Source organism: Salvia splendens, chromosome 7 (genome assembly GCF_004379255.2).
Source record: "Salvia splendens isolate huo1 chromosome 7, SspV2, whole genome shotgun sequence".
Lineage (NCBI taxonomy): Eukaryota > Viridiplantae > Streptophyta > Magnoliopsida > Lamiales > Lamiaceae > Salvia > Salvia splendens.
This window is the reverse complement of record NC_056038.1, coordinates 20,995,330-21,283,687: the sequence shown is the minus strand read 5'-3', so window position 1 is coordinate 21,283,687 and position 288,358 is coordinate 20,995,330. Positions and strand designations below refer to the sequence as shown.

General features: G+C 37.8%; 1 protein-coding gene across 1 annotated transcript; it reads right to left on the bottom strand.

The window, feature by feature from the left end:
* Positions 1 to 48,340: 48,340 nt before the first annotated feature.
* LOC121810559 (kinesin-like protein KIN-5D) lies at positions 48,341 to 53,058 on the bottom strand. Its single transcript, XM_042211323.1, has 15 exons — positions 52,816 to 53,058; positions 52,592 to 52,724; positions 51,987 to 52,142; positions 51,423 to 51,899; positions 51,168 to 51,265; positions 50,944 to 51,100; positions 50,785 to 50,854; positions 50,617 to 50,693; positions 50,406 to 50,519; positions 49,996 to 50,322; positions 49,741 to 49,838; positions 48,978 to 49,051; positions 48,721 to 48,896; positions 48,496 to 48,633; positions 48,341 to 48,364 (listed from the first exon to the last, which is right to left on the bottom strand). The coding sequence occupies exons 1-15, from the start codon at positions 52,983 to 52,985 to the stop codon at positions 48,341 to 48,343; spliced, it is 2,289 nt and encodes a 762-aa protein (XP_042067257.1). The 5' UTR covers positions 52,986 to 53,058.
* Positions 53,059 to 288,358: the final 235,300 nt, after the last annotated feature.

The following is a 288,358-nucleotide window of genomic DNA, read 5'->3' as shown; positions in this document are numbered from 1 at the left end:
ATTAAGAAAACACAGATGAAAACACATTTGAAAAGGAAAATACAGATTAAAACTTATATGGAATATGAAGATAAATTGCAGTATGAAGATATGAAATTGTGAAAACTCACTTTGGATTAAAACTTGAAAAGGTAGCAGAGGGAAGGAGGGAGAAGAGCAATGAGTCTGAGATCAGAACTCGGTGTGCTTTTCTACATTCCAGACCTCTTATTTATAGCCAACAACCCTGGCTACATAGGAGTACAGTATCTTACAAATACGTAAGCAGTGACGAAAATCACACTAATTTACATAGTACTATTACAAAAAGTTACTAATCACTATTCACTGTTCACACGATTTTTACTTAACTATAATAGAAAGTAGCCGTCATTTCTGACTTTTGAGAAGAGAGCTTTTGAAGAGGGTGACCCATGAAGCAATTATGCAGCCAATATGATATTGATTAGCCGAATCCTGTTTTTGCAACGTTTGATGTATTGACAACGTCTCCATTCTTCATCATCATAGTAGAAATCCATATGATGACTTCTTTTAAAGCGGTACTTATACATTTCTTCAAGACATCTTTCTTCATTAATAATCGCCGCCTGGAGCCATCTGAGTTCTGATCTAAAATCGAACCGTTGGAAGGGATGCATCAATCAGGCTACAGTCATAATGGAGATAATTTTGAGAGTTCTTTTCATCCTTTTGATCCTATTGACTCTATGAAAAATGTCATCAATGGTTTCTCTAATAAATGGAAAATCCACTTCTTCAGGAGGGGCTTCGAGAACAATTTTTGCTATTTCTGAGAGAGAGGTAACCATATCGGTATCAATTTTGATATTGTCAACAAGAAACCTAGAATAGGCTTCAGTATTCTTTCTTCTAAAGAAACCTGTATTCAGAAATCAAAGGGGTCTTGATCCCCAATAGGATCAGAAGAGACCGATTCTTCAGACTTGGATTTTGAAGAGACAGACTTTTGAGCCAAAAATTCAAAGAAATCCCTTTTGAGATGTTCTGGGAGGTTATCCATGAAACTTCTAGGTTTTGATTCTGTGTTGCTAAATTTTTCTGGTTTTTCTGCTTTGTCTTTTCCTTTTTGTTCTCTTTGGAAAACCACCTTTTCACCAGTGGTAAAGAATTTTTTGACAGCCAGTTCAGCTCCAATATGATTTTGAAACCTAGCCCACCATTTGATTCTGAAGACTCTTGTTAAAGAGTAAGGAGAAGGATCCGGATAGATTTTCTCAAAATTGAAATCCCAGGAAAAGATCCAAGGTACTTTGAACTCAGCATGGAACATGATAAATTTTTGAAAATTTTTGAGGGTAGAGTATTCCGCAAAGGCGTGAAAACCCTTTTGAACTTCAAGAGGAAGAATTTGGATAGAAGATCCCATTTTCTTCCACCAATCAGAAAACCAAATTGGAAATTGTTTTTCACAGTTATGGTGAAAGGCCATGAACCAGGAGTGGTTATAATATCTTAATAAGAAAGCTCTGAACCAAGCATTCTTATAGTCGATATAATTATACCCCTGAGCTGGGTGATTGAAGGTTTTGAATTCACTAAGGCCACCAAAGGTGGTTGTGGTATGGACTTTTTTGATAATGCATTTTGAATACTCAATTTCTTTGGATCTGTTGTAGTTATGAGTTATCTCCACTGAATCAGAATCAACAAGAATAAACTCATAATACTTTTGGTCCTTTAGGCAATCATCTGATTCCCAGAGTTGGGAAGGGTTTGGAAAACGGTTTCTTATGAAATCAGTTTGAGAGAGTTTGGCTGGAAAATCAGTGAAAGGGGTCATCCCACAATCTTCATGCCACTCTTTTGGAAAATATTTGAATTCTTCAGGAGCATTAGGGATTTGAATATTGGCGGACTTTGGAATATTTGAGGTAAGGACAGTGTTATAAGGGATTTCGGGAGTATTTTGAAGTGGGGAAAATCTGTTTGAAATAATTTGATTTGAAAGGTGTCTTTGATTGGGTTTTTGAGGAGTGAGGGGAGCCGAGGATGAAACCAAGGCCTTTGAGGTTTTATTTGAGGGGAAGATTTCATAATCTTTGACACTTTGTTTCTTGGACATCCTAGAGTCCGTCATTGCGGCCTTGTAAAAACTCTCTGGTTAGGAAATCAGGTAGAGAATTATTTTCTCCTTTTATGAACTCAATTTCAAAATCAAAGACAGATAAAATGGCTTGCCATCTGGCAAAGATTTGTTTTGAGACAATATTTTGAACATCTTTTGTAAGGACTTCTTTTGCAGATTTGCAATCAATTCTGATTAAAAACCTTTTGTTATAAAGGTCATCTTGAAATTTTTGAATGCATAAAACTATGGACAAAATTTCTTTTTTAATAACAGAATAATTCATTTGCGCATTATTCCAGATACCAGAATGGTATCTTACCAGTTGTTCTTTTGAATCCAGTTTTTGTTTTAATATCCCCCCATAGCCTATGTTTGAAGCATCCGTTTCAATAATCATGAAGGCTTTTGGATTAGGAATACCTAAGCAAGGTAGAGTTTTGACCTGCTGTTTTATGGTTTTAACCACATTGGTATGTTCTTCTGTCCAATTTGAAGGATTTTTCCTAAGTCTTTGATAGAGAGGTTTACAAGTCTCCCTAAGGTTGGGAAAGAAATCTGAGATGTAATTTAAACATCCTAAAAATCTTTGTAATTGATTCTTATCTTTTATCTCATCAGGAAATTTGTCTGTAAAGGATATGGATCTACTGATAGGTCTAAAAGCTCCCTTTTCAATCTCATGGCCTAAGAATCTTATATTAGTTTGGAAAAGTTTCATTTTTGGAGTAGAAATAACTAATCCATTTCTCTCAATGGTTCTTAAGAAGATTCCTAAATGTTTTATATGTTGATCAAGATCTTGGGAAAAGATCAAAACATCATCTATGTAGACAATGCTAAATTGACTATGAGGATTTAAGATATCATTCATAATTTTTTGAAATTCCGAAGGAGCATTTTTGAGACCGAAAGGCATTACATTCCATTCGTAATGTCCAAAGGGAACTGTGAAGGCTGTTTTATATCTATCCTTCTCAGCGATTTGAATTTGCCAAAATCCAGATTTAAGATCGAATTTGGAAAATATTTTTGCATTATAAAGCCTGTTTATCAGATCTCTTTTATTAGGAATTGGATGCCTAATCCATTGTAAAACATTATTGAGGGGCTTATAATTAATAACAAGTCGGGGAGTTCCCCTTTCTAATTCTGCTTGTTTCATGACATAGAAAGCAGAACAGCTCCAGGGAGAATTTGAGGGTCTAATAAGTTTCTTATCAAGTAAGTCTTTAACTTCTTTTTTACAAACTTCAAGAAGTTCTTGATTCATTTGAATGGGTCTTGACTTCGTAGGGATTTTACTTTCGTGGAAATCTTCTTCATAAGGTAAATTAATCACATGATGCTTTCTTTCCCAGAAAGCATTGGGGACTTCATTACAAACCCTTTTGATAAAACTACTTTCTATTTCTTTGATTTTTGAAACAAATCTAGGATTTTTGAGTTGCTCTTCAATTTTTTGGAAAGGAATTTCTTCTTTAAGATAACTTATTTGTTTTTGTTTTTGGGTTATCTTATTGATTTGTTTAAAGATAGAACTTCTTTGAAGGTTAAGGATTTCTTGTTTCAAAATGGGGGAGATGAAATTAAATTTTAATTTTCTTCCTTGGATATTGGTAGTAATGCCACTATCATCAACACTAAAAGGATAGATTTGAGTTAGGAAAGGTGTTCCCAGAATCATATTGTAGGTGATATCTTCAACAATTGTAAAAATATTCCTGAAACAATAACCATTATTGCAGACATGGGCTTTGGAAAGTTTGTATCTGATTCTTAAAGGGTTATTATTGGCTGTGTAAAGTTTTTCTTTTGTTTTGTCACAATGTTTAGTAGGAACAACTCCTTCTCTAATAATATTCTGGTCAGCACCCGAATCAACTAACGCCATTATGTTGGTTTTGAAGTCACTGATAACCAGAGTTACATTAATATGCCATTTTTGATAATTCATTTCTTGGATGACTTTTATGGAATTATTTTCTGAATTCTGTTCCGGATTTTCCCAATTGTTAACTTCTGTATTATTTTCAATGATAGAAAGTCTTGTTTCTAATTCAAAATCCTTTTCTTTAAGTCTATAAAATTCTTCATTAATTTGTTTTTTAAGATTATTAATTTCACTCTGAAGGTCTTTTGTAGTTATTTGTTTTGATATACTTTGATAAGGATATTTATCCCATAGTTTGTTTAGGCTGAAATCTTCTTTTATATTAACCTTCTTAGAAGTAGATGGCTCTTCAAGAATTAAGTCTTTTAACTTGTTAAGATAATCATCCCTAGTTTCAGTGTCAGGGATTTGGTGAAGGAGATCAAGAATAGCTTCCTTCTTTTCTTTAGAAATGGTATTGATGCAAGTTTTGCAAATATCTTTTTCATTTTCATTACTACTATGGTAATTACTACTTCCAGAGGTGTTTTGAATTTCTTCAATTTCTGACTCACTTTCAGAATTGGAGGAACTATTTTCTTCTCTTAGAAGGTTATTAATCTGTTTACTTAGTAGTCTAATGTTTTTATTTCTTTTCTTCCAACATCGTTCTTCGGTTTGACCCATCTTTTTGCAATATTCACATTTTATCTTATCCCTGTCATTTTCTTTAGTTGGTTTGAATTTTCTTTTTGATTTTGTAATATTACTTCGTGACGCTCTATAATAATCATGCTTTTGAGTATCTTTCTTGAATTTTCTAATTTTCTTTTTGCTTTTAGACGAAGGAGCCTCAATTTTTTCTATTCCAAACATTTCACAGAAACACCCTAATTCGTTTTTGGCATTTTGTTTGTCCTTCCTATATTTGTTTTGTATTTTTATTTCCATACAAAGGGCTAATCCTTCTTTTCTGATAAAAGCAAATAATTGACCAAAAGTTATATTTTCAAAAGGGATATTTTCATAATCAATATCATCTTTAAGTTTTTGTATTATTCTTTCACTAAACAATTTGGGTAATCCTGCTATGAATCTTTCTTTCCAAAAGGCTTGATTACAATCATTTCTTTTGAGGACATGAGTTATGAAGACATCTTTATACCATCTGTAATCGGATAAGGAAGGGCATCTTAGGTTATTTAAAACCATAGAGGAGCTATTATATTCTTCCCTAGGGTTTCCGACAAAATACATGGAGATGGTAATAATAAGGAAATCACAAGCATCGCTTGTTTCATGTATTTCACCATCTTGATCTTCGGTATTAACAATATGATTAAGAATTTCTTCCTTGCTTTCTAGGCTTAACGCATTATCCCACCAATTTTTAAGTTGGCCTGTAAAACCGTTAACAAGGAGGACACAAGCTTCTTTTTCAGAAATACCAGCATATCTAAATGCCATTTTTGCCATTCCCATTTCTTGTAAAGTATTGAGAATTTCATATTCAGGTTTTCCATCAATATTCCATTCAGTAATTGAGGTTCCATCATAACTGGACCTATGAAATTGACCTCTTTCTTCATACAGCAGATCTGCTGGCGAAGGCCTACTATAATAAGGTTTATTACTGTTAAATCTTTTCCCCTTGAAAATTTTATTTATTTTAAGAGGGGAGTTACTAGACTCTTTGAAAACATCTTCTAGTTTTTCAACAAAATTATCTTCCTTTTCAGAGTAACTTGACTGTTCAGTACTAGACTCGTGGCAATGTTGAATAACATTCGTAGTTGACTTGCTTGGCCCAGCAAGATTTCCAGAGATCTTATTAAGAATTTCCTCTGTTTTTGAATTGAAGGAAATATTCTTATTTTTCAAATTATCATTGCTCTTGAAAAAAGGTTTGGAAGTATCATTAAGGATGCTTTGTTTATTAACAGTAAATAACTTTGATGAAATAGTATCTAGTTGTTCTGCAATGGTACCAAGGATTTGGTTTGAAAAATTACTTTGTTGGATAATTTTCCGGAATTCTCTGTTTTCCTCAGGGTCAGTAACATTAGTCCGTTTGAAAGGGTCAGCAATAATCTCCCCTTTAGCAGTTTGAATTTTCAGAGCTTGAAGAGGGGGATGGACAGCTGAAATAACTATATCTTTTTCAGAAGAATACCATCTTTTCATAAGGCTTGATCCAACTTCTATGGCGGGTTTTTTGAAACAATTATACCATCCTTCAGAGGATAGATGAATTGCTATGAAATCATAAAAAAGGAAATTTGATTTGATTCTTTTCATTTCTCTCATCCATTTCTCTTTTATTTCACTCTTAATTTTATCATTTAATTCATTGAACCATCTTTCTTTTTCTTTGTAAATGGGATTGCTTAATTCTTTCTTAAGATAATCCATGTCAGGTTCAAATTCTTTATTAGTAGTTATGACCATAGTACTCCTGGTAGGTGAGTAAGGGTCATCTATGTTTTGTTCCGTAGGGGAATTTGGTCGAGGTATGGGAGTTTTGAAGGTCCAATTTCTTTCAGATGTGCTAGGCATGTCAGAACAAGAGGCTCTACTACTTTCGTAGTTGAAACTCCTATTGTTTCTAAAGGTTGAGAAAGAATTTGTTCTATCAAATTTGACAGTTATAGTGCCATTTGGTTCTTCAATGATCTGAGATGGTTCCGTTTTTTCTAAGTTTCTAGGAGCCTGAGGTTCTATTATAGTAAACTGACTTGGGATAGTAATTTCATCCCATTTTAATCTTTTAGGAGTATAGGTTGAGGACTGCTCAGCATCAACCTGCAGAAGGATAGTTTCTCCTTTTGAAAAGGGATTCTTACTGAATTTAGGATTCAGATTAGACGTCATTAGTCTAAGATAGACTCTAAACATGACAGCAAAGTTTTTACATACATGAAACTTATCCCCTTGAATTTGAACATCAAGGATGAGAGATTCAAGGATCATGGGGTCTGTGAGATCGACAGAGAAATTTGGACAGCAGTTAAAGTAGATGGGACCATTACATATGTTTGTTTGAACCATGGCTAATATAGAAGTTTTGTAATCCTTGAGTCTTTTATCTCTTAGAACAAGCAAAATGGGAGTATCAACTCCTATGTGGACTAAGGGTTTGACAGCAATTTGGGCAAGACCAAAATGTGCATACCTATATTTCTGTTCCCTATATCTTTTTATTGATCTTCCATTAAGAAGAGGAAAGCTTTCCGATTTTTGCAATATGCTTCTAGTTTCTTCATGAGTTCTTATAGAAAAGGCAGTTTTGAAATCAATAAGTCCTATATCATAGTAGTTTTCTATTTTTTCATTAGGGATGCTCCAATTAGAATAATCTATAGGGGCATGAGTTTCACTACTTGAAACAATGTTTTTATCCATTTTATTTTTGGTTTTGGGTCCTAAAAGACTTCTAAATTTACTGGCCATAGTCAAAAGGAGGGATAGATTAAGATTAGGAGATGGTTTAGATCTAAGAAACTGGTCGCAGGGGAACACTATGCGTGGAACACCTAAACTTAAGGCTTACCAACCGTCTTACAAGCTTGCCAACTCTGAATTCCAACGTTTCTTTGACTAAGGTTATTCCTAAGGATAATCTGATCATGTCAATTTCAAGTATTAAGACAGTTGAATTTATAGGTCTAATAACATCCATTACCGCCATTAAAATGGCTCTGATACCATCTTGTCCCAGATTTATTTTGAACATGAACATTATGATTATAACCTTGTTGTTAGAACACGTATTGGCCGTGGCCGTGTTGTGTAATAACGTATTGGTTAACATCATATTGTTTATGAAAGAGTTATTATGAATTATTCTGTTATTGGAAGTCATTTTATTAAGAAAACACAGATGAAAACACATTTGAAAAGGAAAATACAGATTAAAACTTATATGGAATATGAAGATAAATTGCAGTATGAAGATATGAAATTGTGAAAACTCACTTTGGATTAAAACTTGAAAAGGTAGCAGAGGGAAGGAGGGAGAAGAGCAATGAGTCTGAGATCAGAACTCGGTGTGCTTTTCTACATTCCAGACCTCTTATTTATAGCCAACAACCCTGGCTACATAGGAGTACAGTATCTTACAAATACGTAAGTAGTGACGAAAATCACACTAATTTACATAGTACTATTACAAAAAGTTACTAATCACTATTCACTGTTCACACGATTTTTACATAACTATAATAGAAAGTAGCCGTCATTTCTGACTTTTGAGAAGAGAGCTTTTGAAGAGGGTGACCCATGAAGCAATTATGCAGCCAATATGATATTGATTAGCCGAATCCTGTTTTTGCAACGTTTGATGTATTGACAACGTCTCCATTCTTCATCATCATAGTAGAAATCCATATGATGACTTCTTTTAAAGCGGTACTTATACATTTCTTCAAGACATCTTTCTTCATTAATAATCGCCGCCTGGAGCCATCTGAGTTCTGATCTAAAATCGAACCGTTGGAAGGGATGCATCAATCAGGCTGCAGTCATAATGGAGATAATTTTGAGAGTTCTTTTCATCCTTTTGATCCTATTGACTCTATGAAAAATGTCATCAATGGTTTCTCTAATAAATGGAAAATCCACTTCTTCAGGAGGGGCTTCGAGAACAATTTTTGCTATTTCTGAGAGAGAGGTAACCATATCGGTATCAATTTTGATATTGTCAACAAGAAACCTAGAATAGGCTTCAGTATTCTTTCTTCTAAAGAAACCTGTCATCAGAAATCAAAGGGGTCTTGACCCCCAATAGGATCAAAAGAGACCGATTCTTCAGACTTGGATTTTGAAGAGACAGACTTTTGAGCCAAAAATTCAAAGAAATCCCTTTTGAGATGTTCTGGGAGGTTATCCATGAAACTTCCAGGTTTTGATTCTGTGTTGCTAAATTTTTCTGGTTTTTCTGCTTTGTCTTTTCCTTTTTGTTCTCTTTGGAAAACCACCTTTTCACCAGTGGTAAAGAATTTTTTGACAGCCAGTTCAGCTCCAATATGATTTTGAAACCTAGCCCACCATTTGATTCTGAAGACTCTTGTTAAAGAGTAAGGAGAAGGATCCGGATAGATTTTCTCAAAATTGAAATCCCAGGAAAAGATCCAAGGTACTTTGAACTCAGCATGGAACATGATAAATTTTTGAAAATTTTTGAGGGTAGAGTATTCCGCAAAGGCGTGAAAACCCTTTTGAACTTCAAGAGGAAGAATTTGGATAGAAGATCCCATTTTCTTCCACCAATCAGAAAACCAAATTGGAAATTGTTTTTCACAGTTATGGTGAAAGGCCATGAACCAGGAGTGGTTATAATATCTTAATAAGAAAGCTCTGAACCAAGCATTCTTATAGTCGATATAATTATACCCCTGAGCTGGGTGATTGAAGGTTTTGAATTCACTAAGGCCACCAAAGGTGGTTGTGGTATGGACTTTTTTGATAATGCATTTTGAATACTCAATTTCTTTGGATCTGTTGTAGTTATGAGTTATCTCCACTGAATCAGAATCAACAAGAATAAACTCATAATACTTTTGGTCCTTTAGGCAATCATCTGATTCCCAGAGTTGGGAAGGGTTTGGAAAACGATTTCTTATGAAATCAGTTTGAGAGAGTTTGGCTGGAAAATCAGTGAAAGGGGTCATCCCACAATCTTCATGCCACTCTTTTGGAAAATATTTGAATTCTTCAGGAGCATTAGGGATTTGAATATTGGCGGACTTTGGAATATTTGAGGTAAGGACAGTGTTATAAGGGATTTCGGGAGTATTTTGAAGTGGGGAAAATCTGTTTGAAATAATTTGATTTGAAAGGTGTCTTTGATTGGGTTTTTGAGGAGTGAGGGGAGCCGAGGATGAAACCAAGGCCTTTGAGGTTTTATTTGAGGGGAAGATTTCATAATCTTTGACACTTTGTTTCTTGGACATCCTAGAGTCCGTCATTGCGACCTTGTAAAAACTCTCTGGTTAGGAAATCAGGTAGAGAATTATTTTCTCCTTTTATGAACTCAATTTCAAAATCAAAGACAGATAAAATGGCTTGCCATCTGGCAAAGATTTGTTTTGAGACAATATTTTGAACATCTTTTGTAAGGACTTCTTTTGCAGATTTGCAATCAATTCTGATTAAAAACCTTTTGTTATAAAGGTCATCTTGAAATTTTTGAATGCATAAAACTATGGACAAAATTTCTTTTTTAATAACAGAATAATTCATTTGCGCATTATTCCAGATACCAGAATGGTATCTTACCAGTTGTTCTTTTGAATCCAGTTTTTGTTTTAATATCCCCCCATAGCCTATGTTTGAAGCATCCGTTTCAATAATCATGAAGGCTTTTGGATTAGGAATACCTAAGCAAGGTAGAGTTTTGACCTGCTGTTTTATGATTTTAACCACATTGGTATGTTCTTCTGTCCAATTTGAAGGATTTTTCCTAAGTCTTTGATAGAGAGGTTTACAAGTCTCCCTAAGGTTGGGAAAGAAATCTGAGATGTAATTTAAACATCCTAAAAATCTTTGTAATTGATTCTTATCTTTTATCTCATCAGGAAATTTGTCTGTAAAGGATATGGATCTACTGATAGGTCTAAAAGCTCCCTTTTCAATCTCATGGCCTAAGAATCTTATATTAGTTTGGAAAAGTTTCATTTTTGGAGTAGAAATAACTAATCCATTTCTCTCAATGGTTCTTCAGAAGATTCCTAAATGTTTTATATGTTGATCAAGATCTTGGGAAAAGATCAAAACATCATCTATGTAGACAATGCTAAATTGACTATGAGGATTTAAGATATCATTCATAATTTTTTGAAATTCCGAAGGAGCATTTTTGAGACCGAAAGGCATTACATTCCATTCGTAATGTCCAAAGGGAACTGTGAAGGCTGTTTTATATCTATCCTTCTCAGCGATTTGAATTTGCCAAAATCCAGATTTAAGATCGAATTTGGAAAATATTTTTGCATTATAAAGCCTGTTTATCAGATCTCTTTTATTAGGAATTGGATGCCTAATCCATTGTAAAACATTATTGAGGGGCTTATAATTAATAACAAGTCGGGGAGTTCCCCTTTCTAATTCTGCTTGTTTCATGACATAGAAAGCAGAACAACTCCAGGGAGAATTTGAGGGTCTAATAAGTTTCTTATCAAGTAAGTCTTTAACTTCTTTTTTACAAACTTCAAGAAGTTCTTGATTCATTTGAATGGGTCTTGACTTCGTAGGGATTTTACTTTCGTGGAAATCTTCTTCATAAGGTAAATTAATCACATGATGCTTTCTTTCCCAGAAAGCATTGGGGACTTCATTACAAACCCTTTTGATAAAACTACTTTCTATTTCTTTGATTTTTGAAACAAATCTAGGATTTTTGAGTTGCTCTTCAATTTTTTGGAAAGGAATTTCTTCTTTAAGATAACTTATTTGTTTTTGTTTTTGGGTTATCTTATTGATTTGTTTAAAGATAGAACTTCTTTGAAGGTTAAGGATTTCTTGTTTCAAAATGGGGGAGATGAAATTAAATTTTAATTTTCTTCCTTGGATATTGGTAGTAATGCCACTATCATCAACACTAAAAGGATAGATTTGAGTTAGGAAAGGTGTTCCCAGAATCATATTGTAGGTGATATCTTCAACAATTGTAAAAATATTCCTGAAACAATAACCATTATTGCAGACATGGGCTTTGGAAAGTTTGTATCTGATTCTTAAAGGGTTATTATTGGTTGTGTAAAGTTTTTCTTTTGTTTTGTCACAATATTTAGTAGGAACAACTCCTTCTCTAATAATATTCTGGTCAGCACCCGAATCAACTAACGCCATTATGTTGGTTTTGAAGTCACTGATAACCAGAGTTACATTAATATGCCATTTTTGATAATTCATTTCTTGGATGACTTTTATGGAATTATTTTCTGAATTCTGTTCCGGATTTTCCCAATTGTTAACTTCTGTATTATTTTCAATGATAGAAAGTCTTGTTTCTAATTCAAAATCCTTTTCTTTAAGTCTATAAAATTCTTCATTAATTTGTTTTTTAAGATTATTAATTTCACTCTGAAGGTCTTTTGTAGTTATTTGTTTTGATATACTTTGATAAGGATATTTATCCCATAGTTTGTTTAGGCTGAAATCTTCTTTTATATTAACCTTCTTAGAAGTAGATGGCTCTTCAAGAATTAAGTCTTTTAACTTGTTAAGATAATCATCCCTAGTTTCAGTGTCAGGGATTTGGTGAAGGAGATCAAGAATAGCTTCCTTCTTTTCTTTAGAAATGGTATTGATGCAAGTTTTGCAAATATCTTTTTCGTTTTCATTACTACTATGGTAATTACTACTTCCAGAGGTGTTTTGAATTTCTTCAATTTCTGACTCACTTTCAGAATTGGAGGAACTATTTTCTTCTCTTAGAAGGTTATTAATCTGTTTACTTAGTAGTCTAATGTTTTTATTTCTTTTCTTCCAACATCGTTCTTCGGTGTGACCCATCTTTTTGCAATATTCACATTTTATCTTATCCCTGTCCTTTTCTTTAGTTGGTTTGAATTTTCTTTTTGATTTTGTAATATTACTTCGTGACGCTCTATAATAATCATGCTTTTGAGTATCTTTCTTGAATTTTCTAATTTTCTTTTTGCTTTTAGACGAAGGAGCCTCAATTTTTTCTATTCCAAACATTTCACAGAAACACCCTAATTCGTTTTTGGCATTTTGTTTGTCCTTCCTATATTTGTTTTGTATTTTTATTTCCATACAAAGGGCTAATCCTTCTTTTTTGATAAAAGCAAATAATTGACCAAAAGTTATATTTTCAAAAGGGATATTTTAAGAATCAATATCATCTTTAAGTTTTTGTATTATTCTTTCACTAAACAATTTGGGTAATCCTGCTATGAATCTTTCTTTCCAAAAGGCTTGATTACAATCATTTCTTTTGAGGACATGAGTTATGAAGACATATTTATACCATCTGTAATCGGATAAGGAAGGGCATCTTAGGTTATTTAAAACCATAGAGGAGCTATTATATTCTTCCCTAGGGTTTCCGACAAAATACATGGAGATGGTAATAATAAGGAAATCACAAGCATCGCTTGTTTCATGTATTTCACCATCTTGATCTTCGGTATTAACAATATGATTAAGAATTTCTTCCTTGCTTTCTAGGCTTAACGCATTATCCCACCAATTTTTAAGTTGGCCTGTAAAACCGTTAACAAGGAGGACAGAAGCTTCTTTTTCAGAAATACCAGCATATCTAAATGCCATTTTTGCCATTCCCATTTCTTGTAAAGTATTGAGAATTTCATATTCAGGTTTTCCATCAATATTCCATTCAGTAATTGAGGTTCCATCATAACTGGACCTATGAAATTGACCTCTTTCTTCATACAGCAGATCTGCTGGCGAAGGCCTACTATAATAAGGTTTATTACTGTTAAATCTTTTCCCCTTGAAAATTTTATTTATTTTAAGAGGGGAGTTACTAGACTCTTTGAAAACATCTTCTAGTTTTTCAACAAAATTATCTTCCTTTTCAGAGTAACTTGACTGTTCAGTACTAGACTCGTGGCAATGTTGAATAACATTCGTAGTTGACTTGCTTGGCCCAGCAAGATTTCCAGAGATCTTATTAAGAATTTCCTCTGTTTTTGAATTGAAGGAAATATTCTTATTTTTCAAATTATCATTGCTCTTGAAAAAAGGTTTGGAAGTATCATTAAGGATGCTTTGTTTATTAACAGTAAATAACTTTGATGAAATAGTATCTAGTTGTTCTGCAATGGTACCAAGGATTTGGTTTGAAAAATTACTTTGTTGGATAATTTTCCGGAATTCTCTGTTTTCCTCAGGGTCAGTAACATTAGTCCGTTTGAAAGGGTCAGCAATAATCTCCCCTTTAGCAGTTTGAATTTTCAGAGCTTGAAGAGGGGGATGGACAGCTGAAATAACTATATCTTTTTCAGAAGAATACCATCTTTTCATAAGGCTTGATCCAACTTCTATGGCGGGTTTTTTGAAACAATTATACCATCCTTCAGAGGATAGATGAATTGCTATGAAATCATAAAAAAAGAAATTTGATTTGATTCTTTTCATTTCTCTCATCCATTTCTCTTTTATTTCACTCTTAATTTTATCATTTAATTCATTGAACCATCTTTCTTTTTCTTTGTAAATGGGATTGCTTAATTCTTTCTTAAGATAATCCATGTCAGGTTCAAATTCTTTATTAGTAGTTATGACCATAGTACTCCTGGTAGGTGAGTAAGGGTCATCTATGTTTTGTTCCGTAGGGGAATTTGGTCGAGGTATGGGAGTTTTGAAGGTCCAATTTCTTTCAGATGTGCTAGGCATGTCAGAACAAGAGGCTCTACTACTTTCGTAGTTGAAACTCCTATTGTTTCTAAAGGTTGAGAAAGAATTTGTTCTATCAAATTTGACAGTTATAGTGCCATTTGGTTCTTCAATGATCTGAGATGGTTCCGTTTTTTCTAAGTTTCTAGGAGCCTGAGGTTCTATTATAGTAAACTGACTTGGGATAGTAATTTCATCCCATTTTAATCTTTTAGGAGTATAGGTTGAGGACTGCTCAGCATCAACCTGCAGAAGGATAGTTTCTCCTTTTGAAAAGGGATTCTTACTGAATTTAGGATTCAGATTAGACGTCATTAGTCTAAGATAGACTCTAAACATGACAGCAAAGTTTTTACATACATGAAACTTATCCCCTTGAATTTGAACATCAAGGATGAGAGATTCAAGGATCATGGGGTCTGTGAGATCGACAGAGAAATTTGGACAGCAGTTAAAGTAGATGGGACCATTACATATGTTTGTTTGAACCATGGCTAATATAGAAGTTTTGTAATCCTTGAGTCTTTTATCTCTTAGAACAAGCAAAATGGGAGTATCAACTCCTATGTGGACTAAGGGTTTGACAGCAATTTGGGCAAGACCAAAATGTGCATATCTATATTTCTGTTCCCTATATCTTTTTATTGATCTTCCATTAAGAAGAGGAAAGCTTTCCGATTTTTGCAATATGCTTCTAGTTTCTTCATGAGTTCTTATAGAAAAGGCAGTTTTGAAATCAATAAGTCCTATATCATAGTAGTTTTCTATTTTTTCATTAGGGATGCTCCAATTAGAATAATCTATAGGGGCATGAGTTTCACTACTTGAAACAATGTTTTTATCCATTTTATTTTTGGTTTTGGGTCCTAAAAGACTTCTAAATTTACTGGCCATAGTCAAAAGGAGGGATAGATTAAGATTAGGAGATGGTTTAGATCTAAGAAACTGGTCGCAGGGGAACACTATGCGTGGAACACCTAAACTTAAGGCTTACCAACCGTCTTACAAGCTTGCCAACTCTGAATTCCAACGTTTCTTTGACTAAGGTTATTCCTAAGGATAATCTGATCATGTCAATTTCAAGTATTAAGACAGTTGAATTTATAGGTCTAATAACATCCATTACCGCCATTAAAATGGCTCTGATACCATCTTGTCCCAGATTTATTTTGAACATGAACATTATGATTATAACCTTGTTGTTAGAACACGTATTGGCCGTGGCCGTGTTGTGTAATAACGTATTGGTTAACATCATATTGTTTATGAAAGAGTTATTATGAATTATTCTGTTATTGGAAGTCATTTTATTAAGAAAACACAGATGAAAACACATTTGAAAAGGAAAATACAGATTAAAACTTATATGGAATATGAAGATAAATTGCAGTATGAAGATATGAAATTGTGAAAACTCACTTTGGATTAAAACTTGAAAAGGTAGCAGAGGGAAGGAGGGAGAAGAGCAATGAGTCTGAGATCAGAACTCGGTGTGCTTTTCTACATTCCAGACCTCTTATTTATAGCCAACAACCCTGGCTACATAGGAGTACAGTATCTTACAAATACGTAAGTAGTGACGAAAATCACACTAATTTACATAGTACTATTACAAAAAGTTACTAATCACTATTCACTGTTCACACGATTTTTACATAACTATAATAGAAAGTAGCCGTCATTTCTGACTTTTGAGAAGAGAGCTTTTGAAGAGGGTGACCCATGAAGCAATTATGCAGCCAATATGATATTGATTAGCCGAATCCTGTTTTTGCAACGTTTGATGTATTGACAACGTCTCCATTCTTCATCATCATAGTAGAAATCCATATGATGACTTCTTTTAAAGCGGTACTTATACATTTCTTCAAGACATCTTTCTTCATTAATAATCGCCGCCTGGAGCCATCTGAGTTCTGATCTAAAATCAAACCGTTGGAAGGGATGCATCAATCAGGCTGCAGTCATAATGGAGATAATTTTGAGAGTTCTTTTCATCCTTTTGATCCTATTGACTCTATGAAAAATGTCATCAATGGTTTCTCTAATAAATGGAAAATCCACTTCTTCAGGAGGGGCTTCGAGAACAATTTTTGCTATTTCTGAGAGAGAGGTAACCATATCGGTATCAATTTTGATATTGTCAACAAGAAACCTAGAATAGGCTTCAGTATTCTTTCTTCTAAAGAAACCTGTCATCAGAAATCAAAGGGGTCTTGACCCCCAATAGGATCAGAAGAGACCGATTCTTCAGACTTGGATTTTGAAGAGACAGACTTTTGAGCCAAAAATTCAAAGAAATCCCTTTTGAGATGTTCTGGGAGGTTATCCATGAAACTTCCAGGTTTTGATTCTGTGTTGCTAAATTTTTCTGGTTTTTCTGCTTTGTCTTTTCCTTTTTGTTCTCTTTGGAAAACCACCTTTTCACCAGTGGTAAAGAATTTTTTGACAGCCAGTTCAGCTCCAATATGATTTTGAAACCTAGCCCACCATTTGATTCTGAAGACTCTTGTTAAAGAGTAAGGAGAAGGATCCGGATAGATTTTCTCAAAATTGAAATCCCAGGAAAAGATCCAAGGTACTTTGAACTCAGCATGGAACATGATAAATTTTTGAAAATTTTTGAGGGTAGAGTATTCCGCAAAGGCGTGAAAACCCTTTTGAACTTCAAGAGGAAGAATTTGGATAGAAGATCCCATTTTCCTCCACCAATCAGAAAACCAAATTAGAAATTGTTTTTCACAGTTATGGTGAAAGGCCATGAACCAGGAGTGGTTATAATATCTTAATAAGAAAGCTCTGAACCAAGCATTCTTATAGTCGATATAATTATACCCCTGAGCTGGGTGATTGAAGGTTTTGAATTCACTAAGGCCACCAAAGGTGGTTGTGGTATGGACTTTTTTGATAATGCATTTTGAATACTCAATTTCTTTGGATCTGTTGTAGTTATGAGTTATCTCCACTGAATCAGAATCAACAAGAATAAACTCATAATACTTTTGGTCCTTTAGGCAATCATCTGATTCCCAGAGTTGGGAAAGGTTTGGAAAACGGTTTCTTATGAAATCAGTTTGAGAGAGTTTGGCTGGAAAATCAGTGAAAGGGGTCATCCCACAATCTTCATGCCACTCTTTTGGAAAATATTTGAATTCTTCAGGAGCATTAGGGATTTGAATATTGGCGGACTTTGGAATATTTGAGGTAAGGACAATGTTATAAGGGATTTCGGGAGTATTTTGAAGTGGGGAAAATCTGTTTGAAATAATTTGATTTGAAAGGTGTCTTTGATTGGGTTTTTGAGGAGTGAGGGGAGCCGAGGATGAAACCAAGGCCTTTGAGGTTTTATTTGAGGGGAAGATTTCATAATCTTTGACACTTTGTTTCTTGGACATCCTAGAGTCCGTCATTGCGACCTTGTAAAAACTCTCTGGTTAGGAAATCAGGTAGAGAATTATTTTCTCCTTTTATGAACTCAATTTCAAAATCAAAGACAGATAAAATGGCTTGCCATCTGGCAAAGATTTGTTTTGAGACAATATTTTGAACATCTTTTGTAAGGACTTCTTTTGCAGATTTGCAATCAATTCTGATTAAAAACCTTTTGTTATAAAGGTCATCTTGAAATTTTTGAATGCATAAAACTATGGACAAAATTTCTTTTTTAATAACAGAATAATTCATTTGCGCATTATTCTAGATACCAGAATGGTATCTTACCAGTTGTTCTTTTGAATCCAGTTTTTGTTTTAATATCCCCCCATAGCCTATGTTTGAAGCATCCGTTTCAATAATCATGAAGGCTTTTGGATTAGGAATACCTAAGCAAGGTAGAGTTTTGACCTGCTGTTTTATGGTTTTAACCACATTGGTATGTTCTTCTGTCCAATTTGAAGGATTTTTCCTAAGTCTTTGATAGAGAGGTTTACAAGTCTCCCTAAGGTTGGGAAAGAAATCTGAGATGTAATTTAAACATCTTAAATATCTTTGTAATTGATTCTTATCTTTTATCTCATCAGGAAATTTGTCTGTAAAGGATATGGATCTACTGATAGGTCTAAAAGTTCCCTTTTCAATCTCATGGCCTAAGAATCTTATATTAGTTTGGAAAAGTTTCATTTTTGGAGTAGAAATAACTAATCCATTTCTCTCAATGGTTCTTAAGAAGATTCCTAAATGTTTTATATGTTGATCAAGATCTTGGGAAAAGATCAAAACATCATCTATGTAGACAATGCTAAATTGACAATGAGGATTTAAGATATCATTCATAATTTTTTGAAATTCCGAAGGAGCATTTTTGAGACCGAAAGGCATTACATTCCATTCGTAATGTCCAAAGGGAACTGTGAAGGCTGTTTTATATCTATCCTTCTCAGCGATTTGAATTTGCCAAAATCCAGATTTAAGATCGAATTTGGAAAATATTTTTGCATTATAAAGCCTGTTTATCAGATCTCTTTTATTAGGAATTGGATGCCTAATCCATTGTAAAACATTATTGAGGGGCTTATAATTAATAACAAGTCGGGGAGTTCCCCTTTCTAATTCTGCTTGTTTCATGACATAGAAAGCAGAACAGCTCCAGGGAGAATTTGAGGGTCTAATAAGTTTCTTATCAAGTAAGTCTTTAACTTCTTTTTTACAAACTTCAAGAAGTTCTTGATTCATTTGAATGGGTCTTGACTTCGTAGGGATTTTACTTTTGTGGAAATCTTCTTCATAAGGTAAATTAATCACATGATGCTTTCTTTCCCAGAAAGCATTGGGGACTTCATTACAAACCCTTTTGATAAAACTACTTTCTATTTCTTTGATTTTTGAAACAAATCTAGGATTTTTGAGTTGCTCTTCAATTTTTTGGAAAGGAATTTCTTCTTTAAGATAACTTATTTGTTTTTGTTTTTGGGTTATCTTATTGATTTGTTTAAAGATAGAACTTCTTTGAAGGTTAAGGATTTCTTGTTTCAAAATGGGGGAGATGAAATTAAATTTTAATTTTCTTCCTTGGATATTGGTATTAATGCCACTATCATCAACACTAAAAGGATAGATTTGAGTTAGGAAAGGTGTTCCCAGAATCATATTGTATGTGATATCTTCAACAATTGTAAAAATATTCCTGAAACAATAACCATTATTGCAGACATGGGCTTTGGAAAGTTTGTATCTGATTCTTAAAGGGTTATTATTGGCTGTGTAAAGTTTTTCTTTTGTTTTGTCACAATATTTAGTAGGAACAACTCCTTCTCTAATAATATTCTGGTCAGCACCCGAATCAACTAACGCCATTATGTTGGTTTTGAAGTCACTGATAACCAGAGTTACATTAATATGCCATTTTTGATAATTCATTTCTTGGATGACTTTTATGGAATTATTTTCTGAATTCTGTTCCGGATTTTCCCAATTGTTAACTTCTGTATTATTTTCAATGATAGAAAGTCTTGTTTCTAATTCAAAATCCTTTTCTTTAAGTCTATAAAATTCTTCATTAATTTGTTTTTTAAGATTATTAATTTCACTCTGAAGGTCTTTTGTAGTTATTTGTTTTGATATACTTTGATAAGGATATTTATCCCATAGTTTGTTTAGGCTGAAATCTTCTTTTATATTAACCTTCTTAGAAGTAGATGGCTCTTCAAGAATTAAGTCTTTTAACTTGTTAAGATAATCATCCCTAGTTTCAGTGTCAGGGATTTGGTGAAGGAGATCAAGAATAGCTTCCTTCTTTTCTTTAGAAATGGTATTGATGCAAGTTTTGCAAATATCTTTTTCATTTTCATTACTACTATGGTAATTACTACTTCCAGAGGTGTTTTGAATTTCTTCAATTTCTGACTCACTTTCAGAATTGGAGGAACTATTTTCTTCTCTTAGAAGGTTATTAATCTGTTTACTTAGTAGTCTAATGTTTTTATTTCTTTTCTTCCAACATCGTTCTTCGGTGTGACCCATCTTTTTGCAATATTCACATTTTATCTTATCCCTGTCCTTTTCTTTAGTTGGTTTGAATTTTCTTTTTGATTTTGTAATATTACTTCGTGACGCTCTATAATAATCATGCTTTTGAGGGTTTTTTGAAACAATTATACCATCCTTCAGAGGATAGATGAATTGCTATGAAATCATAAAAAAGGAAATTTGATTTGATTTTTTTCATTTCTCTCATCCATTTCTCTTTTATTTCACTCTTAATTTTATCATTTAACTCATTGAACCATCTTTCTTTTTCTTTGTAAATGGGATTGCTTAATTCTTTCTTAAGATAATCCATGTCAGGTTCAAATTCTTTATTAGTAGTTATGACCATAGTACTCCTGGTAGGTGAGTAAGGGTCATCTATGTTTTGTTCCGTAGGGGTATTTGGTCTAGGTATGGGGGTTTTGAAGGTCCAATTTCTTTCAGATGTGCTAGGCATGTCAGAACAAGAGGCTCTACTACTTTCGTAGTTGAAACTCCTATTGTTTCTAAAGGTTGAGAAAGAATTTGTTCTATCAAATTTGACAGTTATAGTGCCATTTGGTTCTTCAATGATCTGAGATGGTTCCGTTTTTTCTAAGTTTCTAGGAGCCTGAGGTTCTATTATAGTAAACTGACTTGGGATAGTAATTTCATCCCATTTTAATCTCTTAGGAGTATAGGTTGAGGACTGCTCAGCATCAACCTGCAGAAGGATAGTTTCTCCTTTTGAAAAGGGATTCTTACTGAATTTAGGATTCAGATTAGACGTCATTAGTCTAAGATAGACTCTAAACATGACAGCAAAGTTTTTACATACATGAAACTTATCCCCTTGAATTTGAACATCAAGGATGAGAGATTCAAGGATCATGGGGTCTGTGAGATCGACAGAGAAATTTGGACAGCAGTTAAAGTAGATGGGACCATTACATATGTTTGTTTGAACCATGGCTAATATAGAAGTTTTGTAATCCTTGAGTCTTTTATCTCTTAGAACAAGCAAAATGGGAGTATCAACTCCTATGTGGACTAAGGGTTTGACAGCAATTTGGGCAAGACCAAAATGTGCATATCTATATTTCTGTTCCCTATATCTTTTTATTGATCTTCCATTAAGAAGAGGAAAGCTTTCCAATTTTTGCAATATGCTTCTAGTTTCTTCATGAGTTCTTATAGAAAAGGCAGTTTTGAAATCAATAAGTCCTATATCATAGTAGTTTTCTATTTTTTCATTAGGGATGCTCCAATTAGAATAATCTATAGGGGCATGAGTTTCACTACTTGAAACAATGTTTTTATCCATTTTATTTTTGGTTTTGGGTCCTAAAAGACTTCTAAATTTACTGGCCATAGTCAAAAGGAGGGATAGATTAAGATTAGGAGATGGTTTAGATCTAAGAAACTGGTCGCAGGGGAACACTATGCGTGGAACACCTAAACTTAAGGCTTACCAACCGTCTTACAAGCTTGCCAACTCTGAATTCCAACGTTTCTTTGACTAAGGTTATTCCTAAGGATAATCTGATCATCTCAATTTCAAGTATTAAGACAGTTGAATTTATAGGTCTAATAACATCCATTACCGCCATTAAAATGGCTCTGATACCATCTTGTCCCAGATTTATTTTGAACATGAACATTATGATTATAACCTTGTTGTTAGAACACGTATTGGCCGTGGCCGTGTTGTGTAATAACGTATTGGTTAACATCATATTGTTTATGAAAGAGTTATTATGAATTATTCTGTTATTGGAAGTCATTTGATTAAGAAAACACAGATGAAAACACATTTGAAAATGAAAATACAGATTAAAACTTATATGGAATATGAAGATAAATGAATCTGGAATCATTTTTCTGATTTTAGTTTGTGTTGTTGAACAAGATGATGTCCTTGTCTGATGTTGGGGACCACTTTGCTTTTTAGATACTTTTTGCTTTTTGTCCTACACTTTTAGTTGTATCATGCAGACCTGTCTGCCTTGTCACCACAACTACCACTACCTTCTGAATATTCTGTCTAGCCCAAAAATAGAAACCCGTACCTTCTAAATATTTTTTGTTACAAAAATGTCTCCCCATTTCCACGTACACGTCCGCACCTCTACATTTCTTTCCCCATTCTAGTCAGTAGGAAATTACCTTTAAGTTCCTGCCTAGGTAGAGACTCAACCCGAGCGTGGTAGCTAACCAAACCACACCCAGAATATCACCACAATTTCCAAGGCGCATCCATCTCTGTGGGATTCGACCCTTACCTTCACTATACTACCTAGTAGAAGAGGTTGAGGATTTATTGATACCAGGTTTTGGATTAGCCAAGATTTCCTTACTGATCAGTAGGACACTCCTGTGCTTGAACGACATCCTACAGCAGAACCAGCTCTTTCAAATGGCGCCGTTGCCGGGGATGGATGGTTGTTTTTTAGTTGCTATTGTGTGTGATACTTTGGTGTATATATTGTGTATAATTTTCTTTTTTTTTCTTTTCTTTTCAGTTTATGAGAAGCAGTTCGGCTCCTGACCAGTGGAGACCGAAAATACTCCAGCGAGGAACCATATACGTGACTACTCGTTCTGGCCTATCGACAACTCTGTCTGACCTAGACACGAGTAGCGACGAAGAGCAGTACACCATAGAAGGACCAACCCCCGTGGAGTTACCACTGTTGGAAGGCAATCCGGAAATGGCTGCCAACGTGGACGAAGATCCAGAAATCGGTACGCTGAATGCACACACCGAAGGAGAACCACCGCAAGTTATCGTGGTCACCCCTGGTCAGACTGCTTGTGATGTGAAGCCTCATGTCATAGCGATTCTACCTACATACAGCGGGAAGAACTATGAAGGACCGTATGAGTTTCTTCACGAGTTTTGCAAAATTTGTAGGGTGCAGAGGAGACCAGCAGGAGCGACTGAGGATGATTATAGGCTGAAGGCTTTGCCATTTGTGCTCAAGGGGGAAGCTAACACCTGGTTCATGCGCCTGCCCCATGACTCTATTGAGACTTGGGCCGACTTCAAGTCAGCATTCCTGGGCGAGTTTTTTCCGTCATCTAAGACAAGCGCGCTGAAGAGGGAAATAACGAATGTGAAGCAAGGATATGACGAACCCCTGAGCGACTATTGGGCAAGATACATGGGTCTTTTGGAATCGTGTCCCAACCATCGCATGGCGGACATTGAAGTACATCATACTTTCTACGAAGGTATGAACGCGGTAACCAAGGACCTGGCCAATTCATCGTCAGGAGGAAGCTTCACGCAATTACGGGTCAGTGAAGCAAAGAGAGTCCTAAGGAAGCTACTGAATGCAAAGAAGGAGTATGACCATTCAAGGGAAGGATACAACCGAGAGCGGGCTGCTGTTGCCTCGTCTACTGATCAGGAGAATAAGCTGGAGCAGAAAATGGATTTGAAAATGGATGAGCTGAAGAACTCACTTCTGAGTGCCATCGAGAAGAGCACTCCACCACCCCCCCAGCTGGGAATTACAAGGGTGCAGAACAGGGAAATCAAGGACCGAACTATGATCAGCCCAATGACTTCGGGAATATGGAGCAAGTTAATGCTGCGGGGTACTTCAATTCTAGTGGGCATTGCATTCAAGGTAGGCAACGGGATGCACCATGGAGGGAACATCCAAACTTCCGATGGGGTGACGGGAGCCAAAATCAGAACCAAGGTCAGAACCAGTATAACCCCCATCCGAACCAAAACCCTAACCGTGGACCAGCGAACCCAGACTACCACCCCAACTGGCCAGGAAGAAACCAACAATCCTAAAACCAAAACCCACAAAACCAGAACCCGAACCCTGTCTATGTGCCGCCCCACCAGAGAAACTTCCAAAATTTCCAAAATCAGCCGAACCCAGGACCCCAACACCATCAGAACCAAAATCAATTCCAAGGCCAGCACCAGAATCAATATCTTCAAGATCAGTACATCCCTCCTGCCCAGTATAACCAATACCCGCCTAATCAAGGCCAGCAAAACTCCCAGAACTATCAACACCAAGGGCCGAGTCATTTCCAAAATTCGAACAGGCCAAGGAGATCCGTTGAGGACATGATGGGTGAAATGCTAGCGTCACAACAGAGCATCAGAGGAGAATTGCAATCCCATAATGAGGTCGTGCAGGGGATGCAAAATACCCAGAAGGAACATAAGGCGAACATGGATATGATGAATAGGCAGTTAGCTCAACTGGCCAGTTCGGTAGGTGATTTGAAGGGAAATGCGGGGAAACTCCCATCTACAGTCCAGATGCCCGAAAAGGCAAATGTGAGTAAGGTTACGTTGAGGTCAGGAACTACTTATGACGTGCCTCAACCGAAACGACCTAGTGAAGGATCCCATGGAACAAAGATAGGAGGCAATACCATTTCAGCGGAAGAATTAGGGAGACCTATACCTCGGACGCACGATCCATTCTTCTTGGATGATACGCCAAGTGTAAGAGATGAACCCGACACCCTGCTGACCAGGAAGGAACCTCCTCAAGAGGTAGATCCCAAAATGGAGGCCCAGACCCAGGAACTACCAAAGAAAGACTCCAAGAAGGTCGCTGAGGAACCAGCAGAGGAGAAAAAAGGGGAGAAACCATTCCCGTTCCGATTTGTTACAAAGAGGAAGAAAGAGAACCCGGTCGACTACTTGTCGATTTTTGGAAAGTTGGATGTCACCATACCATTCCTCCAAGCCGTGAAGCTACCCCCTCTCGGGAAATTCATAAAGGACTTCATAGCCGGGAGAGCCCAGAAGGATGGCAAGATTATGGTGGAAGGGATAGCGTCAGCAATAGTGCAAGAGAAGTTGCCACCCAAGAGAGCCGATCCAGGTATGTTCACTCTGCCTATAGCTATAGGAGATGTGAAGGTCAAACATGCAATGTGTGATTTAGGGGCATCCATAAATGTCATGCCATTGTCTATCTATAACCGATTGAAGGGAGTTAGATTGTCGAATACTAGGGTGTTGATCCAACTGGCTGATAGGTCGTGCATAAGTCCTGAGGGAGTTTTAGAAAATGTGTTAGTAAGAGTGCATGATTTTACCTATCCTGCTGATTTTTATGTGATCAAAATGAGTGAGCATGAAGCTAGGGAATCTAGTGGAGTGTTGTTAGGAAGACCATTTTTGAGAACGGCTAAGACAATAGTGGACATGGCCGAGGGGACAATTTGCATTGATTTTCATGGAGAGAAATTCACTTTTGATATCAATGAAGCCATGAAGAAACCGATTGATTCTGAAAATTTGTGTTATGTTGATGTGATTGACCCCCTTGTCCAAGATTTTATTGAGACCGAACTATTGCAGGAGAAACTCCAAGCGTTAAATGTTTATGAGCAGGCTGACGTCGAAGCTGCTGCATGGTATGATCTGATCAGTAGCCAAGGGTTGACTGATGAAGAAATTGAAGTAGCAATCAAGGAATTCTGTCAGAAATCGGAGTTCATTGGAGCCGCAGGGGCTCAACCACCAGTCAGTATAGAAGAACCATCAGAGGGAGAATTAGAAAGAGAAGGAGAGATTGAGAAAAACCCTCTACCCGAAGACACACTTCCACCTCAAGTTGAGCTGAAGAAGTTGCCACCGAATTTGAAGTATGCCTTCCTTGGAGATGAGAACTCATATCCAGTGATCATTAGTAGCTGCCTTACGAAGGAACAAGAGACTAGGCTACTGACCGTGCTGAGCAAGAACAAGAAGGCACTTGGATGGAGTCTTACAGATTTAGTTGGAATTAGCCCCGACGTTTGCATGCACCACATTAGGTTGGAAGAAGGAGCGAAGGCACATCGAGATGCTCAAAGGAAGGTAAACCCTAACATGCGAGAAGAGATATTGAAGGAGATCTTGAAGTTGTTGTCGCTAGGGATTATCTATTCCGTACCGGACAGTGAGTGGGTCAGCCCTATCCACATGGTTCCAAAGAAATCAGGGATCCAAGTCGTGAAGAATGAGAAGGATGAGCTGATACCAACGAGGCTAGTCACGGGTTGGCGCATGTGCATAGATTATCGTAAGCTGAACAATGCGACCAGGAAGGACCATTTTCCCCTGCCGTTCATCGACCAAATGTTGGAGAGATTAGCTGGGAAGAAGTTTTTCTGCTTTCTAGATGAGTACAGCGGGTATTTCCAAATTTACGTAGATCCTGAGGACCAGGACAAGACCACTTTCACTTGCCCGTTTGGGACCTATGCATACCGTCGCATGCCTTTCGGCCTATGCAACGCTCTAGGTACATTTCAACGATGTATGATGAGCATATTTTCCGATTTGATTGAGGATTGCATAGAGATATTCATGGATGACTTCACGGTTTACGGAGACTCGTTCGACTCTTGCCTCCATCATTTGGATATAGTTTTGGAAAGGTGTCAAGCAAAGAGTTTGGTTTTGAACTTTTAGAAGTGCCATTTTATGGTCACCGAAGGGATAGTTTTAGGACACGTGGTCTCAGAAAGAGGTATCCAAGTGGATCGAGCCAAGGTAGATGTTATAGCCAAATTACCATTCCCTACTGATCAGAAAGGAATAAGGGGTTTTCTGGGGCACGCCGGATTTTATCGAAGATTTATTAAGGATTTTTCCAAAATCGCCCAACCCCTTACCAGGCTACTTCAAAATGACGTGGATTTCGTTTTTGATGAGCAATGCAAGGCTGCTTTCAATCTTCTCAAGGAAAAGCAGATATCCGCACCTATCATAAGGGCTCCTGACTGGAACCATCCTTTTGAAGTGATGTGCGACGCCAGCGATTATGCGGTAGGAGCTGTACTGGGCTAGAAAATCGATGGGAAACGGTACGTCATTTTTTATGCATCTAAGACTCTCAATCAAGCCCAACGGAATTACGATACCACTGAAAAAGAGATGCTGACAGTGGTGTACTCTTTCGAGAAATTCAGGCCGTATTTGCTGGGATCCAAGGTCGTCGTGTATACCGACCATGCAGCGATTAAATATCTGATTGCCAAGAAGGAATCAAAACCACGCTTGATCCGATGGGTACTCTTGTTACAAGAATTTGACTGGGAGGTAGAAGATAAGAGAGAAGTTGAGAACAAGGTGGCAGACCATTTGAGCAGAATAATGCAAGATGGAAACGGTGACGAAGTGCATGATAAATTTCCAGAGGAACATTTGTGTGAGGTGATTTTTGCGCCCAGAAAAATTGATTGGGAAGAAGTGTTCAAACTTACTGCTCATAATGATACAGCAAAAGGGAAAGAGAAGGTAGGGCAAGAGCCATGGTATGCGGACCTGGCCAACTACTTAGTAACTGGAGAGCTTCCAGAAATACCGGAGTGTTACCAAAGCCCAAAGAATAAAGATCAAGAGTGAAGCAAAATACTAATTTTGGGACGACCCCTACCTGTGGAAAGTAGGGTCCGATCAAGTGATAAGGAGGTGCATTCCTGACTGGGAGCAGCGGGATGTTTTAACCCACTGCCATTCGTTAGCTTGTGGAGGGCACTTCGGGTCCAAGAAGACGGCAAGGAAGATTCTGGATAGCTGCTTTTACTGGCCAACTCTCAACAAAGATGCGTACGAGTTCTGCCGGAGCTGTGAGCGTTGCCAACTGACCGGTGGAATATCTGCCCGGGATGAAATGCCGCAGGTGCCCATAATAGTTTGCGAGCTATTCGACATATGGGGGATGGACTTCATGGGTCCGTTTCCTTCATCCTATGGGAATCTGTATATCCTAGTTGCTGTAGACTACGTCTCCAAATGGGTAGAAGCCAAGGCCACAAGCACGTGTGAAGCCAAGGAGGTGGCCAAGTTCTTAAAGAGTCATATCTTCAGCCGATTCGGTGTGCCCAGGGCGATCATATCCGATCAAGGGACACATTTATGTAACCGTACAATTGAATCCTTGATGAAAAAGTACGGTGTACATCATAGGCTTTCCAGCCCTTACCACCCGCAAGCAAATGGTCAAGCGGAGATTTCTAACCGCGAGATAAAGAAAATTTTGGAAAAGACTGTGAACACTTCTAGGAAGGATTGGAGTGTAAGGCTAGAGGATGCTCTCTGGGCGTATCGAACGGCCTACAAAACCCCCATAGGCATGTCCCCTTACCGGATTGTTTTCGGAAAGATGTGCCACTTACCGGTTGGGATCGAGCATCGAGCATACTGGGCGGTACAGAAAGTAAATATGGATGCTACAGCCTGTGAAGAGGAAAGGAAGCTGCAATTGCAGGAGCTTGAGGAACTTAGATTGGAGTCATTTGACTCCGCCATGTGGTACAAAGAGCGAACTAAATTGTGGCACGATCGAAATCTGAGAACCAAGGAGCTTCATGTTGACCAGAAAGTACTACTCTTCCAGTCAAGATTGAAGCTTATGCCAGGGAAACTCAAGTCAAGATGGACTGGACCTTACACCATCACTGCACTCCGCTCCAACGGAGTGGTAGAAATTTCAGGGAGTTCTCCTGACTCTGAGCCTTTTCTAGTAAATGGACATAGGCTGAAGATTTTTAGGGAAAGCAGTGAAGTGGGCGTAGTGGATGAGATCCTACTACGTCCCCACACTCTGGTCTCTTAATGATCAGTAAGATAGGAATTTAGAATTCCACGTGGCTAGTTCCTTTTAAGAATAATCTTTGCATATACTGGCCAAGTAGAATTCTAAATTGCCTATTGTAAATATTGTAAATACGTAGTTAATCTTTGCACGTTAGATAATTCCTAAAAAATCCAAAAATATTTTCGGACCTTAATTTTAATTTGGAGTGCACATTGACTAAGGGATCACTTATCTGGTGCTATTTCAAAATTTTATTTAAGTGCCCATTTGAATTAGTTTCTTTTTTAGGTAAGTATAAGAGATATTATGGAGAGGACGAAAAGTTGAATTAAGGCTTGTGCAGCTTTTGCAGGGTGACAGCAGGAAAAATGGCCCGTGAGCAGAGGGAAAAGACGCGCGGACCAATCAGAGGCCAGAAACCTCAACCGCCCTTCCCGTCTGAAACGTCGCGACCGGCTACTCCTGATAACCGGTTACAATCACCTGGAACTGCATTCTCTCTCCCACATAACCATACCGGGTTACCTTTTCCCATCACAAATCCTCATTTTGCAAATACTCTCTCTCGAAAAAAAAAATTTCACTTCCATCTCCGCCGACTCCCAACCCTAATTTCCACCACCAGATCGTAATTTTCAGTCATGGGAAAGAAGGCATTCGCCAAGAAAACCAAACCCAGCCGCCGAGGAACCCCTGAGGCACACCCACAGCCAAACCCACCAGCACCCGTCGCTCAGCCACCGCCCATGGTTTCCTTGGATGCCATGATGGCATTTCTTCGCCAACAGGACCCAACTAGGGACTGGACGACGGCTCTGACCAGTTTCGGCCAAACGGGGGGCGTCGGAACCACATCCAGCGAAGCTCCGCCTGCGCCAGTCAGTCATGCAGCAGTTTCAGTACCGGATTCGGCAGAACTCGATGCTATCGCCGCACATTACGACTCCGACTCTGAGGAGCGTAAGAAAAAGTCGAGCCAAGGTAAGACAACTCCGGAAGGGGGCGAAGGAACAGAGAAAATGCCCGAAGCGGAGCCGGTATTTCAAGAAGTGAGAAGGCCAGAGATAGATTTGAATGAATCAGCCAGAAAACAAGGCCTCATGACAGACGAAGAATTTGACTCGATTCTGAACAGGGTCAACCGGAGAGAAGAGGACACTGCATTAATGGCTGAGGGTCTGGACCTCGCATTGGGGGCAGTAGGAAACGGGGAGAAAGCCACATCAGGAACCATACCGGAGGGCCGACCTTCCCAGTTAGTAGGAGGGGAAGGAGGAGTCCCGAGTAAAGAAAAAGAACCAGTAGACCCCCAAGTGAAAGCCGGGGATGGTAGAATGCAAGTAGAAGAGGAAAGTACTGCGTCTACGAAAGTCAAGGACACAGGAGCAGAGATAGCAGAGCCAGAAGTAGAAGCACCCACCCCAGTGGCACCTCAGGTTGTAAAACCGATTCCGGTCAGGCGAAAACTGGTGGTGAAAGCAGACCACAAGGCATACTCGCCTAAGACGCAGAGGGTATCGCAACGTTGTTTGGGTAAGTGGGCCTCCAGCAAGGCAAAACCAAACACGGCGGAGGACCCCATAGAGATCGCAAGCGAGGAAGAGCGAGCCACTCCGAAAATGGCTGAAAGTGAACCTGTTCAAGCTACTGATCAGGAAGACACAGGGGTGTCTCCATTACAGAACGAACCGGGCACGACAACGGAAGGAATGGCTGGGGGACCGAACCTCATATCGGAGTCAGGAAGGTCTGATGGATCTGAGAAGGACGAGGCCTTACTCCAAGCTGAGGAGGAAGCCAGGTACCAGATAGAAAGGAAAATGAAAGGAAAAGCCGTTGTGAAGAACAAGCCGAGTACCAAAAGACCGCGTACCGTGAACACAGGCATAGTGATCACTGAGGCTGCCCAGAGGACCCCATCAACCCGGCAAACACAGAGTGATAGTGAGTATGAGATCAGTGAAGAATCTGAATCCGATAGCGATACGACCATGGAAGATGAGGAATACAAGGAGCAGCAACTCCCTAACGATCATCGAGAACTATTGCATCCACCTGCAGAACCACTCCGATATAAGCGTTGGACGGTGGAGCTCACAGATGACGTGGTGGAGGGGATGAAATTTTTTGACTCCAAGGAGCTCCAGTCCGTCTATCGCACCAAGAACGCAAAAGGCAAGAAAGTTAAGTGTGGAAAGGTAATTCATCTCCCTTCTTTAGATGAATTAAAGGTTCGGGAATCGTTTCTTGCCCTTTTGCATGAGTTAGGTTTTGAATGGCTGTTAAGAAATGAGAATTTGGATGTCCCAGTCGATTTGGCCAAAGAATTTTTCACGACCTTTCGATTCAAGGTCACAACTGATTTGGATGTAGAGTGTATCAGTTTCAGAGTATTTGGAGGTGAGATTAGGATGAATTTGATTGAATGGACTGTTCGGCTAGGAATATGCAGTTTGGAGGCGGCCATAGGGCCTGAGTGGAGAGATAGGGAGCGGGGGATTCCCCGCAGGCATGTGGAATTCGAGCCCCAGGTAGCTTGGGAAGAACTTACTCACCCCGGGGCAGGGCAGTTTCAGTCCACTATCTCCCGATCTATCCATCTCAACGATCCTAATCTACGCCTGGTTCAACTCTTCTTGGATTACAACCTTTTAGGACAGTCAAATTCGGCAGTCCGGACATCGATGACGGAGTTGTATCTTATGTGGTGTGCCAAGAAGGGCAGGAAGTTGCACTTAGGGTTCTGGACCGCATACACATGTCACCTCATCGCTACCCACCCAGCACGAAATATTTCCCTCTGCCATATATTGGGAATCTTTGTGAGAAACAACATCACCGTTACGGAGGATGAAGACTTAACCCCCTTGACGATGGTGGACGCCCCAGGATTGTTTGATACCCCCCTGTTCGTCCGGACGAATGCGGTATACATGAGGCAAGGCGTGCCACACTTCTATGCGATGGGAGAGGAAGCTATACCCACTGCTCGGTTAGCAGCAGCTCAAGAAGCACCGGCACACGACCAGAGGCAAGAGGGGATGGAAAAAGCTGTGGAGGACATAGCGGAGGGAAACAGACAGATAAGGGCAGAAATAATCGGATTGGCATCAGACCAGGAACAGCGTCAAGCCAGAATGGAGAAAGCGATGGAGGAAGTTAGAGAGGAGAATAAGCAGTTGAAAGCAGAGATGGTCAAGCTAGCGGGAGTAGTGGAACGGATGTTGGAAGGGTCTGCAGAGCAGAGAACATTGACTCAGAGGCAAGCTGCTATGGAGACGATAGTGACTAAGTTAGGAGAGGAGAACGAGCGATTGATAACGGAGATGGGCAGAATGGATTCCGTGATAGAAGAGTTACTGGAGGAAGTAACCAGCCAGAGGAAGGAACAAGCTGGAGGAGTGAGGGGCAGTGTAGCCCAAAATACTGGACCAAGCGGCCATGGAGGCCAAGAGAAGGAAGCTGAGGTGCCGGCAGAGGCCGAGGAATCGGCGAAGGACGATACGGACCGAACTGAGACGGAAGAGGAACGACTGAAGGAACAATCTGCACCGCCTGCCCCACGGAGGAGCAGGAGACTTCGCTAGACCACCCCCCGACCACAAGTTAGTTTTTTGTTTTTTTTTTCATTTTTTAGTTTTTCGTTTTGTTGTGTTTTGTTTGTTTAAGTAGTATAATTTTTATTTTTGCGCAAACCCCATTCATAACACTTAGCCTATTTTATAGTCTGAGTGTGAGAAGTCAAGGGTTTGTCTCTTTAGCGCATGTTTTCTATGTTTGTGTTTTCTTTGTTTATGTTTTTCTGTTTTTTTTTCGTAAGCATGCCAGCTCACACTTAGTCCGTTGCACGGCCTAAGTGTGAGGAGTTTTGGATATATGTGTGTTTTGTCTGTTGGTTGCTGTTTAGGTTTTCAAACTCTCCCACTTAGCCTATTCCATAGTCTAAGTGTGAGAAGTTTTAGTTTTAATTTGTTGTTTTTGTTGTTTGTCTATGTGTCCATCATACTGGCCATTACCTTTTCCACTTCATAGCCCTATCTGAGGGCAGACACTTGTGAAGTGGGAGGGGGGACGCAATGACCAGTATGATGAGTATGTATATATGTGTAGTCTTTGTGTTTGTGCTTGTGTTAGTGTCCTGTTAAGTATAGTTTTATTTTATTTTGTGTGTTGATTGGGCTTAAAACTCAACCGTCTTTGAGCTGACGGTGAAGGGAATTGAGGGAGATAGGACATGCTGGAAAACCGGAACCACCCTCCCTAGTACCTCCTCGTCAGGATAGATGATGTGAGTATGAGAGAAAAGCCCATACTTAGAGCCAAACGCGAAAGCCCTCTTAAAATTGTGAGTTATAAGCTTAAAGTGGAACCACTTTCCACATATATTGAAAAGAAAGAGATGCTGCCACAAATTGCCTAGGATGAAGTGACCACGGGTAGCAAACACTGAAGGCAGTAGGAAACCCCCCCCCCCCCCAAAAAAAAAAAATGTACCATTTTTCTTAACCTTTTATACCCAGATAAACACCCCTAGCCCCTGGAACTGTGTGTGTGCAAGACATGAAGAGAATGAGCTTACTTGCCAGAAAGATGTACAAGAAAGCAGACTCCAGCTGGGCAAGAAAGTTTGGAAGAAAATCGATCAGGGAGTTGTCCCGGGTCCACAAAAAAGAAAAAAAAAGGGAAGGTATAAGGGTGGCGAAGCCACAAAAAAAAAAAAGGTGGAGGAAAAATGGTCAGAAACTTGACCACAAAAAGAAAGAGAAAGAATAAAGGTGGCAAAGCCACAACATGATACTGACCAGTTGGAGATCAAAGCCAGAAGCGCCAGCTAAGAAGCAACTGATCAGAAGCCTAATGCGCACAGTTCCCCCCACAATCAATAAAATAGAAATTTTGAAACTTAGAGCCTTAGGAACACCTACCCCAAAACACTGCAACCCAATAACCCCATTACAAGCCTTAAGTCCTTCAGTAGCTGCTCGTGAGATCCAAGTCCGAAGCAACTGTGGTTGAGCATATGGAGAGAATGCGGTCCTAACATTCCTGGTGAGGTATGAGAGACCGAGTGAATCTAGTGTTTGGCCGAGAGTTTGGGCGATCTTGACAAACGGATGTACTGACCAGGAAGGAATGGGGGGTGGCAGAAGTTCAAGGCTGTCCAAGGCCGGATTGCACCGGATCCCGAGATAAGGGATGGTTGAAAATATAGCCCAATCTTTGTGTTTTAGTTTCTATTTGTGTTTGTGTGTTTTTCTGTGTTTGTCTAAGTGTTTTTCTTCGCGTCGTCGTAGTATAGAGTCTAGTTTAGGTAGAGTCGGTCAGGGGAGTAACCTGGCTAGAATTCGACTTATTCCTTTTTGTTCTTCACGCTTGAGGACAAGCATGAGGTAAGTGTGAGCAGTTTAATAAGTCGTATTCTAGGCCTAGGTTACAGGTCAGTATGATGTGCATAATTGAATTATTTCTGCAAAATTAGTTGCTTAAGCGTGCAGGGTAAGCGTTCTAGCCAGTAGGCAGAGATTCAGACACTTCAAGTGAAAAGGGCGTCAGCACGATCACGTACTGACTAGTATACATGCAGAAATGGCTCGAGATGGAGAAGAAGGATAGCTGGGACTGATCCATCACAATTAAGGGCAAAGAAGTCATCTCACCGCAAGGTTTACCCTAAAAATCAAGGGTAAGCCTCCCTATAAAAGGAAGCCACTTGGAGAGAAAAGAGAGACACAATTTTTCATCATCATCACTCTTAGGTAGATTCTCTCGGAGTTCAGTCCTTCAGCCCAGTTCAGAATCTCGTTCCTCGCCACTGCCATGGTCACTTGAAGAATCTAGATGTTCCAGGAGTTCCGAATCGTCCGTTCCAACCAGCAAGACCGTAGTTTAGAGATTTCATCGCCCGGAGTGGCAAAACACTTTTATTCGCTTTCGTAGTTTAATTTACTTGCTTTCTTACGCTGGATCTTGGTTGCTTTTAGATATTTTCGGCTTTTGAAGTACTTGTTGAAGATCCGAATGTGTTTATGCTATGAAGTTGATTTCCGTTCGTTATTTGTGTTGATTCCTTTTCCTTCCTATTCCGCCTAGTTAGCTTAGATCTAGAGTTTCTGGTTGTTTCCAGCGTGAAATTATTGGTCCTTGTTTCCGTCACCATTCCTTAGTTAAACGTGGAACTGTTGATCGTGAGTGAATCGCTGCATGTGAAGTCTAGTTTTGAGTTCGTTTTCGTTTTCCTGCTGACCAGTATGCGGAGTTGCAGTTTCTGAGTTTTGATTTCAGATTTGGTGTTCTTATTTGTGGATCTGTGTTCGAGAGTCGGTAAACTGTGTTTCCGTGATTGAATCTGGAATCATTTTTCTGATTTTAGTTTGTGTTGTTGAAGAAGATGATGTCCTTGTCTGATGTTGGGGACCACTTTGCTTTTTAGATGCTTTTTGCTTTTTGTCCTACACTTTTAGTTGTATCCTGCAGACCTGTCTGCCTTGTCACCACAACTACCACTACCTTCTGAATATTCTGTCTAGCCCAAAAATAGAAACCCGTACCTTCTAAATATTTTCTGTTACAAAAATGTCTCCCCATTTCCACGTACACGTCCGCACCTCTACATTTCTTTCCCCATTCTAGTCAGTAGGAAATTACCTTTAAGTTCCTGCCTAGGTAGAGACTCAACCCGAGCGTGGTAGCTAACCAAACCACACCCAGAATATCACCACAATTTCCAAGGCGCATCCATCTCTGTGGGATTCGACCCTTACCTTCACTATACTACCTAGTAGAAGAGGTTGATGATTTATTGATACCAGGTTTTGGATTAGCCAAGATTTCCTTACTGATCAGTAGGACACTCCTGTGCTTGAGCGACATCCTACAGCAGAACCTGCTCTTTCAGGGAACATATCGTAATTTAACGAAACACGAAAAACGCACTAACCTTTTTGCCTTGGGAATGAAATTCCATTCATTCTTGATACTACCCTCATACCTCCATCGTTGGATATATATATATATATATATATATATATATATATATATATATATATATATATATATATATATATATATATATAGGGTTTTGATCTATGCAAAACTGGATTTAAATACAGAAACGCAGAACAATATCATAATTAGGGCACTTTTAGGTCATAATTAGGTAATTTGTAGGTCATGCTAACAAAGCATTACCTAAAACGATCTTAGTATGACATTAAATCCAAATATTATAATATGACCTAAAATTGCTTAATTATGACCTTCCGTGTTTTTGGTTAATTATTGACCATTAGATCATCTAATCCTAGGGCTGAGATTTGGTCTGCATTTCTGGATTTAAACACATACTTATTTTGATCATCTCCATATATATATATATATATATATATATATATATATATATAAGGGAGCATTATTCTCCTATTCAACTCTAACATCCTTTGTTCTTCTCATTCTTAGGCGTTAGATCAACTGCATCAATAGTCCAGATTGACAATTCCAATATGAATCCGTGTTGCATTATGGAACCTGTGTGTGTGCATTATAAGGCTAAAATAGTCATTCTACAAAAATGGAACCGCCAGATTTTGGAAAGGGCAAAATTATTAGGCTTTGAAACTTCCGACTCTTCATTCTCGCTCACTAAACGATGTACACCCACTGTACACTCTCTCCACTCTCTAAACCCTAGATCCGTTCGCAACGCTCAATTCTTTGAAGTAATCGACAGCAATTGTCCAAAATTTCAGCACACATCCTCCGCCATTGCTAACACCGAAACGCTACATGCGACATGGTACGTGACTGTGCTTTAAATATTGTGCAGGCGCGAAAACTATAAATTGTAACAGCGACAATTGTCGTGGAACAATAAATTCACACCGGTTTTTATTGTTTTGGGTATAAAAGCATGCATTTTGATGGTCGTCTGGGTTTTATTGTGTGTTGTGACATTTCTCTGTATCCGACGGGGTTTTATTTATTCTGGTTCTGAGAGCATTGTTTGATTTGGAATTTGATTTTGTTATTTCCAGACAGATAGAATATGCCTAAGCGAGGACGTCCGCGCTCATAACCATCCCAAGTTGCAGGTAAATTTGCGGCGTTCCTGGTGGAATTCAATTTCTTATCTGTCGATTTTGTGGAAGGATAATTGCATGTTTGCTTAATGCATTATGTATATATGTAAGTGTCATTATGTGCAGTATATGATGCATTATGTAGGGTGTTGTGATTTTAACTCACCAGACTAAGGAAAAATTATATTTATGCATTATTTATGTTGTACTATGCATTATGTAACATAATATTTGCATTATGCTGGCTATATTATGCATTAATACGGGTATTGACTCCGGGGGTTAATCAACTCTGTCAAAGTTTAAATATGGTCATTGTTTGGTATGGGAAGTGCATTATGAATCTGTAATTATGCGTTTGTTGGAGTGTATGGCTCATCATGGGTTGTATTATTGATATTGTATACTAGTCTTTGTGTGTTATACATGTGCATTTTTGGGTGTAGACAATGCATTATGTATATATGTAAGAATCATTATGTGCATTAAATGATGCATTATGTAGGGTGTTGTTTTTTGTTAAGCATTACACTCAGGCACAATTAATTTTATGCATTATTTAATTTGGACTATGCAGTATATAACATGATATTTGCATTATGCTGGCTATATTATGCAACTCCGTCAAAGTTTAAATATGGTTATTTGGTTTAGCCAGTGCATTATGTAGCTGTTAATTGTCATTATCTGCAGTATATTATGCATTATTAGAGGTATTGTGTATATGGGTTAATCAACACAGTGAAAATTACATATGTGCATTATTTGGTTTATGCAGTGCATTATGAATCTGTTAATTGTCATTATCTGCAGTATATTATGAATTATTAGAGGTATTGTGTATATGGGTTCATCAACTGATTGAAGATTACCTATGTGCATTATTTGGTTTAGGCAGTGCATTATGTAGCATGCAATTGTCATTATTTGGAGTATATTATGCATTATGAGAGGTGTTTTATATTTTGGTTAATCAACTCAGTGAAGATTACATATGCGATTTGGTTTAGGCAGTGCATTATGTAGCATGTAATTGTCATTATTTGGAGTATATTTTGCATTATGAGATGTATTTAGTATTTTGGTTAATCAATTCAGTGAAGAATACATATGCGTATTATTTGGTTTAGGCAGTGCATTATGTAGCAGGTAATTGTCATTATTTGGAGTATATTATGCATTATGAGATGTATTTTGTATTTGGTTAATCAACTCAGTGAAGATTACATATGTGCATTATTTATTTTAGGCAGTACATTATGTAGCAGGTAATTGTCATTATTTGGAGTATATTAGACATTATGAGAGGTATTTTTTATATTGGTTAATCAACCCAGTGACGATTCAAAGTGCGCATATCATGCTGTATTCTGTTTTAATAATTTTCTGATGTTTTATGTTGTTTGTTCCATATCAGAGAAGCAGCTAAGGCTCGACATCGACGAAGCGGTCTACGATGTAATTCTGGTAGCACTTGCGAAAAGATTCAGTTATAGATTAACCGAGGTGGCCCAAGTACGGCTGGAGATCAGGGTGAGCCGAAGAACCCTAGAGGAAGAAAGGGCGCTCGTCTCTTACATATATGCACATTATGTAAATTAGTCAAAATTAGTCCATATCCGCTATTACAACAAAACACTAGTTTTATAACTCAAACTAATGGTCTTTGTTGATGTTGTTATTAATGTGTACATAGTAGACCCTAGCCCATGGGCTTGTTAAACCCTTAGGGAAAACAAGAAACGTGCGCCAAACATCGAAACACGACACAACTTAAATTAAACGGGGCAGGATAAATGTTCATTACATATCACAAAAAATGCATTACAGACACTAAAATACGCATTATACTATACAAAAATGTACATTATGTATATATGTTTTAAAAAATGCCTACGCGCTATGCATGTGCAACCCCAGACGAATTACTGCAGCTCGTGTATTTGGACAACGTTTGTTAGACGTAGAACATACTACACCCTAACCCTTAGGCTTGTTAAACCCTTAGGGAAAACAAGAAACGTGAACCAAACATCGAAACACGACACAACTTAAATTAAACGGGTCGGGATAAATGTTCATTACATATCACAAATAATGCATTACAGAAACTAAACTGCGCATTATACTATATAATATGTACAATATGTATATTAGTAAAAAAAACATACGCGCTATGAATGTGCAACCCGAGATGAATTACTGTAGCTCGTGTATTTGGACAACATTATTTAGACTTAGAACATACTACACCCTAGCCCCTAGGCTTGTTAAACCCTTAGGGAAAACAAAAAATGTGCGCCAAACGTCGAAACACGGCACGACATAAGTTAAATTAAACGAGTCAAGATAAATGTTCATTACATATCACATATAATGCATTACAGAAACTAAACTACGCATTATACTATACAAACTCGAACGCATTAAAAATCTCCACAAACTCGTTCATAATTACTCATCGTCGATTGGCCACTACAATCCGGCTAATGCGCCGAATCTGGTCGCGGATTTCAGGGGTTTACAGCCGCAGGCGGCTGCGCATAGCATGGTCCCGGGCTCGCTCCCGGCGGCGGCGTATTCGGATCAATTGTGGGAGTGGGGTGCGCTATCGGAATCGTATCCTACATTTTGCAATCACATTTTCGAGCTCATCGGACCTATTGGATTGGGGAGAATAGCAATTGCGATATATAATCGGGAAATTTGATATTTGTTCGTCTACACTCTGTTCGATTAATAAACTTACTTATAGTTTGGATTGTTTTTTTCCATTAGGATTTTATCAAATTACGTGTTGTTTTGTTTTTTCATTTGTTGTTATGGAAGCAGTGATTGTTGATTGGTTTCGGGAAATCCAGTCCCAAAAATAATCAGCGATTTGTCACATTTGAGCTTGAGATTTTTGATCGTTCGCGAGGGTTTTTTATGTTTCTGGCGGTGGAAAATGGCTGGAGGTGGGAATAGGAGGGATGAGGGATTGTTTACCGTGAGCAACACTGATGTTTTTGCTGCGCTGGAGACTTTGAGGAAGAAGAAGAAGAAGTCTGATAAGGGGAGGCGGTGAAGGAATTGAACAATCTGTTCAATCTGTGGAAAAAAAATAACCGTGAAGATCTTCAACAGAGGAAATCAAGAATGTTTCCGTAACCAGCAAAATAGTGTTTACCAATTTTGTCCTTTTCAGATTTTAATTGAATTAAATTTAATGATTAAAGCCAATAATTTAGGCCATAGGATGGAGAAAATCAACGGCTGAGATCAAGAAGGAAATAAGAGAAAATATGAGAAAAGGAAATGAATACATCCATATATATATATATATATATATATATATATATATATATATATATATATATATATATATAGGGTTGTGATCAAGATAGAACCATTCTTAAATGTAGAACCAATCTTAAATGTAGAACCAATGCCAAATTTGGATTGAAAACGTGATTAGTGGGGTGGTTATAACCGATGCATTGTGATTATGTATGAAATTTGATCTTGACCGTCCTTTTTCCTCATCCAATGGATGAAATGTAGTTCTAGGTTATACACTTTAGATTGGTTTGTATATAACACAACCCTATATATATATATAACACAACCCTATACACTCATGACTCACCCATCACATTCTCAGCATCATTCGAAACCTCATAGACTATTATTTCTTTCAATCCTTGTGCTGATGCTGAGTTTCTTTCTCTTTTTTTAGATGGCCCAACGGTATTATGCTCCGATGCGTAATCGTTAAGCCAGCAATAGGGACCACACAGTTGAGCGCTATCAAGATTACGAGTGGGATGGAGAGCTATTCCTTATGTCCTACGTCACCGAGTTTTACAATAGGTGGATGAACGCCTATGCGTATGGGGGAGCCACCCATCACGCGGGGATCCAAAAGCTCATCTACACCGTATCATCTCCTTGGAACGAGTGGGTCGCTCTGGCATCGAAGCCATTCACATGGTGTAGCTCGCCCGAATACTCCTCGTGGGGTGACTTGGTCGGCCTTATAAAGTGCTACTTCCGGCCATAACAGCTGCGTTCGACGGGCCGCCACGTGTTCCATATCCACATATCTATCCGTCGGGTCCAGCCCGCATGCGGAAGTATCGTTGCGACGAGGAGCCACACGTCTCCCGTGTTCCTAAGAGAATGAAACTCGGAATGCGTGTCTCGGCCCCTCTAAGAATCGACAGAGAGGTCGAGGGGAGGTTTGGGATGACCCCTTCGCCCGTAGGTGCCGAGGAGGAAAGTGAGGAAGAGGATCCAGACGAGGAGGAGGAGGTCCCAAATAGAGAGAAAGCGTTGTATAGACCGAGGAGAAGGAGGATGAGGATGGGGATAATTAGAAATGATATCTTGTTACACTTTCCCCCATGTTTTGATACTCTATTGTTTTGCTTGACCTTGCCATTATCGTTCCACGTTGTTTTACTCTTTTGCCTTCATCTTGATGGATACTAAGACCTCTTAGAGGCAACAATTTGATATTTCTATGAGGAATTCTTGCCTTTAGATGTACTATATTGTAAGTGTCCTTTTCTAACCTATTGCACCATTACCTTTGATGTACTATTGTGCAACTATCTTTTGCTACTCGATTGTACAATTGCTTTTTGCCATAATTTGAAATTATCCTTACTATTCCTTTATGCAATTGTCTTTAGTTAATACTATTGTGCAATTATCCTTTACTACCTTATTGTGCAATTATCTTTTGACTACTCCATTGTACAATCGCATTTTTGCCATCTTATTATGCAATTGTCTTATTCTGCCTTTTACTATCCCATGGTGCCCTTATATTTTGCTATTCCATGGTACAATTTTTCGTTACACTATTAAACCATTACCTTTTACTATCCTATTGAGCAATCGCCTTTTGCTATTTTATGTTACAATTACCCCTTGCTATGCTATTTTGCAATTGCTCCCTTGCTATCATTCTGTGCAATTGTATTTTGGATATCCTTGCAAAAGCCCTTTATTATTCTATGGTGCAATTGTCCCTTAATCCCCACTTTTCAGCTATACCACATGACTATTCTTGAAATTTGAATACATGCGATAATGACTCGTGTGATAATGAATCAGAATGCCGCCAAGATGTAACATAAGACGTGGGAACCCTGAACCTATCCCCCAGACGATGGAAGAAAGTGTGAAGCAACCCATTCCTCCACCACCTCTTCCACCCCCGGTCGACCGTGAGATCGTGAAGCTGTTCTTAGGTCAGAAACCTCCCGTCTTTGATGGAATGGGAGAGTCGGCCAAGGTTGAATCATGGATACGCGCACTAGAGCGCATCTTCGCAATCCTAGGGTGCAATGATAGAGAACGGTTGAGTTGTGTGACCTACCAATTAACCAAGGCCACTGACTTCTGGTGGGACACCAGGATGAAGACAATGCCCCGAGATCAAGCAGTGGGGATGACTTGGGAAGGCTTCAAAACCGAAATGTATGATAAGTACGTACCAAAGAGCTATCGGAAGGCGAAGCATCGGAATTTTACAATTTGACCCAGGGGCGCATGACTGTGACTGAATATGACCGTGCGCTCAACAACATGACCCGTTACGCACCTGACCAAGTCAATACTGACGAGAAGTTGGCCGAAAAGTTCCGTGAGGGACTAAGGCATGAGATAAGGATGTCATTGGCTAGTCGTGGAAGACTTCCCTACGCGGAAGCATTAGCCCTTGCGCTAGACATTGAGGCAGCTATGCACAAGGAGAGGGTTAAGGAAAACACTACCTTGGCACTACCTCCACCACACCACTCCCGAGAGAAGAGGAAGTGGGAGGGGAATGGGACCCCTTACGACAACAGGAGGTACCAGCCTACCCAGAACCGACCACAGTATAGTTGAGGGCAACACTCATCTAGCCAGAGAGGCGACTTCCGACCCAAACCACCCCAATGCAGTGTGTGCTCCAAGAACCATTTTGGAGAGTGTAGAATCTAGAGCGCCACTAAGTGCTTTAACTGTGGGGGAAACGGTCACTTCTCTAGAGAATGTCCGAGCAAGGGGGTGGCGATGGAATCAAGGCAGAACACTAAAGGACCCCGCATGCAGCCAAGGGCACCACAAATAGAACCAAGGGGAAATCGCGACCAACCTCCGCGACTACAACAACCTTATCGCCCAAGACTTCCTCCTCAGGCTAGATCATATTCCTTGAGTCGGAGACAACCTAAGGTCGAACAAGGGAATCAAGAAAACGAAAACCTGACAGGTATGGGCAAAATCCTCGACACTCCTATCGTTGTGTTGATTGATACGGGCGCATCGCATTCATTCATATCTGACTTGTGTGTGGATACTTTGAGCTTGCCTGTTAACAAATCTGAACATAAGATGATAGTGTCTTCACCAGTAGCTGGGACAATAGAAATCTCATGAACATGCCCGAACGTAGAAATTGTTATGAGAGGCCTTAAGATAGTTGCTCATGATCTGCAAGTTATGGCAATCAGAGGCATCGACGTAATTTTAGGAATGGATTGGTTAACCTTGAATTTTGCAACGATTCGTTGTAAGGAGAGACAAATATCTCTACAAGCCCCGGGCCAGGAACCCACCTTATACCATGGAATCTCGATGAACCGGCGAACCTCTATCATTTTCGCGCTTCAAGCTAGTACGATGGTGAGGAAAAGACGTCCTGCTTACCTTGTCTATCTACAAGGAGAGGAGAAAGGAGAAAGGAAAATAGAAGACGTAGCTGTCGTACGGGAATTCATGGACATTTTCCCCTAATCTCTACCTGGACCACCGCCAGATCGACAATTGGAGTTCATAATCAACCTAGCGCCAGGGTCGGCGCCTGTGTCCAAGGCACCCTACCGAATGGCGCCTAAGGAGTTAGAGGAACTCAAGATACAGCTCCAAAAACTTATGGACCTGGGGTTTATTAGACCCAGTGTTTGACAGTGGGACGCGCCGGTGCTTGTGAAAAAGAATGATGGATCGATGAGAATGTGTATCGATTATAGGGACCTGAACAAGATGACCCTCAAGAACAAATATCCATTGCCGAGGATAGATGACCTATTCGATCAACTTCGAGGAGCCGGTGTGTTCTCTAAGATGGACTTAAGGTCCGAGTACCATCAGTTGAGAGTCCGAAGAGAAGATATACCAAAGACGGCTTTTCGTACGAGATATGGTCACTATAAGTTTGTCGTAATGCCGTTTGGATTGACGAATGCACCTGCGGGATTCATGGACTTGATGAATTGAGTGTTTCATCCGTACTTGGATAAGTTCATTAGGTATTCATTGATGACGTGCTTGTTTACTCGAAGAATGAGAAGGAGCACGAGGAACATCTACGAATCACCTTGGAGACTTTGAGGAGCGAGAAGTTGTATGCCAAATTCAGCAAGTACGAGTTTTGGCTAAAGGAAGTAAATTTCCTTGGTCACATCGTGTCGGCAGAAGGAATCCGAGTGGATTTCGCTAAGGTTGAGGCGGTGCAACAGTGGAAAACACCTTCAACACCAAACGAGATCAGGAGTTTTCTTGGTTTGGTGGGATACTATCGAAGGTTTATAGAAGGGTTCTCCAAGATAGCGAGACCCATGACACAATGATAAGGCTAATTTCATGCATAGGTCTAGGGGATAAAATCATGGATTTACTGGGTCTAACACACGTATTAAGCCAGATGTGTAGAAGAATTTCGTCAGATCCAGGAAAGAAAGAGGACAATCACATGTCCGAGGAAACTGGCGAAATAGTGAGCATTGTGGAGGAAAATTGCAAGACGGAGGAAATCTCGAAGCTGAAGGTAGAATAGAGATTTCTATGAAGGCTCTAGAAGATTATGTCCGCGCCTATATAAAGAAGAAAGCATGCATTCTGGAGGGACCTTCTCGGTGGAGGCCTCGTTAACAGTCTTTTCGCTTTCTCATATTTCAAAGTTGGGTTGTAACACCGTCCTACTGAGGACAAAGAAACAAGTTCCTTTTATTTTCTCGTATTTGGTGGATTTTACCGAGCTTCGCTGTTCGAAGCTCGGCACTCTGTTTGCTGTTTATTTTGAAGGTTTATGCAAGTTTAATTTTCTGTTATGTCGTTGATGTTGATTTCTGATGTTTATCTTGTGATTTTCTGGAGATTGAGTTAATTTACTTGTGTTGGATGCGTTTCGCAATTGTTCACTGAATCTGATCAGAGTAATGGCTGGATTGGGTTGATCGGAGTATGCAGGTGGATGAATCGGAGGTTTGAGTTTATAGTTTGTAGCTGAGATGAGTGGAATCGTTTGAATCTGGTGTTGGTCGGAGTAGAACTCTTAGATCGAAAGTTATAGAGTTGATTGAGGCTGTCGTTTGGGTTAAATCGCTTGGATCCGGAGTGGATTAAGCATCCAACGTGAATCTGAACAGAGTTGTTTTAAATTTATGCCTAGCCTTCGTGTTTTCATTTCATTCCGTCTAGTATATGTAGATCTGTGTTATTTCCGGTTTGTTGCAAGTTTCCGACGATCAAACTTTTATATTCTGTTCGAATCTAGGTACTGCTCTGTTTTCTTCATCTTCGAGTCAGTTAAAGATGCATGTCACTGTTAGTTTAGAGTTTCGGTTTGTTATTGGCAGCTTTTCCACCGTACCTGCTAATTCTGGAATTATGGTCCCCACTACTTGCGTACTTTCTGCCTAGCTAAATCAGGTAGTCATTTACATGGTCTAGGAGGTGAGTTTAATATCTACCTGACATGGGGAGGTTTGATCTCAGTTCATTTACAGCTTTCTAGGTCTAGTGTTACAATTCCTGCCTAAGTGTAATAATAGTTTTACCTCAACCCAGCTTGCGTGGCAGCAGCTGCTTTTGTCAAGAGTCTCTAAATGCTTTCTACGTGTTCATCCTCGTGGGATTCGACCCCTACTTCTCTATACTAATATGTAATATTCGGGTTCAGGGATCTTTGAAGGGGGAGTTCTGTGTGTACAACGACAGAGTATTCTGTGTTTATTTGAGTTCCTAGACCAAGTGATCTAGTGAATTCATCGGACGTGGTATCTCGCCCTAGCATAGCACATTGCTTTTCCACAACACACTCGTCTCGCCCTTCACACAACAACTCAAGAAGAGGGTGAAAGTCAATTGGACTCCTGAGTGCGAGGCGAGTTTTCAACTCTTGAAGGAAAAGCTAACTAGTGCACCGATCTTAGCTGTACCAGAACCTGGAGTGAACTACGTGGTATACACGGACACCTCGAAGGTGGGACTTGGATGTGTATTGATACAAAACAACAAGGTGATTGCTTACGCATCCCGACAATTGAGGCCACACGAGTTGAACTATCCAAGCCACGACTTGGAGTTAGCAGCAGTGGTACACGCCTTAAAGATTTGGAGACATCATCTCTACGGAGTACGATGTGAGATCTTTACGGACCACAAAAGCCTGAAATATTTCTTTGAGCAAAATGATTTAAACATGCGACAACGAAGATGGCTCGAATTGGTGAAGGACTACGATTGTGGGATCAACTACCACCCTGGCAAGGCAAATGTAGTGGCAAATGCCTTGAGCCGGAAGGGTCATTCCCAACTGGCCACTTTCTCACCAAAGAAGAAAGCTTGGTCCGCGAGTTTAGTAAGATGCGTTTGGAAGTGGTGAGAGCACGTGAAACAGTGGAAGCACGAATCGCCACTCTAGTTGTTGAACCTGATCTAAGGTCAAGGATTATTGAAGCACAACGGATGGATGCGAAACTAGAGGAAATTCGTGTAGAAGTGCGAACCGGCGAATCTGGAAACTTTAGTGAAAAAGGTGACAACGCTTGAAAGAGCAGGTTTGCAGGTGTCGTTTCAAGCAAAGGTGCGTCCTACTGATCAGTATGGAACAATCCCCAGCTAGACCTAAACCTGGTATCAATAATTCCTCAACCCTCTTTTACTGGGTAGTATAGTGAAGGTAGGGGTCGAATCCCACAGACATGGTGACGGTTTAGAGTGATCGTGGTGATATTCTGGAAGGGTTGGTTAGCTACCACGCTTGGGTTGAGTCTCTACCTAGACGGAAAATTGAGATGGTGTCCTTCTGACTAGTAAAGGTGAATATTGGTCGACATGTGGTGGTGTACGTGGAATTTTGGTGGAAACGGTGTAACAGAATATATTCGAAAAGTACTGGGTTTCTATTTTGGGCCAAACAGAATATCAGAAAGGGGTAGGTAGTTAGGCGACAGGCTGACAAATTTGCAAGGTAATAACTAAAGGTGAAGGACAAAAAAAACAAAAAGCATCTAAAAAGCAAAAGTGGTCCCCTACTATTGACATGGACATCATCTTCTTCAACACACCATGATCAAAATCAGATGACAACTCCAGATTCATCACGTAAAACACAGAATAATGTCCCACGAACACAGATCCACAAATAAGAATACCAAATCTGAAATAAAAAACCGACACTGTATCTCCGCATACTGGTCAATATGGAAACGAATCAAGACTAAAAAAACTAGACTTCGCATGCAACGATTCTCTTCACAATCAAACAGTTCCAAATTAAACTAACTTAGAGCAAGTTGCGACGAAAGCAGGAATAACAATTTAACACTTAAAACAACCAGAAACACAAGATCTAAGCTAACTAGGTAGGAAGAAAGGAAATCAGCACGACAAAATGAACACAAATTAACTTCATAGCACTAAACATGTTCGGATCTTCAACAAGTACTTCAAAGCAGCGAAATTCAAAAGCAACAAAGATCCAACGTAAGGAAAATGCAAGTAAATTAAACTACGAAAATGCAATAAAAGTGTTTTGCCACTCCGGGCGATGAAACTTCTATACTATGATCTTGCTGACTGGAACGAGGATGACTGGAACTCTGGGAGCTTCTGGAACTCAAGTGATCATGGTTGTGGCGAGGAACGAGAAATACGAAAGACAATGCTGAAGGAGTGATCTGCCGAAGAGATTGCTAACTAAGCTTAGGAGTCTTCTAACTACTTCATCTCCTTTTCAAGTGGCTTCATTATATAGGGAGGCCTCCCTTGATTTTTAGGGTAGACTTCAAGCAATGAAATGACTCTTTTGCCCCCTTGCTAGCGGCTGATCTTCCCAGCTATCTTTCTTCTCCATCTCGAGCCGTTTTAACATGTATACAGGTTAGCATGAGATCTTTCTGACACCCTTTTCACTTGAATCATTCCGAAACTCTCCTACTGGCTGGAGCGCTTATCCTGCATACTTTGAGCAACTATTTTGCAAATCTAATCATTTACGCACATCATACTGACCCGTAACCAAGGCCTAGAATGCGACTTATCAAACTGCTCACACTTACCACATGCTTGTCCTCAAGCGTGAAGACAAACAAAAAGAATAAGTCGTATTCCAGCCTGGTTACTCCCCTGACCGACTCTAATCTAAACTAGACTCTAAACACTATACAAAAAAAAGAACACACAAATGACAACACGCACAAAACCAACACAACACACTTAAAACAAATCAACCGGGCTATATTTTCAACCATCCCTTACCTCGGGATCAGGTGCAATCCGGCCTTAGATAGCCTTGAACTTCTGCCGCCCCCCATTTCTTTCCGATTGAGAGTTACCATCAAGTTCTCCGGCAAAATCCCCTAAAGTCTTGATTCCCGAGCCATACATGGATTTCAATTTCTCTAATTGATCTTGAAGTTGTTTAGTAGCCTATTAGTACAGAAGTTGAGACCGTTGATAAATTTAGCATCTAACCATTTCAGAAATCACAAGCCCGTGTATGTGTATAGACCATACCTCTATCTTTGAAGATACAAACAGATGCATATCTTTTTCCATTGCTTTAAGGTGGTGTTCTTGCTGCGTGGTGGCAGATGCTACCGCCTTATATAAGATCCCATGCTGCTGAACCAATTTGGATTGGAATTTCTGTATAAGCACTCTATCGTTGTCTTCAATGTTATCCTTCCTCTGTGGAACAAAAACGACATTATAAATAAACGATATTTGATCTGAGAAAATATACTTGGGTGTTTTGAAGTAAGTATCCTGACCAATTTTGGCGAATAGAATAGAGACATATGATTCAGCAGTTTCCAGGTCCTCTCGGAGGCCAAGTGCTTGTTCCCTTTAACAATTTCCATATGCTCGATATTCTCTAACATCACCTGAAATGTTTGGCATAATGTATGCAAAAATCAGGGTATATTTCTATTATAACTTCCAAGAGGAATTTACAAAGTTTAATAATACTCCACACTAAACCTTTTTCTCAGCCTCATCCCGGAGAAAATGATCTATTGGTAGATAGATTTCATTCTTCTCTCTTGTAACATGCACCTCTAAACATAAGAAAATTCTTTGTTAGGAAAAATGTCGCAGAACTCAATAAAGTAGATCATTAAAGTAGACAGCTGGAGGGCAACTAACGACCTTGTTTTAGTCGATCAATTTCAAAGTAGAAATCCTTGATCAGGACGGACTTAATCATCTTCTGATTAACCTGTAATTATTAACAATTAATTTCATTTAGATGATGACTTTGGAGTCACTTAAGTGCACATAGTTAAATATGTAAAGACTACTACTAACCTCCGGCTTTTTCTTTATGTTTTTGGTACGATGAGCATAATCTAATGTACTGAGTGTCCCGTTTAAACAGTGGGAGGAAGATGATATCGTAGCAATTATACAGGTCTTTGTTTCCCCTCCCAAAGAATCATTCAGCAACCTTGTTAACTTGCTATCTCTGATATTTCGTGAGACACTTTAGATGACGAATCTTATGTTAACTATGATATGTACACAATTACCTACCTGTAGGGTATTTGAGCATAATGTTCAACCAAGGCATTTATGACTCGACCAAGTGTCAGCAAACTTTTGTTTATCTCACCTGCTTCCCGTGCTCTTCCCTGGTAAAGAAAATAAAATATACTGTATTCAAAACATTTTTATCATATTGTAATGAAAAATGATTGCATTAGGCTTCCAACTTAAATTTAGTATCAAGTTGGTTGGTGAGTTCATTCAGGAAAGGCCAAGAGAAAAGACTTAGCACAAATTTGTAACCTCTCTTGCACCGGAACGTGAAATATTTTCTGAGCCAGCCAGGTCGACTAAGTTTAGATTCCCACATATGATCATCTCCTCTCCTTCTGGAGTACACTCGTTGATATGAAGATTGATAGAAAATACAGAGTTAGAACGGCTGTTATGTTTGTTGAGAAGGGTCTCTGATGTTCTCCTCTTGGCAGAACCTTTCTCTAAGATCATATATATTTCATCAGTTGTGGTGGCAGATGCTATCGCCTTATGTAAGATCTCAAGCTGCTGAGCCAATTCGGATTGGAATTTCTGTATAAGCACTCTATCGGTGTCTTCAATTTTATCCTTCCTCTGTGGAACAAAAACGACATTATAAATAAACGATATTTGATCCGAGAAAATATACTTGGGAGTTTTGAAGTAAGTATCCTGACCAATTTTGGCGAACAGAATAGAGACATATGATTCAGCAGTTTCCAGGTCCTCTCGGAAGCCAAGTGCTTGTTCCCTTTAACAATTTCCATACGCTCAATATTCTCTAACATCACCTGAAATGTTTGGCATAATGTATGAAAAAGTCAGGGTATGTTTCTATTATAACTTCCAAGAGGAATTTACTAAGTTTAATAATACTCCACACTAAACCTTTTTCTCAGCCTCATCCTTGAGAAAATGATCTTTTGGTACATAGATTTCATTCTTCTCTCTTGTAACATGTACCTCTAAACAACAGAAAAATCTTTGTTAGGAAAAATGTGACACAACTCAATAATGTAGATCATTAAAGTAGACAGTTGGAGGGCAACTAACGACCTTGTTTTAGTCGATCAATTTCAAAGTAGAAATCCTTGATTAGGACGGACTTAATCATCTTCTGATTAACCTGTAATTATTAACAATTAAGTTCGTTTAGATGATGACTTTGGAATCACTTAAGTGCACATAGTTAAATATGTAAAGACTACTACTAACCTCCGGCTTTTTCTTTATGTTTTTGGCACGATGAGCATAATCTAATGTACTGAGTGTCCCTTCTAAACAATGGGAGGAAGGTGATATCGTAGCAATTATACAGGTCTTTGTTTCCCCTCCCAATGAATCTTTCAGCAACCTTGTTAACTTGCTATCTCTGATATTTCATGAAACATTTTAGATGACAAACTTATGCTAAGTATGATATTTACACAATTATCTACCTGTAGGGTATATGAACAGAATGTTCAACCAAGGCATTTATGACTCGACCAAGTGTCAGCAAACTTTTGTTTATCTCACCTGCTTCCCTTGCTCTTTCCTGGTGAAGAAAATAAAATATACTATATTCATAACATTATTATAATATTGTAATGAAAAATAATTTTATTTTGCTTCCAACTTAAATTTTGTATCAAGTTGGTTGGTGAGTTCATTCAGAAAAGGCCAAGAGAAAAGCCTTAGCACAGATTTCTAACCTCCCTTGCACCGGAACGTGAAATATTTTCTGAGCCAGCCAGGTCGACTAAGTTTAGCTTCCCACATTTGATCATCTTCTCTTCATGTGGAGTACACTCCTTGATATGAATAGTGATAGAAAATACAGAGTGAGAACGGCTGCTCTGTTTGTTGAGAAGGGTCTCTGCTGTTCTTCTCTTGGCAGAACCTTTCTCCAAGATATTATATATTTCTTCAGCTGTTTTCACAGTTTCTTCTTCCAATCCCCTAACAAAAATTCCCCCTTTTCCATCCTCCAAGAGGGCTATTGGTTTCTTTGATTTGTCTTGTACGAATTTCGAACATTCTTTTGGCGCCAAAAGATCTGTTATTTCCTCATTGTAAAGTTCTAAGAATGTGACCTTCAAGCTGTACTCAGCTTTTTTAGCTTCTAAGATGTCAAAAATTTGTCTAATGGCTCTTGGAATAACCCCAGCATCACTTGGGATATCACCATTCTGCAATGGGAAGAGTCTAATCAACAAACCATTTTGTTAAACATTGCAGCATAGAGGGGCACTAAATTTAAAGACTCCATATCAAACCTTTTTTCCTGACCCACCCTCCATAGTGTAGGTTTTCCCAGTTCCAGTTTGCCCGTAGGCAAAGATGGTGGAATTGTAGCCTTCTAAAACTTCAAATACTATGGGGCGTACTGCTTGATCGTACAAATCTTTTTGTTGGGATGATGGACCAAAGACCTAATTTAATACAAGTATCATAGTATTCATCACAGACAACTGGGAAACTAGATCAAATTTCAACTGCAGCAATGGAAAATGCGGAAACTACTGAACATCAACACATATACTCCATACTAAACTATGGAAACAAGAGAGAAAGAGAGATTTTATTTATTAACTCAAAATGGATCGAATGAATACAAAGTATGAGCGAAGACTTATATATACTACCTACACTATACACGTTATGTAAGCTAGCTATGCATCACACACAATAACTCCTCTATCAACTAACTAACTAATCCAATGGGCACCAACGGTCTTCTTTTTCCCTTCTCAAGACTCACTGCGTGTTGCATTTCTCATATATCTGTCTTCAACTCTCTCTAGTCTTTCTTACAGTAAATTGAGCAAATCAGGTTTTAAATAAAATAAAAAAAGAAAACAAAGCAAACGTAGAGCCATACCTTGTCAAATAGGAAAGTCCTATCAATTTGCTTATTTGCAACACTCTGAACCGTGCAAACTTCTCTTCTGCTGTCATTGCAAGAAATCACCGCAGGTGCATGCAATCTAACCTCATCATCCTCACTCAAAGGCCTATCAATAAAACACAAATTACAAAAGAAACAACATTACAACAGAACTTGAGACAAAAATAAATTATTAATGAACTAAATTAATTTCTAACCTGCACCGCACAATGACCTGCACATTGACGCCTCCATCTTTATCGTGCTTTCCGCGGAAATTCCCCTCCCCCAATCGCGGATTTCTCACCGCCCTATCGCTGGACCGAGTTGTTTGTAACGGTGATATACGCACCATTCCGCCGCCGCCTCTTCTCCGTGAAGCTTCCATTTATCGTAGTCACTGAAAATCTCTAACTCAAGTAACCTACTCTTTCTCGGCCTCTCGCTGCGCTAATCAGGGTTTTCATATCATTTTGTTCAAGAATTTGAATTTGAATTTGAATTTGAATTGGTCAGACAAATAGAGGAACAAAACGTGGTTAATTATACGGCCCTTTCATTTCCATTTTCATGCGCGATTAGTTTAGGAACAGTTTTACATTAAATTATAAGCATTTTTTATTGGAGATATAATATCCATGAATATAATTGCAAAGATCAATTATACTCCATCAAGTTATGAATTATATAATGTGTTAAAAAACATAACAAGGTTGTCCACTCTTCATTAAAAAATGAAATTATATTTATTTTATTTGATATATTCTTTTGAAAAATATTATTTTCAATCAAACACTAAAAACCAAAAAAAAATTATTAATAAAAATGCTTAAAATTAACTTATATGTTTTCTGTATTCTTTGGTTAACATTTTTCATTTGTTAAAATATTTTTATTTTTAAATACCATGAGCTAATCGTTATAATTTTAGGAATAATTTCTGATATTATAATTGAATTCTATAAATTATCAATTATCAACCTACTTATAAACTTAACCTGCAAAAAAAAACCTTACTTATAAACTTAACTGAAATATTTTTTAAAGTTTAAATAAAAAAGGTGGTCTATAACAAAAATATAACTGCAACCAATATAGATGCAAAATATATGTATAGATACGTGAATTAAGTTACTACGTATAGATATGCAACATATATGTATAAATTGTTGCATTTTTTCCACAACATCTTATGTTGTGGTTTTGTAAGCTAATGGTTTTATAAACTGCAGAGGATCGATCCGCTACTGAGAAATAGAGAAAAAAAAAAATAAGGTGTATGAATCCTCTATTAAGGAGGGAGCACAGCAGAGCGTGCTATGCAACAAAAATGACGTAGTCTATTCTCTTTTACTAAAACTCAATTAATATTTGGAATGCTGAAAGTTTTGAGAATTTTTTAAAATAAAGAACAATTGAAAACAATAAACAACTAATTGTAAATAAATCACGGAGATAAAATATAAGAGATAAAGGAATTCCGGGGATAGTGCGTTCACGGTTATGGTTATACAAATTCTCACTACAACACCCTAGCACAATTCTTACTTTGATAGAACGAGTCACCTAGCTTATGCTCATGCGATGTAAACGTTGATTACTAACATTAGGGTCGTCAATCCTAAATCTGTAACTCCTAAAAGCTCCTAAGACCCTTGAAAAGTCCTCACTCTCAATTAACAGTACCATTTTAAGGGAAGCTAATTGTAGTGTCTACTAAGTGGATCTAACCCGCCAACCTCCTCTCACGATTATGTAGCAAGTTATATTAAATCATCACAGAAGGTGTCACTCAAACGTGAAACATTATCCAATTACATAGGGTAGAAACAAAGTAAGAACAAACAAATATTAAATTAGAAAACTAATTGTATAACCAAAGTCGTTACCAACACATCCCTAGAATCCTATGCGTTTAGTTACACATGATTGAATAAGCTAAAAACATAGATTGTAGGGAAAACATAGAGAAAATAAGAACTAAAGCAAATAAAACCCAAAGGTTGAATACTTGTAGTATTGATCTTCGTCTTGATTCTTTCTGCAATCCCTTGCACTATGAAGTACTCTCACTTTTAATCTTTGGAATTATTTTGCAAAGAAAAGATATATTTTGATGAAGCTTGAGGGGGTATTTATAGGGAGCAATCGCCCCTCATCAAATAAGGAAATGGGTTGCAAAGTATGGTAAGTCTTGGAGAGAAAGTAGGGTAATTTCTGCTCGCCGCTTTTTCCCAGCGGGCCGCTACACCTTGGCCTGCGGTCGCTGTGGGTTGATCCGTAGCCTCTGCTTCTTGGTCAGTGGTCGCTGCACTTTGTTTCAACGGTCGCTGGCAATCATCATGTAGTTTCTAGATCACTTGTAGTGGCCGTTGCGCACACCCCAGCGGTCGCTGGCATGTTTTTCCTTTCATGCACAACTTTCGCGGAGTGGGCCGCTACTGGCTTAGCGGTTTGGGGCCCCCAGCGGTTGCTGGTTGTGTTGCAGCGGACCGCTGGATGTCTTGAACAGCTCCAAATTTCCAACTTTGCGTTTTGGCTCTCTTTTTGGGCTCAAATATGCATGTTTCTCACAAAACACGTCAAAAATACCGAAATAGACAAAACATACGAAATATAGACATGAATTGTGATTTTGACATTCAAAATAGACCAAATAAAGGCCTTAAAACCGTGCAAAATCCGAGTGTGTCAACTCCCCCAAACTTACATTTTTGTTTGCCCTCAAACAAAACATAAAAAAAAACAAATATAAACGCACGGAATGCACAAGGACTAGACGTCATAATTGCCTCAAAGTATGGAAAAGATAGATCAAGCATGAATTAACACAATCAAATCAAGCAAGGCTTATTAGTGCACTTTCATTACTAGCTCGTGGAACACATTGAATTCATGCACTCACATGTGGCAAACTTCCAAAGATGGGAAGTGTTCTCTCACTCTCAAAGTGTATAAGGTAAAGTGTATATAAGCACTCAAATCATGCATCATGCAAAGTTTACCATAGGTTTGCTCAAAGTCTAATCCCTCCTCTACTAGATGTGATTAAGCATCAAAAGTCCGAAAGGTCTTTATTTTTGTTGTAATGTAGGCTCTTTGGTAGGTGAGGATTATTTGGCTAAAAACTGGCTGATATGCTTGGATTTTACACGATTTTAAGACCATCATTACATATCCATTATTTGCATATTTTATCTATTTTTACATTTTGACATGTTTTATGAGAAATGTGCATATTTGAGCCTAAAAGGAAGTCAAAACGCAAAGTTGGAAATCTGGAGCTGTTCTGCATGTCCAGCGGACCGCTGCAGCACTGCCGGCGACCGCTGGCGCCCAACAACCGCAATGCGATTTTAAAAATTCCTTTCCGTGAGGAATATTTATTGGACTCAAATATGTGTTTGATCCGATGAATTAAATTGGGTAAATAATATAAAAATGTAGTCCGTGATAAATAAATTGTGGGCTGCATAATTTAATTAAAATACAAAGGATCGTGAATTAAACAAATCAAATTAAATCCTCTTCATGTTGACTTGGTCACCAAGTCGATAATTCAATTTAATTAAAGATTCTCAGAGATTTTCCTCCTCCGTGATGAGGTATTCCTCCTCCGTGATCTGCAAATAAAATATTAAACAAATTCAGTTTAATTAAAAAACAAAGAGGAAGAATTCAAAATCTTCCCTCAATCCACGATGAAAAACCGTTTCCTCCCTCATCCGTTAATCTCTCCCAAATCACACGCCTCTTTCAATATCTCACAACCCTAATATCCTCTTTTTCTATCGCCACTCCTCCATAAAATTTCATTCACAATCAAGTCCCACCCCACAAGTTGCTCCACCAAAATCAGCAAGAAGTTTCAAGAACAAAGGCCAATTTTTCTCAACTCTCACTCAATTGAGTGCAAGGTAATCTTTTTCCTATGATTCACCATCCCTCTCGGTTTATCCTTGTTTTGGAACTACACGATCTTGCTAAACTTATCCAACTCTGTTGCTATGCAATCAGGAATCCTACAGATCACGACCAAACCTAAGTTTCTTGCCAGAACAAAGGCTGTCATTCTTCATATCTCAATCAAAACACATTCAAGGTAATCTAATACACAGAATTTCCCCCTCCTGCTATTCTATAATGTTTTGGAAATTAACTCATTCACTCTTCCCGTCAGAAACTGAGAACTAAAGTGAGGGGTCCCTGTTTCGTTCAGTTGCAAATCTGCAAATTGAAGGTATACCCTTCTTCAACCAAATTCCTCTCGAATTCCATATTAGTGCATCTCATGAAAAACAATAAACGAAACAAATCGATAATTTGAACAATCTAAATCAAAGATTCGAGCTTAAATTCATGAATTCAAATCAAGAACTTATCTGTGAGGTTTCGGGGTTGTGCGGGGCTGTTCGGGTTGGTTTCGGTATTAGAGTTGGTTAGTTAGTTAGAGAAGTTAGTTAGTTAGTCAGATAGATGTAAGCCTATATAAGGCATAGCTTGGTGTAGTTTGTAATCAACAATTCACAATGTAGTCCAATAATGAAAAATACTCTCCTTTGTTCTCTTTCTTCTTCGTCACTTTTCCTCTGCTTTTTTCCTTCATTCTCCATCAATGGAGATTTATCATTTCTTCATCCATCTCTTCACATTTCACCTCTGATTTTCACCATGATCGGTTTGATAAAACTTGACATGGTATCAGAGCGAAAATCTTCCGCTACGTGCTTCATCTCCGCCGCATCCGACTTCGACGGAGTTCTTCAAATTTTTTGTTTTGGATCCACAATTTCTGGTCAGTTTTTCTTTTTTTTTTTCACCGGTGCTTCTCACCGCAATTTCTCACCGATTGAATTCGGTTCTTATCCTCTCAAATCACCGATTGATTCGGTTTTGTTTTGCTCTATCGCCGATTGAATTCGGCTTTCTCATATGTTCCGATATATTTCTTCTCTTTTTTTTGAATAGGTTCGATCTTTCTCTCTTCGGCGTTTGATTTCAGCCGATCATTTTTTTTATTCCTCCGATTGTATCGGATATTTCCGAGGTTTGATTTGGTTCTGTGGAGATTAGGATGTGGTGTTGTTAAATTCAAGTAGAGTGAAGTTCACGTCCAGTAAAGTGAAGTTGCCAATGCTGTGAAGTGAAGTTCAAGTTCAGAAGAGTGAAGTTGCAGAAGAGTGAAGTTGCTAATGCTGTAGAGTGAAGTTCAAGTCCATGCATGAAGATCAAGTTCAAGTTCAGTTTGTCATTGAATCTGTTTCAGAATATCATTTTACCATTTACGACATATCATTTTATCATGTTTTGTTTGTTGTTTTGTTGTTAAGATGTAACAATTCACAATGTAGTCCAATAATGAAAAGTACTCTCCTTTGTTCTCTTTCTTCTTCGTCACTTTTCCTCTGTTTTTTTTCCTTCATTCTCCATCAATGGAGATTTGTCATTTCTTCATCCATCTCTTCACATTTCACCTCTGATTTTCACCATGATCGGTTTGATAAAACTTGACATTCGGGACGTTTCGGGGTGGGTTCGGTGATAATGATGGCTGCCCGAACACGTTCGGGGTAGTACAACAGTCAAGTGGCGACGACGGATGACAGCGACGGTGGTGTGCAGCATGACGAACTGCACTGCGTCTCCTGCTGCGGCCTGACCCTGCGACGAGGCATTCAGCGAGGAGACTGCACAGCAGCGGCGACGTGCGACGGAGGCTGCCTGACCCGGCGACTGCTCCGACAGAACTGTGGTGGTAACACGTCGTCTTCCCGGCGAGCAACGGCCGGCGTCGTGAGGTAAACTGGAGAAGCCGACGGGAACGGAGGAAACTGCCGATTTGGGTGAGAGAGAAAGAGAGAGAAGAAAAGAGGGAGAAGAAGAGAGTGAGACAGGCGTGGGGTATGGTGGAAATTGGGCCTTGTTTTTTTTTTAAAAAGATTTGGGCCTTTTTATTTTGAGTAAGGAGAAATAAGGATGGGAGTGTATTAGTTGGGCAACTTTTATTTGGGCCTCACAAATTTTGAATTGGATTAATAAGATTGATGGTGATATTTTAGTTTGGGCCAATAATTAAATAAATCTTTGAGTTAATAATTAAATTAATTGTGGGGAATTATCTAGTTAATTCTCAGAATAATTCGATGTACGAATAATTTACCCCAAGTTTCGAAATAAATGTAATTGCGAGGGGAAGTACTTGCGAGAATTCAGTTAAGCGCTTATATAATTTTGCGAATTTATTTGACATCGTGGTGGAAAGTACGAGGAGCCAACGGAGGAATTAGGGGCGTAAGCGGCCGCCGAATAATCGGAAACTGAGATAAAACGAGATAAATAACTTCGCTTAACTCAATTATTTGAAAAGCGTGCTGATTTATGTATAAGGTGAATCATCGCAAGTTAATCGTGATACCAAGGGGAAGAAAAGTACTTGAGAAGTAAGGAGTCGAGGTGGGCTTAGGGGTGTGCATTCAGGTTTCGGTTCGGTTTTTTGTCAAAACCGAACCAAAACCAAATTTAGTTCAAAATCCAAACGAACTGAACCCGAAAAATCGAAACCGAAAAAACCGAAAACCGAACTTAAAAAAACCCGAACAAAACCGAAAAAACTAAAAATTCTGAAAAAAATAAATATAATATTAATATATGTGTGTGTGTATTTTATTTTATTTTATATATACTAATAGAATATTTATACATAATATAAAATTAATAATACATATAATATAGTAGAATTTATTAAAAGAATATACTATATATTATATATAATATAATATATTAAATTAATAGAATATATATATAATTCAGTTTTTCGGTTTTTCTTCGCCCGAACCGAACCAAACCGAAAAAACCGAAATTTGAGTATTTTCAAAACCGAACCGAACCGAAAAAACCAAAATAACCGAACCGAATTTCAAAATTTCGGTTTGGTTTGGTTCGGATATTCGGTTTCAGGTTTTTTCCTCACCCCTAGGTGGGCTTTCTTTTAAATGAGGACGATGTCCTAAATATTTATCAATGGAAACAAAATTGTGTTTATCATGCCGTGATTTGACTTTTAACGTGCCTATCTGATGTGGCTATATGCCATTATTATATAAATCGAATTCGGGTCCTCGTAGGGCCGCAAACCCTACTTGGACTAGTGTACACCTATGGTAGATCGTGTGCTAGCGTACGGGCTGGCCGGTATAGTGGCTTGGTTTGTGGCCACATTCCAAGTCATGTATGAGCAGATATGGCTAACGTTTATGGGAAAATGACTGATAAGTGACTTTTACTATGTGAAATGATTTTGAGTGCCTCTGGCCTTTCTAAAGCTAAACCCCGATGGCTACTTATGTATGGCATGATAAATAATATTTTTATAAAAAAATGTTTTCGGCAAGAGCCCACTAAGTATATTTATAGTACTCAGCCCTGCATGTGTTTGCCCTATGTGCAGGTTGAGCGGCGACGAGAGTATGGTGGTGTTGAGCAAGTTAATTGGTGAATGAATTGTTTATCTTTGAATTATGAGTGTCGTTGTGTATTCACACATGACGTCACTCATTCTCTTGGTCGTTTCCGCTGTGACATTGCTTTCACTTATCCTTTATTGGGAATGCAACTTTAAATTGGTTTGAATTATTGAATTCTTGAGATTTTGTTGGATAATGTCAAACTCCGTGTCAATTTCTTTGAATATTAATTGTTGGTCAAGCTCGTTATTGAAACCCTAGCCCTTTTCGTCTGTTTATTAGATTCTCTTAATCACGATCGCTCATATTTATTAACCGTAAAGGGCGGTCGTGACAGTTTGGTATCAGAGCCTCAGTTTCTTTCCGCTCTGGACCCAAGAGTCCTTTTGAGTCAAAATCTATTCTTGTATTAATTGACTAAGGTATAAACATCGAAGGCTCAACACCACAACTCGTCACGCCCAACCGCGAAGAAAGAGGTTAAAAGTATTTTGGTGTCTATGGGATTGGATTATTGAATGTCGAAAGTTGCAATGAAAAAAAAATTGATTTTGGAGATTGAAGTCAATACGATGGTTTTGGAAATTTTACATACTTTTTTCGAAATGCGGAATGATATATAAGATTGCTCTTATTTGATTGTGAAACATAATATGATGAATATTGTCAAGCATGAGAAATTGTATCTTTCGTTATGAGGAAAGTATGTGAAGGTTTGTTGAACTTCCGTGATTGTTTGGGTAAATTTTTATTTTATCCATATATGGTGGGATTTACATGGTCTTGGGAGTTGTGGAACGTCGGGTATGATACATGTTGATTTGATAGGTACAAAGATATAGAATATGAAATACAATGCCTATGACGATGAACTTCTTGCGTGTAACCATACGTACCTATAGATTACGTAATAAATAATTTCACGATGAAGATAAACTTGAAGTACGAAATACGAGGCAAGTAGCCTATCGAAACAGAAGTCGATGTACTGTGATATGATGATATACAAAATCAAACAAAAATGAGCGAATCATTTACCTTGAGAGCAAAAGTTTATTCTTGGAGTGATACAACCATCATACCCCTATCTTATATACACATCCATATGCATCTACTTATTACTCTCAGTATCATTTTGAGCCATATATCTTCCTTATTCTTTCCTATCTTTGAGTTGATGTTGAGGTTTCCTTCTGTGTAGATTAGACGTCACCACGGTTCGGGAACCGGCGGTTCACGGTTCGGAACCGCCGGTTCCGGTTCAAGAAATGCATGAACCTGAACCAGCCCGTCCTAGGTTCGGCGGTTCCGGTTCCTGAACCGTGAACCGCCGAAACCGTCGGTGCATATCTGGTTCCGGGCCGGTTTGTCCGGTTCGACGGTTCAACTTAATTTTTTTTACATTGTAAATTTGTAATTCAAGTAAAAAATGTTAATATATTTGCATAAATAAAATTAGAATAAAGCGATGTACAAATGCAATTTTATTGATACAAATTACAACTTCAAAATTACAAATTACAACTTTAAAATTACAAATTACAACTTAAAATTTACAAATTACAAAAGACTTAAAGTTTTGATTACAATTTACAAATTACATATTCGAAACAACGTATCCTCAATGCTCAATTGAATTTTGGAATCAAAGTCCACATAGTTCTCTTACCTTGCTTACCTATTTGGCTTGATCGGAGGAATTGGCGCCTACTGTTCTTCGTCGGGTTGTACTACTTGATTGTCCCAATCCGGTACTTGGTCTCTAATCTCGGCGGAGTACCAATCATCAAGTAACATGGTGGCTTCCATGTTTTGCCCGGTGAGTCTACTTCTTCTGTCGTCCAAGACGTTGCCTCCAACACTGAAGGCGGACTCGACGGCGACAGTGGAAGCTGGAACCGAAAATATCTCCTTGGCTATTGATACAAGGATGGGAAAGTCATTCTCGTGTGATCCCCACCAATCTAGGACGTTGATTTGTTGGGGAACGGGACCTCCTTCTTCCTCATTGAATGAAAAGTGTGAGTCAAAATATAAATCTAACTCACTTACCGAATTTGCCGTCCTTCCTCCGCTGCTGAAGCCATATAGGTCTAGGTCTAGGTCTCACTTGGTGGGGTACTGTTGTACTTGGCTTCGTAATCGTGAAAGAGATCCCGCAAGTCGAACTCAAAACTTCTTTAGAGGGTTGGGAGGTGGGGGAGGTGATACGAGCCTCTTTTTCATATTTTGTTTTAGATCCTTTTTCTATTATTATTATTTGGTTTAGATATATTAGGGATTTGCATATCTATTTCTATATCTTTATTTTCTTGTTCATTAAGTCTGTAGCATTATAAATAGGAGTTATTGTTATCACTTTAAGAATTCAATGAATATATTATTTTCCACAAACTTGTCTTGGGTAACAAGAATATCATATTTCGTTTCCCAATTGTTGTTCATCGGAGAACGTCCGAAAATCAGCAATTCGTGGTCTATCTTTCGAGCACGTCGAAGGTTCGATCACCTTATCTCTCCGAGAAGTTAGCCATCCGGCCTCGTTGCGGAAAACGTCCGTAACAACTGGTGCTTTCATCCCGAAACTCATCATTATCTGTGTGAAAACGAAATCTAATGGAGTCCGAAGTGCCGGTGACTGAAACACTGCAATTGGGGCCGATGCGTCAGCGAAATATCGGCGAGATTGGAGGTAGGCCTCAATCGACGGACCCGATCACGCTAGGGTTTGAGCAATTGAACGCGCGCTTCGATAAGAATGGATCGCCGGGGTCGCAAACTTGGAACGACGCGCTGATTGGGACAAGCGGGCATCGGCGTTACACCCAGCCTACGTACCGGCGGCCACAACACCACCAGCGGAACAGGGTACACACCGTCGCCCTCCATATCAGCGGATAGACGCGCCCGTACACACCTCCACCAAACTCGTTATCAACTGCCCCGAGCACTATCATCCCTTTGATATGGACCGCCACCAACGTACAGGGGGTTCCCGCTTTCGTCAATTTCTGCAGCTGCAGAACGAGCCTTCTCTCGCCAACATCCTGTTGGACCCGCCGGGCGCTTGGCTGGTCTGTCGATGGGAACCTGGATTATGAAGAGATCGCATCCATATATTACCCCTGCTTATGATTGTGACCTCTGTGGATATGGTGAGGACGCTGATGTCCACCACGGCCGATCTAGCAACTCACAACTAACTGTCATTGTTGTCCCGCCACCACCACCACAACGCTCGTCATCTTGCTTGAGCATGACAAGCCACTGCCGGTGGCAGTCAGCGTCACTGCCCGATTGTAGCTGTTGTCCCCTCTTCGAATCTGCCCCCAACAGTTCCGTCTTGCAGCCCCGACGACGACAGCGGAGGGGAAGGCGGATCTGTTAGATGAACTGCCTCCAACTAGCTATGATCTCTCCGCCGTGCAGCCCCTATATCAGTGGAGAGGAAGAAACATGTTAGATGGCGACGAGGAGGTTGATTCCATTGAGGAAGTGAAGAAAGGTCGTCACATCTCTCGATGCTGCTCGAATGACATCTCCCGATGTTGTTGGGAATTGTTTTAGTGATAAATGGTGGTGGCTTATCTATGTGCATTAGTTGGAAATAAGTTGCACCGGTCCTTTCCAATACATTGAAGGAGATTGCCTTTATCTATGGGGATTTGCATGTTATGGATGCTACATGTCTGAATCCTCGATCAACATCGCTCGACACCGATGCGAGGTTGATCCCTCCGCGCAATGACACGTCATGTTTTGAGCATTCTTGGAAGCGTGGACAAGCTTTTCGTTTTTGGCATGGAATTTTGCCGGACAACATTGGGTTCTCCTTTGTTGATTTTTGACAAAGGTGAAGAAGGGGGTCGTTCAGCTGTTCGGTGTGGTGTGTTTGATCAGGAGGAGTTGTCTTGCGAAATGCTTTGATTTTCAATCTCCATTTTTGCTTTGTGGTCCCCACCTTGAGGACAAGGTGGATTTCACAACGTGGGGGAGTTGATACGAGCCTCTTTTTCATATTTTGTTTAGATCCTTTTTCTATTATATTATTTGGTTTAGATATATTAGGGATTTGCATATCTATTTCATATCTTTATTTTTTGTCATTAGTTCATTAAGTCAGTAGCATTATAAATAGGAGTTATTGTTATCACTTTAAGAATTCAATGAATATATTATTTTCCACAAACTTGTCTTGGGTAACAAGAATATCATAATTCGTTTCCCAATTGTTGTTCATCGGAGAACGTCCGAAAATCAGCAATTCGTGGTCTATCTTTCGAGAACGTCGAAGGTTCGATCACCTTATCTCTCCGAGAAGTTAGCCATCCGGCCTCGTTACGGAAAACGTCCGTAACAGGGAGGTTTATTTGGAATGTTTGAGCTAGGTTTATGTAGTTGTCGTCGTCGTCATTTTGCAAAGCTCGGAGTGGAGTGGTTCAAGATCAATAGAAGCCAAATTGTTGTAATAAAATTCTAAAATTTTTAAAGTACCAACTAGTTTTCACTTTGGATCCAAAACTTTGGCATGCAAAAAAATAGTTGGGTATCTCATTGAAATACTTGAGACATTTTTTCAACCATGTAATATAAAACACACATCAACTCAAGATTGTTTGTGGAATTTTTCATTGCAGTTTTAAAAACCAAGTGATATGTACATGCAATGTTCTAAACCGAACGGATGTGCAATAATAGACACCCGATAACTCAATGGTGGCATTTCGAAAAAACCTTTGAATAATTTAAATAAGCTCATGCTTGATCCCAACAAGAAGAGGTTAGATATAAATCATCAACAAGGAAAGTTCTATAAAAATCAACCAAATATTCTATATGCTCTAATGTAGAATGCAACATATCATATGTAGAGTTCCATCTGTTAGGATTGGTATACTGAAAAACATGTTCGAGCATGTTGCTCTGATACCAATTGCTGGGGTTTGGTGCCCCTTGCACAGCGGAAGACATGCATTCACAAATAAATCATACATATGAATCTATTTGACCGATTATGGGATTAATTGATTCACATGTTAAACATTGAATTGCATACAAGAACGCACATGATTCATGTAAAAGGAATTAAAACCTAAAACATGAATTCCTACGGTTTAGGGTTACCAATCTGATTATGTGGATTAATTTCATGTTATATGAATTGTTTGAACGTGTGTTCCGTGACGTGTTTGTCTTTTTATTTGTTTACCACAACGGAGATAAACGACAAGAATTTGAATGTTTCAAATTCAATTGAGCAAAGTTTGACTTCTCATGTGCGACAATAATGGGTGATTTCAATTAATTTGAATCGGTACATATAAGAATTCATAGGCAATTCTTTAATGTCATGATTACCTTGATTATATCCTTGGTATTACTCCACACCATATTGTTTTGGGCGGTCTGTTCAGGTTTTGCGGGTTTACTTCCGAGATATCCGATGGCGGAGTCGCTGAGAGCGAGGGTTAGGCAGCGACGGAGCAGCTCTTGAAAGCTACGGAAACGATGCAGCGACGACGATGCAGCAGGGTTGACGTCGGGCAGCAGCGGCGGTCAGGCGGCGACGGGGTGCGACAGCAGCGTCGGAGATCGCCAAGACAGCTGCCACTGCGCAGCAGCGTCACAGCAGCAGGCATGGACGGAGAGTATTTCCTGGGCTCGAGCGTCGACGGAGATGGCTGCGTTGTGCACAAATTTGTGACACAGCGACGACGTCTCCGAGCAACGACAGTTTTTGTTCGAGTGGGAGCCCGAAGGTGGGGTGCGTGCAGCGGAGACCAGGACGATGCAGCAGCGACGTCGTCACGCAGGCAGCAGCGGCGAATTTCGAGTGGGAGTACGACGACGCAAGATTAGGGTTTCCCTATGCGTGACGTCGTTTAGTCTTGTCTCGTGACTCGCTTTCCAAATTTGGTTAGGGATTCCAAATCCTAGGATTCAATTTGGAAAATAATTAAAGATATGATTTAGATTAGATTGAATATAGCTAAGTGGATTATCTAAAATTTAATATTATTAAATTGTGGATTAGTTGAATTTTTATCCCTATTTTATAGATTTGGATGGATTTAATTTCTATTTAGATAAATCTTAGATAATTTTGATAACAATAAATTTTATTTTTTCTTATGGATTTATATAAATTAATTCTATGTGAATAAATCCTAGAGAGACTAGATAATAAATTAATTATTATATTGGATTTTATCCTCATTTTTATGGATTTAGATATATTTAATTATATCTAGATAAATCCTAGATAAATTTGGATGAATAATTAAATATTTCTGTCATATGGATTTAAATAGATTTTATTCTATTTTGTTGAATCTTTGATTGACTAAGATAAATATTAATTAAATTTATCCATATCTTGTAGATATTGATAGATCTATATCTTCTAGAATATATCTTTGTAGATTTGGATAATTAAATCCATTTATCTTTATCTTTGTGGATATTTATAGAATTAATTCTATTTAGAGAAATATCCTAGTAGATTTAGATAATTAAATGTATCTCTATCTTATATATATTGATAGATTTATATCTATCTAGAATATATCTTAGAAGATTTAGATAATTGGTTAATCCAGTATTGTAATTATCTTTGGATTTAAGATAGATTTAGTTCTATCTAGTTAAACTAGTTGAATTAATAATATTAATTCTAGTTTATCCTAATTTTATGGATATAAATAGATTTACTTCTATTTAGAAAATATCCTAGATATAAATTTGGATAAAGATAATACAAGATATCTTAATCTAATTGGATTGATAAAATTAATTTTATCTAGTATGAATCCTAATTGATATGATTATTCTAGTTTCTTATTCTAAATAATCTAATATTTCTCTAAGAATATTTCTTAAATCTTAGAGTGATTGGAATTTATCTTATGGATTTGGATAGATTTGTTTTTATCCTGAAATATCCAAGTACGATTTTGATAATGATAATCCAAGATCAGTCTTATCTTGAATTTTAGGATTTGATTTTATCCCTGTAAAATCTAGAATAATCCTAAGAGGATTTAGATAGATTTCCTTCTATCTAGATAAATCCTAAATTAATTTGGATAGTCATTATCCAGATAAATCTATCATATCCGAAATTCCTATTTTGGATAAGACAAGGGATTAATTATTTATTTAATCTCCCTAGATTTATTAAATAATTTCAACAATTATCCAGTGTGATTAATACCAAGAAAGTAAATATATTTGTCTATTTTGGTGTTAATGATGGTTTAAGTGGATTATCTGCCTTTTCTGCTTATGTGATAATTATGCAAAAACCAGTTTAAAATGACTAAGCGATAATTACAGCAGTGCGTTGTATATGGTCTCCATAAATGGTCTATATGAAGCAGTTCTAATATTATCGCGACCCACCTTAGGGAGCAATAATCATACGAAATAGCAAGTTCATAAGATTAGACTTCTTAATAATAAATTGTTTTAAACTAGAAGCGAGTTTCTATATTATCGCGACCCACCCTAGTGGGAGCCATAATCCTGTGAAATTGCAAGTTCATGTGTTTAAACTAGCTTTTTCCGCTAGTATGTAGGTAGAGAAATTGCATATGACATGAGGCTTTCACATCACAAGCAGTCTGGACAGGGTGTGACGCACCACATAGCTTGCGGGGTTTTCTCCTTCGCTCATGACGCATTCAGCGTACCGATTTCTGGATCTTCGTCCACGTTGGCGGCCATTTGAACTGGATTGCCTTCCAACAGTGCTATCTCCTCTGGTATTGGTCCTTCTATGGTTGTACTGCTCTGTGCGCTACTCGTGCCTAGGGTCAGACAGAGCTGTCGATAGGCCAGAACGAGTAGTCACGAATATGGTTCCTCGCTGGAGTATCTTCGGTCTCCATTGGTCAGGAGCCGAACTGCTTCTCATAAACTGAAAAGAAAAGAAAAAGAAAGATTATGCACAATATATACTCCAAGTAATCACTCGCAATAACTCTAAATAAAGCCATCCATCCCCGGCAACGACGCCATTTGAAAGAGCGTAGGTTTGGCAGGTGTCGTCAAGCAAGGATGTATCCTACCTGTTAAGGATAAGAACCTCAGCTAACCTAGAACCTGGTTTCAAGAATCCTCAACCCACTTCTACTGATCAGTATAGTGGTGCAAGGCCAAGGGTCGAATCCCACAGAGATGGTGCGTTAAGATTATTGGAGTGATATTCTGGATGGGTTGGTTAGCTACCACGCTTCGGGTTGAGACTTTATCTAGACTGGAATTTAAAAAGGTATCTACTGACTAGGAGGGGGGAGAGGTGTTGGACAGACAGTTTGTGTACGTGGAAAGTGGGGAACATGGTTTCAGGAGGTATATGGAAAGTACTAGTTTACTATAAAAGGCTAAATAGAATATCAGAGAAAAGAGGTGGTAGTTTGGGTGGCTGGGCTTGTCAGATCTGTATGGTACATTGCAGAAAAGTAAAGGACAAAAGCGAAAAGTAACTAAAACGCAAAGTGGTCCCTAACATTGGATATGGACATCGTCTTCTCTAACAAACACAAACTAAAATCAGAATATCAAGCAGATTCAAGCACCATTAAAACACAGATTAACAACTCAGAAACAGATCTGCAATTAAAATCTCAAATCAAAAGATCAAACACTGAAACTACTGTAATTACGCCGACTGGTCAACATGCAAGTTGGCAGAAATCACGTAAACAGGGTTTCCACACTTAACCATTTCAGAACCGAAATCTAAAAGTTAACTAGACTATTAAACTCAAATCTACCAATCGGGAATGAAACATGCTTGTAACACTTGAAAATTACTAATGCAGCTGAATCTAAGTTATCTAGGCAGGAAAGAAAGGATTCGGTACGACAAACTGAACAGAAATCAACTTCATAGAACTAAACATGTTCGGGTCTTCAACGAGTACTTCAAAGCAGCGAAAATCAAACGCAACAAAGATCCAACGGAACAAAAAGCAAGTAAATTTAACTACGAAAGCGTAATAAAAGTGTTTTGCCACTCCGGGCGGCGGAACTTCTAAACTTAGATCTTGCTGGCTGGAACGAGGATGAGTGGAACTCCGGGAGCTTCTGGATCTCAAGTGATCATGGCTGTGGCGAGGAACGAGAAATGCGAAAGACAATGCTGAAGGGGTGATCTGCCGAAGAGATTGCTAACTAAGCTTAGGAGTCTTCTAACTACTCGATGATGATCTTCTCTCCCCAAGTGGCTTCTTTATATAGGGAGGCTTCCCTTGATTTTTAGGGTAGACTTCAGGCGATAAAATGACTCTTTTGCCCCCTTGCTGGCGGCTGATCCTCCCAGCTATCCTTCTTCTCCATCTCGAGCCTTTTGGCATGCATACTGGTCAGGATAGCGACATCCTGACGCCCTTTTTCACTTGAATCATTCTGAAACTCCCCCACTGGCTAGAACGCTTAACCTGCACACTTTGACAACTATTTTTGTAGATATATTTCACTTATGCGCATCATACTGACCAGTAACCTAGGCCTAGAATACGACTTATCAATTACCCAAGTGGCCATGAAAAGTATATGGGTATTATAGAGAAAGTCTTGCTATATGAATTATATTGTGCTCATAAGGAGTAAGACACTTGGAATTAAATAAAAGTCTGTTACTGTGTGTTTATATGTTATCATTAAAGTTTGTATACAGTATGGCTGTTTAGATAACGTATGTTGTATTGAGAATTAAAGCTCATCTCAATGAAAGGTTTATTCATATAAAGTTAGAATTGATTTGTGATACATGGAAGGAATCATGTCGACTAAATGATTGTGTGAAACGAGGATTTTTTAACACGTGTGCACAGAAATAGATCACAGCAAGCGCTTGGTCAAGACACCACGCTCCTTAAATCCACTAGAGCACAAGGTCTAGGAACTTAAGAGAACATAAAGTGCTTGGTCGTTGGACACACATCGACTCCCCTTCAAAAAAATATAAATCCCTCAACCCGAATACTATGAATTAGTATAGGGAAGTGGGGTCGATCCCACAGAGATGGACTCGCAAAGTAGTGCTCAGAGACTTTGGACAGACAAATGGCTGCTGCCACGCAACAAAAGGGTTGAGAATTTTAAACTAACTCTAGACCTAGGCAGAAAATGTAAATGCTAGACCTAGGACATGTTAAACTTGTAAATTCAGACTTCGACAACAAGAAACATAACCACTTCCTAGACAGTGTAAACAACTACCTAATCCAGCTAAACAGAATATGACTGAAAGTGGGGACCATAATTCCAAAAATGGCAAGTACGGAAAGAACTGCAGATTAACAAACTCTGACGCTAGCTCGCAGCAAAATGCATCCTCTCAACCGAATTAAACTTGCAGATGAACAAAACAGAGCAAAAAGCGAGATTCGACAGAATATAGAGATTTGGTCGTCGTTATCTTGCTGCAACTCGGAAAAACATCAGATCTGTGTACACTAGACGGAATGAAAGTAAAACACGTAAACTAAGCATGAAAATCAGATCGAAACTACTCAGATTCACGTCAGAATACTTGATCCACTCCGGATCCAAGACATCCGAACCCAACAACCAACAAATCCAGCAAATCCAACCAAAATTCTTCCACAATCCAACTCCAATCTCCCGGATCTGACCATTAACCTACAATAACTCAGTAAACAGCTGCGAAACGCATCCAACTCAGACAATTTAAAACTCCAAAATCTCAATAAGCGAAACGATCAAACCAGAAATCAACACAATCGCCATAACGGAAAATCAAACTTGCATTTAAACCAGAAACTATTCGGTGAAAACAGCGAGCCGAGCTTCGAACAACGAAGCTCGGCAGAGTAAGTAAAATGCGGAAAGCGGAAAATAAATTGTTTCTTCGCTCCTAACAAGAGCGGTGTTACACCGTATCGGAAGCTAAGATGAAACCCGAACGTGCGAACTGAGATCTCCTCAAAACTAGTATCAAGTGTGTGTGTGGGAAAGTGAACTAAGCAACAGGCTGTGGTGAGGTCTCCCCCCGAGAAGATCCCTCCAGCTTGCATGCTTCTGCCTTTTATAGATGCGGACATAGCCCTTGAGTCTTCGTAGAAATCCCTATTCTACCCTTCAACTCTGGAGCTTCCTCCGTCGAGCAATTCTCTTCATAATCGTTCACTAAATCGCCAGTTCCTCGACCTTGTGATTTTTTGGTCTTCTTTCCTGGACCTGGCGAATTCCTTCACACACCTGGCTTAAAACGTGCGTTAGTCCTAGTAAAATCACGAATTAAATCCCTAGACCCATGCATGAAATTAGCCTTATCAAACTGCTCACACTTAAACCATGCTTGTCCTCAAGTATGAAAGACAAGAAAAAGAAATAAGGCGAATTTCAATGCACGCCCCCCCCCCCCCCAAGTACTATTCTACAAACAAAACAGACTCCTAGACCTAGACAACTACAACACGAAACACATAAAAATCACAAAAGAAAAGAAAACACATAAGCGCATAAACTGGTATTTTCCTAGCAGCCATCCCCACAAGTTTAAGGTCAATCCAAGCGTTTACAGCCTCAGATTCCTCCCCTTCCCTTCTTCTATCTAGTCGAGTTGTCAGTTCGTCAAGATAGCCTTCTGACTTCCCAATTGTTAGATTCACTCGATCACTCATTCCTCACCAGGGATGTTAGGATCGGATCGCTCTTAAGTTAAAGTTACTCCACTGATACATCGGGTTATGAGAGTTTCTCCTTCCTACCATCTCCTTTTTATTCCTGGGTCTGGTTACTACTGCTTCCTGCCCTTAAAATTTTTATTTTATTTTATTTTTTTTATTATTATTTTTTTTTTCCTGGACTTCGTCCAGCTTATACCTCCGGTTTTATTATTTTAACTCCTCCCCTGGACTTCGTCCAGCTTATACCTCCGGTTCCTGGACTTCGTCCAGCTTATACCTCCTTTATTCTCTACTCCCTAAGCATCAAGTGGTAGCCCATTCTTTTACAAGTTAGCTCAAAGTGTATAGGCTTATAACTCGCTCTTATAGTAGGGCTGCACAACTGGGTTATCTAAGGCATCCTCTATCGTTCTTACTTCATCCAACTGACTTTGATTTATTAAGAGAAAAGGATTCACAATTTAGCATGTATTTTCTCTTCAATTACTCTCCCTAAGGGGCTTTTTGCTATTTATTTTACCAGTTATGCAAACACGAAACCTAAAAAAAAAAAAACTTCTACAAACTCCTAGACCTAACAGAATATGTTCAAGACACTAACTGCACTAACTGCGTCCCCCCTCCCACTTCATTTATGCTTGTCCCCAAGCAATCCGTATGAAGTGGAAAGCAGGCCAGTTAGTGGCGACATGAAACGAACTCAACAAAACACAAACTTCTCACACTTAGACCAAGCATTGGGCTAAGTGGGAGAAGGAACAACATACAACACAAAACATGTTATGACATATAACCCCTTCTCACACTTAGACCAATGCTTGGTCTAAGTGGAAGGGTTCAACACATATATACAGAACCTAGCATGCTGGCAGGTAAAACAGAAATAAAACGAAAGAACTGTTAAATAAAAGAAAGAAAAAGTTACTTGGGTTTGAGGGGAAATTCAATTCGGTGTCTGGCCCCCGTGGGAGCCAAACTTTGGTGGCACCGTCGGCTGGGTCACCTTTGCTTTCTTCCTGGCCGGCATCTCCGGCTTCTCTGGTCTGTCATCAGTAGGTCGGGGTATGGCTGTCCTCAGGATCACGGGTCTAGCGGAAGAGGGGGTGATGTGAGGCCTCGGGCCTTGTGATGGCTTCTGCGCGGATACACTTCCTGGAACGTTGTAATGTTGCCGCTAGACCCAGGAATAGTTTCTGATGCATCCGGGAACTTTTTGTGCAGCCATTTCAGCATGGTCGTCATCAAAGCAACACCCTCCGCCATCCTGTTGGTTTGCTCACTTGACGAAGCCACCCAATCGGTGATACGTCCCCTCAGGACTGCGGCCTCTTCCCTGCTTTTTCCGAATTCCCTTCGGATCTCAGTCATTTCCTTGCGTACCCCGTCGATTCCTTTCCTTACCTCCTCAACTTCTTTCTGAACTCCCTGAACCATCAGCCTGACTTCGTCCTCAGTGGCTTGATCCTTTACCTCCACACCATCGGGTTCCTGCTTGACTTGTGCCTCTGACTTACCGACCTCATAAAAACACACCTCCTTCCCTCGGGCGATCAGCAACCCCTTGTTGAAAAAAAAGTCGAAATTGAAGACTTCCGGGGCTGAGCACATCTTTACTACACGGCAGGCCTTGCTGATTTTACTTACAATGTTGCGCTGCAAATAGGCCCCGAGAAGATGGCACGTGTACAGATGCCTGGACGGGTTGGAGGTGACTTGATGGCAGGCTTGGGCTAACCAATAACCCAAATGAACTCGTACTCCTGTGGCCATGCACCACGTAAAGTATAGGTCGGCGGTCGTCAGGGCGTTGTTGGCAGTGCCCATCAAGTTGTAGCTAACAAAAGTTTGGGCGAATCGCAGGACCCGATTTTCTATATGGTGTGCCTTCGAAAAACTTGTTTTAAATTGACCCACTCTTGAGTGAGTCAAGAACTCCCACGCACCTTGTGCCTGAAATCCTGGCGTCAACTTCGGCGGACCAACCATTCTGTCGTTCCACAGGCCCTCATCATCTTCTGTTCTCGTTAGCAAGCCCATCCGCAGCGTCCACTCCCGGATACTCATCCTATGTTCTTCATTAAAAAGCCTGAAAGCTATGGAATCCTTATCCAAATCGGCGGTGGATTTGAACCGGAAGGTGGAAAAGAATTCACGGGCAGCGTCGACTGGAACTTCGAAAGTGCTGTGCTTTAGTAACCAATCAAAACCGATTGCATCTATATACCCCCTGAACTCATCGTTAGAGCTAATATGTTTGAGTTCCGCCGGGTGGTACATTTTTCCGGACTTCGCCACCTTTCCCTCAGCACTCTTTTCCTTGTATATGGCCACACGTTTTGGATCGTCAAATCTTCTCATATCGTCTAGCAGCTCTTTTGTAATCCAAATCTCCGTCGGCTCAAAGTTCAGTACATCCTCGTCTTGCTCCTCCTCTGAATCACTGGACCTGGCAGGATTCTCGGGCTCTGTGGCGTATGGTACCTTGGCGGGTGGAGGAAGTGGGGATTCAGTAGATTTCCCCCTCTCCTTCTCGGTCGAGGAGGAAGCAATTTGTTTCCCTTTCCTCTTCTTAGCCCTCGCGCGGCGCCCCTCTTCGTCACTCTCCCTTCCACTCGGCCTGGGGGAGTCTTCCTGCGCAGACACGGCTGTCGCTAGGTCCAGCGTATCCTTTTCCTTTTGTTGGGCAGATACGTCAATGTCATCAAGAATACTCCGACGTGTCCGTCTCCTTGTTTCCCTTAGATTAAGCTGCGAATCGGCCTCCTCAGAGACCTCAGTTAAATCCACTATCATGTTGAGTCCTGCATCGACAGTTTCTTGAGCACCCTCAGAATCGAGTGCTCCACTTTCCTCTGCTAACAATGGGGTTGCCCCCGTGATATAAACAGGGGTTTCTAACCCCGTAAGATTTCCTTCAGGTTGGGCTTCAGTGCCCACAGATTTTTCGGGAGTCCTTCCCGCATCAACATCTTCCTCAGTAAATTGGGCTTCATCGCCCCCAACTACGTCTAGGGTTTCCTTTTCTACATCCTTCTCAGAATTTAGGGCTTCTCCACCCACTTGAACATCATCATCATCAACAACGGCATCCCTCTCAACAGACGCCTCCAGAACAGGGGTTTCCCCCTCAACCCTACTAACAGTAATAGCGGTGTCCTCAACTACCGCAACAAGAGCATCTACCCCCCCAACAACACTCTCCACCAAATTCACAGCAGAAATATCAAGGTTTACTCCCTCTGAAACACCATCACCTCCAAACTTTAAAACAGGGGTTCCTTCTGAGAATCAGAACCTAACCTGGGTTCACTTACGGCCAATAACGTCAGTCCCGCGGCCAGATCTGTCTCTACTTCGCGAATCTCCGCAATGGGTGATCCTGGAACGGCGGGCACTGCATCGTCCTCCGGCCTGGTGGCGGTTTCTGGGACTGTGTCCTGGGCAGAGGTGGTTTCTTCTGGAATAATGGTAGCAGCCTCCGGTGCGGTTTCTTGTACAGCAGTGGGTGGTGTCTCGACAACCTCCGGTTGTGTCACGGTGGTTGTTGGAACGGCTGGCATGGGTTGTCCCATTGCAAACATCGCGAACGCTTGCATCGCTTTATCGGCCCCTCCGAACTTCTGAAATAGTTCATTCATGAACTCCGCCGCACTCTTCTCGGAGGATCCAGAAGCGCTGCTGGTTCCTTGTTGGTTATCCATGGTATTCTGCAGAAAATTTTGAAAAGAACTTGGGCGAAATTTTCAGATTAGGGTTAGAGAGAGATTGAAATTTGGGGTTTTTGATTTGGGAGAGAGAATATTTGGAGAGAGAATGAGTAATGAAAAAATAAGAAGGCCAAAACCGATCATAGTGTAGGCATTGGAGAGGACAGTTTCCTTTTGCAGGCGGGTGCAGGTGGTGACGCTAGCGACCGTACGCCTCCCCATAAAGTGCTCTTTGAAATCCGGACCGGTGCCAACTCCCTCCAAAACTCTTTTACCCCACAATTCCTTGCTCAAGTAAATTCCTTCTGCCAAAACACACTAAAAGAAAACATCAAACTAAAAAAAAAAAAAAAAAAAAATATGAAACGCCAAACTCCCCGGGTCTAGGATATGACAGCATCAAAAACATTCCCGATGGGTCTGGTGTTTCGAAAATATTTTTGGAAGAATAAAATTTTTTATTTGTTTGGATTTTTCTTGATTTAAAGAAAGCAATTAAATATTTACAAAATTGTTGTCAAGTGTTCTCAAAATTTCCTGGATCAGGGTATGGTCAAACTTTTAATTACTAGACCCAGGAGATATTTTAAAAACACTTCCTTCCTAGACTGGTTAGGTGATATCAAAGAGTGCGCGTAGTGGCACTTCGTCCACTACACACAACTCTGAGCTATCCCTAAAGACCTTTATCCTATGTCCATTGACAAGAAAAGGTATGGAATTTGGTGCACTTCCCTGGATTTCAACTGCTCCGTTTGCTCGAAGTCCCATGATGATGTAGGGCCCAATCCATTTAGACTTTAACTTTCCAGGCATCAACTTGAGCTTGGATTGAAACAAAAGGACTTTCTGTCCTACCCTGAGTTCCTTGACCCGGAGATTTTTATCATGCCAAAGCTTAGTTTTTTCCTTATACCACATGGCAGATTCATAAGACTCAAGCCGTAACTCTTCCAGTTCCTGGAGCTGCATCTTCCTCTCTTCTTCACAAGCCTGCGGATTCATGTTGATCTCTTTGACCGCCCAGTATGCTCTGTGTTCGATTCCCACAGGTAAGTGGCACATTTTTCCGAATACCAACCTATATGGTGACATACCAATAGGTGTCTTATAAGCTGTCCTATAAGCCCATAATGCATCATCCAGTCTCTTACTCCAATCCTTCCTAGACGGGTTCACCGTTTTTTCGAGAATGGCCTTTATCTCCCTATTTGATATTTCTGCCTGCCCGTTGGACTGAGGATGATAAGGTGTAGACAACCTATGGTGGACTCCGTATTTATTCATGAGAGCCTCTATTGTACGGTTCTTAAAATGGGTTCCTTGGTCTGAGATGACAGCCCTAGGGATCCCGTACCTGTTGAAAATGTTAGACCGCAGAAATTTGGCTACTTCCACAGCTTCGCAGGAGGTCGTAGCTTTTGCCTCTATCCATTTCGAAACGTAGTCCACCGTCACAAGTATGTATGTATTCCCATATGAAGATGGAAATGGACCCATAAAGTCCATACCCCAAACATCGAAAATCTCACAAACAATCACCGGAACTTGTGGCATTTCGTCCCTTCTAGAAATTCCTCCAATCTGCTGACACCTTTCGCAATTCTGGCAGAATTCGAATGCATCCTTATGTAATGTAGGCCAGTAGAAACCACTGTCTAGAACCTTCCTTGCAGTCTTCCTAGGTCCAAAGTGACCCCCACAAGCTAAAGCATGGCAATGATTCAGCACATCCCTTTGCTCCCACTCCGGAATGCATCTCCTAATTACCTGGTCAGCTCCCATTTTCCACAAATACGGATCGTCCCAAAAGTAGTATTTGGCTTCACTTTTTAATTTCATCTTCTGGGCTCGGGAAATTTCGTCGGAACTGGGCACTTCTCTAGTGACCAAGTAATTTGCTAGATCAGCGAACCATGGCTCTGCATTCGCCTGGCATTTCCTTTTTTCAGCATCTCCTGGACCTGTTGCTGCCATTACTTCTTCCCAATTGATAGGTCTAGGAGAATCGTTAAAATAATAAAGATGTTCTTCCGGGAACGCATCAGGTATTGCTTCATCCGTCTCACCTTGGTAAATGCGACTCAGGTGATCAGCCACCTTGTTCTCCGTCCCCTTCTTGTCTCTGACTTCCCAGTTAAACTCCTGTAACAGTAACACCCATCGGATCAACCTTGGCTTAGACTCCTTCTTTGCCAGTAAGTACTTTATCGCAGCGTGATCTGTGAAGACTATCACCCTCGACCCGAGCAGATATGGTCGGAATTTTTCAAAAGAGTACACGACTGCCAACATTTCCTTCTCCGTGGTGTCGTAATTTTTCTGGGCTTGATTTAGCGTTTTTGACGCATAGAAAATCACGTAACTTTTTCCGTCAACTCTTTGACCTAGCACCGCCCCTACTGCATAGTCACTCGCATCGCACATGATTTCAAACGGCAAACCCCAATCAGGTGCTCTGATGATGGGGGCAGATACTAATCTGTCCTTCAGCAGCTGAAAAGCCTTAATGCACCCCTCATTAAAAACAAACTCAACATCGTTATGCAACAGATGAGTGAGTGGCTGAGCAATTTTGGCAAAATCCTTTATAAATCTCCTGTAGAATCCTGCGTGACCTAGGAATCCCCTCACTTCCTTTTGATTTGTCGGGTGGGGCAGTTTTGATATCACGTCCACTTTTGCTTGGTCCACCTGTATGCCCCTTTCCGATACTACATGCCCCAGGACAATTCCTTCAGGGACCATGAAGTGGTATTTCTCGAAATTCAAAACCAAGTGCTTCTCTTGACATCTTCTCAGCACTACATCCAAGCTCGCCAGACATGAATCAAATGAATCCCCGTATACAGTGAAGTCGTCCATAAAGATCTCGATGCAATCTTCCAGCAGGTCTGAGAAAATACTCATCATACATCGTTGAAAAGTGCCTGGTGCATTGCAAAGGCCAAACGGCATTCTCCGATATGCATACGTTCCGAACGGACACGTGAAAGTTGTCCTCTCCTGGTCCTCGGGGTCCACGTAAATTTGGAAATACCCACTATATCCGTCCAAGAAACAGAAATATTGCTTGCCTGCTAATCTCTCCAGCATCTGGTCAATGAATGGAAGGGGAAAATGGTCTTTCTTGGTTGCCTCATTCAATTTTCTGTAGTCAATGCACATCCTCCAACCGGTGACTAGCCTGGTCGGTACCAACTCATTCTTGTCGTTCTTGACAACCTGGATTCCCGACTTTTTGGGTACCATGTGTACTGGGCTAACCCATTCACTGTCTGGTATGGAATAAATGATTCCTAGGGATAACAACTTCAATACCTCCTTCAATACCTCTTCCCTCATATTGGGATTCAATTTGCGTTGAGGGTCTCTGCAGGGTTTCGCTCCTTCATTTAATCGAATGTGATGCATGCACAGATCAGGGCTAATCCCTACCAAGTCAGAAAGTGTCCAACCAATAGCGTTCTTGTTCCTTCGGATGACTTTCAGCAGCTCCTCTTCCTGTTCCTTGATCAAGTTGCTGTTGATAATCACCGGAAAAGTCTCATTCGCCTCAAGGTAAGCATACTTTAGGCCTGGCGGAAGTGTTTTCAACTCCTTCTTGGGAACATCTTTTTCCTGGGGCAGGGGGTTCTTTTCTGCTGCTCCAGTCGTCATCCCCTTAGTCGATCCAGGAAGATCTTCCTTGCTTGCCCCATAAAGTGTCTCCCTCGATCTGGCTAGCTCGGGCTTGGTGCAAAATTCCAGAATTGCTTCTGCTAGCTCTTCATCTGACAACTTGCTCGTATTCATTGCTTGGCACCAACTGGCCACCTCCCTATCAACAGCATGACTCATCTCTGAGTTCTCAATCTGTCCCTGCATTAATTCAGTCTCGAGGTATTCCTGGACCAAGGGGTTAATGATATCTACAGAATGCAAATTTTCAACATCAAGTGGCTTCTTCATTGCCTCATCTATGCTGAATGTATATTTATCCCCATTGTAATCGAGAAAGATAGTACCATCAAAGACATCAATGATAGTCTTAGCAGTTCGCAGGAAAGGTCTCCCCAATAATACTCCGCCAGACTCTACAGACTCATTATCGCTCATCTTAATCACATGGAAGTCAGCCGGGTACAGGAAGTCGTGTACCTTGACTATTACGTTCTCGAGCACTCCTTCAGGGCAGATGCATGACCTGTCCGCCAATTGGATCACAACCTTCGTATCCACCATACCTACTCCCACTAACCTCTTATATATGGACAGGGGTAACACATTTATGGATGCTCCCAAGTCACACATAGCATGCTCAATTTTTACACGCCGATGGAAATAGGCAAGGTGAACATACCTGGGTCATTGCATTTCGAAGGCATCCTCCGCTTCTGAATTACCGCGGACACATTCTCGCCTATCAAGATTTTTCCACTAGGTCTAGCCTTCCCAGCTATAAACTCTTTGATGAACTTGCTGAAAACTGGCATTTTCAAAGCCTGTAAGAAGGGTAGATTTATCTCCAGTTTCCCGAAAATATCCATAAGATCCACTGGCTCATCCTTCTTTTTCTTTGCCTCTCCTCGGTTTGGGAAAGGTTTTGGTCGTTTCCCGGTTCCGGAACATTCACCTGCTGAAGATTCATCGACTCTTTTTTTCTCTACCAATTCCGGTTCTGGATCTAGGAAAAATGGTTCGATTGTCCTGGGCAGCCGTTTCTCTAAATCTCCTGCCTGAAGTTCATCTCTAACTGCAGGGTTGCTTTCAACCGAGTTTCCTGATTCAGTGGTTTTTTCCTCTGTTTCCTTATCCTTAATGGGGGTCGTGACCTCTCTGTACCTCATGACCGGCCCTTCGTACTCCTTCCCAGATCTCAGCGTGATCTGGCTAATATTGGCTTTGTCAGGTGGTCTTACCGATGCAGGAATCTTGCCCTCGTTTCCCCGCATATCACTCAAGGAAGTAGCTATTTGAGACAACTGTTTGGCCAACATATCCATTGCCGCCTTCTGTTCTTGCTGCGCATCCTGAAGCTTGTGGACCACATCATTGTTCGACTGTAAATTGTTCTGAATGTGCTGCTGGGAACTAACGAGGTCGTGAACCATCTCATCAAGGTTCCTTGGTCTAGAGCTTGGCTGACTAGGGCCTGGCCCTATATTTTGGTTTGTTCCACTTCCTTGGCCTGGGCGAATGTGCCCTTGACCTCCTGGATTGTTGTTGAAATTACTTCCTTGACCTGGGTAAGGTGCTTGGAAATTCCTTTGATGTGGTGGTACATAAGAATTCCCTTGATAATTTTGATTCTTGTTTCCCCAGGTCGAGTGATCTCCTTGATTACGGTTGTTCCAATTTCCTTGCCCCTCATGATTTATCCAGTTACCCTGCCTCTCGGGCTGCGGTGCGGACTGTATACTCAGTTGGGGTGCTGGCTGGCTTTGCTCGTTTTCAGACCATCTAAAGTTCGGGTGATTCCTCCAGGGTGCATCTCTTTGTCTTCCTTGGTTTCAACTTCCATCAGGATTCCAACTTCCCATCGCGTTCGCCTGGGCCTGGTAATCACCTTCCTGAGGTCCGTAATATTGCTGGAGTTGATTATCTACTGGACCTAACAACTTAGCCGTTTCCTTTGGTGCGGCTGTATTAGTTTTTTCGATAGCATTCAGCAAGGCTTTCTCCAGCCTATCAATCCTTGCTTCAACTTTGTCATCCTCCTGCTCCCTCAATGCATTCACAGAGCCTCTTCTCACAGCATTCCTCGTACTGTCATACGCCTTCTTGGCGTCGATTAATCTTCCCAAAATCTCTCTTGCCTCACTTCCTCTCTTTCTTGTAAAATTCCCCCCGCTCGAGGAGTTCATCAAATCCTTAGACTCGGGAGTTGCCCCTTCATAAAACAGAGAGTAGGTCTCTGCCTCTATCATCCGATGATTCGGGCATGCGTCCAGCAATCCCTTGAACCTTGACCAGTATTGGCTCAATGACTCATCGTAATCCTGCTTGCATTCCACTATCTCCTTCTTCAGAGCGTTCGTCTTGTTGGATGGAAAGAAGTAATCTAGGAACTCCAATTTAAAGTCCCTCCAGGTGCGGATAGAATCCGGGGGTAATCTCAACAACCATGTATTTGCCTCCCCCTTTAGAGTGAAAGGAATCGCGCGCAAGCGATAGTCCTCCTCTGTCGCATCATTAGGCCTCTTTTGAATGCCACATAACTTGCTAAACTCGTTCAAAAACTCGTACGGGCATTCACTCCTTCGCCCAGAAAATGTTGGCAAGACACCTAACACATTCGTTTTGATCTCAATAGATCTCTGACGTGGGTTCATCACTATTGCGTGTGCTGGCTCTCCATCGAGATGAGCCGTTAGTGACCCTATTTCTGGATCTGGGTCCGCTACGTGTGCCATCTCAACTTCCTCTTCCTCCCCTGTTTCTGACTCTGTTTCCGATTCTGGTGGGGACTCCGGATCTGTTCGTCCTGAAGATTCCCAGGATTCGTCACTCAAAAACTCAGTCGGGAACGGATCTCCCGTCGTGAACCCTGATCTGGTAGTCACGGTGGAGGCTGTATCCTTGATCTTCCAAACGAACTGACCGTATTTCCAACCAGACGAGTTACTCCGGTGGAAGCTCCTGCTCATGTACTACAAAGAAAACGGAAAGAAAAAGTAAATTAAAATTATTCACACCAAAAACTCTAGGCACTAACACAAAGTACGCCATCCAACCCCGGCAACGGCGCCATTTGAAACGAGGATTTTTTAACACGTGTGCACAGAAATAGATCACTGCAAGCGCTTGGTCAAGACACCACGCTCCTTAAATCCACTAGAGCACAAGGTCTAGGAACTTAAGAGAACATAAAGTGCTTGGTCGTTGGACACACATCGACTCCCCTTCAAAAAAATATAAATCCCTCAACCCGAATACTATGAATTAGTATAGGGAAGTGGGGTCGATCCCACAGAGATGGACTCGCAAAGTAGTGCTCAGAGACTTTGGACAGACAAATGGCTGCTGCCACGCAACAAAAGGGTTGAGAATTTTAAACTAACTCTAGACCTAGGCAGAAAATGTAAATGCTAGACCTAGGACATGTTAAACTTGTAAATTCAGACTTCGACAACAAGAAACATAACCACTTCCTAGACAGTGTAAACAACTACCTAATCCAGCTAAACAGAATATGACTGAAAGTGGGGACCATAATTCCAAAAATGGCAAGTACGGAAAGAACTGCAGATTAACAAACTCTGACGCTAGCTCGCAGCAAAATGCATCCTCTCAACCGAATTAAACTTGCAGATGAACAAAACAGAGCAAAAAGCGAGATTCGACAGAATATAGAGATTTGGTCGTCGTTATCTTGCTGCAACTCGGAAAAACATCAGATCTGCGTACACTAGACGGAATGAAAGTAAAACACGTAAACTAAGCATGAAAATCAGATCGAAACTACTCAGATTCACGTCAGAATACTTGATCCACTCCGGATCCAAGACATCCGAACCCAACAACCAACAAATCCAGCAAATCCAACCAAAATTCTTCCACAATCCAACTCCAATCTCCCGGATCTGACCATTAACCTACAATAACTCAGTAAACAGCTGCGAAACGCATCCAACTCAGACAATTTAAAACTCCAAAATCTCAATAAGCGAAATGATCAAACCAGAAATCAACACAATCGCCATAACGGAAAATCAAACTTGCATTTAAACCAGAAACTATTCGGTGAAAACAGCGAACCGAGCTTCGAACAACGAAGCTCGGCAGAGTAAGTAAAATGCGGAAAGCGGAAAATAAATTGTTTCTTCGCTCCTAACAAGAGCGGTGTTACACCGTATCGGAAGCTAAGATGAAACCCGAACGTGCGAACTGAGATCTCCTCAAAACTAGTATCAAGTGTGTGTGTGGGAAAGTGAACTAAGCAACAGGCTGTGGTGAGGTCTCCCCCCGAGAAGATCCCTCCAGCTTGCATGCTTCTGCCTTTTATAGATGCGGACATAGCCCTTGAGTCTTCGTAGAAATCCCTATTCTACCCTTCAACTCTGGAGCTTCCTCCGTCGAGCAATTCTCTTCATAATCGTTCACTAAATCGCCAGTTCCTCGACCTTGTGATTTTTTGGTCTTCTTTCCTGGACCTGGCGAATTCCTTCACACACCTGGCTTAAAACGTGCGTTAGTCCTAGTAAAATCACGAATTAAATCCCTAGACCCATGCATGAAATTAGCCTTATCATTGTGTGACCGCCATGATTCAATCAAGTCTAACTTTATATGTATTTAAAGGATATACGAACTTCATTGTAAAGTGTGTAGAAAGGTTATTAAATCATTAAAAGATATAAAGGTCAAGTGGGAGAATGTAAGAATATTTATATTCCTATATGTGACCTATGTAGATATTGGTTTAATATTAAAGATTAAGTTCAAACATATTAGTTGGATTCTAATATAAAAGACGATACCGTGATGGATCGGTTTCGATTAAAGAATTAGAATTGGGTGTATTGATAACCCTCTTCTCTTGCCTTGCATAGATGGTATAAATATGTGTACATTAAAGTGTATAAAAGATGGAAAACTGTAGAATAAAGTCTATAAAAAATCTGATGGGTTTTACAAGAAAGGGTGTAAGTGAACGGATGCAACCTTTCACAAAAGGTTGCGTATAACTTACATAAACAAATCAGATTTTCAGATTTGAAGGTGATAAGAATCTCTACAGAATTCTATATACAAGAAAGGGAATACAGTAAAGTCATATTATTACAAGATTCTTCTCCATCGAAAGAATCCGAAAAGCAAAGGCTAAAGAGACGAAAAGATCAACCGTAGCTTTTAGGGGAAACATCAACTCGTGTAATTCCAGCCTACATCAAATATAAACTATGGATGGAGGTTGGTAAATCATCTCTTTGATGTGGTATATGTTATGGTTGAATAAATACAAATCTAGAATGTGATTTCGGTATAGAAATCGGTAAAGCATCGAAAGATGGCTAACAGGTACCTCTTGTTTTCGTAGTGAGTCCTGTTCCCATCCCACTTCCTCTTCTCCCGGGAATGATGTGGTGGGTGTAAGGCCAGTGTTGTGTTCTCCGTCACTCTCTCGTTGGGCATAGCTGCCTCAACATCTAGCGTAAGGCCCAACGCTTCTGCATATGTAAGTTTCCCACGACTAGCTAATGTCATCTTTATCTCATGCCTTAGACCCTCATGGAACTTCTCGGCCAGTTTCTCGTCAGTATCAACTTGTTCAGGTGCATACTGGGTCATATCGCAGAGTGTTCGATCATATTCAGTCACTGACATGCGCCCTTGGGTTAAGTTATAAAACTCAGCCGCCTTCACCTTTCGGTAGCTCTTTGGCACGTACTTGTTATATATTGCCTCCTTGAAATTCTCCCAAGTTATTCTACCCACTTGATCTCGTGGTGTGGTCTTCATCTTGGTATCCCACCAGAAGTCAGCTGGCCCAGTTAATTGGTAGGTCACACAAGCCATTCGTTCTACATCGTTGCACATCAGAATCGTGAAAATACGCTCCAATGCGTGTATCCAACTTTCAGCCTTTTCCGGCTCTCCCATTCCATCTAAGATAGGTGGTTTTTGTTTCAGGAACAATTTCACAATTTCTCGGTCTACTTGAGGCGGATGAGGTGGTGAAGGTGGTTGTGGGATTGTTTGCCCTACACTCTCGTATACCGTCGTCTGAGGTGTAGGCACCCGGTTCCCATTCCTTACATTACATCTTGGCGGCATTCTGATTCATTACCAATCAAACGGGTTATTATCGCACTTATTCAAATCTATAAATAGTTATGTTGTATAGTTGGAAAGGTCATGTAATATTTCACAAGTAGGGATCAAGGGACAATTGTACAACAAGACAAAAGATAATTGTGTCATAGATAGAGTAGGACCATTGTATCATGGTGTAGCAAAATATATTTGCACAACAGGATAGCAAAAGACATTTGCACGATAGAATAAAGAGAAACAATTGTATCATGGATTAGCAAAAGATGTTCGCACAATGGGATAACAAAAGACGTTTGCACGATATAATGAAGAGAAACAATTGTATCATGGATTAGCAAAAGATGTTCGCACAATGGGATAACAAAAGACGTTTGCATGATAGAATAAAGAGAAACAATTATATCATGGATTAGCAAAAGATGTTCGCACAATGGGATAACAAAAGACGTTTGCACACAGAATAACAAAGGACGATTACAAAATAGGATATCAAGAACAATTGCACAATAGAATATCAAAACACAATTGCCCAACAAGGTAGCAAAAGTAGAAGTTTCCATAGCAAAACGTTGCCTCCAAGAGGTCTTAGTATCAATCACAACCAAGGAAGGAGGAGCCAAAACGTGGAAATAAAATGAATAATAGTCTAGAAAAAACAATATGGTATCAAAACAAGGGACAAACGAAACAATCTTCCTAAATTTCTCCCTCCTCCCTCTCCTCCTCCTCCCCCTTCTCGGTCTCACCATCAGTCTCTATATTCAGGTTCTCTTCTTCCTCGAAGGGTTCCTCCTCTTCTTCCTTGTCTTCTTCTTCAGCGCGTACTGGTGAAAAGACTGTCGTGATTATCTTCTCGACCTCCCTTTCTATTCTTAAAGGGGCTGAGGTGCGCATTCCGAGGCTTGTTCTTCTGGGCACGCACGAGACATGTGGCTCACTATCATATCGATACTTCTTTATGAGGGCTTGATCCGGCAGAAGGATCTGCGGAGGTGGGGAACGCGGTGGTCCATCGGTTGCCCTCACTAAGGCCGGAAGTAATACTTCTAGAAGGTTGGGCAAGTCCCCTCGCGGTGTATACTCAGGCGGACTATACCATGTGAACGATTCTGCTGCCTTAGCGACCCACTGGCTCCAAGAGGGCGGTAGGGTGTGGATTTGTCACGACCGCCCTTTAGGGTTAGTAAAAGCGGACAATCGTGATTAAGGGACTTAATGAACAAACATAGAAAACTAGGGTTTAAATAACGATTTGACCAAGAATTTAAGTTAAATAAATAAATGACCAAGGGTATTTATGTTTAATAAAGGAAAAGACTTAAAGGTTTGACATTATTCAAAAGATAACAAGTTTTCAACATCCAATTAAACAGTTTCAAAGTTTAATGCAAGTAAGTATAGAAAACATCACAGCGGAAGCATCCTAGAGAGGAGTGCAGTCATGTGTGAGGACACAACAACACTTGGAGTTTCAAAACAATCATAGTATATTATTAATTCTGCTCAACACCACTAACCACTCGTTGCCGCTTAACCCGCACATAGGGAAAACACATGCAGGGCTGAGTACTTATGAAAATACTCAGTGGCTCATGCCGAAAACATTTTCAAATAAAAGTATATGTTATCATGCCATATGTAAGTAATCATCGAGGTTTTAACTTTAGAAATGCCCGAGGCACCAAAATATTTTCCATTATCCAAAATCTTGACTGCGCAGTCATTTTCCCATAGACGTCAACCATATCTGCTCATACATGACAAGGAATGCGGCCGCAAACCACGTCACTAGACCGGCCAGCCCGTACGCTAGCACACGGTCTACCATAGGTGTACACTAATCCAAGTAAGGTTTGCGGCCCTACGAGGATCCGAATTCGATTTAAATAATGGTGGCAAAAGCCACCTCAGATAGGCACATTAAAACAAAGCACGACATGATAAACATAGTAATTTCCATCGATAAAGTAATTAGGACATGGTCCTTAGTTAAAAGAAAGCCCACCTTGACCATTTAGATTTCAAGTAATGCTTTCCCTTTGTTATCACAGTTCACGCACGAGTTATCACCTTTAGATAATATGTATTACCAACCAGTGACAAACATTGAACCATCATTATGCATGTCCCAACGTTTTTCCTTTATCCCCATCGACAAAGAAAACACACCATAGCATACATCTTTGAATAACACATCACCTCTTCATAGAGGGGTTCTGAAACACTTATATAAATCATGTGTATCATTTCACGTAACAACATAGTTGCTTTTGTAAAGATAGAAATCTGGCAGCACTGCAATATCATTTTGTAAAAATCATTAAAATTTCACCCGACTTCCGTTGGGGCTAAACTTTTACCACACTACAGTAGACTCCTCAAATAACTTCCAGTTAAAAAATCAAGTCAAAATAACCTTTTTAGATCGGTCAAATAGAAAACGTAACTCACTGGTCGAGAAAAATAGTTTCTGGAAGAACTGCGCAGTCAACTTTAAAAATTCATCAAAAATTCATCTTTCGTTAAATAGGTTGAAATTAATACACAACTCAGAAGACACCATGACGTTTACTCAAAAAAAAAGAATTGTACAAAAAACGAGTTTGTTTGGTTGGTCAAACATGCGACAGAATCTACTGTCCGAACGCTACAAATTTCATGCTTCCAAATTCGAATTAGGGTTTTATCCCCATTCATTCAAACACAATCTTCTCATGCTTCAAACACACACATATGCTTCAAAGAGTCCTCACACTCATGTTTTCATATAATCGCACATCATTCACCAACGATTTATTTAGACATCACGAAATTGCATTCAAAACGCATACACACATACAAACACATATTCCCCACCGATTAAATCCTTAGATTCGAAATCCCTACACTCACTATATGCATGAGGGAAACAGAAGAAAAGTTTGGATGGAGAGGATGAAGAAAAGTTTGATTTTTACCATCTTTGATTAAAACGATCGGTAGAACAAATATAAATCTCGATTCTTCAACAACTCTTGGCAATGGAAGAGTGGAGTAGAAGAACAAGTGGAGAGGATTGGAGAGGGGAGGGGCGTGTGTGAGGGAGAGAGAGGCGTGAGATTTGGGGTTAGGGTTCTCCTTCCCCTCTTATTTATAGGATTAGAATAGGCTCTCAATTAATTTGGAAGATTTGGAGAATTAATTACATGAATATTTGAAGGAGGTTTGGGGAGATTTGAGGGAGGGAATCAACGTGAATTTGGGGAGAAATAAGGAGAGATTTTTGAAAATCAGAGTTAGTTAATTAGCCTATTATTTTATTTGGTATTTCACGGAGATAAAATAATACGGAGCAGAAAAATTAATAAAATCCTCCAAAATTAATAGGAAGTAGGCGTGTGATTTTTGGTTCCTCCCACAAGGAAAATTTCCAAATCTTCAATAGAATAAAGGCAAGATTTGTTAGGATATTCTAATTCATTCATGGAAAGAAATAAGTAAGGAATCAATTATAGAATAATTAATTTCTCCTCTACCAAAATTAGGAAATTTCAAAAATCTCCATGAACAAGTCATAGGGGTCAAAATTTCCATGGAGGAAATAAAGAATAATTGGCTTTGGATCTAATTTGGATAATTATCCCAAGCAAATAATTAAATCCAAGAAAATAGAATTCTTTCCATTAATTAATAGTGGTCGAAAATTCTAACAGAAAATGGGTAAGGTAATTATTGATGATCCTATTTAAATCGCACTCCCCAACATAAAAATATAATTTACGGCAATATATATTTCATTCCGCATCAATTAATTAAAGCCATGTCATAAATCAACGGATTTGACTCGGTCAAATCAAAATTAGGTCACCAGTGCAAATACAGAACAATTCGTCATTTAATTTGCGACATTAAAGAATTTAAAGCAAAACGTCTTAGGGTTCAGAAATTAGGTTCGAAAAGTGGGGCGTTACATCCTACCACTCTTAAAAGAAATTTCATCCCGAAATTTGGTACTCTCATGGGAAGAGTTCTGGGTATAATTCCATCATCTTGTCCTCGAGCTCCCACGTGGCTTCTTCGTGCCCATGGTTTCTCCACTGTACCTTCACGTATGCAATTGGTTTATTTCAAACGTTCTGGACCTTTCGGTTTTAAATCATTTGGGGTCTCTCCTCGTAGCTCAAGTCCGGGTTTAACGTGACTTCTTGGTAGTGAATCACGTGCTTTGGGTCAAACACGTATTTCCACAATTGCGACACATGAAAACCGTTGTGTACGTTCCCAAGGCTTGGGGGTAGCGCCAAACGGTATGCAACAGGACACACTCCTTCAAGGATTTCATAAGGCCCAATAAATCGCGGTTTCAATTTTACCTTGACACCAAAGCGCATTATCCCTTTCGACGGGGATACCTTGAGAAAGACCTTGTCGCCCGCTTGAAATTGTAAGTCTGTTCGTCGTGCATCCGCGTATGACTTCTGTCTGTCTTGAGCTTCTTTTATCCTCACACGAATTTGGCGAATGATTCCGACCATTTCTTCGACTGCATCGGGCCTGAGTACTTTTCTCTCACCAACTTCGTCCCAGTAGAGCGGGGATTTACACTTTCTCCCGTACAAGGCCTCGTACGGTGCCATGTTTATCGTTGTCTGGAAACTTTTGTTGTAGGCGAACTCAATTAGTTGTAGTGCGGACTCCTAACTTCCCCCTCGGTCTAACACCACGGCTCTTAACATATCCTCGAGGGTTTGGATCGTTCTTTCAGATTGCCCATCCGCCTGCGGGTGAAAAGCTGTGCTGAAGTTCAGTCGAGTGACTAACTCACGTTGTAGGCTGGGACTCCATGCAGTCGCACTATTTCCCTTATATACACTTGAGCTCGCTTGTTTGATCCATAGGTTATGGGGATCGGTATAAAGTGTGCGCTCTTGGTGAGTCGGTCTATAATTACCCATATGACAGTATTCCCTCTTTGCGTCTTTGGCAATGCTGTCACAAAGTCCATGGCAATGTGCTCCCATTTCCACTCGGGAATTTCTAGTGGTTGCAACTTTCCGTACGGTCATTGATGTAGAGCCTTCACTATTGGCAGGCTAAGCAGTGTTTCACAAATGCCGTTGTATCCCTCTTCATACCATTCCACCAAAAGGACTTCTTCAAGTCTTGGTACATCTTCGTACTTCCTGGGTGGGCGGTGTAAGGAGTCTCATGTGCTTCGCTCATCACTTCATTTTTGAGCTCCTCGTCGTCCGGTATGCATAGTCTTCCTTCGAAGGTAAGAGCATTGATAAGTCGCATTCTAGGCCATGGTTACGGGTCAGTATGATGTGCGTAAATGATTAGATTTGCAAAACAGTTGCTCAAAGTATGCAGGATAAGCGCTCCAGCCAGTAGGAGAGTTTCGGAATGATTCAAGTGAAAAGGGCGTCAGAAAGATGTCATGCTGACCAGTATACATGTTAAAACGGCTCGAGATGGAGAAGAAAGATAGCTGGGAAGATCAGCCGCTAGTAAGGGGGCAAAAGAGTCATTTCATTGTATGAAGTCTACCCTAAAAATCAAGGGAGGCCTCCCTATATAAAGAAGCCACTTGAAAAGGAGACTCCTAAGCTTAGTTAGCAATCTCTTCGGCAGATCACTCCTTCAGCATTGACTTTCGTATTTCTCGTTCCTCGCCACAACCATGATCACTTGAGTTCCAGAAGCTCCTAGAGTTCCAGTCATCCTCGTTCCAGTCAGCAAGATCATAGTTTAGAAGTTTCATCGCCCGGAGTGGCAAAACACTTTTATTGTGTTTTCGTAGTTTAATTTACTTGCATTTTCCTTACGTTGGATCTTTGTTGCTTTTGAATTTCGCTGCTTTGAAGTACTTGTTGAAGATCCGAACATGTTTAGTGCTATGAAGTTAATTTCTGTTCATTTTGTCGTGCTGATTTCCTTTCCTCCTGCCTAGTTAGCTTAGATCTAGTGTTTCTGGTTGTTTTAAGTGTTAAATCGTTATTCCTGCTTTCGTCGCAACTTGCTCTAAGTTAGTTTAATTTGAAACTGTTTGATTGTGAAGAGAATCGTTGCATGCGAAGTCTAGTTTTTTTAGTCTCGATTCGTTTCCATATTGACCAGTATACGGAGATACAGTGTCGGTTTTTTATTTCAGATTTGGTATTCTTATTTGTGGATCTGTGTTCGTGGGACGTTATTCTGTGTTTTACGTGATGAATCTGGAGTTGTCATCTGATTTTGATCATGGTGTGTTGAAGAAGATGATGTCTATGTCAATAGTTGGGGACCACTTTCGCTTTTTAGATGCTTTTTGTTTTTTTTTGTCCTTCACCTTTAGTTAGTACCTTGCAAATTTGTCAGCTTGTCGCCTAACTACCTACCCCTTTCTGATATTCTGTTTGGCCCAAAATAGAAACCCAGTACTTTTCGAATATTTTCTGTTACACCGTTTCCACCAAAATTCCACGTACACCACCACATGTTGACCAATATTCACCTTTACTAGTCAGGAGGACACCATCTCAATTTTCCGTCTAGGTAGAGACTCAACCCAAGCGTGGTAGCTAACCAACCCTTCCAGAATATCACCACGATCACTCCAAACCGTCACCATCTCTGTGGGATTCGACTCCTACCTTCACTATACTACCCAGTAGAAGAGGGTTGAGGAATTATTGATACCAGGTTTAGGTCTAGCTGGGGATTGTTCCATACTGATCAGTAGGACACACCTTTGCTTGAAACGACACTTGCAAACATGCTCTTTCAAATGGCGCCGTTGCCGGGGATGGATGGCGTTATTTACTGTTATCGTGAGTGATACTTTGGTGTATATATTGTGCATAACCTTTCTTTTTCTTTTCCTTTCAATTTATGAGAAGCAGTTCGGCTCCTGACCAGTGAAGACCGAAGATACTCTAGCGAGGAACCATATTCGTAACTACTCGTTCTGGCCTATCGACAGCTCTGTCCGACCTAGGCACGAGTAGCGACGAGGAGCAATACACCTTAGAGGGGCCAATACCAGAAGAGATACCACTGCTAGAAGTAAACCCAAGGGAGATGACTGCCCACGTGGATGATGATCCAGAGATCGGTACGCTGAATGCGCATACCGAAGGAGAACCACCGCAAGCTATCGTGATCACCCCAGGGCAAATTGCCTACGATGTGAAGCCTCATGTGATCGCAATTCGGCCTACATACTGCGGGAATAGCTACGAAGGGCCGTACGAGTTCCTTCATGAGTTTTGTAAAATTTGTAGGGCACAGAGAAGGCCAGCAGGAGCGACCGAGGATGATTATAGACTGAAGGCTTTGCCGTTCGTGCTGAAGGGGGAGGCTAACACCTGGTTCATGCGCCTGCCCCCAACTCCATTGAGAGTTGGGCCGATTTCAAGTCAGCTTTCCTAGGAGAATTTTTTTCCGTCATCAAAGACGAGCGCGCTGAAGAGGGAAATAACAAGCGTGAAGCAAGGGTACGATGAACCATTGAGCGACTATTGGGCGAGGTATATGGGCCTTTTGGATTCATGTCCCAATCATCGTATGGCGGACATCGAGATACATCAGACCTTCTATGAGGGGATGAACGTAACAACCAAGGACCTGGCCAATTCGTCGTCGGGAGGAAGCTTCACGTAGCTACGGGTCGGCGAAGCGAAAAGAGTCCTAAGGAAGTTACTGAATGCGAAGAAGGAATATGACCATTCAAGGGATGGATATAACCGAGAAAGAGTTGCAAGTGCCTCATCTGCTGACTAGGAGCAGAAACTTGAGCAGAAGATGAATTTGAAGATGGAAGAGTTGAAGAAATCACTTCTGAGTGCAATTGAGAAAACCACCCTCTCTAACTGACAATCACAAGGGTGCAGAGCAGGGGAATCAAGGGGTTCCATATGATCAGTCAACCGACTTGGTCGGTATGGAGCAGGCTAATGCCTCCGGGTATTTTAATTCAAACGAGAATTGGATCCAGGGGAGGCAACGGGACACGCCGTGGAGAGATCACCCCAATTTTTGATGGGGAGATGGGGGCCAAAACCACAACCAAGGTCCAAGTCCGAATCAATACCAATCCCAGCCGAACCAGAATTTCAACCGTGGCCCAGAGAATCCGAACAACCAGTTCAACTGGTCGAGAAGGAACCAACAAGCCCACAGTCAACAACCCCTAAAACCAACACCCACCAAATTAGAACCAAAACCCTGTTTATGTACCACCCCATCAGAGAAATTTCCAAAATTATCATAATCAACCTAACCAGGGTCCGCAACATCACCAAAACCAGAACTAGTTCCAACATCACCAAGACCAGTATAACCCTCCTGGGCAGTATAATCAATACCCACCTAACCCGAACCAGCAATACTTCCAAAATTACCAACACCAAGGACCGAGTCAATCCCAATACCCCAACAGGTCAAGGAGGTCCATGGAAGACATGATGGGAGAGTTGCTCGAATCACAGCAAGGCATCAAGGGTGAGTTACAGTCCCACAACGAAGTAGTTCAAGGGATGCAAAATGCCTAGAAGGAACACAAGGTGAACATGGATATGATGAATAGGCAGTTGGCCCAACTTGCTAGTTCGATGGGTGAAATGAAGGAAAACTCAGGAAAACTCCCGTCTACAGTCCATGTACCCGAAAAGGCGAACGTGAGCAAGGTCACACTACGGTCCGGTACCACCTATGAAGGACCCAATCCGAAAAAAATTAGTGGAGAGCCAAGTGGAGCAGCATTACTGAGAGACGTTATCTCGAAAGAAGAGCTACGTAGACCTCTACCCCAGATGCAAGACCCATTTTTCTTGGGAGAAACACCATGTGGGAAAAGCGAACCCGAGAACGTACTGGTCAGGAAGGAATCTCATCAGGAGGTAGAATCCAGAACGGAGGCTCAGACCCAGAATCTACCCAAGGAAAGTTCCAAGAAGGTTGCTGAAGGACCGGTAGAGGAGAAAAAGGGGGAGAAACCATTCCCTTACCGTTTCATGACTAAAAGGAAGAAGGAAAACCAGGTGGACTACTTGTCAATTTTCGGGAAGCTGGATGTTACCATACCATTCCTCCAGGCTATGAAACTACCCCCACTTGGGAAATTCATCAAAGAGTTCATAGCCGGGAAGGCCTGGGAGGATGGGAAGATCATGGTAGAAGGGATCGCATCCGCAATCGTGCAGGAGAAGCTACCGCCCAAGAGGGCCGATCCAGGTGTGTTCACTTTGCCTATAACTGTAGGAGAGGTGAAATTCGAGCATGCAATGTGTGATCTCGGGGCTTCTATAAATGTCATGCCATTGTCGATCTATAACCGATTGAAGGGAGTTAGATTGTCAAGTACTAGGGTGTTGATCCAACTAGCCGATAGGTCATGCATAAGCCCTGAGGGAGTTTTGGAAAATGTGTTAGTTAGAGTGCATGATTTTACCTACCCTGCCGACTTTTATGTGATCAAAATGAGTGAGTCCGAGGCTAGGTAATCTAGTGGCATTCTGTTGGGAAGACCATTTTTTAGAACAACCAAAACAATAGTAGATATGGCTGAGGGGACAATTTGCATAGATTTTCATGGGGAGAAGTATACTTTTGATATAAATGAGGCCATGAAAAAGCCCATTGATTCTGAAAACTTGTGCTATGTTGATGTGATTGACCCCCTAGTCTAAGATTTTCTTGAGACCGAACTATTGCAGGAGAAACTACAAGCTTTAGATGTGTATGAGCAGGCTGACGTGAAAGCTGCTGCATGGTGTGATCTGATCAGTTGCCAAGGGTTAACCGATGAAGAGATAGAGGAGGCGATCAAGGAATTCTGCCAGAAATCAGAATTTATTGGAGCCGCAGTGCTAAGATACCGGCCAGTATAGAGGAACCCTCAGAAGAAGGATTAGAGAAAGAAGGAGAAACTGGAAGAAACCCTCTACCCGAAGATGCACTTCCACCTCAAGTTGAGCTGAAGAAATTGCCATCGAATTTGAAGTATGCCTTCCTCGGAGAGGAGAACTCATATCCGGTGATCATCAGCAGCAGCCTTACGAAGGAACTAGAAGCGAGGCTACTGACCGTGCTGAGCAAGAACATGAAGGCGATTGGATGGAGTCTTACAGATTTGGTGGGGATAGGCCCCGACGTCTGCACGCACCATATTAGGCTGGAAGAAGGAGCGAAAGCACATCGAGATGCTCAAAGGAAGGTAAACCCTAACATGCGAGAAGAAAAATTGAAAGAGATTTTGAAATTGTTGTCGTTGGGGATATCTATTCAGTGCCGGATAGTGAGTGGGTCAGTTCAATCCATATGGTTCCAAAGAAGTCGGGAATCTAAGTCGTTCAAAATGAGAAGAATGAGCTCATACCGACGAGGCTAGTTACGGGTTGGCGCATGTGCATCGATTACCGTAAGCTGAACAACGTGACTAGGAAAGACCATTTCCCTTTGCCTTTTATCGACCAGATATTGGAGCGACTGGCTGGGAAGAAGTACTTTTGCTTCCTGGATGGGTACAGCGAATACTTCCAAATTTACGTGGACCCTGAAGACCAGGACAAGACCACCTTCACTTGCCCGTTCGGAACCTATGCATACAGACGCATGCCTTTTGGCCTATGCAACGCTCCAGGTACGTTTCAACGCTGCATGATGGGCATATTCTCCGATTTGATAGAAGACTGTATAGAGATATTCATGGATGACTTTATGGTCTACGGGGATTCGTTCGACTCTTGCCTTCATCATTTGGACATAGTTCTGGAGAGGTGTGAAGCAAAGAGTTTGGTTTTGAACTTTGAAAAGTGTCATTTTATGGTCACCGAGGGGATCGTTCTAGGACACGTGGTCTCGGAGAGAGGAATCCAGGTAGATCGAGCTAAAGTGGATGTTATATCCAAATTACCATTCCCTACTGATCAGAAGGGTATAAGGGGTTTTCTGGGGCACGCCGGATTTTATCGAAGATTTATTAAGGATTTCTCAAAGATTGCCCAACCCCTTACCCGACTTTTGCAGAATGGGGTTGAGTTCGACTTTGATGAGCAATGCAAGGCTGCTTTCAATCTTCTAAAGGAAAAGCTGATCTCCGCACCTATCATAAGGGCTCCTGACTGGAATTATCCTTTCGAAGTAATGTGTGATGCCAGCGACTACGCAGTGGGAGCCGTACTAAGCCAGAAGATCGATGGGAAGAGGTATGTGGTTTTTTATGCATCTAAGACTCTGAATCAAGCCCAACGGAATTACGATACCACTGAGAAAGAGATGATGGTAGTGGTGTATTCCTTCGAGAAGTTTAGGCCGTATTTGTTGGGATCGAAGGTCGTCGTATACACTGACCACGCAGCGATCAAGTATCTAATTGCTAAGAAGGAATCCAAACCACGATTGATCCGATGGGTGCTCCTATTACAAGAGTTTGATTGGGAAGTGGAAGATAAAAAAGGAGTCGAGAATAAGGTGGCGGACCACCTGAGTAGAATTCTACAAGATGGAAATAGTGAGAAAGTGCAAGACAAGTTTCCGGAAGAGCACTTATGCGAAGAGATAATGAAGCTTACTGGCCAGTATGATACAGCAAAGGGGAAAGAAAAGGTAGGGCAAGAACCGTGGTACGCAGACTTGGCCAACTACCTGGTAACCAGAGACCTTCCGGAAATGCAGAATATTACCAAAGCCCAGAAGATGAAGCTAAAGAGCGAAGCAAAATACTATTTCTGGGACGACCCCTACCTATGGAGGGTAGGATCCGATCAAGTGATACGGAGGTGCGTTCCTGACTGGGAGCAAAGGGATGTTTTGACACACTGCCATTCCTTAGCGTGTGGAGGACATTTCGGTCCCAAGAGGACGGCACGAAAGATTCTGGATAGCGGCTTCTATTGGCCAACGCTCAACAAGGATGCTTACGAGTTCTGCAGAAGCTGTGAACGCTGCCAACTGACTGGTGGGATATCTGCCAGGGATGAGATACCCCAGGTTCCGATAATTGTCTATGAGTTATTCGACATCTGGGGAATGGACTTCATGGGTCCGGTTCCTTCGTCCTACAGTAATTTGTACATCCTAGTCGCAGTGGATTACGTTTCCAAATGGGTGGAGGTAAAGGCCACAAGTACGTGTGAAGCAAGAGAGGTGGCCAAGTTTCTGAAGAGCCATATTTTCACCAGGTTCGGAGTGCCAAGGGCGATCATATCGGACCAAGGTACACACTTCTGCAATCGTACAATTGAAGCTTTAATGAAGAAATATGGTGTGCACCACAGGCTATAAAGCCCCTACCACCCGCAAGCAAACGGTCAAGCGGAGATTTCCAACCGCGAGATAAAGAAAATCTTGGAGAAGACTGTTAACACCTCGAGAAAGGACTGGAGTGCAAGGCTTGAGGATGCACTTTGGGCCTATCGGACGGCTTACAAGACTCCCATAGGAATGTCCCCATATCGAATTGTTTTCGGTAAGATGTGCCATCTACCCGTTGGAATTGAGCACCGAGCTTACTGGGCAGTACAACAAGTAAATGTGGATGCTGCCGCCTGTGAAGAGGAAAGGAAGTTACAACTGCAGGAGCTAGAGGAACTCAGATTGGAATCATTCGACTCAGCCATGTGGTACAAGGAGCGAACCAAATTATGGCACGACAGAAATCTGAGGACCAAGACCTCCAAGTCGGGCAGAAAGTACTACTCTTCCAGTCTAGACTGAAGCTCATGCCCGGGAAGCTCAAGTCGAAATGGACCGGGCCTTATACCATCACTGCACTCCGATCTAATGGAGCTGTAGAAATGTCACGACCGCCCTTCTAGGGTATAATAAATGCGGGCGATCGCGACTTAGACAGACTTAAATATAACAAGGAAAATAGGCTAGGGTTTTATCAATAAGGCTTGACCAACATATTAAACGAGCAATTAAGTATAAAACAAGATGAGGGCTCGGGTTTAAATAATGAGTTGGGCCAGACATTAATATTAATGGAAAAGATTGAGAGTTTGACATTATCCAATCAAGACTTTAAAATATCCAATAACGGAACAAATTCAAGTTCTAGCCCAATTGCTAATAAGTAAAAGAAATATCGTAGCGGAAAACGACCAAGAGAAAGAGTGAAGTCATGTGTGAAGACACGACGACACTCGGAGTTTCAAGGCAATATTATCATTTCGTTTAATTTGCTCAACACCGCCAACCGCTCGTCGCCGCTCAACCTGCACATAAGGAAAACATATGCAGGGCTGAGTACTAAAAAAAATACTCAGTGGACTTATGCCGAAAACATTTTTAATAAAGATATAGTTTATCATGCCATACGTAAGTAACCATCGGGGTTTAGCTTTAGAAAGGCCCGAGGCACTCAAATCATTTCCCATTGTAAAATTCGACTGATCAGTCATTTTCCCATAGACAATAGCCATATCTGCCAATACATGACAAGGAATGCGGCCGCAAACCAGGTCACTAGACCGGCCAGCCCGTACGCTAGCACACGATCTACCATAGGTGTACACTAATCCAAGTAGGGTTTGCGGCCCTACGAGGACCCGAATTCGATTTATATAACAGTGGCAACAGCCACATCAGATAGGCACGTTAAAACAAATCACGGCATGATAAATACTTTAAACCACCCTTATAGCTCCTCAATCATACGTAAAAGAGTTTAGTGAAAGAAAGCCCACACATAGTGTAGGGTAGAAAAGAAGCCCACCTCGACCGTTTAGATACCAACTACTGCCTTTCCATTGTTATCACGCTTCGCGCACGAGTTATCACCTTTAGATAATGTATATATCTTATCAGTCACAACCATTGACTTAATATTATGCATGTCCCTATCGTTTTCCCTTTTCCCATCTTTGAACAACACATCATGTCATCACATATATCAATCATGTATATCACTTATAACAACATAGTGTTTTTGTAAAGGTAGAAATCTGGCAGCACTGCGCAACCATTTCATAAAAATCATTTAAAAATCATCCGACTTCCGTTGGGGCTAAAACTTTACGACAAAGCAGTAGACTCATCAAATAACTTCCAGTTTAAATTTCATGTCAAAAATACCCCTTTTTAGTCGGTCAAATCAAAGACGTAACCTACTGGTCGAGAAAACAGTTTCTGCCAGAAATGCGCAGTCAACTTTAAAAATTCATCATAAATTCATATTTCGTCCAAATGAGTTGAAATTCGCACACAATACAGAAGACATCATGAAGTTTACTCAGGAAAAAGAATCGATCAAATCGGAGTTGATTTGGTCGGTCAAATACATGTCGGAACATACTGTCCGAACTTACAGCTTTTCATGCCTTTAAAAATTCGAATTAGGGTCTATCCCTATTTATTCAAAATCAACCTTCTCATGGTTTTAACACACAAACATGCTCAAAAGAGTCCTTATACTCATGTTTTCGCAACAACATATATCATTCACCATAGATTCATTAAATCATCAAACAATTTCATTCAAAAAGCAATCACACATCCAAACACAAATTACCACCGATTAAATCCCTTAGATTTGAAATCCCTACACTCAGTATATGCATGAGGGTTCAAGAATACCGATTAATCGGTTAGATGAGAAAAGATAGATCAAAATACCTCTTCTTGATAGAAACGATTGGTAGAAACAAAACATGATCTTGATTCTTCAACAACTCTAGAGGCTTCAACTTAAATTCTTTTCAAAGGAAGAAGAATTCATGGAGAAAAATTGGAGAAGATTGGGAGAGAGTGGGAGAGAAAAGTGGCGTGAGTTTCAAGGGGGGGAGCGTGATTTTTGATCTCTAGGTGTAGGGTTTCTCATATTTTATAGAGTTAGGAAAGAATCTCCAATTAATTTCATGAGATATGGAGGATTAATTAAAAGATATTTGAAGAAGATTTGGGGGATGATTGGCGTGGAAGATGAGGGAGAATATTTCGAAAATCATGGCTATTTATTTAGCCATTGATTTAATTTAGTATTTTCACGGAGCATAATAAAATAATACGGAGCAAGAAAATCAATAAAAATCCTCCCACAATAAATGGAAATAGGCGTGTGAAATATTCCTTCCACAAGGAATAATTTCCAAATCTTGAATAAATTAAGGTAAGGTAAGATTTGCTAGGATATTCCAATTAAATCATAGAAAGAAATAAATAAGGGATCAATTAATATAATGAATAATTCCACCTCTCCATAATTAGGAGATTTTCGAAAATCTCCATGAATAAACCATAGGGGTCGAAATTTCCATGGAGGTAATAATTGGCTTTGGATTTAATTGGATAATTATCCCAAGCAAATAATTAAATCCAAGAAAATAGAATTCCTCTCCATAAATTCATAGTGGTCGAAAATTCCAATAAAATGGGTAAGGTAATTATTGATGATCCTATTAAAATCTCACTCCCCAAAATAAAATATAAATTGCGGCTATATTTCATTCCGCATCAATTAATTAAGGTCACTTCATCAATTCGACAAGATTGACTATTCCACCTCTCAACTCCAAAATAAAATTAGGTCGCATAGAAATCAAGCAATTAATTCACTCGTCAATTAATCCACATACTTCACGGCATTAAAACATTTAATGCAAAATTTTAGGGTTCGAAAAAGTGGGGCGTTACATCCTACCACTCTTAAAAGAAATTTCGTCCCGAAATTTGGTACTCTCAAGGGAAGAGTTCTGGGTACAGTTCCATCACCTTGTCCTCAAGCTCCCACGTGGCTTCCTCGTGTCCGTGGTTTCTCCCAAGTACTTTCACGTAAGCAACCGGTTTATTTTGTCACGTTCTGGACCTTTCGGTCTAAAGTCATTTGGGGTCTCTCCTCGTAGCTCAAGTCCGGGTTCAACGCGACTTCTTCGTAGTGAATCACATGCTTTAGGCCAAATACGTGTTTTCGCAATTGTGATACGTGAAAGACGTTGTGCACGTTTCCAAGGCTTGGGGGTAGCGCCAAACGGTACACAACGGGTCCTACTCCTTCTAGAATTTCATAAGCCCCGATAAATCGTGGCTTCAACTTTCCCTTGACACCAAAACGCGTTATCCGCGTACGACTTTTGTCTGTCCTGAGCTTCTTTGATCTTTTCACGAACTTGTCGAACAATTTTAATCATTTCTTTAACTGCATCAGGTCCAAGCACTCCTCGTTCGCCAACTTCGTCCCAAGAGAGCGGCGATCTACACTTTCTTCTATACAAGGCTTCGTACGGCGCCATGTTTATTGTCGTTTGGAAACTGTTGTTGTAAGCTAATTCGATCAGCGGTAGCATTGATTCCCAACTTCCTCCGCGGTCGAGCACCACGGTTCTCAACATGACCTCGAGAGTTTGGATCGCCCTCTCGGATTGTCCATCGGTCGGCGGGTGAAAAGTCGTGCTAAAATTCAATCGAGTTCCAAGCTCGCGTTGCAGACTCATCCAAAATCTTGATGTGAGTTTCGAGTCACGGTCAGACGTGATCGTCACTGGGACTCCATGCAGTCGCACTATTTCCTATATGTAGATCTGAGCTAGCTTGCTTGATCCAGGCGTTACGGGAATCGGTAGGTGAGTCGGTCTATACTTACCCATATGGCAGTATTCCCTTTTTGCGTCTTTGGCAAAGATGTCATAAAGTCCATGACAATGTGCTCCCATTTCCACTCGAGAATTTCTAGTGGTTGCAACTTTTCGTACGGTCGTTGATGTAGAGCCTTCACTTGCTGGCAGGCTAAGCAGCGTTCCATAAATGTCGCTATGCCACTCTCCATACAATTCCACCAAAAGGACTCTTTCAAGTCTTGATACATCTTCGTGCTTCCCAGGTGAGCGGTGTATGGAGTCTCATGAGCTTCACCCATGATCTCGTTCTTGAGTTCCACGTTGTTTGGTACGCACAGTCTCTCTTCAAAAGTGAGGGCGTTGTCGGATTCCTCACTAAAACTTCCAGATTTTCCAGTTCTCACTTTAGTTCGAAATTTTCCAACTTTCCTATCCATTCGTTGTGCTGCAACGATTCTTGTTCTTAGATTAGGTTCAACCATTAAAGTGGCGATTCGTGCTTCCACTGTTTCCGGTGCTCTCACCACTTCCAAGGGCATCTTACTAAACTCGCGAACCAGGATTTCTTCTATGGTGAGAAAGGTGGCTAGTTGGGAATGACCCTTCCGTCTCAAGGCATCTGCCACTAAATTTGCCTTGCCAGGGTGGTAGTTGATGCCATAATCGTAGTCCTTCACCAATTCGAGCCATCTTCATTGTCGCATGTTTAAATCTCTTTTGCTCGAAGAAATATATCAGGCTCTTGTGGTCCGTAAAGATTTCACATCGAACTCCGTAGAGATGATGCCTCCAAATCTTTAGGGCATGTACTACTGCACCTAGACCCAAGTCTTGGGTTGGGTAGCTCAACTTATGCGGTCTCAATTGTCGTGGCGCGTATGTGATAACTTTGTTGTTCTACACCAACACGCATCCTAGTCCCACCTTCGAAGCGTTGGTGTAGACTACGTAGTTCACTCCAGGCTCCGGCACAGCTAACACTGGCGCGGTGGTCAATTTCTCCTTCAAGGGTTGAAAGCTTGCTTCAAACTCCGGGGTCCAATTGACTTTGACTCCTTTCTTGAGTTGTTGGGTCATTGGTCTCGCTATCTTGGTGAATCCTTCTATGAACCTTCGGTAGTATCCTGCCAAACCTAGGAAACTCCGAATCTCGTTCGGTGACGATCGTGACTTCCATTGTTGTACAGCCTCAACTTTGGCGGGATCCACTCGGATTCCTTCTGCCGACACGATGTAACCAAGAAGGTTGACTTCTTCCAGCCAAAACTCACACTTGCTGAATTTAGCGTATAGCTTCTCGGTCCTCAACGTCTCCAAGGTGATTCGTAGATGTCCCTCGTGCTCTCTCTCATTCTTCGAGTAGACAAGCACGTTATCGATGAACACCAAAATGAACTTATCCAAGTACGGATGAAACACTCGATTCATCAAGTCCATGAATACCGCAGGTGCATTCGTCAATCCACACGGCATTACGACAAACTCATAGTGACCATATCTCGTATGAAAAGCCGTCTTTGGTATATCCTCTCTTCGGACTCTCAACTGATGGTACCCGGACCTCAAGTCCATCTTAGCGAATACACCGGCTCCTCGAAGTTGATCGAATAGGTCATCTATCCTCGATAGTGGATTCTTGAGGGTCATCTTGTTCCCTATAATCGATACACATTCTCATCGATCCATCCTTCTTTTTCACAAAAAGCACCGGTGCGCCCCACTGGTGAAACACTGGGTCTAATAAGACCCAGGTCCATAAGCTCTTGGAGCTGTATCTTGAGTTCCTCTAACTCCTTAGGCGCCATTCTGTATGGTGCCTTGGACACAGGTGCCGACCCTGGCTCTAGGTCGATTGTGAACTCCAGTTGTAGGTCCAGGTAAAGTTTTGGGGAAAACGTCGGGAAATTCTCGTACAACGGCAACATTTCCCACTTTACTTTCTCCTACCTCTTCTCCCTGTAGTTAGGCAAGATAGGCAGGACGCCCCTTTTCTTACCATCGTACTAGATTGGAGCACGGAGATGATAGATGCTCGCCGGTTCATCAAGATTCCATAGCATAAGGTGGGTTCCTTGCCCTGGGCTTGTAGAGATATCTGTCTCTCCTTACAACGAATCATCGCAAAAATTCGTGGTTAATCAAACCATTCCTAGAATTACGTCGATATCCATCATCGCCATAACTTGCAAATCGTGAGCGATTAACTTAAGTTCTCCCATGAAAATTTCTATTAACTCTTCTCGTTTTGTCTTCTAACTTCCACACGATTTTTTTTCTAATATTCATGGTATTATCACACATTTATTTTCTCGATCGTATCGCTGTCCCGTGGCTCTTTCTCGTCACCTTTCATAGGTTCTTTCTTGTTGACGATATTTATTTTGTGCAATAAACTCTATGAAGGGGCTTGTACTTCCTCTACAATTTCCTCGCACGATGGTGACCGTAAATACATCTTCTCATATTCTTTATTCGCTTATCGTTCGATCGATTGTTCGCTCATATGTGTATCTCGTCGGTTATGTCGATGCTTTTGATGGGTGTGTCATTTTTGAGCCTGTCCGACTATATAAACTTATTCCTTGCATATATCCGAGTCGACTACTGCATTTCCCTACTGTCTAGTAAAAAGGATTCGAAATTTGTCCCAACAGTCTTACTTGGATATGAACAGATTTCAAATTGTTGCAACATTGCTGAGGATGTTTTTAGTCGGGAAGGCTCCAAAATTAATCAAGGAAACAAGAACAACAATGCAATGATGGAGTTCCATTGGACTCAACCCGTCCATTCTGAGAATCAAATGGTTTAGAGGTATCAAATAAAACCCATAGAGATTTGAGAATTTACTTCTGATGAGAGCTCGAAAGAACATGAGATAGGTTATGGAAACAGGATGAAACTGCAAAAAATTCTCAAATTCCATAGCCGACTGCTAGATCACAATTTGCAAAAATTTTGGACAGCAATGAAGGATATCGTTCAAACGGGTCAAGGCCTAAAATAATCAGTCGCGGCAGGATTTAGAAACATAAACAAATGTCATGAAGTAGTACAAATAATGGTTCAACAACATCATGGTATTGGAAAAAGATGAACTCACATCAATGGGTTCGCGGGTTTGTTAAAGACAACTCAAAGTGAATGGAATTTTTCAGAAATTTAACAAGATCAACCATTAAGGAAGAAGAGAACAAGATAGTCTTAACTTGGTGTTGCAGAAAGAAAAATCATTGAGTATGAAGCAATATATGTAGTGAAACCGAGTTAAAAAGAATTTCACTTCTGCAAGAAAGAACTTGCCACATACATGGTTACCGAATAAAGAGGTGAGCTAGTAGTTCCAAGAAGAATATTCCATCCTTTAAAGAAAACAGGTCTGGAGGTGTGATCATACTGAAGGTCATAACTGCAAATGGCCTTAGGAATGAAGTTCAATGACGGAAGTTCACAAGGTCAAAATATTGTCCTTACGAAAGATGAATCAAAGAAGACGACTAATCAAGATGTCCATGGTACGAAGGCAAGTACAAATTTTCAAGAATTGAAAGCGAGTCATGACTCGATATGGGAAAAATATAGTGGGCATTACTTGCAAATTGGGAGTCAACCAAGGTGTTTAAATAGACAAGGGCTCACGTTTATTCAAAACGTCCCGAAAAGAACTTAGAATCCAAGTAAGTACTATTGATTTAAAAAAAATCGTTCATTCTAGCTACGAGGGTCGTACTCCCTCGCACATTTTCACTAGCCTAAACATGGTAACATCGTTCTATGGAATCGTGGATTCCAAGTTGAGATTCATCGTATTGTCGAAATTAATAACATTTTTTTTTATAGTCGCATCTTCAAAGTCTTCTTGCCATGCCATGTAGTTTTCAAAAAGCATTGCCATTTTACACATGGTCTTAAGGTGTCGTAAACGTCGTCGTATTTGTGTCGCATCGCCACTTTGGCATGGTATGCAAGACTGCATGGTTTTATTAGATCTTAGGTATGATCTCGCCATTGTGAGGATACACCAAAGTTCGAAATATATATTTTCGTTGGTTTTATCACCCAGGAAAGTGATATTGCAACTAAGTTCTAGCACGTTCAGTCTGGCCTACCTTTTAGGCACTTTATAATTTCAAGCATAGCTTGAAGCCTCATACTTCAACGTATATCTGATCATTACCTAACTCAAGCTTAATATGGCTCCTACGTTTGCAACTAAGTTCAAAAGTTTCACATTTCACTTTAATAGTGGTTCTATACGATACCTCGTACTTCACCGGTCATGAATTTTCACCACATAAACGTCATACATATATTGCACAATCAACACATTTATTCGTATAAATCATTTGGTGTTCCATAGCATATCGTACATTAATATGTGTGAATAGATACACTTAGTCAATCAATCATCCATGGAATCGCATTTCATAAATCATGCAGTTCATGCTCATCTGTATCACAATCACAATTCGCAACTACGCGCGTATCATGCTTTGCATTTCACAGTTTCATAGTCATGAAATTTTAACCGCCTAGGCATAAAAGTTTTGTCGTTCATGGAAGTAACATGTATTTTCTTCAAGTAAAAAAAAAATTTGCAGTTTCGTGGACGTAATAGCAAATCTCAATATCAATTAATACAAGTTCACAATCACACTTCAATATCCAGCATATTCAAAGCCATCATGCCTCACTGTTAAACAAAAGCAATTGTATAATCTCATAGTGTCTCACGGTTCATATCTTCACAACATTTTCCAAAAGCCATAGTATTTACTTATTTTCCATAGGTGTTGTTTCATAGTATACTCAAGTAATCACACGCATACTTCACGTTTCACAATTCATGAAATTTTCAATCATTTAGAATTTCATCTATCCAAACTCATAGAAGTCCAATCACATATTCGCCAATTTCCCTTATCGGGGTGTGCACAAAAATATTCATCATTTTTTTGGCATAGTAGTATTAAACAATTTCATATACATGTATTTTCATCATCCCACACTTCAAACAACATTTTCGAAGACGTCATACTATCTTCGATTTCCATCGAAATAATTTCATTCCCACAAGAGTAATATTCCCATCGAAATTTCCAACATTTCACAGGTTCGGATCAATATAAATTGAGATACTTGTTACCTCATTCTTCGTGGTTGGGCGGAGACGAGTCGTGGTGTTAAGCCTTCGACGATTATCATTTAGTCAAATTACACATGAATAGACTTTGACTCAACAAGACTCTTGGGTCTAGAGCGGAAAGAACTGAGGCTCTGATACCAAACTGTCACGACCGCCCTTCTAGGGTATAATAAATGCGGGCGATCGCGACTTAGACAGACTTAAATATAACAAGGAAAATAGGCTAGGGTTTCATCAATAAGGCTTGACCAACATATTAAACGAGCAATTAAGTATAAAACAAGATGAGGGCTCGGGTTTAAATAATGAGTTGGGCCAGACATTAATATTAATGGAAAAGATTGAGAGTTTGACATTATCCAATCAAGACTTTAAAATATCCAATAACGGAACAAATTCAAGTTCAAGCCCAATTGCTAATAAGTAAAAGAAATATCGCAGCGGAAAACGACCAAGAGAAAGAGTGAAGTCATGTGTGAAGACACGACGACACTCGGAGTTTCAAGGCAATATTATCATTTCGTTTAATTTGCTCAACACCGCCAACCGCTCGTCGCCGCTCTACCTGCACATAAGGAAAACATATGCAGGGCTGAGTACTAAAAAAAATACTCAGTGGACTTATGCCGAAAACATTTTTAATAAAGATATAGTTTATCATGCCATACGTAAGTAACCATCGGGGTTTAGCTTTAGAAAGGCCCGAGGCACTCAAATCATTTCCCATTGTAAAATTCGACTGATCAGTCATTTTCCCATAGACAATAGCCATATCTGCCAATACATGACAAGGAATGCGGCCGCAAACCAGGTCACTAGACCGGCCAGCCCGTACGCTAGCACACGATCTACCATAGGTGTACACTAATCCAAGTAGGGTTTGCGGCCCTACGAGGACCCGAATTCGATTTATATAACAGTGGCAACAGCCACATCAGATAGGCACGTTAAAACAAATCACGGCATGATAAATACTTTAAACCACCCTTATAGATCCTCAATCATACGTAAAAGAGTTTAGTGAAAGAAAGCCCACACATAGTGTAGGGTAGAAAAGAAGCCCACCTCGACCGTTTAGATACCAACTACTGCCTTTCCATTGTTATCACGCTTCGCGCACGAGTTATCACCTTTAGATAATGTATATATCTTATCAGTCACAACCATTGACTTAATATTATGCATGTCCCTATCGTTTTCCCTTTTCCCATCTTTGAACAACACATCATGTCATCACATATATCAATCATGTATATCACTTATAACAACATAGTGTTTTTGTAAAGGTAGAAATCTGGCAGCACTGCGCAACCATTTCATAAAAATCATTTAAAAATCATCCGACTTCCGTTGGGGCTAAAACTTTACGACAAAGCAGTAGACTCATCAAATAACTTCCAGTTTAAATTTCATGTCAAAAATACCCCTTTTTAGTCGGTCAAATCAAAGACGTAACCTACTGGTCGAGAAAACAGTTTCTGCCAGAAATGCGCAGTCAACTTTAAAAATTCATCATAAATTCATATTTCGTCCAAATGAGTTGAAATTCGCACACAATACAGAAGACATCATGAAGTTTACTCAGGAAAAAGAATCGATCAAATCGGAGTTGATTTGGTCGGTCAAATACATGTCGGAACATACTGTCCGAACTTACAGCTTTTCATGCCTTTAAAAATTCGAATTAGGGTCTATCCCTATTTATTCAAAATCAACCTTCTCATGGTTTTAACACACAAACATGCTCAAAAGAGTCCTTATACTCATGTTTTCGCAACAACATATATCATTCACCATAGATTCATTAAATCATCAAACAATTTCATTCAAAAAAGCAATCACACATCCAAACACAAATTACCACCGATTAAATCCCTTAGATTTGAAATCCCTACACTCACTATATGCATGAGGGTTCAAGAATACCGATTAATCGGTTAGATGAGAAAAGATAGATCAAAATACCTCTTCTTGATAGAAACGATTGGTAGAAACAAAACATGATCTTGATTCTTCAACAACTCTAGAGGCTTCAACTTAAATTCTTTTCAAAGGAAGAAGAATTCATGGAGAAAAATTGGAGAAGATTGGGAGAGAGTGGGAGAGAAAAGTGGCGTGAGTTTCAAGGGGGGGAGCGTGATTTTTGATCTCTAGGTGTAGGGTTTCTCATATTTTATAGAGTTAGGAAAGAATCTCCAATTAATTTCATGAGATATGGAGGATTAATTAAAAGATATTTGAAGAAGATTTGGGGGATGATTGGCGTGGAAGATGAGGGAGAATATTTCGAAAATCATGGCTATTTATTTAGCCATTGATTTAATTTAGTATTTTCACGGAGCATAATAAAATAATACGGAGCAAGAAAATCAATAAAAATCCTCCCACAATAAATGGAAATAGGCGTGTGAAATATTCCTTCCACAAGGAATAATTTCCAAATCTTGAATAAATTAAGGTAAGGTAAGATTTGCTAGGATATTCCAATTAAATCATAGAAAGAAATAAATAAGGGATCAATTAATATAATGAATAATTCCACCTCTCCATAATTAGGAGATTTTCGAAAATCTCCATGAATAAACCATAGGGGTCGAAATTTCCATGGAGGTAATAATTGGCTTTGGATTTAATTGGATAATTATCCCAAGCAAATAATTAAATCCAAGAAAATAGAATTCCTCTCCATAAATTCATAGTGGTCGAAAATTCCAATAAAATGGGTAAGGTAATTATTGATGATCCTATTAAAATCTCACTCCCCAAAATAAAATATAAATTGCGGCTATATTTCATTCCGCATCAATTAATTAAGGTCACTTCATCAATTCGACAAGATTGACTATTCCACCTCTCAACTCCAAAACAAAATTAGGTCGCATAGAAATCAAGCAATTAATTCACTCGTCAATTAATCCACATACTTCACGGCATTAAAACATTTAATGCAAAATTTTAGGGTTCGAAAAAGTAGGGCGTTACAAGAAATTTCAGGGAGTTTCCCTAACTTTGAACCTTTTATCGTTAATGGACATAGGCTGAAGATCTTTAGGGAGAATAGTGAAGTGGGCGTAGTGGGTGAAATCCCACTACAGCCCAGTGTTTTATCTTCTTGCTGACCAGTAGGATAGGAATTTGGAATTCCACTAGGCTAATCCTTTTTTATTGCATACGTGGCCGAGTAGAGTTCCAAATTACCTAAGAAGTGTAAATATTGTAATTACGTGGTAGTTAAATATTCTGAACCTTCGCATGTTTCTTTTAGAAAAACCAAAAATATTTTCGGGCCTAAATTTTAATTGGGAGTACGTACCGCCTAACCGACTGACTATTTAGTGAAACTCCTTTTTAATTTATAAGCCTTTTCTTTTTCTAGTCTGGGAAAATTTAGGGGGAAATCATTAAGCGGGAAATTTGAATTAAGGTTTGTGCAGCTTTTGCAGGGTGGCAGCGGGTAAAATGGCGCGTGAGCAGAGAGAAAGGACACGCTGACCAATCAGAGGCCAGCAATCTCAACCGCCTCCCGTCTGAAGCGTCGCGACCGGCTACCCCTGATAACCGGTTACAACAATCTGAAACTGCTCTCTCTTACCCAAATTAAATCCACCGTCCCAACCTTTCTCCCTCACAAACCCTCATTTGCAAATTCCCTTTCAAGAAATTCTCGTCCATCTCTCTCACAGACACATCATTCTCAAACCCTACTCTCTCCCAGAAAACAAAACCAAAAACCCACACAAAAAAATCACCACTGAAACCATGGGGAGAAAGGCATTCGCTACCAAGAATAAACCACCTTCGACTCGCCGCGAAGAAAACCGTGAAGAAAACCCTGGAACACACCCACCGCCACATCCTCAACCTTCGGCACCAACTCAGCAAGCCCCACCGATGATATCTCTAGACGCAATGGCGGAGTTTCTCCGATTACAAGACCCCACTAGGAACTGGGCAGTGGAGTTGGCGAGTTTCAGCCAAATCAGAGAGCAAGGGAGTATGACCGCAGCAAGTCCGGCGCTGGCGATTTCAGTAACCAGTGCGCATCCCACGGTGCAGCCTCCACCTACCATTCCGGTTCCCCTGACAATTCCACAGGAAGAAAACCCTTTCGTCGAAGCCGCAATTGCAGAAACGGAAGAACTCTCCCCGGTAGACCAAGAAACCGAATCCTTGGATGATAAAACTATTTCGGCTCACTACGATGAGAGGGCAGAACGGCTGCGGAAGGAGAACCAAGACCGTGAGGGGGGGAATATGGCGGAGGAAACGCCAACTGTGGAGACCGCCCATCAAGTGAGGGTTAGGGAAGAAATAGATCTGAACGAATCGGCACAGAAGCACAACCTCATGACCGATACGGAGTTTGTGTCAATCGTAGAAGAGGTATACCGCAGAGAGAATACTGCTTTGATGGCTGAGGGTCTAGACCTCGCATCAAGGCCAGTAGGAGGAATTGAGAAAGCCATTCCAGGAACCATACCGGAAGGTCAAACTTCCCAGTCAGTAGGAGAAGCAAGGGAGGTACAGAGTGAAGAGAAAGAACCTGAGCCAGTAAATCCCCAAGTGGAAGCAGGGGATGATGGAATGCAAGTAGGAGAGGAGGTACCAACCGTGGAAATCCAAGTACCGGAAGCAGTGGCGCCTCCAATCTTAAAACCGCAACCAGTGAAGCGGCAATTGGTTCTGAAGAAGGGGCCGTTGACAAAGAGGCCGAAATCCACACAGGTGTCTCAGCGATGTCTGGGCAAATAGGCAGCAAGTAGGGCCCAGGCGAACATAGCCGAGAACCCAGTCGAGATCGCAAGCGAGGAAGAACAGGACACTCCCAAGAAGGCAGAGGGTACGTCTACTCAGGCTACTGATCAAGAGGATATTGGGATATCTCCTGTGCAGAACGAACAAGGCGCGGAAATAGAAGGGGTGGCTGAAGGTCCGGACCTCGCACCCGGATCAGTAAGGCTAGAGGAGTCTAATGATGTTGATGCTCAAGCCCCAGGAGAAACCACCCTTCCTGCCCAAGAGGAGGAAGCCCAATACCAGCGAACCAGAAAGAGAAAAGGGAAGGCTCCAATCCAAAAGAAGTCGGTCACCAAAAGGGCCAGATTAGCAAACACAGGAATCGTCATTACCGAACCACCTCAACGAACTCAACCCAGCCGAGGGGAATTAAGTGATAGTGAGTACGCTGCCGGTAAAGCGTCAGATTCAGAGAGCGACATCTCCTTGGAGGCTGAGGAGTATGGGGAACAGTCACTCCCGGGTGATCACTGAGAACTTGTGCATCCACCAGTTAAATGGCTCCGATACAGACGATGGACCGTAGACTTCACCAATGAGATTGCTGAGGAGATGAAACTCTTCGGAACACAGAAGCTGAAGGATACCTTTGAAAGCTTAGACGATGGCAGCAATGAGATTAAATGTGGGAAGGTAATGCACTATCCTTCTCTAGATGAGCTAGGTGTTCGTGAACAATTCCTTGCGTATATGAATGCTTTGGGTTTTGAATGGTTACTGCAAATGGGGGTCCGCAAATTTATGTTAGACTTGCAAAAGAGTTCTTCACTACTTTTAGATTCAAGGTGACGACGGATTTGGATGAATTATCTGTTAGTTTTCGCCTGTTTGGAGGAGAGTTTAGGATGAATTTAATTTAGTGGACTCGCCGGTTGGGTATGTGTACCCTGGAAGAAGCGATAGGGCCTGATTGGAGGGCCAGGGAGAGGGGTATCCCGCGTAGGCACGTGGATTTTAATCTGCAGGAGGCCTGGACTGAACTAACCCACCCCGACGCTGGAGAATTCGCGTCCACTATCTCCCGGTCCATTCACTTCAATGATCCGGTCCTGCGATTAGTACAGCTTCATCTGGACGCCAACCTACTGGGACAATCTAATTCAGCCTTCGATGACGGAGTTATATCTCCTTTGGTGTGCGAGACGAGGCTGAAGGTTGTATCTTGGATTCTAGACTGCATATCAATGCCATTTAATAGCCATTCACCCTGCCAGGAACCTCACCTTGAGCCACATTTTGGAAGCGTTCGTCGTAAACAATCTAATCATTACGGAAGCCGAGGACTTGTCCCCACTTCCCATGGTACGGCCACCGGGGCCATTCGACATACCCTACATCGTCAGGACGAACGCCGTACATATGAGGGCAGGAAGGCCGCATTTTTATGCGATGGGAGAGGAAGCCACAGCTGGAGGGAGAGTTGCAATGTTGGAAAGAACGATTACTGAAATGGCAGAAGAAGGCAGACAAATGCGAGCGGAAATGGTCCGATTGGCATCAGTGATGGAGAGGATTTTAAAAGAGTCTGGAGGACAGAGCGCGCTGGCTCAGAGGCAGGCATCGATGGAAGTGATAGTGACCAACTTGGGTGAAGAGAACCAAAGGATGCAGACAGAGATGAACAGGATGTTATCCATGATCGATAACATATTAGAGGAGGTGACCCACCAGAGGAAAGAACAAGCTGCAGGACCAAGGGGCCATGGAGGCCAGGATGATGAAACACACCCACCAGAGACAGTGATAGGAGAGCCAGAGAAAGAGGAAGCCGAGGTGCCGGCAGCGGCCGAGGAGCCGGCGAAGGAAGACGAGGACCACGCTGGAATGGAGGAGGAACAACTGGAGAAGCAACCTGCACCACCTGCTCCGCGTAGGAGCAGGAGACATCGATAGACCCCTCCCATACTGACAAGTTAGTTTTCTTTTTAGTTTTCTGTTTTTTGTGTTTGGTTTTTTGTGTTTGTTTGTTTTAATATTTGTTTAGGTAGTTAATTTGTGTTTGTGCGCAAACCCCACTTCATAAAACTTAGCCTATTTTGTAGTCTAAGTGTGAGAAGTAATGGGTTATATCGTTTGAGCATGCTTATTTCTTTTTCTTTTTCTCTTTTTCTATGTTTTTCTTCTTGTGTTTTCGTTTGCATGTTGAATCACACTTAGTCCATTGCATGGCCTAAGTGTGAGAAGTGTGTATATATGAGTTTGTGTTTAGGTTTTAAACTCCCCCACTTAGCCTATTCTATAGTCTAAGTGTGAGGAGTTTGGTTTTTAATATATAGTTTGTTGTTTGTCTACGTGTCCACCATACTGACCATTACCTTTTCCACTTCACAGCCCTATCTGAGGGCAGACACTTGAGAAGTGGGAGGGGGAACGCAATGGTTAGTATGATGTATGTGTGATCTGTGTTTGAGTGTTGATTGGGCTTAAAACTCAACTGACTCGAGCTGACGGTGAAGGGAATTGAGGGAAATAAGACATGCTGGAAAGCCGAAACCACCATCCCTAGTACCTCCTAGTCAGGATAGATGACGTGAGTATGAGAGAAAAGCCCATACTTAAGGCCAAAACACGGAAGCCCTCTTAAAATGTGAGCTATAGCTTTAAGTGGAACCACTTTCCACACATATTGAAAAAGAAAAGAGTGGCTGCCACAAATTGCATAGGGTGAAGTAACCACGGGTAGCAAACACTGAAGGCAGTAGGAAACCCCCCACAAAAAAAAACCCACCTTTAGAACCCCTTTTTCCCTAACCCTTTATATCCAGATAAACACCCCTAGCCACTGGGGCTGTGTGTGCAAGGCATGAGGCGAATGAAACTTACTGGCCAGAAAGCTGTACAAAAGGGCAGAAACCAGCTGGACACGAAATTTAGAAGAAGATCGACCAAGGAGTCGTCCAAAAAAAGAAGGTATAAGGGTGGCAAAGCCATAAAGGAAAAGAAGAAAAAGAAAAAGAGAAGGAATAAGGGTGGCGAAGCCACAAGAAGCTACTGACCAGTAGAGACCCACGCAAGAAGCGCCAGCTGAGAAAAGCAACTGATCAGAAGCCTAATGCACATAGTTCCCCCACATCAATAAAGAAGAAATTTTGAACCTTAGAGCCTTAGTAACATCTACCCCAAAACACTACAAGCCAATAGCCTCATTACAAGCTTTTAAGTCCTTCAGTCGCCGCACGTGAGATCTAAGTTCGAAGCATTTTGTGGTCCAGCAATTAGAGAGAACAACCCTAACATTCCTGGTGAGGTATGAGTGACTGAGTGAACCTAGTGTTTGGCCAAGAGTGTGGGCGATCTTGACAAGCGGATGTACTGACTGGGAAAGAAATGGGGGGCGGCAGAAGTTCAAGGCTATCTAAGGCCGGATTGCACCTGATCCCGAGGTAAGGGATGGTTGAAAATATAGCCCGGTTGATTTGTTTTAAGTGTGTTGTGTTTGTTTTGTGCGTGTTGTCATTTGTGTGTTCTTTTTTTTGTATAGTGTTTAGAGTCTAGTTTAGATTAGAGTCGGTCAGGGGAGTAACCAGGCTGGAATACGACTTATTCTTTTTGTTTGTCTTCACGCTTGAGGACAAGCATGTGGTAAGTGTGAGCAGTTTGATAAGTCGCATTCTAGGCCTTGGTTACGGGTCAGTATGATGTGCGTAAATGATTAGATTTGCAAAATAGTTGCTCAAAGTATGCAGGATAAGCGCTCCAGCCAGTAGGAGAGTTTCGGAATGATTCAAGTGAAAAGGGTGTCAGAAAGATCTCATGCTAACCAGTATACATGTTAAAACGGCTCGAGATGGAGAAGAAAGATAGCTGGGAAGATCAGCCGCTAGCAAGGGGGCAAAAGAGTCATTTCATTGCTTGAAGTCTACCCTAAAAATCAAGGGAGGCCTCCCTATATAATGAAGCCACTTGAAAAGGAGATGAAGTAGTTAGAAGACTCCTAAGCTTAGTTAGCAATCTCTTCGGCAGATCACTCCTTCAGCATTGTCTTTCGTATTTCTCGTTCCTCGCCACAACCATGATCACTTGAGTTCCAGAAGCTCCCAGAGTTCCAGTCATCCTCGTTCCAGTCAGCAAGATCATAGTTTAGAAGTTTCATCGCCCGGAGTGGCAAAACACTTTTATTGCATTTTCGTAGTTTAATTTACTTGCATTTTCCTTACGTTGGATCTTTGTTGCTTTTGAATTTCGCTGCTTTGAAGTACTTGTTGAAGATCCGAACATGTTTAGTGCTATGAAGTTAATTTATGTTCATTTTGTCGTGCTGATTTCCTTTCTTCCTACCTAGTTAGCTTAGATCTAGTGTTTCTGGTTGTTTTAAGTGTTAAATTGTTATTCCTGCTTTCGTCGCAACTTGCTCTAAGTTAGTTTAATTTGGAACTGTTTGATTGTGAAGAGAATCGTTGCATGCGAAGTCTAGTTTTTTTAGTCTTGATTCGTTTCCATATTGACCAGTATGCGGAGATACAGTGTCAGTTTTTTATTTCAGATTTGGTATTCTTATTTGTGGATCTGTGTTCGTGGGACATTATTCTGTGTTTTACGTGATGAATCTGGAGTTGTCATCTGATTTTGATCATGGTGTGTTGAAGAAGATGATGTCCATGTCAATAGTAGGGGACCACTTTTGCTTTTTAGATGCTTTTTGTTTTTTTTGTCCTTCACCTTTAGTTATTACCTTGCAAATTTGTCAGCCTGTCGCCTAACTACCTACCCCTTTCTGATATTCTGTTTGGCCCAAAATAGAAACCCAGTACTTTTCGAATATATTCTGTTACACCGTTTCCACCAAAATTCCACGTACACCACCACATGTCGACCAATATTCACCTTTACTAGTCAGAAGGACACCATCTCAATTTTCCGTCTAGGTAGAGACTCAACCCAAGCGTGGTAGCTAACCAACCCTTCCAGAATATCACCACGATCACTCCAAACCGTCACCATGTCTGTGGGATTCGACCCCTACCTTCACTATACTACCCAGTAAAAGAGGGTTGAGGAATTATTGATACCAGGTTTAGGTCTAGCTGGGGATTGTTCCATACTGATCAGTAGGACGCACCTTTGCTTGAAACGACACCTGCTAACCTGCTCTTTCAAGCATTGTCACCTTTTTCACTAAAGTTTCCAGATTCGCCGGTTCGCACTTCTACACGAATTTCCTCTAGTTTCGCATCCATCCGTTGTGCTTCAATAATCCTTGACCTTAGATCAGGTTCAACAACTAGAGTGGCGATTCGTGCTTCCACTGTTTCACGTGCTCTCACCACTTCCAAACGCATCTTACTAAACTCGCGGACCAAGCTTTCTTCTTTGGTGAGAAAGTGGCCAGTTGGGAATGACCCTTCCGGCTCAAGGCATTTGCCACTACATTTGCCTTGCCAGGGTGGTAGTTGATCCCACAATCGTAGTCCATCACCAATTCGAGCCATCTTCGTTGTCGCATGTTTAAATCATTTTGCTCAAAGAAATATTTCAGGCTTTTGTGGTCCGTAAAGATCTCACATCGTACTCCGTAGAGATGATGTCTCCAAATCTTTAAGGCGTGTACCACTGCTGCTAACTCCAAGTCGTGGCTTGGATAGTTCAACTCGTGTGGCCTCAATTGTCGGGATGCGTAAGCAATCACCTTGTTGTTTTGCATCAATACACATCCAAGTCCCACCTTCGAGGTGTCCGTGTATACCACGTAGTTCACTCCAGGTTCTGGTACAGCTAAGATCGGTGCACTAGTTAGCTTTTCCTTCAAGAGTTGAAAACTCGCCTCACACTCAGGAGTCCAATTGACTTTCACCCTCTTCTTGAGTTGTTGTGTGAAGGGCGAGACGAGTGTGTTGTGGAAAAGCAATGTGCTATGCTAGGGCGAGATACCACGTCCGATGAATTCACTAGATCACTTGGTCTAGGAACTCAAATAAACACAGAATACTCTGTCGTTGTACACACAGAACTCCCCCTTCAAAGATCCCTGAACCCGAATATTACAGATTAGTATAGAGAAGTAGGGGTCGAATCCCACGAGGATGAACACGTAGAAAGCATTTAGAGACTCTTGACAAAAGCAGCTGCTGCCACGCAAGCTGGGTTGAGGTAAAACTATTATTACACTTAGGCAGGAATTGTAACACTAGACCTAGAAAGCTGTAAATGAACTGAGATCAAACCTCCCCATGTCAGGTAGATATTAAACTCACCTCCTAGACCATGTAAATGACTACCTGATTTAGCTAGGCAGAAAGTACGCAAGCAGTGGGGACCATAATTCCAGAATTAGCAGGTACGGTGGAAAAGCTGCCAATAACAAACCGAAACTCTAAACTAACAGCGACATGCATCTTTAACTGACTCGAAGATGAAGAAAACAGAGCAGTACCTAGATTCGAACAGAATATAAAAGTTTGATCGTCGGAAACTTGCAACAAACCGGAAATAACACAGATCTACATATACTAGACGGAATGAAATGAAAACACGAAGGCTAGGCATAAATTTAAAACAACTCTGTTCAGATTCACGTTGGATGCTTAATCCACTCCGGATCCAAGCGATCCAACCCAAACGACAGCCTCAATCAACTCTATAACTTTCGATCTAAGAGTTCTACTCCGACCAACACTAGATTCAAACGATTCCACTCATCTCAGCTACAAACTATAAACTCAAACCTCTGATTCATCCACCTGCATACTCCGATCAACCCAATCCAGCCATTACTCTGATCAGATTCAGTGAACAATTGCGAAACGCATCCAACACAAGTAAATTAACTCAATCTCCAGAAAATCACAAGATAAACATCAGAAATCAACATCAACGACATAACAGAAAATTAAACTTGCATAAACCTTCAAAATAAACAGCAAACAGAGTGCCGAGCTTCGAACAGCGAAGCTCGCTAAAATCCACCAAATACGAGAAAATAAAAGGAACTTGTTTCTTTGTCCTCAGTAGGACGGTGTTACAACCCAACTTTGAAATATGAGAAAGCGAAAAAACTGTTAACGAGGCCTCCACCGAGAAGGTCCCTCCAGAATGCATGCTTTCTTCTTTATATAGGCGCGGACATAATCTTCTAGAGCCTTCATAGAAATCTCTATTCTACCTTCAGCTTCGAGATTTCCTCCGTCTTGCAATTTTCCTCCACAATGCTCACTATTTCGCCAGTTTCCTCGGACATGTGATTGTCCTCTTTCTTTCCTGGATCTGACAAAATTCTTCTACACATCTGGCTTAAAACGTGTGTTAGACCCAGTAAATCCATGATTTTATCCCCTAGACCTATGCATGAAATTAGCCTTATCATTGTGTCATGGGTCTCGCTATCTTGGAGAACCCTTCTATAAACCTTCGATAGTATCCCACCAAACCAAGAAAACTCCTGATCTCGTTTGGTGTTGAAGGTGTTTTCCACTGTTGCACCGCCTCAACCTTAGCGAAATCCACTCGGATTCCTTCTGCCGACACGATGTGACCAAGGAAATTTACTTCCTTTAGCCAAAACTCGTACTTGCTGAATTTGGCATACAACTTCTCGCTCCTCAAAGTCTCCAAGGTGATTCGTAGATGTTCCTCGTGCTCCTTCTCATTCTTCGAGTAAACAAGCACGTCATCAATGAATACCAAATGAACTTATCCAAGTACGGATGAAACACTCAATTCATCAAGTCCATGAATCCCGCAGGTGCATTCGTCAATCCAAACGGCATTACGACAAACTCATAGTGACCATATCTCGTACGAAAAGCCGTCTTTGGTATATCTTCTCTTCGGACTCTCAACTGATGGTACCCGGACCTTAAGTCCATCTTAGAGAACACACCGGCTCCTCGAAGTTGATCGAATAGGTCATCTATCCTCGGCAATGGATATTTGTTCTTGAGGGTCATCTTGTTCAGGTCCCTATAATCGATACACATTCTCATCGATCCATCATTCTTTTTCATAAGCACCGGCGCGTCCCACGGTCAAACACTGGGTCTAATAAACCCCAGGTCCATAAGTTTTTGGAGCTGTATCTTGAGTTCCTCTAACTCCTTAGGCGCCATTCGGTAGGGTGCATTGGACACAGGCGCCGACCCTGGCGCTAGGTTGATTATGAACTCCAATTGTCGATCTGGCGGTGGTCCAGGTAGAGATTAGGGGAAAATGTCCAGGAATTCCCGTACGACAGCTACGTCTTCTATTTTCCTTTCTCCTTTCTCCTCTCCTTGTAGATAGACAAGGTAAGCAGGACGTCTTTTCCTCACCATCGTACTAGCTTGAAGCGCGGAAATGATAGAGGTTCGCCGGTTCATCGAGATTCCATGGTATAAGGTGGGTTCCTGGCCCGGGGCTTGTAGAGATATTTGTCTCTCCTTACAACGAATCGTTGCAAAATTCAAGGTTAACCAATCCATTCCTAAAATTACGTCGATGCCTCTGATTGCCATAACTTGCAGATCATGAGCAACTATCTTAAGGCCTCTCATAACAATTTCTACGTTCGGGCATGTTCATGAGATTTCTATTGTCCCAGCTACTGGTGAAGACACTATCATCTTATGTTCAGATTTGTTAACAGGCAAGCTCAAAGTATCCACACACAAGTCAGATATGAATGAATGCGATGCGCCCGTATCAATCAACACAACGATAGGAGTGTCGAGGATTTTGCCCATACCTGTCAGGTTTCCGTTTTCTTGATTCCCTTGTTCGACCTTAGGTTGTCTCCGACTCAAGGAATATGATCTAGCCTGAGGAGGAAGTCATGGGCGATAAGGTTGTTGTAGTCGCGGAGGTTGGTCGCGATTTCCCCTTGGTTCTATTTGTGGTGCCCTTGGCTGCATGCGGGGTCCTTTAGTGTTCTGCCTTGATTCCATCGCCACCCCCTTGCTCGGACATTCTCTAGAGAAGTGACCGTTTCCCCCACAGTTAAAGCACTTAGTGGCGCTCTAGATTCTACACTCTCCAAAATGGTTCTTGGAGCACACACTGCATTGGGGTGGTTTGGGTCGGAAGTCGCCTCTCTGGCTAGATGAGTTTTGCCCTCAACTATACTGTGGTCGGTTCTGGGTAGGCTGGTACCTCCTGTTGTCGTAAGGGGTCCCATTCCCCTCCCACTTCCTCTTCTCTCGGGAGTGGTGTGGTGGAGGTAGTGCCAAGGTTGTGTTTTCCTTAACCCTCTCCTTGTGCATAGCTGCCTCAATGTCTAGCGCAAGGGCTAATGCTTCCGCGTAGGGAAGTCTTCCACGACTAGCCAATGACATCCTTATCTCATGCCTTAGTCCCTCACGGAACTTTTCGCCCAACTTCTCGTCAGTATCGACTTGGTCAGGTGCGTACCGGGTCATGTTGTTGAGCGCACGGTCATATTCGGTCACAGTCATGCGCCCCTGGGTCAAATTGTAAAATTCCAATGCTTCGCCTTCCGATAGCTCTTTGGTACGTACTTATCATACATTTCGGTTTTGAAGCCTTCCCAAGTCATCCCCACTGCTTGATCTCGGGGCATTGTCTTCATCTTGGTGTCCCACCAGAAGTCAGTGGCCTTGGTTAATTGGTAGGTCACACAACTCAACCGTTCTCTATCATTGCACCCTAGGATTGCGAAGATGCGCTCTAGTGCGCGTATCCATGATTCAACCTTGGCCGACTCTCCCATTCCATCAAAGACGGGAGGTTTCTGACCTAAGAACAGCTTCACGATCTCACGGTCGACCGGGGGTGGAAGAGGTGGTGGAGGAATGGGTTGCTTCACACTTTCTTCCATCGTCTGGGGGATAGGTTCAGGGTTCCCACGTCTTATGTTACATCTTGGCGGCATTCTGATTCATTATCACACGAGTCATTATCGCATATATTCAAATTTCAAGAATAGTCATGTGGTATAGCTGAAAAGTGGGGATTAAGGGACAATTGCACCATAGAATAATAAAGGGCTTTTGCAAGGATATCCAAAATACAATTGCACAGAATGATAGCAAGGGAGCAATTGCAAAATAGCATAGCAAGGGGTAATTGTAACATAAAATAGCAAAAGGCGATTGCTCAATAGGATAGTAAAAGGTAATGGTTTAATAGTGTAACGAAAGACAATTGTACCATGGAATAGCAAAATATAAGGGCACCATGGGATAGTAAAAGGCAGAATAAGACAATTGCATAATAAGATGGCAAAAATGCGATTGTACAATGGAGTAGTCAAAAGATAATTGCACAATAAGGTAGTAAAGGATAATTGCACAATAGTATTAACTAAAGACAATTGCATAAAGGAATAGTAAGGATAATTTCAAATTATGGCAAAAAGCAATTGTACAATCGAGTAGCAAAAGATAGTTGCACAATAGTACATCAAAGGTAATGGTGCAATAGGTTAGAAAAGGACACTTACAATATAGTACATCTAAAGGCAAGAATTCCTCATAGAAATATCAAATTGTTGCCTCTAAGAGGTCTTAGTATCCATCAAGATGAAGGCAAAAGAGTAAAACAACGTGGAACGATAATGGCAAGGTCAAGCAAAACAATAGAGTATCAAAACATGGGGGAAAGTGTAACAAGATATCATTTCTAATTATCCCCATCCTCATCCTCCTTCTCCTCGGTCTATACAACGCTTTCTCTCTATTTGGGACCTCCTCCTCCTCGTCTGGATCCTCTTCCTCACTTTCCTCCTCGGCACCTACGGGCGAAGGGGTCATCCCAAACCTCCCATCGACCTCTCTGTCGATTCTTAGAGGGGCCGAGACACGCATTCCGAGTTTCATTCTCTTAGGAACACGGGAGACGTGTGGCTCCTCGTCGTAACGATACTTCCGCATGCGGGCTGGACCCGACGGATAGATATGTGGATATGGATCACGTGGCGGCCCGTCGAACGCAGCTGTTATGGCCGGAAGTAGCACTTTATAAGGCCGACCAAGTCACCCCACGAGGAGTATTCGGGCGAGCTACACCATGTGAATGGCTTCGATGCCAGGGCGACCCACTCGTTCCAAGGAGATGATACGGTGTAGATGAGCTTTTGGATCCCCGCGTGATGGGTGGCTCCCCCACACGCGTAGGCGTTCATCCACCTATTGTAAAACTCGGTGACGTAGGACATAAGGAATAGCTCTCCATCCCACTCGTAATCTTGATAGCGCTCAACTGTGTGGTCCCTATTGCTGGCGTAACGATTACGCATCGGAGCATAATACCGTTGGGCCATCTAAAAAAAGAGAAAGAAACTCAGTATCAGCACAAGGATTGAAAGAAATAATAGTCTATGAGGTTTCGAATGATGCTGAGAATGTGATGGGTGAGTGTAGGGATGTCAATCGGGCCAACCCGTTCGGGTTGTCGGGCCATTCGGGTACGGGCTATTCGGGTTATGATTTTTTCGGGTTATAAAAGTTCGACCCTAACCCTAACCCTTCGGGTTTCGGGCTAACCCACCGGGTTATTCGGGCCAATGCGTATTTTTAATTCTTTTAATATTTTCAAAAAATAATACGTATTTTAAATTTTCTTTAATTATATACATATTTTTAATTAATCATTCAACAATGATATACATATTTTTAATTTTCTTTAATATTTTTAAAAAAGATTAAGTTATTTAAATTTAAATAACTTATTCATTACATAATTATTTACAAAATATCTATCAATAGTATGTTTATGCATTTAAAACATAAATCAACACTTTGTTTCAAAATTTAAACATAAATCAATTCGTAGAAAATTAAATAAAATTTTCATAATGTGAGAGGTGCATCGTAGATGTAACAAAAATATTTTGAATTGTTAAAGAGTGAATTATCAAGATGCTAGCTAATTGGAGTAACTCTAAGTTTTCTTGAATTATGATTGGTCAAATTTAATTTATTCCAGCTGTAAATGAGTCAAATAATAATTTATCTTTGTTTTAAGAATCATCAAAGTATGCATAATTCAATGACGAAGCGGCGTCAAAACACTTTGCACTATTATATTTGAAATATACTAAAAGAAAGCTTTTATATACGAGTATTTATGAATCCATGAACCACATGGTGATTTTTTTCGTGATCTTATATAGTCGGTTGACGTATTTGGATTTTGCATGGTTTTAGAGAGTTGTCTCGGATGATTTTGATTATATTTCTATATTTTGGTATGTTTATATGTTTGTTGAGAAATGATAGAAAATTGATTAGAAAATGTACACAAAATATGTGGATGTGCAGCAGCCTTGTTTGAGTCAATGTTTCTCGCGATTTTGAAGTCTGATAAACCTCTAATACATATCATTCTCTTCGTCTTCGAAAGAGCTTCGCGTGGATATATTGCACGCCTCAATCGGAGCTTTGTAGAGAAAGTTATGACCGTTACAAAAACTGCTCGCTGTGCAGAAGCCTTCAACCCGACGGGCCGACCCGTAACCCGAACGGGTCAGCCCGCCTAACCCGACAACCCGAACGGGTCAGCCCGAATGGCCCGATTTTAGATTCGGGCTGCGAAATTACAACCCTAACCCTGTATTTTTATCGGGTTATTCGGGCCGGCCCGCGGGTTCGGGTTACATTGACATCCCTAGGTGAGTGTATAGGGTTGTGTTATATATATATATAGGGTTGTGTTATATACAAACCAATCTAAAGTGTATAACCTAGAACTACATTTCATCCATTGGATGAGGAAAAAGGACGGTCAAGATCAAATTTCATACATAATCACAATGCATCGGTTATAACCACCCCACTAATCACGTTTTCAATCCAAATTTGGCCTTGGTTCTACATTTAAGAATGGTTCTATCTTGATCACAACCCTATATATATATATATATATATATATATATATATATATATATATATATATATATATGGATGTATTCATTTCCTTTTCTCATATTTTCTCTTATTTCCTTCTTGATCTCAGCCGTTGATTTTCTCCATCCTATGGCCTAAATTATTGGCTTTAATCATTAAATTTAATTCAATTAAAATCTGAAAAGGACAAAATTGGTAAACACTATTTTGCTGGTTACGGAAACATTCTTGATTTCCTCTGTTGAAGATCTTCACGGTTATTTTTTTTCCACAGATTGAACAGATTGTTCAATTCCTTCACCGCCTCCCCTTATCAGACTTCTTCTTCTTCTTCCTCAAAGTCTCCAGCGCAGCAAAAACATCAGTGTTGCTCACGGTAAACAATCCCTCATCCCTCCTATTCCCACCTCCAGCCATTTTCCACCGCCAGAAACATAAAAAACCCTCGCGAACGATCAAAAATCTCAAGCTCAAATGTGACAAATCGCCGATTATTTTTGGGACTGGATTTCCCGAAACCAATCAACAATCACTGCTTCCATAACAACAAATGAAAAAACAAAACAACACGTAATTTGATAAAATCCTAATGGAAAAAAACAATCCAAACTATAAGTAAGTTTATTAATCGAACAGAGTGTAGACGAACAAATATCAAATTTCCCGATTATATATCGCAATTGCTATTCTCCCCAATCCAACAGGTCCGATGAGCTCGAAAATGTGATTGCAAAATGTAGGATACGATTCCGATAGCGCACCCCACTCCCACAATTGATCCGAATACGCCGCCGCCGGGAGCGAGCCCGGGACCATGCTATGCGCAGCCGCCTGCGGCTGTAAACCCCTGAAATCAGCGACCAGATTAGGCGCATTAGCCGGATTGTAGTGGCCAATCGACGATGAGTAATTATGAACGAGTTTGTGGAGATTTTTAATGCGTTCAAGTTTGTATAGTATAATGCGTAGTTTAGTTTCTGTAATGCATTATATGTGATATGTAATGAACATTTATCTTGACTCGTTTAATTTAACTTATGTCGTGCCGTGTTTCGACGTTTGGCGCACATTTTTTGTTTTCCCTAAGGGTTTAACAAGCCTAGGGGCTAGGGTGTAGTATGTTCTAAGTCTAAATAATGTTGTCCAAATATACGAGCTACAGTAATTCATCTCGGGTTGCACATTCATAGCGCGTATGTTTTTTTTACTGATATACATATTGTACATATTATATAGTATAATGCGCAGTTTAGTTTCTGTAATGCATTATTTGTGATATGTAATGAACATTTATCCCGACCCGTTTAATTTAAGTTGTGTCGTGTTTCGATGTTTGGTTCACGTTTCTTGTTTTCCCTAAGGGTTTAACAAGCCTAAGGGTTAGGGTGTAGTATGTTCTACGTCTAACAAACGTTGTCCAAATACACGAGCTGCAGTAATTCGTCTGGGGTTGCACATGCATAGCGCGTAGGCATTTTTTAAAACATATATACATAATGTACATTTTTGTATAGTATAATGCGTATTTTAGTTTCTGTAATGCATTTTTTGTGATATGTAATGAACATTTATCCTGCCCCGTTTAATTTAAGTTGTGTCGTGTTTCGATGTTTGGCGCACGTTTCTTGTTTTCCCTAAGGGTTTAACAAGCCCATGGGCTAGGGTCTACTATGTACACATTAATAACAACATCAACAAAGACCATTAGTTTGAGTTATAAAACTAGTGTTTTGTTGTAATAGCGGATATGGACTAATTTTGACTAATTTACATAATGTGCATATATGTAAGAGACGAGCGCCCTTTCTTCCTCTAGGGTTCTTCGGCTCACCCTGATCTCCAGCCGTACTTGGGCCACCTCGGTTAATCTATAACTGAATCTTTTCGCAAGTGCTACCAGAATTACATCGTAGACCGCTTCGTCGATGTCGAGCCTTAGCTGCTTCTCTGATATGGAACAAACAACATAAAACATCAGAAAATTATTAAAACAGAATACAGCATGATATGCGCACTTTGAATCGTCACTGGGTTGATTAACCAATATAAAAAATACCTCTCATAATGTCTAATATACTCCAAATAATGACAATTACCTGCTACATAATGCACTGCCTAAAATAAATAATGCACATATGTAATCTTCACTGAGTTGATTAACCAAATACAAAATACATCTCATAATGCATAATATACTCCAAATAATGACAATTACCTGCTACATAATGCACTGCTTAAACCAAATAATACGCATATGTACTCTTCACTGAATTGATTAACCAAAATACTAAATACATCTCATAATGCATAATATACTCCAAATAATGACAATTACATGCTACATAATGCACTGCCTAAACCAAATCGCATATGTAATCTTCACTGAGTTGATTAACCAAAATATAAAACACCTCTCATAATGCATAATATACTCCAAATAATGACAATTGCATGCTACATAATGCACTGCCTAAACCAAATAATGCACATATGTAATCTTCAATCAGTTGATGAACCCATATACACAATACCTCTAATAATTCATAATATACTGCAGATAATGGCAATTAACAGATTCATAATGCACTGCATAAACCAAATAATGCACATATGTAATTTTCACTGTGTTGATTAACCCATATACACAATACCTCTAATAATGCATAATATACTGCAGATAATGACAATTAACAGCTACATAATGCACTGGCTAAACCAAATAACCATATTTAAACTTTGACGGAGTTGCATAATATAGCCAGCATAATGCAAATATCATGTTATATACTGCATAGTCCAAATTAAATAATGCATAAAATTAATTGTGCCTGAGTGTAATGCTTAACAAAAAACAACACCCTACATAATGCATCATTTAATGCACATAATGATTCTTACATATATACATAATGCATTGTCTACACCCAAAAATGCACATGTATAACACACAAAGACTAGTATACAATATCAATAATACAACCCATGATGAGCCATACACTCCAACAAACGCATAATTACAGATTCATAATGCACTTCCCATACCAAACAATGACCATATTTAAACTTTGACAGAGTTGATTAACCCCCGGAGTCAATACCCGTATTAATGCATAATATAGCCAGCATAATGCAAATATTATGTTACATAATGCATAGTACAACATAAATAATGCATAAATATAATTTTTCCTTAGTCTGGTGAGTTAAAATCACAACACCCTACATAATGCATCATATACTGCACATAATGACACTTACATATATACATAATGCATTAAGCAAACATGCAATTATCCTTCCACAAAATCGACAGATAAGAAATTGAATTCCACCAGGAACGCCGTAAATTTACCTGCAACTTGGGATGGTTATGAGCGCAGACGTCCTCGCTTAGGCATATTCTATATGTCTGGAAATAACCAAATCAAATTCCAAATCAAACAATGCTCTCAGAACCAGAATAAATAAAACCCCGTCGGATACAGAGAAATGTCACAACACACAATAAAACCCAGACGACCATCAAAATGCATGCTTTTATACCCAAAACAATAAAAACCGGTGTGAATTTATTGTTCCACGACAATTGTCGCTGTTACAATTTATAGTTTTCGCGCCTGCACAATATTTAAAGCACAGTCACGTACCCTGTCGCATGTAGCGTTTCGGTGTTAGCAATGGCGGAGGATGTGTGCTGAAATTTTGGACAATTGCTGTCGATTACTTCAAAGAATTGAGCGTTGCGAACGGATCTAGGGTTTAGAGAGTGGAGAGAGTGTACAGTGGGTGTACATCGTTTAGTGAGCGAGAATGAAGAGTCGGAAGTTTCAAAGCCTAATAATTTTGCCCTTTCCAAAATCTGGCGGTTCCATTTTTGTAGAATGACTATTTTAGCCTTATAATGCACATACACAGGTTCCATAATGCAACACGGATTCATATTGGAATTGTCAATCTGGACTATTGATGCAGTTGATCTAACGCCTAAGAATGAGAAGAACAAAGGATGTTAGAGTTGAATAGGAGAATAATGCTCCCTTATATATATATATATATATATATATATATATATATGGAGATGATCAAAATAAGTATGTGTTTAAATCCAGAAATGCAGACCAAATCTCAGCCCTAGGATTAGATGATCTAATGGTCAATAATTAACCAAAAACACGGAAGGTCATAATTAAGCAATTTTAGGTCATATTATAATATTTGGATTTAATGTCATACTAAGATCGTTTTAGGTCATGCTTTGTTAGCATGACCTACAAATTACCTAATTATGACCTAAAAGTGCCCTAATTATGATATTGTTCTGCGTTTCTGTATTTAAATCCAGTTTTGCATAGATCAAAACCCTATATATATATATATATATCCAACGATGGAGGTATGAGGGTAGTATCAAGAATGAATGGAATTTCATTCCCAAGGCAAAAAGGTTAGTGCGTTTTTCGTGTTTCGTTAAATTACGATATGTTCCCTGAAAGAGCAGGTTCTGCTGTAGGATGTCGCTCAAGCACAGGAGTGTCCTACTGATCAGTAAGGAAATCTTGGCTAATCCAAAACCTGGTATCAATAAATCATCAACCTCTTCTACTAGGTAGTATAGTGAAGGTAAGGGTCGAATCCCACAGAGATGGATGCGCCTTGGAAATTGTGGTGATATTCTGGGTGTGGTTTGGTTAGCTACCACGCTCGGGGTTGAGTCTCTACCTAGGCAGGAACTTAAAGGTAATTTCCTACTGACTAGAATGGGGAAAGAAATGTAGAGGTGCGGACGTGTACGTGGAAATGGGGAGACATTTTTGTAACAGAAAATATTTAGAAGGTACGGGTTTCTATTTTTGGGCTAGACAGAATATTCAGAAGGTAGTGGTAGTTGTGGTGACAAGGCAGACAGGTCTGCAGGATACAACTAAAAGTGTAGGACAAAAAGCAAAAAGCATCTAAAAAGCAAAGTGGTCCCCAACATCAGACAAGGACATCATCTTCTTCAACAACACAAACTAAAATCAGAAAAATGATTCCAGATTCAATCACAGAAACACAGTTTACCGACTCTCGAACACAGATCCACAAATAAGAACACCAAATCTGAAATCAAAACTCAGAAACTGCAACTCCGCATACTGGTCAGCAGGAAAACGAAAACGAACTCAAAACTAGACTTCACATGCAGCGATTCACTCACGATCAACAGTTCCACGTTTAACTAAGGAATGGTGACGGAAACAAGGACCAATAATTTCACGCTGGAAACAACCAGAAACTCTAGATCTAAGCTAACTAGGCAGAATAGGAAGGAAAAGGAATCAACACAAATAACGAACGGAAATCAACTTCATAGCATAAACACATTCGGATCTTCAACAAGTACTTCAAAAGCCGAAAATATCTAAAAGCAACCAAGATCCAGCGTAAGAAAGCAAGTAAATTAAACTACGAAAGCGAATAAAAGTGTTTTGCCACTCCGGGCGATGAAATCTCTAAACTACGGTCTTGCTGGTTGGAACGGACGATTCGGAACTCCTGGAACATCTAGATTCTTCAAGTGACCATGGCAGTGGCGAGGAACGAGATTCTGAACTGGGCTGAAGGACTGAACTCCGAGAGAATCTACCTAAGAGTGATGATGATGAAAAATTGTGTCTCTCTTTTCTCTCCAAGTGGCTTCCTTTTATAGGGAGGCTTACCCTTGATTTTTAGGGTAAACCTTGCGGTGAGATGACTTCTTTGCCCTTAATTGTGATGGATCAGTCCCAGCTATCCTTCTTCTCCATCTCGAGCCATTTCTGCATGTATACTAGTCAGTACGTGATCGTGCTGACGCCCTTTTCACTTGAAGTGTCTGAATCTCTGCCTACTGGCTAGAACGCTTACCCTGCACGCTTAAGCAACTAATTTTGCAGAAATAATTCAATTATGCACATCATACTGACCCGTAACCTAGGCCTAGAATACGACTTATCAAACTGCTCACACTTACCACATGCTTGTCCTCAAGCGTGAAGAACAAAAAGGAATAAGTCGAATTCTAGCCAGGTTACTCCCCTGACCGACTCTACCTAAACTAGACTCTATACTACGACGACGCGAAGAAAAACACTTAGACAAACACAGAAAAACACACAAACACAAATAGAAACTAAAACACAAAGATTGGGCTATATTTTCAACCATCCCTTATCTCGGGATCCGGTGCAATCCGGCCTTGGACAGCCTTGAACTTCTGCCACCCCCCATTCCTTCCTGGTCAGTACATCCGTTTGTCAAGATCGCCCAAACTCTCGGCCAAACACTAGATTCACTCGGTCTCTCATACCTCACCAGGAATGTTAGGACCGCATTCTCTCCATATGCTCAACCACAGTTGCTTCGGACTTGGATCTCACGAGCAGCTACTGAAGGACTTAAGGCTTGTAATGGGGTTATTGGGTTGCAGTGTTTTGGGGTAGGTGTTCCTAAGGCTCTAAGTTTCAAAATTTCTATTTTATTGATTGTGGGGGGAACTGTGCGCATTAGGCTTCTGATCAGTTGCTTCTTAGCTGGCGCTTCTGGCTTTGATCTCCAACTGGTCAGTATCATGTTGTGGCTTTGCCACCTTTATTCTTTCTCTTTCTTTTTGTGGTCAAGTTTCTGACCATTTTTCCTCCACCTTTTTTTTTTTTTGTGGCTTCGCCACCCTTATACCTTCCCCTTTTTTTTCTTTTTTGTGGACCCGGGACAACTCCCTGATCGATTTTCTTCCAAACTTTCTTGCCCAGCTGGAGTCTGCTTTCTTGTACATCTTTCTGGCCAGTAAGCTCATTCGCTTCATGTCTTGCACACACACAGTTCCAGGGGCTAGGGGTGTTTATCTGGGTATAAAAGGTTAAGAAAAATGGTACATTTTTTTTTGGGGGGGGGGTTTCCTACTGCCTTCAGTGTTTGCTACCCGTGGTCACTTCATCCTAGGCAATTTGTGGCAGCATCTCTTTCTTTTCAATATATGTGGAAAGTGGTTCCACTTTAAGCTTATAACTCACAATTTTAAGAGGGCTTTCGCGTTTGGCTCTAAGTATGGGCTTTTCTCTCATACTCACATCATCTATCCTGACGAGGAGGTACTAGGGAGGGTGGTTCCGGTTTTCCAGCATGTCCTATCTCCCTCAATTCCCTTCACCGTCAGCTCAAAGACGGTTGAGTTTTAAGCCCAATCAACACACAAAATAAAATAAAACTATACTTAACAGGACACTAACACAAGCACAAACACAAAGACTACACATATATACATACTCATCATACTGGTCATTGCGTCCCCCCTCCCACTTCACAAGTGTCTGCCCTCAGATAGGGCTATGAAGTGGAAAAGGTAATGGCCAGTATGATGGACACATAGACAAACAACAAAAACAACAAATTAAAACTAAAACTTCTCACACTTAGACTATGGAATAGGCTAAGTGGGAGAGTTTGAAAACCTAAACAGCAACCAACAGACAAAACACACATATATCCAAAACTCCTCACACTTAGGTCGTGCAACGGACTAAGTGTGAGCTGGCATGCTTACGAAAAAAAACAGAAAAACATAAACAAAGAAAACACAAACATAGAAAACATGCGCTAAAGAGACAAACCCTTGACTTCTCACACTCAGACTATAAAATAGGCTAAGTGTTATGAATGGGGTTTGCGCAAAAATAAAAATTATACTACTTAAACAAACAAAACACAACAAAACGAAAAACTAAAAACTGAAAAAAAAAAAAACTAACTTGTGGTCGGGGGGGGGGGTCTAGCGAAGTCTCCTGCTCCTCCGTGGGGCAGGCGGTGCAGATTGTTCCTTCAGTCGTTCCTCTTCCGTCTCAGTTCGGTCTGTATCGTCCTTCGCCGATTCCTCGGCCTCTGCCGGCACCTCAGTTTCCTTCTCTTGGCCTCCATGGCCGCTTGGTCCAGTATTTTGGGCTACACTGCCCCTCACTCCTCCAGCTTGTTCCTTCCTCTGGCTGGTTACTTCCTCCAGTAACTCTTCTATCACGGAATCCATTCTGCCCATCTCCGTTATCAATCGCTCGTTCTCCTCTCCTAACTTAGTCACTATCGTCTCCGTAGCAGCTTGCCTCTGAGTCAATGTTCTCTGCTCTGCAGACCCTTCCAACATCCGTTCCACTACTCCCGCTAGCTTGACCATCTCTGCTTTCAACTGCTTATTCTCCTCTCTAACTTCCTCCATCGCTTTCTCCATTCTGGCTTGACGCTGTTCCTGGTCTGATGCCAATCCGATTATTTCTGCCCTTATCTGTCTGTTTTCCTCCGCTATGTCCTCCACAGCTTTTTCCATCCCCTCTTGCCTCTGGTCGTGTGCCGGTGCTTCTTGAGCTGCTGCTAACCGAGCAGTGGGTATAGCTTCCTCTCCCATCGCATAGAAGTGTGGCACGCCTTGCCTCATGTATACCGCATTCGTCCGGACGAACAGGGGGGTATCAAACAATCCTGGGGCGTCCACCATCGTCAAGGGGGTTAAGTCTTCATCCTCCGTAACGGTGATGTTGTTTCTCACAAAGATTCCCAATATATGGCAGAGGGAAATATTTCGTGCTGGGTGGGTAGCGATGAGGTGACATGTGTATGCGGTCCAGAACCCTAAGTGCAACTTCCTGCCCTTCTTGGCACACCACATAAGATACAACTCCGTCATCGATGTCCGGACTGCCGAATTTGACTGTCCTAAAAGGTTGTAATCCAAGAAGAGTTGAACCAGGCGTAGATTAGGATCGTTGAGATGGATAGATCGGGAGATAGTGGACTGAAACTGCCCTGCCCCGGGGTGAGTAAGTTCTTGCCAAGCTACCTGGGGCTCGAATTCCACATGCCTGCGGGGAATCCCCCGCTCCCTATCTCTCCACTCAGGCCCTATGGCCGCCTCCAAACTGCATATTCCTAGCCGAACAGTCCATTCAATCAAATTCATCCTAATCTCACCTCCAAATACTCTGAAACTGATACACTCTACATCCAAATCAGTTGTGACCTTGAATCGAAAGGTCGTGAAAAATTCTTTGGCCAAATCGACTGGGACATCCAAATTCTCATTTCTTAACAGCCATTCAAAACCTAACTCATGCAAAAGGGCGAGAAACGATTCCCGAACCTTTAATTCATCTAAAGAAGGGAGATGAATTACCTTTCCACACTTAACCTTCTTGCCTTTTGCGTTCTTGGTGCGATAGACGGACTGGAGCTCCTTGGAGTCAAAAAATTTCATCCCCTCCACCACATCATCTGTGAGCTCCACCGTCCAACGCTTATATCGGAGTGGTTCTGCAGGTGGATGCAATAGTTCTCGATGATCGTTAGGGAGTTGCTGCTCCTTGTATTCCTCATCTTCCATGGTCGTATCGCTATCGGATTCAGATTCTTCACTGATCTCATACTCACTATCACTCTGTGTTTGCCGGGTTGATGGGGTCCTCTGGGCAGCCTCAGTGATCACTATGCCTGTGTTCACGGTACGCGGTCTTTTGGTACTCGGCTTGTTCTTCACAACGGCTTTTCCTTTCATTTTCCTTTCTATTTGGTACCTGGCTTCCTCCTCAGCTTGGAGTAAGGCCTCGTCCTTCTCAGATCCATCAGACCTTCCTGACTCCGATATGAGGTTCGGTCCCCCAGCCATTCCTTCCGTTGTCGTGCCCAGTTCGTTCTGTACTAGAGACACCCCTGTGTCTTCCTGATCAGTAGCTTGAACAGGTTCACTTTCAGCCATTTTCGGAGTGGCTCGCTCTTCCTCGCTTGCGATCTCTATGGGGTCCTCCGCCGTGTTCGGTTTTTGCATTGCTGGAGGCCAACCTTACCCCAACAACGTTGCGATCCCCGGCTTTCACTTGGGGGTCTACTGGTTCTTTTTCTTTACTCGGGACTCCTCCTTCCCCTCCTACTAACTGGGAAGGTCGGCCCTCCGGTATGGTTCCTGATGTGGCTTTCTCCCCGTTTCCTACTGCCCCCAATGCGAGGTCCAGACCCTCAGCCATTAATGCAGTGTCCTCTTCTCTCTCTTCTGTTGACCCTGTTCAGAATCGAGTCAAATTCTTCGTCTGTCATGAGGCCTTGTTTTCTGGCTGATTCATTCAAATCTATCTCTGGCCTTCTCACTTCTTGAAATACCGGCTCCGCTTCGGGCATTTTCTCTGTTCCTTCGCCCCCTTCCGGAGTTGTCATACCTTGGCTCGACTTTTTCTTACGCTCCTCAGAGTCGGAGTCGTAATGTGCGGCGATAGCATCGAGTTCTGCCGAATCCGGACCCTCTGCGGCTTAGGCGAGTATGCCTTGTGGTCTGCTTTCACCACCAGTTTTCGTCTGACCGGAATCGGTTTTACAACCTGAGGTGCCACTGGGGTGGGTGCTTCTACTTCTGGCTCTGCTATCTCTGCTCCTGTGTCCTTGACTTTCGTAGACGCAGTACTTTCCTCTTCTACTTGCATTCTACCATCCCCGGCTTTCACTTGGGGGTCTACTGGTTCTTTTTCTTTACTCGGGACTCCTCCTTCCCCTCCTACTAACTGGGAAGGTCGGCCCTCCGGTATGGTTCCTGATGTGGCTTTCTCCCCGTTTCCTACTGCCCCCAATGCGAGGTCCAGACCCTCAGCCATTAATGCAGTGTCCTCTTCTCTCCGGTTGACCCTGTTCAGAATCGAGTCAAATTCTTCGTCTGTCATGAGGCCTTGTTTTCTGGCTGATTCATTCAAATCTATCTCTGGCCTTCTCACTTCTTGAAATACCGGCTCCGCTTCGGGCGTTTTCTCTGTTCCTTCGCTCCCTTCCAGAGTTGTCATACCTTGGCTTGACTTTTTCTTACGCTCCTCAGAGGCGGAGTCGTAATGTGCGGCGATAGCATCGAGTTCTGCCGAATCCGGTACTGAAACTGCTGCATGACTGACCGGCGCAGGCGGAGCTTCGCTGGATGTGGTTCCGACGCCCCCCGTTTGGCCGAAACTGGTCAGAGCCGTCGTCCAGTCCCTAGTTGGGTCCTGTTGGCGAAGAAATGCCATCATGGCATCCAAGGAAACCATGGGCGGTGGCTGAGCGACGGGTGCTGGTGGGTTTGGCTGTGGGTGTGCCTCAGGGGTTCCTCGGCGGCTGGGTTTGGTTTTCTTGGCGAATGCCTTCTTTCCCATGACTGAAAATTACGATCTGGTGGTGGAAATTAGGGTTGGGAGTCGGCGGAGATGGAAGTGAAATTTTTTTTTCGAGAGAGAGTATTTGCAAAATGAGGATTTGTGATGGGAAAAGGTAACCCGGTATGGTTATGTGGGAGAGAGAATGCAGTTCCAGGTGGTTGTAACCGGTTATCAGGAGTAGCCGGTCGCGACGTTTCAGACGGGAAGGGCGGTTGAGGTTTCTGGCCTCTGATTGGTCCGCGCGTCTTTTCCCTCTGCTCACGGGCCATTTTTCCTGCTGTCACCCTGCAAAAGCTGCACAAGCCTTAATTCAACTTTTCGTCCTCTCCATAATATCTCTTATACTTACCTAAAAAAGAAACTAATTCAAATGGGCACTTAAATAAAATTTTGAAATAGCACCAGATAAGTGATCCCTTAGTCAATGTGCACTCCAAATTAAAATTAAGGTCCGAAAATATTTTTGGATTTTTTAGGAATTATCTAACGTGCAAAGATTAACTACGTATTTACAATATTTACAATAGGCAATTTAGAATTCTACTTGGCCAGTATATGCAAAGATTATTCTTAAAAGGAACTAGCCACGTGGAATTCTAAATTCCTATCTTACTGATCATTAAGAGACCAGAGTGTGGGGACGTAGTAGGATCTCATCCACTACGCCCACTTCACTGCTTTCCCTAAAAATCTTCAGCCTATGTCCATTTACTAGAAAAGGCTCAGAGTCAGGAGAACTCCCTGAAATTTCTACCACTCCGTTGGAGCGGAGTGCAGTGATGGTGTAAGGTCCAGTCCATCTTGACTTGAGTTTCCCTGGCATAAGCTTCAATCTTGACTGGAAGAGTAGTACTTTCTGGTCAACATGAAGCTCCTTGGTTCTCAGATTTCGATCGTGCCACAATTTAGTTCGCTCTTTGTACCACATGGCGGAGTCAAATGACTTCAATCTAAATTCCTCAAGCTCCTGCAATTGCAGCTTCCTTTCCTCTTCACAGGCTGTAGCATCCATATTTACTTTCTGTACCGCCCAGTATGCTCGATGCTCGATCCCAACCGGTAAGTGGCACATCTTTCCGAAAACAATCCGGTAAGGGGACATGCCTATGGGGGTTTTGTAGGCCGTTCGATACGCCCAGAGAGCATCCTCTAGCCTTACACTCCAATCCTTCCTAGAAGTGTTCACAGTCTTTTCCAAAATTTTCTTTATCTCGCGGTTAGAAATCTCCGCTTGACCATTTGCTTGCGGGTGGTAAGGGCTGGAAAGCCTATGATGTACACCGTACTTTTTCATCAAGGATTCAATTGTACGGTTACATAAATGTGTCCCTTGATCGGATATGATCGCCCTGGGCACACCGAATCGGCTGAAGATATGACTCTTTAAGAACTTGGCCACCTCCTTGGCTTCACACGTGCTTGTGGCCTTGGCTTCTACCCATTTGGAGACGTAGTCTACAGCAACTAGGATATACAGATTCCCATAGGATGAAGGAAACGGACCCATGAAGTCCATCCCCCATATGTCGAATAGCTCGCAAACTATTATGGGCACCTGCGGCATTTCATCCCGGGCAGATATTCCACCGGTCAGTTGGCAACGCTCACAGCTCCGGCAGAACTCGTACGCATCTTTGTTGAGAGTTGGCCAGTAAAAGCAGCTATCCAGAATCTTCCTTGCCGTCTTCTTGGACCCGAAGTGCCCTCCACATGCTAACGAATGGCAGTGGGTTAAAACATCCCGCTGCTCCCAGTCAGGAATGCACCTCCTTATCACTTGATCGGACCCTACTTTCCACAGGTAGGGGTCGTCCCAAAAGTAGTATTTTGCTTCACTCTTGATCTTCATTCTTTGGGCTTTGGTAACACTCCGGTATTTCTGGAAGCTCTCCAGTTACTAAGTAGTTGGTCTGCCCAAAAATCACCTCACACAAATGTTCCTCTGGAAATTTATCATGCACTTCTTCACCATTTCCATCTTGCATTATTCTGCTCAAATGGTCTGCCACCTTGTTCTCGACTCCTCTCTTATCTTCTACCTCCCAGTCAAATTCTTGTAACAAGAGTACTCATCGGATCAAGCGTGGTTTTGATTCCTTCTTGGCAATCAGATATTTAATCGCTGCATGGTCGGTATACACGACGACCTTGGATCCCAGCAAATACGGCCTGAATTTCTCGAAAGAGTACACCACTGTCAGCATCTCTTTTTCAGTGGTATCGTAATTCCGCTGGGCTTGATTGAGAGTCTTAGATGCATAAAAAATTACGTACCGTTTCCCATCGATTTTCTGGCCCAGTACAGCTCCTACCGCATAATCGCTGGCGTCGCACATCACTTCAAAAGGATGGTTCAAGTCAGGAGCCCTTATGATAGGTGCGGATATCAGCTTTTCCTTGAGAAGATTGAAAGCAGCCTTGCATTGCTCATCAAAAACGAAATCCACGTCATTTTGAAGTAGCCTGGTAAGGGGTTGGGCGATTTTGGAAAAATCCTTAATAAATCTTCGATAAAATCCGGCGTGCCCCAGAAAACCCCTTATTCCTTTCTGATCAGTAGGGAATGGTAATTTGGCTATAACATCTACCTTGGCTCGATCCACTTGGATACCTCTTTCTGAGACCACGTGTCCTAAAACTATCCCTTCGGTGACCATAAAATGGCACTTCTCAAAGTTCAAAACCAAACTCTTTGCTTGACACCTTTCCAAAACTATATCCAAATGATGGAGGCAAGAGTCGAACGAGTCTCCGTAAACCGTGAAGTCATCCATGAATATCTCTATGCAATCCTCAATCAAATCGGAAAATATGCTCATCATACATCGTTGAAATGTACCTAGAGCGTTGCATAGGCCGAAAGGCATGCGACGGTATGCATAGGTCCCAAACGGGCAAGTGAAAGTGGTCTTGTCCTGGTCCTCAGGATCTACGTAAATTTGGAAATACCCGCTGTACCCATCTAGAAAGCAGAAAAACTTCTTCCCAGCTAATCTCTCCAACATTTGGTCGATGAACGGCAGGGGAAAATGGTCCTTCCTGGTCGCATTGTTCAGCTTACGGTAATCTATGCACATGCGCCAACCCGTGACTAGCCTCGTTGGTATCAGCTCATCCTTCTCATTCTTCACGACTTGGATCCCTGATTTCTTTGGAACCATGTGGATAGGGCTGACCCACTCACTGTCCGGTACGGAATAGATAATCCCTAGCGACAACAACTTCAAGATCTCCTTCAATATCTCTTCTCGCATGTTAGGGTTTACCTTCCTTTGAGCATCTCGATGTGCCTTCGCTCCTTCTTCCAACCTAATGTGGTGCATGCAAACGTCGGGGCTAATTCCAACTAAATCTGTAAGACTCCATCCAAGTGCCTTCTTGTTCTTGCTCAGCACGGTCAGTAGCCTAGCCTCTTGTTCCTTCGTAAGGCCGCTACTAATGATCACTGGATATGAGTTCTCCTCTCCAAGGAAGGCATACTTCAAATTCGGTGGCAACTTCTTCAGCTCAACTTGAGGTGGAAGTGTGTCTTCGGGTAGAGGGTTTTTCTCAATCTCTCCTTCTCTTTCTAATTCTCCCTCTGATGGTTCTTCTATACTGACTGGTGGTTGAGCCCCTGCGGCTCCAATGAACTCCGATTTCTGACAGAATTCCTTGATTGCTACTTCAATTTCTTCATCAGTCAACCCTTGGCTACTGATCAGATCACACCATGCAGCAGCTTCGACGTCAGCCTGCTCATAAACATTTAACGCTTGGAGTTTCTCCTGCAATAGTTCGGTCTCAATAAAATCTTGGACAAGGGGGTCAATCACATCAACATAACACAAATTTTCAGAATCAATCGGTTTCTTCATGGCTTCATTGATATCAAAAGTGAATTTCTCTCCATGAAAATCAATGCAAATTGTCCCCTCGGCCATGTCCACTATTGTCTTAGCCGTTCTCAAAAATGGTCTTCCTAACAACACTCCACTAGATTCCCTAGCTTCATGCTCACTCATTTTGATCACATAAAAATCAGCAGGATAGGTAAAATCATGCACTCTTACTAACACATTTTCTAAAACTCCCTCAGGACTTATGCACGACCTATCAGCCAGTTGGATCAACACCCTAGTATTCGACAATCTAACTCCCTTCAATCGGTTATAGATAGACAATGGCATGACATTTATGGATGCCCCCAAATCACACATTGCATGTTTGACCTTCACATCTCCTATAGCTATAGGCAGAGTGAACATACCTGGATCGGCTCTCTTGGGTGGCAACTTCTCTTGCACTATTGCTGACGCTATCCCTTCCACCATAATCTTGCCATCCTTCTGGGCTCTCCCGGCTATGAAGTCCTTTATGAATTTCCCGAGAGGGGGTAGCTTCACGGCTTGGAGGAATGGTATGGTGACATCCAACTTTCCAAAAATCGACAAGTAGTCGACCGGGTTCTCTTTCTTCCTCTTTGTAACAAATCGGAACGGGAATGGTTTCTCCCCTTTTCTCTCCTCTGCTGGTTCCTCAGCGACCTTCTTGGAGTCTTTCTTTGGTAGTTCCTGGGTCTGGGCCTCCATTCTGGGATCTACCTCTTGAGGAGGTTCCTTCCTGGTCAGCAGGGTGTCGGGTTCATCTCTTACACTTGGTGTATCATCCAAGAAGAATGGATCGTGCGTCCGAGGTATAGGTCTCCCTAATTCTTCCGCTGAAATGGTATTGCCTCCTATCTTCGTTCCATGGGATCCTTCACTAGGTCGTTTCGGTTGAGGCGCGTCATAAGTAGTTCCTGACCTCAACGTAACCTTACTCACATTTGCCTTTTCGGGCATCTGGACTGTAGATGGGAGTTTCCCCGCATTTCCCTTCAAATCACCTACCGAACTGGCCAGTTGAGCTAACTGCCTATTCATCATATCCATGTTCGCCTTATGTTCCTTCTGGGTATTTTGCATCCCCTGCACGACCTCATTATGGGATTGCAATTCTCCTCTGATGCTCTGTTGTGACGCTAGCATTTCACCCATCATGTCCTCAACGGATCTCCTTGGCCTGTTCGAATTTTGGAAATGACTCGGCCCTTGGTGTTGATAGTTCTGGGAGTTTTGCTGGCCTTGATTAGGCGGGTATTGGTTATACTGGGCAGGAGGGATGTACTGATCTTGAAGATATTGATTCTGGTGCTGGCCTTGGAATTGATTTTGGTTCTGATGGTGTTGGGGTCCTGGGTTCGGCTGATTTTGGAAATTTTGGAAGTTTCTCTGGTGGGGCGGCACATAGACAGGGTTCGGGTTCTGGTTTTGTGGGTTTTGGTTTTAGGATTGTTGGTTTCTTCCTGGCCAGTTGGGGTGGTAGTCTGGGTTCGCTGGTCCACGGTTAGGGTTTTGGTTCGGATGGGGGTTATACTGGTTCTGACCTTGGTTCTGATTTTGGCTCCCGTCACCCCATCGGAAGTTTGGATGTTCCCTCCATGGTGCATCCCGTTGCCTACCTTGAATCCAATGCCCACTAGAATTGAAGTACCCCGCAGCATTAACTTGCTCCATATTCCCGAAGTCATTGGGCTGATCATAGTTCGGTCCTTGATTTCCCTGTTCTGCACCCTTGTAATTCCCAGCTGGGGGGGTGGTGGAGTGCTCTTCTCGATGGCACTCAGAAGTGAGTTCTTCAGCTCATCCATTTTCTAATCCATTTTCTGCTCCAGCTTATTCTCCTGATCAGTAGACGAGGCAACAGCAGCCCGCTCTCGGTTGTATCCTTCCCTTGAATGGTCATACTCCTTCTTTGCATTCAGTAGCTTCCTTAGGACTCTCTTTGCTTCACTGACCCGTAATTGCGTGAAGCTTCCTCCTGACGATGAATTGGCCAGGTCCTTGGTTACCGCGTTCATACCTTCGTAGAAAGTATGATGTACTTCAATGTCCGCCATGCGATGGTTGGGACACGATTCCAAAAGACCCATGTATCTTGCCCAATAGTCGCTCAGGGGTTCGTCATATCCTTGCTTCACATTCGTTATTTCCCTCTTCAGCGCGCTTGTCTTAGATGACGGAAAAAACTCGCCCAGGAATGCTGACTTGAAGTCGGCCCAAGTCTCAATAGAGTCGGGGGGCAGGCGCATGAACCAGGTGTTAGCTTCCCCCTTGAGCACAAATGGCAAAGCCTTCAGCCTATAATCATCCTCAGTCGCTCCTGCTGGTCTCCTCTGCGCCCTACAAATTTTGCAAAACTCGTGAAGAAACTCATACGGTCCTTCATAGCTCTTCCCGCTGTATGTAGGTAGAATCGCTATGACATGAGGCTTCACATCACAAGCAGTCTGACCAGGGGTGACCACGATAGCTTGCGGTGGTTCTCCTTCGGTGTGTGCATTCAGCGTACCGATTTCTGGATCTTCGTCCACGTTGGCAGCCATTTCCGGATTGCCTTCCAACAGTGGTAACTCCACGGGGGTTGGTCCTTCTATGGTGTACTGCTCTTCATCGCTACTCGTGTCTAGGTCAGACAGAGTTGTCGATAGGCCAGAACGAGTAGTCACGTATATGGTTCCTCGCTGGAGTATTTTCGGTCTCCACTGGTCAGGAGCCGAACTGCTTCTCATAAACTGAAAAGAAAAGAAAAAAAAGAAAATTATACACAATATATACACCAAAGTATCACACACAATAGCAACTAAAAAACGCCATCCATCCCCGGCAACGGCGCCATTTGAAAGAGCAGGTTCTGCTGTAGGATGTCGTTCAAGCACAGGAGTGTCCTACTGATCAGTAAGGAAATCTTGGCTAATCCAAAACCTGGTATCAATAAATCCTCAACCTCTTCTACTAGGTAGTATAGTGAAGGTAAGGGTCGAATCCCACAGAGATGGATGCGCCTTGGAAATTGTGGTGATATTCTGGGTGTGGTTTGGTTAGCTACCACGCTCGGGTTGAGTCTCTACCTAGGCAGGAACTTAAAGGTAATTTCCTACTGACTAGAATGGGGAAAGAAATGTAGAGGTGCGGACGTGTACGTGGAAATGGGGAGACATTTTTGTAACAGAAAATATTTAGAAGGTACGGGTTTCTATTTTTGGGCTAGACAGAATATTCAGAAGGTAGTGGTAGTTGTGGTGACAAGGCAGACAGGTCTGCAGGATACAACTAAAAGTGTAGGACAAAAAGCAAAAAGTATCTAAAAAGCAAAGTGGTCCCCAACATCAGACAAGGACATCATCTTGTTCAACAACACAAACTAAAATCAGAAAAATGATTCCAGATTCAATCACGGAAACACAGTTTACCGACTCTCGAACACAGATCCACAAATAAGAACACGAAATCTGAAATTAAAACTCAGAAACTGCAACTCCGCATACTGGTCAGCAGGAAAACGAAAACGAACTCAAAACTAGACTTCACATGCAGTGATTCACTCACGATCAACAGTTCCACGTTTAACTAAGGAATGGTGACGGAAACAAGGACCAATAATTTCACGCTGGAAACAACCAGAAACTCTAGATCTAAGCTAACTAGGCGGAATAGGAAGGAAAAGGAATCAACACAAATAACGAACGGAAATCAACTTCATAGCATAAACACATTCGGATCTTCAACAAGTACTTCAAAAGCCGAAAATATCTAAAAGCAACCAAGATCCAGCGTAAGAAAGCAAGTAAATTAAACTACGAAAGCGAATAAAAGTGTTTTTCCACTCCGGGCGATGAAATCTCTAAACTACGGTCTTGCTGGTTGGAACGGACGATTCGGAACTCTTGGAACATCTAGATTCTTCAAGTGACCATGGCAGTGGTGAGGAACGAGATTCTGGACTGGGCTGAAGGACTGAACTCCGAGAGAATCTACCTAAGAGTGATGATGATGAAAAATTGTGTCTCTCTTTTCTCTCCAAGTGGCTTCCTTTTATAGGGAGGCTTACCCTTGATTTTTAGTGTAAACCTTACGGTGAGATGACTTCTTTGCCCTTAATTGTGATGGATCAGTCCCAGCTATCCTTCTTCTCCATCTCGAGCCATTTCTGCATGTATACTGGTCAGTACGTGATCGTGCTGACGCCCTTTTCACTTGAAGTGTCTGAATCTCTGCCTACTGGCTAGAACGCTTACCCTGCACGCTTAAGCAACTAATTTTGCAGATATAATTCAATTATGCACATCATACTGACCCGTAACCTAGGCCTAGAATACGACTTATCATTCCCACGCGTCGCTTGCCTTGCGTTAGGCTTTTCGTGCTTCCACGTTTGACACTATCTCAAAATTTTCATTCATACACGATTTATAATTATATATAGCAGCATGCTCAAGTTCTTCCACATAGATATTGTCTCATAAAGCAATTGAATAATCACAATCATATAACTTCATTCATCCAACATATATAGGTTTACCACATATTCGCCGATTTTTTCCTTATCACATAATATACAAGTTCATCGCATAACAACATCCATCATCATCATTTTTTGTATAGACATACATTACGATTTCATATCCATGCATATTCATCATTTCATATTCCAAGCAAAGTTTCAAAAATATCATATCAACTTTTTTTCCATCGAAAATTTCAACTTATGTAAATCAAATGCAAAACACACAAAATATTTTTTTACCTCTTTCTTCGTGGTTGGGCAGAGACGAGTTGTGGTGTTGAGCTTTTGATGTTTATCAATTTATCAAATTACACATAAACTTTGACTCAACAAGACTCTTGGGTCCAGAGCGGAAAGAACTGAGGCTCTGATACCAAACTGTCACGACCGCCCTTTAGGGTTAGTAAAAGTGGGCGATCGTGATTAAGGGACTTAATGAACAGACATAGAAAACTAGGGTTTAAATAACGATATAACCAAGAATTTAAGTTAAATAAATAAACGACCAAGGGTATTTATGTTTAATAAAGGAAAAGAATTAAAGGATTGACATTATTCAAAAGATAACGAGTTTTCAACATCCAATTAAACAGTTTCAAAGTTTAACGCAAGTAAGTTTAGAAAACATCACAGCGGAAGCATCCAAGAGAGGGGTGCAGTCATGTGTGAGGACATAACGACACTCGGAGTTTCAAAATAACCTTAGTATATTATTAATTCTGCTCAACACCACCAACCACTCGTTGCCGCTCAACCTGCACATAGAGAAAACACATGTGAGGCCAGCCCGTACACTAGCACACGGTCTACCATAGGTGTACACTAATCCAAGTAGGGTTTGCGGCCCTATGAGGATCCGAATTCGATTTGAATAATGGTGGCAAAAGCCACCTCAGATAGGCACGTTAAAACAAAGCACGGCATGATAAACATAGTTATTTCCATCAATATAGTAATTAGGACATGGTCCTTAGTTAAAAGAAAGCCCGACTGTTTAGATTTTAAGCAATGCTTTCCCTTTGTTATCACGCTTCATGCACGAGTTATCACCTTTAGATAATATGTATTACCAATCAGTCACAAACATTGAATCATCATTATGCATGTCCCCACGTTTTTCCTTTATCCCCATCGACAAAGGAAACACACCATAGCATACATCTTTGAATAACACATCACCTCATCATAGAGGGGTTCTTAAACACTTATATAAATCATGTGTATCATTTCACATAACAACATAGTTGCTTTTGTAAAGATAGAAATCTTGCAGCACTACGATATCATTTTGTAAAAATCATTAAAAATTCACCCGACTTCCGTTGTGGCTAAACTTTTACCACACTGCAGTAGACTCCTCAAATAACTTCCAGTAAAAAAATCACGTAAAAATAACTTTGTTAGGTCGGTCAAATAGAAAATGTAACTCACTGGTCGAGAAAAACAGTTTCTGGCAGAACTGCGCAGTCAACTTTAAAAATCATCAAAAACTCATCTTTCGTCCAAATAGGATGAAATTCACACACAACACAGAAGACACCATGAAGTTTACTGAGAAAAAATAATTGTACAAAAAGGAGTTTGTTTGGTCGGTCAAACATGCACCGGAATCTACTGTCCAAACGCTACAGATTTCATGCTTCCAAATTCGAATTAGGGTTTTATCCCCTCTCATTCAAACACAATCTTCTCATGCTTCAAACACACACATATGCTTCAAAGAGTCCTCACACTCATGTTTTCATATAATCGCACATCATTCACCAATGATTTATTTAGACATCACGAAATTGCATTCAAAACGCATACACACATACAAACACATATTCCTCACCGATTAAATCCTTAGATTCGAAATCCCTACACTCACTATATGCATGAGGGAAACAGAAGAAAATTTTGGATGGAGAGGATTAAGAAAAGATTGATTTTTACCTTCTTTGATTAAAACGATCGGTAGAACAAATATAAATCTCGATTCTTCAACAACTCTTGGTAATGGAAGAGTGGAGTAGAAGAACAAGTGGAGAAGATTGGAGAGGGGAGGGGCGTGTGTGAGGTAGAGAGAAGCGTGAGATTTGGGGTCAGGGTTCTCCTTCCCCTCTTATTTATAGGATTAGAATAGGCTCTCAATTAATTTGGAAGATTGGGAGAATTAATTGCATTAATATTTGAAGGAGGTTAGGGGATATTTGAGGGAGGGAATCAACGTGAATTTGGGGAGAAATAAGGAGAGATTTTTGAAAATCATAGTTAATTAATTAGCCTATTATTTTATTTGGTATTTCACGGAGATAAAATAATACGGAGCAGAAAAATTAATAAAATCCTCCCAAATTAATAGGAAGTAGGCGTGTGATTTTTGGTTCCTCCCACAAGGAAAATTTCCAAATCTTTAATAGAAGAAAGTAAGGCAAGATTTGTTAGGATATTCTAATTCATTCATGGAAAGAAATAAGTAAGGAATCAATTATAGAATAACTAATTTCTCCTCTCCCAAAATTAGGAGATTTTGAAAATCTCCATGAACAAGTCATAGGGGTCAAAATTTCCATGGAGGAAATAAAGAATAATTGGCGTTGGATTTAATTTGGATAATTATCCCAAGCAAATAATTAAATCCAAGAAAATAGAATTCCTCTCCATTAATTAATAGTGGTCGAAAATTCTAAACGAAAATGGGTAAGGTAATTATTGATGATCCTATTTAAATCGCACTCCCCAACATAAAAATATAATTTACGACAATATATTTCATTCTGCATCAATTAATTAAAGCCACGTCATAAACCAACGGATTTGACTCGGTCAAATCAAAATTAGGTCACCAGCGCAAATACATAACAATTCGTCATTTAATTCGCGACATTAAAGAATTGAGTAAAGGCCAAAATTGGTCCTGAACATATAGCCATTTTACGATTTTGGTCCTAAACATTATCTTTTGGATTTTTTGGTCCTGCACATATGGACATTTGATCATTTTGGTCCTGCACATATGGAAATTTGATCATTTTGGTCCCCCGTCAACATTTTCATTAAAAACTAACGGTCAACATTATCTTTTGGATTTTTTGGTCCTGCACATATGGATATTTGATCATTTTGGTCCTGCACATATGGAATTTTGATCATTTTGGTCCTCCGTCAACATTTTCGTTAAAAACTAACGGTCAACGGCCGATTTTTGACTAAAACAATGGGTTGGGTCGGGTCGTGTTTGGGTCGGGTTTGGGTTACACGTTAAGAAAAAAAATAATTATTTTTTATTAATTAAAAAATTATAAAACTTTAATTTTTAGTTATTTTTGTTGATTAAAAATATTATAACGACTAAAACATGATGTTATTATACGATTTAAACATGATATTACACAATAAAATAAAAAATTACCAAATTAAAATAATCATTTTTTAATCAAAATAATAAAATTAAAGTATATTAATATTAAATCTATATAATAAAATTAAATAATTAAATAATTATTTTTAATAAAATCTAAGCATAATATTTTCTTCAAATTCATGAAAAAATTAATTAAAAAATACTATACTTTAATTTTATTAATTAAAAATATTAATTAATTTTTTAAGAATATTATGCTTAGATTTTAACGAAAATATTATGCTTAGATTTTAAGAAAATATTATTTTTTTCTTAACGTATAACCCAAACCCGACCCAACCCATTGTTTTAGTCAAAAATCGGCCGTTGACCGTTAGTTTTTAACGAAAATGTTGACGGAGGACCAAAATGATCAAAATTCCATATGTGCAGGACCAAAATGATCAAATGTCCATATGTGCAGGACCAAAAAATCCAAAAGATAATGTTGACCGTTAGTTTTTAACGGAAATATTGACGGAGGACCAAAATGATCAAATGTCCATATGTGCAGGACCAAAAAATCCAAAAGATAATGTTTAGGACCAAAATCGTAAAATGGCTATATGTTCAGGACCAATTTTGGCCTTTACTCTAAAGAATTTAAAGCAAAACGTCTTAGGGTTCGGATATTAGGGTTCAAAAAGTGGGGCGTTACCGGAACCGGAACCGTCGGCAGCGGTTCGAATCGTGACCGGAACCGGCGGTTCCAACGGGCCGGTTCAGGTTCAAGATTTGTGAGAACCGTAACCGGCGGTTCAAAACTGCCGGTTTCGCCGGAACCGGCGGTTCGGCGGTTCCCGACAACTTTTCAAGCCTATTTCCGACCTACCCCTAGTCTTTGCAGAAACCGGTTCAGAAACCGGCAGTTTTTGTCAGAAAACTGTTGACGAAACCGGTGATTTATACCAAAAAATCAGCGGTTCCGCCGTTGTCTTCAAAAATTTGAAATTTTGAATCCATCGAAAAACCGCCGGTTTCCACCGAAAACCTATGGTAAACCAGCGGTTCCAACGGTATTTTCAAAATTTTGATTTTTTTAAAATTTAATCACAATTTTCCCCTATAAATACTCCACCTCATCTTCATTTCTACTCACCTCATTCTTGTGTTAATAAGAATTTCTCTTCTCAATCTCAATTTCTCTATTCTCCATCCTCATTCTCTCAAGTTGTTTACGTTATTTGCACTTATAATTTACTCACGTTGTTCACGTTATCATCTTGACACAATCACACTACTCTCTATTCTCCACTTTTTACGTCCATAAATATCATGTCTTCATCTCGTCGTGGTGGTGGTGATCGGGGCAAGGGAATTGCCCAAGATCAAAGTGATACTCGTCGTCGATGTGCCCCTACTAGAGCACAAGTTGTGGAGGAGGTGGGAAGGCGAGCCGCTCTTCGAGCACAAGTAAGTTCTAATATGTTTTTGTTTTTTGTTAATTCATTTTTATTAAATTCATAATTTCATTTTCAACATCTATGTGTCTATGTGTTTTATTTGTGTTAGTATTTTTACTTAGTTGAATAATTTTTGTAGGAGGAAGAAGATCGAAATGCGGCCTTGTTACTTTCCCTTGCCGACGACGACCAATAAGGGGGGCATTCACATTCGCGTTTCGAGTACGATGTGAATCTATCGTCGGACGAAGGCGATGATGGATCGCATCAATTACCCCCTTCTAGCACCGGCCAAGTTGGCGAAAATGATGAGAAGGTCGATGCTCCTCCTTTCGCAGGACGACAAAAGAAGAAGATGCCTCCCAAGTTGAAATCTGATATCTTCACCAAACATTACAAGAAGGTCCCGGTGGTAATTCCAAATCCTAATGATCCGACCACTACCATGGAGACGGGTGAGTTCAAAGCATACTGCAACTATTGCGATAAAGTCTATCCATTTGGCGTCAGTGGGGGATATGGTACTCTCCATCGCCATTTGAAGACAAATCACCCCGTGGAATATGGGCATACTAAGTCCCAAAGCCAAATAAACTTCCCCGCCGGCTCATCGTCTCAAACAAGTATGCCTCTATTTAAATATGATCCCAAATATGTTACCGATGCCATGGTAAGATGGGCGGCAATGAAACATTTGCCGTTTACTTTTTTTAATGACAAAAAATATGAAGTTACTATGAAAACCGCTTTTAATGTTGCTTCAAAAAGAATTCCCCTCCACTGCTCAAAGATCTAACAACCGTCAGTTTTTTGACAAAAAAAGAGAAGTTGGAAAATTTCTATCCAATTTGGGGCACAAAGTTAATATTTGCTCCAATGTGTGGACGGATTCTTTCCAACGAAATTCTTACATGGGAATTTCATGTCATTTTATAGACAATAGTTGGTCTTTAAATAAACGTTTAATTGGTTTTAGACAATTTCCTTCCCCACACACCGCACAAGCAATTACATCTTTAATATTCAAGTTTTGAATGATTATGAGTTATGCAACAAGATATTTTCGGTTGGTTTTGATAACGCAACCGCTAACACCGCAAGTATACCCGATTTAATTGCGGCTTGCTCCCCCGTGATAAGTGGTAAGTATTTTCAGCAACGATGTATTTGTCATATTTTAAACTTATGTGTACAAGATGTTTTGTCTTTATGGCAAAGACATATTCAACCTATTACTACAGTTATATCCTTGATCCACTGGAAGCCTCAAATTGGCAAGGCATGGAAGAAGTATTGCCACTCGAAGAAAATAAGGTACACAACTTTTACTTTAGACGTGTCTACTAGATGGTACTGGGGTTTGGTGCCCCTTGCACAGCGGAAGACATGCATTCACAAATAAATCATACATATGGATCTATTTGACCGATTATGGGATTAATTGATTCACATGTTAAACATTGAATTGCATACAAGAACGCACATAATTCATGTAAAAGGAATTATAACCTAAAACATGAATTCCTACGGTTTAGGGTTACCGATCTGATTCTTCAAAGAATCGTCGATTGCTCTCGCCTTCTCCAAGTGATGTTCTTCGTACTCAACCACGAACCTTCTAATCTGTATCCCGAACTCAGAATCCGACCTTTGGGTGGGCAAAGCTTGTCAGAATCGAAAGGACTTAACTAGGCAGAAGACTGAACTTCAGTTCCGTGAAACTGAAAATTTCGTCCACTCCCTGGAGAGAGGGAGCACGAATTTTATCATAAAAATCAATCAATTTAGTCTTCTATCTAGTCTCCTTTATATAGAGTTATGATGGGCCAGATTAGGGATCTATGGAGGTTGGAGTTGGGCCAAACCTGTTGGACTTTTACTAATTAAATTGAGCCCCAATTTAATACAAGTCCAATAGAATATTATTATCATCCACTATAGTATAATAATATTGACTACCCGTCCAATCCCAAATTACGAGTAATCCGGGTTTTACCTCTTTAATGTATTATTTCCCGTGTTTAAGATATAAATATCCATTAATTAATTTAAGTCTGCTATTTGACTTTAATTAATTAATATCTTTTTTCAAGAGTTGTCTAGTTCAAAATCTTTATTTATTATTCTGGAATAAATTCCAACCGGCCGGGTTTCTGAATAATAAAACCTTTTTCGAAGATATCAGGATTCTTGGATTGCGAAAAATCCGCACCATTTGATAAATCAAAGTAGTGCATACTCAATATCGTATGCTCAATGTTATGTCAACAATGATTAAGAAATAACAATCACCGAGACCTCGTCTTTCAGTAAATAGCAAGAAAGACTTATCTCAACTGTTAGATCCTTCAGTGCTATACCACACCAGTGTCGTTTATTTCCTAAGGTAAGGAAACATGCGGACTGACACTGCAACCTTTCACGATAGGTAGCCAAAGCCTATCTAGGTTGTGAAATTCTATTTCTCTTCTACAAAGGACCGACTGTGTCACCTTCCGTGAACGTCGTTCACGACCAGTCTACTATGCAGAAGAATTAGACTTATTTGCTTCTTATACATTTAAATGTTTGAGAAACATCTTATAAATGCATAAGCAAACACCAATGCGATAAAATTAATTCTTCTCGCCTTGGGTTAAAAGTGGATTGTAGAGTTTATTTGTATACAATCAATTCTATTCGTGCAACATGCTCGAAACATGCTTTTCAGTATACCAATCCTAACAATCTCCCACTTATACTCAAAATCATGCTTTCGAGTATACCCACTGCCAAGCAATTCTATTCGTGCAACATGCTCGAAACATGCTTTTCAGTATATCAATCCTAACAATCTCCCACTTATACTCAAAATCATGCTTTGAGTATACCCACTGCCAAAACTCTCCCACTTATACTCTAAGCAGGTCTCGGACCATGATACATCGAACTACCATATTTTCACCTCATGTGTAAAACATGTTGCCATATAGGAATTTTGTGAAAAGTTCTGCCAGGTTGATCTCTAATGATATCTTGGAAACCATAACGTCTTGCTGCGCACTTAATCCTTTATTAATTTCATACTTCATCTCTATGTGATTGCTTAGCTTTATCAGATCGTGTTTCCCTCGAGTTAGACACATGACTAGAGTAGTTATAACAAAATATAATACTCATACACATACTCGGAATCACGGTCAAAGCTATTAGGAAGTTACTGAGATTAACAACTACCTTAGTAGTTTCTGATGAAACCACACTTGTAATTTTCATGATAGAGTCTGTGATATAATCACACTCCTTCATGACTCAGTTTTCAACTCCTAACGTTAACACATAGTCAAAGGATAACTCGATCATCAATCAATTATAAAATCGAGTCGATGTAACCTAAAGGACATAACATAGATGTCTAGTAAACTAGAGCATACCGTTTAGTCTTCTTCAAGTACTATAGTATATTCTTTACCTAATCCAATGTCCTTGGCCATGGTTAAAATGATATCATGCTTCTATGCCAACGGCGAAGCTAATATCTAACTTAATACACATCATAGCATATATGAGACTTCCAATTATGGAACTTCTCTCATTCTTCTTGATCTCATTCAATGTCGAAAAACACTTGACTAGAGACAAAATAATTCTGTCTAGAAAAAGAAAAACCTTTTCTTGGAATTTTTCAATGCTAAAGTGTCTAAGTATTATGTAGATGTAGGATTCTTTAAGAAAACATACATTCTTTTTCTAGCAATCTCATGACATATATGCTTAGAATGTAACTAGATTATCTTAAATCCATCATCCTTAAACTGGGTAGACGACCAGTTTCCTACGCTAGATAACCCTCTTAGTTGTTTATCAACTTTTATAGATGTCATCATCGTAGAGTACCAAGGATACCAATATAGTGCACTTTCAACTTTCTTGCCCTATATTACATAACCATTAAGATGTTCCATGCAGATGATCTCCTCAAGAATTCTACTTAAAGAAAACTGTCTTGACAATCATAGTACATACATCCTAATTTATGTAGGCTACAATAGACAATATACAGATCGACTTAGGCAAAAATGGCAGGCGAGAATATAATTATCTCTGGGTATAACCCTTTGCCATTATTCTAGCCTTTTTAGATCCATGCTTACACTTGCAGGTCCACTAGCTCCCACTGACTGAAATAGTCTATGGGTAGTATCGCAAGTCTTGCAAACATTCATGTCTATTTAAGATTGTTATTCAGAATCTATCATCTTATCAAGAATGATTATCTGAATAAGTCATTGCGTCCTTGTAGTTACAAGGATTATGTTCAAGTTGATCTAAGACTGAGTTGTAAGACTCTTTTAGACCCATGAACTTATTATGTTCGCAAAGAACGCTCCCACTACGACACGACTCTTATAATCTTAGGTACAAACGTTGATTTTCTTAGTGCATAAGTTTCTAATGGTATGACTTCTTGGTTAAGATGGAAAATAGATATTCTCATTATCTTGAGAATTATCATGTTTGTTAGGCTTGTAGTTCTCCTCATAATCTTCAACAAAGAATCTAGTATTCGTGTAAACAAACACATATCTTGCCGTGAAGATTATAGAACCTGTACCTTTTCTATCATTTGGGACAACCTTAAAACATACCTCAGTACACAACTCCAATTCCTTGGATACCTTTTCCAAATCATGTCTTGGAATAACTCCACACCTTGAGATGTGCTGGACTAAACTTACCTCTAGTCCACAACTCGTGTGTTGTAGAAGGTACTAATGTTATGGTAGTTTCTTTAAGGTATAACTCGTTGTTTCCAACGTATATCCCATCAATGATAAGGTGTTATTGAGTAAAACTGTTCACTTATCGAACTTGTCTTCGAGAGACTTCGATATCTTCTTATATGACTATCCCATTCTTTAGAAGAATGCTTGGAGTAGTCAACTAGGATTTAACTCCCACTATTGATCTTAACTCATTTGCTCGTCTCCTATGGTATAAACCATTAAGACTTGCTAGTCTTTCTATGTCGCACCTCTATAAGTATTCTGAATCCCTTGAACCACCAAAAGATTCTAACTTATTGTGCATCAACCAGACTTACCTGACTTTCAAGCTATTTAACAAGTAAGTTGTTAAAATCTCGATAGTCACTTGAGTTAGACAAAATCAGTTTGAACAATTACTAAGTACTTTCTTGGCCTTATGATTAAGTACCATAAATACTTTATCATTCATTGTTTAAGAAGTTGAACTGTGGTGTTATACACAATCTTTTGCAATTATATTGTTTAGATACTATGATGTATAATTTGTTTTTCTATGGTACTATGATAGATCTTCGATCCACATTTCTCAATAATGCAAGCATTATAAAATGAAATTGAACATCGTAGAATCATAAATGAGTTTAGAAACTGAATATAAATTCATTCTAAACAATACTGTACCAATAAAACAAATCTCTAACATCAAAACAAAACAATAAAGTGAGCATAAATAAATAGCTCCCACTGCAACAATTGCTCAACAGGATCTAGATCTCTCTTTTAGAAGTTGCATTGTTATCTAAGCCATTGTCCTTATATATAAAAGGTCAATCCGACTTACAATGCATCTTCTCTTTGCCTTTTCACCATATTTTTCTTGTCTTTCTTGCTTTCAGCAGGCCTTGATGACAATTCAGCTCTTTCCTCTTTCCATTGCTAGTCTTCTATTCGATTGAACTAAGACATAGGAAAGATGCGGCCTTAATGAATTCGTCAACTATCATGTTATCTTCCTCCAATAGTAATAAAGTGAATATAATGCCGAAGGTTTCCAACTTTTCAGTAACAACCTTCAAATAATCACTTCCTATTACATTTGGTGATGAACTGAGTGCAGAAACTATTTGAGTAACTGAATCAAAAGATTCCTCAAAACATTCTATCTCTCTTGGATGTTCCAATAGAATCCAGACAACGTCCTCATTGGATAACCCTTTATCATCGATATAAACCAAGACTTGTCTTACTACTTAAAAGAAAGTAGTTTGACCTTCTTCCTCAAAGAACTTATCGAGTACATGCATAAAATGCATTCTCAAACTTTCTTTTTAGAATTTTGTCAAGTAAATGGAGGACATGAATTAGTGAGTACAAACTTTAAGTTTACAGCAATGAGAATCTTATCCATTTAATATTTCCAGTCTACATAATTTTGGTTTTCGAGTTTGATTTCTTTAAGGTTTGCAGACATTATTAAGAATTTGGCTGAGAAAAAATAAAACTATTTATCACATGCTATGCTTAATACATAATCGCAAACAACCACAAAACAATTTATGTATCTCGCAACCGTGAAAACCAAAATAAGTATGCCTCTAGGGAGGTCATACAAATTCGGATTCCAACAATTTCCTGGTCACAATACCGACGGATAGTCCAGAGACCACTAAGGTGGCATGGCCGCCAAATATTGCCTAAGCATTTACCATGAATATTAGCATCTAGGAATTTTATTTCTATTTTGATACTCCTTCTAGGGAAGGTCGTACGCCACTAACAAAATTCCATAGCTATCTTATAAATATGTTTAAACACATGAACTTGCAATTTCACAGGATTATGGCTCCCACTAGGGTGGGTCGCGATAATATTAGAAACTCGCTTCTAGTTTAAACAATTTATTATTAAGAAGTCTAATCTTATGAACTTGCTATTTCGTATGATTATTGCTCCCACTAAGGTGGGTCGCGATAATATTAGAAACTGCTTCATATATAGACCAATTTATGGAGACCATATACAACGCACTGCTGTAATTATCGCTTAGTCATTTTAAACATGGTTTTTGCATAATTATCACATAAGCAGAAAAGGCAGATAATCCACTTAAACCAGATTAACACCAAATAAATAGACAAATCTATTTACTTCATGGTAATTAATCACACTGGATAATTGTTGAAATTATTTAATAAATCTAGGGAGATTTAAATAAATAATTAATCTCTTGTCTTATCCAAAATAGGAATTTCAGATATGATAAGATTTATCTGGATAATGACTATCCAAATTAATTTAGGATTTATCTAGATAGAAGGAAATCTATCTAAATCCTCTTAGGATTATTCTAGATTTTACAGGGATAAAATCAAATCCTAAAATTCAAGATAAGACTGATCTTGGATTATCATTATCAAAATCGTACTTGGATATTTCAGGATAAAAACAAATCTATCCAAATCCATAAGATAAATTCCAATCACTCTAAGATTTAAGAAATATTCTTAGAGAAATATTAGATTATTTAGAATAAGAAACTAGAATAATCATATCAATTAGGATTCATACTAGATAAAATTAATTTTATCAAAATCCAATTAGATTAAGATTATCTTGTATTATCTTTATCCAAATTTATCTAGGATATTTTCTAAATAGAAGTAAATCTATTTGTATCCATAAAATTAGGATAAACTAGAATTAATATTAATTAATTCAACTAGGATTTAACTAGATAGAACTAAATCTATCTTAAATCCAAAAGATAATTACAATACTGGATTAACAATTATCTAAATCTTCTAAGATATATTCTAGATAGATATAAATCTATCAATATATATAAGATAGAGATACATTTAATTATCTAAATCTACTAGGATATTTTCTAAAATAGAATTAATTCTATAAATATCCACAAGATAAAGATAAACATGGATTTTAATTATCCAAATCTACAAAGATATATTCTAGATAGATATAGATCTATCAATATCTACAAGATATGGATAAATTTAATTAATATTTATCTTAGTCAATCAAAGATGCAACAAGATAGAATAAAATCTATTTAAATCCATATGACAGAAATATTTAATTATTCATCCAAATTTATCTAGGATTTATCTAGATATAATTAAATATATCTAAATCCATAAAATGAGGATAAAATCCAAATATAATTAATTATTTATCTAGTCTATCTAGGATTTATTCACATAAAATTAATTTATATAAATCCATAAGACAAAATAAAAATAATTATTGTTATCAAAATTTATCTAAGATTTATCTAAATAGAATTAAATCCATCCAAATCTATAAAATAGGGATAAAATTCAACTAATCCACAATTTAATTAATATTAAATTTTAGATAATCCACTTAGCTATATTCAAATCTTAATCTAAATCATATCTTTAATTATTTTCCAAATTGAATCCTAGGATTTGGAATCCCTAACTAAATTTGGAAAGCGAAGTCACGAGACGAGACTAAACGACGTCACGCATAGGGAAACCCTAATCTTGCGTCGTCGTACTCCCACTCGAAATTCGCCGCTGCTGCCTGCGTGACGACGTCGCTGCTGCATCGTCCTGGTCTCCGCTGCACGCACCCCACCTTCGGGCTCCCACTCGAACAAAAACTGTCGTTGCTCGGAGACGTCGCTGCTGTCACAAATTGTGCACAACGCAGCCATCTCCGTCGACGCTCGAGCCCAGGAAATACTCTCCGTCCATGCCTGCTGCTGTGACGCTGCCTGCGCAGTGGCAGCTGTCTTGGCGATCTCCGACGCTGCTGTCGCACCCGTCGCCGCCTGACCGCCGCTGCTGCCCGACGTCAACGCTGCTGCATCGTCGTCGCTGCATCGTTTCCGTAGCTTTCAAGAGCTGCTCCGTCGCTGCCTAAGCCCTCGCTCTCAGCGACTCCGCCATCGGATATCTCGGAAGTAAACCCGCAAAACCTGAACAGACCGCCCAAAACAATATGGTGTGGAGTAATACCAAGGATATAATCAAGGTAATCATGACATTAAAGAATTGCCTATGAATTCTTATATGTACCGATTCAAAATTAATTGAAATCACCCATTATTGTCGCACATGAGAAGTCAAACTTTGCTCAATTGAATTTGAAACATTCAAATTCTTGTCGTTTTATCTCCGTTGTGGTAAACAAATAAAAAGACAAACACGTCACGGAACACACGTTCAAACAATTCATATAACATGAAATTAATCCACATAATCAGGTTGGTAACCCTAAACCGTAGGAATTCATGTTTTAGGTTTTAATTCCTTTTACATGAATCATGTGCGTTCTTGTATGCAATTCAATGTTTAACATGTGAATCAATTAATCCCATAATCGGTCAAATAGATTCATATGTATGATTTATTTGTGAATGCATGTCTTCCTCTGTGCAAGGGGCACCAAACCCCAGCAATTGGTATCAGAGCAACATGCTCGAAACATGCTTTTCAGTATACCAATCCTAACAGATGGAACTCTACATATGATATGTTGCATTCTACATTAGAGCATATAGAATATTTGGTTGATTTTTATAGAACTTTCCTTGTTGATGATTTATATCTAACCTCTTCTTGTTGGGATCAAAGCATGAGCTTATTTAAATTATTCAAAGGTTTTCGAAATGCCACCATTGAGTTATCGGGTGTCTATTATTGCACATCCGTTCGTGTTTTAGAACATTGCATGTACATATCACTTGGTTTTAAAACTGCAATGAAAAATTCCACAAACAATCTTGAGTTGATGTGTGTTTTATATTACATGGTTGAAAAATGTCTCAAGTATTTCAATGAGATCCCAACTATTTTTTTGCTTGCCAAAGTTTTGGATCCAAAGTGAAAACTAGTTGGTACTTTAAAAATTTTAGAATTTTATTACAACAATTTGGCTTCTATTGATCTTGAACCACTCCGAGCTTTGCAAAATGACGACGACGACAACTACATAAACCTAGCTCAAACATTCCAAATAAACCCCCCCCACCTCCCAACCCTCTAAAGAAGTTTTGAGTTCGACTTGCGGGATCTCTTTCACGATTACGAAGCCAAGTACAACAGTACCCACCAAGTGAGACCTAGACCTAGACCTATACGGCTTCAGCAGCGGAGGAAGGACGGCAAATTCGGTAAGTGAGTTAGATTTATATTTTGACTCACACTTTTCATTCAATGAGGAAGAAGGAGGTCCCGTTCCCCAACAAATCAACGTCCTAGATTGGTGGGGATCACACGAGAATGATTTTCCCATCCTTGTATCAATAGCCAAGGAGATATTTTCGGTTCCAGCTTCCACTGTCGCCGTCGAGTCCGCCTTCAGTGTTGGAGGTAACGTCTTGGACGACAGAAGAAGTAGACTCACCGGGCAAAACATGGAAGCCACCATGTTACTTGATGATTGGTACTCCGCCGAGATTAGAGACCAAGTACCGGATTGGGACAATCAAGTAGTACAACCCGACGAAGAAGAGTAGGCGCCAATTCCTCCGATCAAGCCAAATAGGTAAGCAAGGTAAGAGAACTATGTGGACTTTGATTCCAAAATTCAATTGAGCATTGAGGATACGTTGTTTCGAATATGTAATTTGTAAATTGTAATCAAAACTTTAAGTCTTTTGTAATTTGTAAATTTTAAGTTGTAATTTGTAATTTTAAAGTTGTAATTTGTAATTTTGAAGTTGTAATTTGTATCAATAAAATTGCATTTGTACATCGCTTTATTCTAATTTTATTTATGCAAATATATTAACATTTTTTACTTGAATTACAAATTTACAATGTAAAAAAAATTAAGTTGAACCGTCGAACCGGACAAACCGGCCCGGAACCAGATATGCACCGACGGTTTCGGCGGTTCACGGTTCAGGAACCGGAACCGCCGAACCTAGGACGGGCTGGTTCAGGTTCATGCATTTCTTGAACCGGAACCGGCGGTTCCGAACCGTGAACCGCCGGTTCCCGAACCGTGGTGACGTCTAATCTACACAGAAGGAAACCTCAACATCAACTCAAAGATAGGAAAGAATAAGGAAGATATATGGCTCAAAATGATACTGAGAGTAATAAGTAGATGCATATGGATGTGTATATAAGATAGGGGTATGATGGTTGTATCACTCCAAGAATAAACTTTTGCTCTCAAGGTAAATGATTCGCTCATTTTTGTTTGATTTTGTATATCATCATATCACAGTACATCGACTTCTGTTTCGATAGGCTACTTGCCTCGTATTTCGTACTTCCAAGTTTATCTTCATCGTGAAATTATTTATTACGTAATCTATAGGTACGTATGGTTACACGCAAGAAGTTCATCGTCATAGGCATTGTATTTCATATTCTATATCTTTGTACCTATCAAATCAACATGTATCATACCCGACGTTCCACAACTCCCAAGACCATGTAAATCCCACCATATATGGATAAAATAAAAATTTACCCAAACAATCACGGAAGTTCAACAAACCTTCACATACTTTCCTCATCACGAAAGATACAATTTCTCATGCTTGACAATATTCATCATATTATGTTTCACAATCAAATAAGAGCAATCTTATATATCATTCCGCATTTCGAAAAAAGTATGTAAAATTTCCAAAACCATCGTATTGACTTCAATCTCCAAAATCAATTTTTTTTTTCATTGCAACTTTCGACATTCAATAATCCAATCCCATAGACACCAAAATACTTTTACCTCTTTCTTCGCGGTTGGGCGTGACGAGTTGTGGTGTTGAGCCTTCGATGTTTATACCTTAGTCAATTAATACAAGAATAGATTTTGACTCAAAAGGACTCTTGGGTCCAGAGCGGAAAGAAACTGAGGCTCTGATACCAAACTGTCACGACCGCCCTTTACGGTTAATAAATATGGGCGATCGTGATTAAGAGAATCTAATAAACAGACGAAAAGGGCTAGGGTTTCAATAACGAGCTTGACCAACAATTAATATTCAAAGAAATTGACACGGAGTTTGACATTATCCAACAAAATCTCAAGAATTCAATAATTCAAACAATTTAAAGTTGCATTCCCAATAAAGGATAAGTGAAAGCAATGTCACAGCGGAAACGACCAAGAGAATGAGTGACGTCATGTGTGAATACACAACGACACTCATAATTCAAAGATAAACAATTCATTCACCAATTAACTTGCTCAACACCACCATACTCTCGTCGCCGCTCAACCTGCACATAGGGCAAACACATGCAGGGCTGAGTACTATAAATATACTTAGTGGGCTCTTGCCGAAAACATTTTTTTATAAAAATATTATTTATCATGCCATACATAAGTAGCCATCGGGGTTTAGCTTTAGAAAGGCCAGAGGCACTCAAAATCATTTCACATAGTAAAAGTCACTTATCAGTCATTTTCCCATAAACGTTAGCCATATCTGCTCATACATGACTTGGAATGTGGCCACAAACCAAGCCACTATACCGGCCAGCCCGTACGCTAGCACACGATCTACCATAGGTGTACACTAGTCCAAGTAGGGTTTGCGGCCCTACGAGGACCCGAATTCGATTTATATAATAATGGCATATAGCCACATCAGATAGGCACGTTAAAAGTCAAATCACGGCATGATAAACACAATTTTGTTTCCATTGATAAAATATTTAGGACATCGTCCTCATTTAAAAGAAAGCCCACCTAGGGGTGAGGAAAAAACCTGAAACCGAATATCCGAACCAAACCAAACCGAAATTTTGAAATTCAGTTCGGTTATTTTGGTTTTTCGGTTCGGTTCGGTTTTGAAAATACTCAAATTTTGGTTTTTCGGTTTGGTTCGGTTCGGGCGAAGAAAAAACCGAAAAACTGAATTATATATATATTCTATTAATTTAATATATTATATTATATATAATATATAGTATATTCTTTTAATAAATTCTACTATATTATATGTATTATTAATTTTATATTATGTATAAATATTCTATTAGTATATATAAAATAAAATAAAATACACACACATATATATTAATATTATATTTATTTTTTCAGAATTTTTTGTTTTTTCGGTTTTGTTCGGGTTTTTTAAGTTCGGTTTTCGGTTTTTTCGGTTTCGATTTTTCGGGTTCAGTTCGTTTGGATTTTGAACTAAATTTGGTTTTGGTTCGGTTTTGACAAAAAACCGAACCGAAACCTGAATGCACACCCCTAAGCCCACCTCGACTCCTTACTTCTCAAGTACTTTCTTCCCCTTGGTATCACGATTAACTTGCGATGATTCACCTTATACATAAATCAACACGCTTTTCAAATAATTGAGTAAAAATGCATGCATCCTAAGCGAAGTTATTTATCTCGTTTTATCTCAGTTTCCGATTATTCGGCGGCCGCTTACGCCCCTAATTCCTCCGTTGGCTCCTCGTACTTCCACCACGATGTCAAATAAATTCGCAAAATTATATAAGCGCTTAACTGAATTCTCGCAAGTACTTCCCCTCGCAATTACATTTATTTCGAAACTTGGGGTAAATTATTCGTACATCGAATTATTCTGAGAATTAACTAGATAATTCCCCACAATTAATTTAATTATTAACTCAAAGATTTATTTAATTATTGGCCCAAACTAAAATATCACCATCAATCTTATTAATCCAATTCAAAATTTGTGAGGCCCAAATAAAAGTTGCCCAACTAATACACTCCCATCCTTATTTCTCCTTACTCAAAATAAAAAGGCCCAAATCTTTTTTAAAAAAAAACAAGGCCCAATTTCCACCATACCCCACGCCTGTCTCACTCTCTTCTTCTCCCTCTTTTCTTCTCTCTCTTTCTCTCTCACCCAAATCGGCAGTTTCCTCCGTTCCCGTCGGCTTCTCCAGTTTACCTCACGACGTCGGCCGTTGCTCGCCGGGAAGACGACGTGTTGCCACCACAGTTCTGTCGGAGCAGTCGCCGGGTCAGGCAGCCTCCGTCGCACGTCGCCGCTGCTGTGCACTCTCCTCGCTGAATGCCTCGTCGCAGGGTCAGGCCGCAGCAGGAGACGCAGTGCAGTTCGTCGTGCTGCACACCGCCGTCGCTGTCATCCGTCGTCGCCACTTGACTGTTGTACTACCCCGAACGTGTTCGGGCAGCCATCATTATCACCGAACCCACCCTGAAACGTCCCGAATGTCAAGTTTTATCAAACCGATCATGGTGAAAATCAGAGGTGAAATGTGAAGAGATGGATGAAGAAATGACAAATCTCCATTGATGGAGAATGAAGGAAAAAAAACAGAGGAAAAGTGACGAAGAAGAAAGAGAACAAAGGAGAGTACTTTTCATTATTGGACTACATTGTGAATTGTTACATCTTAACAACAAAACAACAAACAAAACATGATAAAATGATATGTCGTAAATGGTAAAATGATATTCTGAAACAGATTCAATGACAAACTGAACTTGAACTTGATCTTCATGCATGGACTTGAACTTCACTCTACAGCATTAGCAACTTCACTCTTCTGCAACTTCACTCTTCTGAACTTGAACTTCACTTCACAGCATTGGCAACTTCACTTTACTGGACGTGAACTTCACTCTACTTGAATTTAACAACACCACATCCTAATCTCCACAGAACCAAATCAAACCTCGGAAATATCCGATACAATCGGAGGAATAAAAAAAATGATCGGCTGAAATCAAACGCCGAAGAGAGAAAGATCGAACCTATTCAAAAAAAGAGAAGAAATATATCGGAACATATGAGAAAGCCGAATTCAATCGGCGATAGAGCAAAACAAAACCGAATCAATCGGTGATTTGAGAGGATAAGAACCGAATTCAATCGGTGAGAAATTGCGGTGAGAAGCACCGGTGAAAAAAAAAAAGAAAAACTGACCAGAAATTGTGGATCCAAAACAAAAAATTTGAAGAACTCCGTCGAAGTCGGATGCGGCGGAGATGAAGCACGTAGCGGAAGATTTTCGCTCTGATACCATGTCAAGTTTTATCAAACCGATCATGGTGAAAATCAGAGGTGAAATGTGAAGAGATGGATGAAGAAATGATAAATCTCCATTGATGGAGAATGAAGGAAAAAAGCAGAGGAAAAGTGACGAAGAAGAAAGAGAACAAAGGAGAGTATTTTCATTATTGGACTACATTGTGAATTGTTGATTACAAACTACACCAAGCTATGCCTTATATAGGCTTACATCTATCTGACTAACTAACTAACTTCTCTAACTAACTAACCAACTCTAATACCGAAACCAACCCGAACAGCCCCGCACAACCCCGAAACCTCACAGATAAGTTCTTGATTTGAATTCATGAATTTAAGCTCGAATCTTTGATTTAGATTGTTCAAATTATCGATTTGTTTCGTTTATTGTTTTTCATGAGATGCACTAATATGGAATTCGAGAGGAATTTGGTTGAAGAAGGGTATACCTTCAATTTGCAGATTTGCAACTGAACGAAACAGGGACCCCTCACTTTAGTTCTCAGTTTCTGACGGGAAGAGTGAATGAGTTAATTTCCAAAACATTGTAGAATAGCAGGAGGGGGAAATTCTGTGTATTAGATTACCTTGAATGTGTTTTGATTGAGATATGAAGAATGACAGCCTTTGTTCTAGCAAGAAACTTAGGTTTGGTCGTGATCTGTAGGATTCCTGATTGCATAGCAACAGAGTTGGATAAGTTTAGCAAGATCGTGTAGTTCCAAAACAAGGATAAACCGAGAGGGATGGTGAAGCATAGGAAAAAGATTACCTTGCACTCAATTGAGTGAGAGTTGAGAAAAAATTGGCCTTTGTTCTTGAAACTTCTTGCTGATTTTGGTGGAGCAACTTGTGGGTGGGACTTGATTGGAATGAAATTTTATGGAGGAGTGGCGATAGAAAAAGAGGAGATTAGGGTTGTGAGATATTGAAGAGGCGTGTGATTTGGGAGAGATTAACGGATGAGGGAGGGAAACGGTTTTTTCATCGTGGATTGAGGGAAGATTTTGAATTCTTCCTCTTTGTTTTTTTAATTAAACTGAATTTGTTTAATATTTTATTTGCAGATCACGGAGGAGGAATACCTCATCACGGAGAGGAGGAAAATCTCTGAGAATCTTTAATTAAATTGAATTATCGACTTGGTGACCAAGTCAACATGAAGAGGATTTAATTTGATTTGTTTAATTCACGATCCTTGTATTTTAATTAAATTATGCAGCCACAATTTATTTATCACGGACTACATTTTTATATTATTTACCCAATTTAATTCATCGGATCAAACACATATTTGAGTCAATAAATATTCCTCACGGAAAGGAATTTTTAAAATCGCATTGCGGTTGTTGGGCGCCAGCGGTCGCCGGCAGTGCTGCAGCGGTCCGCTGGACATGCAGAACAGCTCCAGATTTCCGACTTTGCGTTTTGACTTCCTTTTAGGCTCAAATATGCACATTCTCATAAAACATGTCAAAATGTAAAAATAGATAAAATATGCAAATAATGGATATGTAATGCAACTTTGACATTAAAAATGGATCAAAAGATGGTCTTAAAATCGTGTAAAATCCAAGCATATCAGCCAGTTTTTTAGCCAAATAATCTTCACCTACCAAGAGCCTACATTACAACAAAAATAAAGACCTTTCGGACTTTTGATGCTTAATCACATCTAGTAGAGGAGGATTAGACTTGAGCAACCTATGGTAAACTTTGCATGATGCATGATTTGAGTGCTTATATACACTTTTACCTTATACACTTTGAGAGTGAGAGAACACTTCCCATCTTTGGAAGTTTGCCACATGTGAGTGCTTGAATTCAAGGTGTTCCACGAGCTAGTAATGAAAGTGCACTAATAAACCCTACTTGATTTGATTGTGTTAATTCATGCTTGATCTATCTTTTCCATACTTTGAGGCAATTATGACGTCTAGTCCTTGTGCATTCCGTGCGTTTATATTTGTTTTTTTTATGTTTTGTTGAGGGCAAACAAAATGTAAGTGATGGGGGGAGTTGAATCAACTCTGTTTTGCACGGTTTAAGGGCCTTTATTTGGTCTATTGGAAAATGCAAAATCACCAATTCATGTCGATATTCCGTATGTTTGTCCTATTCGCGTAAGTTTTTGACCGTGTTTTGTAGGAAGAAACATGCAGCTTGAGCCCAAAAAGAGCAGCCAGAAACGCAAAGTTGGATAATTTGGAGCTGTTCAAGACATCCAGCGGTCCGCTGGTGAACCACCACCAGCAACGCTGGGGGGCCCCCAGAAGCTAAGCAGTAGCGGCCCACTCCTGCGAAGTTGTGCATGAAAGGAAAAACATGCCAGCAGACAGCTGGGGGTGATGGGGGTCTTGTTGTGCGCAACGGCCACTACAAGTGATCTAGAAATACAGGATGATTGCCCAAGCGGACCGTTTGAATTGAAACATGCTTGTATTTTGTGCATAATTTGTTTAAGGTGTATGCTATGTGTGTATTTTCTATATGTGTACATTGTGTTTATACGGTGTGCCATGTGTGTATTTGGAGTATAGTTTATTTAGCCCGTTTGTTTTGATATTTGTATTTTGTGTTGTGTGGGTGTAATACTTGTATTTTGTGTATTGTGTGTGTAGATTAGTATGTAAAGTGTGCGTATATGTATAATGTGTTTTATGGTGAGAGTTGTGTGTTTATTTTTTGTACATGTATATTTTGTGTGTAATATGTAATTGTGTGCATAGTGTGTATATTGCGTGTTTATACTTTGTGCTATATGTGTAATTTATATTACTATGTATATTTTTTGTTTGGTTATGCTATGTATAACGTGGGTCGTGTGTATTTTGTGTATCATGTATGTAGTTTAGTATGCGTAGTGTGTGTATTTTGTGATGTGTACATGTAGGTGTTATGCTTGTATTTTGTGCATAATTTGTTTAAGGTGTGTGCTATGTGTGTATTTTCTATATGTGTACATTGTGTTTATACGGTGTGCCATGTGTGTATTTGGAGTATAGTTTATTTAGCCCGTTTGTTTTGATATTTGTATTTTGTGTTGTGTGGGTGTAATACTTGTATTTTGTGTATTGTGTGTGTAGATTAGTATGTAAAGTGTGCGTATATGTATAATGTGTTTATGGTGAGAGTTGTGTGTTTATTTTTTGTACATGTATATTTTGTGTGTAATATGTAATTTGTGCATAGTGTGTATATTGCGTGTTTATACTTTGTGCTATATGTGTAATTTATATTACTATGTATATTTTTGTTTGGTTATGCTATGTATAACGTGGGTCGTGTGTATTTTGTGTATCATGTATGTAGTTTAGTATGCGTAGTGTGTGTATTTTGTGATGTGTACATGTAGGTGTTATGCTTGTATTTTGTGCATAATTTGTTTAAGGTGTATGCTATGTGTGTATTTTCTATATGTGTACATTGTGTTTATACGGTGTGCCATGTGTGTATTTTGAGTATAGTTTATTTAGCCCGTTTGTTTTGATATGTGTATTTTGTGTTGTGTGGGTGTAATACTTGTATTTTGTGTATTGTGTGTGTAGATTAGTATGTAAAGTGTGCGTATATGTATAATGTGTTTATGGTGAGAGCTGTGTGTTTATTTTTTGTACATGTATATTTTGTGTGTAATGTGTAATTTGTGCATAGTGTGTATATTGCGTGTATACTTTTGGTATAGTGAATGTGTTTTGTGTATATTATATTTAGTTAGTTTGTTTTGTGTATATTGTATATAGTTCGTTTGTTTTGTGATTAGTATATATAGTTCGTTTGTTTTGTGATTAGTACATGCAATGTGTGTTTATAATTTTTATGTATTATATGATGTGATTGTGGGTGCATTGCTTGTATTTTGTGCATAACGTGCTTATAGTGTGTGGTATATGTGTGTTTTATATGCTTGTTTATTTTGTTTACTGTGAGTGTAGAGCATCAGCATGTGCAATGTGTGCATATTGGGAGTATTGTAGGTATTTTTTGTACGCTTTGCGTATTTTGTGTATTGAGTGTGTATTTTGTGTACATAGTGTGTAATGTACATTTTGTATATTATGTGCAATATTGTGTGTATTGTGTTTATAGTTTGTGTAAAGTGTGCATTTATTTTGTGTATTATCTACAATATTTGAAGTGTGTATTTTTGTTGTGTGTAAATGTGGTTATAATGCTTGTATTTTGTGTATGATGTGTTTATACTTTGTGCTATGTGTGTAATTACTAGTAGTATGTATATTCTCTGTACTGGTTATGCTTTGTATAATGCGGGTCGTGTGTATTTTGTGTATAATGTGTGTATATTAGTATGCATAGTGTGTATTTTGTGATGTGTATATGTAGATGCAATGCTTATATTTTGTGCATAATTTGTTTATGTTGTGCGTTATGTGTGTATTTTTTGGAAGTGTACATTGTGTTTATACGGTGTGCCATGTGTATATTTAGCCTGTTTGTTTTGATGTGTGTATTTTGTATTGTGTTTTTCTATGGGCATAATACTTGTATTTTGTGTATGGTGTGCGTAGGTTTTATGTACAGTGTATATTGCGTACAGTGTGTATGTATAATGTGTTTATGTTGTGAGTTCGGTGTTTATTTTTTGTAAATGAATATTTTGTGTGTAATGTGTAATTTGTGCATAGTGTGTATATTGCGTGTTTATACTTTGTGCTATGTGTGTAATTTATAGTACTATGTATATTTTTTGTATTGGTTATGCTTTGTATAATGTGGGTCGTGTGTATTTGTGTATCATGTATGTAGTTTAGTATGCATAGTGTGTGTATTTTGTGATGTGTACATGTAGATGTTATGCTTATATTTTGGTGCACAATTTGTTTAAGGTGTGTGCTATGTGTGTATTTTCTATATGTGTACATTGTGTTTATACGGTGTGCCATGTGTGTATTTGGAGTATAGTTTATTTAGCCCGTTTGTTTTTGTATTTTGTGTTGTGTGGGTGTAATACTTGTATTTTGTGTATTGTGTGTGTAGATTAGTATGTAAAGTGTGCGTATATGTATAATGTGTTTATGGTGAGAGTTGTGTGTTTATTTTTTTGTACATGTATATTTTATGTGTAATATGTAATTTGTGCATAGTGTGTATATTGCGTGTTTATACTTTGTGCTATGTGTAATTTATATTACTATGTATATTTTTTGTATTGGTTATGCTTTGTATAATGTGGGTCGTGTGTATTTTGTGTATCATGTATGTAGTTAGTATGCGTAGTGTGTGTATTTTGTGATGTGTACATGTAGGTGTTATGCTTGTATTTTGTGCATAATTTGTTTTAGGTGTATGCTATGTGTGTATTTTCTATATGTGTACATTGTGTTTATACGGTGTGCCATGTGTGTATTTGGAGTATAGTTTATTTAGCCCGTTTGTTTTGATATGTGTATTTTGTGTTGTGTGGGTGTAATACTTGTATTTTGTGTATTGTGTGTGTAGATAAGTATGTAAAGTGTGCGTATATGTATAATGTGTTTATGGTGAGAGCTGTGTGTTTATTTTTTGTACATGTATATTTTGTGTGTAATGTGTAATTTGTGCATAGTGTGTATATTGCGTGTATACTTTTGGTATAGTGAATGTGTTTTGTGTATATTATATTTAGTTAGTTTGTTTGTGTATATTGTATATAGTTCGTTTGTTTTGTGATTAGTATATATAGTTCGTTTGTTTTGTGATTAGTACATGCAGCGTGTGTTTATAATTTTTATGTATTATGTGATGTTATTGTGGGTGCATTGCTTGTATTTTGTGTATAACGTGCTTATAGTGTGTGGTATATGTGCGTTTTATATGCTTGTTTATTTTGTTTACCGTGAGTGTAGAGCAGCATGTGCAATGTGTGCATATTGGGAGTATTGTAGGTATTTTTTGTACGCTTTGCGTATTTTGTGTATTGAGTGTGTATTTTGTGTACATAGTTTGTAATGTACATTTTGTATATTATGTGCAATATTGTGTGTATTGTGTTTATAGTTTGTGTAAAGTGTGCATATATTTTGTGTATTATCTACAATATTTGAAGTGTGTATTTTTTGTTGTGTGTAAATGTGGTTATAATGCTTGTATTTTGTGTATGATGTGTTTATACTTTGTGCTATGTGTGTAATTACTAGTAGTATGTATATTCTCTGTACTGGTTATGCTTTGTATAATGCGGGGTCGTGTGTATTTTGTGTATCATGTATGTAGTTTAGTATGCTTAGTGTGCTTATATTTTGATCATAATTTGTTTAAGGTGTGTGCTATGTGTGTATTTTCTGTATGTGTATTTTGTACATAGTTTATTTAGCCCGTTTGTTTTGATGTGTGTATTTTGTGTTTGTGTGGGGTGAAATACTTGTATTTTGTGTATAGTGTGTGTAGGTTAGTATGTACAGTGTGTGTATATCTATAATGTGTTTATGGTGCGATCTCTGTGTTTATATTTTGTACATGTATATTTTGTATGCAATGTGTAATTTGTGCATAGTGTGTATATTGCGTGTATACTTTTTGTGTAGTGAATGTGTTTTGTGTATATTTTATTTAGTTAGTTTGTTTGTGTATAGTGTATATAGTTCGTTTGTTTTGTGATTAGTACGTGTCGTGTATGTTTATATTTTTGTATGTATTATGGGATGTGTTTGTATATACAATGCTTGTATTTTGTGTAGTGTATACGTGGGTGCAGTGATTGTATTTTGTGTATAATGTGCTTATAGTGTGAGGTATATGTCTATTTTATATACTTGTATATTTTGTTTATAGTGAGTATAGAGTTGTATGTGCAATGTGTGTATAAGTATTATAGGTTTTTTTGTATGCTTTGCGTATTTTGTGCATTAAGTGTCTGTATTTTGTGTATATACTGCGTAATGTGTATGTTGTATATTATGTGCAATATTGTATGTGTTGTGTGTATTTTGTGTTGTGTGTAAATGTGGTTATAATGCTTGTATGTAGTGTAGTACTATTTATATTTTCTATATTTATAATGTGTGTAGTCTGTGTATTTTGTGTATAATGTGTGTATATAAGTATGCATAGTGTGTATTTTGTGATGTGTATATGTAGATGCAATGCTTATATTTTGTGCATAATTTGTTTATGTTGTGCGTTATGTGTGTATTTTTTGGAAGTGTACATTGTGTTTATACGGTGTGCCATGTGTATATTTAGCCTGTTTGTTTTGATGTGTGTATTTTGTGTTGTGTTTTTCTATGGGCATAATACTTGTATTTTGTGTATGGTGTGCGTAGGTTTTATGTACAGTGTATATTGCGTACAGTGTGTATGTATAATGTGTTTATGTTGTGAGTTCGGTGTTTATTTTTTGTAAATGAATATTTTGTGTGTAATGTGTAATTTGTGCATAGTGTGTATATTGCGTGTTTATACTTTGTGCTATGTGTGTAATTTATAGTACTATGTATATTTTTTGTATTGGTTATGCTTTGTATAATGTGGGTCGTGTGTATTTTGTGTATCATGTATGTAGTTTAGTATGCACAGTGTGTGTATTTTGTGATGTGTACATGTAGATGTTATGCTTATATTTTGTGCACAATTTGTTTAAGGTGTGTGCTATGTGTGTATTTTCTATATGTGTACATTGTGTTTATACGGTGTGCCTTGTGTGTATATGGAGTATAGTTTATTTAGCCCGTTTGTTTTTGTATTTTGTGTTGTGTGGGTGTAATACTTGTATTTTGTGTATTGTGTGTGTAGATTAGTATGTAAAGTGTGCGTATATGTATAATGTGTTTATGGTGAGAGTTGTGTGTTTATTTTTTGTACATGTATATTTTGTGTGTAATATGTAATTTGTGCATAGTGTGTATATTGCGTGTTTATACTTTGTGCTATGTGTAATTTATATTACTATGTATATTTTTTGTTTGGTTATGCTATGTATAACGTGGGTCGTGTGTATTTTGTGTATCATGTATGCAGTTTAGTATGCATAGTGTGTGTATTTTGTGATGTGTACATGTAGGTGTTATGCTTATATTTTGTGCATAATTTGTTTAAGGTGTGTGCTATGTGTGTATTTTCTATATGTGTACATTGTGTTTATACGGTGTGCCATGTGTGTATTTGGAGTATAGTTTATTTAGCCCGTTTGTTTTGATATGTGTATTTTGTGTTGTGTGGGTGTAATACTTGTATTTTGTGTATTGTGTGTGTAGATTAGTATGTAAAGTGTGCGTATATGTATAATGTGTTTATGGTGAGAGCTGTGTGTTTATTTTTTGTACATGTATATTTTGTGTGTAATATGTAATTTGTGCATAGTGTGTATATTGCGTGTTTATACTTTGTGCTATATGTGTAATTTATATTACTATGTATATTTTTTGTTTGGTTATGCTATGTATAACGTGGGTCGTGTGTATTTTGTGTATCATGTATGTAGTTTAGTATGCGTAGTGTGTGTATTTTGTGATGTGTACATGTAGGTGTTATGCTTGTATTTTGTGCATAGTTTGTTTAAGGTGTATGCTATGTGTGTATTTTCTATATGTGTACATTGTGTTTATACGGTGTGCCGTGTGTGTATTTTGAGTATAGTTTATTTAGCCCGTTTGTTTTGATATGTGTATTTTGTGTTGTGTGGGAGTAATACTTGTATTTTGTGTATTGTGTGTGTAGATTAGTATGTAAAGTGTGTGTATTGTGTGTGTAGATTAGTATGTAAAGTGAGAGCTGTGTGTTTATTTTTTGTACATGTATATTTTGTGTGTAATGTGTAATTTGTGCATAGTGTGTATATTGTGTGTATACTTTTGGTATAGTGAATGTGTTTTGTGTATATTATATTTAGTTAGTTTGTTTTGTGTATATTGTATATAGTTCGTTTGTTTTGTGATGTGTATATGTAGATGCAATGCTTATATTTTGTGCATAATTTGTTTATGTTGTGCGTTATGTGTGTATTTTTTGGAAGTGTACATTGTGTTTATACGGTGTGCCATGTGTATATTTAGCCTGTTTGTTTTGATGTGTGTATTTTGTGTTGTGTTTTTCTATGGGCATAATACTTGTATTTTGTGTATGGTGTGCGTAGGTTTTATGTACGGTGTATATTGCGTACAGTGTGTATATGTATAATGTGTTTATGTTGTGAGTTCGGTGTTTATTTTTTGTACATGAATATTTTGTGTGTAATGTGTAATTTGTGCATAGTGTGTATATTGCGTGTTTATACTTTGTGCTATGTGTGTAATTTATAGTACTATGTATATTTTTTGTATTGGTTATGCTTTGTATAATGTGGGTCGTGTGTATTTTGTGTATCATGTATGTAGTTTAGTATGCATAGTGTGTGTATTTTGTGATGTGTACATGTAGATGTTATGCTTATATTTTGTGCATAATTTGTTTAAGGTGTGTGCTATGTGTGTATTTTCTATATGTGTACATTGTGTTTATACGGTGTGCCATGTGTGTATTTTGAGTATAGTTTATTTAGCCCGTTTGTTTTGATATGTGTATTTTGTGTTGTGTGGGTGTAATACTTGTATTTTGTGTATTGTGTGTGTAGATTAGTATGTAAAGTGTGCGTATATGTATAATGTGTTTATGGTGAGAGCTGTGTGTTTATTTTTGTACATGTATATTTTGTGTGTAATGTGTAATTTGTGCACAGTGTGTATATTGCGTGTATACTTTTGGTATAGTGAATGTGTTTTGTGTATATTATATTTAGTTAGTTTGTTTTGTGTATATTGTATATAGTTCGTTTGTTTTGTGATGTGTATATGTAGATGCAATGCTTGTCTTTTGTGCATAATTTGTTTATGTTGTGCGTTATGTGTGTATTTTTTGGAAGTGTACATTGTGTTTATACGGTGTGCCATGTGTATATTTAGCCTGTTTGTTTTGATGTGTGTATTTTGTGTTGTGTTTTTCTATGGGCATAATACTTGTATTTTGTGTATGGTGTGCGTAGGTTTTATGTACGGTGTATATTGCGTACAGTGTGTATATGTATAATGTGTTTATGTTGTGAGTTCGGTGTTTATTTTTTGTACATGAATATTTTGTGTGTAATGTGTAATTTGTGCATAGTGTGTATATTGCGTGTTTATACTTTGTGCTATGTGTGTAATTTATAGTACTATGTATATTTTTTGTATTGGTTATGCTTTGTATAATGTGGGTCGTGTGTATTTTGTGTATCATGTATGTAGTTTAGTATGCATAGTGTGTGTATTTTGTGATGTGTACATGTAGATGTTATGCTTATATTTTGTGCATAATTTGTTTAAGGTGTGTGCTATGTGTGTATTTTCTATATGTGTACATTGTGTTTATACGGTGTGCCATGTGTGTATTTGGAGTATAGTTTATTTAGCCCGTTTGTTTTGATATGTGTATTTTGTGTTGTGTGGGTGTAATACTTGTATTTTGTGTATTGTGTGTGTAGATTAGTATGTAAAGTGTGCGTATATGTATAATGTGTTTATGGTGAGAGCTGTGTGTTTATTTTTTGTACATGTATATTTTGTGTGTAATATGTAATTTGTGCATAGTGTGTATATTGCGTGTTTATACTTTGTGCTATATGTGTAATTTATATTACTATGTATATTTTTTGTTTGGTTATGCTATGTATAACGTGGGTCGTGTGTATTTTGTGTATCATGTATGTAGTTTAGTATGCGTAGTGTGTGTATTTTGTGATGTGTACATGTAGGTGTTATGTTTGTATTTTGTGCATAGTTTGTTTAAGGTGTATGCTATGTGTGTATTTTCTATATGTGTACATTGTGTTTATACGGTGTGCCATGTGTGTATTTTGAGTATAGTTTATTTAGCCCGTTTGTTTTGATATGTGTATTTTGTGTTGTGTGGGTGTAATACTTGTATTTTGTGTATTGTGTGTGTAGATTAGTATGTAAAGTGTGCGTATATGTATAATGTGTTTATGGTGAGAGCCGTGTGTTTATTTTTTGTACATGTATATTTTGTGTGTAATGTGTAATTTGTGCATAGTGTGTATATTGCGTGTATACTTTTGGTATAGTGAATGTGTTTTGTGTATATTATATTTAGTTAGTTTGTTTTGTGTATAGTTCGTTTGTTTTGTGATTAGTATATATAGTTCGTTTGTTTTGTTATTAGTACATGCAGCGTGTGTTTATAATTTTTATGTATTATGTGATGTGATTGTGGGTGCATTGCTTGTATTTTGTGTATAACGTGCTTATAGTGTGTGGTATATGTGTGTTTTATATGTTTGTTTATTTTGTTTACAGTGAGTGTAGAGCAGCATGTGCAATGTGTGCATATTGGGAGTATTGTAGGTATTTGTTGTACGCTTTGCGTATTTTGTGTATTGAGTGTGTATTTTGTGTACATAGTGTGTAATGTACATTTTGTATATTATGTGCAATATTGTGTGTATTGTGTTTATATTTTGTGTAAAGTGTGCATTTATTTTGTGTATTATCTACAATATTTGAAGTGTGTATTTTTTGTTGTGTGTAAATGTGGTTATAATGCTTGTATTTTGTGTATGATGTGTTTATACTTTGTGCTATGTGTGTAATTACTAGTAGTATGTATATTCTCTGTACTGGTTATGCTTTGTATAATGCGGGTCGTGTGTATTTTGTGTATCATGTATGTAGTTTAGTATGCTTAGTGTGCTTATATTTTGATCATAATTTGTTTAAGGTGTGTGCTATGTGTGTATTTTCTGTATGTGTATTTTGTACATAGTTTATTTAGCCCGTTTGTTTTGATGTGTGTATTTTGTGTTGTGTGGGTGAAATACTTGTATTTTGTGTATAGTGTGTGTAGGTTAGTATGTACAGTGTGTGTATATCTATAATGTGTTTATGGTGCGATCTATGTGTTTATATTTTGTACATGTATATTTTGTATGCAATGTGTAATTTGTGCATAGTGTGTATATTGCGTGTATATTTTTTGTGTAGTGAATGTCTTTTGTGTATATTTTATTTAGTTAGTTTGTTTTGTGTATAGTGTATATAGTTCGTTTGTTTTGTGATTAGTACGTGTCGTGTATGTTTATATATTTGTATGTATTATGGGATGTGTTTGTATATACAATGCTTGTATTTTGTGTAGTGTATACGTGGGTGCAGTGATTGTATTTTGTGTATAATGTGTAACGACCCAAGACTTTGGAAACTTTTTGCGGGCTTAATTAATTTTTGTCGGTTTTTTATGCGAAGGAGTGTTGAAGTATTATTTAAAAACTTCCCAAAAAAACACAAAAAAAAAAAAAAAAAAAAATATAAATTTTTTTTTAAATCTATGTTTGAAGTTTAAAGGAATCGAGAATAGATGAAATAATTGTCGTTGTTTTTTTTATATATCAGATCGTGATCAAAAAGAATAAATCCAAAACAAAAGTGGTAATGTCCGGTACAGGTATCGGAAGTCCGATAAAGTCAAAATTGTACAAGGCGATCAAATCCTAATCTATTACACTTATAGGAGAGAGAGAGAGAGACATGCGAGTCTCGGGCAGCCGTCCGACGACCCCTTTCGCATCTAATTGAAGTTCAACACGTCCCCAAGAATCACCATAATCACTCCAAATCCCTGCCCATCGAATCAAATCCCCTTTTGAGATGACCACCATCAAATAAAATCCCTATTAAGATGTGGGTAAGATCTTTGAGATCTCATATTTATTACTTAGTGTCTAATCAAAATCTAGAGGGATTTTTCTCCCCAAGTGGGCAATTAATGCCAAAGTGTCCAAGTGAATCTTGGAGGAGCTCAATGTAGACATGGAATTTAAGAGATTAGACATGGAAGTTAAGAGCATTTAAGATGGAAGATCACATCATCACTTTACCAAAAATGAAGGCAACAAATATATATAGCCAAACATTCCTTTTCATCCAAACATCACTTTCACTACACTTAACCAAAAACACACACGAGGAGCAAGGGAGGGCACTTTTTTCTTCAAGACACACACACTACCTTTTACAAGGTAAACTCCACACTCCCATCCTTACACCTTCACGCATTTCATGCTTAGAATGAGAAAACATGAACCATGACATAGAATAATTTTGTTTCCTACAAGCAAGCATGTAAACTCAACACTTAAGCCTCTTTCACAGCATCCATATAGAATCGTTCGCAATAGTTCTTCACAACTGTAAATAATAAATGAATATATATACGAAGGGTTTTAATCTCAGAATCTGCCAAACTCAAACGATAATCACATAAGTGAAATGAGCCTAACAAGTTAAGAAAAGAAAGAAGGGAGTAAAGATCTTAGCTTTAAGGGGCGGCTGTCCCGCGAACCCGTGAAGGACTGCCCGCGACTGCTTGACAAGTTCGAGCTGCAACAGAGGGCGAGCAGCAGCACGGCAGCGGTGGTTGGCGTCGGCGTCGACGCAAGGAAACTGCGTCGGCTACGTGACAGCAGCGCCGAGAGAGAGAGATGCAGTTTGTCCACTGCATGGAGGAGGCTGGAGAGAGGAGGTGAGCCGCTGCAAGTACAGCAGCGGCGACGACGGCGTGCGTACGGGAGAAGAAGGAGAAAGAGGAGAGAGATGGGAGGCGGCCGCAGGTGGCGGGGACGGCGGCAGGGCAGGTGGCGGCGGCAGTTGGGGTGTAGAGAGAAGGTGGAGCCTTTCACACTTCAATTAGGATTCACAATTGGGATCTAAATTTTGAAAAAGAGAAAGAGGGTTGACCGATCCTTTTCACTTCTTATTTTCTTGTTGGACTCAAGTCCTTGTTGGGCAAATCATTCTGGGCTAGGAGTAAGTGAGTTGGGCCAGAGAAATAAATTAACTTGAGCCCATTTTCCTTTTGTAAATAGATGGGGCTGCTGAAATTGTTTTAAAAGAGGCCCAATTCCGGAAATTAATTAACTTTGGGCTGAGAAATGAAGGAAATCTTGGCCCAATTTCGAAAATAAGATCTTAGAAGAAGAATTAATGTGAAATCTTAGCCTAAGTTTTAAGTTAAGGTTTATTTAAGTTTTTATACAATTAATTAAAGTATAAAGACTCAAGTTTTTGAAGCACGAGATTAGGAGAAGAAGAAGCATAAAATAGAATGCATCATCAAGTTGTTATATCTCCGTAAAGCTAAAGTTAGCTTGACTTTTCTTTTTCCAAAAAGGGAAAAACTTACGAGGAGAATAACATCGAGAAGCAAGGAACTAAGATCTAGAAACCTTGAGAAGTATACAAGGTGAACTTTTCTATCCTACATACTAATGTGGAAATAAAAATGCAAGTTATATTTTTGAAGTGATATTTTTATGAAAATGCCTAACTTATGTTTGGTATTTATTCAAGTAATGTTGTCTTGCCATAAATATTTTGTGTATGATGCCTATCTGTTTGGCGAAGGCCAAGAAAATATTATTTCGAATTCGGGTCCTAGCAAGGGGAGAGTCCCTACTCGGACTAGTGTACACGTGGACTGTGTGTCATCGAGAGGGTTGGCCGGTCCGGTGACCGTGGAAAGTGGCCACTTTCCCGGTTCACAAGATATTGCAGATATGGCGAATTACAAAAGAACTTAGACTGATCAGTCGAATTTTTTTTTAGTACTAGAAATTTGGTAAGCTCGGGCCTTTTAAGATAAATCCCTGAGTATTGCTGTGATGATGGCTTGACAAAATTTTCAATTGTATAATTGTATCTTTCGGCAATGTGTTCACTGAGTACCTTTGTACTCAGCCCTGCATATATTTCTAAATGTGCAGGTTGAGCTGCGAAATGGGGGAGTAAGTGCTGAAGAGAGAAGTCATTTAGTCCAGTCCAAAAAAAAAAAAATAAGACTCTCGGAGGTTCATGTCTTCATACATGAAACCGTGTTCTTTTGTTTCCGTTGTGCCACTTCGAAAGACTAAAGTTCATCTCGTTTAAAGACTCTGATAGTTGAATATGTATGAACTTCCACTCGATTCTGCACGATCGAGTATATTCTATCCTAAGTATTTTCATTAAACTCTTACAAGCATGCAGTTGAGTCTTGACTTTATTTTTCCCCTATTTCTTTTCCCCACTCCTTATACCTCCCCCCTAGTCGCGGTATTCCGGGTTATGCTATCCTTAGCAAGCGCGGTCGTGACAGAGTGGTATCAGAGCGTTCGTTTACGCCCTGAACCCGAGAGTCTTCTTTGGAAATCTTCGGTCTAGCCTCGTTCCACTAGACTATTCAAAAAAAAAAAAAAAAACTCTCAGCACTCCCACCAATCGCACTCAACCAAGAAAAGGTAACTTGTTCATTTGTCAAAAGACAAAAAGAATTTTTGATGTTAGAGCAAGTTCCTGTTTACTTTGATAATTTTTTTTTTTAGTAGTACGAACTAGAAAAAGAACTTAGGACTATCATTTACCATCGCTTTCCTAAGCGAGGAAAATGATAAGAATATCGCGAGCAATAAACGCCGAATCTAGCAGAAGCAAGAGTACAAAGAGATGTTCTAAGTCGCAAGCGACGGTGATCTTTCACGATCCAATGCAAACATAAATTTAAGGCATTTCCCGATGCCTGATAATGACATAATATGAGTACGACCTATAGGGGCAGCTTAGCATTAGCATTCATGTCACGTTTATTTTGCTTTATATGCATACTTATGTACGTTTTTCGAGGGGCCTGATCGACGAACGCTATCTTGTAGATGGTGTATCCGACCCCGGAGGACATTATTTTCGAGTACCTGACTTTCATGATGGCCGTTGGGGACGACCTTGGGATATTCCTCGCCCACTTTCGCTGGTTATGGGAGAGAGCATACCAGGTTGGTGTGACGCACTATGATGGCGTCATGAGACTTATCAGACTGCTACCCCAGGACTGGCAGGGTTGGGCTATGGAGAGGTCGCGAGACTACACCTTTAGTCTTGAGCCATTCTTGGATATCATAGGTGATTTTCCCCGGTTCCTGGCGGAGATTCACATATGTTTTATCCTGAATGGCCTGGCACCCAGAGGACCTTACATATTACCAGGCGACCTCGTTCCAGTGGGAGTTCCAGCTGCTCCTGAGCAGCCGTGCCATCCCACTCCCCCAGCAGGAGTTCCAGCCGCTCCAGAGCAGCCATACCATCATCCCGGGACAGTAGCCCCACCTCCGTCGCCTACCACACTTGGGCGTCGGGCACGAGGTGAGTTTGAGGCAGGATCATCCCGTTCCCCTATGGATGAGGAGGGCTACTCCCCGATTAGGGCATTCCCAGCACAGAGCTCACCAGGAGGAGACGCGACAGATTCAGAGGCTAGAGAGCTGCGAGCTGTAGCTGCAGAGAAGCGTAGGAAGGGCAAGGCCCCAGTCACTTCGGCAGCAGGGGAGGAGTCGACTGACCAGGAGATCCGCGTAGGCACTACCCTCCTACAGCCTCTACCCATTCCGTCGGAGACTCACACTGCTACCCCACCGGTAGAGGTGATTCATACCATTCCCAGTCACCCGACATCTACTGCAGTGGAGCGTAGGCTCATTACCTGGGCGATACGCCACTATGGAGAGGTGACCCGTAGCCAGCATGCTTCCGGAGGTAGCCCTGCGATGGCCATTCAGCTAGATGACAGCTCAGAGGAGGAGGATCCAGATGAGGATTTGGAGTATGAGGCGGCCGCTAGTACTACGGGCTCGTCGACTTGACAGTAGTTTAGCTATGATGCCATATATGTACCACCAGAAACGGATCCGTTATGAGACTGTTCTGGTGTATGTTTTATGATTAGTAGTAGTAGTAGTACTTTTGTGCCACGGAAACATTTGTGCCAGTGTTCCGTGACTAGACCTCTTTTGTTGACAATCTGTTTAGTAGCAGATTTATTTCTTTTGCGACACCGAGAGCTGGTGTACAAAAAAAAAAAAAAAGTCCTCTACGAAGGCAAATTTTTCCTATGTATATGATAACATCATCTTTTATCATCAGTGCGTTTTGTGGTGTTTTTTTTTTTTTTTTTTTTTTTTTTCCACAAGCATGAAACGAAGCTATATCACATACTATTCCTCAAGGGAATGTGTGAGTGACTTATATAATAATGTTTTCATCTTTATAGAATGCCGCCAAGGAGAGCTGGACAACCCCGAGGAAGAGGAAGAGGGAGAGGGAGAGGACGTGGTAGAATGCCGCAGCCCGAGCAGGGCGGATTTGAAGAGTGGCGCGCAGCAACACCACCACCTCCCCCTCCACCACCTCCACCAGCTCCGATACCCGACCGGAGGGTCGAAGAAGTATTTCTGAGACAGAATCCGCCAGTTTTTAACGGAAGGGGTGACCCAACTGAAGCCGAAACATGGATACGTGCACTCGAGCGCATATTTGATTTTCTGCGATGCACAGACCAGGAGCGTCTGGCGTGTGTGTCATTCCAGTTATCAGGGTCCGCAGACTTTTGGTGGGAAGCACGCAGAAAGACAATGACTCCACAGCAGCTGGCAAACATGACTTGGGAGCAGTTCAAAGAAGGAATCTATGAGAAGTACATTCCCAAGAGTTATAGAAAGAAAAAGGAAATAGAGTTTTACAACCTGAAACAGGGACGAATGTCAGTAACAGACTACGACCGTGCTTTCTGTGATATGTCCCGATATGGACCTGACCAAGTAGATACTGAAGTGAAAATGGCCGAGAAATTTTGTGCAGGTCTGAGGCATGAAATAAGAATGGCGTTGGCTAGCCACGGCGGACTATCTTATCCTGAAGCTCTGAGCCGAGCTCTAGACATTGAAGCGGCAATGCCTGGAGAGAAACCCACCCCTACTGCTGCATCCTCACAATCGCAGACCCCATCTCAAGCTCCAAGGGACAAGAGAAAGTGGGAAGGGAATCGGAATCAGTCGGAACAGAAGAAACCATGGCCTGGGCAAAACCGTCCACAGGACCCTGCGCGGCAACCCAATTCTTACCCCGCAGGAGGCACTCAGTCAAAGTCCACCCCATGTCCCAAATGTAACAGGATGCATAGCGGAATTTGTAAGGCAGGGGAAGATACTTGCTATGCATGTGGAAAAAGCGGCCACTTCGCCAGAAACTGTCCAAATAAGTCTCTAGCAATGGGTGCAAGACCCAACACGTCAGCACCGCGGCAACAGTTACGGGCTCTACAGGCGGAACCGCAAAACAATCAGCACCAATCCCCGCAACCCCCGCAACAGCAGCGACGGGGGCTCCCAACACAGGCCAGAGCATATGCATTGGGACAGAAGCAACAGGAGAAGGGCAAAGGAAATCTAGCAGGTATGGGCACATTACTTAACATACCTGTTGTCTTATTGTATGATACTGGTGCTTCGCACTCTTTCATATCCGCCCCATGTGTAGCCACCTTAGAACTCACAACAGAGCCAGTTGAATCTAGTATAAGAGTGTCTTCACCGGTCGGAGGGATCATAGATATCACGCAGAAATGCTCAAACTTAGAAATCATGCTGGGAGAACATAAGATCATAGCTAATACTCTGGGAGTCATGAGAATGAAAGATGTTGATATCATACTAGGAATGGATTGGCTGGCTGAAAATCGCGCCACCATCAATTGCAATGAAAGACAAATTTCTTTCCAAACCCCGGGAAAGGAACGAATTAATATCCATGGAATCACCATGAACAAGCGAAAATCTATAGTCTCCGCTTTGCAGGCAGTCACACTTATGAGAAAAGGGTGTCCCGCCTACCTCGTTTACCTAAGCGAGGAGCAAAAAGAAGAAAGAAAAGTAGGAGATGTAGATGTAGTGCGTGAATTTCCAGATGTGTTTCCAAACGTACTGCCTGGTTTACCCCAGATAGGAAACTGGAATTCACCATTGACCTAGAGCCGGGATCTGCGCCAATATCAAAGGCACCATACCGAATGGCCCCAAAGGAATTAGAAGAGCTCAAAATACAACTACAGGAACTCCTAGACCTGGGTTTCATCAGACCTAGTGTTTCTCCATGGGGAGCCCCTGTACTGTTCGTTAAAAAGAAGGATGGGACATTAAGGATGTGCATAGACTACCGGGAACTGAATAAGCTAACACTCAAGAATAAGTATCCGTTGCCGAGAATAGATGATTTGTTCGATCAGCTTAAGGGAGCCAGTGTATTCTCCAAGGTGGACTTGAGATCTGGGTATCATCAGTTAAAAATTCGACCAGAAGATATACCCAAGACGGCTTTTCGCACCAGGTACGGTCACTACGAATTTGTAGTAATGCCTTTTGGATTGACTAATGCTCCTGCCGTATTCATGGATTTGATGAACCGCGTATTCCACCCATATCTCGACAAATTTGTCTTGGTCTTCATAGATGACGTTCTCATATACTCGAAGAATAGAAAAGAACATGAAGAGCATCTGAGAATCACCCTCGAAACACTAAGGACCGAAAAGCTCTACGCCAAGTTTAGCAAATGCGAGTTCTGGCTAAGCGAGGTAAATTTCCTCGGACACATCGTAACGGCTGAAGGAATTCAAGTAGATCCGGCAAAGGTAGAAGCTGTGCAGAAGTGGAAGTCGCCAACAACCCCAAATGAGATCCGAAGTTTTTTAGGATTGGCCGGCTACTACAGAAGGTTCATAGAAGGGTTCTCTAAAATCGCAAGACCAATGACACAACAACTCAAGAAAGGTATTAAGTTTGTGTGGACCCCAGAATGCGAAGAAAGTTTCCAACTGCTAAAGGAGAAGCTGACCACGGCACCTGTGTTAGCAGTACCGGAACCAGGAACGAGCTACGTGGTCTACACCGATGCATCGAAAAATGGACTGGGATGTGTTTTGATGCAAAATGGGAAAGTGATCGCTTATGCGTCAAGACAGCTTAGGCCGCACGAGCTGAATTACCCAACGCACGATCTGGAGTTGGCAGCTGTAGTTCATGCACTGAAAATTTGGAGACACCACCTATATGGAGTTAGGTGTGAAATTTTCACTGATCACAAGAGTCTTAAATACTTCTTCGAGCAGAAAGATCTGAACATGCGACAAAGAAGATGGCTCGAATTGGTAAAAGACTACGACTGTGGCATAAACTACCACCCTGGCAAGGCTAATGTGGTAGCTGATGCACTGAGTCGAAAGTCTCAACAACTAGCAGGTCTAGTTACCCAGGAAGAGGTACTACTGCGAGAATTTGCCAAAATGAAATTGGAGATAATACGAGCACCTGAAACGGTGGAAGCAAGAATCGCCACTTGGGGTGATGGAACCGGATTTGAGGGGGAAAATAGTAGACGCTCAAAGACAAGATGAATCCCTGGAGAAGATACGAGTAAAGGTACGAACCGGTGACTCAGGAGGTTATCGGGAAGAAGCGGATAACGCCCTTACTTTTGAAGGAAGACTGTGTGTGCCCGCCGACGACAAACTCAGGAATGAAATCATGAGTGAAGCCCACGACACCCCGTACACTGCTCATCCTGGAAGTACAAAGATGTACCAATACCTGAAAAAGAAATTCTGGTGGGATGGTATGAAGAGAAGCATAGTATCATTTGTTGAGAAATGTTTGGCCTGCCAACAGGTCAAAGCACTTCATCAACGACCCTATGGAAAGTTGCAACCCTTGGAAATTCCCGAATGGAAGTGGGACCATATAGCAATGGACTTTGTGACGGGTTTACCCAGATCCAAACGAGGAAATACTGCCATTTGGGTAATCGTTGATCGTCTTACAAAGAGCGCTCATTTCATTCCTATCCCTATCACATATGGATCGGAGAAAGTAGCGCAACTATATGTACGGGAGATCATACGTCTACACGGAGTGCCAGTGTCCATCACATCGGACCGGGACTCCAAGTTTACATCAAGATTTTGGAAAAGCTTGCAAGGAGAGTTGGGAACTAGATTAAACTTTAGCACAGCTTTCCATCCACAAACCGACGGACAATCGGAGAGGACGATTCAAACATTGGAGGATATGCTAAGAGCAGTTGTACTCGACAGAGGAGAAAATTGGGAATCCATCTTACCTCTAATAGAGTTCGCCTACAATAACAGTTACCAAGCAACCATTGATATGGCACCCTACGAGGCTCTATACGGGAAGAAGTGTAGGTCACCACTTTATTGGGATGAAGTGGGCGAAAGGAAGATGTTAGGCCCAGATGCAGTGAGTGAGATGGTTGAGATCGTGAGACAGATCCGAGGAAGAATCAAGGAAGCACAAGACCGGCAAAAGTCCTATGCCGATGCACGTCGAACTGAGTTGAAATTTAGCATAGGAGATAAGGTTTTCTTGAAAGTATCTCCTTCTAAAGGGATAACTAGGTTCGGCATCAAGGGTAAGCTAAAACCCCGTTTCATTGGACCCTACGAGATCCTCGAGGAAGTGGGTCCAGTGGCATATCGGTTAGCACTACCACCAAGTTTTGGAAACGTACACAATGTGTTCCATGTTTCTCAACTTTGAAAGTACGTGTTCGATCCCAAACACGTGATTCATCATGAAGAGATTACACTAGCCCCAGACTTAAGTTACGAAGAAAAACCAATAGCAATTTTGGATCGAAAGGTGCAAGACCTACGGAACAAATCGATCTCTACAGTGAAAGTTTTGTGGAATCACCACGGACAAGAAGAGGCAACATGGGAACTAGAAGAGAAAATGAAAGAACAATATCCTGAGTTGTTCGCCTAAAAAAGCACCCAAATTTCGGGACGAAATTTCTTTTAAGGGGGGTAGAATGTAACGACCCAAGACTTTGGAAACTTTTTGCGGGCTTAATTAATTTTTGTCGGTTTTTTATGCGAAGGAGTGTTGAAGTATTATTAAAAAACTTCCCAAAAAAACAAAAAAAAAAAAAAAAAAATATATATAAAATTTTTTTTAAATCTATGTTTGAAGTTTAAAGGAATCGAGAATAGATGAAATAATTGTCGTTGTTTTTTTTATATATCCGATCGTGATCAAAAAGAATAAATCCAAAACAAAAGTTGTAATGTCCGGTACAGGTATCGGAAGTCCGATAAAGTCAAAATTGTACAAGGCGATCAAATCCTAATCTATTACACTTATAGGAGAGAGAGAGAGAGACATGCGAGTCTCGGGCAGCCGTCCGACGACCCCTTTCGCATCTAATTGAAGTTCAACACGTCCCCAAGAATCACCATAATCACTCCAAATCCCTGCCCATCGAATCAAATCCCCTTTTGAGATGACCACCATCAAATCAAATCCCTATTAAGATGTGGGTAAGATCTTTGAGATCTCATATTTATTACTTAGTGTCTAATCAAAATCTAGAGGGATTTTTCTCCCCAAGTGGGCAATTAATGCCAAAGTGTCCAAGTGAATCTTGGAGGAGCTCAATGTAGACATGGAATTTAAGAGATTAGACATGGAAGTTAAGAGCATTTAAGATGGAAGATCACATCATCACTTTACCAAAAATGAAGGCAACAAATATATATAGCCAAACATTCCTTTTCATCCAAACATCACTTTCACTACACTTAACCAAAAACACACACGAGGAGCAAGGGAGGGCACTTTTTTCTTCAAGACACACACACTACCTTTTACAAGGTAAACTCCACACTCCCATCCTTACACCTTCACGCATTTCATGCTTAGAATGAGAAAACATGAACCATGACATAGAATAATTTTGTTTCCTACAAGCAAGCATGTAAACTCAACACTTAAGCCTCTTTCACAACATCCATATAGAATCGTTCGCAATAGTTCTTCACAACTGTAAATAATAAATGAATATATATACGAAGGGTTTTAATCTCAGAATCTGCCAAACTCAAACGATAATCACATAAGTGAAATGAGCCTAACAAGTTAAGAAAAGAAAGAAGGGAGTAAAGATCTTAGCTTTAAGGGGCGGCTGTCCCGCGAACCCGTGAAGGACTGCCCGCGACTGCCTGACAAGTTCGAGCTGCAACAGAGGGCGAGCAGCAGCACGGCAGCGGTGGTTGGCGTCGGCGTTGGCGTCGGCGTCGACGCAAGGAAACCGCGTCGGCTACGTGACAGCAGCGCCGAGAGAGAGAGATGCAGTTTGTCCACTGCATGGAGGAGGCTGGAGAGAGGAGGTGAGCCGCTGCAAGTACAGCAGCGGCGACGACGGCGTGCGTACGGGAGAAGAAGGAGAAAGAGGAGAGAGATGGGAGGCGGCCGCAGGTGGCCGGGACGGCGGCGGCCGGTTACGCCGGCAGGGCAGGTGGCGGCGGCAGTTGGGGTGTAGAGAGAAGGTGGAGCCTTTCACACTTCAATTAGGATTCACAATTGGGATCTAAATTTTGAAAAAGAGAAAGAGGGTTGACCGATCCTTTTCACTTCTTATTTTCTTGTTGGACTCAAGTCCTTGTTGGGCAAATCATTCTGGGCTAGGAGTAAGTGAGTTGGGCCAGAGAAATAAATTAACTTGAGCCCATTTTCCTTTTGTAAATAGATGGGGCTGCTGAAATTGTTTTAAAAGAGGCCCAATTCCGGAAATTAATTAACTTTGGGCTGAGAAATGAAGGAAATCTTGGCCCAATTTCGAAAATAAGATCTTAGAAGAAGAATTAATGTGAAATCTTAGCCTAAGTTTTAAGTTAAGGTTTATTTAAGTTTTTATACAATTAATTAAAGTATAAAGACTCAAGTTTTTGAAGCACGAGATTAGGAGAAGAAGAAGCATAAAATAGAATGCATCATCAAGTTGTTATATCTCCGTAAAGCTAAAGTTAGCTTGACTTTTCTTTTTCCAAAAAGGGAAAAACTTACGAGGAGAATAACACCGAGAAGCAAGGAACTAAGATCTAGAAACCTTGAGAAGTATACAAGGTGAACTTTTCTATCCTACATACTAATGTGGAAATAAAAATGCAAGTTATATTTTTGAAGTGATATTTTTATGAAAATGCCTAACTTATGTTTGGTATTTATTCAAGTAATGTTGTCTTGCCATAAATATTTTGTGTATGATGCCTATCTGTTTGGCGAAGGCCAAGAAAATATTATTTCGAATTCGGGTCCTAGCAAGGGGAAAGTCCCTACTCGGACTAGTGTACACGTGGACTGTGTGTCATCGAGAGGGTTGGCCGGTCCGGTGACCGTGGAAAGTGGCCACTTTCCCGGTTCACAAGATATTGCAGATATGGCGAATTACAAAAGAACTTAGACTGATCAGTCGAATTTTTTTTTAGTACTAGAAATTTGGTAAGCTCGGGCCTTTTAAGATAAATCCCTGAGTATTGCTGTGATGATGGCTTGACAAAATTTTCAATTGTATAATTGTATCTTTCGGCAATGTGTTCACTGAGTACCTTTGTACTCAGCCCTGCATATATTTCTAAATGTGCAGGTTGAGCTGCGAAATGGGGGAGTAAGTGCTGAAGAGAGAAGTCATTTAGTCCAGTCCAAAAAAAAAAAAATAAGACTCTCGGAGGTTCATGTCTTCATACATGAAACCGTGTTCTTTTGTTTCCGTTGTGCCACTTCGAAAGACTAAAGTTCATCTCGTTTAAAGACTCTGATAGTTGAATATGTATGAACTTCCACTCGATTCTGCACGATCGAGTATATTCTATCCTAAGTATTTTCATTAAACTCTTACAAGCATGCAGTTGAGTCTTGACTTTATGTTTCCCCTATTTCTTTTCCCCACTCCTTATACCCCCCCTAGTCGCGGTATTCCGGGTTATGCTATCCTTAGCAAGCGCGGTCGTGACATAATGTGCTTATAGTGTGAGGTATATGTCTATATTATATACTTGTATATTTTGTTTATAGTGAGTATAGAGTTATATGTGCAATGTGTGTATAAGTATTGTAGGTTTTTTTTGTATGCTTTGCGTATTTTGTGCATTAAGTGTCTGTATTTTGTGTATATAGTGCGTAATGTGTATGTTGTATATTATGTGCAATATTGTATGTGTTGTGTGTATTTTGTGTTGTGTGTAAATGTGGTTATAATGCTTGTATGTAGTGTAGTACTATTTATATTTTCTATATTTATAATGTGTGTAGTCTGTGTATTTTGTGTATAATGTGTGTATATTAGTATGCATAGTGTGTATTTTGTGATGTGTATATGTAGATGCAATGCTTATATTTTGTGCATAATTTGTTTATGTTGTGCGTTATGTGTGTATTTTTTGGAAGTGTACATTGTGTTTATACGGTGTGCCATGTGTATATTTAGCCTGTTTGTTTTGATGTGTGTATTTTATGTTGTGTTTTTCTATGGGCATAATACTTGTATTTTGTGTATGGTGTGCGTAGGTTTTATGTACGGTGTATATTGCGTACAGTGTGTATATGTATAATGTGTTTATGTTGTGAGTTCGGTGTTTATTTTTTGTACATGAATATTTTGTGTGTAATGTGTAATTTGTGCATAGTGTGTATATTGCGTGTTTATACTTTGTGCTATGTGTGTAATTTATATTACTATGTATATTTTTTGTATTGGTTATGCTTTGTATAATGTGGGTCGTGTGTATTTTGTGTATCATGTATGTAGTTTAGTATGCATAGTGTGTGTATTTTGTGATGTGTACATGTAGATGTTATGCTTATATTTTGTGCATAATTTGTTTAATGTGTGTGCTATGTGTGTATTTTCTATATGTGTACATTGTGTTTATACGGTGTGCCATGTGTGTATTTGGAGTATAGTTTATTTAGCCCGTTTGTTTTGATATGTGTACTTTGTGTTGTGTGGGTGTAATACTTGTATTTTGTGTATTGTGTGTGTAGATTAGTATGTAAAGTGTGCGTATATGTATAATGTGTTTATGGTGAGAGTTGTGTTTATTTTTTGTACATGTATATTTTGTGTGTAATATGTAATTTGTGCATAGTGTGTATATTGCGTGTTTATACTTTGTGCTATATGTGTAATTTATATTACTATGTATATTTTTTGTTTGGTTATGCTATGTATAACGTGGGTCGTGTATATTTTGTGTGTGTAGATTAGTATGTAAAGTGTGCGTATATGTATAATGTGTTTATGGTGAGAGTTGTGTTTATTTTTTGTACATGTATATTTTGTGTGTAATATGTAATTTGTGCATAGTGTGTATATTGCGTGTTTATACTTTGTGCTATATGTGTAATTTATATTACTATGTATATTTTTTGTTTGGTTATGCTATGTATAACGTGGGTCGTGTGTATTTTGTGTATCATGTATGTAGTTTATTATGCATAGTGTGTGTATTTTGTGAATAAAAATAAATACATTGCATAATATACACAAACTATAACAAATATAAATAAACACTATACACATCCCCGATCCAAATACACACATTATAAATATATTACATACATTAAACACAAAATACACATAGACACACTAATAATAAAATACACAAATTAAACACACAATCCACATACTCCAAACTTCGTACATTGCAAAAATACAAATTACTCAAAATACATACATTGCATAAAATAGACACACTATACACATCCCTGGTCAAAATACAAACATTAATAATAAAATATACACATCACAAAAATACATACATAGACTATACCAAATATAAATAAACAGTATACACCTTCCCGATCCAAACACACATTATAAATAAATTACATACATTAAACACAAAATACACATAGACACACTTCACACACATAAACACACACTAAACACATCTCCAGTAAAAAATACACACACTAATATTAAAATACATAGATTAAACACAAAATACACAATTCTCACACAGACACACTCCATAGCATACATTGAACACAATACATTTAATAAAAATAAATACATTGCATAATATACACAAACTATACCAAATATAAATAAACACTATACACATCCTTGATCCAAATACACACATTATAAATATATTACATACATTAAACACAAAATACACATAGACACACTAATAATGAAATACACAAAGTAAACACACAATCCACATACTCCAAACTTCGTACATTGCAAAAATACAAATTACTCAAAATACATACATTGCATAAAATAGACACACTATACACATCCCTGGTCAAAATACAAACATTAATAATAAAATACACACATCACAAAAATACATACATTGCATAAATACATAGACTATACCAAATATAAATAAACACAATACACATTCCCGATCCAAACACACATTATAAATAAATTACATACATTAAACACAAAATACACATAGACACACTTCACACACATAAACACACACTAAACACACACTAAACACATCTCTAGTCAAAAATACACACACTAATATTAAAATACATAGATTAAACACAAAATACACAATTCTCACACAGACACACTCCATAGCATACATTGAACACAATACATTTAATAAAAATAAATACATTGCATAATATACACAAACTATACCAAATATAAATAAACACTATACACATCCCCGATCCAAATACACACATTATAAATATATTACATACACTAAACACAAAATACACATAGACACACTAATAATAAAATACACAAAGTAAACACACAATCCACATACTCCAAACTTCGTACATTGAAAAAATACAAATTACTCAAAATACATACATTGCATAAATTAGACACATTATACACATCCCTGGTCAAAATACAAACATTAATAATAAAATACACACATCACAAAAATACATACATTGCATAAATACATAGACTATACCAAATATAAATAAACACTATACACATTCCCGATCCAAACACACATTATAAATAAATTACATACATTAAACACAAAATACACACAGACACACTTAACACACATAAACACACACTAAACACATCTCCAGTCAAAAATACACACACTAATATTAAAATACATAGATTAAACACAAAATACACAATTCACACACAGACACACTCCATAGCATACATTGAACACAATACATTTAATAAAAATAAATATATTGCATAATATACACAAACTATACCCCCGATCCAAATACACACATTATAAATATATTACATACACTAAACACAAAATACACATAGACACACTAATAATAAAATACACAAAGTAAACACACAATCCACATACTCCAAACTTCGTACATTGCAAAAATACAAATTACTCAAAATACATACATTGCATAAAATAGACACACTATACACATCCCTGGTCAAAATACAAACATTAATAATAAAATACACACATCACAAAAATACATACATTGCATAAATACATAGACTATACCAAATATAAATAAACACTATACACATTCCCGATCCAAACACACATTATAAATAAATTACATACATTAAACACAAAATAAACATAGACACACTTCACACACATAAACACACACTAAACACATCTCCAGTAAAAAATACACACACTAATATTAAAATACATAGATTAAACACAAAATACATAATACATTTAATAAAAATACATACATTGCATAATATACATAAACTATACCAAATATAAATAATCACTATACACATCCTTGATCCAAATACACACATTATAAATATATTACATACATTAAACACAAAATACACATAGACACACTAATAATGAAATACACAAAGTAAACACACAATCCACATACTCCAAACTTCGTACTTTGCAAAAATACAAATTACTCAAAATACATACATTGCATAAAATAGACACACTATACACATCCCTGGTCAAAATACAAACATTAATAATAAAATACACACATCACAAAAATACATACATTGCATAAATACATAGACTATACCAAATATAAATAAACACAATACACATTCCCGATCCAAACACACATTATAAATAAATTACATACATTAAACACAAAATACACATAGACACACTTCACACACATAAACACACACTAAACACACACTAAACACATCTCTAGTCAAAAATACACACACTAATATTAAAATACATAGATTAAACACAAAATACACAATTCTCACACAGACACACTCCATAGCATACATTGAACACAATACATTTAATAAAAATAAATACATTGCATAATATACACAAACTATACCAAATATAAATAAACACTATACACATCCCCGATCCAAATACACACATTATAAATATATTACATACACTAAACACAAAATACACATAGACACACTAATAATAAAATACACAAAGTAAACACACAATCCACATACTCCAAACTTCGTACATTGAAAAAATACAAATTACTCAAAATACATACATTGCATAAATTAGACACACTATACACATCCCTGGTCAAAATACAAACATTAATAATAAAATACACACATCACAAAAATACATACATTGCATAAATACATAGACTATACCAAATATAAATAAACACTATACACATTCCCGATCCAAACACACATTATAAATAAATTACATACATTAAACACAAAATACACACAGACACACTTAACACACATAAACACACACTAAACACATCTCCAGTCAAAAATACACACACTAATATTAAAATACATAGATTAAACACAAAATACACAATTCACACACAGACACACTCCATAGCATACATTGAACACAATACATTTAATAAAAATAAATATATTGCATAATATACACAAACTATACCCCCGATCCAAATACACACATTATAAATATATTACATACACTAAACACAAAATACACATAGACACACTAATAATAAAATACACAAAGTAAACACACAATCCACATACTCCAAACTTCGTACATTGCAAAAAATACAAATTACTCAAAATACATACATTGCATAAAATAGACACACTAAACACATCCCTGGTCAAAATACAAACATTAATAATAAAATACACACATCACAAAAATACATACATTGCATAAATACATAGACTATACCAAATATAAATAAACACTATACACATTCCCGATCCAAACACACATTATAAATAAATTACATACATTAAACACAAAATAAACATAGACACACTTCACACACATAAACACATACTAAACACATCTCCAGTAAAAAATACACACACTAATATTAAAATACATAGATTAAACACAAAATACACAATACATTTAATAAAAATACATACATTGCATAATATACATAAACTATACCAAATATAAATAATCACTATACACATCCTTGATCCAAATACACACATTATAAATATATTACATACATTAAACACAAAATACACATAGACACACTAATAATGAAATACACAAAGTAAACACACAATCCACATACTCCAAACTTCGTACATTGCAAAAATACAAATTACTCAAAATACATACATTGCATAAAATAGACACACTATACACATCCCTGGTCAAAATACAAACATTAATAATAAAATACACACATCACAAAAATACATACATTGCATAAATACATAGACTATACTAAATATAAATAAACACAATACACATTCCCGATCCAAACACACTTTATAAATAAATTACAATCATTAAACACAAAATACACATAGACACACTTCACACACATAAACACACACTAAACACATCTCCAGTCAAAAATACACACACTAATATTAAAATACATAGATTAAACACAAAATACACAATTCTCACACAGACACACTCCATAGCATACATTGAACACAATACATTTAATAAAAATAAATACATTGCATAATATACACAAACTATACCAAATATAAATAAACACTATACACATCCCCGATCCAAATACACACATTATAAATATATTACATACACTAAACACAAAATACACATAGACACACTAATAATAAAATACACAAAGTAAACACACAATCCACATACTCCAAACTTAGTACATTGAAAAAATACAAATTACTCAAAATACATACATTGCATAAAATAGACACACTATACACATCCCTGGTCAAAATACAAACATTAATAATAAAATACACACATCACAAAAATACATACATTGCATAAATACATAGACTATCCCAAATATAAATAAACACTATACACATTCCCGATCCAAACACACATTATAAATAAATTACATACATTAAACACAAAATACACACAGACACACTTAACACACATAAACACACACTAAACACATCTCCAGTCAAAAATACACACACTAATATTAAAATACATAGATTAAACACAAAATACACAATTCACACACAGACACACTCCATAGCATACATTGAACACAATACATTTAATAAAAATAAATACATTGCATAATATACACAAACTATACCCCCGATCCAAATACACACATTATAAATATATTACATACACTAAACACAAAATACACATAGACACACTAATAATAAAATACACAAAGTAAACACACAATCCACATACTCCAAACTTCATACATTGCAAAAAATACAAATTACTCAAAATACATACATTACATAAAATAGACACACTATACACATCCCTGGTCAAAATACAAACATTAATAATAAAATACACACATCACAAAAATACATACATTGCATAAATACATAGACTATAACAAATATAAATAAACACTATACACATTCTCGATCCAAACACACATTATAAATAAATTACATACATTAAACACAAAATAAACATAGACACACTTCACACACATAAACACATACTAAACACATCTCCAGTAAAAAATACACACACTAATATTAAAATACATAGATTAAACACAAAATACACAATACATTTAATAAAAATACATACATTGCATAATATACATAAACTATACCAAATATAAATAATCACTATACACATCCTTGATCCAAATACACACATTATAAATATATTACATACATTAAACACAAAATACACATAGACACACTAATAATGAAATACACAAAGTAAACACACAATCCACATACTCCAAACTTCGTACATTGCAAAAATACAAATTACTCAAAATACATACATTGCATAAAATAGACACACTATACACATCCCTGGTCAAAATACAAACATTAATAATAAAATACACACATCACAAAAATACATACATTGCATAAATACATAGACTATACTAAATATAAATAAACACAATACACATTCCCGATCCAAACACACTTTATAAATAAATTACAATCATTAAACACAAAATACACATAGACACACTTCACACACATAAACACACACTAAACACATCTCCAGTCAAAAATACACACACTAATATTAAAATACATAGATTAAACACAAAATACACAATTCTCACACAGACACACTCCATAGCATACATTGAACACAATACATTTAATAAAAATAAATACATTGCATAATATACACAAACTATACCAAATATAAATAAACATTATACACATCCCCGATCCAAATACACACATTATAAATATATTACATACACTAAACACAAAATACACATAGACACACTAATAATAAAATACACAAAGTAAACACACAATCCACATACTCCAAACTTCGTACATTGAAAAAATACAAATTACTCAAAATACATACATTGCATAAAATAGACACACTATACACATCCCTGGTCAAAATACAAACATTAATAATAAAATACACACATCACAAAAATACATACATTGCATAAATACATAGACTATCCCAAATATAAATAAACACTATACACATTCCCGATCCAAACACACATTATAAATAAATTACATACATTAAACACAAAATACACACAGACACACTTAACACACATAAACACACACTAAACACATCTCCAGTCAAAAATACACACACTAATATTAAAATACATAGATTAAACACAAAATACACAATTCACACACAGACACACTCCATAGCATACATTGAACACAATACATTTAATAAAAATAAATACATTGCATAATATACACAAACTATACCCCCGATCCAAATACACACATTATAAATATATTACATACACTAAACACAAAATACACATAGACACACTAATAATAAAATACACAAAGTAAACACACAATCCACATACTCCAAACTTCATACATTGCAAAAAATACAAATTACTCAAAATACATACATTACATAAAATAGACACACTATACACATCCCTGGTCAAAATACAAACATTAATAATAAAATACACACATCACAAAAATACATACATTGCATAAATACATAGACTATAACAAATATAAATAAACACTATACACATTCCCGATCCAAACACACATTATAAATAAATTACATACATTAAACACAAAATAAACATAGACACACTTCACACACATAAACACACACTAAACACATCTCCAGTAAAAAATACACACACTAATATTAAAATACATAGATTAAACACAAAATACACAATACATTTAATAAAAATACATACATTGCATAATATACATAAACTATACCAAATATAAATAATCACTATACACATCCTTGATCCAAATACACACATTATAAATATATTACATACATTAAACACAAAATACACATAGACACACTAATAATGAAATACACAAAGTAAACACACAATCCACATACTCCAAACTTCGTACATTGCAAAAATACAAATTACTCAAAATACATACATTGCATAAAATAGACACACTATACACATCCCTGGTCAAAATACAAACATTAATAATAAAATACACACATCACAAAAATACATACATTGCATAAATACATAGACTATACTAAATATAAATAAACACAATACACATTCCCGATCCAAACACACTTTATAAATAAATTACAATCATTAAACACAAAATACACATAGACACACTTCACACACATAAACACACACTAAACACATCTCCAGTAAAAAATACACACACTAATATTAAAATACATAGATTAAACACAAAATACACAATTCTCACACAGACACACTCCATAGCATACATTGAACACAATACATTTAATAAAAATAAATACATTGCATAATATACACAACTATACCAAATATAAATAAACACTATACACATCCCCGATCCAAATACACACATTATAAATATATTACATACACTAAACACAAAATACACATAGACACACTAATAATAAAATACACAAAGTAAACACACAATCCACATACTCCAAACTTCGTACATTGAAAAAATACAAATTACTCAAAATACATACATTGCATAAAATAGACACACTATACACATCCCTGGTCAAAATACAAACATTAATAATAAAATACACACATCACAAAAATACATACATTGCATAAATACATAGACTATCCCAAATATAAATAAACACTATACACATTCCCGATCCAAACACACATTATAAATAAATTACATACATTAAACACAAAATACACACAGACACACTTAACACACATAAACACACACTAAACACATCTCCAGTCAAAAATACACACACTAATATTAAAATACATAGATTAAACACAAAATACACAATTCACACACAGACACACTCCATAGCATACATTGAACACAATACATTTAATAAAAATAAATACATTGCATAATATACACAAACTATACCCCCGATCCAAATACACACATTATAAATATATTACATACACTAAACACAAAATACACATAGACACACTAATAATAAAATACACAAAGTAAACACACAATCCACATACTCCAAACTTCATACATTGCAAAAAATACAAATTACTCAAAATACATACATTACATAAAATAGACACACTATACACATCCCTGGTCAAAATACAAACATTAATAATAAAATACACACATCACAAAAATACATACATTGCATAAATACATAGACTATAACAAATATAAATAAACACTATACACATTCCCGATCCAAACACACATTATAAATAAATTACATACATTAAACACAAAATAAACATAGACACACTTCACACACATAAACACACACTAAACACATCTCCAGTAAAAAATACACACACTAATATTAAAATACATAGATTAAACACAAAATACACAATACATTTAATAAAAATACATACATTGCATAATATACATAAACTATACCAAATATAAATAATCACTATACACATCCTTGATCCAAATACACACATTATAAATATATTACATACATTAAACACAAAATACACATAGACACACTAATAATGAAATACACAAAGTAAACACACAATCCACATACTCCAAACTTCGTACATTGCAAAAATACAAATTACTCAAAATACATACATTGCATAAAATAGACACACTATACACATCCCTGGTCAAAATACAAACATTAATAATAAAATACACACATCACAAAAATACATACATTGCATAAATACATAGACTATACTAAATATAAATAAACACAATACACATTCCCGATCCAAACACACTTTATAAATAAATTACAATCATTAAACACAAAATACACATAGACACACTTCACACACATAAACACACACTAAACACATCTCCAGTCAAAAATACACACACTAATATTAAAATACATAGATTAAACACAAAATACACAATTCTCACACAGACACACTCCATAGCATACATTGAACACAATACATTTAATAAAAATAAATACATTGCATAATATACACAAACTATACCAAATATAAATAAACACTATACACATCCCCGATCCAAATACACACATTATAAATATATTACATACACTAAACACAAAATACACATAGACACACTAATAATAAAATACACAAAGTAAACACACAATCCACATACTCCAAACTTCGTACATTGAAAAAATACAAATTACTCAAAATACATACATTGCATAAAATAGACACACTATACACATCCCTGGTCAAAATACAAACATTAATAATAAAATACACACATCACAAAAATACATACATTGCATAAATACATAGACTATCCCAAATATAAATAAACACTATACACATTCCCGATCCAAACACACATTATAAATAAATTACATACATTAAACACAAAATACACACAGACACACTTAACACACATAAACACACACTAAACACATCTCCAGTCAAAAATACACACACTAATATTAAAATACATAGATTAAACACAAAATACACAATTCACACACAGACACAATCCATAGCATACATTGAACACAATACATTTAATAAAAATAAATACATTGCATAATATACACAAACTATACCCCCGATCCAAATACACACATTATAAATATATTACATACACTAAACACAAAATACACATAGACACACTAATAATAAAATACACAAAGTAAACACACAATCCACATACTCCAAACTTCAGTACATTGCAAAAAATACAAATTACTCAAAATACATACATTACATAAAATAGACACACTATACACATCCCTGGTCAAAATACAAACATTAATAATAAAATACACACATCACAAAAATACATACATTGCATAAATACATAGACTATACCAAATATAAATAAACACTATACACATTCCCGATCCAAACACACATTATAAATAAATTACATACATTAAACACAAAATAAACATAGACACACTTCACACACATAAACACACACTAAACACATCTCCAGTAAAAAATACACACACTAATATTAAAATACATAGATTAAACACAAAATACACAATACATTTAATAAAAATACATACATTGCATAATATACATAAACTATACCAAATATAAATAATCACTATACACATCCTTGATCCAAATACACACATTATAAATATATTACATACATTAAACACAAAATACACATAGACACACTAATAATGAAATACACAAAGTAAACACACAATCCACATACTCCAAACTTCGTACATTGCAAAAATACAAATTACTCAAAATACATACATTGCATAAAATAGACACACTATACACATCCCTGGTCAAAATACAAACATTAATAATAAAATACACACATCACAAAAATACATACATTGCATAAATACATAGACTATACTAAATATAAATAAACACAATACACATTCCCGATCCAAACACACTTTATACACATAGACACACTAATAATAAAATACACAAAGTAAACACACAATCCACATACTCCAAACTTCGTACATTGCAAAAAATACAAATTACTCAAAATACATACATTGCATAAAATAGACACACTAAACACATCCCTGGTCAAAATACAAACATTAATAATAAAATACACACATCACAAAAATACATACATTGCATAAATACATAGACTATACCAAATATAAATAAACACTATACACATTCCCGATCCAAACACACATTATAAATAAATTACATACATTAAACACAAAATAAACATAGACACACTTCACACACATAAACACACACTAAACACATCTCCAGTAAAAAATACACACACTAATATTAAAATACATAGATTAAACACAAAATACACAATACATTTAATAAAAATACATACATTGCATAATATACATAAACTATACCAAATATAAATAATCACTATACACATCCTTGATCCAAATACACACATTATAAATATATTACATACATTAAACACAAAATACACATAGACACACTAATAATGAAATACACAAAGTAAACACACAATCCACATACTCCAAACTTCGTACATTGCAAAAATACAAATTACTCAAAATACATACATTGCATAAAATAGACACACTATACACATCCCTGGTCAAAATACAAACATTAATAATAAAATACACACATCACAAAAATACATACATTGCATAAATACATAGACTATACTAAATATAAATAAACACTATACACATTCCCGATCCAAACACACATTATAAATAAATTACATACATTAAACACAAAATACACATAGACACACTTCACACACATAAACACACACTAAACACATCTCCAGTAAAAAATACACACACTAATATTAAAATACATAGATTAAACACAAAATACACAATTCACACTACAGACACACTCATAGCATACATTGAACACATACATTAATAAAATAATACATTGATAATAATACCAACTATACACATCCTTGATCCAAATACACACATTATAAATAGATTACATACATTAAACACAAAATACACATAGACACACTAATAATGAAATACACAAAGTAAACACAACAATCACACATACTCCAAACTTCGTACATTGCAAAAATACAAATTACTCAAAATACATACATTGCATAAAATAGACACACTATACACATCCCTGGTCAAAATTACAAACATTAATAATAAAATACACACATCACAAAAATACATACATTGCATAAATACATAGACTATACTAAATATAAATAAACACAATACACATTCCCGATCCAAACACACTTTATAAATTAAATTACAATCATTAAACACAAAATACACATAGACACACTTCACACACATAAAACACACACTAAACACATCTCCCAGTAAAAAAATACACACACTAATATTAAAATACATAGATTAAACACAAAATACACAATACATTTAATAAAAATACATACATTGCATAATATACATAAACTATACCAAATATAAATAATCACTATACACATCCTTGATCCAAATACACACATTATAAATATATTACATACATTAAACACAAAATACACATAGACACACTAATAATGAAATACACAAAGTAAACACACAATCCACATACTCCAAACTTCGTACATTGCAAAAATACAAATTACTCAAAATACATACATTGCATAAAATGGACACACTATACACATCCCTGGTCAAAATACAAACATTAATAATAAAATACACACATCACAAAAATACATACATTGCATAAATACATAGACTATACTAAATATAAATAAACACAATACACATTCCCGATCCAAACACACTTTATAAATAAATTACAATCATTAAACACAAAATACACATAGACACACTTCACACACATAAACACACACTAAACACATCTCCAGTCAAAAAATACACACACTAATATTAAAATACATAGATTAAACACAAAATACACAATTCACACACAGACACACTCCATAGCATACATTGAACACAATACATTTAATAAAAATAAATACATTGCATAATATACACAAACTATACCCCGATCCAAATACACACATTATAAATATATTACATACACTAAACACAAAATACACATAGACACACTAATAATAAAATACACAAAGTAAACACACAATCCACATACTCCAAACTTCGTACATTGCAAAAAATACAAATTACTCAAAATACATACATTACATAAAATAGACACACTATACACATCCCTGGTCAAAATACAAACATTAATAATAAAATACACACATCACAAAAATACATACATTGCATAAATACATAGACTATACCAAATATAAATAAACACTATACACATTCCCGATCCAAACACACATTATAAATAAATTACATACATTAAACACAAAATAAACATAGACACACTTCACACACATAAACACACACTAAACACATCTCCAGTAAAAAATACACACACTAATATTAAAATACATAGATTAAACACAAAATACACAATACATTTAATAAAAATACATACATTGCATAATATACATAAACTATACCAAATATAAATAATCACTATACACATCCTTGATCCAAATACACACATTATAAATATATTACATACATTAAACACAAAATACACATAGACACACTAATAATGAAATACACAAAGTAAACACACAATCCACATACTCCAAACTTCGTACATTGCAAAAATACAAATTACTCAAAATACATACATTGCATAAAATAGACACACTATACACATCCCTGGTCAAAATACAAACATTAATAATAAAATACACACATCACAAAAATACATACATTGCATAAATACATAGACTATACTAAATATAAATAAACACAATACACATTCCCGATCCAAACACACTTTATAAATAAATTACAATCATTAAACACAAAATACACATAGACACACTTCACACAGATAAACACACACTAAACACATCTCCAGTCAAAAATACACACACTAATATTAAAATACATAGATTAAACACAAAATACACAATTCTCACACAGACACACTCCATAGCATACATTGAACACAATACATTTAATAAAAATAAATACATTGCATAATATACACAAACTATACCAAATATAAATAAACACTATACACATCCCCGATCCAAATACACACATTATAAATATATTACATACACTAAACACAAAATACACATAGACACACTAATAATAAAATACACAAAGTAAACACACAATCCACATACTCCAAACTTCGTACATTGAAAAAATACAAATTACTCAAAATACATACATTGCATAAAATAGACACACTATACACATCCCTGGTCAAAATACAAACATTAATAATAAAATACACACATCACAAAAATACATACATTGCATAAATACATAGACTATCCCAAATATAAATAAACACTATACACATTCCCGATCCAAACACACATTATAAATAAATTACATACATTAAACACAAAATACACACAGACACACTTAACACACATAAACACACACTAAACACATCTCCAGTCAAAAATACACACACTAATATTAAAATACATAGATTAAACACAAAATACACAATTCACACACAGACACAATCCATAGCATACATTGAACACAATACATTTAATAAAAATAAATACATTGCATAATATACACAAACTATACCCCCGATCCAAATACACACATTATAAATATATTACATACACTAAACACAAAATACACATAGACACACTAATAATAAAATACACAAAGTAAACACACAATCCACATACTCCAAACTTCGTACATTGCAAAAAATACAAATTACTCAAAATACATACATTACATAAAATAGACACACTATACACATCCCTGGTCAAAATACAAACATTAATAATAAAATACACACATCACAAAAATACATACATTGCATAAATACATAGACTATACCAAATATAAATAAACACTATACACATTCCCGATCCAAACACACATTATAAATAAATTACATACATTAAACACAAAATAAACATAGACACACTTCACACACATAAACACACACTAAACACATCTCCAGTAAAAAATACACACACTAATATTAAAATACATAGATTAAACACAAAATACACAATACATTTAATAAAAATACATACATTGCATAATATACATAAACTATACCAAATATAAATAATCACTATACACATCCTTGATCCAAATACACACATTATAAATATATTACATACATTAAACACAAAATACACATAGACACACTAATAATGAAATACACAAAGTAAACACACAATCCACATACTCCAAACTTCGTACATTGCAAAAATACAAATTACTCAAAATACATACATTGCATAAAATAGACACACTATACACATCCCTGGTCAAAATACAAACATTAATAATAAAATACACACATCACAAAAATACATACATTGCATAAATACATAGACTATACTAAATATAAATAAACACAATACACATTCCCGATCCAAACACACTTTATACACATAGACACACTAATAATAAAATACACAAAGTAAACACACAATCCACATACTCCAAACTTCGTACATTGCAAAAATACAAATTACTCAAAATACATACATTGCATAAAATAGACACACTATACACATCCCTGGTCAAAATACAAACATTAATAATAAAATACACACATCACAAAAATACATACATTGCATAAATACATAGACTATACTAAATATAAATAAACACAATACACATTCCCGATCCAAACACACTTTATACACATAGACACACTAATAATAAAATACACAAAGTAAACACACAATCCACATACTCCAAACTTCGTACATTGCAAAAAATACAAATTACTCAAAATACATACATTGCATAAAATAGACACACTAAACACATCCCTGGTCAAAATACAAACATTAATAATAAAATACACACATCACAAAACATTGCATAAATACATAGACTATACCAAATATAAATAAACACTATACACATTCCCGATCCAAACACACATTATAAATAAATTACATACATTAAACACAAAATAAACATAGACACACTTCACACACATAAACACACACTAAACACATCTCCAGTAAAAAATGCACACACTAATATTAAAATACATAGATTAAACACAAAATACACAATACATTTAATAAAAATACATACATTGCATAATATACATAAACTATACCAAATATAAATAATCACTATACACATCCTTGATCCAAATACACACATTATAAATATATTACATACATTAAACACAAAATACACATAGACACACTAATAATGAAATACACAAAGTAAACACACAATCCACATACTCCAAACTTCGTACATTGCAAAAATACAAATTACTCAAAATACATACATTGCATAAAATGGACACACTATACACATCCCTGGTCAAAATACAAACATTAATAATAAAATACACACATCACAAAAATACATACATTGCATAAATACATAGACTATACTAAATATAAATAAACACAATACACATTCCCGATCCAAACACACTTTATAAATAAATTACAATCATTAAACACAAAATACACATAGACACACTTCACACACATAAACACACACTAAACACATCTCCAGTAAAAAATACACACACTAATATTAAAATACATAGATTAAACACAAAATACACAATTCTCACACAGACACACTCCATAGCATACATTGAACACAATACATTTAATAAAAATAAATACATTGCATAATATACACAAACTATACCAAATATAAATAAACACTATACACATCCCCGATCCAAATACACACATTATAAATATATTACATACACTAAACACAAAATACACATAGACACACTAATAATAAAATACACAAAGTAAACACACAATCCACATACTCCAAACTTCGTACATTGAAAAAATACAAATTACTCAAAATACATACATTGCATAAAATAGACACACTATACACATCCCTGGTCAAAATACAAACATTAATAATAAAATACACACATCACAAAAATACATACATTGCATAAATACATAGACTATACCAAATATAAATAAACACTATACACATTCCCGATCCAAACACACATTATAAATAAATTACATACATTAAACACAAAATAAACATAGACACACTTCACACACATAAACACACACTAAACACATCTCCAGTAAAAAATACACACACTAATATTAAAATACATAGATTAAACACAAATACACAATTACATTAATACAAAATACATACATTGCATAATATACATTAAAACTATACCAAATATAAATAATCAACTATACACATCCTTGATCCAAATACACACATTATAAATATATTACATACATTAAACACAAAATACACATAGACACACTAATAATGAAATACACAAAGTAAACACACAATCCACATACTCCAAACTTCGTACATTGCAAAAAATACAAATTACTCAAAATACATACATTACATAAAATAGACACACTATACACATCCCTGGTCAAAATACAAACATTAATAATAAAATACACACATCACAAAAATACATACATTGCATAAATACATAGACTATACCAAATATAAATAAACACTATACACATTCCCGATCCAAACACACTTTATAAATAAATTACAATCATTAAACACAAAATACACATAGACACACTTCACACACATAAACACACACTAAACACATCTCCAGTAAAAAATACACACACTAATATTAAAATACATAGATTAAACACAAAATACACAATTCTCACACAGACACACTCCATAGCATACATTGAACACAATACATTTAATAAAAATAAATACATTGCATAATATACACAAACTATACCAAATATAAATAAACACTATACACATCCCCGATCCAAATACACACATTATAAATATATTACATACACTAAACACAAAATACACATAGACACACTAATAATAAAATACACAAAGTAAACACACAATCCACATACTCCAAACTTCGTACATTGAAAAAATACAAATTACTCAAAATACATACATTGCATAAAATAGACACACTATACACATCCCTGGTCAAAATACAAACATTAATAATAAAATACACACATCACAAAAATACATACATTGCATAAATACATAGACTATCCCAAATATAAATAAACACTATACACATTCCCGATCCAAACACACATTATAAATAAATTACATACATTAAACACAAAATACACACAGACACACTTAACACACATAAACACACACTAAACACATCTCCAGTCAAAAATACACACACTAATATTAAAATACATAGATTAAACACAAAATACACAATTCACACACAGACACAATCCATAGCATACATTGAACACAATACATTTAATAAAAATAAATACATTGCATAATATACACAAACTATACCCCCGATCCAAATACACACATTATAAATATATTACATACACTAAACACAAAATACACATAGACACACTAATAATAAAATACACAAAGTAAACACACAATCCACATACTCCAAACTTCGTACATTGCAAAAAATACAAATTACTCAAAATACATACATTACATAAAATAGACACACTATACACATCCCTGGTCAAAATACAAACATTAATAATAAAATACACACATCACAAAAATACATACATTGCATAAATACATAGACTATACCAAATATAAATAAACACTATACACATTCCCGATCCAAACACACATTATAAATAAATTACATACATTAAACACAAAATAAACATAGACACACTTCACACACATAAACACACACTAAACACATCTCCAGTAAAAAATACACACACTAATATTAAAATACATAGATTAAACACAAAATACACAATACATTTAATAAAAATACATACATTGCATAATATACATAAACTATACCAAATATAAATAATCACTATACACATCCTTGATCCAAATACACACATTATAAATATATTACATACATTAAACACAAAATACACATAGACACACTAATAATGAAATACACAAAGTAAACACACAATCCACATACTCCAAACTTCGTACATTGCAAAAATACAAATTACTCAAAATACATACATTGCATAAAATAGACACACTATACACATCCCTGGTCAAAATACAAACATTAATAATAAAATACACACATCACAAAAATACATACATTGCATAAATACATAGACTATACTAAATATAAATAAACACAATACACATTCCCGATCCAAACACACTTTATACACATAGACACACTAATAATAAAATACACAAAGTAAACACACAATCCACATACTCCAAACTTCGTACATTGCAAAAAATACAAATTACTCAAAATACATACATTGCATAAAATAGACACACTAAACACATCCCTGGTCAAAATACAAACATTAATAATAAAATACACACATCACAAAAATACATACATTGCATAAATACATAGACTATACCAAATATAAATAAACACTATACACATTCCCGATCCAAACACACATTATAAATAAATTACATACATTAAACACAAAATAAACATAGACACACTTCACACACATAAACACACACTAAACACATCTCCAGTAAAAAATACACACACTAATATTAAAATACATAGATTAAACACAAAATACACAATACATTTAATAAAAATACATACATTGCATAATATACATAAACTATACCAAATATAAATAATCACTATACACATCCTTGATCCAAATACACACATTATAAATATATTACATACATTAAACACAAAATACACATAGACACACTAATAATGAAATACACAAAGTAAACACACAATCCACATACTCCAAACTTCGTACATTGCAAAAATACAAATTACTCAAAATACATACATTGCATAAAATAGACACACTATACACATCCCTGGTCAAAATACAAACATTAATAATAAAATACACACATCACAAAAATACATACATTGCATAAATACATAGACTATACTAAATATAAATAAACACAATACACATTCCCGATCCAAACACACTTTATAAATAAATTACAATCATTAAACACAAAATACACATAGACACACTTCACACACATAAACACACACTAAACACATCTCCAGTCAAAAATACACACACTAATATTAAAATACATAGATTAAACACAAAATACACAATTCTCACACAGACACACTCCATAGCATACATTGAACACAATACATTTAATAAAAATAAATACATTGCATAATATACACAAACTATACCAAATATAAATAAACACTATACACATCCCCGATCCAAATACACACATTATAAATATATTACATACACTAAACACAAAATACACATAGACACACTAATAATAAAATACACAAAGTAAACACACAATCCACATACTCCAAACTTCGTACATTGAAAAAATACAAATTACTCAAAATACATACATTGCATAAAATAGACACACTATACACATCCCTGGTCAAAATACAAACATTAATAATAAAATACACACATCACAAAAATACATACATTGCATAAATACATAGACTATCCCAAATATAAATAAACACTATACACATTCCCGATCCAAACACACATTATAAATAAATTACATACATTAAACACAAAATACACACAGACACACTTAACACACATAAACACACACTAAACACATCTCCAGTCAAAAATACACACACTAATATTAAAATACATAGATTAAACACAAAATACACAATTCACACACAGACACACTCCATAGCATACATTGAACACAATACATTTAATAAAAATAAATACATTGCATAATATACACAAACTATACCCCCGATCCAAATACACACATTATAAATATATTACATACACTAAACACAAAATACACATAGACACACTAATAATAAAATACACAAAGTAAACACACAATCCACATACTCCAAACTTCGTACATTGCAAAAAATACAAATTACTCAAAATACATACATTACATAAAATAGACACACTATACACATCCCTGGTCAAAATACAAACATTAATAATAAAATACACACATCACAAAAATACATACATTGCATAAATACATAGACTATAACAAATATAAATAAACACTATACACATTCCCGATCCAAACACACATTATAAATAAATTACATACATTAAACACAAAATAAACATAGACACACTTCACACACATAAACACACACTAAACACATCTCCAGTAAAAAATACACACACTAATATTAAAATACATAGATTAAACACAAAATACACAATACATTTAATAAAAATACATACATTGCATAATATACATAAACTATACCAAATATAAATAATCACTATACACATCCTTGATCCAAATACACACATTATAAATATATTACATACATTAAACACAAAATACACATAGACACACTAATAATGAAATACACAAAGTAAACACACAATCCACATACTCCAAACTTCGTACATTGCAAAAATACAAATTACTCAAAATACATACATTGCATAAAATAGACACACTATACACATCCCTGGTCAAAATACAAACATTAATAATAAAATACACACATCACAAAAATACATACATTGCATAAATACATAGACTATACTAAATATAAATAAACACAATACACATTCCCGATCCAAACACACTTTATACACATAGACACACTAATAATAAAATACACAAAGTAAACACACAATCCACATACTCCAAACTTCGTACATTGCAAAAAATACAAATTACTCAAAATACATACATTGCATAAAATAGACACACTAAACACATCCCTGGTCAAAATACAAACATTAATAATAAAATACACACATCACAAAAATACATACATTGCATAAATACATAGACTATACCAAATATAAATAAACACTATACACATTCCCGATCCAAACACACATTATAAATAAATTACATACATTAAACACAAAATAAACATAGACACACTTCACACACATAAACACACACTAAACACATCTCCAGTAAAAAATGCACACACTAATATTAAAATACATAGATTAAACACAAAATACACAATACATTTAATAAAAATACATACATTGCATAATATACATAAACTATACCAAATATAAATAATCACTATACACATCCTTGATCCAAATACACACATTATAAATATATTACATACATTAAACACAAAATACACATAGACACACTAATAATGAAATACACAAAGTAAACACACAATCCACATACTCCAAACTTCGTACATTGCAAAAATACAAATTACTCAAAATACATACATTGCATAAAATGGACACACTATACACATCCCTGGTCAAAATACAAACATTAATAATAAAATACACACATCACAAAAATACATACATTGCATAAATACATAGACTATACTAAATATAAATAAACACAATACACATTCCCGATCCAAACACACTTTATAAATAAATTACAATCATTAAACACAAAATACACATAGACACACTTCACACACATAAACACACACTAAACACATCTCCAGTAAAAAATACACACACTAATATTAAAATACATAGATTAAACACAAAATACACAATTCTCACACAGACACACTCCATAGCATACATTGAACACAATACATTTAATAAAAATAAATACATTGCATAATATACACAAACTATACCAAATATAAATAAACACTATACACATCCCCGATCCAAATACACACATTATAAATATATTACATACACTAAACACAAAATACACATAGACACACTAATAATAAAATACACAAAGTAAACACACAATCCACATACTCCAAACTTCGTACATTGAAAAAATACAAATTACTCAAAATACATACATTGCATAAAATAGACACACTATACACATCCCTGGTCAAAATACAAACATTAATAATAAAATACACACATCACAAAAATACATACATTGCATAAATACATAGACTATCCCAAATATAAATAAACACTATACACATTCCCGATCCAAACACACATTATAAATAAATTACATACATTAAACACAAAATACACACAGACACACTTAACACACATAAACACACACTAAACACATCTCCAGTCAAAAATACACACACTAATATTAAAATACATAGATTAAACACAAAATACACAATTCACACACAGACACAATCCATAGCATACATTGAACACAATACATTTAATAAAAATAAATACATTGCATAATATACACAAACTATACCCCCGATCCAAATACACACATTATAAATATATTACATACACTAAACACAAAATACACATAGACACACTAATAATAAAATACACAAAGTAAACACACAATCCACATACTCCAAACTTCGTACATTGCAAAAAATACAAATTACTCTTAATAACTTCAAAACTAGTATAATGGCCTTGGTCAACTCAGGAGCTGACCATAATATTATAAGAGAAGGGATTGTCCATACTAAATATTGTGATAAAACCAAAGAAAAACTTTATACAACCAATAATAATCGTTTGAAAATCAGGTACAAACTCTCCAAAGCACATATTTGTAATAATGGATATTGTTTCAAAAATATTTTTACAATTGTTGAAGATGTAACCTATAATATGATTCTTGGAACACCTTTCCTAACTCAAATTTATCCTTTCCATGTTGATGACAGTGGTATTATTAACAAAATTCAAGGAAGAAAGATATGTTTTAAGTCCATCTCTCCTATTAGGAAGCAAAAGATTCTTAATCTTCAAAATAGTTCTATATTTAGACAAATTAATAATATTACCCAAAAACGAAAACAGGTTTACTTCCTCAAAGAAGAGTTACCCTTTCAAAGAATTGAGGAACAACTAAAAACTCCTAGGTATATCTCAAAAATCAAAGAGATTGAAAAAAGATTTGTTAAAAGAGTCTGCAACAAAGTTCCTAATGCTTTCTGGGATAGGAAGCATCATGTTATTAAATTACCTTATGAAAAAGATTTCAATGAAGAAAACATCCAAACAAAATCAAGACCTATCCAAATGAATCAAGAACTCTTAGAAGTCTGTAAAAAAGAGATCAAGGAATTGTTAGACAAAAAGATATCAAGGAATTGTTAGACAAAAAGAGATCAATGAATCAAGACCTATCCAAATGAATCAAAGTCTCCTTGGAGTTGTTCTGCTTTTTATGTTATGAAACATGTAGAACTTGAAAGAGGAACACCAAGATTAGTTATAAATTACAAACCTCTTAATAGGGTTCTACAATGGATCAGATATCCTATCCCTGACAAAAAGAGATCTGATAGGAAGATTGGTTAATGTTAAAATCTTTTCCAAATTTGATCTAAAATCTGGATTTTGGCATATCCAAATCACTGGAAAAGATAGGTACAAGACAGCTTTCATAGTTCCTTTTGGGCATTATGAATGGAATGTCATGTCCTTTGGTTTAAAGAATGCACCTTCTGAATTTCAAAGAATCATGAATGATATCATGAATCCTTATAGCCAATTTAGTATTGTCTATATTGATGATATCTTAATTTTCTCCCAAGATATTGACCAGCACATCAAACATCTAATCACCTTATTAAAAACAATTGAGAAAAATGGATTAGTCATATCTACTCCTAAGATGAAGCATTTCCAAACCAATGTCAGATTTTTAGGACATGAAATTAGCAAAGGAACCTACAAACCTATCAGTAGATCAATTTCCTTCACAGATAAATTTCCTGATGAAATTAAAGATAAAAATCAACTTCAAAGGTTTTTAGGATGTCTCAATTACATTTCTGATTTCTTCCCTAATCTTAGAGAAACTTGTAAGATCCTATATCAAAGACTCAAGAAAAATCCCCCTAATTGGACAGGAGAACATACTAGTATTATTATAACCATAAAAGACCAAGTCAAAACTCTTCCATGCTTAGGAATCCCCAGTCCGGATGCCTTTATGATTGTTGAAACAGATGCTTCAAATATAGGCTATGGAGGAATCTTAAAACTAAAACTTGGGTCAAAAGAACAATTGGTTAGATATTATTCCGGTATCTAGAATAAAGTGCAAATGAATTATTCCGTTATTAAAAAAAAAATTATCCATTGTTTTATGCATCTCAAAATTTCAAGATGATCTTTATAATAAAAATTTTCGCTCAGAATTGATGCAAAAGAAGTTCTCACGAAAGATGTTCAAAATATTGTCTCAAAACAAATACTTGCTAGATGGCAAGCTATTCTTTCTGTTTTTGATTTTGACATTGAATTTATTAAAGGAGAAAACAATTCTCTACCTGATTTCCTAACTAGAGAATTTTTACAAGGATACAGTGATGGACTCTAGGACAACAAAGAAACAAAATGTGAAAGATTATGAAGTCTTCTTTTCAAAATCAACTTCAAAAGCTTTGGTTTCATCCTCAGCTCCATCATTTCCTCAAAAACACCCTTCCAATCAAATTGTCCCTAAAAGATTCTCCCCTATTCAAAATAGACTGGAAATTCCTTATAATACTGTCTTGGCCTCAAATCTCCCAAAACCTGCTAATACCCAAATCCCAAATGCTCCTGAAATCCATAAATATTTTGCCAAGGAAGAACGAGATAATTGTGGAATGACTACTTTCACAGATTTTCCAGCAAATTTCTCCCAAAAAGATTACATCAGAAATCGTTTCTCAAATCCATTCCAACTCTGGGAATCAGATGATTTTCAAAAGGATCAAAAGTATTATGAGTTAATTTTAATTGATTCAGATTCTGTCGAAATAACTCATAATTACAACAAATCCAAAGAGGTAGAATTTTCAAAATGTATTATCAAAAGGGTCCACACTCCAACCACTTTTGGTGGCCAAAATGAATTCAAGGTTTTCCCAATCAATCACCCAGCTCAGAGATATCATTACATTGATTACAAAAATTCCTGGTTCAGAGCCTTTTTACTCCAACCTTTCAATCACTCTTGGTTTTTTTTCTTTTCATCATAACTATGATAAAAACCCCCCAATCTGGTTTGTAGATTGGTGGAAAAAGATAGGTTATTCAATCCAAATTCTTCCCTCTTCAGTTCAAAAAGGATTTGAGGTGTTTGATGAATACTCAACCCTAAAAAATTACCAAAAATTCATCACTTTTCATGCAGAATTAAAAGTTCCTTGGATTTTGGCATGGGACTTTAATTTTGAAAAAATTTATCCAGACCATATTCCTTTCTCTTTAACAAGAGTTTACAGAATCAAATGGTGGGTCAGATTTCAAGAACATCTTGTTTCTGAAACATCAGTCAGATAATTCCCAACCACTGGTGAAAAGGTGGTCTACCAAAGAAGTGATAAAGGAAAAGGCAAAGCCGAAACAACTAAGAAAACTAGTGTTCCAGAACCAAGAACTGATAAATATATGGATAGCCTTCCAGATAATATCAAAAAAGAAATTTTTGAATTTCTTGCCCAAAAACTAGTCTCCTCAAAATCAAAATCTGAAGAGTCTGTTTCTTCTGTTCCTATTGAGGGTCAAGACCCCTATGAATTTTAATGACAGGTTTCTTTAGAAGAAAAGAGACAAAAGTATATATTAGGCACCTCACAGAAGAAATAGAAAGGATTACCAAAGTGATTGATTCTCTCTTTGACCTCGCTAAAGAAACTCTCAAAGTCCCCCCAGAAGAAGTTGATTTCTCTTTTCTCAAATCAATCACTGAAGCAATGGCAAGAAGAAGTATTAGGCTCAAACAAATGAAAAGAACTCACAAAATAGTTTTCATTATCAGTGCAGCCTAATTTGGTTCGGATGCATCCCCTCAGGATTCATGAGTTTGGTACGGAAGTTAAAAGATTAAAAAAGGCAATCAAAGATGAGGAATTGAGTCTTGAAATTATGTATGAAGTCAGATTTCAAAAAAGTAGTCATTTTGATTACTACGACGATGATGAAGAATAGAGACATTGCCAGTTCATCAGAAGATGTAGAGATAAGATCCGGAGAATCCACATCATTTTGGCTGCATAAGCAATTAGTGAGTCACATTTTTCAAAAGCATGAGTCAAAAGTCAAAAATGACGACTACCTCAAAAGAAGTCTCCAAGTGGCCACCAATTACATATATTGCTGTTTGTAATAGTTTGTTTTGCACTATGTAAATTATTGGGGTTTACGTCATTGCTTACAAATATGTAAATTATTCTGCACCTATGTAGCCAGGGTTGTTGGCTACAAATAGAAGGACTTCCAGGAAGAGAAGCACCTCGATCACTGCTCTCAGGATCATTGCTCTTCTCTCTCCTTCCCTCTGTAACCTTGAAGTTTTATCCAAAGTTAGTTTTCAAAAACTCATTCCTTTTCATACTACTTTGTTTCATCATGCAAACTGTTTCTATTCATATGTTCTTTGATAACGGAATAATTAATCATAACATTTTGGTCACAAACAATACGGTTTTAACTTATAAGTTATTACACAACAAGGCTTCTGCCAATACGTGTTCTAACAACAAGGTTTTAACTAATAAGTTTGGCGATTCAAACACATTAAATTATAATTGGACTATTCCCAAAGAGAAAGTTGAAAATTTCTATCATATAGGTCTTATTGATTTTAAGACTGCTTTCTCCATTAGAACTCATGAAGAAACTAGAAGTATTTTACAGAAATCTGAAAGTTTCCCTCTTCTCAATAGGGAATGCATAAAAAAATACATAAAACAGGATTATAGGTATGCCCATTTTGGTCTTGACCAAATTGCAATCAAACCCTTGGCTCATACAGGAGTTGATACCCCTATATACCTCGCATTAAGAGATAAAAGACTTAAAAAGTATCAAACATCTCTCTTATCCATGATTCAAACTAATATCTGTAATGGTCCGATATATTTCAATTGCTCTCCAAACTTCTCTGTTGATCGTACAGACCCCATGATCTTCGAATCCCTTGTTCTTGATGTTCAAATACAAGGAGATGAGTTTCATACTTGCAAAAACTTTGTTGTCATGTTTAGAGTCTACCTTAGACTTATGACTTCAAACTTAAACCCTAAGTTTAGTATGAATCCCCTCTCAAATGGAGAAACTATCCTCCTAGAAGTTGACGTTGGACGATCCACAACTTATACCCCTAGGCTTCTCAAATGGGATCAAATTACTATCCCAGGTCAATTCATCATTAAAGAACCTAAAATCCCTAGAAATGTTGAAAGAACTGAACCATCCCAAATTATTGAAGAACCTGATGGTACGGTTACAGTTAAGTTTGATAGGACAAACTCTTTTTCAAATTTTAGAAACAATAGGAATTTTTACTATGAAAACAGTAGAGCCTCCTGTTCTGACATACCAAGCACCTCTGAAAGAAATTGGACTTTCAAAACCCCTATACCACAATCAAACTCATCCATTGAAGAAAATTTAGGTGACCCTTATTCACCTACTAGAAGTACTATGGTTATAATCAATAATAAAGAATTTGAACCAGATATGGAATATCTTATTAAAGAATTAAGTTCTCCTGTTTACAAAGAAAAGAAAAGATGGTTTAATAAACTTGATGATAAGATCATAAACAAAATAAAGGAGGAATGGATGAATGAAATGAAAAGAATAAAATCAAACTTCCTTTTTTATGATTTTATTGCAATATACCTCTCTTCTAAAGGATGGTATGATTGTTTTAAAAAGCCTACCGTTGAGGTCAATACAAATCTTACAAAAAAAATGGTACTTATCCAATAATGATACTGCTATTTCAGCAGTTCATCCTCCCCTTCAATCTCTAAAAATTCAAACTTATAAAGGAGAAGTTATTGTTGACCCTTTCAAACACACCAATGGAAAAGATCCTGTAGGAGATAAAGAATTACAAAGAATTATTCAACAAAATAATTATTCAAACCAAATTCTTAATACAATAGCAAACCAATTAGAAACTATTTCCACGAAAGATCCTCCTCCTACCAAACAAAGTATTCTAAATGATAATTCCAGGCCTTTTTTCAAAAGTAATGATATTTTAAGAAATAAAAGTGTCACCTTTAATCCAAAATAGAGAAATTACTTAAAAAAATTAATGATAAACTTTGTGAACCCAGCACTTCAAATACTAATACTATTAGTGAAAGCCATGGGTCGAGTACTGAACAGTCAAATTATTCTTCCTCTAATGAAGATAATATCTGTAGAAAAACTTGAAAAAGCCTTTAGAGAACCCGACAGTTCTCCCCTTATGATAAATAAAATTTTTAAGGGAAAAAGATTCAACTGTAGCAAAAATTACTATAATAGGCTTTCACCAGCAGATATGCTTTATGAGGAAAGAGGTCAATTCCATAAATCCAGTTATGATGGTAATTCAATTAATGAATGGAATATAGATGGGAAACCTGAGTATGAAATCCTTAATACTCTACAAGAAATGGGAATGGCAAAAATTGCTTATAGATACAATGGAATTTCTGAAAAGGAAGCCTGTGTACTCCTCGTCAATGGTTTTACGGGCAATTAAAAATTTGATGGAATAATGCCCTAAGCTTTGAAATTAAAGAAGAAATTCTTAATCATGTTGTTAATATTGAAGAACAAGATGGAGAAATAAAAGAAGCAAGCGATGCTTGTGATTTTCTTGTGGTTACTATCTCAATGTACTTCGTTGGAAATCCTAGAGAAGAATACAATAGTTTTTCTATTGTTCTAACCATTCTTAGATGCCCTTCCTTATCAGATTACAGATGGTATAAAGATGTTTTCATAACTCAAGTCCTCAAAAGAAACGATTGTAATCAAGCCTTCTGGGAAGAATAGTTCATAGCTGGATTACCCAAATTATTTAGCGAAAGAATTAAACAAATTTGACGCAAAGATAATCAGATAATGACCATACCATACTATTTCCCATCAAATATGATTTCCCACACAACTTGAAGTAGTCAAGAAGGACGAGTAACGAAGAAGTTATAGGCATCTGAAGATTTCAAAGTATACGGAAGGGGCTGCCTAGGGCGTTTTCGTGCAAATTCGACGAAGAGATACTCAGATAATGACCATACCATAGTGTTTCCCATAAAATATGATTTCCAACGCAACTTGAAGTAGTCAAAAAGGACGAGTAACGAAGAAGTTATGGGCATCTGAAGATTTCATAGTATACGGAAGGGGGTGCCTCTGGCGTTTTCGTGCAAACTCGACGCAAAGATAATCAGATAATGATCATACTCCACCGTTTCCCATCAAATATGATTTCCGACGCAACTTGAAGTAGTCAAAAAGGACGAGTAACGAAGAAGTTATGGGCATCTGAAGATTTCAAAGTATACGGAAAGGGCTGCCTAGGGCGTTTTCGTGCAAACTCAACGAAGAGATAATCAGATAATGACCATACCATAGTGTTTCCCATCAAATATGATTTCCAACGCAACTTGAAGTAGTAAAAAAGGACGAGTAACGAAGAAGTTATGGGAATCTAAAGATTTCAAAGTATACTGAAGTGGCTGCCTCGGATTTATAAGCACAACTGAGGTAATATTCGAAACTGAGATGATAAGATTATCCTTAGGATTAAACTTAGTCAAGAAAACGTTGGAATTCAGTTTTGGTAAGCTTGTAAGACGGTTGGTGAGCCTTATGTCTAGGTGTTCCACGCAAAGTGTTCCCCTGCGACCAGTTTCTCTTATCTAAACCAACTCCTAATCTTAATCTCTATCCCTCCCTTTGTTTATGGCCAGTAAGTTTAGAAATCTCTTAGGATCCAAAACCAAAAATAAAATGAACTAGAATATTGTTTTGAGTAGTTGAACCTATGCTCCCATTGATTTTTTAAATTGGAGTATTCCTAAAGAAAAAGTTGAAAACTTCTACGAGATAGGTCTTATTGATTTTAAGACTGCCTTTTCTATTAGAACTCATGAAGAAACTAGAAGTATTCTTCATAAATCTGAAAGCTTTCCTTTGCTTAACGAGAATCTATAAAAAAAAATATAAAACAAGGTCATAAGTATGCCCACTTCGGACTTGCCCAAATAGTTGTCAAACCTTTAGTTCATATAGGAGTTGATACTCCTATTTACCTTGCTCTAAGAGATAAAAGGCTTAAAAAGTACCAAACATCTATGTTAGCCATGGTTCAAACTAATATTTGTAATGGACCGATATATTTTAATTGCTCTCCAAACTTTTCTGTTGATTTAATAGATCACATGATTCTTGAATCTCTTATTCTTGATGTTCAAATACAAGGAGATGAATTCCATAATTGTAAAAATTTTGCTCTCATGTTTAGAGTCTACCTTAGGCTTATGTCTTCAAACTTAAATCCAAAATTTAGCAAGAATCCTTTTGCAAAAGGAGAAACTATTCTCCTACAAGTTGATGCAGAACAATCCACAAGTTACACTCCTAAACGCCTCAAATGGGATTAGGTTACTATCCCAAGTCAATTCATCATAAAAGAACCACAAATTCATAGGAATATTGCAAAAACAGAACCATCCCAAATTATATAGGAGCCAGATGGCACTGTAACTGTTAAATTCGATAGGACAATTCCTTTCTCAAATTTTAGGAACAGTAGGAGTTTTAACTACGAAAGTAGTAAGGCCTCTTGTTCTGACATACCAAGCACCTCAGAAAGGAATTGGACTTTTAAAACTCCTATTCCACAACCAAACTTATCTGTTGAAGAAAATTCAGGTGATTACTCACCCACTAGAAGTACTATGGTTATAACTCATTATGAAGATTTTAAACCAGATATGCAATATTTAAACAAAGAATTAAGCTCTCATTTTTATAAAGAAAAAGAAAAATGGTTTAATAAATTAGATAATAAAATTAAAAATAAAATAATAGATGAATGGATGAAAGAAATGATAAGAATTAAATCGAACTTCCTTTTCTATGACTTCATAGCAATATACCTATCCTCAGAAGGATGGTATAATTGTTTTAAAAACCCAGCCATTGAAGTTGGCTCAAGCCTTATGAGAAAATGGTGCTCTTCTGAAAATAATGCTATTATTACAACAATTCATCCCCCTCTTCAATCCTTAAAAATCCAAACTTTTAACGGAGAAATTATTGCTGGCCCTTTCAAACGAACTAATGTTAATGACCCCGAAGAGAATAGAGAATTTCGAAAAATTATCCAACAAAACAATTATGCAAACCAAATTCTTAATACTATTGCAAATCAGTTAAGAAAAATCCTAAATGTTTTATATGTTGGTCAAGATCTTGGGAAAAAATTAAGACACCATCTATATAAACAATGCTAAATTGACTATAAGGATTTAAAATGTCATTCATGATTTTTTGAAATTCTGAAGGAGCATTTTTTAGGCCGAAGGGCATTACATTCCATTCGTAATGTCCAAAGGGAACAGTAAAGGCAGTTTTGTACCCATCTTTTTCAGCTATTTGAATCTGCCAGAAACCAGATTTGAGATCAAACTTAGAAAATATTTTGGCATTATAAAGTCTATTAATAAGATCCCTTTTATTTGGAATTGGATGCCTAATCCACTGCAAAACTTTATTGAGAGGCTTATAATTAATGACTAGCCTAGGTGTTCCTCTTTCAAGTTCAGCTTGTTTCATAACATAAAAAGCTAAAACAGCTCCAGGGCTAATTTGAAGGTATTATTAGGTTTTTTTCTAATAAGTCTTTAATTTCCTTTTTACAAACTTCTAAAAGTTATTGGTTCATTTGAATGGGCCTTGATTTCGTAGGGATTTTTCTTTCACAAAAATCTTCTCCGTAGGGTAATTCGATGACATGATGTTTTCTTCCCCAAAAGGCATTAGGAACATCATTACATACTTTTTTGGTAAAATTATTTTCTATCTCCTTAATTTTAGAGATATATTTAGGAGTTTTGAGTTGATCTTCAATTCTTTGGAAAAGTAATTCTTCTTTCAGAAATCCCATCTGTTTTTATTTTTGGGTAATACTATTAATTTGCCTAAAAATCGATTTTTTTTGGAGATTAAGGATCTCTTGCTTCCTAACAGGGGATATGAATTTGAAAATAATTTCTCTTCCCTGAATTCTAGTGGTAATACCATTGTCGTTAACATGGAAGGGATAGATTTGAGTTAGGAAGGGTGTTCCTAAAATCATATTATAAGTAACATCTTCAACAATTGTAAAAATATTTTTGAAACAATATCCATTGTTGCAAATATGTGCCTTGGAGAGTTTGAAGGGTTATTATTAGCTGTAAAAAGTTTTTCTTTGGTTTTATCACAATATTTAGTTGGAACAATTCCTTCTCTAATAATATTATGGTTTGCTCCTGAGTCAACTAAGGCCATAATACTGGTTTTGAAATTATTGACAACAAGTGTTATGTTAACATGCCATTTTTGATAATTTATTTCTTGAATGACTTTTATAGAATTATTCTCTAAATTTTGGTCAGGATTTTTCCAATTATTGGCTTCTGTATTATTTTCGATAACAGAGAGTCTTGTTTCTAAATCAAAGTTTTTTTCTTTTAATTCATAAAATTCTTTATTAATTTGTTTCTTAAGATTATTAATCTCACCCTGAAGGTCTCTCGTTGTAATTTGTTTTGATATACTTTGATAGGGATATTTATCCCAAAGTTTATTTAGACTGAATTGTTCATTGATATTAATCTTTTTAGAAGTATAAGGTTCTTCAAGAATTAAATCTTTTAACTTATTGAGATATTCATCTCTTACCTCAGTATCTGGAATTTCTTTTAACTTATTGAGATATTCATCTCTTACCTCAGTATCTGGAATTTGTTGGATAAGGTCAAGAATAGCTTTTTTCTTTTCTTTAGAAATGACGTTGATGCAATTTTTACAAATATCTTTTTTTCATTTTCAACAGTACTATGATAGTTATTACTTTCAGAGATATCTTGCACTTCCTCAATTTCCGACTCACTTTCTGAGTTGGAGAAATTATCTTCTTCTCTTAAAAGATTATTAATTTGCTTATAAATTGACCTAATATTTCTTTTCTTTTTCTTCCAACATTGGTCTTCGGTGTGACCTGATTTTTTGCAATACCAACATTTTATTTCATTTCTATCCTTATCATTAGTTGATTTGAATTTTCTTCTAGGCTTTGTTCTTCCAAAATTATTTCGGTAGGGCTTGTTATCATTTTTCCTTTGCGAATCTTTTTTAAATTTTTTAGTTTTCCTTTTGATTTTAGAGGAATGGGCTTTTATTTTTTCAATTCCAAACATTTCACAGAAGCATCCTAATTCATTTTTCTCCTTTTGTTTGTCTTTCCTATATTTATTTTGTATTTTTATTTCTATACAGAGAGTTAATCCTTCTTTTTTAACAAAAGCAAACAATTGACCAAATGTTATATTTTTGAAGGGGATGTTTTCAAAATTAATATCATCTTTGAGTTTTTGTATTATTCTTTCACTAAACAGTTTGGGTAATCCAGTACGGAAGGGGATGCCTAGGGCATTTTCGTGCAAATTCGACGAAGAGATAATCAGATAATGACCATACCAAACTGTTTCCCATCAAATTTGATATCTAACGGTACTTGAAGTAGTAAAAAAGGACGAGTAACGAAAAAGTTATGGGCATCTGAAGATTTCAAAGTATACGGAAAGGGTTGCCTAGGGCGTGTTCGTGCAAATTCGACGCAAAGATAATTAGATATTGACCATACCACCCTGTTTCCCATCAGATATGATTTTCAACGCAACTTGAAGTAGACAAAAAGGCTGAGTAACGAAGAAGTTATGGGCATCTAAAGATTTCAAAGTATACGGAAGGGGCTGCCTAGGGCATTTCCGTGCAAATTCTACGCAAAGATAATCAGATAATGATCATACTCCATTGTTTCCCATCAAATATGATTTCCAACGCACCTTGAAGTAGTCAAAAAGCACGAGTAACGAATAAGTTATGAGAATCTGAAGATTTCAAAGTATACGGAGAACATTTTCGGGTAAATTCGACGCAAAGATAAGCAGATAATGACCATACCAAACTGTTTCCCATCAAATTTGATATCTAACGGTACTTGAAGTAGTAAAAAAGGACGAGTAACGAAAAAGTTTTGGGTATCTGAAGATTTCATAGTATACGGAAGGGGCTGCCTAGTGCATTTTCGTGCAAACTCGACGAAGATATAATTAGATAATGACCATACCATAGTATTTCCCATCAAATATGATTTCCAACGCAACTTGAAGTAGTCTAAATGGACGAGTAACGAAGAAGTTACGGGCATCTAAAGATTTCAAAGTACACGGAAGTGGCTGCCTAGGGCGTTTTCGTGCAAATTCGACGAAGAGATAATTAGATAATGACCATACCATACTATTTCCTATCAAATATAATTTCCAACTCAACTTGAAGTAGTCAAAACGGACGAGTAACGAAGAGGTTATGGGCAACTGAATATTTAAAAGTATACGGAAGGGGCTGCCTAGGGCGTTTTCGTGCAAATTCGACGAAGAGATACTCAGATAATGACCATACCATAGTGTTTCCCATCAAATATGATTTCTAACGCTACTTGAAGTAGTAAAAAAAGACGAGTAACAAAAAAGTTATGGGCATCTAAAGATTTCAAAATATACGGAAGAGGCTGCATAAGACGTTTTCGTGCAAATTCGACGAAGAGATAATTAGATAATGACCAAACCATACTGTTTCCCATCAACTATGATTTCCGACGCAACTTGAAATAGTCAAAAAGGACGAGTAACGAAAAAGTTATGGGCCTCTGAAGATTTCAAAGTATATGGAAGGGGCTGCCTAGGGCATTTTCGTGCAAATTCGATGCAAAGATAATCAGATAATGACCATACCATACTGTTTCCCATCAAATATAATTTCCAACGCAACTTGAAGTAGTCAAAAAGGACAAGTAACGAAAAAGTTATGGGCATCTGAAGATTTCAAAGTATACGGAATGGGCTGCCTAGGGCATTTTCGTGCAAATTGGACACAAAGATATTCAGATAAAGATCATACTCCATTGTTTCCCATCAAATATGATTTCCAATGCTACTTGAAGTAGTAAAAAAAGACGAGTAACAAAAAAGTTATGGGAATCTAAAGATTTCAAAATATACGGAAGGGGCTGCATAGGACGTTTTCGTGCAAATTCGACGAAGAGATAATCAGATAATGACCATACCATACTATTTCCAATCAAATATCATTTCCCACGCAACTTGAAGTAGTCAAAAAGTACGAGTAACGAATAGGTTATGGGCATCTGAAGATTTCAAAGTATACGGAAGGGGCTGCCTAGGTCGTTTTCGTGGAAATTCGATGAAGAGATAATAAGATAATGACCATACCATACTGTTTACCATCAAATATGATTTCCAACACAACTTGAGGTAGTCAAAAAGGACGAGTAACGAAGAAGTCATGGGCATCTGAAGATTTTAAAGTATACGGAAGGGGCTGCCTAGGGCGTTTTAGTCCAAATTCGACGAAGAGATAATCAGATAATGACCATACCATACTGTTTCCCATTAACTATGATTTCCAACGCAACTTGAAGTAGTAAAAAAAGGACGAGTAACGAAGAAGTTATAGGCATCTGAAGATTTCAAAGTATACGGAAGGGGTTGCCTAGGGCGTTTTCGTGCAAATTTTACGCAAAGATAATCAGATAATGTTCCTTCCCCATTGTTTCCATCAAATATGATTTCCAACGAAACTTGAAGTAGTCAAAAAGGACGAGTAACGAAGAAGTTATTGGCATCTAAAGATTTCAAAATATACGGGACAGGGGGCTGCCTTGGGCATTTTTGTGCAAACTCGACGCAAAGATAATCAGATAATGACCATACTCCATTGCTTCCCATCAATTATGATTTCCAACGCTACTTGAAGTAGTAAAAAAGGACGAGTAACGAAGAAGTTATGGGCATTTGAAGATTTCAAAGTATATGGAAGAGGCTGCCTAGGGCATTTTCGTGCAAATTCGACACAAAGATAATCAGATAAGGACCATACCATACTGTTTACCATCAAATATGATTTCCAACACAACTTGAGGTAGTCAAAAAGGACGAGTAACGAAGAAGTCATGGGCATCTGAAGATTTCAAAGTATACGGAAGGGGCTGCCTAGGGCGTTTTAGTCCAAATTCGACGAAGAGATAATCAGATAATGACCATACCATACTATTTCCCATCAACTATGATTTCCAACGCAACTTGAAGTAGTAAAAAAAGGACGAGTAACGAAGAAGTTATAGGCATCTGAAGATTTCAAAGTATACGGAAGGGGTTGCCTAGGGCGTTTTCGTGCAAATTCGACGCAAAGATAATCAGATAATGTTCCTTCCCCATTGTTTCCATCAAATATGATTTCCAACGAAACTTGAAGTAGTCAAAAAGGACGAGTAACGAAGAAGTTATTGGCATCTAAAGATTTCAAAATATACGGGACAGGGGGCTGCCTTGGGCATTTTTGTGCAAACTCGACGCAAAGATAATCAGATAATGACCATACTCCATTGCTTCCCATCAATTATGATTTCCAACGCTACTTGAAGTAGTAAAAAAGGACGAGTAACGAAGAAGTTATGGGCATTTGAAGATTTCAAAGTATACGGAAGGGGCTGCCTCGAGCGTTTTCGTGTAAATTCGACGAACAGATAATCAGATAATATACCTTCCCCACTGTTTCCCATCAAATATGATTTCCAACGCAACTTGAAGTAGTCAAAAAGGACGAGTAATGAAAAAGTTATGGGCATTTAAAGATTTCAAAGTATACGGATGGCGTTTTCGTGCAATCTCGACGAGGAGATAATCCGATAATGATCATACCATACTGTTTCCCATTAAATATGATTTCAAACGCAACTTGAAGTAGTAAAAAAGGACGAGTAACGAAGAAGTCATGGGAATCTGAAGATTTCAAAGTATACGGAAGGGGCTGCATAGGACGTTTTCGTGCAAATTCGACGAAGAGATAATCAGATACTAACCATACCATACTGTTTCCCATCAACTATGATTTCCAACGCAACTTGAAGTAGTCAAAAAGGACGAGTAATGAAAAAGTTATGGCCCTCTGAAGATTTCAAAGTATATGGAAGGGGCTGCCTAGGGCATTTTCGTGCAAATTCGACACAAAGATAATCAGATAAGGACCATACCATATTGTTTACCATCAAATATGATTTCCAACACAACTTGAGGTAGTCAAAAAGGACGAGTAACGAAGAAGTCATGGGCATCTGAAGATTTCAAAGTATACGGAAGGGGCTGCCTAGGGCGTTTTAGTCCAAATTCGACGAAGAGATAATCAGATAATGACCATACCATACTGTTTCCCATCAACTATGATTTCCAACGCAACTTGAAGTAGTAAAAAAAGGACGAGTAACGAAGAAGTTATAGGCATCTGAAGATTTCAAAGTATACGGAAGGGGTTGCCTAGGGCGTTTTCGTGCAAATTCGACGCAAAGATAATCAGATAATGTTCCTTCCCCATTGTTTCCATCAAATATGATTTCCAACGAAACTTGAAGTAGTCAAAAAGGACGAGTAACGAAGAAGTTATTGGCATCTAAAGATTTCAAAATATACAGGACAGGGGGCTGCCTTGGGCATTTTTGTGCAAACTCGACGCAAAGATAATCAGATAATGACCATACTCCATTGCTTCCCATCAATTATGATTTCCAACGCTACTTGAAGTAGTAAAAAAGGACGAGTAACGAAGAAGTTATGGGCATTTGAAGATTTCAAAGTATACGGAAGGGGCTGCCTCGAGCGTTTTCGTGTAAATTCAATGAACAAATAATCAGATAATGTCCCTTCCCCACTGTTTCCCATCAAATATGATTTCCAACGCAACTTGAAGTAGTCAAAAAGGACGAGTAATGAAAAAGTTATGGGCATTTAAAGATTTCAAAGTATACGGATGGCGTTTTCGTGCAATCTCGACGAGGAGATAATCCGATAATGATCATACCATACTGTTTCCCATTAAATATGATTTCAAACGCAACTTGAAGTAGTAAAAAAGGACGAGTAACGAAGAAGTCATGGGAATCTGAAGATTTCAAAGTATACGGAAGGGGCTGCATAGGACGTTTTCGTGCAAATTCGACGAAGAGATAATCAGATACTAACCATACCATACTGTTTCCCATCAACTATGATTTCCAACGCAACTTGAAGTAGTCAAAAAGGACGAGTAATGAAAAAGTTATGGCCCTCTGAAGATTTCAAAGTATATGGAAGGGGCTGCCTAGGGCATTTTCGTGCAAATTCGACACAAAGATAATCAGATAAGGACCATACCATATTGTTTACCATCAAATATGATTTCCAACACAACTTGAGGTAGTCAAAAAGGACGAGTAACGAAGAAGTCATGGGCATCTGAAGATTTCAAAGTATACGGAAGGGGCTGCCTAGGGCGTGTTAGTCCAAATTCGACGAAGAGATAATCAGATAATGACCATACCATACTGTTTCCCATCAACTATGATTTCCAATGCAACTTGAAGTAGTAAAAAAAGGACGAGTAATGAAGAAGTTATAGGCATCTGAAGATGTCAAAGTATACGGAAGGGGTTGCCTAGGGCGTTTTCGTGCAAATTCGACGCAAAGATAATCAGATAATGTTCCTTCCCCATTGTTTCCATCAAATATGATTTCCAACGAAACTTGAAGTAGTCAAAAAGGACGAGTAATGAAGAAGTTATTGGCATCTAAAGATTTCAAAATATACGGGACAAGGGGCTGCCTTGGGCATTTTTGTGCAAACTCGACGCAAAGATAATCAGATAATGACCATACTCCATTGTTTCCCATCAATTATGATTTCCAACGCTACTTGAAGTAGTAAAAAAGGACGAGTAACGAAGAAGTTATGGGCATTTGAAGATTTCAAAGTATAGGGAAGGGGCTGCCTCGAGCGTTTTCGTGTAAATTCAATGAACAAATAATCAGATAATGTCCCTTCCCCACTGTTTCCCATCAAATATGATTTTCAACGCAACTTGAAGTAGTCAAAAAGGGCGAGTAACGAAAAAAGTTATGGGCATCTAAAGATTTCAAAGTATACGGAGGGCGTTTTCGTGCAAATTCGACGAGGAGATAATCCGATAATGATCATACCATATTTTTTCCTATCAAATATGATTTCCCACGCAACTTGAAGTAGTCAAAAAATACGAGTAACAAAGAAGTTATGGGCATCTGAAGATTTCAAAGTATACGGAAGGGGCTGCCTAGGGCGTTTTCATGCAAATTCGACGAAGAGATAATCAGATAATGTTCCTTCCCCATTGTTTCCATCAAATATGACTTCCAACGCAACTTGAAGTAGTCAAAAAGGATGAGTAACGAAGAAGTTATTGGCATCTAAAGATTTCAAAATATACAGGACAAGGGGCTGCCTTGGGTATTTTTGTGCAAACTTGACGCAAAGATAAACAGATAATGAACATACTCCATTGCTTCCCATCAATTATGATTTCCAACGCTACTTGAAGTAGTAAAAAAGGACGAGTAACGAAGAAGTTGTGGGCATTTGAAGATTTAAAAGTATACGGAAGGGGCTGCCTCGAGCGTTTTCATGTAAATTCGACGAATAGATAATCAGATAATATCCCTTCCCCACTGTTTCCCATCAAATATGATTTCCAACGCAACTTGAAGTAGTCAAAAAGGAAGAGTAATGAAAAAGTTATGGGCATCTAAAGATTTCAAAGTATACGGAGGGCGTTTTCGTGCAAACTCGACGAGTAGATAATCCGATAATGATCAAACCATACTGTTTCCCATCAGCTATGATTTCCCACGCAACTTGAAGTAGTCAAAAAAGACGAGTAACGAAGAAGTTATGGGCATCTGAAGATTTCAAAGTATACGGAAGGGGCTGTCTAGGGCGTTTTCGTGCAAATTCGAGGAAGAGATAATCAGATAATGACCATACCATACTATTTCCCATCAAATATGATTTCCCACGCAACTTGAAGTAGTCTAAAAGGACGAGTAACAAATAGGTTATGGGCATCTGAAGATTTCAAAATATACGTAAGGGGCTGCCTAGGGCATTTTCGTGCAAATTCGACGAAGAGATAATCAGATAATGACCACACCATACTATTTCCCATCAAATATGATTTCCAACGCTACTTAAAGTAGTAAAAAATGACGGGTAACGAAGAAGTTATGGGCATCTGAAGATTTCAAAGTATACGGAAGGGGCTGCCTAGGGCATTTTCGTGCAAATTCAACGCAAAGATAATCAGATAAAGATCATACTCGACTGTTTCCCATCAAATATGATTTCCAATGCAACTTGAAGTAGTAAAAAAGGACGAGTAACGAAGAAGTCATGGGAATCTGAAGATTTCAAAGTATACGGAAGGGGCTGCATAGGACGTTTTCGTGCAAATTCGACGAAGAGATAATCAGATAATGACCATACCATACTGTTTCCCATCAACTATGATTTCCAACGCAACTTGAAATAGTCAAAAAGGACGAGTAACGAAAAAGTTATGGGCCTCTGAAGATTTCAAAGTATATGGAAGGGGCTGCCTACGGCATTTTCGTGCAAATTCGACACAAAGATAATCAGGTAAGGACCATACCATACTGTTTCCCATCAAATATGATTTCCAACGCAACTTGAATTAGTCAAAAAGGACGAGTAACGAAAAAGTTATGGGCATCTGAAGATTTCAAAGTATACGGAATGGGCTGCCTAGGGCGTTTTAGTGCAAATTTGACGAAGAGATAATCAGATAATGACCATACCATACTTTTACCCATCAACTATGATTTCCAACGCAACTTGAAGTAGTAAAAAAGGACAAGTAACGAAGAAGTTATAGGCATCTGAAGATTTCAAAGTATACGGAAGGGGCTGCCTAGGGCGTTTTCGTGCAAATTAGACGCAAAGATAATCAGATAATGTTCCTTCCCCATTGTTTCCATCAAATATGATTTCCAACACAACTTGAAGTAGTAAAAAAGGACGAGTAACGAAGAAGTTATTGGCATCTAAAGATTTGAAAATATACGGGACAGGGGGCTGCCTTGGGCATTTTTGTGCAAACTCGACGCAAAGATAATCAGATAATGACCATACTCCATTGTTTCCCATAAATTATGATTTCCAACGCTACTTGAAGTAGTAAAAAAGGACGAGTAACGAAAAAGTTATGGGCATTTGAAGATTTCAAAGTATACGGAAGGGGCTTCCTCGAGCGTTTTCGTGTAAATTCGACGAACAGATAATTAGATAATGTCCCTTCCCCACTGTTTCCCATCAAATATGATTTCCAGCGCAACTTGAAGTAGTCAAAAAAGGACGAGTAACGAAAAAGTTATGGGCATCTAAAGATTTCAAAGTATACGGAGGGCGTTTTCATTCGACGAGGAGATAATCCGATAATGATCATACCATACTGTTTCCCATCAAATATGATTTCCCACGCAACTTGAAGTCGTCAAAAAAGACGAGTAACGAAGAAGTTATGGGCATCTGAAGATTTCAAAGTATACGGAAGGGGCTGCCTAGGGCGTTTTAGTGAAAATTTGACGAAGAGATAATCAGATAATGATCATACCATACTTTTTCTCATCAACTATGATTTCCAACGCAACTTGAAGTAGTCAAAAAGGACGAGTAACGAAGAAGTTATAGGCATCTGAAGATTTCAAAGTATACGGAAGGGGCTGCCTAGGGCGTTTTCGTGCAAATTCGACGCAAAGATAAACAGATAATGTTCCTTCCCCATTGTTTCCATCAAATATGATTTCCAACACAACTTGAAGTAGTCAAAAAGGACGAGTAACGAAGAAGTTATTGGCATCTGAAGATTTCAGAATATACTGGACAGGGGCTGCCTTGGGCATTTTTGTGCAAACTCGACGCAAAGATAATCAGATAATGACCATACTCCATTGTTTCCCATCAATTATGATTTCCAACGCTACTTGAAGTAGTAAAAAAGGACGAGTAACGAAGAAGTTATGGGCATTTGAAGATTTCAAAGTATACGGAAGGGGCTGCCTCGAGCGTTTTCGTGTGAATTCGACGCATCATAATGTTCATGTTCAAAATTCAACTGGGACAAGATGGTATCAGAGCTAGTAATGGATGTTATTAGACCTTTAAATTCAACTGTCTTAATATTCGAGACTGAGATGATCAGATTATCCTTAGGAATAAACTTAGTCAAAGAAATGTTGGAATTCAGGTTTGGTAAGCTTGTAAGACGGTTGGTAAGCCTTAAGTCTAGGTGTTCCACGCATAGTGTTCCCCTGCGACCAGTTTCTTAGATCTAAACCAACTCCTAATCTTAATCTCTATCTCTCTTTTGAAGAAGGCCAGTAAGTTTAGAAGTCTTTTAGGACCCAAAACCAAAAATAAAATGGATAAGAATATAGTTTTGAGTAATGAAACTTATGCTCCTTTTAATTATTCAAACTGGAGTATTCCTGAAGAAAAAGTAGAAAATTTCTATGACATAAGTTTGTTTGATTTCAGGACAGCTTTCTCCATTATAACTCATGAAGAAACTAGGAGTATTTTGCAAAAATCAGAAAGTTTTCCTCTTCTCAAAGAAGAATCCATAAAAAGATATAGAGAACAAAAATATAGATTTGCCCATTTTGGACTTGCTCAAGTTGCTGTTAAGCCTCTTGTTCATATAGGAGTTGATACCCCCATATATATTGTTCTTAGGGACAAAAGATTAAAAAATTACAAAACTTCTATACTAGCTATGGTTCAAACTAATATTTGTAATGACCCAATATACTTTAATTGTTCTCCAAATTTCTCTGTAGATCTAACAGATCCTATGATTCTTGAATCCCTTGTTCTTGATGTTCAAATACAAGGAGATGAGTTTCATCCCTGCAAAAATTTTGCTATCATGTTTAGAGTTTATCTTAGACTTATGTCGTCAAACTTAAATCGTAAATTTAGTAAAAATCCCTTTTCAAAAGGAGAAACTATCCTTTTATAAGTGGATGCTGAGCAACCCACAGCTTATACACCCAAACGTCTCAAATGGGATGAATTGACTATTCCAAAACAATTTATCATAAAAGAACCTCAAGCTCCAAGGAATATTGAAAAAACAGAACCATCTCAAATAATTGAAGAACCAGATAGTACTATAATTGTTAAATTTAATAGGACAAATTCTTTTTCAAATTTTAGAAATAATAGAAGTTTTAGTTATGAAAGTAGTAGAGCTTCCTGTTCTGATATGCCTAGCACTTCAGAAAGAAATTGGACTTTCAAAACCCCCATACCTCAACCAAATTTAACTAGTGAAGAAAATATAGGTGATCCTTACTCACCTACTAGAAGTACTATGGTCATAATTTTTAATAAAGAATTTTAACCTTATATGGTTTATTTGAACGAAGAATTAAACAACCCAGTTTACAAAGAAAAAGAAAAATGGTTCAATAAGTTAAAAGATGAAGTTAAAGATAAAATAAAAAATGAGTGGATAAAAGAAATGATGAGAATTAAAACAAATTTCCATTTCTATGATTTCATTGCAATATACCTATCCTCGGAAGGATGATATAAATGTTTAAAAAACCGGCTATTGAAGTCGGCTAAAACCTTATGAGAAAATGGAGTTCTTCTGAAAATAATGATATCTTTAAAGCAATTCATCCTCCTCTTCAATCCTTAAAAATACAAACTTCCAAAGGGGAAATTATTGCTGACCCTTTCAAACGAACTAAAGTAAATGACCCTGAAGAAAATAGAGAATTCCGAAAAATCATTCAACAAAATAATTATGCAAACCAGATTCTTCATACTATTGCAAATCAATTAGATACTATTTCTTCAAATAACTTTCCTGCTAATAGACAAAGTATCCTTAATGATACTTCCAAACCTTTTTTCAAAAGTAATGAAATTTTAAAAAATAAGAATATTTCTTTTAATTCAAAAACAGAGAAAATTCTTAAAAAACTCTCTGAAAATCTTGGTGAATCAAGTAAGTCAACAACAAATGTTATTCATAAAAACCATGAGTCAAGTACTGAGCAATCAAGTTACTCTTCCTCTGAAAAGGAAGATAATTTTGTTGAAAAATTAGAAGATATTTTCAAAGATTCTAATAACTCCCCTCTCAAAATAAATAAAATTTTCAAAGGGAAAAAATTTAACAACAGTAAACCTTATTATAATAGACCTTCGCCGACAGATTTACTCTACGAAGAAAGAGGTCAATTTCAAAAATCCAGTTATGATGGAACTTCAATTACCGAGTGGAATATTGATGGAAAACCTGAATATGAAATTCTCAATACTTTACAAGAAATGGGAATGGCAAAGATGGCGTATAGATACGCAGCTATTTCTGAAAAAGAAGCTTGTGTCCTCCTTGTTAATGGCTTTACAGGTCAACTTAAAAATTGGTGGGATAACGCTTTAAGTTTGGAAAGCAAAGAAGAAATACTTAATCATGTTGTTAATATTGAAGATCAAGATGGAGATATACAAGAGGCAAGCGATGCTTGTGACTTTCTTGTTGTCACCATCTCTATGTATTTCGTAGGAAATCCTAGGAAAGAGTATAATAGCTCTTCTATGGTTTTAAACAACCTTAGGTGTTCTTCCTTATCTGATTATAGATGGTACAAAGATGTCTTTTTAACTCATGTCCTCAAAAGAAGTGATTGTAACCAAGCCTTCTGGAAAGAAAGATTCATAGCAGGATTACCTAAACTTTTTAGCGAAAGAATAATACAAAAACTCAAAAATGATATTAACTCTGAAAACATCCCTTTCGAAAATATAACGTTTGGCCAATTATTTGCTTTTGTCAAAAAAGAAGGGCTAGCCCTTTGTATGGAAATAAAAATACAGAACAAATATAGGAAAGACAAACCAAAGGAGAAAAATGAATTAGGATGCTTCTGTGAAATGTTCGGGATCGAAAAAATTGAAGCCCCTTCTTCTAAAATCAAAAAGAAAACTAGAAAATTCAAAAAAGAATCACAAAGGCAAGATAATTACAAACCACCCCAAGGTAATTTTAGAAGAACAAGGCCTATAAGAAAATTCAAACCAACTAATAATAAAGATAGAAATGAAATAAAATGTTGGTATTGCAAAAAATCTGGCCACACTGAAGACCAATGTTGGAAGAAAAAGAAGAAAAACATCAGGTTATTAAGTAAATAAATTAATAACATGTTAAGAGAAGAAAATTATTGCTCAAACCCAGAAAGTGAGTCTGAGATTGAAGAAATTTAAAATATTTCTGAAAGTAGTAATTACCATAGTAGTGTTGAAAATGAAAAAGATATTTGCAAAGTTTGCATCAATGTCATTTCCAAAGAAAATAAAGAAGCTGTTCTTGATCTTGTCCACCAAATTCCTGACAGTGAAATGAGGGATGAATATCTTAATAAGTTAAAAGACTTAATTCTTGAGGAACCTTCTACTTCCAAAAAGATTAATATCAAGGAACAATTTAGTTTAAACAAACTATGGGATAAATATCCTTATCAAAGTATATCAAAACAAATAACGACGAAAGACCTCCAGAGTGAAATTAATAATCTTAAGAAACAAATTAATAAAGAATTTTATGGACTAAAAGAAAAGAATTTTGAGTTTGAAACAAGACTTTCTGTTATTGAGAATAATGCAGAAGTAAATAATTGGGAAAATCCGGAACAAAATTCAACAAATAATTCCATAAAAGTCATCAAAGAGGTAATTTATCAAAAATGGCATGTTAACATAACTCTTGTTATAAATGATTTCAAAACTAATATTATGGCCTTGGTTGACTCAGGAGCTGATCATAACATAATCAGAGAAGGAATTGTTCCGACTAAGTATTGCGACAAAACAAAAGAAAAACTTTATACAACCAATAATAACCCTTTAAGAATCAGATACAAACTATCCAAAGCCCATATCTGTAATGATGGTTATTGTTTCAAAAATATTTTTACAATTGTTGAAGATATCACTTACAATATGATTCTAGGAACACCTTTCCTAACTCAAATCTATCCTTTTAGTGTCGATGATAGTGGCATTACTACCAATATCCAAGGAAGAAAATTAAAATTTAATTTCATCTCCCCCATTTTGAAACAAGATATCCTTAATCTTAAAAAAAGTTCTATATTTAGACAAATCAATAAGATAACCCAAAAACAAAAACAAATAAATTATCTTAAAGAAGAAATTCCTTTCCAAAAAATTGAAGAGCAACTCAAAATTCCTAGATTTGTTTCAAAAATTAAAGAAATAGAAAATAGTTTTATCAAAAGAGTTTGTAATGAAGTCCCCAATGCTTTCTGGGAAAGAAAGCATCATGTGATTAATTTACCTTATGAAGAAGATTTCCACGAAAGTAAAATTCCTACGAAGTCAAGACCCATTCAAATGAATCAAGAACTTCTTGAAGTTTGTAAAAAAAGAAGTTAAAGATTTACTAGATAAGAAACTTATTAGACCCTTAAATTCTCCTTGGAGCTGTTCTGCTTTCTATGTCATGAAACAGGCAGAATTAGAAAGAGGAACCCCCAGACTTGTTATTAATTATAAACCCCTTAATAATGTTTTAAAATGGATTAGGCATCCAATTCCTAATAAAAGAGATCTATAAACAGGCTTTACAATGCAAAAATATTTTCCAAATTCGATCTTAAATCCGGATTTTGGCAGATTCAAATTGCTGAGAAGGATAGATATAAGACAGCCTTCACAGTTCCCTTTGGACATTATGAATGGAATGTAATGCCTTTCGGTCTAAAAAATACTCCTTCGGAATTTCAAAAAATCATGAATGATATCTTAAATCCTCACAGTCAATTTAGCATCGTCTACATAGATGATGTTTTGATCTTTTCCCAAGATCTTGACCAACATATAAAACATTTAGGAATTTTCTTAAAAACCATTGAGAGAAATGGGTTCTACTCCAAAAATGAAACTTTTCCAAACTAATATAAGGTTCTTAGGTCATGAGATTGAAAGGGGAACTTTCAGACCCATCAGTAGGTCTATATCCTTCACAGACAAATTTCTTGATGAGATAAAAGATAAGAATCAATTACAAAGATTCTTAGGATGTCTGAATTACATCTCAGATTTCTTTCCTAACCTTAGGGAGACTTCTAAACCCCTCTATCAAAGACTTAGAAAAAATCCTTCAAATTGGACAGAAGAACATACCAATGTGGTTAAAACCATAAAGCAACAGGTCAAAACTCTACCTTGCTTAGGTATTCCTAATCCAAAAGCTTTCATGATTATTGAAACAGATGCTTCGAACATAGGCTATGGAGGAATATTAAAACAAAAACTGGATTCAAAAGAACAATTGGTAAGATACCAATCTGGTATCTGGAATAATGCACAAATGAATTATTCTGTTATTAAATAAGAAATTTTGTCCATAGTTTTATGCATTCAAAAATTTCAAGATGACCTTTATAACAAAATTTTTTTAATAAGAATTGATTGCAAATCTGCAAAAGATGTCCATACAAAAGATGTTCAAAATATTGTCTCAAAACAAATTTTTGCCAGATGGCAAGCCATTTTATCTGTCTTTGATTTTGAAATTGAGTTCATAAAAGGTGAAAATAATTCTCTACCTGATTTTCTAACCAGAGAATTTTTACAAGGTCGCAATGACGGACTCTAGGATGTCCAAGAAACAAAGTATCAAAGATTATGAAATCTTCCCCTCAAATAAAATCTCAAAGGCCTTGGTTTCATCCTCGGCCCCTCTCACTCCTAAAAAACCCAATCAAAGACACCTTTCAAATCAAATTATTCCAAACAGATTTTCCCCACTTCAAAATATTCCAGAAATCCCTTATAATACTGTCTTTACCTCAAATATTCCAAAGTCCACTAATATTCAAATCCCTAATGCTCCTGAAGAGTTCAAGTATTTTCCCAAAGAATGGCATGAAGATTGTGGGATGACTCATTTCACTGATTTTCCAGCCAAACTCTCTCAAATTGATTTCATAAGAAACCGTTTTTCAAATTCTTCCCAACTCTGAGAATCGGATGATTGTCTAAAAGATCAAAAGTGTTATGAGTTTATTCTGGTTGATTCTGATTCAGTTGAAATAACTCATAACTACAATAGATCCAAAGAAATTGAGTATTCAAAATGTATTATCAAAAAAGTCCATACTACGACCACCTTTGGTGGCCTTAGTGAATTCAAAACTTTTAATCACCCAGCTCAGGGGTATAATTATATCAATTATAAAAATGCTTGGTTCAGAGCTTTCTTACTAAGATATTATAACCACTCCTGGTTCATGGCCTTTCATCATAATTTTGAAAAACAACTTCCAATTTGGTTTCCAGATTGGTGGAGGAAAATGGGATCTTCTATCCAAATTCTCCCCCTTGAAGTTCAAAAGGGTTTCCGTGCCTTTGTTGAATACTCTATCCTCAAAAACTTTCAAAATTTTATTATGTTGCATCCAGAGTTGAAAGTTCCTTGGATTTTTGCCTGAGATTTCAACTTTGATAAAATTTATCCAGACCCTTCTCCTTACTCTTTAACAAGAGTCTTCAAAATCAAATGGTGGGCTAGGTTCCAAAATCATATTGGAGCTGAACTGGCTGTCAAGAAATTCTTTACCACTGGTGAAAAGGTGGTTTATCAAAGAGAACAGAAAGGAAAAGATAAGGCAGAGAAAACGGAAAAAGCTAGCAACTCAGAATCAAGACCTGATAGTTTTTTGGATAGCCTTCCAGAACACATCAAGAAAGATTTCTTTGATTTTATTGCACAAAAATCTGTCTCCTCAAAATCCAAATCTGAAGAATCTGTCTCTTCTGACCCTATTGGGGGTCAAGACCCCTTTGATTTCTAAAATGGCAGGTTTCCCCTTCAAAAGAAAGGCCACATGAGCCTTTGCAAAATATCTCATAAAGGAAATCAAGATTGGGATAGGAAATGTTGATTCTCTTTGTGAAATTGCAAAATTCACCCTTGATGCTCCTCCAGAGGAAATTGATTTTCCTTACTTAAGGGAGATTATTGATACAATCATTCATCGAAGAGCCATACTCAATCAAATGAAAAGAGATCTCAAGGTCATCCTCATAATCACTGCAGCTTGAAGATGAAGCCTCGCTGTATGATAGAATATGCTAAGGAAGCTAGACGGTTACAAGAAGCAATCAGAAGTGAAAAAGAAAGTCTCCAGATCATGTATGAACACAGGTTCCGGAGAAGTCATCACTTTGATTATTACTATGATGATGAAGAATTTAGGCACTGCCAATATATCAAAAGATGTGAGAGAAAACTCAGAATACTCAGCATCGTTCTTGCAGCATGAAGTCAAAATTGTCGGTCACTTTTCTGCTTCCAATTATGTGATTAGTGAATAGTGAATAGTGACTTTTTGTAATAGTATTTGTACTATGTAAAATACGTCACTGCTTACGTTTATGTAAATTACTGTACACCTTTTTAGCCAGGGTTGTTGGCTATAAATAAAGGGTTTTAGATTGAGATGGGCACACCGAGTTCTGATCTCAGACTCATTGCTCTTCTCCCTCATTCCCTCTGAAAACCTTTCAAGTTTTTAATCCAAAGTGAGTTTTCACAATTTCATATTTTCATATCGCAAATTACTTTCATATTTCGTATGAGTTTTCATCTGTGTTTTCCTATTCAAATGTCTTCCAATAACAGAATAATTCATAGTAACTCTATCATAAACAGTATGATGTTAACCAATACGTTATTACACAACACGGCTTCGGCCAATACGTGTTCTAACAACAAGGTTATAATCATAATGTTCATGTTCAACATCTTGTCCCAGTGGAATTTTGAACATGAACATTATGATTATAACCTTGTTGTTAGAACACATATTGGCCGAAGCCGTGTTGTGTAATAACGTATTGGTTAACATCATATTGTTTATGATAGAGTTATTATGAATTATTCTGTTATTGGAAGACATTTGAATAGGAAAACACAGATGAAAACTCATACGAAATATGAAAGTAATTTGCGATATGAAAATATGAAATTGTGAAAACTCACTTTGGATTAAAAACTTGAAAGGTTTTCAGAGGGAATGAGGGAGAAGAGCAATGAGTCTGAGATCAGAACTCGGTGTGCCCATCTCAATCTAAAACCCTTTATTTATAGCCAACAACCCTGGCTAAAAAGGTGTACAGTAATTTACATAAACGTAAGCAGTGACGTATTTTACATAGTACAAATACTATTACAAAAAGTCACTATTCACATAATTGGAAGCAGAAAAGTGACCGACAATTTTGGCTTCATGCTGCAAGAACGATGCTGAGTATTCTGAGTTTTCTCTCACATCTTTTGATATATTGGCAGTGCCTAAATTCTTCATCATCATAGTAATAATCAAAGTGGTGACTTCTCCGGAATCTGTGTTCATACATGATCTGAAGACTTTCTTTTTCACTTCTGATTGCTTCTTGTAACCGTCTAGCTTCCTTAGCATATTCTATCATACAACTTCATCTTAAAGCTGCAGTGATTATGAGGATGACCTTGAGATCTCTTTTCATTTGACTGAGTATGGCTCTTCGATGAATTATTGCATCAATAATCTCCCTTAAGTAAGGAAAATCAACTTCCTCTGGAGGAGCATCAAGGGTGAATTTTGCAATTTCACAAAGAGAATCAACATTTCCTATCCCAATCTTGATTTCCTTTATGAGATATTTTGCAAAGGCTCCTGTGGCCTTTCTTTTGAAGGGGAAACCTGCCATTTTAGAAATCAAAGGGGTCTTGACCCCCAATAGGGTCAGAAGAGACAGATTCTTCAGATTTGGATTTTGAGGAGACAGATTTTTGTGCAATAAAATCAAAGAAATCTTTCTTGATGTGTTCTGGAAGGCTATCCAAAAAACTATCAGGTCTTGATTCTGAGTTGCTAGCTTTTTCCGTTTTCTCTGCCTTATCTTTTCTTTTCTGTTCTCTTTGATAAACCACCTTTTCACCAGTGGTAAAGAATTGCTTGACAGCCAGTTCAGCTCCAATATGATTTTGGAACCTAGCCCACCATTTGATTTTGAAGACTCTTGTTAAAGAGTAAGGAGAAGGGTCTGGATAAATTTTATCAAAGTTGAAATCCCAGGCAAAAATCCAAGGAATTTTGAACTCCGCATGGAACATAATAAAGTTTTGAAAGTTTTTGAGGGTAGAGTATTCAGCAAAGGCACGGAAACCCTTTTGAACTTCAAGGGGGAGAATTTGGATAGAAGATCCCATTTTCCTCCACCAATCTGGAAACCAAATTGGAAGTTGTTTTTCAAAATTATGATGAAAGGCCATGAACCAGGAGTGGTTATAATATCTTAGTAAGAAAGCTCTGAACCAAGCATTTTTATAATCGATATAATTATACCCCTGAGCTGGGTGATTGAAAGTTTTGAATTCACTAAGGCCACCAAAGGTGGTCGTAGTATGGACTTTTTTGATAATATATTTTGAATACTCAATTTCTTTGGATCTATTGTAGTTATGAGTTATTTCAACTGAATCATAATCAACCAGAATAAACTCATAATACTTTTGATCTTTTAGACAATCATCCGATTCCCAGAGTTGGGAAGAATTTGGAAAACGGTTTCTTATGAAATCAATTTGAGAGAGTTTGGCTGGAAAATCAGTGAAAGGGGTCATCCCACAATCTTTATGCCATTCTTTGGGAAAATACTTGAACTCTTCAGGAGCATTAGGGATTTGAATATTAGTGGACTTTGGAATATTTGAGGTAAGAACAGTATTATAAGGGATTTCTGGAATATTTTGAAGTGGGGAAAATTTGTTTGGAATAATTTGATTTGAAAGGTGTTTTTGATTGGGTTTTTTAGGAGTGAGAGGAGCCGAGGATGAAACCAAGGCCTTTGAGGTTTTATTTGAGGGGAAGATTTCATAATCTTTGATACTTTGTTTCTTGGACATCCTAGAGTCCGTCATTGCGACATTGTAAAAATTCTCTGGTTAGAAAATCAGGTAGAGAATTATTTTCACCTTTTATGAAATCAATTTCAAAATCAAAGACATATAAAATGGCTTGCCATCTGGCAAAAATTTGTTTTGAGACAATATTTTGAACATCTTTTGTAAGGACTTCTTTTGCAGATTTGCAATCAATTCTTATTAAAAATTTTTTGTTATAAAGGTCATCTTGAAATTTTTGAATGCATAAAACTATGGATAAAATTTCTTTTTTAATAACAGAATAATTCATTTGTGCATTATTCCAGATACCAGATTGGTATCTTACCAATTGTTCTTTTGAATCCAGTTTTTGTTTTAATATTCCTCCATAGCCTATGTTCGAAGCATCTGTTTCAATAATCATGAAAGCTTTTGGATTAGGAATACCTAAGCAAGGTAGAGTTTTGACCTGTTGCTTTATGGTTTTAACCACATTGGTATGTTCTTCTGTCCAATTTGAAGGATTTTTTCTAAGTCTTTGATAGAGGGGTTTACAAGTCTCCCTAAGGTTAGGAAAGAAATCTGAGATGTAATTCAGACATCCTAAGAATCTTTGTAATTGATTCTTATCTTTTATCTCATCAGGAAATTTGTCTGTGAAGGATATAGACCTACTGATGGGTCTGAAAGTTCCCCTTTCAATCTCATGACCTAAGAACCTTATATTAGTTTGGAAAAGTTTCATTTTTGGAGTAGAAATGACTAACCCATTTCTCTCAATGGTTTTTAAGAAAATTCCTAAATGTTTTATATGTTGGTCAAGATCTTGGGAAAAGATCAAAACATCATCTATGTAGACGATTCTAAATTGACTGTGAGGATTTAAGATATCATTCATGATTTTTTGAAATTCCGAAGGAGCATTTTTGAGACCGAAAGGCATTACATTCCATTCATAATGTCCAAAGGGAACTGTGAAGGTTGTCTTATATCTATCCTTCTCAGCAATTTGAATCTGCCAAAATCAGATTTAAGATCGAATTTGGAGAATATTTTTGCATTGTAAAGCCTGTTTATCAGATCTCTTTTATTAGGAATTGGATGCCTAATCCATTTTAAAACATTATTAAGGGGTTTATAATTAATAACAAGTCTGGGGGTTCCTCTTTCTATTTCTGCCTGTTTCATGACATAGAAAGCAGAACAGCTCCAAGGAGAATTTGAGGGTCTAATAAGTTTCTTATCTAGTAAGTCTTTAACTTCTTTTTTACAAACTTGAAGAAGTTCTTGATTCATGTGAATGGGTCTTGTCTTCGTAGGAATTTTACTTTCGTGGAAATCTTCTTCATAAGGTAAATTAATCACACGATGCTTTCTTTCCCAGAAAGCATTGGGGACTTCATTACAAACTCTTTTGATAAAACTATTTTCTATTTCTTTAATTTTTGAAACAAATCTAGGAATTTTGAGTTGCTCTTCAATTTTTTGGAAAGGAATTTCTTCTTTAAGATAATTTATTTGTTTTTGTTTTTGGGTTATCTTATTGATTTGTCTAAATATAGAACTTTTTTTAAGATTAAGGATATCTTGTTTCAAAATGGGGGAGATGAAATTAAATTTTAATTTTCTTCCATGGATATTGGTAGTAATGCCACTATCATCGACACTAAAAGGATAGATTTGAGTTAGAAAAGGTGTTCCTAGAATCATATTGTAAGTGATATCTTCAACAATTGTAAAAATATTTTTGAAACAATAACCATCATTACAGATATGGGCTTTGGATAGTTTGTATCTGATTCTTAAAGGGTTATTATTGGCTGTATAAAGTTTTTCTTTTGTTTTGTCACAATACTAAGTCGGAACAATTCCTTCTCTGATTATGTTATGATCAGCTCCTGAGTCAACCAAGGCCATAATATTAGTTTTGAAATCATTTATAACAAGAGTTATGTTAACATGCCATTTTTGATAAATTACCTCTTTGATGACTTTTATGGAATTATTTGCTGAATTTTGTTCCTGATTTTCCCAATTATTTACTTATGCATTATTCTCAATAACAGAAAGTCTTGTTTCAAACTCAAAATTCTTTTCTTTTAGTCCATAAAATTCTTTATTAATTTGTTTCTTAAGATTATTAACTTCACTCTGGAGGTCTTTCGTCGTTATTTGTTTTGATATACTTTGATAAGGATATTTATCCCATAGTTTGTTTAAACTAAATTGTTCCTTGATATTAATCTTTTTGGAAGTAGAAGGTTCCTCAAGAATTAAGTCTTTTAACTTATTAAGATATGCATCCCTCATTTCAGTGTCAGGAATTTGGTGGACGAGATCAAGAATAGCTTCTTTATTTTCTTTGGAAATGACATTGATGCAAACTTTGCAAATATCTTTTTCATTTTCAACACTACTATGGTAATTACTACTTTCAGAAATGTTTTGAATTTCTTCAATCTCAGACTCACTTTCTGGGTTTGAGCAATAATTTTCTTCTCTTAACATGTTATTAATTTGTTTACTTAATAACCTGATGTTTTTCTTCTTTTTCTTCCAACATTGGTCTTCAGTGTGGCCAGATTTTTTGCAATACCAACATTTTATTTCATTTCTATCTTTATTATTAGTTGGTTTGAATTTTCTTATAGGCCTTGTTCTTCTAAAATTACCTTGGGGTGGTTTGTAATTATCTTGCCTTTGCGATTCTTTTTTGAATTTTCTAGTTTTCTTTTTGATTTTAGAAGAAGGGGCTTCAATTTTTTCGATCCCGAACATTACACTGAAGCATCCTAATTCATTTTTCTCCTTTGGTTTGTCTTTCCTATATTTGTTCTGTATTTTTATTTCCATACAAAGGGCTAGCCCTTCTTTTTTGACAAAAGCAAATAATTGGCCAAACGTTATATTTTCGAAAGGGATGTTTTCAGAGTTAATATCATTTTTTAGTTTTTGTATTATTCTTTCGCTAAAAACCTGCTATGAATCTTTCTTTCGAGAAGGCTTGGTTACAATCACTTCTTTTGAGGACATGAGTTAAAAAGACATCTTTGTACCATCTATAATCAGATAAGGAAGGACACCTAAGGCTGTTTAAAACCATAGAAGAGCTATTATACTCTTCCCTAGGATTTCCTACGAAATACATAGAGATGGTGACAACAAGAAAGTCACAAGCATCGCTTGCCTCTTGTATATCTCCATCTTGATCTTCAATATTAACAACATGATTAAGTATTTCTTCTTTGCTTTCCAAACTTAAAGCGTTATCCCACCAATTTTTAAGTTGACCTGTAAAGCCATTAATAAGGAGGACACAAGCTTCTTTTTCAGAAATACCTGCGTATCTATACGCCATCTTTGCCATTCCTATTTCTTGTAAAGTATTGAGAATTTCATATTCAGGTTTTCCATCAATATTCCACTCGGTAATTGAAGTTCCATCATAACTGGATTTGTGAAATTGACCTCTTTCTTCGTAGAGTAAATCTGCCGGCGAAGGTCTATTATAATAAGGTTTACTGTTGTTAAATTTTTTCCCTTTGAAAATTTTATTTATTTTGAGAGGGGAGTTATTAGAATCTTTGAAAATATCTTCTAATTTTTCAACAAAATTATCTTCCTTTTCAGAGGAAGAGTAACTTGATTGCTCAGTACTTGACTCATGGTTTTTATGAATAACATTTGTAGTTGACTTACTTGATTCACCAAGATTTTCATAGAGTTTTTTAAGAATGTTCTCTGTTTTTGAATTAAAAGAAATATTCTTATATTTTAAAATTTCATTACTTTTGAAAAAAGGTTTGGAAGTATCATTAAGGATACTTTGTCTGTTAGAAGGAAAGTTATTTGAAGAAATAGTATCTAATTGATTTGCAATAGTATGAAGAATCTGGTTTGCATAATTATTTTGTTGAATGATTTTTCGGAATTCTCTATTTTCTTCAGGGTCATTTACTTTAGTTCGTTTGAAAGGGTCAGCAATAATTTCCCATTTGGAAGTTTGTATTTTTAAGGATTGAAGAGGAGGATGAATTGCTGTAAAGATATCATTATTTTCAGAAGAACACCATTTTCTCATAAGGTTTGATCCGACTTCTATAGCCGATTTTTTAAAACAATTATACCATCCTTCCGAGGATAGGTATATTGCAATGAAATCATAGAAAAGGAAATTTGTTTTAATTCTCATCATTTCTTTTATCCAATCATTTTTTATTTTATCTTTAACTTCATCTTTTAACTTATTGAACCATTTTTCTTTTTCTTTGTAAACTGGGTTGTTTAATTCTTCGTTCAAATAAACCATATCAGGTTTAAATTCTTTATTACAAATTATGACCATAGTACTTCTAGTAGGTGAGTAAGGATCACCTATATTTTCTTCACTAGTTAAATTTGGTTGAGGTATGGGGGTTTTGAAAGTCCAATTTCTTTCTGAAGTGCTAGGCATATCAGAACAGGAAGCTCTACTACTTTCATAACTAAGACTTCTATTATTTCTAAAATTTGAAAAAGAATTTGTCCTATTAAATTTAACAATTATAGTTTCATCTGGTTCTTCAATTATTTGAGATGGTTCTGTTTTTTCAATATTCCTTGGAGCTTGAGGTTCTTTTATGATAAATTGATTTGGAATAGTCATTTCATCCCATTTGAGACGTTTGGGTGTATAAGTTGTGGGTTGCTCAGCATCCACTTGTAAAAGGATAGTTTCTCCTATTGAAAAGGGATTTTTACTAAATTTAGGATTTAAGTTTGACGACATAAGTCTAAGATAAACTCTAAATATGATAGCAAAATTTTTGCAGGGATGAAACTCATCTCCCTGTATTTGAACATCAAGAACAAGCGATTCAAGAATAATAGGATCTGTTAGATCTACAGAGAAATTTGGAGAACAATTAAAGTATATTGGGCCATTACAAATATTAGTTTGAACCATAGCTAGTATAGAAGTTTTGTAATTTTTTAATCTTTTGTCCCTAAGAACAATATATATGGGGGTATCAACTCCTATATGAACAAGAGGCTTAACAGCAACTTGAGCAAGTCCAAAATGGGCAAATCTATATTTTTGTTCTCTATATCTTTTTATGGATTCTTCTTTGAGAAGAGAAAAACTTTCAGATTTTTACAAAATACTCCTAGTTTCTTCATGAGTTCTAATGGAGAAAGCTGTCCTGAAATCAAACAAACTTATGTCATAGGAATTTTCTACTTTTTCTTCATGAATACTCCAATTTGAATAATTAATAGGAGCATAAGTTTCATTACTCAAAACTATATTCTTATCCATTTTATTTTTGGTTTTGGGTCCTAAAAGACTTCTAAACTTACAGGTCATATTCAAAAGAGAAATAGAGATTAAGATTAGGAGTTGGTTTAGATCTAAAAAACTGGTCGCAGGGGAACACTATGCGTGGAACACCTAGACTTAAGGCATACCAACCGTCTTACAAGCTTACCAAACCTGAATTCCAACGTTTCTTTGACTAAGTTTATTCCTAAGGATAATCTGATCATCTCAATCTCGAATATTAAGACAGTTGAATTTATAGGTCTAATAACATCCATTACCGCCATCAAAATGGCTCTGATACCATCTTGTCCCAGTTGAATTTTGAACATGAACATTATGATTATAACCTTGTTATCTGAAGATTTCAAAGTTTACGGAAGGGGCTGCATAGGACGTTTTCGTGCAAATTCGACGAAGAGATAATCAGATAACGACCATACCATACTATTTCCCATCAACTATGATTTCCAACGCAACTTGAAGTAGTCAAAAAGGACGAGTAACGAAAAAGTTATGGGCATCTGAAGATTTTCAAAGTATACGGAAGGGGCTGCCTAGGGCGTTTTAGTGCAAATTTGACGAAGAGATAATCAGATAATGACCATACCATACTTTTTTCCATCAACTATGATTTCCAACGCAACTTGAAATAGTCAAAAAGGACGAGTAACGAAGAAGTTATAGGCATCTGAAGATTTAAAAGAATACGGAAGGGGCTGCCTAGGGCGTTTTCGTGCAAATTCGACGCAAAGATAATCAGATAATGTTCCTTCCCCATTGTTTCCATCAAATATGATTTCTAACGCAACTTGAAGTAGTCAAAAAGGACGAGTAACAAAAAAGTTATTGGCATCTAAAGATTTCAAAATATACGGGACAAGGGGCTGCCTTGGGCATTTTGGTGCAAACTCGACGCAAAGATAATCAGATAATGACCATACTCCATTGTTTCCCATCAATTATGATTTCCAACGCTACTTGAAGTAGTAAAAAAGGACGAGTAACAAAGAAGTTATGGGCATTTGATGATTTCAAAGTATACAGAAGGGGCTGCCTCGAGCGTTTTCATGTAAATTCGACGAACAGATAATCAGATAATGTCCCTTCCCCACTGTTTCCCATCAAATATGATTTCCAACGCAACATGAAGTAGTAAAAAAGGACGAGTAACGAAAAAGTTATGGGTATCTAAAGATTTCAAAGTATACAGAGGGTGTTTTCGTGCAAACTCGACGAGGAGATAATCCGATAAAGATCATACCATATTGTTTCCCATCAAATATGATTTTCCACGCAATTTGAAGTAGTAAAAAAAGACGAGTAACGAAGAAGTTATGGGCATCTGAAGATTTCAAAGTATACGGAAGGGGCTGCCTACGGCGTTTTCGTGCAAATTCGACGAAGAGATAATCAGATAATGACCATACCATACTATTTCCCATCAAATATGATTTCCCACGCAACTTGAAGTAGTAAAAAAGGATGAGCAACGAATAGGTTATGGGCATCTGAATATTTCAAAGTATACGGAAAGGCCAGCCTAGGGCATTTTCGGGCAAATTCGACGAAGAGATACTCATATAAAGACCATACCATAGTGTTTCCCATCAACTATGATTTCCAACGCTACTTGAAGTAGTAAAAAAGGACGGGTAACGAAGAAGTTATGGGCATCTGAAGATTTCAAAGTATACGGAAGGAGCTGCCTAGGGCGTTTTCGTGCAAATTCGACGCAAAGATAATCAGATAAAGATCATACTCCACTGTTTCCCAACAAATATGATTTCCAACGCAACTTGAAGTAGTAAAAAAGGACGAGGAACGAAGAAGTCATGGGAATCCGATGATTTCAAAGTATACAGAAGGGGCTGCATAGGACGTTTTCGTATAAATTCGACGAAGAGATAATCAGATAATGACCATACCGTACTTTTCCCATCAACTATGATTTCCAACGCAACTTGAAATAGTAAAAAAGGACGAGTAACGAAAAAGTTATGGGCCTCTGAAGATTTCAAAGTATATGGAAGGGGCTGCCTAGGGTATTTTCGTGCAAATTCGACGCAAAGATAATCAGATAACGACCAAACCATACTGTTTCCCATCAAATATGATTTCCAACGCAACTTGAAGTAGTCAAAAAGGACGAGTTACGAAAATGTTATTGGCATCTGAAGATTTCAAAGTATACGGAATGGACTGTCTAGGGCGTTTTAGTGCAAATTCGACGAAGAGATAATCAGATAATGACCATACCATACTTTTTCTCATCAACTATGATTTCCAACGCAACTTGAAGTAGTCAAAAAGGACGAGTGACGAAGAAGTTATGGGCATCTGAAGATTTTAAAGTATACGGAAGGGGCTGCCTAGGGCGTTTTCGAGCAAATTCGACGCAAAGATAATCAGATAATGTCCCTTCCCCATTGTTTCCATCAAATATGATTTCCAAAGCAACTTGAAGTAGTCAAAAAGGACGAGTAACGAAAAAAGTTATGGGCATCTAAAGATTTCAAAGTATACGAAAGGGGCTGCCTAGGGCATTTTCGTGCAAACTCGACGCAAAGATAATCAGATAATGACCATACTCCATTGTTTCCCATCAATTATGATTTCCAACGCTACTTGAAGTAGTATAAAAGGACGAGTAACGAAGAAGTTATGGGCATTAGAAGATTTCAAAGTATACGGAAGGGGCAGCCTCGAGCGTTTTAGTGTAAATTCGACGAACAGATAATCAGATAATGTCCCATCCCCACTGTTTCCCATCAAATATGATTTCCAACGCAACTTGAAGTAGTCAAAAAGGACGAGTAACGAAGAAGTCATGGGAATCCGATGATTTCAAAGTATACAGAAGGGGCTGCATAGGACGTTTTCGTACAAATTCGACGAAGAGATAATCAGATAATGACCATACCATACTGTTTCCCATCAACTATGATTTCCAACGCAACTAGAAATAGTCAAAAAGGCCGAGTAACGAAAAAGTTATTGGCCTCTGAAGATTTCAAAGTATTTGGAAGGGGCTGCCTAGGGTATTTTCGTGGAAATTCGACGCAAAGATAATCAGATAATGACCATACCATACCGTTTCCCATCAAATATGATTTCCAACGCAACTTGAAGTAGTCAAAAAGGACGAGTAACGAAAATATTATTGGCATCTGAAGATTTCAAAGTATACGGAATGAGCTGCATAGGACGTTTTTGTGCAAATTCGACGAAGAGATAATCAGATAATGACCATACCATATTGTTTCCCATCAACTATGATTTCCAACGCAACTTGAAGTAGTCAAAAAGGACGAGTAACGAAGAAGTTATGGGCCTCTAAAGATTTCAAAGTATATGGAAGGGGTTGCCTAGGGCATTTTCGTGCAAATTCAACGCAAAGATAATCAGATAACGATCATACCATATTGTTTCCCATCAAATATGATTTCCAACGCAACTTGAAGTAGTCAAAAAGGACAAGTAACGAAGAAGTTATTGGCATCTGAAGATTTCAAAGTATACGAAATAGGCTGCCTAGGGCGTTTTAGTGCAAATTCGACGCAAAGATAATCAGATGATGTCCATTCTCCATTGTTTCCATCAAATATGAATTCCATCGTAACTTGAAGTAGTCAAAAAGGACAAGTAACGAAGAAGTTATGGGCATCTTAAGATTTCAAAATATACGGGACATGGGGATGCCTAGGGCATTTTTGTGCAAACTCGACGCAAAGATAATTAGATAATGACCATACTCCATTGTTTCCCATCAATTATGATTTCCAACGCTAGTTGAAGTAGTAAAAAAGGACGAGTAACGAAGAAGTTATGGGCATCTAAAGATTTCAAAGTATACAGAGGGCGTTTTCGTGCAAACTCGACGAGGAGATAATTCGATAATGACCATACCATACTGTTTCCCATCAAATATGATTTTCCACGCAATTTGAAGTAGTCAAAAAAGACGAGTAACGAAGAAGTTATGGGCATCTGAAGATTTCAAAGTATATGGAAGGGGCTGCCTAGGGTATTTTCGTGCAAATTCGACGCAAAGATAATCAGATAATGACCATACCATACTGTTTCCCATCAAATATGATTTCCAACGCAACTTGAAGTAGTTAAAAAGGACGAGTTACGAAAATGTTATTGGCATAAGAAGATTTCAAAGTATACGGAATGGGCTGCGTAGGGCGTTTTAGTGCAAATTCGACGAAGAGATAATCAGATAATGACCATACCATACTTTTTCTCATCAACTATGATTTCCAACGCAACTTGAAGTAGTCAAAAAGGACGAGTGACGAAGAAGTTATGGGCATCTGAAGATTTTAAAGTATACGGAAGGGGCTGCCTAGGGCGTTTTCGAGCAAATTCGACGCAAAGATAATCAGATAATGTCCCTTCCCCATTGTTTCCATCAAATATGATTTCCAAAGCAACATGAAGTAGTCAAAAAGGACGAGTAACGAAAAAGTTATGGGCATCTAAAGATTTCAAAGTATACGAAAGGGGCTGCCTAGGGCATTTTCGTGCAAACTCGACGAACAGATAATCAGATAATGTCCCTTCCCCATTGTTTCCCATCAAATATGATTTCCAACGCTACTTGAAGTAGTATAAAAGGACGAGTAACGAAGAAGTTATGGGTATCTAAAGATTTCAAAGTATACAGAGGGTGTTTTCGTGCAAACTCGACGAGGAGATAATCCGATAAAGATCATACCATATTGTTTCCCATCAAATATGATTTTCCACGCAATTTGAAGTAGTAAAAAAAGACGAGTAACGAAGAAGTTATGGGCATCTGAAGATTTCAAAGTATACGGAAGGGGCTGCCTACGGCGTTTTCGTGCAAATTCGACGAAGAGATAATCAGATAATGATCATACCATACTATTTCCCATCAAATATGATTTCCCACGCAACTTGAAGTAGTAAAAAAGGACGAGCAACGAATAGGTTATGGGCATCTGAATATTTCAAAGTATACGGAAAGGCCAGCCTAGGGCATTTTCGGGCAAATTCGACGAAGAGATACTCATATAATGACCATACCATAGTGTTTCCCATCAACTATGATTTCCAACGCTACTTGAAGTAGTAAAAAAGGACGGGTAACGAAGAAGTAATGGGCATCTGAAGATTTCAAAGTATACGGAAGGAGCTGCCTAGGGCGTTTTCGTGCAAATTCGACGCAAAGATAATCAGATAAAGATCATACTCCACTGTTTCCCAACAAATATGATTTCCAACGCAACTTGAAGTAGTAAAAAAGGACGAGGAACGAAGAAGTCATGGGAATCCGATGATTTCAAAGTATACAGAAGGGGCTGCATAGGACGTTTTTGTATAAATTCGACGAAGAGATAATCAGATAATGACCATACCATACTTTTCCCATCAACTATGATTTCCAACGCAACTTGAAATAGTAAAAAAGGACGAGTAACGAAAAAGTTATGGGCCTCTGAAGATTTCAAAGTATATGGAAGGGGCTGCCTAGGGTATTTTCGTGCAAATTCGACGCAAAGATAATCAGATAATGACCAAACCATACTGTTTCCCATCAAATATGATTTCCAACGCAACTTGAAGTAGTCAAAAAGGACGAGTTACGAAAATGTTATTGGCATCTGAAGATTTCAAAGTATACGGAATGGGCTGTCTAGGGCGTTTTAGTGCAAATTCGACGAAGAGATAATCAGATAATGACCATACCATACTTTTTCTCATCAACTATGATTTCCAACGCAACTTGAAGTAGTCAAAAAGGACGAGTGACGAAGAAGTTATGGGCATCTGAAGATTTTAAAGTATACGGAAGGGGCTGCCTAGGGCGTTTTCGAGCAAATTCGATGCAAAGATAATTCGATAATGTCCATACCATACTGTTTCCATCAAATATGATTTTCCACGCAATTTGAAGTAGTCAAAAAGGACGAGTAACGAAGAAGTTATGGGCATCTGAAGATTTCAAAGTATATGGAAGGGGCTGCCTAGGGCATTTTCCCAGGTTGATTTTGAAGTTTAGTTTGAACATGAACATTATGATTATAACCTTGTTGTTAGAACACGTATTGGCCGTGGCCGTGTTGTGTAATAACGTAATGGTTAACATCATATTGTTTATGATAGAGTTATTATGAATTATTCTGTTATTGGAAGTCATTTGATTAAGAAAACACAGATGAAAACACATTTGAAAAGGAAAATACAGATTAAAACTTATATGGAATATGAAGATAAATTGCAGTATGAAGATATGAAATTGAAAACTCACTTTGGATTAAAACTTGAAAAGGTAGCAGAGGGAAGGAGGGAGAAGAGCAATGAGTCTGAGATCAGAACTCGGTGTGCTTTTCTACATTCCAGACCTCTTATTTATAGCCAACAACCCTGGCTACATAGGAGTACAGTATCTTACAAATACGTAAGCAGTGACGAAAATCGCACTAATTTACATAGTACTATTACAAAAAGTTACTATTCACTATTCACTGTTCACACGATTTTTACATAACTATAATAGAAAGTAGCCGTCATTTCTGACTTTTGAGAAGAGAGCTTTTGAAGAGGGTGACCCATGAAGCAATTATGCAGCCAATATGATATTGATTAGCCGAATCCTGTTTTTGCAACGTTTGATGTATTGACAACGTCTCCATTCTTCATCATCATAGTAGAAATCCATATGATGACTTCTTTTAAAGCGGTATTTATACATTTCTTCAAGACATCTTTCTTCATTAATAATCGCCGCCTGGAGCCATCTGAGTTATGATCTAAAATCGAACCGTTGGAAGGGACGCATCAATCAGGCTACAGTCATAATGGAGATAATTTTGAGAGTTCTTTTCATCCTTTTGATCCTATTGACTCTATGAAAAATGTCATCAATTGTTTCTCTAATAAATGGAAAATCCACTTCTTCAGGAGGGGCTTCGAGAACAATTTTTGCTATTTCTGAGAGAGAGGTAACCATATCGGTATCAATTTTGATATTGTCAACAAGAAACCTAGAATAGGCTTCAGTATTCTTTCTTCTAAAGAAACTTGTCATCAGAAATCAAAGGGGTCTTGACCCCCAATAGGATCAGAAGAGACCGATTCTTCAGACTTGGATTTTGAAGAGACAGACTTTTGAGCCAAAAATTCAAAGAAATCCCTTTTGAGATGTTCTGGGAGGTTATCCATGAAACTTCCAGGTTTTGATTCTGTGTTGCTAAATTTTTCTGGTTTTTCTGCTTTGTCTTTTCCTTTTTGTTCTCTTTGGAAAACCACCTTTTCACCAGTGGTAAAGAATTTTTTGACAGCCAGTTCAGCTCCAATATGATTTTGAAACCTAGCCCACCATTTGATTCTGAAGACTCTTGTTAAAGAGTAAGGAGAAGGATCCGGATAGATTTTCTCAAAGTTGAAATCCCTGGAAAAGATCCAAGGTACTTTGAACTCAGCATGGAACATGATAAATTTTTGAAAATTTTTGAGGGTAGAGTATTCCGCAAAGGCGTGAAAACCCTTTTGAACTTCAAGAGGAAGAATTTGGATAGAAGATCCCATTTTCCTCCACCAATCAGAAAACCAAATTGGAAATTGTTTTTCACAGTTATGGTGAAAGGCCATGAACCAGGAGTGGTTATAATATCTTAATAAGAAAGCTCTGAACCAAGCATTCTTATAGTCGATATAATTATACCCATGAGCTGGGTGATTGAAGGTTTTGAATTCACTAAGGCCACCAAAGGTGGTTGTGGTATGGACTTTTTTGATAATGCATTTTGAATACTCAATTTCTTTGGATCTGTTGTAGTTATGAGTTATCTCTACTGAATCAGAATCAACAAGAATAAACTCATAATACTTTTGGTCCTTTAGGCAATCATCTGATTCCCAGAGTTGGGAAGGGTTTGGAAAACGGTTTCTTATGAAATCAGTTTGAGAGAGTTTGGCTGGAAAATCAGTGAAAGGGGTCATCCCACAATCTTCATGCCACTCTTTTGGAAAATATTTGAATTCTTCAGGAGCATTAGGGATTTGAATATTGGCGGACTTTGGAATATTTGAGGTAAGGACAGTATTATAAGGGATTTCGGGAGTATTTTGAAGTGGGGAAAATCTGTTTGAAATAATTTGATTTGAAAGGTGTCTTTGATTGGGTTTTTGAGGAGTGAGGGGAGCCGAGGATGAAACCAAGGCCTTTGAGGTTTTATTTGAGGGGAAGATTTCATAATCTTTGACACTTTGTTTCTTGGACATCCTAGAGTCCGTCATTGCGACCTTGTAAAAACTCTCTGGTTAGGAAATCAGGTAGAGAATTATTTTCTCCTTTTATGAACTCAATTTCAAAATCAAAGACGGATAAAATGGCTTGCCATCTGGCAAAGAATTAAGTCTTTTAACTTGTTAAGATAATCATCCCTAGTTTCAGTGTCAGGGATTTGGTGAAGGAGATCAAGAATAGCTTCCTTCTTTTCTTTAGAAATGGTATTGATGCAGGTTTTGCAAATATATTTTTCATTTTCATTACTACTATGGTAATTACTACTTCCAGAGGTGTTTTGAATTTCTTCAATTTCTGACTCACTTTCAGAATTGGAGGAACTATTTTCTTCTCTTAGAAGGTTATTAATCTGTTTACTTAGTAGTCTAATGTTTTTATTTCTTTTCTTCCAACATCGTTCTTCGGTGTGACCCATCTTTTTGCAATATTCACATTTTATCTTATCCCTGTCCTTTTCCTTAGTTGGTTTGAATTTTCTTTTTGATTTTGTAAAATTACTTCGTGACGCTCTATAATAATCATGCTTTTGAGTATCTTTCTTGAATTTTCTAATTTTCTTTTTGCTTTTAGACGAAGGAGCCTCAATTTTTTCTATTCCAAACATTTCACAGAAACACCCTAATTCGTTTTTGGCATTTTGTTTGTCCTTCCTATATTTGTTTTGTATTTTTATTTCCATACAAAGGGCTAATCCTTCTTTTTTGATAAAAGCAAATAATTGACCAAAAGTTATATTTTCAAAAGGGATATTTTCAGAATCAATATCATCTTTAAGTTTTTGTATAATTCTTTCACTAAACAATTTGGGTAATCCTGCTATGAATCTTTCTTTCCAAAAGGCTTGATTACAATCATTTCTTTTGAGGACATGAGTTATGAAGACATCTTTATACCATCTGTAATCGGATAAGGAAGGGCATCTTAGGTTATTTAAAACCATAGAGGAGCTATTATATTCTTCCCTAGGGTTTCCGACAAAATACATGGAGATGGTAATAATAAGGAAATCACAAGCATCGCTTGTTTCATGTATTTCACCATCTTGATCTTCGGTATTAACAATATGATTAAGAATTTCTTCCTTGCTTTCTAGGCTTAACGCATTATCCCACCAATTTTTAAGTTGGCCTGTAAAACCGTTAACAAGGAGGACACAAGCTTCTTTTTCAGAAATACCAGCATATCTAAATGCCATTTTTGCCATTCTCATTTCTTGTAAAGTATTGAGAATTTCATATTCAGGTTTCCATCAATATTCCATTCAGTAATTGAGGTTCCATCATAACTGGACCTATGAAATTGACCTCTTTCTTCATACAGCAGATCTGCTGGCGAAGGCCTACTATAATAAGGTTTATTACTGTTAAATCTTTTCCCCTTGAAAATTTTATTTATTTTAAGAGGGAAGTTACTAGACTCTTTGAAAACATCTTCTAGTTTTTCAACAAAATTATCTTCCTTTTCAGAGGAAGAGTGACTTGACTGTTCAGTACTAGACTCGTAGCAATGTTGAATAACATTCGTAGTTGACTTGCTTGGCCCAGCAAGATTTCCAGAGATCTTATTAAGAATTTCCTCTGTTTTTTAATTGAAGGAAATATTCTTATTTTTCAAATTATCATTGCTTTTGAAAAAAGGTTTGGAAGTATCGTTAAGGATGCTTTGTTTATTAACAGTAAATAACTTTGATGAAATAGTATCTAGTTGTTCTGCAATGGTACCAAGGATTTGGTTTGAAAAATTGCTTTGTTGGATAATTTTCCGGAATTCTCTGTTTTCCTCAGGGTCAGTAACATTAGTCCGTTTGAAAGGGTCAGCAATAATCTCTCCTTTAGCAGTTTGAATTTTCAGAGCTTGAAGAGGGGGATGGACAGCTGAAATAACTATATCTTTTTCAGAAGAATACCATCTTTTCATAAGGCTTGATCCAACTTCTATGGCGGGTTTTTTGAAACAATTATACCATCCTTCAGAGGATAGATGAATTGCTATGAAATCATAAAAAAGGAAATTTGATTTGATTTTTTTCATTTCTCTCATCCATTTCTCTTTTATTTCACTCTTAATTTTATCATTTAATTCATTGAACCTTCTTTCTTTTTCTTTGTAAATGGGATTGCTTAATTCTTTCTTAAGATAATCCATGTCAGGTTCAAATTCTTTATTAGTAGTTATGACCATAGTACTCCTGGTAGGTGAGTAAGGGTCATCTATGTTTTGTTCCGTAGGGGAATTTGGTCGAGGTATGGGAGTTTTGAAGGTCCAATTTCTTTCAGATGTGCTAGGCATGTCAGAACAAGAGGCTCTACTACTTTCGTAGTTGAAACTCCTATTGTTTCTAAAGGTTGAGAAAGAATTTGTTCTATCAAATTTGACAGTTATAGTGCCATTTGGTTCTTCAATGATCTGAGATGGTTCCGTTTTTTCTAAGTTTCTAGGAGCCTGAGGTTCTATTATAGTAAACTGACTTGGGATAGTAATTTCATCCCATTTTAATCTTTTAGGAGTATAGGTTGAGGACTGCTCAGCATCAACCTGCAGAAGGATAGTTTCTCCTTTTGAAAAGGGATTCTTACTGAATTTAGGATTCAGATTAGACGTCATTAGTCTAAGATAGACTCTAAACATGACCGCAAAGTTTTTACATACATGAAACTTATCCCCTTGAATTTGAACATCAAGGATGAGAGATTCAAGGATCATGGGGTCTGTGAGATCGACAGAGAAATTTGGACAGCAGTTAAAGTAGATGGGACCATTACATATGTTTGTTTGAACCATGGCTAATATAGAAGTTTTGTAATCCTTGAGTCTTTTATCTCTTAGAACAAGCAAAATGGGAGTATCAACTCCTATGTGGACTAAGGGTTTGACAGCAATTTGGGCAAGACCAAAATGTGCATATCTATATTTCTGTTCCCTATATCTTTTTATTGATCTTCCATTAAGAAGAGGAAAGCTTTCCGATTTTTGCAATATGCTTCTAGTTTCTTCATGAGTTCTTATAGAAAAGGCAGTTTTGAAATCAATAAGGCCTATATCATAGTAGTTTTCTATTTTTTCATTAGGGATGCTCCAATTAGAATAATCTATAGGGGCATGAGTTTCACTACTTGAAACAATGTTTTTATCCATTTTATTTTTGGTTTTGGGTCCTAAAAGACTTCTAAATTTACTGGCCATAGTCAAAAGGAGGGATAGATTAAGATTAGGAGATGGTTTAGATCTAAGAAACTGGTCGCAGGGGAACACTATGCGTGGAACACCTAAACTTAAGGCTTACCAACCGTCTTACAAGCTTGCCAACTCTGAATTCCAACGTTTCTTTGACTAAGGTTATTCCTAAGGATAATCTGATCATCTCAATTTCAAGTATTAAGACAGTTGAATTTATAGGTCTAATAACATCCATTACCGCCATTAAAATGGCTCTGATACCATCTTGTCCCAGGTTGATTTTGAAGTTTAGTTTGAACATGAACATTATGATTATAACCTTGTTGTTAGAACACGTATTGGCCGTGGCCGTGTTGTGTAATAACGTATTGGTTAACATCATATTGTTTATGATAGAGTTATTATGAATTATTCTGTTATTGGAAGTCATTTGATTAAGAAAACACAGATGAAAACACATTTGAAAAGGAAAATACAGATTGAAACTTATATGGAATATGAAGATAAATTGCAGTATGAAGATATGAAATTGAAAACTCACTTTGGATTAAAACTTGAAAAGGTAGCAGAGGGAAGGAGGGAGAAGAGCAATGAGTCTGAGATCAGAACTCGGTGTGCTTTTCTACATTCCAGACCTCTTATTTATAGCCAACAACCCTGGCTACATAGGAGTACAGTATCTTACAAATACGTAAGCAGTGATGAAAATCGCACTAATTTACATAGTACTATTACAAAAAGTTACTATTCACTATTCACTGTTCACACGATTTTTACATAACTATAATAGAAAGTAGCCGTCATTTCTGACTTTTGAGAAGAGAGCTTTTGAAGAGGGTGACCCATGAAGCAATTATGCAGCCAATATGATATTGATTAGCCGAATCCTGTTTTTGCAACGTTTGATGTATTGACAACGTCTCCATTCTTCATCATCATAGTAGAAATCCATATGATGACTTCTTTTAAAGCGGTACTTATACATTTCTTCAAGACATCTTTCTTCATTAATAATCGCCGCCTGGAGCCATCTGAGTTCTGATCTAAAATCGAACCGTTGGAAGGGATGCATCAATCAGGCTGCAGTCATAATGGAGATAATTTTGAGAGTTCTTTTCATCCTTTTGATCCTATTGACTCTATGAAAAATGTCATCAATTGTTTCTCTAATAAATGGAAAATCCACTTCTTCAGGAGGGGCTTCGAGAACAATTTTTGCTATTTCTGAGAGAGAGGTAACCATATCGGTATCAATTTTGATATTGTCAACAAGAAACCTAGAATAGGCTTCAGTATTCTTTCTTCTAAAGAAACTTGTCATCAGAAATCAAAGGGGTCTTGACCCCCAATAGGATCAGAAGAGACCGATTCTTCAGACTTGGATTTTGAAGAGACAGACTTTTGAGCCAAAAATTCAAAGAAATCCCTTTTGAGATGTTCTGGGAGGTTATCCATGAAACTTCCAGGTTTTGATTCTGTGTTGCTAAATTTTTCTGGTTTTTCTGCTTTGTCTTTTCCTTTTTGTTCTCTTTGGAAAACCACCGTTTCACCAGTGGTAAAAAATTTTTTGACAGCCAGTTTAGCTCCAATATGATTTTGAAACCTAGCCCACCATTTGATTCTGAAGACTCTTGTTAAAGAGTAAGGAGAAGGATCCGGATAGATTTTCTCAAAGTTGAAATCCCAGGAAAAGATCCAAGGTACTTTGAACTCAGCATGGAACATGATAAATTTTTGAAAATTTTTGAGGGTAGAGTATTCCGCAAAGGCGTGAAAACCCTTTTGAACTTCAAGAGGAAGAATTTGGATAGAAGATCCCATTTTCCTCCACCAATCAGAAAACCAAATTGGAAATTGTTTTTCACAGTTATGGTGAAAGGCCATGAACCAGGAGTGGTTATAATATCTTAATAAAAAGCTCTGAACCAAGCATTCTTATAGTCGATATAATTATACCCCTGAGCTGGGTGATTGAAGGTTTTGAATTCACTAAGGCCACCAAAGGTGGTTGTGGTATGGACTTTTTTGATAATGCATTTTGAATACTCAATTTCTTTGGATCTGTTGTAGTTATGAGTTATCTCTACTGAATCAGAATCAACAAGAATAAACTCATAATACTTTTGGTCCTTTAGGCAATCATCTGATTCCCAGAGTTGGGAAGGGTTTGGAAAACGGTTTCTTATGAAATCAGTTTGAGAGAGTTTGGCTGGAAAATCAGTGAAAGGGGTCATCCCACAATCTTCATGCCAGTCTTTTGGAAAATATTTGAATTCTTCAGGAGCATTAGGGATTTGAATATTGGCGGACTTTGGAATATTTGAGGTAAGGACAGTATTATAAGGGATTTCGGGAGTATTTTGAAGTGGGGAAAATCTGTTTGAAATAATTTGATTTGAAAGGTGTCTTTGATTGGGTTTTTGAGGAGTGAGGGGAGCCGAGGATGAAACCAAGGCCGTTGAGGTTTTATTTGAGGGGAAGATTTCATAATCTTTGACACTTTGTTTCTTGGACATCCTAGAGTCCGTCATTGCGACCTTGTAAAAACTCTCTGGTTAGGAAATCAGGTAGAGAATTATTTTCTCCTTTTATGAACTCAATTTCAAAATCAAAGACGGATAAAATGGCTTGCCATCTGGCAAAGATTTGTTTTGAGACAATATTTTGAACATCTTTTGTAAGGACTTCTTTTGCAGATTTGCAATCAATTCTGATTAAAAACCTTTTGTTATAAAGGTCATCTTGAAATTTTTGAATGCATAAAACTATGGACAAAATTTCTTTTTTAATAACAGAATAATTCATTTGCGCATTATTCCAGATACCAGAATGGTATCTTACCAGTTGTTCTTTTGAATCCAGTTTTTGTTTTAATATCCCCCCATAGCCTATGTTTGAAGCATCCGTTTCAATAATCATGAAGGCTTTTGGATTAGGAATACCTAAGCAAGGTAGAGTTTTGACCTGCTGTTTTATGGTTTTAACCACATTGGTATGTTCTTCTGTCCAATTTGAAGGATTTTTCTTAAGTCTTTGATAGAGAGGTTTACAAGTCTCCCTAAGGTTGGGAAAGAAATCTGAGATGTAATTTAAACATCCTAAAAATCTTTGTAATTGATTCTTATCTTTTATCTCATCAGGAAATTTGTCTGTAAAGGACACCATTCCGAGCCCACTCGGCCCTTGGCGAAGGAGTTTAACCGACCTATTTGGCTCGAGGTGGACTCTGAACAGGCGCTTAACCTCCTTAATGGTGCCAGCTGGGGGCCGCCCCAAGTTAGACATGAAGTAGCTCGTCTAATCGTCCTCAAACGACATATAACACTCCGCACATCCTTTATTCATCGGGAGGGAAACAAAGTGGCTGATTTCCTAGCAAAAATGGGTGCGGAGAAATTAGAGTATCACCGCATGAACGATAGCACAGCCCCTCGGCTATTAAGGGCAATGATCCGCTTTGAGGAGATGGGCATTCCGAATATCCGAGTCCGAGATGAACACTCTACCTAGTCTAGGTCGTTTTTATCGTTTTGAGTTTTGAATGGAGTAGGGCGAGGTCCGCACCATGTTGGCGCGGACCGCTCACTACTCTAATGGCTCTTTCTTTGTCGGGACACCACTATCAGGTGTGGCCATGAATTGTAACCTACCCCCTTTTTTGAAATATAGGGATGAGGGACCCACGAACCCTCCACCGTGACGGTGTTTATTAATTAAAAAAAAAAAAACCTAATTGAAAACCGCCCAAAACGGCAGGAGTGAAATTTAAGCAGGATATTGATACAACCTTCCATCTACTCACTCTCTCTCACTCCAAACGTCAATCCCTCTCTCCACGCCTCTGCAATTCGTCTCCTCGTATTCCACCAATCGCCAAACCCTAGTCGCCACTGATTTTCATCTGTTATCTCCAGAAACTAATCATTTTCGTCAGTTTCACTCTCCAACTCGCACTCCGATAGCGCGCGAATATATTTCTGTACCCGTCGACAAGGTAGGGTTGCAAAAATGTTTTTTTAGTAATAGCAACCGGTAGACGACGGTAGACACCGTGTACTAATCAATATTTTTAACCTCGATTCGGTCGCGATTTTGTGTAATCACTAATGGGTTGGCGTTTTGGTTAGGTTTGTGTTATTCTGCAAATGTAATGATTTACTCGTTTAAACTTGTGTATTCGGCGATTTGATTTGTTGTTCGTATGACAGAGTTTAAATGATGAAAAGAGGTCGACCGTCGAGATCTCAACCTACACAGACTGCAGGTAACCAATCAATCAAATTGAATGTAGAATTACTTGAGTAGTTGAACATTTTTTTTCAAAAAGAAACTCCTATATTAAGGAGGAAATTACAAATAAACTCCTATAGAAATGAGGAAATTACAATTGATGTCAAGAGGGCTCGAACTCGGCACCTCTTACAATAATGTCTAAGCTCATTACCGCTAGGACAAAGACTCTGGACGAGTAGTTGAACATCTATTAGGCTTCTGTTGTGCATTCATCGACAGATCTGGTATATGGCTGGGTGGATAATTGTAAAACTCGTTTGTGCATTATTTGATTGTTGCGGTACATGATTAAATCTCGGGTTACACATTATGAATCGTGTATTATTACTTTTTTAAAGTGCTTGTGTACATGGGAGATTATCTCAGTAAAGTATTAATTTTTTTTTGAAGCACTAATTCTTGATTAATAAATCGAGAAGAAAACAACTTGAGATAAACGAAGGAGTAGGCAGAACTACTCTTAACTTGACCAAGTAGCTAGTTTCATGTATTCGATTTTATTAAAGAGTTTCTTATGCTCAAAGGATCGTGTTAGTTTTACGCTCTCTCGTAATTGATCATTTGTAGGAGAATGACGCACCTAGAAAAAGTTGATCATGTTTCCTAAGTTCCACTCGGTAATCTATTACCACTACTGACACTTAATATGCTTTAGATGCTAGCTTCTAGTGTAATTCATCCATAAAGATTCGCCCCTAGACTGTCATCTGATCAATTTAGTCGTAGGGTTTCTTGAACATAATAGAAAACACTAGATAGCAAATCCAATTTAAACAATGAAAAAAATAACACAAATTGGATCAAACAGACAAACACAATAAAAATAACTAGATAGCAAAAGAAAAATTACACAATCATTCAATTAACAGAAAAAATGTTTTGCAGCAAATTCTAATACAAACTAAGAGCAATCTGGAGTACTAGCTACTCATCATATTTACAAATATGCAATAAACAATTGTAAGTACCATAGTGCCTAATGGAAGCTTCAATCTGTTTCCTCCATGCTGATTCATCGATTTGTTGAATTCACATCATGCGAATTTAGTGGCCCGCTAATTATGTTCTAGACCCTAAGAGCATCCACAATGGTGTCCCACTTAGGTGCCCGATCGCGCGAAATCGGGCTCGGGTGAGATCGGGCATCCATTGTATGCCCCCGACGCATTGGGTGATGCATCAGGCGCCCATTGCAACGCGACGCCAGATCTCGCCGAGCCCGAGCGACGCACTTTCATATATATATAGGGGAGCATTAATCTCCTATTCATCCCTTAGAGTTAAGTTTCTTCTTAATTTGGAGCGTTAGGTTAGATGGATGGAGGGACAAGATGGAATCCTTTTTTTTTATCCCGTGTTGCACTATAGGGATGATTCTGTGCATTATAAGCGTAAACAAGTAAAACAACCTAATTGAAAACCGCCGAAAACGGCAGGAGTGAAATTTAAGCAGGATATTGATACAACCTTCCATCTACTCACTCTCTCTCACTCCAAACGTCAATCCCTCTCTCCACGCCTCTGCAATTCGTCTCCTCGTATTCCACCAATCGCCAAACCCTAGTCGCCACTGATTTTCATCTGTTATCTCCAGAAACTAATCGTTTTCATCGGTTTTACTCTCCAACTCGCACTCCGATAGCGCGCGAATATATTTCTGTACCCGTCGACAAGGTAGGGTTGCAAAAATGTTTTTTTAGTAATAGCAACCGGTAGACGACGGTAGACACCGTGTACTAATCAATATTTTTAACCTCGATTCGGTCGCGATTTTGTGTAATCACAAATGGGTTGGCGTTTTGGTTAGGGTTTTGTGTTATTCTGCAAATATAATGATTTACTCGCTTAAACTTGTGTATTCAGCGATTTGATTTGTTGTTCGTATGACAGAGTTTAAATGATGAAAAGAGGTCGACCGTCGAGATCTCAACCTACACAGGCTGCAGGTAACCAATCAATCGAATTGAATGTTGAATTACTTGAGTAGTTGAACATTTTTTTTTTCAAAAAGAAACTCCTATATTAAGAAGGAGGAAATTATAAATAAACTCCTATAGAAATGAGGAAATTACAATTGATGTCAAGAGGGCTCGAACTCGGCACCTCTTACAATAATGTCTAAGCTCATTGCCGCTAGGACAAAGACTCTGGACGAGTAGTTGAACATCTATTAGGCTTCTGTTGTGCATTCATCGACAGATCTGGTAAATGGCTGGGTAGGTAATTGTAAAACTCGTTTGTGCATTATTTGATTGCTGCGGTACATGATTAAATCTCGGGTTACACATTATGTATCGTGTATTATTACTTTTTTAAAGTGCTTGTGTACATGGGAGATTATCTCAGTAAAGTATTAATTTTTTTTTTGAAGCACTAATTCTTGATTAATAAATCGAGAAGAAAACAACTTGAGATAAACGAAGGAGTAGGCAGAACTACTCTTAACTTGACCAAGTAGCTAGTTTCATGTATTCGATTTTATTAAAGAGTTTCTTATGCTCAAAGGATCGTGTTAGTTTTACGCTCTCTCGTAATTGATCATTTGTAGGAGAATGACGCACCTAGAATAAGTTGATCATGTTTCCTAAGTTCCACTCGGTAATCTATTACCACTACTGACATATAATATGCTTTAGAAGCCAGCTTCTAGTGTAGTTTAACCATAAAGATTCGCCCCTAGACTGTCTTCTGATCAATTTAGTCGTAGGCTTTCTTGAACATAATAGAAAAGACTAGATTGCAAATCCAATTTAAATAATGAAAAAAATAACACAAATTGGATCAAACAGACAAACACAATAAAAATAACTAGATAGCAAAAGAAAAATTACACAATCATTCAATTAACAGAAAACATGTTTTGCAGCAAATTCTAATACAAACTAAGAGCAATCTGGAGTACTAGCTACTCATCATATTTTCAAATATGCAATAAACAATTGTAAGTACCATAGTGCCTAATGGAAGCTTCAATCTGTTTCCTTCATGCTGATTCGTCGATTTGTTGAATTCACATCATGCGAATTTAGTATTATGTTCTAGACCCTAAGAGCATCCACAATGGTGTCCCACTTAGGTTCCTGATCGCGCGAAATTGGGCTTGGGCGAGATCGGGCGTCCATTGCAGGCGCCCGACGCATCGGGTGATGCATCGGACACCCATTGCAACGCGACGCCCGATCTCGACGAGCCCGAGCGACGCATTTTCATATATATATAGGGGAGCATTAATCTCCTATTCATCCCTTAGATTTATGTTTCTTCTTAATTTGGAGCGTTAGATTAGATGGATGGAGGGACAAGATGGAATCCTTTTTTTTGATCCCGTGTTGCATTATAGGGAGGATTCTGAGCATTATAAGGGTAAACAAGTAAAACAACCTAATTGAAAACCGCCCAAAACGGCAGGAGTGAAATTTAAGCAGGATAGTGATACAACCTTCCATCTACTCTCTCTCTCTCACTCCAAACGTCAATCCCTCTCTCCACGCCTCTGCAATTCGTCTCCTCGTATTCCACCAATCGCCAAACCCTAGTCGCCACTGATTTTCATCTGTTATCTCCAGAAACTAATCATTTTCGTCAGTTTCACTCTCCAACTCGCACTCCGATAGCGCGCGAATATATTTCTGTACCCGTCGACAAGGTAGGGTTGCAAAAATGTTTTTTTAGTAATACCAACCGGTAGACGACGGTAGACACCGTGTACTAATCAATATTTTTAACCTCGATTCGGTCGCGATCTTGTGTAATCACAAATGGGTTGGCGTTTTGGTTAGGGTTTTGTGTTATTCTGCAAATGTAATGATTTACTCGTTTAAACTTGTGTATTCGGCGATTTGATTTGTTGTTCGTATGACAGAGTTTAAATGATGAAAAGAGGTCGACCGTCGAGATCTCAACCTACACAGGCTACAGGTAACCAATCAATCAAATTGAATGTAGAATTACTTGAGTAGTTGAACATTTTTTTTTCAAAAAGAAACTCCTATATTAAGGAGGAAATTACAAATAAATTCCTATAGAAATGAGGAAATTACAATTGATGTAAAGAGGGCTCGAACTCGGCACCTCTTACAATAATGTCTAAGCTCATTACCGCTAGGACAAAGACTCTGGACGAGTAGTTGAACATCTATTAGGCTTCTGTTGTGCATTCATCGACAGATCTGGTAAATGGCTGGGTGGGTAATTGTAAAACTCGTTTGTGCATTATTTGATTGTTGCGGTACATGATTAAATCTCGGGTTACACATTATGAATCGTGTATTATTACTTTTTTAAAGTGCTTGTGTACATGGGAGATTATCTCAGTAAAGTATTAATTTTTTTTTGAAGCACTAATTCTTGATTAATAAATCGAGAAGAAAACAACTTGAGATAAACGAAGGAGTAGGCAGAACTACTCTTAACTTGACCAAGTAGCTAGTTTCATGTATTCGATTTTATTAAAGAGTTTCTTATGCTCAAAGGATCGTGTTAGTTTTACGCTCTCTCGTAATTGATCATTTGTAGGAGAATGACGCACCTAGAAAAAGTTGATCATGTTTCCTAAGTTCCACTCGGTAATCTATTACCACTACTGACACTTAATATGCTTTAGATGCTAGCTTCTAGTGTAATTCATCCATAAAGATTCGCCCCTAGACTGTCATCTGATCAATTTAGTCGTAGGGTTTCTTGAACATAATAGAAAAGACTAGATAGCAAATCCAATTTAAACAATGAAAAAAATAACACAAATTGGATCAAACAGACAAACACAATAAAAATAACTAGATAGCAAAAGAAAAATTACACAATCATTCAATTAACAGAAAAAATGTTTTGCAGCAAATTCTAATACAAACTAAGAGCAATCTGGAGTACTAGCTACTCATCATATTTACAAATATGCAATAAACAATTGTAAGTACCATAGTGCCTAATGGAAGCTTCAATCTGTTTCCTCCATGCTGATTCATCGATTTGTTGAATTCACATCATGCGAATTTAGTGGCCCGCTAATTATGTTCTAGACCCTAAGAGCATCCACAATGGTGTCCCACTTAGGTGCCCGATCGCGCGAAATCGGGCTCGGGTGAGATCGGGCATCCATTGTATGCGCCCGACGCATTGGGTGATGCATCAGGCGCCCATTGCAACGCGACGCCAGATCTCGCCGAGCCCGAGCGACGCACTTTCATATATATATAGGGGAGCATTAATCTCCTATTCATCCCTTAGAGTTAAGTTTCTTCTTAATTTGGAGAGTTAGATTAGATGGATGGAGGGACAAGATGGAATCCTTTTTTTTTATCCCGTGTTGCATTATAGGGATGATTATGTGCATTATAAGGGTAAACAAGTAAAACAACCTAATTGAAAACCGCCGAAAACGGCAGGAGTGAAATTTAAGCAGGATATTGATACAACCTTCCATCTACTCACTCTCTCTCACTCCAAACGTCAATCCCTCTCTCCACGCCTCTGCAATTCGTCTCCTCGTATTCCACCAATCGCCAAACCCTAGTCGCCACTGATTTTCATCTGTTATCTCCAGAAACTAATCGTTTTCGTCGGTTTTACTCTCCAACTCGCACTCCGATAGCGCGCGAATATATTTCTGTACCCGTCGACAAGGTAGGGTTGCAAAAATGTTTTTTTAGTAATAGCAACCGGTAGACGACGGTAGACACCGTGTACTAATCAATATTTTTAACCTCGATTCGGTCGCGATTTTGTGTAATCACAAATGGGTTGGCGTTTTGGTTAGGGTTTTGTGTTATTCTGCAAATATAATGATTTACTCGCTTAAACTTGTGTATTCGGCGATTTGATTTGTTGTTCGTATGACAGAGTTTAAATGATGAAAAGAGGTCGACCGTCGAGATCTCAACCTACACAGGCTGCAGGTAACCAATCAATCGAATTGAATGTTGAATTACTTGAGTAGTTGAACATTTTTTTTTTCAAAAAGAAACTCCTATATTAAGAAGGAGGAAATTATAAATAAACTCCTATAGAAATGAGGAAATTACAATTGATGTCAAGAGGGCTCGAACTCGGCACCTCTTACAATAATGTCTAAGCTCATTGCCGCTAGGACAAAGACTCTGGACGAGTAGTTGAACATCTATTAGGCTTATGTTGTGCATTCATCGACACATCTGGTAAATGGCTGGGTAGGTAATTGTAAAACTCGTTTGTGCATTATTTAATTGCTGCGGTACATGATTAAATCTCGGGTTACACATTATGTATCGTGTATTATTACTTTTTTAAAGTGCTTGTGTACATGGGAGATTATCTCAGTAAAGTATTAATTTTTTTTTGAAGCACTAATTCTTGATTAATAAATCGAGAAGAAAACAACTTGAGATAAACGAAGGAGTAGGCAGAACTACTCTTAACTTGACCAAGTAGCTAGTTTCATGTATTCGATTTTATTAAAGAGTTTCTTATGCTCAAAGGATCGTGTTAGTTTTACGCTCTCTCGTAATTGATCATTTGTAGGAGAATGACGCACCTAGAATAAGTTGATCATGTTTCCTAAGTTCCACTCGGTAATCTATTACCACTACTGACATATAATATGCTTTAGAAGCCAGCTTCTAGTGTAGTTTAACCATAAAGATTCGCCCCTAGACTGTCTTCTGATCAATTTAGTCGTAGGCTTTCTTGAACATAATAGAAAAGACTAGATTGCAAATCCAATTTAAATAATGAAAAAAATAACACAAATTGGATCAAACAGACAAACACAATAAAAATAACTAGATAGCAAAAGAAAAATTACACAATCATTCAATTAACAGAAAACATGTTTTGCAGCAAATTCTAATACAAACTAAGAGCAATCTGGAGTACTAGCTACTCATCATATTTTCAAATATGCAATAAACAATTGTAAGTACCATAGTGCCTAATGGAAGCTTCAATCTGTTTCCTTCATGCTGATTCGTCGATTTGTTGAATTCACATCATGCGAATTTAGTATTATGTTCTAGACCCTAAGAGCATCCACAATGGTGTCCCACTTAGGTTCCTGATCGCGCGAAATTGGGCTTGGGCGAGATCGGGCGTCCATTGCAGGCGCCCGACGCATCGGGTGATGCATCGGACACCCATTGCAACGCGACGCCCGATCTCGACGAGCCCGAGCGACGCATTTTCATATATATATATAGGGGAGCATTAATCTCCTATTCATCCCTTAGATTTATGTTTCTTCTTAATTTGGAGCGTTAGATTAGATGGATGGAGGGACAAGATGGAATCCTTTTTTTTGATCCCGTGTTGCATTATAGGGAGGATTCTGAGCATTATAAGGGTAAACAAGTAAAACAACCTAATTGAAAACCGCCCAAAACGGCAGGAGTGAAATTTAAGCAGGATAGTGATACAACCTTCCATCTACTCTCTCTCTCTCACTCCAAACGTCAATCCCTCTCTCCACGCCTCTGCAATTCGTCTCCTCGTATTCCACCAATCGCCAAACCCTAGTCGCCACTGATTTTCATCTGTTATCTCCAGAAACTAATCATTTTCGTCAGTTTCACTCTCCAACTCGCACTCCGATAGCGCGCGAATATATTTCTGTACCCGTCGACAAGGTAGGGTTGCAAAAATGTTTTTTTAGTAATACCAACCGGTAGACGACGGTAGACACCGTGTACTAATCAATATTTTTAACCTCGATTCGGTCGCGATCTTGTGTAATCACAAATGGGTTGGCGTTTTGGTTAGGGTTTTGTGTTATTCTGCAAATGTAATGATTTACTCGTTTAAACTTGTGTATTCGGCGATTTGATTTGTTGTTCGTATGACAGAGTTTAAATGATGAAAAGAGGTCGACCGTCGAGATCTCAACCTACACAGGCTACAGGTAACCAATCAATCAAATTGAATGTAGAATTACTTGAGTAGTTGAACATTTTTTTTTCAAAAAGAAACTCCTATATTAAGGAGGAAATTACAAATAAATTCCTATAGAAATGAGGAAATTACAATTGATGTAAAGAGGGCTCGAACTCGGCACCTCTTACAATAATGTCTAAGCTCATTACCGCTAGGACAAAGACTCTGGACGAGTAGTTGAACATCTATTAGGCTTCTGTTGTGCATTCATCGACAGATCTGGTAAATGGCTGGGTGGGTAATTGTAAAACTCGTTTGTGCATTATTTGATTGTTGCGGTACATGATTAAATCTCGGGTTACACATTATGAATCGTGTATTATTACTTTTTTAAAGTGCTTGTGTACATGGGAGATTATCTCAGTAAAGTATTAATTTTTTTTTGAAGCACTAATTCTTGATTAATAAATCGAGAAGAAAACAACTTGAGATAAACGAAGGAGTAGGCAGAACTACTCTTAACTTGACCAAGTAGCTAGTTTCATGTATTCGATTTTATTAAAGAGTTTCTTATGCTCAAAGGATCGTGTTAGTTTTACGCTCTCTCGTAATTGATCATTTGTAGGAGAATGACGCACCTAGAAAAAGTTGATCATGTTTCCTAAGTTCCACTCGGTAATCTATTACCACTACTGACACTTAATATGCTTTAGATGCTAGCTTCTAGTGTAATTCATCCATAAAGATTCGCCCCTAGACTGTCATCTGATCAATTTAGTCGTAGGGTTTCTTGAACATAATAGAAAAGACTAGATAGCAAATCCAATTTAAACAATGAAAAAAATAACACAAATTGGATCAAACAGACAAACACAATAAAAATAACTAGATAGCAAAAGAAAAATTACACAATCATTCAATTAACAGAAAAAATGTTTTGCAGCAAATTCTAATACAAACTAAGAGCAATCTGGAGTACTAGCTACTCATCATATTTACAAATATGCAATAAACAATTGTAAGTACCATAGTGCCTAATGGAAGCTTCAATCTGTTTCCTCCATGCTGATTCATCGATTTGTTGAATTCACATCATGCGAATTTAGTGGCCCGCTAATTATGTTCTAGACCCTAAGAGCATCCACAATGGTGTCCCACTTAGGTGCCCGATCGCGCGAAATCGGGCTCGGGTGAGATCGGGCATCCATTGTATGCGCCCGACGCATTGGGTGATGCATCAGGCGCCCATTGCAACGCGACGCCAGATCTCGCCGAGCCCGAGCGACGCACTTTCATATATATATAGGGGAGCATTAATCTCCTATTCATCCCTTAGAGTTAAGTTTCTTCTTAATTTGGAGAGTTAGATTAGATGGATGGAGGGACAAGATGGAATCCTTTTTTTTTATCCCGTGTTGCATTATAGGGATGATTATGTGCATTATAAGGGTAAACAAGTAAAACAACCTAATTGAAAACCGCCGAAAACGGCAGGAGTGAAATTTAAGCAGGATATTGATACAACCTTCCATCTACTCACTCTCTCTCACTCCAAACGTCAATCCCTCTCTCCACGCCTCTGCAATTCGTCTCCTCGTATTCCACCAATCGCCAAACCCTAGTCGCCACTGATTTTCATCTGTTATCTCCAGAAACTAATCGTTTTCGTCGGTTTTACTCTCCAACTCGCACTCCGATAGCGCGCGAATATATTTCTGTACCCGTCGACAAGGTAGGGTTGCAAAAATGTTTTTTTAGTAATAGCAACCGGTAGACGACGGTAGACACCGTGTACTAATCAATATTTTTAACCTCGATTCGGTCGCGATTTTGTGTAATCACAAATGGGTTGGCGTTTTGGTTAGGGTTTTGTGTTATTCTGCAAATATAATGATTTACTCGCTTAAACTTGTGTATTCGGCGATTTGATTTGTTGTTCGTATGACAGAGTTTAAATGATGAAAAGAGGTCGACCGTCGAGATCTCAACCTACACAGGCTGCAGGTAACCAATCAATCGAATTGAATGTTGAATTACTTGAGTAGTTGAACATTTTTTTTTTCAAAAAGAAACTCCTATATTAAGAAGGAGGAAATTATAAATAAACTCCTATAGAAATGAGGAAATTACAATTGATGTCAAGAGGGCTCGAACTCGGCACCTCTTACAATAATGTCTAAGCTCATTGCCGCTAGGACAAAGACTCTGGACGAGTAGTTGAACATCTATTAGGCTTATGTTGTGCATTCATCGACACATCTGGTAAATGGCTGGGTAGGTAATTGTAAAACTCGTTTGTGCATTATTTAATTGCTGCGGTACATGATTAAATCTCGGGTTACACATTATGTATCGTGTATTATTACTTTTTTAAAGTGCTTGTGTACATGGGAGATTATCTCAGTAAAGTATTAATTTTTTTTTGAAGCACTAATTCTTGATTAATAAATCGAGAAGAAAACAACTTGAGATAAACGAAGGAGTAGGCAGAACTACTCTTAACTTGACCAAGTAGCTAGTTTCATGTATTCGATTTTATTAAAGAGTTTCTTATGCTCAAAGGATCGTGTTAGTTTTACGCTCTCTCGTAATTGATCATTTGTAGGAGAATGACGCACCTAGAATAAGTTGATCATGTTTCCTAAGTTCCACTCGGTAATCTATTACCACTACTGACATATAATATGCTTTAGAAGCCAGCTTCTAGTGTAGTTTAACCATAAAGATTCGCCCCTAGACTGTCTTCTGATCAATTTAGTCGTAGGCTTTCTTGAACATAATAGAAAAGACTAGATTGCAAATCCAATTTAAATAATGAAAAAAATAACACAAATTGGATCAAACAGACAAACACAATAAAAATAACTAGATAGCAAAAGAAAAATTACACAATCATTCAATTAACAGAAAACATGTTTTGCAGCAAATTCTAATACAAACTAAGAGCAATCTGGAGTACTAGCTACTCATCATATTTACAAATATGCAATAAACAATTGTAAGTACCATAGTGCCTAATGGAAGCTTCAATCTGTTTCCTTCATGCTGATTCGTCGATTTGTTGAATTCACATCATGCGAATTTAGTATTATGTTCTAGACCCTAAGAGCATCCACAATGGTGTCCCACTTAGGTGCCTGATCGCGCGAAATTGGGCTCGGGCGAGATCGGGCGTCCATTGCAGGCGCCCGACGCATCGGGTGATGCATCGGGCACCCATTGCAACGCGACGCCCGATCTCGCCGAGCCCGAGCGACGCATTTTCACATATATATATATAGGGGAGCATTAATCTCCTATTTATCCCTTAGATTTAAGTTTCTTCTTAATTTGGAGCGTTAGATTAGATGGATGGAGGGACAAGATGGAATCCTTTTTTTTTATCCCGTGTTGCATTATAGGGATGATTATGTGCATTATAAGGGTAAACAAGTAAAACAACCTAATTGAAAACCGCCGAAAACGGCAGGAGTGAAATTTAAGCAGGATATTGATACAACCTTCCATCTACTCACTCTCTCTCACTCCAAACGTCAATCCCTCTCTCCACGCCTCTGCAATTCATCTCCTCATATTCCACCAATCATCAAACCCTAGTCGCCACTGATTTTCATCAGTTATCTCCATAAACTAATCATTTTCGTCGGTTTCACTCTCCAACTCGCACTCCGATAGCGCGCGAATATATTTCTATACCCGTCGACAAGGTAGGGTTGCAAAAATGTTTTTTTTAGTAATAGCAACCGGTAGACGACGGTAGACACCGTGTACTAATCAATGTTTTTAACCTCGATTCGGTCGCGATCTTTTGTAATCACAAATGGGTTGGCGTTTGGTTAGGGTTTTGTGTTATTCTGCAAATGTAATGATTTACTCGTTTAAACTTGTGTATTTGGCGATTTGATTTGTTGTTCGTATGACAGAGTTTAAATGATGAAAAGAGGTCGACCGTCGAGATCTCAACCTACACAGGCTGCAGGTAACCCATCAATCTAATTGAATGTAGAATTACTTGAGTAGTTGAACATTTTTTTTTCAAAAAGAAACTCCTATATAAAAGAAGGAGGAAATTACAAATAAATTCCTATAGAAATGAGGAAATTACAATTGATGTCAAGAGGGCTCGAACTCGGCACCTCTTACAATAATGTCTAAGCTCATTACCGCTAGGACAAAGACTCTGGACGAGTAGTTGAACATCTATTAGGCTTCTGTTGTGCATTCATCGACAGATCTGGTAAATGGCTGGGTGGGTAATTGTAAAACTCGTTTGTGCATTATTTGATTGTTGCGGTACATGATTAAATCTCGGGTTACACATTATGAATCGTGTATTATTACTTTTTTAAAGTGCTTGTGTACATGGGAGATTATCTCAGTAAAGTATTAATTGTTTTTTGAAGCACTAATTCTTGATTAATAAATCGAGAAGAAAACAACTTGAGATAAACGAAGGAGTAGGCAGAACTACTCTTAACTTGACCAAGTAGCTAGTTTCATGTATTCGATTTTATTAAAGAGTTTCTTATGCTCAAAGGATCGTGTTAGTTTTACGCTCTCTCGTAATTGATCATTTGTAGGAGAATGACGCACCTAGAAAAAGTTGATCATGTTTCCTAAGTTCCACTCGGTAATCTATTACCACTACTGACACTTAATATGCTTTAGATGCCAGCTTCTAGTGTAGTTTAACCATAAAGATTCGCCCCTAGACTGTCTTCTGATCAATTTAGTCGTAGGCTTTCTTGAACATAATAGAAAAGACTAGATTGCAAATCCAATTTAAATAATGAAAAAAATAACACAAATTCGATCAAACAGACAAACACAATAAAAATAACTAGATAGCAAAAGAAAAATTACACAATCATTCAATTAACAGAAAACATGTTTTGCAGCAAATTCTAATACAAACTAAGAGCAATCTGGAGTACTAGCTACTCATCATATTTACAAATATGCAATAAACAATTGTAAGTACCATAGTGCCTAATGGAAGCTTCAATCTGTTTCCTCCATGCTGATTCATCGATTTGTTGAATTCACATCATGCGAATTTAGTGGCCCGCTAATTATGTTCTAGACCCTAAGAGCATCCACAATGGTGTCCCACTTAGGTGCCCGATCGCGCGAAATCGGGCTCGGGTGAGATCGGGCATCCATTGTATGCGCCCGACGCATTGGGTGATGCATCAGGCGCCCATTGCAACGCGACGCCAGATCTCGCCGAGCCCGAGCGACGCACTTTCATATATATATAGGGGAGCATTAATCTCCTATTCATCCCTTAGAGTTAAGTTTCTTCTTAATTTGGAGAGTTAGATTAGATGGATGGAGGGACAAGATGGAATCCTTTTTTTTTATCCCGTGTTGCATTATAGGGATGATTATGTGCATTATAAGGGTAAACAAGTAAAACAACCTAATTGAAAACCGCCGAAAACGGCAGGAGTGAAATTTAAGCAGGATATTGATACAACCTTCCATCTACTCACTCTCTCTCACTCCAAACGTCAATCCCTCTCTCCACGCCTCTGCAATTCATCTCCTCATATTCCACCAATCATCAAACCCTAGTCGCCACTGATTTTCATCAGTTATCTCCATAAACTAATCATTTTCGTCGGTTTCACTCTCCAACTCGCACTCCGATAGCGCGCGAATATATTTCTATACCCGTCGACAAGGTAGGGTTGCAAAAATGTTTTTTTTAGTAATAGCAACCGGTAGACGACGGTAGACACCGTGTACTAATCAATGTTTTTAACCTCGATTCGGTCGCGATCTTTTGTAATCACAAATGGGTTGGCGTTTGGTTAGGGTTTTGTGTTATTCTGCAAATGTAATGATTTACTCGTTTAAACTTGTGTATTTGGCGATTTGATTTGTTGTTCGTATGACAGAGTTTAAATGATGAAAAGAGGTCGACCGTCGAGATCTCAACCTACACAGGCTGCAGGTAACCCATCAATCTAATTGAATGTAGAATTACTTGAGTAGTTGAACATTTTTTTTTCAAAAAGAAACTCCTATATAAAAGAAGGAGGAAATTACAAATAAATTCCTATAGAAATGAGGAAATTACAATTGATGTCAAGAGGGCTCGAACTCGGCACCTCTTACAATAATGTCTAAGCTCATTACCGCTAGGACAAAGACTCTGGACGAGTAGTTGAACATCTATTAGGCTTCTGTTGTGCATTCATCGACAGATCTGGTAAATGGCTGGGTGGGTAATTGTAAAACTCGTTTGTGCATTATTTGATTGTTGCGGTACATGATTAAATCTCGGGTTACACATTATGAATCGTGTATTATTACTTTTTTAAAGTGCTTGTGTACATGGGAGATTATCTCAGTAAAGTATTAATTGTTTTTTGAAGCACTAATTCTTGATTAATAAATCGAGAAGAAAACAACTTGAGATAAACGAAGGAGTAGGCAGAACTACTCTTAACTTGACCAAGTAGCTAGTTTCATGTATTCGATTTTATTAAAGAGTTTCTTATGCTCAAAGGATCGTGTTAGTTTTACGCTCTCTCGTAATTGATCATTTGTAGGAGAATGACGCACCTAGAAAAAGTTGATCATGTTTCCTAAGTTCCACTCGGTAATCTATTACCACTACTGACACTTAATATGCTTTAGATGCCAGCTTCTAGTGTAGTTTAACCATAAAGATTCGCCCCTAGACTGTCTTCTGATCAATTTAGTCGTAGGCTTTCTTGAACATAATAGAAAAGACTAGATTGCAAATCCAATTTAAATAATGAAAAAAATAACACAAATTCGATCAAACAGACAAACACAATAAAAATAACTAGATAGCAAAAGAAAAATTACACAATCATTCAATTAACAGAAAACATGTTTTGCAGCAAATTCTAATACAAACTAAGAGCAATCTGGAGTACTAGCTACTCATCATATTTACAAATATGCAATAAACAATTGTAAGTACCATAGTGCCTAATGGAAGCTTCAATCTGTTTCCTCCATGCTGATTCATCGATTTGTTGAATTCACATCATGCGAATTTAGTGGCCCGCTAATTATGTTCTAGACCCTAAGAGCATCCACAATGGTGTCCCACTTAGGTGCCCGATCGCGCGAAATCGGGCTCGGGTGAGATCGGGCATCCATTGTATGCGCCCGACGCATTGGGTGATGCATCAGGCGCCCATTGCAACGCGACGCCAGATCTCGCCGAGCCCGAGCGACGCACTTTCATATATATATAGGGGAGCATTAATCTCCTATTCATCCCTTAGAGTTAAGTTTCTTCTTAATTTGGAGAGTTAGATTAGATGGATGGAGGGACAAGATGGAATCCTTTTTTTTTATCCCGTGTTGCATTATAGGGATGATTATGTGCATTATAAGGGTAAACAAGTAAAACAACCTAATTGAAAACCGCCGAAAACGGCAGGAGTGAAATTTAAGCAGGATATTGATACAACCTTCCATCTACTCACTCTCTCTCACTCCAAACGTCAATCCCTCTCTCCACGCCTCTGCAATTCGTCTCCTCGTATTCCACCAATCGCCAAACCCTAGTCGCCACTGATTTTCATCTGTTATCTCCAGAAACTAATCGTTTTCGTCGGTTTTACTCTCCAACTCGCACTCCGATAGCGCGCGAATATATTTCTGTACCCGTCGACAAGGTAGGGTTGCAAAAATGTTTTTTTAGTAATAGCAACCGGTAGACGACGGTAGACACCGTGTACTAATCAATATTTTTAACCTCGATTCGGTCGCGATTTTGTGTAATCACAAATGGGTTGGCGTTTTGGTTAGGGTTTTGTGTTATTCTGCAAATATAATGATTTACTCGCTTAAACTTGTGTATTCGGCGATTTGATTTGTTGTTCGTATGACAGAGTTTAAATGATGAAAAGAGGTCGACCGTCGAGATCTCAACCTACACAGGCTGCAGGTAACCAATCAATCGAATTGAATGTTGAATTACTTGAGTAGTTGAACATTTTTTTTTTCAAAAAGAAACTCCTATATTAAGAAGGAGGAAATTATAAATAAACTCCTATAGAAATGAGGAAATTACAATTGATGTCAAGAGGGCTCGAACTCGGCACCTCTTACAATAATGTCTAAGCTCATTGCCGCTAGGACAAAGACTCTGGACGAGTAGTTGAACATCTATTAGGCTTATGTTGTGCATTCATCGACACATCTGGTAAATGGCTGGGTAGGTAATTGTAAAACTCGTTTGTGCATTATTTAATTGCTGCGGTACATGATTAAATCTCGGGTTACACATTATGTATCGTGTATTATTACTTTTTTAAAGTGCTTGTGTACATGGGAGATTATCTCAGTAAAGTATTAATTTTTTTTTGAAGCACTAATTCTTGATTAATAAATCGAGAAGAAAACAACTTGAGATAAACGAAGGAGTAGGCAGAACTACTCTTAACTTGACCAAGTAGCTAGTTTCATGTATTCGATTTTATTAAAGAGTTTCTTATGCTCAAAGGATCGTGTTAGTTTTACGCTCTCTCGTAATTGATCATTTGTAGGAGAATGACGCACCTAGAATAAGTTGATCATGTTTCCTAAGTTCCACTCGGTAATCTATTACCACTACTGACATATAATATGCTTTAGAAGCCAGCTTCTAGTGTAGTTTAACCATAAAGATTCGCCCCTAGACTGTCTTCTGATCAATTTAGTCGTAGGCTTTCTTGAACATAATAGAAAAGACTAGATTGCAAATCCAATTTAAATAATGAAAAAAATAACACAAATTGGATCAAACAGACAAACACAATAAAAATAACTAGATAGCAAAAGAAAAATTACACAATCATTCAATTAACAGAAAACATGTTTTGCAGCAAATTCTAATACAAACTAAGAGCAATCTGGAGTACTAGCTACTCATCATATTTACAAATATGCAATAAACAATTGTAAGTACCATAGTGCCTAATGGAAGCTTCAATCTGTTTCCTTCATGCTGATTCGTCGATTTGTTGAATTCACATCATGCGAATTTAGTATTATGTTCTAGACCCTAAGAGCATCCACAATGGTGTCCCACTTAGGTGCCTGATCGCGCGAAATTGGGCTCGGGCGAGATCGGGCGTCCATTGCAGGCGCCCGACGCATCGGGTGATGCATCGGGCACCCATTGCAACGCGACGCCCGATCTCGCCGAGCCCGAGCGACGCATTTTCACATATATATATATAGGGGAGCATTAATCTCCTATTTATCCCTTAGATTTAAGTTTCTTCTTAATTTGGAGCGTTAGATTAGATGGATGGAGGGACAAGATGGAATCCTTTTTTTTAATCCCGTGTTGCATTATAGGGAGGATTCTGAGCATTATAAGGGTAACCAAGTAAAACAACCTAATTGAAAACCGCCCAAAACGGCAGGAGTGAAATTTAAGTAGGATATTCATACAACCTTCCATCTACTCACGCTCTCTCACTCCAAACGTCAATCCCTCTCTCCACGCCTCTGCAATTCATCTCCTCATATTCCACCAATCATCAAACCCTAGTCGCCACTGATTTTCATCAGTTATCTCCATAAACTAATCATTTTCGTCGGTTTCACTCTCCAACTCGCACTCCGATAGCGCGCGAATATATTTCTATACCCGTCGACAAGGTAGGGTTGCAAAAATGTTTTTTTTAGTAATAGCAACCGGTAGACGACGGTAGACACCGTGTACTAATCAATGTTTTTAACCTCGATTCGGTCGCGATCTTTTGTAATCACAAATGGGTTGGCGTTTGGTTAGGGTTTTGTGTTATTCTGCAAATGTAATGATTTACTCGTTTAAACTTGTGTATTTGGCGATTTGATTTGTTGTTCGTATGACAGAGTTTAAATGATGAAAAGAGGTCGACCGTCGAGATCTCAACCTACACAGGCTGCAGGTAACCCATCAATCTAATTGAATGTAGAATTACTTGAGTAGTTGAACATTTTTTTTTCAAAAAGAAACTCCTATATAAAAGAAGGAGGAAATTACAAATAAATTCCTATAGAAATGAGGAAATTACAATTGATGTCAAGAGGGCTCGAACTCGGCACCTCTTACAATAATGTCTAAGCTCATTACCGCTAGGACAAAGACTCTGGACGAGTAGTTGAACATCTATTAGGCTTCTGTTGTGCATTCATCGACAGATCTGGTAAATGGCTGGGTGGGTAATTGTAAAACTCGTTTGTGCATTATTTGATTGTTGCGGTACATGATTAAATCTCGGGTTACACATTATGAATCGTGTATTATTACTTTTTTAAAGTGCTTGTGTACATGGGAGATTATCTCAGTAAAGTATTAATTGTTTTTTGAAGCACTAATTCTTGATTAATAAATCGAGAAGAAAACAACTTGAGATAAACGAAGGAGTAGGCAGAACTACTCTTAACTTGACCAAGTAGCTAGTTTCATGTATTCGATTTTATTAAAGAGTTTCTTATGCTCAAAGGATCGTGTTAGTTTTACGCTCTCTCGTAATTGATCATTTGTAGGAGAATGACGCACCTAGAAAAAGTTGATCATGTTTCCTAAGTTCCACTCGGTAATCTATTACCACTACTGACACTTAATATGCTTTAGATGCCAGCTTCTAGTGTAGTTTAACCATAAAGATTCGCCCCTAGACTGTCTTCTGATCAATTTAGTCGTAGGCTTTCTTGAACATAATAGAAAAGACTAGATTGCAAATCCAATTTAAATAATGAAAAAAATAACACAAATTCGATCAAACAGACAAACACAATAAAAATAACTAGATAGCAAAAGAAAAATTACACAATCATTCAATTAACAGAAAACATGTTTTGCAGCAAATTCTAATACAAACTAAGAGCAATCTGGAGTACTAGCTACTCATCATATTTACAAATATGCAATAAACAATTGTAAGTACCATAGTGCCTAATGGAAGCTTCAATCTGTTTCCTTCATGCTGATTCGTCGATTTGTTGAATTCACATCATGCGAATTTAGTATTATGTTCTAGACCCTAAGAGCATCCACAATGGTGTCCCACTTAGGTGCCTGATCGCGCGAAATTGGGCTCGGGCGAGATCGGGCGTCCATTGCAGGCGCCCGACGCATCGGGTGATGCATCGGGCACCCATTGCAACGCGACGCCCGATCTCGCCGAGCCCGAGCGACGCATTTTCACATATATATATATAGGGGAGCATTAATCTCCTATTTATCCCTTAGATTTAAGTTTCTTCTTAATTTGGAGCGTTAGATTAGATGGATGGAGGGACAAGATGGAATCCTTTTTTTTAATCCCGTGTTGCATTATAGGGAGGATTCTGAGCATTATAAGGGTAACCAAGTAAAACAACCTAATTGAAAACCGCCCAAAACGGCAGGAGTGAAATTTAAGTAGGATATTCATACAACCTTCCATCTACTCACGCTCTCTCACTCCAAACGTCAATCCCTCTCTCCACGCCTCTGCAATTCATCTCCTCATATTCCACCAATCATCAAACCCTAGTCGCCACTGATTTTCATCAGTTATCTCCATAAACTAATCATTTTCGTCGGTTTCACTCTCCAACTCGCACTCCGATAGCGCGCGAATATATTTCTATACCCGTCGACAAGGTAGGGTTGCAAAAATGTTTTTTTTAGTAATAGCAACCGGTAGACGACGGTAGACACCGTGTACTAATCAATGTTTTTAACCTCGATTCGGTCGCGATCTTTTGTAATCACAAATGGGTTGGCGTTTGGTTAGGGTTTTGTGTTATTCTGCAAATGTAATGATTTACTCGTTTAAACTTGTGTATTTGGCGATTTGATTTGTTGTTCGTATGACAGAGTTTAAATGATGAAAAGAGGTCGACCGTCGAGATCTCAACCTACACAGGCTGCAGGTAACCCATCAATCTAATTGAATGTAGAATTACTTGAGTAGTTGAACATTTTTTTTTCAAAAAGAAACTCCTATATAAAAGAAGGAGGAAATTACAAATAAATTCCTATAGAAATGAGGAAATTACAATTGATGTCAAGAGGGCTCGAACTCGGCACCTCTTACAATAATGTCTAAGCTCATTACCGCTAGGACAAAGACTCTGGACGAGTAGTTGAACATCTATTAGGCTTCTGTTGTGCATTCATCGACAGATCTGGTAAATGGCTGGGTGGGTAATTGTAAAACTCGTTTGTGCATTATTTGATTGTTGCGGTACATGATTAAATCTCGGGTTACACATTATGAATCGTGTATTATTACTTTTTTAAAGTGCTTGTGTACATGGGAGATTATCTCAGTAAAGTATTAATTGTTTTTTGAAGCACTAATTCTTGATTAATAAATCGAGAAGAAAACAACTTGAGATAAACGAAGGAGTAGGCAGAACTACTCTTAACTTGACCAAGTAGCTAGTTTCATGTATTCGATTTTATTAAAGAGTTTCTTATGCTCAAAGGATCGTGTTAGTTTTACGCTCTCTCGTAATTGATCATTTGTAGGAGAATGACGCACCTAGAAAAAGTTGATCATGTTTCCTAAGTTCCACTCGGTAATCTATTACCACTACTGACACTTAATATGCTTTAGATGCCAGCTTCTAGTGTAGTTTAACCATAAAGATTCGCCCCTAGACTGTCTTCTGATCAATTTAGTCGTAGGCTTTCTTGAACATAATAGAAAAGACTAGATTGCAAATCCAATTTAAATAATGAAAAAAATAACACAAATTCGATCAAACAGACAAACACAATAAAAATAACTAGATAGCAAAAGAAAAATTACACAATCATTCAATTAACAGAAAACATGTTTTGCAGCAAATTCTAATACAAACTAAGAGCAATCTGGAGTACTAGCTACTCATCATATTTACAAATATGCAATAAACAATTGTAAGTACCATAGTGCCTAATGGAAGCTTCAATCTGTTTCCTTCATGCTGATTCGTCGATTTGTTGAATTCACATCATGCGAATTTAGTATTATGTTCTAGACCCTAAGAGCATCCACAATGGTGTCCCACTTAGGTGCCTGATCGCGCGAAATTGGGCTCGGGCGAGATCGGGCGTCCATTGCAGGCGCCCGACGCATCGGGTGATGCATCGGGCACCCATTGCAACGCGACGCCCGATCTCGCCGAGCCCGAGCGACGCATTTTCACATATATATATATAGGGGAGCATTAATCTCCTATTTATCCCTTAGATTTAAGTTTCTTCTTAATTTGGAGCGTTAGATTAGATGGATGGAGGGACAAGATGGAATCCTTTTTTTTAATCCCGTGTTGCATTATAGGGAGGATTCTGAGCATTATAAGGGTAACCAAGTAAAACAACCTAATTGAAAACCGCCCAAAACGGCAGGAGTGAAATTTAAGTAGGATATTCATACAACCTTCCATCTACTCACGCTCTCTCACTCCAAACGTCAATCCCTCTCTCCACGCCTCTGCAATTCATCTCCTCATATTCCACCAATCATCAAACCCTAGTCGCCACTGATTTTCATCAGTTATCTCCATAAACTAATCATTTTCGTCGGTTTCACTCTCCAACTCGCACTCCGATAGCGCGCGAATATATTTCTATACCCGTCGACAAGGTAGGGTTGCAAAAATGTTTTTTTTAGTAATAGCAACCGGTAGACGACGGTAGACACCGTGTACTAATCAATGTTTTTAACCTCGATTCGGTCGCGATCTTTTGTAATCACAAATGGGTTGGCGTTTGGTTAGGGTTTTGTGTTATTCTGCAAATGTAATGATTTACTCGTTTAAACTTGTGTATTTGGCGATTTGATTTGTTGTTCGTATGACAGAGTTTAAATGATGAAAAGAGGTCGACCGTCGAGATCTCAACCTACACAGGCTGCAGGTAACCCATCAATCTAATTGAATGTAGAATTACTTGAGTAGTTGAACATTTTTTTTTCAAAAAGAAACTCCTATATAAAAGAAGGAGGAAATTACAAATAAATTCCTATAGAAATGAGGAAATTACAATTGATGTCAAGAGGGCTCGAACTCGGCACCTCTTACAATAATGTCTAAGCTCATTACCGCTAGGACAAAGACTCTGGACGAGTAGTTGAACATCTATTAGGCTTCTGTTGTGCATTCATCGACAGATCTGGTAAATGGCTGGGTGGGTAATTGTAAAACTCGTTTGTGCATTATTTGATTGTTGCGGTACATGATTAAATCTCGGGTTACACATTATGAATCGTGTATTATTACTTTTTTAAAGTGCTTGTGTACATGGGAGATTATCTCAGTAAAGTATTAATTGTTTTTTGAAGCACTAATTCTTGATTAATAAATCGAGAAGAAAACAACTTGAGATAAACGAAGGAGTAGGCAGAACTACTCTTAACTTGACCAAGTAGCTAGTTTCATGTATTCGATTTTATTAAAGAGTTTCTTATGCTCAAAGGATCGTGTTAGTTTTACGCTCTCTCGTAATTGATCATTTGTAGGAGAATGACGCACCTAGAAAAAGTTGATCATGTTTCCTAAGTTCCACTCGGTAATCTATTACCACTACTGACACTTAATATGCTTTAGATGCCAGCTTCTAGTGTAGTTTAACCATAAAGATTCGCCCCTAGACTGTCTTCTGATCAATTTAGTCGTAGGCTTTCTTGAACATAATAGAAAAGACTAGATTGCAAATCCAATTTAAATAATGAAAAAAATAACACAAATTCGATCAAACAGACAAACACAATAAAAATAACTAGATAGCAAAAGAAAAATTACACAATCATTCAATTAACAGAAAACATGTTTTGCAGCAAATTCTAATACAAACTAAGAGCAATCTGGAGTACTAGCTACTCATCATATTTACAAATATGCAATAAACAATTGTAAGTACCATAGTGCCTAATGGAAGCTTCAATCTGTTTCCTTCATGCTGATTCGTCGATTTGTTGAATTCACATCATGCGAATTTAGTATTATGTTCTAGACCCTAAGAGCATCCACAATGGTGTCCCACTTAGGTGCCTGATCGCGCGAAATTGGGCTCGGGCGAGATCGGGCGTCCATTGCAGGCGCCCGACGCATCGGGTGATGCATCGGGCACCCATTGCAACGCGACGCCCGATCTCGCCGAGCCCGAGCGACGCATTTTCACATATATATATATAGGGGAGCATTAATCTCCTATTTATCCCTTAGATTTAAGTTTCTTCTTAATTTGGAGCGTTAGATTAGATGGATGGAGGGACAAGATGGAATCCTTTTTTTTAATCCCGTGTTGCATTATAGGGAGGATTCTGAGCATTATAAGGGTAACCAAGTAAAACAACCTAATTGAAAACCGCCCAAAACGGCAGGAGTGAAATTTAAGTAGGATATTCATACAACCTTCCATCTACTCACGCTCTCTCACTCCAAACGTCAATCCCTCTCTCCACGCCTCTGCAATTCATCTCCTCATATTCCACCAATCATCAAACCCTAGTCGCCACTGATTTTCATCAGTTATCTCCATAAACTAATCGTTTTCGTCGGTTTCACTCTCCAACTCGCACTCCGATAGCGCGCGAATATATTTCTATACCCGTCGACAAGGTAGGGTTGCAAAAATGTTTTTTTTAGTAATAGCAACCGGTAGAAGACGGTAGACACCATGTACTAATCAATGTTTTTAACCTCGATTCGGTCGCGATCTTTTGTAATCACAAATGGGTTGGCGTTTTGGTTAGGGTTTTGTGTTATTCTGCAAATGTAATGATTTACTCGTTTAAACTTGTGTATTTGGCGATTTGATTTGTTGTTCGTATGACAGAGTTTAAATGATGAAAAGAGGTCGACCGTCGAGATCTCAACCTACACAGGCTGCAGGTAACCCATCAATCTAATTGAATGTAGAATTACTTGAGTAGTTGAACATTTTTTTTTCAAAAAGAAACTCCTATATTAAGAAGGAGGAAATTACAAATAAATTCCTATAGAAATGAGGAAATTACAATTGATGTCAAGAGGGCTCGAACTCGGCACCTCTTACAATAATGTCTAAGCTCATTACCGCTAGGACAAAGACTCTGGACGAGTAGTTGAACATCTATTAGGCTTCTGTTGTGCATTCATCGACAGATCTGATAAATGGCTGGGTGGGTAATTGTAAAACTCGTTTGTGCATTATTTGATTGTTGCGGTACATGATTAAATCTCGGGTTACACATTATGAATCGTGTATTATTACTTTTTTAAAGTGCTTGTGTACATGGGAGATTATCTCAGTAAAGTATTAATTTTTTTTTGAAGCACTAATTCTTGATTAATAAATCGAGAAGAAAACAACTTGAGATAAACGAAGGAGTAGGCAGAACTACTCTTAACTTGACCAAGTAGCTAGTTTCATGTATTCGATTTTATTAAAGAGTTTCTTATGCTCAAAGGATCGTGTTAGTTTTACGCTCTCTCGTAATTGATCATTTGTAGGAGAATGACGCACCTAGAAAAAGTTGATCATGTTTCCTAAGTTCCACTAGGTAATCTATTACCACTACTGACACTTAATATGCTTTAGATGCTAGCTTCTAGTGTAATTCATCCATAAAGATTCGCCCCTAGACTGTCATGTGATCAATTTAGTCGTAGGGTTTCTTGAACATAATAGAAAAGACTAGATAGCAAATCCAATTTAAACAATGAAAAAAATAACACAAATTGGATCAAACAGACAAACACAATAAAAATAACTAGATAGCAAAAGAAAAATTACACAATCATTCAATTAACAGAAAAAATGTTTTGCAGCAAATTCTAATACAAACTAAGAGCAATCTGGAGTACTAGCTACTCATCATATTTACAAATATGCAATAAACAATTGTAAGTACCATAGTGCCTAATGGAAGCTTCAATCTGTTTCCTCCATGCTGATTCATCGATTTGTTGAATTCACATCATGCGAATTTAGTGGCCCGCTAATTATGTTCTAGACCCTAAGAGCATCCACAATGGTGTCCCACTTAGGTGCCCGATCGCGCGAAATCGGGCTCGGGTGAGATCGGGCATCCATTGTATGCGCCCGACGCATTGGGTGATGCATCAGGCGCCCATTGCAACGCGACGCCAGATCTCGCCGAGCCCGAGCGACGCACTTTCATATATATATAGGGGAGCATTAATCTCCTATTCATCCCTTAGAGTTAAGTTTCTTCTTAATTTGGAGCGTTAGATTAGATGGATGGAGGGACAAGATGGAATCCTTTTTTTTTTTATCCCGTGTTGCATTATAGGGATGATTATGTGCATTATAAGGGTAAACAAGTAAAACAACCTAATTGAAAACCGCCGAAAACGGCAGGAGTGAAATTTAAGTAGGATATTGATACAACCTTCCATCTACTCACTCTCTCTCACTCCAAACGTCAATCCCTCTCTCCACGCCTCTGCAATTCGTCTCCTCGTATTCCACCAATCGCCAAACCCTAGTCGCCACTGATTTTCATC

Bases quoted from the DNA above. Each gene is read 5' to 3' on its own strand.
- LOC121810559 (XM_042211323.1), bottom strand. From the start codon at position 52,985: ATGGAAGCTTCACGGAGAAGAGGCGGCGGCGGAATGGTGCGTATATCA. The intron at 51,101-51,167 runs GTAGATAATTGT...ATGAAATATCAG, and splicing joins TCTGTTCATATACCCTACAG to AGATAGCAAGTTAACAAGGT. The intron at 50,520-50,616 runs GTTTAGTGTGGA...CAAACATTTCAG, and splicing joins AGGATGAGGCTGAGAAAAAG to GTGATGTTAGAGAATATTGA.